The sequence below is a fragment of the Procambarus clarkii genome, chromosome 73, assembly GCF_040958095.1.
Source record: "Procambarus clarkii isolate CNS0578487 chromosome 73, FALCON_Pclarkii_2.0, whole genome shotgun sequence".
Classification (NCBI taxonomy): Eukaryota; Metazoa; Arthropoda; class Malacostraca; order Decapoda; family Cambaridae; genus Procambarus; species Procambarus clarkii.
Window position 1 is genome coordinate 16,614,746 of NC_091222.1, and position 288,358 is coordinate 16,903,103.

A 288,358-nucleotide genomic window follows, 5' to 3' on the forward strand; every position below is an offset into this window, starting at 1 on the left:
ATAGCTGGACCTGAGTTAACTGTTCCTAGTAATGTTGCTATGCAGTTGGCAGTACCTACTCCTCTAGTGAAGCCAAATATGTGTTTATGAAGATCTCCAGTCTTCCACAGTAGCCTATTTAAGACCATCCGTTCTGCAGTTTTACTAATGCATGATGTTAATGAAATGGGTCTGTAATTGCCAGGTTCTTTTGGCTTAGGAATCGGTATGATGTTTGCTTTCTTCCAAGAGGTTGGTAGTTTGCCTTGCTGCCAAGATGCATTGATGACGTCCAATATTCCTTGTTCTCCAGCAGGACCTGCATGTGCGATTACTGAGTATGTAATGTTATCAGCACCTGGTGCAGTGTCCTTACCACCCTTTTTGGCTCTGATTAGTTCTTGTTTGGTGAAGGGACAGTCACATTCTTCATTTATAGGTATGCTCTCATGATTGACTGTCAACCTCTCTTGTTTTAATTGTTCTTGCTGCCTTCAGACCATTGCAGGAAGCTGATATGAAGCTGTTCTTTCTGCAAATTGGAAAGCAAGTCTCTCAGCCTCCTGGAATGGTTGAATACATGCCTGTGGTCGGGCTGGTCGACCTGATATAGTTTTAATCTGACCCCATATCTTGCCAAGACTACTATGTTCATTTAGAGTTTGACACCACTCAAACCATCTTGCCTCCTGTACTTCTCTAGAAACTCGTCTTGCTTCAGTTATCACCGCTCTTAGCAGAGTTCTTCCTTCTGGTGTGGGGTTTCTCTTTAGATGTTTCCTGAAGATGTTGACTCTGTGGTTCTGTTCTTTAACTTCATTACTATAGAACCAATAGTTCTTTCGTTTTGTGTTTCCTGTGATAATGATTGGAATAGCTTTGTTTGCAGCAGCTGCAATGACTTCCTGCAGATTGGTCTCGTGTATGTTCAAATCCTCAGGTGGCGTGTATGTTGCATACCATTTTTCAAGTTCTTCTTGGTATATATTCCAATTGGCCTTTCTTAAATTCTACCTAGGTTGGGCAGGTGGTGTAGGAGGTCGTTCTATGTTTAGTGTCGTGACAGTAGCATAGTGGTCACTGGTGATCACCGGGTCTACTTCCCACTTCGCCTGATGCTTGAGTGCTGTTGAGATTAATGTAAGATCAAGGGAACCACCTAGAATGTGAGTGAGTTCCCCAGTGTTGAGAAGTGTAATTTCAGGTACTTCTCGCAGAGCTGCAGCTAAATGGCGCCCATCTGCATTGGCTGGCCCAGTCGCACCTAACTCTTGATGATGAGCAATAAAATCCCCAGCAATAATTACATTTTCCTGCGTGGCCAAAGCAAGCACTGCCTCTGCTTCTAGTTTACGTCTAGGGGGTTTGTAAACGTTGTATATGAGGAGCTCAATATTGGCCATATTCACTGTTACCGCTAATACCTCTACTCCATCCCCACACGAAACTGGGTCTATTTTCTTGCTGGGTATGGTGTTCCTGACTAAGGTCATTTACCCTCTTTGTCTCCCCTGCTCATACAGCACTATAACATAGTGCTGATATCCAGCTAATCTGAAGGATTTCATGGCTGGGAAAAGAGTTTCTTCCAAAACGATTATATCTGCTTTCGTGCTGATTGCAGCCTCCTGAAGTGTGTGGTTTTTATTTCCAAGACCATGTATGTTCCACTGCAGTATTCGTAATGGCCAGACGACGGTTTCGGTTGGTGTTGCCTGTTCTACCAGAACTCCTCTTTGGGATCGACCTCTATATTCTCCACCTCGCAAGTCGTGTCGCTGCAAATCGGACTGCATTGATTGTTCGTGGTCATCCCGGCATTGTTGGAATCTGTGCATAACTGTGGTCCATCACTTTGTTGTTGGTATTGCTGCATGTCGGACTGCATTGATTGCTCGTGGCTGTTTCTTGTGTTGTCGGAACCTGTGCATCTCTGCTGTTCAATACGTCTTTGTCCGTGTTGTTGCATATCAGACTGCATTGGCTGTTGTTGTCTGTCTCTTGTGTTGTAAGATTCTGTTGATCTTGGGTGGTCACTGCTTCTTGCAGTTGCTTTTGTAAATGTTGATGTTCTGGTGTCTTGACTACCCAACTGTTGTTGGTAGTCAGTATGTCCATGTTGCGTTGTTTGTCCTCTTGTGCTCCGTCTTCTCTCAGACTATCTATTTCTTGTGTAACTGTGGTCTGCTGCACGATCTTGTCCATTATCACACAAGTGATTTCTTGAGTTTGTTGCTGTGAGGCGTTCTGCGTCATCTGTAGGCAATTGATAATGGTCTCTGCCATGATCTTCACGATGTTTTTCAGCTGGACCTCGGTAAAACTGTATATCTGTTGTGTTGATTCCGAAAGTAATTGTTTTTTGCTCTTTTGCATTTGCTGTATTTCTGCAGCACTTTTGTGTATTTTCTGATTTGGAATTAATAGATTCAGGAAGTTTTGCTCTGTGAGAGTGAGTGTCTGTTGTGGCTGTGCACGAGTGTTCCAGACGTTGGTGTTGGTGTATGTGGTGCTGGTCTGTGTGTTTATCCTGGCCTGAGCTGTCTGCACTTTTTCTTTCCGTGCAGAGCAGGTTGTGCTCCAGGCATGATGTTTGCCTCCACAATTTGGACATTTGGCTGTTGTGGCCTGGTTTGCCTTGTGCTTGGCTATGCAGTCTTTGGTTGGATGTCTCAGGCTGCACACTCCGCATCTCTCCTGTCCGGTGCAGCGTGATTGATGGTGGCCATATTTCTGACACCTAAAGCAGCACAGGGGTTCTGGGACGTTTGGTCTCTGTCGGTATGTTCCCCAAATTTCCAAGACTGAATGTTTCTGGCAGATGTCCCATGACGGTCACCAGAATCTGACGTGTCGCTGCCTTGTCCACTTTTGTGCGGCATCGTTCCGCATTCAGGATTTGCCTGTGTTCTAGTATTGGATCCAGGGGAAAGTCGATTGGGTATCCCAAAAGCACGACTCGTGTGCGTCTTTCTGAAGGGTCCAGCTTTTCCAAGCATACAGGTTTCCCTTACAGGACTCTTTACTTTTTCTAAGTAATTTGCAGTCTGTTGGTCTTGTGGTGTTATTATTATTTCTCCTCTAAGGTTGACTGTAATGGAAAGTTTGAGCTCTGGTTGTTCTTTTTCCATTGCCGTTACTACTCCATATGCTGTAGGAAAGTGGTCTGTCTGCATTATCTTGAATTTTGGAAGATGTGCAGAGTCTGGCGATGTCTGGTGTGAGGCTGATGGTGTCTTCTCCTGTCTCATACTGGTGTCCTGTGGCTGGGTTGTGGAGAGAGGCACATTGTCTGACACTGGCTGGTGTGTGACTGGTGCTGTCCTCGCCTGTCTCATACTGTTGTCCTGTGGCTGTGTTGTGGAGAGAGGTACAGTGTCTGACACTGGCTGGTGTGAGACTGGTGGTGTCCTCTCCTTGTCTCATACTGTCGTTCTGTGGCTGTGTTATGGACAGAGAAGCATTGTCTGACACTGGCTGGTGTGAGACTGATGCTGTCTTCTCTAGGTCCATTACGTCTGCTGTCTTGCTGGTAGAAGCAAGTGGTGAAGCCTCGATAGCAGTTTTCTTCGGTGCCTGCTGCACTTCGGTCCACCGTCCCTCCTCATCTGAAAGCTGCTTCCATTTCCTCTTTCTCTTAGCCTTCCCCATGACTCTCTCCATGTTGTGAGAACCAAATCACTGCCCTACCTAATGCCTGAAACACTCCTAGGCCTGGAGAAATTCATTCCCCTCCAACGGAGGTCTTAGAATGATTCCCCCAGGTGGAATCAGGGATACCCAACACCTAAATGAGCTGTTTGGTCTACCTTTCCCTGTCAGGCTCAGTACACCTTCTAAGGTGCCCCCTTGTGGCGCTGCCCGCAGGGTATCGCCTCGCCCTTCAGGGTAGGACTCTAAGTGACCTGGTCAGTGATACGGTCCTCAAAAAAAAAAAGTGCGGTACGAGAGCTTGGGTCGCCTGCGTATTGGGTTGCGCAGAATACCATTCAGCTGGGCAGCAGGTAATCAACAACGTTGTTTCTCCGTCAATTGTAGACGAAATCGGAATTGTTTCCTTCAAAACAAGATATTGTCTGGGTCTTGGAGTACTGATGTATTCTTCCTCACAAAACCTCGATGAATGGAGCTGATGGGTGCTCAGAATCATGAGTTTTTCCGGGAACAAATCTGTGTGCGGCCAGCTAGCAATGGCGCCGGCAGCGAGTCCGACCAGGTGTGACCTGGTGGTGACCCAGTGGTGACCTGGTGGTGACCTGGTGGTGACCTGGTGGTGACCAGGTGGTGACCAGGTGGTGACCAGGTGGTGACCCGATGATGACCCGGTGGTGACCTGGTGGTGACCCCGATAGTGACCAGGTGGTGACCCGATGGTGACCAGATTGATTAAGATTAAGCCACCCAAAAGGTGGCACGGGCATGAATAGCCCGTAAGGTGGTGACCCGGTTGTGACCAGGTGGTGACCCGGTGGTGTTGGCGTCAAGTCAGGCATGGAGCGTGGCTTGACACAGCTGGGAGGCAACAAATGTACACCCACTGGGTGCATGGGTGTGGGAGTGAAGACATCACACACAAGAGTGAGATTGGTGCACTCTAAACACGAGGTAAACCCTGCGGTGTGATGACACGGGGTAGGCACCCTTATGGCAGTAAGCCTATGTAGACAGAAATGCCTGTAATTAAGTTACTTCAATTGAGAAAAAATCGCAGCTTACTGGGTACAATTGTTTAACCCTTCTAGATCACTTCTCATAACCCTAGGCTGTCGGATGGTTACGGTTTTGGGTGATACACTTCTGACGCAGTTGTTGTACTCTGCAGGTGATTGTGCAGTATTGTCCTGACTAGACCCCAGGGGTTGGAGAATGAAATTTAAAAAAAAAAAGACAGCTGATGGCATATGCTGCCCACAGATACCCATCAAGGTACACTTACAGTTCATAATAATGAACATAGCCTTGGTCCACTCGACCTGTGCACTCATGTGAGAAAACACAAAATGGTGGTGTGCACTTTCCATCACACATTTTAAGCTAGCTGGTGTTGTGACCTCTCACGATAGGGAAGCTGCAGATAAGTGCGAAAATCTAAGGGACAAGATTAAAGAAGGGGCTTACGAGTAAGTTAAGAAAGAGGAAGATGAGAACCGGAGCTAACAGTCAAAAAGTGTTAACCCAGCTCGGCCGTGACCGACACCGGATCCGCCACAATAGAACCACGGAGGTGAAGGACAGGCGAGACATTTGGAACAAACTTTCCCTCTATCTTGCGGATTTTTTTCCAGATCTGGGGCAGAGGAGTGTCAGACGTAATGATGTAAACGAAAGATCTCCAACCCTCACACTTAGCCATACAGATGGCCCTGCGAGAAACAGAGCAGAGGCCAGCATAAAAACAGTGTCATGAAAGAAGAGGAGGGCTCGGGGAAGAGACAGATCAGAGAGGTCAGAAAGAGTACCACATAAGGTGAAGCGGTTCCACTCAGCCTTGGCAAACTGCCACCTAGGAAAGGAGAGGGAAGGGTGAAAAGAGAAGAAGGTGACAAGGATGGGGAAATGGTCACTGTTATGTAGATCATCAAGATCCCACCAGGTGAAGTCCAAACAAAGAGAAAACGAGCAGAGAGAAAGATCAAGACATGAAAGGGTATGAGTGCGAGAGTCAACAAGAGTGGATTCACCATAATTCAGAAGAGACAGAGAAGAAGAGAGGACAAATGGTTCGAGAGGGTGGCTCTGGGTGTTTGTCAGAACATCTCCCAGAGGGTATACTGACAGTTAAAATCATTCAAAAGGAGCACAGGCTCTGCTAAGGAGTCCAACAGGTGTTTAAGATCAGGAAGAGAAAGTGGGACATTCGGGGGGGGGGGGGGGAGGAGATAAATGGAACAGACTGTATACCATTTACTCACAAATATACGGCCTGCAGAACACTGAATGGGGAACTGAAAAAGTAGGGGGACAAAGGGAATATCATGACGGATCAAGAGAGCAGTAGAGTTACGGGCCCCCGCAATAGCTGGATGGGGGAAAGAGAAAGGAATAACAATGGAAGCGACCGGGACGAGCACCAAGCATCGGGTCCTGGAGACAAGCACAAAGCGGTGAAAATTGGGTGATCAAAACTTGGAGTTCATGCAAGTTGGCATAAAAACCATGAATATTCCATTGAAGGACTGACATAGACAAAAAAGAGAGAACAGAAACAGAAATAACAAGGGAGAAACAAACACAAAGAAGAACACAGCAGACTAAGGGGGGATCAGGCTCAGTGAAATTAGGGTGATGGGGCATAGACAGAGCTAGCAAAGATAATGGAGGCATAGGACCGAGAAGATGGGCCAGAGGCGGACTGACAGAGTTGGAAGATGGAGGAGGCATCAGAAAAGGGCGGTCAAGGGAATCGGGGGCAGGAAGGAAAGAAACAGGAGAGGGCACCGGATCATGGGCAGCGTCCAGAGAGAATCGAAGACAAAGGGAACCTCCATAGCAGGAAAAGGTGACTCTGTCACTGAAATGGGAAGGGAAGCAAAGATAGTGTCGGAGTCGGAGGTGAGGAATATATTGAAGCCTTCTTACCCATTGGGGAGGAAGGAAAGGAGCCATGCTTACGTTTCTGACATAGAGAGATAGGCGTACCATCAGCAATGTACTGGGCGACCGCCTTGACAGTTTCAACAGAAGGAGAACTGGAACAGTCAGCATGAAGAATGCTGGGAGGAGGATGGACAATGGCCCAAACAGACAGGCGATTAGGAATGCCAAGAGACAGGGGGGGAGGATGGAGAAGGAGTGGGGTGAGAAGGAAAAGAGGACACAGGAGACAACGAAGACGGGTACGGAAGGAAATACCAGACGGAGAACCAGGAGGAAGATCCTTTAGCCTAGAATGCATAGAATCAGAGGAGGTTGCGGTGGAGGTGTCATGATCCAAGGCCCTGAAACGGTTGTGAAACTGAAAAAGTGGGAGAGGGCGAGAAGAATGGGAACGCAACACAGGAGCATAAGACATGCCACAAAAAGAGGAAAGACAGCAAACCTGGTGTCTTGCCTCAGGAAAAGACAAATGATCACGATGCTTTAAATTGAGGATGGCTTCCTCAAATTTGTAGTGCACACATGGGTGGGAGAAGGCAGGGTGGGCATCACCGCAATTGATGCAGAGAGCTTGGGAAGAAGAGCACTTCATCTTAGAATGACCCGAGGTTCCACACAAGGGGCATAGACACACATCACTTGTGCACTTGAAGGGACCATGGCCAAATCTCCAATAACCGTTGCAGAGACGAGGAGAGAAGATGTACTGAACAGAGCATCTGGCACCAGCAAGAATGAGGGAAGATGGAAGGGACTTACTATCAAACGCGACATTCACAATGCACAGAGGCTGATGACGATGACCACGAGGGGGGTCGAGTGAAGGTATCTATCTGGGAGATAGAATGGCCTTGGGCCTCAAGGATATTCTTAATATCCTCATGGCAGTCTTTCAGTACCATGTCACCAGTCATAACATGGTGCAGGAGAAGAACTGTACCTATGCTGGCATTCATCGGGCATTTTTTGAGATCTGAACTGGGGTCTCCCCCAATGCAGGACAACGAAGCCAAGCAGTCAGCTGATTCCTGAGAAGTGGCTGCAACAACACATGAACCAGTGCAGGTGGGATTAAATGTGACAAACGTATCCACCGAATCAATAAGATTCTTATGGAGGAATAAATCATCAGGACGAGTAGGGTCAACAGGACTAAGATCAAAATACTTAGTTCACGTAGCAGGACCAAAGTCTGAAAAGAAGGAGATTGGGAAGGAATCGTGCGAGTGTGGAGGTAACGGCGCTGAGCACCCCTGGTAAGAAAGAGGGTAAATGGCGCAGTTATGACAAACGAGAGACGGAGCCATGCCAGGTCTTGAGATCACCCCTGGGGGCTTGGGGCTCAACCCCACCACCGAGGTGAGAGGGGAGCAGAGAGAGCCAGAGAAGTAGCATGGTCAGGGCCCAATGTAGCAGGAGCTACAGAGTCCGGCCTTCCAGCATAGTCTGACTCAGGTACCTGGTCGCCTATCCCACGAGTCTGAGAAGTTAAAGGAGGGTCAGATATGGCATAAAAACGGACAGAAAAAAATCATCCATGAATACGCCCTCATACCCACGATGGAGCCACAATTTGAGGACAGGACACCCGACTAGACAGGGCCCGCAAGGGATGCATCGTGTATATACACCTTACAATCATCATCTAAGAGCCGTCAGTTCGTCGAGATCGGGCTCAGCAACGAAGGCAAAGTTTGACAATAAAAGCGTCCCCTAAACACTTGGAGTCAAAACAGAAGAAGACATCAGAAAGAACATTGAAGAATAGCAAAAAGTTGGCAGGAAGGGAACAATCTGAAAGGAGAAGAAGTGAGGTGGAAAAACGAAACATGAGGAAGAGCAAAAAACTACCAGCCAAATCGGAGGACAACAGCAGGAGCATAAGGCTTCAAAAGCCCAAAAGACAAGCCATCCCAAAGAGCATCACACTTTAGCAACTACCCACTAAGCCCCTTCACGCTGCCAACGGGCTGGAAAGGGAAAAGGCAGGTCCTCCTGTAGTCTCTGTGTATCTTAATTCTTCTCATAATTTTTGCATCATCAGCAAACATTGAGAAGAATGAGTCTATACACTCTGGAAGGTCTTTTACATATATAAAAAACAGGATGGGTCCAAGAACAGAGACCTGTGGGACTCTACTGGTGACATCTCGCCACTTTGATTTCTTCCCCTCACAGTTACTCGCAGTTTCCTGTTGATTAGGTACTCCCTTATCCACTGAAGCACCTTACCTTTCACTCCTGACTGTTTCTTCAAACAGCACTTTTTGTTTTTCTTCTGTTTCACTTTTGAAACAGCATTTTATGAGGTACTGTGTCGAAAGCTTTCTGACATTCCAAGAAAATGCAGTCTGCCCACCCTTCTCTTTCTTGCCTAATTTTTGACACTTAGTCATAGAATTTTATTAAGACTGTGGGGCACGATTTATCATCCTTGAACCTATGCTGGTGGTGTGTTACAAAGATCTTTCCTTCCAGATGTTCTACGAGCCTTTTCCTCTCGATGTTCCCCATCACCTTGCATGATATACAAGTTTGGGAAACTGGTCTGTAGTTCAGTGCCTCTTACCTGTCACCCTTTTTGTACATTAGGACTACATTAGCCGTCTTCAAGCTTTTCCAGCAGGTCTCATGATTCCAGTGACTTGTTCTACACCACAGAGAGTGGCACACTTAGTGCTTTTGCACCCTCTTTTAGTATTCATGGTGAGATTCTGTCCGGCCCAACAGCCTTTGTCACATTCGGCTCCAACAGATTCCTTTTCATATCACTGGTGAGCTCAAATTCCCCCAGGGTTGCTTGGTTTGCCAACTCCTCATTTGGTACAGGGGCTTTTCCTTGCTCTATTGTGAAAACCTCATTGAATCTCTTGTTGAGATCTTCACACACCTTGCCGTTCTGTGTATCTGTTTTCCTCATTTCTCAGTTTCATCACTTTTTCCTTCATTGCTGTTTTCCGCCTGATGTGGCTGTGGAGCAGTTTTAGTTGGGTCTTAGATTTACTCACGATGTCATTTACATACTGTCTCTGTTTCCCTCCTTACTCTGATGTACTCATTCCTAACCCTCTGTTATCTCTCTCTGCTCTCTGCTGTTCTGTTATTCCTGTAGTTTCTTCATGTTCTTGTATTCAATTGATTCGCTAGTGTGGTGTGGTGGTGATACAGTGAACTAGAGTCGCAGCACAACACCACTGTAGTGATGGTGGTGGTACAGTGAACTGGAGTGGCAGCACAACGCCACAGTAGTGATGGTGGTGGTACAGTGAACTAGAGTGGCAGCACAACACCACAGTAGTGATGGTGGTGGTACAGTGAACTAGAGTGGCAGCACAACACCACAGTAGTGATGGTGATGATACAGTGAACTAGAGTGGCAGCACAACACCACAGTAGTGGTGGTGGTGGTACAGTGAACTAGAGTGGCAGCACAACACCACAGTAGTGATGGTGGTGGAAGAGTGAACTAGAGTGGCAGCGCAACACCACAGTAGTGATGGTGATGATACAGTGATCTAGAGTGGTAGCACAAAACGACAGTAGTGATGGTGGTGGTACAGTGAACTAGAGTGGCAGCACAACACCACGGAAGTGATAGTGGTGGAAGAGTGAACTAGAGTGGCAGCACAACACCACAGTAGTGATGGTGATGATACAGTGATCTAGAGTGGCAGCACAACACCATAGTAGTGATGGTGATGATACAGTGAACTAGAGTGGCAGCACAACACCACAGTAGTGATGGTGGTGGTACAGTGAACTAAAGTGGCAGCACAAAACGACAGTAGTGATGGTGGTGGTACAGTGAACTAGAGTGGCAGCACAACACCACAGTAGTGATGGTGATAGAAGAGTGAACTAGAGTGGCAGCACAACACCACAGTCCACCACAGTCACCTCCGTGATGTCACTGTGGTTGACTGCTGCCCTCAACACATTCAGGCCGCTCACCACATCACCAAAGACATCTGGCCACGGGTCACGATCCTGCAAGAAGCCGGACTGGGCACTCTTGGGACCACTCTGGCATTTCACCGTGGGGATACCGAACAGGGCACTCTTGGGACCACCCTGGCAATCCCTGGTGGCGATGACGAACAGGGCACTCTTGGGACCCCCCGGCTCACCCCAGCACAACACAGCTCCTACCCGGTATGACTTCCGGTACTGCCCCTGGAGGTCAGGCAGCAGTGAGGCTCCTCCCTCACCATCATTACTCTCATAATCTCCGCCCACCACCCACTCCCCCGGCTCACCCTTGTTCCCCACGCACAACAGTTTAGTGTTGCGGTAGGTGTGGCCCCGCTGGCCCGTACACAACAACACAAACTGTCTGGCCAGCGGAGTGTCAGGGGTCAGCCGGATGGTGACCCGCCCTCTTGTTGACCCCGCCCACCCGAGGTCAAGGAAAGCCAGGGTGCAGGAGGGCTTCAGCATGCCCACAACCTCTCTCTCCTGCAGAAAATGAAATAAATCATGCTGAAAACTGTATAACAAAATGTTATCATATTAGTTATCAAAACACAGTAAGTCAGTAATGTCAGTTAGACTAGTCGGTGTAAAAAAATAACCTGGAGGGTGTGGGCGTGGGCGGGCACGGGATGACGCAGGAGTGGGTGGAGGTACAGCTGTCCGTCTTGTAGAGTTATCCTGGCGGAGTGGCGACCATCTTGGTCTTCCTGAACGGCCAACAGCCCAGCCTCCACCAGCCTCTTGACGGGCTCCCTCATCCTGCGGAGGTCCTCAACCTGTTGTCAGTGTCAGCTCCATTATCACATGTGGTCAGTATCAGCCCCATTATCACATGTGGTCAGCGTCAGCCCCATTATGACCTGTGGTCAGTGTCAGCCCCATTATCACATGTGGTCAGCGTCAGCCCTATTATCACATGTGGTCAGCGTCAGCCCCCTTATCACCTGTGGTCAGTGTCAGCCCTATTATCACCTGCGGACAGTGCCAGTTTCATTATCACCTGTGGACAGTGTCAACTCCATTATCACATGTGGTCAGTGTCAGCCCGATTATCATCTGTGGTCAGTGTCAGCCACATTATCACCTGTGTTCAGTGCCAGCCCCATTATCACCTGTGGACACTGTCAGACCCATTATCACCAGGGGTCGTTATTACCCCCATTATCACCTGTGGTCAGTATCAGTGCCATTGTCACCTGTTGACAAGGTAGCCCCATTATCACTTGTGATCAGTGTCAGCCCCATTATCACCTGTTGTCGGTGTCAGCCCCATTATCACTTGTCGTCAGTGTCAGCCCCATTATCACCGATGGTCGATGTCAGCCCCATTATCACCTGTGGTCAGTATCAGTCCCCATTATCACCTGTGGACAGTGTTAGCCCCATGTGGCTGACACTGACCTGTGGTCAGTGTCAGCCCCATTATCACTTGGGGTCGGTGTCAGACCCATTATCACCTGTGGCAGCACAATACCGCAGTAGTGATGGTGGTGGTACAGTAAACTAGAGGGGATAATGGGGCTGACACTAACTGTGGTCAGTGCCAGCCCCATTATCACCCGTGGTCAATGGCAGCCCAATAATTGCCTGTGGTCAGTGTCAGCCCCATTATCACCTGTTTTCAGCGTCAGCCGCATTACCGCATGTCGACAGTGTCAGCCCCATTATCACCAGTAGTAGTCAGTATCAGCCCCATTATCCCTGTGGACAGTGTCAGAAATGGTATCACTTGTGGTCCGTTTCAGCCCCAGTATCACCTGTGGTCAGTGTCAGCCTCATTATCAACTGTGAACAGTGTCAGCACTATTATCACCTGTGAAGTGACAGCCTCATTATCACCTGTGGTCAGTGTCAGCCCCATTATCACCTGTGGTCAGTGTCAGCCTCATTATTACCCGAGGACAGTGTCAGCCCATTATCACCCGAGGACAGTGTCAGCCCATTATCACCTGTGGATAGTGTCAGCCCCATTATCACCTGTGGACAGTGTCAGTTCCATTATTACCTGTGGACAGTGTCAACCCCATTATCACATCTGGACAGCGTCAGGCCCATTACCACCTGTGATCAATGTCAACCAAATTATCATTTGTGGATAGTGTCAGCCAAATTATCACCTATGGTCAGTGTCAGCCCCATTATCACCTGTGGACAGGGTCAGCCCCATTATCACCTGTGGACAGGGTCAGCCCCATTATCAACTGTGGTCAGTGTCAACCCCCATTATCACCTGTAGTCAGTGTTAGCTCCATTATGACCCATGGTCAGTGTCAGCCCCATTACCACAAGTAGACAGTGTCAGCCCTGTTATCACATGTGGACACTGTCAGCCCCACTACCACCTGTGGTCAGTGTCAGCCCCATTAACACCTGTTGACTGTGTCAGCCCCATTATCACTAGTGGTCAGTGTCAGCCCCATTAACACCTGTTGACTGTGTCAGCCCCATTATCACTAGTGGTCAGTGTCAGTCCCTTTATCACCTGTGGACAGTGTCAGTGCAACACCATAAAGGTGTTTAATTGGGTTTAATTAATATTTTACATACAACATGCGTCAGTCAGACAAGTTTTGAGAGGCGCCAGGATGTCGGCCTGTAGCCATTAAAAAATCACACCTAGAGGAGTTAATGACCACAAGTTGACCAAGGGTCAGGTCATGTGACTTGACCTTGCTTCTGCTAAGCATATAATTGAAGACAGTTAGCCGGGTGTGCCCTTCAAAGAAGCCGCCGTTTAAGGTGTGGCTTGGTAGATGGCCTAGAGCTATTTACTTGTGGGCGGAGTTTAGCTCCCACTTTTGGAATAAATAACCAGAGAACTGTACATTCGGGAGGAGAGGAGAGCAGTAGAGCAGAGCATAGCATGGCAGAGAACATCAGCAGACAGGCTGTCAGCCGGACGGGGGGACTCTGCCTGCCAACTGTAGGCCTCCCCCTCCCCCTCCGCTATTCTACTGTGGCTCAGTCCTTGGTGAATGAACGTTAAGGTGACTTAGTTCGTGTTTTCCAACCGTTAGGTAATGTGTGATTATCAGGGGCAGATAGCTATAGTGTCCCCAATGTCTTGTATAATGACTCACATTGTATAGTAATTCTCACAGAGTGAACATTAAGTTCAATTGCTTGAATTCTAATGAATTTATTGTTTAAATATTTATTTGAGTAACTTACTTTTGATTTAACTTTGATTGTGTTCCCGAGATCTTGCATTTTCTGATGTATGGCCAACTAGAGTGTAGAGCACTCTTGAGTTTATTGACTTAGCATGGAACAAGACACATGATTCCAGTTTACATATGCTAATAACATCTTTGATAATTTTATGAAACAGATAAGTTCCATTCCTTGTCTTGTATGTAATGAACAGGAGTGGATGGTGGCACCCCTTTCAATTCTGCTCTTTCTACTTTTACCTATCTACCCATCTACCTCTACTTCTACTTCCTACTCTCTCTCATTTCCCTCCGCATCTCTGCCACTTTCCCTTTCATCTGACACTCCTCGCTACTCCCAATACTCCTGACTCCTCCCACCTCTCTACCTCCCTCACCCCAAATCCTCACTCTTTATTCTTTCCTTTTTCTATTTCCATTTCCTTCCCCCGTTACATCAGAAATGGATTCAACTGTGGTTAATTTCAGCTCCAATATCACCTGTGGTCAGTGTAAGCCCCATTATCACCAGTAGTCAGTGTCAGCCCCATTATCACCTGTGGACATTGTTAGAAATGGTATCACCTGTGATCAGTTTCAACCCCATTATCACTTGTGGACAGTGTCAGCTCCATTATCTCCTGTGGACAGTGTTAGCCGCATTATCACTTGTGGTCAGTGTGTCAGCCTCATTATCACCAGAGGAAAGAGTCAGCCCCATCATTACCTGTGTTCAGTGTCAGCCTCATTATCCCCTGTAGAGTGTCAACACTGATGTCACCAATGGGCAGTGTCACCACCATTATCACCAATGGGCAGTGTCACCACCATTATCACCTGAGGACAGTGTCACTTTCATTATTTCCAATGGGGCAGTTTCAGCCCCATTATCCCCTGTGGTCAGTGTCAGTCCCATTATCACTTGTGGTCCGTTACAGCCTCATTATAACCTGTGGACAGTGTCAGCACCATTATCACATGTGAACAGTGTCAGCTCCATTATCACACATGGATAATGTCAGCCCCATTACCACTTGTGATAAGTGTTCCCCCAATTATCACTTGTGGTCAGTGTCACCCACATGATCACCTGTTGACTGTGTCAGCCCCATAATCAGCAGCTGTCAGTGTCAGCCCAACTATTACCAGTAGTCAGTGTCAGCCCAATTATCACCTGTGGTTAGTGACAGAAAAGGTGTCACCTGTGGTTAGTTTCAGCCCCAGTATCACATGTGGTCAGTGTCAGGCCCATTATTACTTGTGGACAGTGTCAGATCCATTAACACCTGTGGACAGTGTCAGCCGCAATATCACCTGTGGTCAGTGTCAGTACCATTATGACCCATGGTGAATGTCAGCCCATTTGTTGTAATCCACAAGTTAGTAGGAATTATTAGCTAGAGGATCATTACTACAACACTTAACGAATGATGATTGGAAGTACATGTTAAGTAGACAGACTATGGATCACATATCTAAGAAAGGTCAATGGATTAAGACCGAAGCTGTTTAGCCAAATTAATAATTCCTGGAAAGAGGAATTATTCTTCGTTAGGCTTCTAAGAACAAGATTACCGATTCTAGGGATAAGGTTAATCGGATTATACCTTCCTTGAGAGGCGGGGTGAAATGGTTGAGGTAGATGGCTGACTGGAGCCAGTCTGATTGTGGGAGTTGAACTGAGAAGTCCTCTGGATCTCGGTTTGCGGCAGCAGTGAAGTGTAGCAGACAGCTATGCGAGAACCTGATGTGATCTTAGTGACCAAGTTAAGTCTGCAGTATGTGAGTATTGAATGAAAGACTAACCGGGTGTGGAGCGTTCTAGTAATCATTCCGTATTAGGGACTTAGGCAGAAGTTACGAGTGTGGGTGGTGACCGCGGAAGTCAAGTGGTCTATGGGCATTGGAAGTGTATTGACCTAATACAGTATGTTAATATGTTATTATTTGTCAGAGTCTATTCTTTGTAATTAAATGACAAAACCCGACAGCCTTTAAATACCTTCCATATGTTCACTCATTGTGTTCCAGTACAAACCTAGTGGTACGCCTCAAGGGTCTGGAGTGTGTAGGAGTACACGGTGGTAGTAACGGTTGCTGAGGCAAGGTGTTATGTGTTGTGTAATCGCTGTGTTCGGAATGAACCGGGGTTCAGCGTCACGACACATTATCACTTGGGTCAGTGTCAGCCTCCTTATCAAAAGCGGACAGTCAGCCCCATTATCGCATGTGGACAGAGTCAGCCCATTATCACCTGTTGTTACGGCCACTATGGGTCGCAACCAGGTTCTTTGCTGGAGGAACAAGTAAGTAATTATCAAAAGAATGCACCAAACCGGGAAGGCTATGTAGCACCATCAAATGCGCAAAATAATCAGAGGGCGCTAAATATCACCAAGGATGCCAATACGAGAACAAAAACGCATAAGGCGAACGATATCAAAAGTATCCGAGTCACCAAGAATTCTATTGAGGGACAGGTGACCACGAGGGGCGGTAGGAAACCAAGACACACGCTCGTCCTGGAAGTCAGGACATTCAAGAAGGACATGCACGACCGTAAGAGGGACAATGCAACTAGGACAATAAGCAGCAGGGCGGCGCTACATCAAGTGACCATGGGTTAAGCAAGTATGGCCAATACGCAACCTCGCCAGAGCTGTTTCCCATCACCGGTTACGGTGCTAGGAGGACGGCCACGAGGAAACACAACATTTAAAAGAACGTAGTTTGTTACTAGTAACAGACGACCAAAAAGCCTGCCAACGGGTAAGAACGGAGGAATGAATAACCGGGTAAAAGTCGGAATATGGAATACCTTTACGAGAGATGGGACAAGAGCGGACAGCTTCCTTGGCGGCAGCATCTGCACGCTCATTTAAAGACACACCAATATGGCTGGGAACCCAACAAAACTCAACTGACTTAAATTTACTGTGAACAAGAAACAGCCAATGCTGGATCTCGACAACTACTGGATGAACTGGTTTAAAGGACCCGAGAGCCATGAGGACACTACGAGAGTCAACAACAACTACAAAGGAAGACTGACAACGAGAAAGCAGGAGACGAAGAGCATAGAGAATAGCATAAAGCTCCGCTGTAAAGATGCTAGTAGTCTCCGGAGGTAAGCGACACATATAAGTGCGATCAGGAAAAACAACAGAGTAGCCAACACCGTCTTAGACCCTTAGACTTAGACTAGCAGACTTAGACCCATCGGTGAAGACAGAAACGGAGCGGGAGTGAGAAGAAAAGTGCTCAAGGAAAAGGCGTTTTAGAACCGTAGGAGGGGTAAAAGCTTTATTGATACGGGTCAAGGATGTACAAAACCGCGGAAGAGGGACTCTCCACAGGGGCAAAGAAGGAACAACACGAGGAGAAACATTAGAAATACGAACGGAAAGAGAATCCTGTAGGCGAGATAACCGGACAGAAAGAGGGAGGTGGTGAAGAGGAACAGGAACCGCAGGAGGGGTAAAAGTTAAAGCACGACAGAGGCGAGGGGAAGGATGTTGTAAGGACCGCGCAAGATAGCGACGACAGTAGCGATCACGGCAGTCCTGGAGAGACAGGAAGCCAGTGTCAACATACAAGCTAAGGACGGGAGTCGAAAGAAAGGCACCAGAACTGAGGCACAACCCAGTATGGTGCAAAGCATCAAGACGGCGAAGAGTAGAAGGAGAAGCAGTCGAGTAAGCAGGGCAACCGTAATCGAGCTTAGACAGGACGAGAGAGGAATGTAAAGCAAGGAGAGCGCGCCTATCTGCCCCCCAAGAAGTATGGGACAAGACCCGAAGGAGGGTAAGGGCGTTAGAGCAATCAACACCGAGGTAAGAGATATGGGGAGACCAAGACAAACGAGTGTCAAGGAATAACCCCAAAAGCTTCGCAGAATCTTTGTACTCACGAGGATGACCATAAAGTGACAAAGAGGGACGAAGAACGACCCGTTTCCTAGTAAAAGACATGGCACAAGTCTTAGAAGTAGAGAACTTGAAGCCATGATCGGTGGCCCAAGACGACACGGCATCAATTGCAAGTTAAAGCCGGCGCTGAAGGAGAGGCGAATCATCACCCTGACAGCAAAGGGCAAGATCATCGACATAGAGAGCGGAGAAGACACCTGAAGGAAGAGAGGAAAGAAGACCATTGAGGGCAACTAGAAGAAGAGTAGTACTCAGAACACTACCCTGGGGTACACCTTCGTATTGCTGAAAAGAGGCAGAGAGCGCGGTACCAAGGCGCACCCGACAGGAACGACGAGAGAGGAAGCTGCGGAGAAAGAGAGGGAGATGACCACGAAGGCCAAAAGAATGAAGTTGAGATAGAATATGATATCGCCAAGTGGTGTCGTAAGCCTTTTCCAGGTCAAAAAGGACGGCAACAACGGAGGTCTTCACAGCAAAAGCAGTACGAATATAGACCTCCAAGTTCACCAGGACATCTGTCGTGCTGCGGCACTTGCGGAAACCAAATTGAGAAGGGGAGAGCAATACTTCCGCCTTATTGCTCTCACAACTCGTGAGAGCAATAGGGCGGAAGTCCTTGGGGATGACCCGAGAGACCCTGGTTTCCGAACAGGGAGGACAACAGCATCGAGCCAGTCTTCAGGGACTGACGGCGACTCCCAGACCCGATTATACAGACTCAGTAAATACTGAGACGTGCACGGAGGGAGATGGCGAAGCATTTCATAATGAATGCCATCGGAGCCCGCTGCCGTAGAACCACAAAGGGCTAGGGCAGATTGAAGTTCAGAGAGAGAGAGAAGGGATCATTATAGGGAAGGTGAAGATAAGTACAGAAATTTAAAGGACGAGATTCAAGGAGAGGCTTACGAAGAAGGAAGGATTGGGGGAGATGAGAACCAGAACTAACAGAGGAGAAATGGGAACCCAGTTCGGTCGCGACCTGCAACGGGTCCGCCACAAGAGTACCATGAAGGCGAAGGACCAGTGAGACATCAGGAACGAACTTACCCGCAATCTTGCGGATACGCTTCCAGATCAGTGGAAGAGGAGTTTCGGACGTAACGGTGGAGACATAAGACTCCCAGCAAGCACGTTTAGCCGCACGGATGGTCCTACGGGCCACCACACTTGCCTTCCGAAACAAAAGAAAAGACTCAACCGTCTGCCGGCGGCGATGTCTCTTCCAGGCTGCACGCTTACAGCGGACAGCCCGAGCACAGTCCAAACTCCACCAGGGAACGCACTTCCGCGTTCCCCGAGAGGAAGAGCGAGGAATAGAGTGGAGGGCAGCGTCAAAGACAGTGTCATGAAAAAGAAGGAGGGCGCGAGGGAGAGGTAAAACAGAGAGGTCGGAAATAGTAGCACGGAGAGTAAAGAGGCGCCAGTCAGCCTCGGCAAACCACCACCTAGGGAAGGAGAGAGGAGGGCAAAAGGAGAAAAAAGTGACAAGGATAGGAAAATGGTCACCAAGGACTCGCCACCCGAAATCTAAGGAAAGGGATGACGAGCACAGAGAAAGATCGAGACAAGAAAGGGAGCGAGTCCGAGAGTCCAAATGAGTGGGCTCACCAGAATTAAGAAGGGACAGGGAAGAAGAGAGGATGAAAGGTGCAAGGAGGTGACCCCGGGTGTTTGTCAGCACATCACCCCAAAGGGCATAACGACAATTGAAATCACCCAGCAGGAGCACAGGCTCTGGCAAGGAGTCTAGGAGGTGTTTAAGATCGGGAAGAGAAAGTGGGACAGTGGGGGGTAGATAAATAGAACAAACCAAACCGTGTACCATCTACGCACAAAGATACGGGCAGCAGAACAGTGGCAAGGCGAGGAAAAAAGTAAGGGGACAAAGGGAACATCAGAACGAATCAAGAGAGCAGAAGAATTATGGATCCCAGCGACAGCTGGGGGAGGGGGAGAGAAAAGAATAGCCATGGAAGCGACCAGGACGAGAACCAAGCATCGGCTTCTGGAGACAGACACAAAGGGGCGAAAACTGTGAAATGAGAAGTTGGAGGTCAAGGAAATTGGCGTAAAATCCACGGATGTTTCACTGGAGGAAAGACATCAGCAAAGAGAGAGAGGAGAGCAACAGAGAGCAAAGAAGAAACAAAGGTGAAGAAGGAACACAGCACGCTAAAAAAGCACAGAGTCAGGATCAGGGTCAGCAAAGTCAGGGTTATGGGGCATGGGTAAACTGAGTAAAGAAAGAGGGCAAGAAGCAGGAGGACGGACCAGAGGTGGACGAGCAGGGTCTGGAGAAGGAGGAAGGGGAGGAGGGGGGGACAGAAAGAGGGGGAGCGCACCTCAGCAAGGGCAGTAACCGAGATGGAACCAGGGGCTAAAGAAACCCCCACAGTAGGAACAGTGGGCACCACCACCGAAGCGGGAGGGCAAGGAATGATAGAATCAGAGAGAGGGGGTGAAGAAGAATGCGAAGCTTTGTTTCCGAAAGGGGAGGAGGAAGGAGAGGAGCCAGGTTTCCGCTTCTGACTCAAAGATACAGGCGTCCCAGCAGCAACGTACTGGGCAACAGACTCCAGTGTCTTGATAGGAGAAGAAGATCGAGAGCGAGCAACACAACCATCAGGAGAACGATGGACGTCGGCCCGCACAGTCAGGCGGCATGGAGAGCTAGGAGACGGAGGAGAAGGACGGGAAGGAGGACTAGAAGAAGAGGAAATAGAAGACACAGGAGACGTGACAGACTGGGTAGAAAGGAGGGGAGCCCTAGACAGAGAACCAGGAGGGGGACCCTTCGGGACAGAACGGAGGGAAACAGGGGAGGTGGTGGGGGGCGTGTCCGGGTCTAAGGCTCGGAAACGGTTGTGAGACTGAGGAAGGCGGGAAGGACGAGGAGAGGAAGAGCGCACCACGCGAGCATAGGAGACACCGGCGAAAGCTGGGTGACGATGAACTTGGCGCCGAGCCTCAGGAAAAGACAAGCGGTCCCGGTGCTTCAAGTTGAGGACAGCCGCCTCAAGTTTGTAACGAATACACGCACGGGAGAAGGTAGGGTGGGCCTCACCGCAATTGAGGCAGCGGGCCTGGGGAAAAGTGCACTCCAACTTAGAGTGACCCTCGCTTCCACACAGGGGACAGAGAGAGACAGGACTAGAGCATTTGAGGGCACCATGCCCAAACTTCCAGCACTTACCGCAGAGCCTCGGAGAGGGAATATATTCCTGAACGGAGCACCTGGCACCAGCAAGAATAACAGAGGATGGAAGGGTCCTACCATCAAAGGTAACCTTCACAACCCGAAGAGGCAGACGGCGATGACCACGAGGGGGACGAGTAAATGTATCCACCTGGAGGACAGAATGACCCTGGGCCTCGAGGACATGCTTGATATCCTCGTGGCAGTCCCTGAGATCCCTAACACCGGTCGCAACATGGTGCGGGAGGAGAACAGTGCCCACACTGGCATTCAACCGGGCGTTCTTCGAGACCCGAACAGGGGTTTCACCAAGGCAGGATAAGGCGGCCAAGCGAGTGGCCGCATCCTGAGAAGGAGCAGCAACGACATGGGTACCAAGACGAGTGGGGTTGAAGGTAATAGAGGCATCCACGGAGTCGACAAGATGCCTATGAAGGGAAAAATCATCAGGAGGAGTTGAGTCCAAAGGTTGGAGGTCAAAGTATTTAGTCCATGTAGCAGGACCAAACAAAGCATGGAATGAAGTAGGATGGGAAGGGAGCATACGAGAGCAGCCGTGGCGGGTACGGCGATGAGAACCCGTAGAGAGAGACGGGGTGAAAGGTTCAGTAGTCGCAAGAAGAGCCATGCAAGGGGACGAGGCGGTGACCACAGCAGGCTTGGGGCTCGACCCAAACACAGAGGAGGGAGGGGAGCAGGGAGGAAGAGTCTGGTCTGGGCCTAAACCGGGCTCTGTAGCGGAGGCTACAGATCCCGGTCTTCCAGGACGATATCCTCTTAGACTTAGGGGTCTTAGACTTAGACTTAGACTTAGACTTAGGGGCCTGGTCGCCCACCCCATGAGCCTGGTTAGGAGTAGTCAAGTCGTCATCCATATAGCAAACCAACACAACAGGGATGTGACCCGGAACCAAGGGATACCACCTACCAGGGCAGCCAGGGAGGCCGAGTGCGGGCCAGTGCAGGAAGGGTGTGTCGTCCCCAGGGGTGCTCCCCCTTTTGAATAGGGGAGTCCTACTACTCCGTTCATTCTCCCACACTGGTCCTAAGATCCCAGTCCCCCTATCGCCCTAGCCTGGACACCCAACCATCCACTCAGGGCGGCCTCTCACAAGCGACCCCTCCAGCGGGTGGTCCGATGGCTCACAAGGCCCCTACATGGTGCCCTTCAGCACGTACACCACCCAAAGAGGGGCAGGAGAGGGGGCACAGGCAACCCACATCCGTCCCAGGGAGGTGTACGTGAGCCCCTCACCACGGCAAGGAGGCACCACGGAGGGGAGACGACCTTAATCATTTAGGTATTTTATGGACAGTGTCAGTTCCATTATCACCTGTGAAATGTCAGCCCCATTTTCACTTGTTTTAAGTGTCAGCCTCATTACCACATGTGGACAGTGTCAGCACCATTATCACATGTTGACTGTGTCAGCCTCACTATCACCAGTCGTCAGTGTCAACCCCATTAACACCTGCGGTGATTGTCAGCACCATTATCACCTGTTGACTGTGTCAGCCCCATTATCACCTGTGTTCAGTGTCAGCCCCCTCTTCACCTATGGTTGGTGTCAGCTCTATTATCTCCTGTGGACAGTGACAACACTAGTATCACCTGTGGACAGTGTCAGCCCCATTATTACCTGTGTTCAGTGTCAGTCCCCTTTTCACCTATGGCCAGTGTCAGCCCCATTATCACTTGTGGTCAGTGTCAGTTCCATTATTACTCGTGGACAGCGTCAACCCGAGTATCGCCAGTGGTCAGTGTCAGACGAATTATCACCCATGGTCAGTGTTAGCCCCAACATCACCTGTGTACAGTGTCAGCCTAATTATCACCTGTGGTCAGTGTCAGCCCCATTATCACCTGTGGTCAGTCTCATCCCCACTATGACCCATTATCAATGTCAGCCCATTGTCACATGATGACAGTGTCAGCTTCATTATCACCTGTGATCAGTTTCAGCCCTATTATCACTAATGGTCAGTGTCAGACTCATTATCATAAGCGGACAGTCAGCTCCATTATCGCATGTGGACAGTCAGCCCCATTATCACCTGTTGTCAGTGTCAGCCCCATTATCACCTGTGGATAGGTGGCAGCCCCATTATCGCATGTGGAAAGTGCCCCATTATCATCTGTGGGCAATGTCAGCCCTATTATCACTTGCGGTCAGTGACAGACTCATTATCACCTGTTGATACTGTCAGCCCTATTACCACCTATGGTCAGTATCACCTCCATTATCACGTGTGGACAGAGTCAGACCCAATATGACCTGTGAAAAGTGTCAGCCCCATTATCACCTGTGGACAGTCAGCCCCATTATCATCTGTGGACAGTGTCAGCCTAATTATTACCTGTGGACAGTGTCAGCACCATTATCGCTTCTGAAATGTCTGCCCCATTGTTACCTGTTTTCAGTGTCAGACTAATTACTACATGTGGACAGAGTCAGCGCCATTATCACCTGTGGACAGTGTCAGAAATGGAACTACCTGTGGTTAGTTTCAGCCCCAGTATCACCTGTGGTCAGTGTAAGGCCAATTATCACCTGTGAAGTGTCAGCCTCATTTTCACCTGTGATCAGTGTCAGTTCCATTATCACCTATGGACAATGTCAGCCGAATATCGCCTGTGCCCAGTGTCAGCCCCATTTTCACCTATGGTTAGTGTCAGCCCCATTATCACCTGTGGATAGTGTCAACACTAGTTTCACCTACGGCCAGTGTCAGCCCCATTATCACCTGTGAACAGTGTCAGCACCATTATTACCTGTTGACAGTGTCAGCCAAATTATCACCTGAGGAGAGTGTCAGTTCCATTATCACATGCGGGCATTGTCAGCCCCATTATCACCATAGGAGCGTCATCTCTATTACAACCTGTTTACAGTGTCAGTCGCATTATCACCTGTCGACAGTGTCAGCCCCAATTATCACATGTGGCCAGTGTCACCCTCATTATCACTCTAGGACAGTGTCAGGCACATTATCACCTGTGTTCAGTGTCAGCCCCATTTTCACCTGTGATTGGTTTCAGCCCATTATCCCTTGTGGACAGTGTCAACACTTGTGTCACCTATGGCCAGTGTTAGCCCTATTATCACCTGTGGTCAGAGTCAGTTCCATTATTACCTGTGGACAGTGTCAACCCCTTTATCACCTGTGGTCAGTGTCAGCCCCATTATCACCTGTGGTCAGTGTCAGCTCCATTATCACCTGTGATCAGTGTCAGCCCTATTATGACCAATGGTCAATGTCAGCCCATTATCACATGAGGACAGTGTCAGCCCCATTATCACCTGTGTTCAGTGTCAGCCCCATTATCATTTGTGGTCAGTGTCAGCCTAATTATCACATGCGGACAGTGTCAGCCCCATTCTCGCATGTGGTCAGTGTCAGCCCCATTTTCACCTTTGGTCAGTGTCAGCCCCATTATCACCTGTGATCTGTGTCAGCCCCATTATGACCCATAGTCAATGTCAGCCCATTATCACACGAGGACAGTGTCAGCCCCATTTTCACCTGTGATCAGTGTCAGCCCCATTATCACTTGTGGTCAGTGTCAGCCTAATTATCACATGCGGACAGTGTCAGCCCTATTATCACCTGTGGTCAGTGTCAGCCCCATTAACACCTGTGGAAAGTGTCAGCCCCATCATCATATGTGGAAATTTTCAGCCCCATTATCATCTGTGGTCAATGTCAGTCCCATTATCACTTGTGGTCAGTTGCAACCTCATTATCACCTGTGAACAGTGTCAGCCCTATTATCACATGTGGACAGTGCCCCATTATTTCCTGTGATCAGTGTTAGCCCAATTATCACCTGTGAGTCAGCCCCATTACCACCTGAGGTCAGTGGCAGCCCCATTATCACATGTGGACAGTGTCACACCCAATATGACCTGTGGAAAGTGTCAGTTCCATTAGCACCTGTTAACCTGGTTGTTGGAGTTCTGGGAGTTCTTCTACTCCCCAAACCCGACCCGAGGCCAGGCTTGACATGTGAGTGTTTGGTCCACTAGGCTGTTGCTTGGAGCTGCCCGCAGGCCCACATACTCACCACAGCCCGGTTGGTCCGGCACTCCTTGGAGAAAACAGGCTGGTTTTCTCTTGAAGATGTCAACGGTTGTTTCGGCAATATTTCTGATAGCTGTGAGAATGTTGAACAATCGCGGACCACTGTTTGTACAGTGTTCTCAGATTGTGTCTATGGCACCCCTGCTCTTCACTGGTTCTATTTTGCATTTCTTCCATATCGTTCACTCCAGTACGTTGTTATTTTACTGTGTAGATATGGGACCTGGCCCTCAGGTATTTTCCATGTGTAAATTATTTGGTATCTCTCTAGTCTCTTTTCTAATGAGTACATTTGGATAGTTTTGAGACGATCCCAATAATTTAGGTGCTTTATCGCGTCTATGCATGCCGTATATGTTCTCTGTATTACCTTTATTTCAGCAATCTTTCCTGCTCTGAAGGGTGAAGTGAATACTAAGCAGTACTCAAGACAGGACAACGCAAGTGATTTGAAGAGTACAACCATTGTGATGGGATCTCTGGATATGAAAGTTCTCGTAATCCATCCTATCATTTTTCTGGCTGACGCAATATTTGCTTGGTTATGCTCCCTAAACGTTAAGTCGTCGGACATCATTATTCGCAAATAATTGACCTGCTGCTTTCCTACTATAGGCAGATTCGATAGTGTTTTGTACTCTGTATTATGTTTCAGCTCCTCATTTTTGCCGTACCAGTCTGCTGTCCAATCGAAAACTGTTAAAATCTGTTTGTAGTTTTTCAATGTCTTCAACAGAGGTAATTTTCATGCAGATTTTTGTATCATCTGCAAAGGATGACACGAAACTGTGATTTATATTTTTGTCTATGTCTGATATGAGATTAAGAAACAGCAGTGGTGCAAGAACTGTACCTTGAGGTACAGAGCTTTTAACTGAGCTTGGACTAGATTTTGTTTGATTTATTGTTACCCTTTGTGTTCTGTTCGACAAGAAATTGAGAATCCAGCGTCCTACTTTACCAGTTATACCCATTGACCTCCTTTTGTGTGCTATCACTCCATGGTCACATTTGTGGAATGCCTTTGCAAAGTCTGTGTATACAACATCCGCATTCTGTTTTTCTTCTAATGCCTCAGTGATTTTGTCATAATGGTCAAGTAGCTGTGAGAGACAGGATCTTCCCGCTCTAAATCCATGTTGGCCTGGATTGTGGAGGTCATTTGTTTCCACGAATCTAGCGACCTGACTCCTGATAACTCTCTTAAATACTTTTATTATGTGGGACGTTAGTGCAACTGGTCTATAATTCTTTGCCAATGCTTTGCTCCCTCCCTTGTGTAGAGGGGCTATGTCTGCTGCTTTCAATGCATTTGGTATCTCCCCTGTGTCCAAGCTCTTCCTCCACACTATACTGAGTGCCTGTGCTACTGGAACTTTGCATTTCTTTATGAATATTGAATTCCATGAGTCTGAACCCGGGGTTGAGTGCATGGACATATTGTCAAATTTCTCTTCAAAAATCCGTTACGCTCGTGTTGATATCAGTTATATTAACAGGTGTTTGGAAATCACGCATAAAGTTTTCCGGATCTTTCACTTTCATGCTGTTTATCGGTGTGCTAAACATGTCCTCATACTGCTTTTTCAAGATTTCGCTAATTTCTGTCATCCTCGGTGTATGAACCTTCACTAATACGAATAGGTCCAGTACTGGCAGTGGTTTTTGCTTTTAATTTCGCATATGTGAAGAAATGTTACGAACCCAAGTTCATCGTCAGACAGCCCGTCCTCCAAAGATCCAAAAGTGATTCCATGCACCCGCCAAATCCCCTGTTTATGAATGAAAAGCGGTTTACACACGACTCACAACTGCTGACGTTCAAACATATCCGGAACAAGTGCTTCACTGACGAATTTTGTTCGAATCACAACGCTATAAATGCTTCACCCACGTACTACAAATACAAATAATCGCCAACAGAACCTAAACACCTAACCTAACCTATCCTATATATACACAATATGCTAATATATTATAATATTAATTTATACTTGCGAAAATTCCCGTTTTGAATGAACAGCATGTTAAAATTTATGAATGCGTCTGTGGGGTTGACCACTGAATGTAATGGACTTGAGTCGAGGACGGGTTGTGTCAGAGCACGGAGCAGTGACGACAACGCCATTTGTGAGTCCGCTCAGAAAAACCCCCACACATGGACAACGCCATCTAGTGATGACGGGATATGCCGGCAATAGACGCTGGATTCCTGTCCTAGTCGGCTCATGAGGTAGCCATTGCTGACCTCTGGTGAGGTAGCGCTTAGACAGTGAACACCATTTATGGAGCGAAAAGGTGGACGTTTGTGTCTAAGCCAGTAAGTGATGTTTCCTAGTGGTTCCCATGTAGTGTCCCAGTACTGATGACGTGTCTGCTTTCACAGAGTCAACCTAGGACAGCTGTGATGTACGATGAAGCAGTCTACCCAAGGCAGGCATGGTCTCTTCACCAGTCTGCTTTGTAGAAGCAGTGAGCCGCCACCGGACGAGCACCGCAGAGTGTTCAACTGTTTGCCTGAGGAGTAGCAGTGACGGGATTCGCCATAACCGGGGCTGGCTGGTGGAAGAGACGTCCGACTGGGTGCCGACCGAGGAGAGTAACCAGCAAGTTACACAAGACTCCTGCCTAGGGCTCGCAACCCTAGTATTCGTCATAAAGTGGCCTAACAGCGAGGCTGATTAGTACCTGCCAGCTACAGGCTGGACTGTGGTTGTGGGCCTTCACGACGGGGCACCCAGTGGAATTGTGATTTGGCTGGCCTGTGGCCAGGGTAGATTCATTGTGGTTTCTTGGTACCTGCAGAGGGTTGGGCCACGGAATAGGAAATCAGGCAAGACTGCCTGGAGTGAGCGTCTTCAGAGGGAGACGAAGACATATATTGTGTAGTAATATTTCCCGTTTGTGACTTTTATTTTATATATGGTGGTGGGAAAAGAATTATATATAGAGAAAAGTGATAATCTTGTGTATTTAATGTACCTCCCCTAGTTTATTTTTCGCGCATTACGGAGCTCACCCCTTGAAAGTAATTATCAATAGAAGGCAGCAAACCGGAAAGGCTTTGTAGCACCATCAAATGTGCGGGATAATCAGAGAGAGCTAAATATTACCAAGGATGCCAATACGAGAACAAAAGCGCCTAAGGCAAACAATATCAAAAGTAAGTAAGTAATTATCAAAAGAAGGCACCAAACCGGGAAGGTTATGTAGCACCATCAAATGTGCGGAATAATCAGAGGGCGCTAAATATCACCAAGGATGCCAATACGGGAACAAAAACGCATAAGGCGAACGATATAAAAAGTATCCGAGTCACCAAGAATTCTATTGAGGGACAGGTGACCGCGAGGGGCGGTCGGCAAGCAAGACACATGCTCGTCCTGGAAGTCAGGACATTCAAGAAGGACATGCACGACCGTAAGAGGGACAATGCAAGTAGGACAATAAGGAGCAGGGCGGCGCTCCATCAAGTGACCATGGGTTAAGCGAGTATGGCCAATACGCAACCTCGCCAGAGCCGTTTCCCAATGCCAGTTACGGTGGTAGGAGGACGGCACGAGGAAACACAACATTTAAGAGAACGTAGTTTGTTACCAGTAACAGACGACCAAGAAGTCTGCCAACGGGTAAGGACGGAGGAATGGATAACCGGGTAAAAGTCGGAATACGGAATACCTTTACGAGAGATGGGACAAGAGCGGAAAGCTTCCTTGGCGGCAGCATCCGCACGCTCATTTAAAGACACACCAATATGGCTGGGAACCCAACAAAACTCAACCGACTTAAATTTACTGTGAACAAGAAACAGCCAATGCTGGATCTCGACAACTACTGGATGAACCGGATTAAAGGACCTGAGAGCCATGAGGGCACTACGAGAGTCAACAACAACTACAAAGGAAGACTGCAACGAGAAAGCAGGAGACGAAGAGCACAGAGAATAGCATAAAGCTCTGCTGTAAAGATGCTAGTCTCTGGAGGTAAGTGACACATATAAGTGCGATCAGGAAAAACAACAGAGTAGCCAACACCATCCGCAGACTTAGACCCATCGGTGAAGACAGAAACGGAGCGGGAGTGAGAAGAAAAGTGCTCGAGGAAAAGGCGTTTTAGAACCGTAGGAGGGGTAAAAGCTTTAGTGATACGGGTCAAGGATGTACAAAACCGCGGAAGAGGGACTCTCCACGGGGGCAAAGAAGGAACAACACGAGGAGAAACATCAGAAATACGAACGGATAGAGAATCCTGTAGGCGAGATAACCGGACAGAAAGAGGGAGGTGGTGAAGAGAAACAGGAACCGCAGGAGGGGTAAAAGTTAAAGTACGACAGAGGCGAGAGGAAGGATGTTGCAAGGACCGCGCAAGATAGCGAAGACAGTAGCGATCACGGCGGTCCTGGAGAGACAGGAAGCCAGTGTCAACATACAAGCTAAGGATGGGAGTCGAACGAAAGGCACCAGAACTGAGGCGCAACCCAGTATGGTGCAAAGCATCAAGACGGCGAAGAGTAGAAGGAGAAGCAGACGAGTAAGCAGGGCAACCATAATCGAGCTTAGACAGGACGAGAGAGGAATGTAAAGCAAGGAGAGTGCGCCTATCCGCCCCCCAAGAAGTATGGGACAAGACCCGAAGGAGGGTAAGGGCCTTAGAGCACTCAACACGGAGGTAAGAGATATGGGGAGACCAAGACAAACGAGTGTCAAGGAATAACCCCAAAAGCTTCGCGGAATCTTTGTATTCAAGGGGATGACCATAAAGTGACAAAGAGGGACGAAGAACGACCCGTTTCCGCATAAAAGTCATGGCACAAGTCTTAGAAGTAGAGAACTTGAAGCCATGATCGGTGGCCCAAGACGACACGGCATCAATAGCAAGTTGAAGCCGGCGCTGAAGGAGAGGCGAATCATCACCCTGACAGCAAAGGGTAAGATCATCGACATAGAGAGCAGAGAAGACACCAGAAGGAAGAGAGGAAAGAAGACCATTGAGGGCAACCAGAAAAAAAGAGTAGTGCTCAGAACACTACCCTGGGGCACACCTTCGTATTGCTGAAAAGAGGCAGAGAGAGCGGTACCAAGGCGCACCCGAAAGGAACGACGAGAGAGGAAGCTGCGGAGAAAGAGAGGGAGATGACCACGAAGGCCAAAAGAATGAAGTTGAGATAGAATATGATATCGCCAAGTGGTGTCGTAAGCCTTTTCCAGGTCAAAAAGGACGGCAACAACGGAGGTCTTCGCAGCAAAAGCAGTACGAATATAGACCTCCAAGTTCACCAGGACATCTGTCGTGCTGCGGCACTTGTGGAAACCAAATTGAGAAGGGGAGAGGAGGTGATGGTGTTCCAGGAACCACATCAGACGAACGTTAACCATACGTTCAAAGAGTTTGCAGACACAACTTGTGAGAGCAATAGGGCGAAAGTCCTTAGGGGAAGTACCCAGAGACCCCGGTTTGCGAACAGGGAGGACAACGGCATTGAGCCAGTCCTCAGGAACTGACGACGACTCCCAGGTCCGATTATACAGACTCAGTAAATACTGAGACGTGCACGGAGGGAGATGGCGAAGCATCTCATAATGAATACCATCGGAGCCCGCCGCCGAAGAACCGCAGAGGGCCAGGGCAGAACGAAGTTCAGAGAGAGAGAAGGGATCATTATAGGGAAGCTGAAGATGAGTGCAGAAATCTAAAGGACGAGACTCAGGGACAGGTTTACGAAGAAGGAAAGATTGGAGAAGATGAAGACCAGGGCTAACAGAAGAAAAGTGGGAACCCAGTTCGGAAGCGACCTGCAACGGGTCCGCCACAAGAGTATCATGGAGGTGAAGGACTGGTGAAACATCGGGAACGAACATACCCGCTATCTTGCAGATATGCTTCTAGATCTGGGTCAGAGGGGTTTCGGACGTAATTGTTGAGACATAAGATGCCCAACATTCACGTTTAGCCATACGGATGGCCCTATGGGCCACCGCACTCGCTTTCCGAAAGAAAAGAAAAGAATCGGTCGTCTGCCTACGGCGGTGCCTCTTCCAGGCTGCACGCTTACAGCGGACAGCCCGAGCACAGTCTGCATTCCACCAGGGAACGCACTTCCGTGGACCCCGAGAGGAAGAGTGAGGAATAGAGCGGAGGGCAGCGTTGAAGACAGTGTCATGAAAAAGGAGGAGAGCGCGAGGGAGAGGCAGAAGGGAGAGGTCAGAGAGAGCAGCACTGAGGGCAAATAGGGTCCAGTCCGCCTTAGCAAACTGCCACCTAGGGAAAGAGAGGGAAGGGCGAAAAGAGAAAAAGGAAACAAGGATGGGGAAATGATCACTTCCATGGAGGTCATCAAGAACCTGCCCTGTGAAATCTAAGTAAAGAGAAGAAGAGCAGAGAGAAAGATCAAGACAAGAAAGGGTGCGAGTCCGAGAGTCCAAATGAGTGGGCTCACCAGAATTCAGAAGAGACAGGGAAGAAGAGAGGAGAAACGGCTCAAGAAGGCGACCCCGGGTATTCGTCAGAACGTCACCCCAAAGAGAATGACGACAATTGAAGTCACCCAGCAGGAGCACAGGCTCCGGCAAGGAGTCTAGGAGGTGTTTCAAATCAGGAAGAGAGAGCGGGACACTCGGGGGGAGATAAATGGAACAAACTGTGTACCATTTCCCCACAGAGATACGAGCAGCAGAACAATGGAAAGGCGAAGGAAAAAGTAAAGGAACAAAGGGAACATCAGCAGGAATCAAGAGAGCAGAAGAATTAGAAGCCCCAGCAACGGCTGGGGGGGGGGGGGAGAGAAAGGAATAGCCACGAAAACGACCAGGACGAGCACCAAGCATCGGCTCCTGGAGACAGACATAAAGGGGCGAAAACCGCGAAATCAGAAGTTGGAGTTCGAGGAAATTGGCGTAATAACCTCGAACGTTCCATTGAAGAAAGGACAACGACGAGAAGAGAAAGGACAAAAACAGAGAACAAGGAAGAAACAAAGGCGAAAGAGCAACAGAGCACGTTAAAGAATATCAGGGTCAGGATCAGGGTCAGCAAAGTCAGGGTTAGGGGGCATGGGTAAACTGAGCAAAGACGGAGGGAAGGAAACGGGAGAACAGATCAGAGGTGGGCGGGCGGGGTCCGGAGGAGGAGGAGGAAGAGGAGGAGACAACGGAGAGGAGCAGTCAAGGACAGCAGCAGGAAGAGGGGGAGTAGAAAGAGGGGAGTGCACCCCAGCAAGAGCAGCAACCAAAAGGGAAGCAGGGGCCAAAGAAACCTCCATAGCAGGAACAGGGGGCGCAATCACTGAAACGGGAGGGGAAAGAGCAACAGAGCCAGAAGTAGGAGCTGAGGAAGAAAGCGAAGCCTTCTTACCCGCTGGGGAGGAGGAAAGAGAGGAGCCAGGCTTACGCTTCTGACTTAAAGAGACTGGTGTCCAACGGATTCCAGGGTCTCAACAGGAGAAGCTGAACGAGAGCACACACGACGGCCGTTAGGAGAGCGATGGACATCCGCCTGAACCGACAGGCGGCAGGGAGAGCCGATAGATGGAGTAAGAGGATGGGAAGGAGGATCGGAGGGGGACGAGGAAGAAGACACAGGAGACATGACAGACCGGGTAGAAAGAAGGGGAACCCCAGACAGAGGACCAGGAGGGGGACCCCTCGGGACAGAACACAAAGGGACAGAGGAGGGGGCAGTGGGTGTATCAGGGTCCAAGGCTCGGAAACGGTTGTGAGTCTGAGGAAGGGGGGAAGGACGAGGAGAGGAAGAGCGCAACACGCGAGCATAAGAGATGTTAGTATAAGGCGGGAGCCGGCGAACCTGGCGCCTCACCTCAGGAAAAGATAAACGCTCCCGGTGCTTCAGGTTGAGGATGGCCGCCTCAAGCCATGGTGAGGGCACCATGGGGAGAAGGTAGGATGGGCCTCACCGCAGTTGAGGCAGCGAGCTTGGGGAGAAGTGCACTCCGACTTAGAGTGACCTTCACCCCCACACAAAGGACAGAGAGAGACAGTCCCAGAGCAGCAGAGGGCACCATGCCCAAACCTCCAGCACTTGTTACAAAGTCGAGGAGAAGGAATATACTCCTGGACAGAGCACCTAGCACCAGCAAGAATGACCGAGGATGGAAGGGTCCTACCATCAAAGGTGATCTTCACAACGCGAAGGGGTTGACGGCGACGACCACGAGGGGGACGAGTAAACGAGTCAACCTGGAGGACAGAATGGCCTTGGGCATCAAGGATATGCCGAATATCATCGTGGCAATCCTGCAGATTCCGAACACCGGTTGCAACATGGGGTGGGAGGAGAATAGTGCCAACACTGGCATTCATCTGAACGTTCTTGGAGACCCGAACATTGATCTCGCCAAGGCAAGACAAGGCAGCCAAGCGGGAAGCTGCATCCTGAGAAGGAGCAGCAACGACACGTGTACCGAGACGAATGGGGTTGAAAGTAACAGACGCATCCACGGGATCTACAAGATGCCGATGGAGGGTGAAATCGTCAGGAGGCGCAGAATCAAGAGGGAGGAGATCAAAGTATTTGGCCCATGAAGCAGGACCAAACAAGGCCTGATACGCATTAGCACGGGAAGGAATCGAGCGAGTGCGGCTGGGGCGCGAACGGCGTTGAGAACCCCTATAGAGAGAGGGGTCAAAAGGCGCAGTAGTCACAACGAGAGACTTAGCCGCACCAGGGGATGAAGTGGTCACCACCGGGGGCTGGAGGCTCGACCCAACCACAGAGGAGGGAGGGGAGCTGGGGGAAGAAGTCAGGACGATCAAAGGAGGAGCAAGGTCGGGGCCCAACGCAGCGGGAGCTACAGAGCCTGGTCTTCCAATACAGGCCGACTCGGGGGCTTGGTCGCCCACCCCACGAGCCTGAGAGGGTACAACGGAAACATTGAACGACATAGAAACGAAGAAAGAAATTCATCCACGAATGTGCCCCCATACCCACCATGGAGCTACAATTAGAGGCAGGACACCCAACAGGAAGCTATCGCCGATCATGCCAGGGGCCCCTAGGGGTGCGTCGTGAGTATACGCCCCACAAACGCCACCTTAAGAACCGTCAGTCCGTCGAGATCGGGTTCAGCGACGAAAGGGGGATTGACAATAAAAGGTTCCCCTCGCTCGAGACGTTGGGTACTACAGTTCTACGGGTGCAAGAATATGCCTCCTCAAGCACCCGGGCGTCAAAACAGAAGAAGTCCAAGGAAAGATCCAAAACAAGCAAAAGGACGGCAGGAAACGACAAGCAGATAGGAGAAGAGGGGGGAGAAAAACGAAACATAAGGAAAAGGAAAAGCGATCCGGCACAATTAGAGAAGACAGCAGCAGGAGTGCAAGGCCAGAAAAGGACAGAGGACTGTCCCATGGAGCATCACACTCCAGCGGCCGTCCACGAAGCCCCCTCACGACGCCAACGGGCCGGATGGGGAGGGGGACGATATCAAAAGTATCCGAGTCGCCAAGAATTCTACCGAGGGACAAGCGACCGCGGGGGACGGTCGGAAAACAAGACACACGTTCATCCTGGAAGTCAGGACATTCAACAAAGATATGTACGACCGTAAGAGGGACAATGCAATTTGGACAATAAGGAGCAGGGCGGCGCTCCATTAAGTGACCGTGAGTTAAACGGGTATGGCCAATACGTAACCTAGCCAGAGAAATTTTCCAACGCCGGTTACGGTGGCAGGAGGAAGGCCACTGGGACACACAACTCTTAGGAGTACGCAGTTTGTTACCAATAACAGAAAACCAACAACTCTGCCATCGGGCAAGGATGGAGGCATGAATAACCGGGTAAAAGTCGGAATAAGGAACACCTTTATGGGAGATGGGACAAGTGCGGATAGCGTCCTTAGCGGCAGCATCCGCACGCTCATTTAAAGAGACACCAACATGGCTGGGAACCCAGCAAAACGCAACCGACTTAAATTTACTGGAGATAAGAAACAGCCAATGTTGAATCTCGATGACCACAGCATGGACTGGATTGAAGGACCCTAAAGCCATGAGGGCACTACGAGAGTCAACTACTACCAGGAAGGAGGATTGCCCCCGGGAAAGCAGGAGATGAAGAGCATAGAGAATAGCATAGAGTTCTGCTGTGAAGATGCTAGCCTCCGGAGGAAGGCGACACATATAACTGTGGTCAGGAAAAACAACAGAGTAACCCACACCGTCAGCAGACTTTGACCCGTCGGTGAAGATGGGAACGGAGTGGGAGTGAGAAGAAAAGTGCTCAAGGAAAAGGCGTTTCAGAACTGTAGGAGGGGTAAAAGCTTTAGTGATGCGGGTCAGAGAAGTACAAAATTTGGGAAGGGGGACCCTCCACGGGGGCAAGGAGGGAACAATACGAGGAGAAACATTAGTAAGAAGAACCGAAAGAGAATCTTGTAAGCGAGACAAACGGACAGAAAGAGGAAGGTGGTGAAGAGGAACAGGAACTACAGGAGGGGTATAAGTCAAAGCACGATAGAGGCGATAGTGAGGATGCTGTAAGGATCACGCAAGATAGGGAAGACTGTAGTGATCACGGCGATCCTGGAGAGACAGAAAGCCAGTGTCAGCGTACAAGCTGAGGGTAGGAGTTGAACGAAAAGCACCAGAGCTGAGGCGCAACCCAGTATGGTGCAAAGGATCAAGATGGCGAAGAGTAGGAGAAGCAGAAGAGTATGCAGGGCAACCATAATCAAGCTTAGACAGGACGAGAGAGGAATGCAAATAGAGGAGTGTGCGCCTATCCGCTCCCCAAGAAGTATGGGACAAAACCTTAAGTAGGTTAAGGGCCTTAGAGCATTCGACACGGAGGTATGAGACATGGGGCGACCAAGACAGACGAGTGTCAAAGAATATCCCCAAAAGTTTTGTGGAATCTTTGTACTCAAGAGGATGACCATAAAGTGACAAAGAGGGACGAAGAATGACCCGCTTCCGAGTAAAAGTCATAACACGTCTTAGTAGTAGAGAACTTGAAGCCATGATTGGTGGCCCAAGATGACATGGCATCAATCGCAAGTTGAAGCCGCCATTGAAGGAGAGACAAATCATCACCTTGACAGCAAAGAGTAAGATCATCAACATAAAGAGCGGAGAAGATGCCAGAAGGAAGGGAGGAAAGGAGACCATTGAGGGCAACCAGAAAAAGAGTAGTACTCAGAACACTACCTTGGGGCACACCTTCATACTGCCCAAAAGAGGCAGAGAGAGTAGCACCAAGCCTGACTCGAAAGGCACAACGAGAGAGAAAGTTTTGAAGGAAGAGAGGGAGATTACCACGAAGGCCAAAAGAACGAAGTTGGGTCAGAACATGGTATCTCCAAGTCATGTCATAAGCCTTTTCCAGGTCAAAAAGGACAGCAACAACGGAGGTCTTCGCAGCAAAAGCAGTACGAATATAGACCTCCAAGTTCACCAGGACATCAGTCATGCTGCAGCACTTGCGAAAACCAGATTGAGAAGGAGAGAGGTGGTGATGGTGTTCCAAGAACCACATCAGACGGACATTTACCATACGCTCAAACAGCTTGCAAACACAACTCGTGAGAGCAATAGAGCGGAAGTCTTTAGGGGACGTACCGAGAGACCCTGGTTTCCGAATAGGGAGTACAATGGCATCGAGCCAGTCCTCAGGGACGGACGACGACTCCTAGACCTGGTTATACAGATTCAGTAAATACCGAGACGTGCACGGAGGGAGATGGCGAAGCATCTCATAATGAACGTCATCCGAGCCCGCTGCTCGGATGACATTCAGAAGTAAAGTGGGAACCCAGTTCGGCCGCGACTTTCACTGGATCCGCCACAAGAGTCCCACGGAGATGGAGAACCGGCGAGACATCTGGAACGAACTTGCCCGCAATCTTGCGGATCTTCTTCCAGATCTGCGGTAAAGGAGAATCGGACGTAATGGTGGAAACATAAGATTTCCAACTCTCACGTTTAGCAGTACGGATGGTCCTATGGGCCACCGCACTTGCCTTCCGAAACAGAATAAAGGAATCAGCCGTCTGCTGGCGGCAGTGTTTTTTCCAGGCTGCACACTTACAGCGGACAGCCCGAGCACAGTTCGCATTCCACCAGGGAACACACTTCCGTGTGCCCCGGGAGGAAGAGCGAGGGATAGAGCTGAGGGCAACGTTGAAGAGAGAGTAATAAAAAAGGAGGAGGGCGCGAGGAAGAGGCAGAGAGGAGAGGTCAGAGAGAGTAGCACGGAGGGTGAATAGGCACCAGTCAGCCTTGCCAAACTGCCACGTAGGGAAGGAAAGGGGAGGGTGGAAAGAGAAAAAGGAAACGAGGATGGGGAAATGATCACTCTTATGGAGGTCATCAAGAACCCGCCACGTGAAATCTAAGTAAAGGGACGACGAGCAGAGAGAAAGATCAAGACAGGAAAGGGTGCGAGTACGAGAGTCCACATGAGTGGGCTCGCCAGAATTCAGAAGAGACAGAAGAAGCGAGGACAAACGGTTCGAGAAGACGGCCTCGGGTGTTTGTCAGAACATCACCCCAGAGGGAATGTCGACAGTTGAAATCACCCAAAAGGAGCACCGGCTCCGACAAGGAGTCCAGGAGGTGCTTAAGATCAGGAAGGGAAAGAGGGACATTTGGAGGGAGATAAATGGAACAGACTGTATACCATTTACCCGCAAAAACACGGGCAGCAGAACAATCAATAGGGGACGGAAGAAGTAGGGGGACAAAGGGAATATCAGAACGAATTAAGAGAACAGTAGAGTTATGGGCCCCAGCAAGAGCTTGGGGGGGGGGGGAAGAGAAAGAAAGGAATAACCACGAAAGTGACCAGGACGACCCATGGAGCATCACACTCCAGCAGCTGCCCACCAAGCCCCCTCACGGCGACAACGAGCCAGACAGTGAGGGGGTCACCCCTTGAAAGCCTCTACTAACTTGGGGCTGGATACTCAAACTCTAACATCAGAGAAGAACCCGGTTGCGTCCCAATAGGGCCGTAACAAGAAATATTTTGGGTTTTCTTTATTTCTTGAATTGTTTTCTGTTCTAGTTATCTTTCTTCAGTCTGATATGAATGCTTCAGTCTCTGGTCGATTTCTTCAATCTCCTTGTTTAAATTACTCCTTCTTTGAATGGAAAGTCGTGTCTGCTTAAGCATTTTCGTAAATTCACTTTTTTTCACTTTTCAAAAGTGAAAAAGGTCACTTTTTCTATTCCTTGGGTAAGATTTTTATTTCTTAGAACAGTTTCCCATTGAATGTTTGTAAGTTCCCCGTTTATTTTCTCCTAGTCTATCTTTTTATTATTAAAATTTAATTTATTGAATAACCCTTCTAGCTTGTTGTTTCTCTTGGACATACTACCATTATTAATGTTAGTTTGCACTTCAATGAGCTTGTGGTCCGAGTACGTAGTGTCAGACCCATTATCACCTGTGGACAGACTCAGCACCATTATTACTTGTGGACAGTGTCAGCCCCATTATCACATGTGGATAGAGCCCCATTATCACCTGTGATCAGTGGCAGCCCAATTATCTCCTGTGAACAGTGTCAGCCCCATTATCATCTGTGGAGCGTCAGTCCCATTATCCCCTGTGGACAGTGTCAGCCTCATTATCACCCGAAGATAGTGTCAACCACATAATCACCTGTGTTCAGTGTCAGCTCCATTATCACCTGTTGTTAGTGTCAGCCCCATTATCCCCTGTGTACAGTGTCAACACTGGTGTCACCTATGGCCAGTGTCAACCCCATTATAACATGTGGACAATGTCAGCCCCATTATCACCAGTGGACAGTGTCAGCCCATTATCACCTGTGATTAGAGTCAGCCCCATTTTGACCCATGGTTAGTGTCAGCTTCATTATTACACGTGGACAGTGTCAGCACCATTATCACATGTGGAAAGTGTCAGCCCCATTACAACATGTGGATAGTGTCAGCTCTATTATCACCTGCAGAAACTCTTAGCCCCATTATCACCTGTGGTCAATGTCAGCCCCATTATCACCTGTAGACAGAGCCCCATTATCACCCGTGATCAGTGTCAGCTTCCATCATCACATGTTGACAGTGTCAGCACCATTATCACATGTCAAATGTCAGATCCGATTATCACCTGCTTTCAGTGTCAGCCCCATTACCACCTGTGATAAGTCTCATCCCACTTATTACCTGTGGTCAGTGTCAGCCCCATTATCACCTTGTGGTCAGTGTCAGCCCCATTATCACCTTGTGGACAGTGTCAGAAAAAGTATAACCTGTGGTTAGTTTCAGCCCCAGTATCACCTGTGTTCAGTGTCAGCCCCAGTATCACCTGTGGCTAGTGTCAGCCCCATAATCACTTGTGAAGTGTCAGCCTCATTATTACCTGTAGTCAGTGTCAGCCTCATTATCACCTGTAGCCAGTGTCAGCCTCATTATCACCTGTCGTCAGTGTCAGCCCCATTATCAGCTGTCGACAGAGTCAACCCCAATTATCACCTGTTGACAGTGTAAGCCCCTATATGACCTGTGGAAAGCGTCAGTTCCATTATCACTTACGGACAGTGTCAGCCCCATTATCACCTGTGGACAGTGTCAAATCTGTTATTAACTAAGGGCAGTGTCAACCCCTTTATCACGAATAGTGTAAGCCCGATTACCACGTGTGGTCAGCCCCGTTATCACCTGTCGATAGTGTCAGTTCTATCATCACCTATGGACAGTTTCGACACCATTATCACCTGTGAAATGTAAGCTCCATTATCACCTGTTTTCAGTGTCAGCCCCAATACCACATGTGGACAGTGTCAGCCCCCATTATCACATGTGGACAATGTCACCCCAATTATCACCTATGGTCAGTGTCAGCTCCATTATCACCAGTTGACTGTGTCAACCCCACTATCACCAGTGGTCAGTGTCATCCCCATTATCACCAGAGGTCAGTGTCAGCCACATTATCACCTGTGAGGTGTCAACCTCATTATCACCTGTGGTCAGTGTCAGCTCCATAATCACTTGTAGACACTGTCAGCTCCATTATCACATGTGGAAAGTGTCAGCCGCAATATCACCTGTCGACAGTGTCAGCCTCATTATCACCCGAGCAGAGTGTCAGCCCAATTATCACATGTGTTCAGTGTAATCCCCATTTTCACCTATGGTTAGTGTCAGCCTCATTATCTCCTGTAGACAGTGTCAACACTAGTATCACCTGTGGCCTGTGTCAGCATCATGATCACCTGTGGACAGTGCCAGCCCCATTATTACCTGTGGGCAGTGTCAGTTTCATTATTACTTATGGAGAGGGTCAACCTCCTTATCACCTGTGGACAGTGTCAGCCCCATTACCACCTGTGATCAGTGTCAACCTAATTATCACCTGTGGATAGTTTCAGCCCCATTACCATTTGTGGTCATTCCCATTATCACGTTTGGACAGTGTCAGCCCCAATATCACCTGAGGACAGTGTCAGTTCCATTATAACTGTGGACACTGTCAGCTGCATTATCAGCTGTCGACATTGTCAGCCCCATTATCACCTGTGGTCAGTGTCAGCTTCATAATCACCCGAGGTTATCTTGAGATGATTTCAGGGCTTTTGTGTCCCCGCGGCCCGGTCCTCAACCAGGCCTCCACCCCAGGAAGCAGCCCGTAACAGCTGACTAACACCCAGGTACCTATTTTACTGCTAGGTAACAGGGGCATAGGGTGAAAGAAACTCTGCCCATTGTTTCTCGCTGGCGCCCAGGATCGAACCCGGGACCACAGGATCACAAGCCCAGCGTGCTGTCCGCTCGGCCGACCGGCTCCCTCAGACAGAGTCAGCCACATAATCACCTGTGGACAGTTTCAGCCCATTCATCATCCATGGTCAGTGTCAGCCTCATTAAGACTTCATCAGTCTCAACCCCATTATGACGTAGTCAGTATCAGCCCCATTATGAACTCATCAGTGTAAGCCCCATTATGAAATCATCAGTGTAAGCCTCAATATTGTGTAATCAGCGTAAATCCAATTATCACATGTGGTCAGGGTCAGCCCCATTATCACCTGAAGTCAGTGTCAGCTCCAATAGCACCTGTGAACAGTGTCAGCCCCATTATCACCTGTGGGCAGTGACAGCCAAATTATCACCTGTGGTCAGTGTCAGCCCCATTATCACATGTGGGCAGTGACAGCCAAATTATCACCTGTGGTCAGTGTCAGCCCCATTATCACATGTGGGCAGTGACGGCCAAATTATCACCTGTGGTCAGTGTCAGCCCCATTATCACATGTGGGCAGTGACAGCCAAATTATCACCTGTGGTCAGTGTCAGCCCCATTATCACATGTGGGCAGTGACAGCCAAATTATCACCTGTGGTCAGTGTTACTCTCATTCTCACCTGTGGTCAGAGTCAGCCCCATTATCACCTGTGGTCAGTGTCAGCCCCATTATTACCTGTGGTCAGTGTCAGCCCCATTATCACCTGTGGTCAGTGTCAGCCTCATTATTACCTATGGGTAATGGCAGCCCTATTATCACCAGTGGTTAGTGTCAGCCCAATTATCACCTATGGACAGTGTCAGCCCCCATTATCCCCTGTGGACAGTGTCAGCCCCATTATCACCTGTCGTCGTTGACAGTCCCATATTATCACCTGTCGTCGTTGACAGTGCCATTATTACCTGTGTTCAGTGTAAGCCCCATTATCACGTGTGGTCAGTGTCAGCCCCATTATCACATCACCTGTGGACAGTGTCAACCCCATTATCTCCTGTAGACAGTGTCAGCGCTGGTATCACCTGTGGACCATTTCATCCCCAGTATCACATGTGATCACTGTCAGCCACATTATCACCTGTGGGCAGTATCAGCCCCATTATCACTAGTGGTCCGTGTCACCTCATTACCACCTGTGGACAGTGTCACCCGCACTATCACCTGTCGACATTGTCAGCCCCATTATCACTTGTGGTCAGTGTCAGCTTCATTATCACCCGAGGACAGAGTCAGCCCCATTATCACCATTGGTCAGTGTCAGCCCCCATTATCACATGTGGACAGTGTTAGCCCCAATATCACCTGAGGTCAGTGTCAGCCCCATTATCACATGTGGACAGTCAGCCCTATTATCTCCTGTGAACAGTGTCAGCCACTTTATCACCAGTGATCAGTGTCAGCCCTATTATCACCTATGGCCAGTGTCAGCCCCATTATCACTTGTGGTTTGTGTCAGCCCCATTATCACTTGTGGTCAGTGTCAGCCCCATTATCACATATGGACAGTGTCAGCTCCATTATGACCTGTGGACAGTGTCAATTTCATTATCACCTGTGGACAGTGTCAGCCCCATTATCACATGTGGACAGAGCCCCATTATTTCCTGCGACCAGTGTTCCATTATCACCTGTGGTCAATGTCAGCCACATTATCACCTGTGGACAGTGTCAGCCCAATTATCACCTATGGCCAGTGTCAGCCCCATTCTCACCTATGATCTGTGTCAGCCTCATTAATCAGCCATCAGTATCAACCCCGTTATGACGTGGTCAGTATCAGCCCCATTATGACATAAGTGTCAGCCTCAATATGCCGTGATCAGTGTAAACCCCATTACCATATGTGGTCAGTGCCAGCCCTATTACCACCTGAGGACAATGATAGCCCCATTATTACCTGTGGTCAGTGTCAGCACCATTATCACCTGTGGTCAGTGTCAGCCCCATTATCATTTGTGGTCAGTGTCAGCCCCATTATCACCTGTGGTCAGTGTCAGCCCTATTACCACCTGTGGACAGGGTGAGCTCTATTATCACCTGTGGTCAATGTCAGCACCATTATCACCTGTGGTCAATGTCAGCACCATTATCACCTGTGCACAGTGTCAGCCCACTAATCCTTTGTAGTGAATATAAATGTAGGAAAAATAAATTTAATTATTATTCTAATATACAAACCGCCAGAAGACTTCAATCTACCCAGTTTAAAATGGAGAATAGTAAACAATAACATTATATCAGGAAATCAACCTGGAAATAACCAATCACAGGTCAGAGAACTACTGAGATGCTGTGACAAATTCTCGCTCAGTCAGCAGATTACAGAACTGACTAGGAACGAGAACACGCTGGACCTGATATTCACGAACAATGATAAGCTAATCAGAGATATTACGGTCTCAGACACTACGTACTCGGACCACAAGCTCATTGACGTGCAAACTAACAATAAGGGTAGTAGGCCCAAGAGAAACAACAAACGAGAAGGGTTATTCAATAAATTATATTTTAATAATAAAAGTATAGGCTGGGAGAAAATAAACAGGGAACTTACTAACATTCAGTGGGAAAATGCTCAGAGCAGCTCAGAGCAACGATAGGACATTGACAACATTCACCAGGCCGGACAGCCTGGGGTTTGTCTGGGTCATGGAGGATCTATGACCTAGCAACCATAGGAGACGAACACAAAAGAAGTGTTGTGGCTAGTGAAACATTGTGTGTGATCATTGTAAGCCCTTATGTGAACAGTACAGGGCAAGATGTAAACTTTTTATGAACTTGTTACTAAGGATGAAGAACTTTAGATATATGTGATGTGTACATATTAATGACTAGTGTCATTTAGTTTAGTGCCAGCATTCTGGTCCATGTAATTTTATGGTTATGTATGTATTTATATGTCAGCAATGTGGGGTATGGGTCAAACAATGTTACAGATAATTTTACTCTTGCTATGATGCGGATTTAATGCATATGATGTAGAGGTGTTGTGATTCAGATCAGGGAATTTGTTTTAATTATTTCATTATGTGTATTGAGAACTTGAAGTGTGAATTTTTAGTAGTACATATATAGTGGGTGCATCCTCCAGGTCCTTGCACCTATGGAACCTTTGCAATGATGCATATGGGGGACATATGCGTGTTTTAGGAAGAGAGTAGTGTTGTAATCCACAAGTTAGGAGGGAATAATAGCTAAAGAATCATTACTACAACACTTAACAAATGATGAGCGGAAGTACATGTTAAGTATACAGACGACTGGTCACACATCGAGGTAAGGTCAAGGGATTAAGACCGCCGCTGCTTGCCCAAACTAATGATTCCAGCCAAAACGACAAAAGGTGACCTCAGGCTTCTAAGAACAACTTGACCGACAGTTAATCGGATTATACCTTCCTTGAGAGGCGGGGTGAAATGTTTGAAGATATGATTGGCTGAAGACAGTCTGGTTGTGGGAGTGGAACTAGCAAGTCCTCCTGATCTACGTCTGTGGCAGCAACGAAGAGGAGCAGCCAACTATGCGGGAGTCTGATGTGATGTTAGTGACCAAGTTAAGTCTGCAGCATGTGAGAACTGAATTTAAGACTAACCGGGTGTGTAGCGTTGTAGTAATTATTCAGTATTAGGAACTTAGGCGGAAGTTACGAGTGCAGGTGGTGACCGTGGAGATCAAGTGGATTATGTGTATTGGAAGTTGATTCAACCAGATAGAGTATGTTAATATATTAGATTAATATTAGTTTAGTACTGTTAATATGTTAGAAGACGTTAATAACGGGGTTCAGCGTCACGACAAGTGTCAGCCCCATTATCAACTGTTGACAGTGTCAGCCACCTTATTACCTGTGGGCAGTGTCAGCCCCATTATTACCTGTATTCAGTGTCCTCCCATTATGACGTGATCAGTGTCAGCACTATTATCACCTGTTGACAACGTCAGCCCCATTATCACCTGTAGACAGTGTCAGCCAAATTATCACCTGTAATCAGTGTCAGCCCCATTATCACCTGTCGTCAGTGTCAGCCGAAATATCTCTTGTTGACTGCTCCATTATCATATGGTCAGTGACCCCCATTATGATGCCATCAGTGTCAACCCCATTATGACGTCATCAGTGTCAGCCCCATTACGAAGTGATCAGTGTCAACCCCATTATGACGTCATCAGTGTCAGCCCAATTACGACGTCATCAGTGTCAGCCCCATTATGACGTCATCAGTGTCAGATCCATTATGACGTCATCAGTGTCAGACCCATTATGACGTCATCAGCATCAGCCCCATTATAACGTCATCAGTGTCAGATACATTATGACGTCATCAGTGTCAGCCCCATTATGAAGTGTTCAGTGTCAGCCCCATTATGACGTCATCAGTGTCAGCCCCATTATGACGTCATCAGTGTCAGCTCCATTATGACGTCATCAGTGCCAGCCCCATTATGAAGTGTTCAGTGTCAGCCCCATTATGACGTCATAAGAGTCAGCTCCATTATGACGTCATCAGTGTCAGCCCCATTATGACGTTATCAGTCTCAATCCCATTATCACATGTGGTCAGTGTCAGCCCCCATTATCACATGTACACAGTGTCTGGCCCATTGTCATATGTGGACACTGTCAGACCCATTATCACATGTCGAAAGTGTCAGCCCCCTTATCACATGTGGACATTGCCAGACCCATTATCACATATAGACAGTGTCAGCCCCATTATCACATGTGGATAGTGTCAACCCCTATATCAGTCACCACACAAACACCCATTATCACATTCATCACAACCAGCACATTACACTACCCATAAACAGAAGCCACTCAAGGAGAGCACCAGCACTGTCTACCACCACTGAGCAGCTACACTGAAGCCACTCAAGGAGACCACCCACACTGTCTACCACCACTGAGCAGCTACACTGAAGATCCTCAAGGAGAGCACCAGTACTGTCTACCACCATTGAGCAGCTACACTGAAGCCACTCAAGGAAAGCACCTGCACAGTCTCCCACCACTGAGAGGCTACACTGAAGCCACTCAAGGAGGGCACCAGCATTGTCTACCACCATTGAGCAGCTACACTGAAGCCACTCAAGGAAAGCACCTGCACAGTCTGCCACCACTGAGAGGCTACACTGAAGCCACTCAAGGAGGGCACCAGCATTGTCTACCACCACTGAACAGCTACACTGAAGCCACTCAAGGAGGGCACCTGCACAGTCTCCCACCACTGAGCAGCTACACTGAAGCCATTCAAGGAGGGCACCAGCACTGTCTACCACTACTGAGCAGCTATACTGAAGCCACTCAAGGAGAGCACAAGTATTGTCTACCACCACTGAACAGCTACACTGAAGCCACTCAAGAAGGGCCACAGTGTAACACCGTAAAAGTGTTTTATATATATATATATATATATATATATATATATATATATATATATATATATATATATATATATATATATATATATAACTTTAGAACACTTTCCCACCAGGAGACTCGAACCCTAGCCAGCACAGAAGCCTTCCAGCAACTGGCATAACAGGTACGCCTTAACCCTCTCCACCACCTGCTCAGACCCTTAAAAGAGATGGTAATTTCGGAGTATTTAAATACCACAAAGATCACCACCTCCCAAGAGCACTAGAGCAAGTGAGGGGTCATTTAGACGTTAATTTCATCAAGTCCCTGTTAATATGGGAAGACACAGTGTCTATGCTTAAGGCACAACTCTCCTAAACATGAGAGTCAAGTATACAACTTTAGAACACTTTCCCACCAGGAGACTCGAACCCTAGCCAGCACAGAAGCCTTCCAGCAACTGGCATAACAGGTACGCCTTAACCCTCTCCACCACCTGCTCAGACCCTTAAAAGAGATGGTAATTTCGGAGTATTTAAATACCACAAAGATCACCACCTCTTTTAAGGGTCTGAGCAGGTGGTGGAGAGGGTTAAGGCGTACCTGTTATGCCAGTTGCTGGAAGGCTTCTGTGCTGGCTAGGGTTCGAGTCTCCTGGTGGGAAAGTGTTCTAAAGTTGTATACTTGACTCTCGTGTTTAGGAGAGTTGTGCCTTAAGCATAGACACTGTGTCTTCCCATATTAACAGGGACTTGATGAAATTAACGTCTAAATGACCCCTCACTTGCTCTAGTGCTCTTGGGAGGTGGTGATCTTTGTGGTATTTAAATACTCCGAAATTACCATCTCTTTTAAGGGTCTGAGCAGGTGGTGGAGAGGGTTAAGGCGTACCTGTTATGCCAGTTGCTGGAAGGCTTCTGTGCTGGCTAGGGTTCGAGTCTCCTGGTGGGAAAGTGTTCTAAAGTTGTATACTTGACTCTCGTGTTTAGGAGAGTTGTGCCTTAAGCATAGACACTGTGTCTTCCCATATTAACAGGGACTTGATGAAATTAACGTCTAAATGACCCCTCACTTGCTCTAGTGCTCTTGGGAGGTGGTGATCTTTGTGGTATTTAAATACTCCGAAATTACCATCTCTTTTAAGGGTCTGAGCAGGTGGTGGAGAGGGTTAAGGCGTACCTGTTATGCCAGTTGCTGGAAGGCTTCTGTGCTGGCTAGGGTTCGAGTCTCCTGGTGGGAAAGTGTTCTAAAGTTGTATACTTGACTCTCGTGTTTAGGAGAGTTGTGCCTTAAGCATAGACACTGTGTCTTCCCATATTAACAGGGACTTGATGAAATTAACGTCTAAATGACCCCTCACTTGCTCTAGTGCTCTTGGGAGGTTGTGATCTTTGTGGAATTTAAATACTCCAAAATTACCATCTCTTTTAAGGGTCTGAGCAGGTGGTGGAGAGGGTTAAGGCGTACCTGTTATGCCAGTTGCTGGAAGGCTTCTGTGCTGGCTAGGGTTCGAGTCTCCTGGTGGGAAAGTGTTCTAAAGTTGTATACTTGACTCTCGTGTTTAGGAGAGTTGTGCCTTAAGCATAGACACTGTGTCTTCCCATATTAACAGGGACTTGATGAAATTAACGTCTAAATGACCCCTCACTTGCTCTAGTGCTCTTGGGAGGTGGTGATCTTTGTGGTATTTAAATACTCCGAAATTACCATCTCTTTTAAGGGTCTGAGCAGGTGGTGGAGAGGGTTAAGGCGTACCTGTTATGCCAGTTGCTGGAAGGCTTCTGTGCTGGCTAGGGTTCGAGTCTCCTGGTGGGAAAGTGTTCTAAAGTTGTATACTTGACTCTCGTGTTTAGGAGAGTTGTGCCTTAGGCATATATATATATATATATATATATGTCGTACCTAATAGCCAGAACGCACTTCTGAGCCTACTATGCAAGGCCCGATTTGCCTAATAAGCCAAGTTTTCATGAATTAATTATTTTTCGACTACCTAACCTAACCTAACCAAACTTTTTCGGCTACCTAACCTAACCTAACCTAAAAAGATAGGTTAGGTTAGGTTAGGTAGGGTTGGTTAGGTTCGGTCATATATCTACGTTAATTTTAACTCCAATAAAAAAAACTGACCTCATACATAATGAAATGGGTAGCTTTATCATTTCATAAGAAAAAATTGGAGAAAATATATTAATTCATGAAAACTTGGCTTATTAGGCAAATCGGGCCTTGCATAGTAGGCTGAGAAGTGCGTTCTGGCTACTAGGTACGATATATATATATATATATATATATATATATATATATATATATATATATATATATATATATATATATATATATATATTATATATATATATATATATATATATATATATATATATATATATATATATATATATATAGAGAGAGAGAGAGAGAGAGAGAGAGAGAGAGAGAGAGAGAGAGAGAGAGAGAACAGGAGTCACAGACAAGATTTCGAGAGGCGTCAGGTTGACAGCCCCTAGAAATTAAGAAACTCTCACCTCTAAGTGTTAATGACCACTTAGGAAATATGGGAATCATCATGGTCAATGGGAATAACCAGTAAAGTAGGACGCTGGATACTCAGTTTTCTGTCAAACAGGACTCAGCGAGTAACTGTCAACCATATAAAATCTAGTCCAAGTGCAGTGAAAAGCTCTGTACCTCAGGATACAGTCCTTGCACCGCTGCTTTTCCTTATTCTCATATCAGATATAGACAAAAATACAAGTCACAGCTTCGTATCATCCTTTGCAGATGACACAAAAATCAGTATGAAAATTACCTCGGCTGGGGACATTGAAAAACTTCAAGCTGATATTAATAAAGTTTTCGACTGGGCATCAGAAAATAACATGATGTTTAACAGTGATAAATTCCAGGTACTCAGGTATGGTAAAAGTGAGGACCTTAAACATAATACAGAGTACAAAACACAATCAAATGTACCCATACTAGGAAAACAGCATGTAAAGGATTTGGGAATAATAATGTCTGATGACCTAACGTTTAAGAAGCATAACCAAGCAAATATTGCGACAGCCAGAAAAATGATAGGATGGATTACGAGAACTTTCAAATCCAGGGATCCCATCACAATGGTTGTACTCTTCAAGTCACTTGTGTTGTCCCGTCTTGAGTACTGTTCAGTACTCACTTCCCCCTTCAGAGCAGGAGAGATTGCTGAAATAGAGGGAATACAGAGAACATATACGGCACGCATAGATGCAATAAAGCACCTAAATTATTGGGATCGTCTCAAAGCCCTCCAAATGTACTCACTAGAAAGAAGACGAGAGAGACATCAAATAATATACACCTGGAAGATACTGGAGGGCCAAGTACCAAATCTACACAGTAAAATAACAACGTACTGGAGTAAACGATCTGGAAGAAAATGTAGAATAGAACCAGTGAAGAGCAGAGGTGCCATAGGCACAATCAGAGAACACTGTATAAACATCAGAGGTCCGCGGTTGTTGAACGTCCTCCCAGCAAGCATAAGAAATATTGCCAGAACAACCGTGGACATTTTCAAGAGGAAACTAGATTTATTCCTCCAAGGAGTGCCGGACCAACCGGGCTGTGGTGGGTATGTGGGCCTGCGGGCCGCTCCAAGCAACAGCCTGGTGGACCAAACTCTCACAAGTCAAGCCTGGCCTCGTGCCGGGCTTGGGGAGTAGAAGAACTCCCAGAACCCCATCAACCAGGTATCAACCAGGTATCAACCACCAAGTGACCATGGCGGAAAGGTGACCTGGTCTCTGCTAATCTCATAATTGCAGGCGGTTAGCTTGGGGGGCGGGGGGAGGGGGGTGACCGTCAAACATGCCGCCAATTCAAGGTGTGGCTTGGTCAACCCGTTCTCACACAAGACAGCACATATATGACTTAATGCTTAAAGTCAATATGTTGAATATGAATTAGTAAATATGTGATATATTCCCAGTTACTTTTTTTACCAAGGCCCAAACTCTTCCTCACATACCAATTTACGTGTCACAGTACCCGTCCGTCAACATAGATAGCAGAATATTCGTGATTGGCTCAGTTATAAGGAAAATTGTAGTTTTCAGGTCCCACATGGGTTGTGAAATTTACCTACTATTGTCCATGCTCTTAGAATATTACAGATCAGCTACTTCCTATTGAAGGCTCGTAATTTTGTTTTGAGAAATATTAGTTGTTCTTAGTAAATTATAATAAGCACTAAAAATTATTACATAGAATAACAGTCCTTCACCAATCAATATTATATACCATAGTTTGTGCTTTACAAACCTTTAAAGGATGTTTTGTAGGAACGCTAACAGAAAACGATGTTACGTTGGAATGTCTATGGGGTAAACTACTGCAAACAGGACGGTATTGTGTCTACTATACCAACTATAGCTAGGATGGGCATATTGTCACCTACCGCCTGTTAGGTGGGAAAGGGGTCCAATACCACCCACAGGATGGGTATGAGGGTCACATCCACCCACAGGATGAGTATGGGGATCACATCCACCCACAGGAAGGGTATGGGGTCCAATACCACCCACAGGATGAGTATGGCGTCCACTACAACCCACAGGATGGGTATGGGGCTCGAACCACCCATAGAATGGGTATGGGGCTCCAACCACCCATAGAATGGGTATGGGGCTCCAACCACAAATAAAATGGGTATAGGGTCCAATAACACCCACTGGATGTGTATTGCGTCCATTGCCGCGCGTCGAGCTCGAAAACCGCAGCATTCATCTCAGAACCATGCCTATTTCACACAGATTCCTTAATAAACGTAAGAGTTTTATATGTCACAAGAAAGATAGAAATATAAGCTTCATTCTAAATACCTTACCATGGGCATATTTAAATTTAAAGTGAAGATACGTGTACTTTTATAATAGCCGAGCTTTAACCCCGGACAGATTGATCGACCGAGCAACTCTCTCTCAGAACAATGTTTATTTCACGTGAATTCGTTAATAAACATATATGTTTTATATGTCTCAAGAAAGGCAGACATATAAGCTTCACTTTAAACACTTTACCATGGACATATTTAAAGTTCTAATGAAGATACATGTATTTTAAAAATTACGGAGCTCCCACCCCGTACAGACTGAACGACAGAGCAACTCTCTCAGATCAATGTTTATTTCACGTGAATTCGTTAATAAACACAAATGTTTTATGTCTTAAGCAAGATAGAAATAAGAGCTTCATTTTAAATACATTACAATAGACATATTTATAGCTCAAGTGAAGATACATATGTTTTTATAGTAGCGCTCAGTAGCTTGTCGGGCATGGAGTGCAGACACCTACGCACTTGCCGATATATTGTATAATTAACAAAGATACGCTAATAAAGCCTAAAATCGTATATGCCTCCAGAAAGATCGAGATATGAACATTATTATGATTTCACCAAATGAAATATATCATGTTCGAGAACAAAGATATATCAATTTTAAATTAAGTTTCGACTCTTGCTCGGGCGAGAGAGAGGGAGCGACTCTCGCCCCATCTATTGGAGATTCTGTCCACTAAAGACCCAAAGCAACTCAAACCCTCCTAGCATTATTTAAGTAATGAAGTAATATGGTATATTTACTATAATGTGGGTGCTGAATGCAGAACATGAGAAAACATATATTTACTCCAAACTAATATAATTTCATTATGAAATAAGTAAATAAGTAGCATCAAAGGAAGTCGACGGTCCAAGCGTCAATGTTGTGGAGCGACTTATCCAAGATATATCGTTGTTTGGAAAGTGTTTGTTGGCATATCCAGTTGTCGCACTTCTCTGCACAAATTATCACAAATTTAAATTATAATGTTAACAAGTAGAATACGTATTTTTAATAAAATCTAACATAACTAGCCAGAAAACATTTAACATTTATTAAAAAAATATATGTTTGGAAGTTAAATCGACTTCATAGGACAATTGTTTTGTTATATCAACCAATATATCTTTGTTATATTGTTTTTGTTATATCAACCAATCCTTGTAAAAATTTATTGTATGTATGTACCTTACCTAAATAAAATTGTATTGTATTGTATATATACTCGTTATTCGTTGACATGCGTTCGCTACTTAAACTACCATGTACTGTACTTATGTAAAATCTCCCATGTCTCTTCGCTCATCTCACCGAACCCTACAGGCTCTTTGATATATTGTTTAATTAATTGAGCTTCACAAATAAAGCTTATAATTGTATATGTTATCAAAAAGGCAGAGCTTATTTTAGTTCATTTATTATGCACCCCATACCCATCCTATGAGCGATAGTGGAGTGTTACAGAGGCACATAATGGGCTCAGGGACTGAGCCCCACAATTCATATAGCCAAGCAAGTTATAATCTTGATAAGCTAGTTACAAAAGTCAATGCACATTGTCACATCAACAATGGGCTCGAGTCCGACCACAAGTACAGTTTATAATTTAAGCAACTGACATATATGGAGGGCTAGTGTCACAATTGATATGTTTATCCTACACATAACCCCCTCTCCCCCATCCAATGGGCAGCGGAGGATAGGTTACAATCAAGTCGTTTTTTGCGTTTTATTCAGAGATTAGATCTTATTGGGTGAGGAAAGATATTCATATTTTAAAGAAGGCTTCTTGGCTGATGCTCTCCATTGATGGAAAATATACAACCTTTTGAAAATCAATGTTAGTTTGATCTAGATATTGTAATTAACAAAAGTATTTGTCATCTGAAAGGTAGAAATATAGGCTACATTTAAAATCCTTTGTCATAAATATAACTGAAGTGAAAACGAAGATATATGCGTTTTGATAGTTACTTGATGGCTAGCTCTGAGAGTGTGAAGCCCTGCACACCAGCCAATAAATTGTATAATTAGTTTCCATATATTTTAATTAATCTTAAAAATCTATATGTCAGAAGAAAGGAAGATGTAGCCGTTAATGTGACAACATTTAAAAATATATATATCTTAAGTTAAATAAATAATACCACCTTATTGCCGGTGTCCGGACACATGAAAATTACCTAGGTATCAGTATCCAGCCAGGCGGGGATCACAGGCTGCTCAATACTGATAAATTATGTAATGCACTACTTGTGGTCCATCTCGAACCCATTTATGATGTGACGACTTATAGTGAATTTTGTAACTAGCTCATCAAGATTGTAACTTGCTTAGCTAAATGAATTGTGGGGTTCGGTCCATTCATTTTCTTTCTTTATTATGCACCCCATAATACACATCCCGTGGGCGGTGGTGTAAAGGATTACAGAGGCACATAATCGGTTCAGGAACTGAACCCTCTAGTTCGTTTAGCTAAGCAAATAACAATCTTTTGACGCTAGTTACAAAATTATTAATGTATACATACTTATGCATACATGTACATATTCATACGTATACATATATACATACACATACATATTTAATCACCACCACAAATACACACATCAGTAATCTTTTGTGTCACAAGTGATTCAACAAGAGGCTCACAACAGTCACTATACAAGGCACTTTACATTTATGGTGAGTCACACAGTTACTAGTCTTGCTGCACACCCACCCAACTGGGCGGCAGCTTTACAGTCATGTGCTCCACACCCACCCAACTGGGCGGCTGCTTTACAGTCATGTGCTCCACGCCCACCCAACTGGGCGGCAGCTTTACAGTCATGTGCTCCACACCCACCCAACTGGGCGGCAGCTTTACAGTCATGTGTATGCATTACCTACAGTAAGCAAATTTTGGATACTTCGCTAAGATTTCGGGCAGCACATCATTATGAATGAAGTACTTACACATTTCATGGACACTATTGATATTGTTATCTTTAAATTCCGCAATTTTTCACATTCCATTATATAATGACGCAAAGTATGTGAATAGTTCTGCTGGCAGAGTTTACATTTAGTCAAATCTACATCATCAGATGTTACAAACTCCCAGAGGTACTTGTAGCTGAGCCTAAACCTAGCAGTGGTAACATCTAGAAGTCTGGTAACATTATTGGATGACCCATAGACGAGCGATTCATCAAAGTTTATACAATATTGTGAAATTGAGAGTCAGTGTAGTAACATAAATTGGTAAATCATAAATATTGTAAGTTGACCAGACCACACACTAGAAATTGAAGGGACGACGACGTTTCGGTCCGTCCTGGACCATTCTCAAGTCGATAGTGAGACTTGAGAATGGTCCAGGACGGACCGAAACGTCGTCGTCCCTTCAATTTCTAGTGTGTGGTCTGGTCAACATACTTCAGCCACGTTATTGTGACTCATCGCCTGCATAAATATTGTAAGTTAAGAATCTGATGCATGTGTGTGTGTTGGGGGGGGGGGGGGGCGGGGGTTATACCCTTGGTAAGCGAGAGTGGAAAGTAACCTTAGACGTACTGCGGTCAATGTGGGGGGAAGGGGGGAGTTGTAGGGAGGGTGGGAGAGTCAAATCCACCCTCCAACATCTGGACATAGTACCAGCAGCCTCCACAACACTCCATCAGCCTCCAACTGATGCTTGTAGATGCTTCATCTAACCTCACCTATGCCACACATTAACCTACAGTTCCTGTGATATTTAAACTCCTCATCACAGTGGCGTCTCACCAATATAAACTGTATTGGATTTTGTCCCGAAATAGCTATATGCTGACTGGACGTGTATGTATGTATGTATGTATGTATGTATGTATGTATGTATGTATGTATGTATGCATGCATGCATGCATGTATGTATGTATGTATGTATGCATGTATGTATGTATGTATGTATGTATGCATGTATGTATGTATGTATGTATGTATGTATGTATGTATGTATGCATGTATGAATGGATAGATGGATGGATGTATGTATGTACGCATGCATGCATGTATGTATGTATGTATGTATGTATGTATGTATGTATGTATGTATGTATGTATGGATGGATGGATGGATGGATGGATGGATGTACGCATGCATGTATGTATGTATGTATGTATGTATGTATGTATGTATGTATGTATGTATGTATGTATGTATGTATGTATGTATGTATGTATGTATGGATGTATGGATGTATGTATGTATGTACGCATGTATGTATGTATGTATGTATGTATGTATGTATGTATGTATGTATGTATGTATGTATGTATGTATGTATGTATGTATGTATTCCCAATCACGTTAAAGACTCCCCCTCTATCATCCAGTTTAAGAGAAAAACAACTATGTACTAAATAATCGACTCCTTGTAACTTTAATTATGCTGACCTTCCTGTCTGTATTCAGACTGAGCCTACCATCATTAGAGGTGATTATAACGCTAGACATAGGAATATTGGTAATTCGCAGTTCAGTAATCGTAACGGCAACCAACTGGTGTCACTATTAGGTAGTCACGATGATGCACAGATTGTGGGTGACCTTGAACCGACGAATATCTACGGAGGTATTCTTGGTCTATGTCTCGGTTTCAACGTCTCTCACACCGTGTGCGCCTCGTCAATAGTGCCAGTTATGGCGTCTGATCATCTGGCCATATTAGCCACTTTAAGCATTGGAAGCTCTATCCTCCCTGGTGGAGTGTTCAAGCGGAAGAGGCTGGCTGTGCCCATCGATCAACGAGACAATCTTGTTGCTCATGTGTCAGATTGGTGCAGTTCATCTGAGCCTTCATGAATTGAAGATTTTAACAATGAGCTCACAGGTACTATCGAACAGTTTATAGAATCACTTGATTCATCGTCCAGGCCACGTAACCCAAATTACACTGGTCATAGCACTTATGTTTATTATAATGATTCTAAATTGCAGACACTAAAACGCACTGCCAGAATAATTGGACTAGCTTGTAGAAGGACCCGCACTGCTGAAATGCTTCGACTCTTTCAAGCGGCTCTGGCTAAGGCCAGGGAACGTATGGTGGAGCTGAGGCAGACAGACTGGGAAACTTTTGTCCGTGGTCTCAATTCTCACACGCCACTAAGTCGGGCATGGAAGGATATCAACAAGATCAAAGGGAAAAATGCTGCAGAGATCTCGTACCCTAATCCTCTGCACAGAGCAAATGAGCTTGTTGATGCTTGGGCCACGACTTCCAGCTTTGACAGTCTTCCTCTACCCTCACAGAATGAATTAAATGATAGATATACTGATAGGGCAAGGTTCCTTGACTTCATGCTTCATCAAGAGGATGACTGTGACATGCTTTTACTGAATACGAACTAGATTCTGCTCTACATAAAGGCAAAGCTACATCACCCGGGGAGGATGGAGTTACTGACGGCATACTGCATATGCTTCTGCTAGTTCCAGGGAATACCTTTCTTCAATTGTATAATATGTGCTATGTAACTGGGGAGCTTCCTAAGTCATGGACCAACAGTGTTATTATTCCCATTCCTAAACCTCACCAGCCGAGTGCTTTTCGCCCAATCTCCCTCACTAGTTGTCTCTATAAGTGTCTTGAGAGGATGGTTCTCAACCATCTCCTTTACAAAATTATTAATATGTTGTCTCCCCAGATATATGGCTTTATGCATGGAAAGAGTGTACATCACTGTATTACCACATTCCTCACCCTGCATACTGATAGGTCATATACCACTTTCCTAGATCTTAAGTCAGCCTTTGACATTGCTAACCCACACGTCATTCTGAGAGAACTTGCTAAAATGAATGTTGGAATGTTAATGTTAAAAATTGTTCAAACTGAAATAAATATATAACACTGTACGGTACAGTTGTGTTTAATTATGTTTTGCGATTCCTTTGCAAAAGGTATTTGTGCACCAAGTACTACTAGGTCATTATGAGATATGCTGAATGTTGTCAATATACCATCTGAATACGCTTCACTTTGCGTTAATCATTGGACGTCCTAATGATTAAGGTCCCCAAAAGGACTTAATCAGACCTCAGTGGATAATTTTACTCCCTCTCTCTCTCTCTCTCTCTCAGAGCATCCCCTTATGTGTTGTATGTGGGTGCTGAAGTTCAGTCTCTTGTCTATGTATAGGTGAAGGAACTTTCCATAATTGTTATTGCTAATGTATACTTGTAATACTGGGTATACATCCGGTGTTCTTACCCTCGACCGCGGCGAGGGTAAGCCGTGGTCGTATGGTCTGAAACCCACAAATATTTACAATGGGGGGGGGTAACATTTCCTCTTCAAGCACGCGCACACAAATGAACTATGTTACTTAACTGGAAGCACTCGTACAACATAATTTACACGATTTCTCAGGATAATTATACTTCTTACCAGCATATATACACTATAGTACCTAGGAGGTTCTCTTCAATGGTATCTAAGATAATTAAAAGAACCCAAGCAACCACTGTGGAAATGTGCAGGACAATCATATCAATTGTGACACTAGCTCTCCACATATGGCATTTGCTTAATTTAGAAACTGTACTTGTGGTCGATCTCGAACCCACGTTGTTGATGTGACGATGTGTTATGAATTTTGTGGCTAGCTCCTCAAGATTGTAACTTGCTTAGATAAATATATTGTGTGTTCAGTCCCTGAACCCATTATGTGATAAATTAACTAAACTAAAAATTATAGTCTGGCGACGAAACCTGAACTGCATAATGTAAATAGGGATTAACCAGAAAAAGATATAGGTGAAGAATAACACAAGGTAACTGCGTTAATTACAATATCTAGATCAAACTAACATTGATTTTCAAAGGTTGTATATTTTCCATCAATGGAGTGCATCAGCCAAGAAGCCTTCTTTAAAATATGAATATCTTTCCGCACCCAATAAGATCTAATCTCTAAATAAAAAGCAAAAAACGACTTGATTGTAACCTATCCACCGCTGCCCATTGGATGGGGGAGAGGGGGTTATGTGTAGGATAAACATATCAATTGTGACACTAGCCCTCCATATATGTCAGTTGCTTAAATTATAAACTGTACTTGTGGTCGGTCTCGAGCCCATTGTTGATGTGACAATGTGCATTGACTTTTGTAACTAGCTTATCAAGATTATAACTTCCTTGGCTATATGAATTGTGGGGCTCAGTCCCTGAGCCCATTATGTGCCTCTGTAACACTCCACTATCGCCCATAGGATGGGTATGGGGTGCATAATAAATGAACTAAACTAAGCTCTGCCTTTTTGTTAACAGATACAATTATCAGCTTTATTTGTGAATCTCAATTAATTAAACAATATATCACAGAGCCTGTAGGGTTCGGTGAGATGAGCGAAGAGACATGGGAGATTAAATGGGATTCTTGTAATGTTATTTGTCTATTTGTACTCACTGAATTTGTGCGCCCCTTGAGGGACTTGAAGTAGAGGGGGGGTAGAAATAGCCTAAGCTACTCTATCCCTTTGAGATGTATTTATTGCTTATCTCAATAAACATACTTGAACTTGAACTTGACATGGGAGATTTTACATAAGTACAGTACATGGTAGTTTAAGTAGCGAACGCATGTCAACGAATAACGAGTATATATACAATACAATACAATTTTATTTAGGTAAGGTACATACATACAATAAATTTTTACAAGGATTGGTTGATATAACAAAAACAATATAACAAAGATATATTGGTTGATATAACAAAACAATTGTCCTATGAAGTCGATTTAACTTCCAAACATATATTTTTTTAATAAATGTTAAATGTTTTCTGGCTAGTTATGTTAGATTTTATTAAAAATACGTATTCTACTTGTTAACATTATAATTTAAATTTGTGATAATTTGTGCAGAGAAGTGCGACAACTGGATATGCCAACAAACACTTTCCAAACAACGATATATCTTGGATAAGTCGCTCCACAACATTGACGCTTGGACCGTCGACTTCCTTTGATGCTACTTATTTACTTATTTCATAATGAAATTATATTAGTTTGGAGTAAATATATGTTTTCTCATGTTCTGCATTCAGCACCCACATTATAGTAAATATACCATATTACTTCATTACTTAAATAATGCTAGGAGGGTTTGAGTTGCTTTGGGTCTTTAGTGGACAGAATCTCCAATAGATGGGGCGAGAGTCGCTCCCTCTCTCTCGCCCGAGCAAGAGTCGAAACTTAATTTAAAATTGATATATCTTTGTTCTCGAACATGATATATTTCATTTGGTGAAATCATAATAATGTTCATATCTCGATCTTTCTGGAGGCATATAAGATTTTAGGCTTTATTAGCGTATCTTTGTTAATTATACAATATATCGGCAAGTGCGTAGGCGTCTGCACTCCATGCCCGACAAGCTACTGAGCGCTACTATAAAAACATATGTATCTTCACTTGAGCTATAAATATGTCTATTGTAATGTATTTAAAATGAAGCTCTTATTTCTATCTTGCTTAAGACATAAAACATTTGTGTTTATTAACGAATTTACGTGAAATAAACATTGATCTGAGAGAGTTGCTCTGTCGTTCAGTCTGTACGGGGTGGGAGCTCCGTAATTTTTAAAATACATGTATCTTCATTAGAACTTTAAATATGTCCATGGTAAAGTGTTTAAAGTGAAGCTTATATGTCTGCCTTTCTTGAGACATATAAAACATATATGTTTATTAACGAATTCACGTGAAATAAACATTGTTCTGAGAGAGAGTTGCTCGGTCGATCAATCTGTCCGGGGTTAAAGCTCGGCTATTATAAAAGTACACGTATCTTCGCTTTAAATTTAAATATGCCCATGGTAAGGTATTTAGAATGAAGCTTATATTTCTATCTTTCTTGTGACATATAAAACTCTTACGTTTATTAAGGAATCTGTGTGAAATAGGCATGGTTCTGAGATGAATGCTGCGGTTTTCGAGCTCGACGCGCGGCAATGGACGCAATACACATCCAGTGGGTGTTATTGGACCCTATACCCATTTTATTTGTGGTTGGAGCCCCATACCCATTCTATGGGTGGTTGGAGCCCCATACCCATTCTATGGGTGGTTGGAGCCCCATACCCATCCTGTGGGTTGTAGTGGACGCCATACTCATCCTGTGGGTGGTATTGGACCCCATACCCTTCCTGTGGGTGGATGTGATCCCCATACTCATCCTGTGGGTGGATGTGACCCTCATACCCATCCTGTGGGTGGTATTGGACCCCTTTCCCACCTAACAGGCGGTAGGTGACAATATACCCATCCTAGTTATAGTTGGTATAGTAGACACAATACCGTCCTGTTTGCAGTAGTTTACCCCATAGACATTCCAACGTAACATCGTTTTCTGTTAGCGTTCCTACAAAACATCCTTTAAAGATTTGTAAAGCACAAACTATGGTATATAATATTGATTGGTGAAGGACTGTTATTCTATGTAATAATTTTTAGTGCTTATTATAATTTACTAAGAACAACTAATATTTCTCAAAACAAAATTACGAGCCTTCAATAGGAAGTAGCTGATCTGTAATATTCTAAGAGCATGGACAATAGTAGGTAAATTTCACAACCCATGTGGGACCTGAAAACTACAATTTTCCTTATAATTGAGCCAATCACGAATATTCTGCTATCTATGTTGACGGACGGGTACTGTGACACGTAAATTGGTACGTGAGGAAGAGTTTGGGCCTTGGTAAAAAAAGTAACTGGGAATATATCACATATTTACTAATTCATATTCAACATATTGACTTTAAGCATTAAGTCATATATGTGCTGTCTTGTGTGAGAACGGGTTGGGCTTGGTAGAGTGCCTGGGGCAATCTACTTGTGGGCGGAGTTAGCTAGTTGCTCCCCAATAAACACCCCGGGTACTGTACACTCGAGATATAGATAGACAGAAAGAGACAGGAGAACAGCCAGCAGAGCAGAACCGAGAGGCTGTCAGCCGGACGGTGTGGGACAGTCTCTGTCAACTACAGTCCCCCCCCCCTCCCCCGTCTTTATCCAGCTATTAGCAGACACTTGGTGAGTTGAACATGAAAGGTGACATAGTCGTGTTTACTAGTTTTGTGTGACAATCAGGGGGGCAGACGGCTGTAATGGTCTCGAATTCTGGTGTAGTGACTCACTTTTTACATTAATAATAAACTTTCAGCTCGATTGCTTGAATTCCGATATTTATCATGCTAAATAAATACTTGATTCACTTACTTTTAATTTGTCTTTAATTGTGTTCCCAAGTTATTGGAATTACTAATATATGCAAACTAGAGGGTAGAGTACTCTAGAGTTTGTGAGAAGAGAGAATCTTGCCTGGAACACGATTTCAGTGAAATCATGCTAATAATGACCTGTTGATACATCTTAGAGAATTTTGTGATACCGACAAGTTCCATTCCTTGTCTTGTATATAATGGCCTTGAATGGATGGTGGCAGTCTACCTTCTACTATCTACTTTTCTTCTACCTATCTACCTCTACATCTACAACTACCTCTCTTCCTCACCTCTAACTCACTTCTTTACTCCCTATCCTCTCCCTCCGCCTCTCTCGCTCCTGTCTCTTTCACCTGACGACCTTCCTTACTACGGTGTTACAACAGCACTGTTTACCACTACTGAGCAGCTACACTGAAGCCATTCAAGGAGGGCACCACCACTGTCTACCACCACTGAGCAGCTACACTAAAACCACTCAAAGAGGGCACCAGAACTGTCTACCACCTCTGAGCAGCTACACTGAAGCCACTCAAGAAAGGAACGAGCGTGTCTACCACCAATGAGCAGTTACACTGAAGCCACTCAAGGGGGGCACCTGCACTGTCTACCACCACTGAGCAGATACACTGAAGCCACTCAAGGAGGGCACAAGAAATGTCTACCACCACTGAGCTGCTACACTGAACCAAATCAAGCAGGGCACCACCACTGTCTACCACAACTGAGCAGCTACACTGAACCTACTCAAGGAAGGCACCAGCACTGTCTACCACCACTGGGAAACTACACTGAAGCTACTCAAAGAGGGCACCAGCACTGTCTACCACCACTGAGCAGCTATACTGAAGCTATTCGTGGAGGGCACCAGTACAGTCCACCACCACTGAGTAGCTACACTGAAGCCACTCAAAAAAGGTACCAACACTGTCTACCACCACTGAGCACTTGTGGGGGGAAACCTGACTCCAATAACTAATAATTAAATATATACTGCGATAGCTATGAAAGACCACCACTTTTTGAGAAAAAGTGGAAAACAAAATAAGGCACTGGAAAAACTGATCCCTAGAACTAGTGTCCTATGGACCTTAGTGAAACTGTATTTCTGATATAAATGGAGTCAAATTAACTTACACAAAATTGGGGGGTTACATGCTAAAAGATTAATACATCCCTAGCATTATTCTGGTGCTGGTTCTTCACCAGAGTAAATAAAATATGAAAATAAATAAGGTTGATTATATAATATTAATTGGAGGTAAATGCTCCTCAATATACTACTGAAATGTTGAACAGTATCAGTAAATCAAAAGGGTTAGTATAATTGATCTCTTTTAGAAATCACTACTGTAACTACAGAGTTATTGCTACAGATAAAAAAAAGGGACAGCTTAGCTGTAAATCTAGTGAGGTGTAATCAGTTGCTTCGCTCCACCGACGTGTTGCATAGGGCAAATTGTTGCACGGAACAATGGGAAGCATAGCACCTCGATTGGCGTCGCCTTGGTACTGAAAGGCAATTACCTTGTAGAAATCTTCTACATAATAAGTAACTAGAAATAAATCCTAAATCATGAGGATAACTGTAGGAAATTTCAGCCAATATCTGTGCAATTTATATTCAAGCACTGTAAATTCCTGCTAGAGAGAAATAATGAAAATAATCATCTATTTAGATTGTAAAATTACTAAAGACACGTACAGGATTTATTTATTTGTTCTACGGCCTAACGACAACAGCCTAAATGTTAATTGTGGCCACATAATAACAAAAAGGTGAGCCTAGCTGCCGAGCCGCGTGTCCGTTGATGTGGAGACTTCAGCAATTCTTCGTCCTCCAACTGCTGCTTGAAAGGCGTTGACTTTAGAATTGCTCATATGCTAGTCGGGGACACGGCTTTTGTGCCAGATAACGATCTACTGGTCGTGGGAGCGAAATATGTAGGATCAAAACGTAGCTCTGCTACACGCTGACAATGACGTCTGCGTCACGCTCTCTCGTGTCAAGTGACGCTCTCCCGTCTTCCCCCTCTTCCTTATTGCACATGCGCGGCTCTCGATAGACATCTCGAGCGTAAATGGATATGTATATATCGCAATTGACTAAGGAAGGAAGAGGTAATGACGAGTATTAATATCACATTAAATTCTTCTGTGATAAAATAGAATTTCTCGTAACATAAATTGGCTTATTAAAGTTGTGCAGCCAATCGAGGAAATTAAAGTAAAATCATTTACATTAAAGTAATTTCCTCTAGAATGTTTAATATCAACTAAATAAGGGAGTTCCTCAAGTAGTAGTATACTACGAAATTAAACTTATTAGTAAGTAACTATTTTTAGTAATGGAAATGATAAACTGGACTCTTGTTATAAATCCAACTAGATGTGGAGAGAATTCTTGTTACTGCCTGTCCTTCCTCACGTCGTCACTCTGACTAGGAAGAATTTGGCAATATGTCTAAATAAATCATGATAATGATCAAATCTACAAGTTAGTAATTTAGTAACTACTTGTGGTTAATACAAAGGTTGTATAAAATACAAAGATGTATACAACTGTTGGTTATATCCAACATAACTCCGGGGAGAGAAAATTCGGGTCGTAGTTCAGGTATTAGTAGTAACGTACACCTGTTTCTCTATCCTGAAGTTATATTTATAGGTTAGTACGCACCTAACGAATGTCCCGAATCTGTGGTAGATGACTAAGTCAACATGGGGACATAAATAAACATTGAAAATCATTGAATAATTCCTTTGTAAGAAACAGAAGGACATTAACAAAAAATAAATTATGAATAATTGGTTCATTTAAGCTTAAGGAGACCTCATCAATACAGTGAGGCTACTGTCCAGGGTTACTATGACTTGTAACTAATTACTGGACATCAACTCATCACTGCATCAGCGTGGTCACCTAAAGTTTAAATGATAAGTTATCTACTCTTGAATTGAATCAAAATATTGTTTAAGTGTCTGTTTGCAGTTCTGAGTAGCGACTCTTGATGGTCTTGTGCTCGGTTGAGTAGAATCATTGTTCTTTGAAACTTGGGTTACAGGTATATCTGTAGAACACTCGTGTTCTGCTAACTCTAAAGGTACTAATTTCTCTAGTGTTTTCAAGGTAGTAGTGCCTCGACACTGAACTTTAACAATTCGTAAAATACCATGGCGGTCAGGAAGGATGTCAACAATTTTACCTATAGGCCAATCTGACCTGGGTCCATCACTGTCTACTAGGACAAGATCACCTGGTTTAAGTTGAACTTTATTGTATGGGCTTGCAGCTCCATAATGATATTCTCTTAAAGCAGTTAAATATTCATGTGTCCAGACCTCATTCCATTTGTCTATTACTCTTAAAAGGTGTCTATAACTCTCCACCAAGTCACTTGCTTTGACACACGAAGGGTCAGCTGGATCCTCGTCTCCTAGCGATATTAGAGGGCTCAGAAGACCACCATGAATCAAATGAGGGGCTTAGGGGTTCTCTTTGGGAGAAATCTTCTGTTAAGTAGGTTAGAGGTCTATTGTTGACTCGTGCTTCAATTTCCACGACAGGGTCTGTAACTCGGTGAGATTAAATTTCTGCCAATGTAAGGTTTTTCTTAGGCATTTCTTAACAGTTCCCACCATTCTTTCGTAAAAACCGCCATGCCATGGTGCTCTTGGAGGAATAAATTTCCAATAGCATTGTCTCTGTTTGAGCACAGAGTGTACTTCTGGATGGTTCCATATTTCTTGTAAGCAAGCTTCTCCTGCCATGAAGTTAGATCCATTATCTGAGATCATTAATTTTGGGCAAGATCTTCGTGCAGCAAATCTGCGAAAGGCTTGCAGAAAGGCTTCTGCACTCATGTCAGAAGTGACTTCTAAATGTACTCCGCGTGTAGTAGCACACGTGAAAAGGCAAATGTAGGCTTTCACTGGAATCTTGTCCGGTGTGCCTGTTAAAATTAGTGCTCCTGTATAGTCGACACCTGTGGTTTTAAAGGGACGAAGGTAGACGACTCGCTCCTTGGGTAGGGGCGCTGGCCATGGATAAGGACACACTCGAGCATCATATCTCTTGCAGATTACACAAGACTTGATTAAAGATTTGACAGTTTGGCGACCTTGGGGAAGCCAAAAACGTTGTCTGATTTCAGTAAGAGTATCTAATACTCCACCATGCAATGTATTATGCTCATGGTAATGTAAAACTATGAGTTTAGTAATGACGTGGTGGCGTGGAAGAAGTATAGGATTCTTCGTATCTAAATTTATTTCTGCGTGAAGCAGACGTCTGCTGCATCTCAAAATGTTATAGTTGTCTGAGTCAAGCCAGATACCCAGAGACTTACTCAATCTTTCTGGAAGATGTTCATATTCCTTCCCATAAGTCTCTTGTTGAGCTTGTTTGACCCAATATTTGATGGAACTAGGAAATCGATACTTGATCCTCATCTTGTTGATGAAATCAAATACCATTTCTGTAACTCTTAGTAATTTGCTTAAATTGGAATAACGGTGATGATTGATAGCAAAAGTTCGAGGGGGTTTTGGATCCACAATAGGGGTAGTGACATTGGTCACAATGACTTGCGGCTTCTGTTGGGGCCACTGACCACTAACTAGCCATTGGGGTCCATTAAACCACATCTCGGTTTTAACTAATTGCTTTAAAGTCAAACCTCTGGATAAATAGTCAGCTGGATTGTCCTTGGTTGGGACATGTCTTAATTTATAACCAGCAGACAATTCTCGAAGTTCCCCTTACTCGATTGCTGATATAGGAACTTTTGTTGTCGTTTTTTACCCACTGCAATACTGCCTCGCTGTCTGACCACACTACTATTTCACCAAGGTGAACATTACTGAGGGTTTTGATCAGGCAATGAGCCAGTCTTACACCTACTAATAAGGCAGTTAATTCCATTTGGGGTAGTGACCTCCCTTTAATCGGGGCTACCCTTGCCTTAGATGTAAGCAAAAATGATTGTTGAGTATTAACTAGATAGGCTACTGAGCCATACGCTTTGCCTGAAGCATCGCAGAATACATGTAAATTTGTGGGTAAATTTAGTCCTAAGGTATTTCAGGGAAACTGTAGAATACTAAGTTTGTTGTAATCAGGAATCAACTGCTGCCATTTTTCTTGGAGATCCTCCGGCAACGTTTCATCCCACTTCAAATTCCTTTGCCAGCACTCCTGCATAAGGAGTTTACCCTTAATTAGAATAGGACTGAGTAGGCCTAAAGGGTCAAATGGCTTGCTGACATGGGAGAGTAGTTTTCTCATGGTTAGAGGTGAATGATTGAAATCCACCGACTTGATATTCAATTTGTCTGTGGAAGTATTCCACTCCATACCTAAGACTTTCAATTTGTGAGGTACCTTATAATCAGGGAATTCTTCCTCGATTATTTGGTTGAGTTGTTTATTATTGGAGGCCACGACTGTAGGGGCATGTTAGCTCCCAACAGTTCCCGATTAGCCTCATGGTAGATTTTCACTAGTTTATTCTCATCATTAGTGGTTCCTTGAAAATTGTCAACGTATAAATCGTTGCTAATCTCAGTCTTGTAGGGGCTATTAGACTTCTTAAGATGTGTATCCAGAGTAGCCTGGAGTAAGAATGGTGAAGATGTCGCTCCGAACAGTACTGAGGCAAATCTATAAGTAATGATTTCGCTATTAGGATCCTGTGGATCTTTCACCCAGAGAAATTTAATAAAATCACAATCCATCTCTTGTAAGCCTACTCTTAAAAAGGCCTTACTAATGTCGGCCGTATAGGCGAAAACACCAGAGCGAAATCATAATAAGACATCTTGTAGTCTTTGGGTTAGGCTAGGTCCAGTTTGTAGACAATCATTTAGTGACACGCTGCCTGCCTTTAATTTGGCACTACAATTAAATACAATCCTGATTGGTGTTGTAACTGAATCTTTCAGGACAGCATGATGTGGCAAATAATGGCCTGTCTTATGGTTGTCTACTTCAACAACTTCTACAAATTTGTTAGCAAGTTGTTGCTGTATTAAAGCATGATACAGTTGCAATTTATCTGGTTGCTTCCGTAGCCTAGCAAATTGAGAATTTAATTGGGTTGAGGCCATGAAATAATTTACTGGAAGCTGTGGGTGGTTCAGCTTCCACAGGAGTCTCACCCAATATTGATTATCTTGGAAAATCACAGTATCAAGATATTGTTGACACGTCCATGTGTCATTTGGACTGCGTTGATCAGGGACTATGCCTAAGGTGTCCAAATCCCATAATTTGTGAACAGGGGGATTGGACTCATCATCCTCAGTTTCGTCTCTGTCATGTAGTGGTGACTGCTTTAGGCCTATTCACGCCACTATTAAATTAGTTGGTTGATTACTAGTAGATTTAGAATGTTGTTGGATCAGCACTGGTCCTGTGAGTAGTTTACCCCCAGCTGACAGTAACAAGTTTACACCTCATTGCCTGATGCATCCAGTAATAAATCTATAATAAAAGTCAGCTCCAATAAGAATACCTACATCGTTGAGACAGTCTATTTATTTTATGATCCGCTAGCATAATACTGCTGCGTTTAAGAAATTTGACTGTTTGAGCAAGACCTGTAACATGTAAATCTGAGGGGGATCTTGTCAACGACTATGGCTTGAATTGGGCTGGTGCAGCCTCCTAAACGTACCAAGACTTTAACAACCTGGTAGTCACGACGTCCACTATTAGTTAGGAATCCAGAGATATTCAAATTCACTCGAGCAATAGGCTTCAGTTTCAACTGATCAACTAGCTGTTGAGAAATAAAGGTTTTCTGCGAACCTTGGTCAAAGAGACCACGAGTGGAAATTTTAGATCCCTTGGTAATTAATTTTAATTGAGCTGTTGGTTGTGTTATTCGACTCTGTTGCAAGTACAGTGGTACCTCGCATAACGAATTTAATCCGTTCCATGTTCGTCATGTGAAACGGACGTCATACAAAACGAGTGTCCCCCATGTAACCAGTGTAATGCACTGTGTTTATTGTGAAATTTCCCCAGAGTGCATGACATCAAATGTTCCCCAAAATAAAATTTTTCTTTGTAAAATGATAAATTACCGTCCCTGAACATGTCTATGTAAAAATAATTACCAAATTCCACTTACTTTGGCTGTGAGGGCGTGGACAAGGTGCGCTGTGACGTCATCAGGGCCTGGTCGCCCGTGTGTGAAGCTCCCAGACACGGTCGCGCAGGCCATTCAAGCACCGCGTGTTGCCACAAATATATTTTCAAATATTTTTTCTATGCATTTCCAATGCGGTTTTATTTGTTTCATTTATCGTATATGATGCATATTTGTGACCTTTACAATATGTATACAGTAGAATGTTCATAATTTTCCATGAAACTGTGATACATGTGTCAGTAATGTGTCCACAATAAATGTTTATTGTCACAATATTACGTGGTAATAATTCACTAATATTACAATATGTACAGTTTCACATACTATTTACACAGTAACACACTGTATTACACACTCAGTACTTTGGAGGTGCATAATAGTCAACGAAGTAGTCCATGGTACACAGCGCGACTTTGCTCTCCTTGCACCAGCTACAGATAGATTTTTGCTTCCTGTTTCATCGTTATGTGTGCTTGCAAATAACGCACTTGCGTGCACCCTTGGCTTTAGTACTTGTAGGTGGTATGTAGCCAAGCTTGTAAAGCATAAAGTAGTATTGAAACGATTATAGGAAAAGCTCAATTTGTAAGGTAGTCTTGAAAAGATCGCTTTGTAAGGTCCCACACAGGAAGAGATTCAGCTAGCCTCAAAGAGTGTCCATCAGTCAGGAAGAGATTCAGCTAGCCTCAAAGAGTGTCCATCAGTCAGGAAGAGATTCAGCTAGCCTCAAAGAGTGTCCATCAGTCAGGAAGAGATTCAGCTAGCCTCAAAGAGTGTCCATCAGTCAGGAAGAGATTCAGCTAGCCTCAAAGAGTGTCCATCAGTCAGGAAAAGATTCAGGTATTCTTGAAAATATCAATGAACACCACCACCATGGAAGCCGCTAACACTGTTAATCTATGCTACTTGTATCAGATGCATCATCACTGAACGCAGAAAACGATTCATCTATGTATCATCTATATACATTAGAGATGGCAAGGGTGGGGCTCAGAGCTACACCTGGATACGCTTGCTGTATCATCCTCATAGGTGCTGTATCACTGGCATCCGACCGTTGTGTTAAGCCCTTATTGCGCCTAGCTTCACCAATGTTATGACCCTTATGTTCTTCAAACAAAAGGGTCTGAATTGCACCGACTGAGCACAGTCTTTCAACACCGTGTGGGACAGGTGTTTGAGAGCCAGAGGCACGTGTGCCACAAATGGTTGCTCACGCAGTACTAACCCAGCCAGCAGCCCTTGTCTTTCATATTCGTTATGGCAAAAGGTTCGTTCAGTTTTTGTTGGGTAGGCTGCTCCATTATGACAATCATTCTTTGTTTCAAATGTGTTCCATTTGTTTTGTATTTGTCACTTACGTCTCAATAATGGAGCAGCCTACCCGACAAACACTGAACGAACCTTTATGACATTTGTCCATTTTTCAAATTGTTTCAACAGTTCTTTTATTTTTTTTTTTTTTTTTTTTTTAAGAAACATGGAGCAGCCGACCTGTAGACCACCGAACGAACCTTTTTGACATTTGTACTGGTTTTCAAAATTCTTCATTCTTTTTATTATTTACGTTTTTTGTATGTAAGAAACATGGAGCAGCCTACCTGCCGACCACCGAACGAACCTTTTGCTATAAGGCAAATGAAAAATAAATATTGAACACATTTGAAGAAAGGAAAATGTCATAATGGTTTATTCAGTGTATGTAAGGTAGGCTTCTCCATTATTGAGACGCAAATGACAAATAAAAAACAAATGGAACACATTTGAAACAAAGAAAGATTGTTATAATGGAGCAGCCTACCTGCCGAACACCGAACGAACCTTTTTGACATTTGTTGTATATCAGACATTTCATTTCTTTTTTCCTACAAAAACGTCAATGCTTTGCAACATCTCAGTATCCCTTTTATATCCCAGCATCATTAGCATCTTTAAACAAGAACAACATAATTTATGTGCATCGTCGGAGGCGTCTAAGAATGTGCAAGAAGCAGCGCGACCCCACCATGTGGTGTTGACGTTACTCAAACCAGCGTTCGTCATAAGGGACGATTTGACGCCGATCGGGCCGTTCGTTACCCAAAATATTCGTCTTTTGGGGCAATCGTTATGCGAGGTACCACTGTACACTAATGTCTTGATGCACCTTGCAATACTGTACAGAAGTAAATTTTGCAATTTTCTTATGAGGATTGGTTGATCTTGACTGATCACTACCACACAAGGGGTAATGGTGTCTACCCTTGTGGCACTTGTTGCACACATGTAAGGAGACAGTACAGTTATTGGGATCATGAGGACCCGTGCATCTGTGTAATTCTTGCAAACGATGAATTCTGGTGTTATGGTCTGGATAAGTACTACACTTATAAGATGTTCATTATTGCAAAACAAACACTTTTTCACTGTAGAAGTCGTAGGAGTGGTGCTCACTACAGGGTTTATAGGGTTCACTGTGTATGTACCGACATTTCCAGATTTCCATTTCGGAGATGATTTATTGAAATCTGGTTTTACTACAGTAGTTGCAGTACGTTGGGGTTTATGATGAGAGTTAGTAGAGAAGTTTGAAACACTCTTCCCATCTTGGTTGGCTCTTTGTCTTTCGACTAGGGTATGTAAACCTTCTGTAATTTCATTCATGGTCAGAGAGGTTTTATTGTACATAGTACACAATTTATCTAAAGTTTCTCTTGGTAATTTGCACCTTACAACTACTTTTGTCATCCATTCAGCAGTCTGAATTTGGACTTTAAGGCCTTAAGTAAAGATTATAGTTCTAGTCTGAAAGTTTGGAGAGAATCTGTTGAATTATTAGCAGATCGTAAATCCAGCAATTTTTGGACTAAGATAGTAATTGTCCTTTCCTTGTTATCGTAGTTGCTCTTATGCAATTGAACAGCTAGGTCGTAACCATCAGTGGTCAGTATTATGTTAGAGATTACCTTCAAGGCTTCATTTCGTAACAAGCCTTGTAAATAAGTGAACTTGGTTGTTTTAGGGATGTTAGTTTTAGAGTCTACTGCATCCACGAATTTACTCCAGAAATCATCCCAACTCTCATTCTCGTTACCAGAGAATGTGGGTATATTGATATGAGGTAATTTGACATCAGGATCTGGATGTGCAGTAGAGGCTGTTGTTAATTTGTTTTTAGCAATTTGCTTTTTAAAGGGTTGAAGTTTAGCTTGTACATCATTTCGTACTGGGCTAAATTATTGACAATATCCTCAAGTTCAGTTTCACCTATTGAAGTTTTGTAAAGTTCTGTCAAGTACAGATTCATATGTTACTTAATATGCTCGAATTTACCTTTTAGCAACTTGAAGCAAGTCCTCTAATTCAATGTAGTCAACAGGTGACTGTTATGACAGATTTTGACACTTGGTAATCTGTCGGGTCAAATGACCTTTCAGACCGATAAGGGTCCTTTTTATTTTGTCAGCCGCTTCCATCTTGCTGGGTAAGGGCTGGTCTGATAGTAAATAGTTGTTACTGATGTAACTGGGATACTGACTCATTCAATGGAGTTCAATATCAATATAATAGCCTAATGTATTTGAATAGACTATAGTACCTCGTTTAGAGGTTAATTTACCTACCTAACAATGAATAGCTAATACTTTGAGTAGTACTCGAATGCCACTATTGGATTTTCGTCCGGCTAGCTCATCAATTATCACCATTCGATCCAACAGTGAACATTCGGCAGTACTCAAAAAAATAATACACGAAATAATATGTTAAAAGCACAAAAAGGGTTTTGATGATCCCACCCTAAATCAGGGTCAGCACAATCTAAATAATATGTATGTACACCAGTACTGTCTAGTACAGTACTCGGTAAATAATTCCTGCCTAGGAATGACTAAATGGTTCAGGCTGCATTTGTACAAACATTAGTACAATTACAGTCTAAATATCCATCCTCATCAAAGGTTGGCATATATGCAATGATGCAGTAATATAGATATATGGTGCTATGTTTTTGGAATTTTTTGTTTTGATATATATATTTGTGCTTAGAAATACAAGTGAAAATTTATAAATATATGACACTAAGGCTACTTTATACATAAAGTATTATTAACAATGTTGATAATAATTAATGAGTTTTAGGCTGCAATATGCATCTGGGCTGTCTGCTGACAGCCGTAAATAATAAATATATTGGTAAATAGCCTAATAATGTTAACACACTAGTTGGTGTTTGTAAATAAGCAATTATGTGGGGCCAGTAATTTGGGTGAATACACTGGACCTTAAATGATTAATGGTACATGTATCCAGGTTCGAAGGACCAAAATCTTGTTTTGGGCTCTGAGAACCGGTATAGAATTTAATATTAGTTGTGACTGATCCGGTTCATTAAGGACCAAAATTTTGTGGGGGAAAGCCTGACTCCAATAACTAATAATTAAATATATACTTCTATAGCTATGAAAGACCACCACTTTTTGAGAAAAAGTGGAAAACAAATTAAGGCAATGGAAAAACTGATCCCTAGAACTTGTGTCCTATGGATCTTAGTGAAACTGTATTTCTGATATAAATGGAGTCAAATTAACTTACACAAAATTCGAGGGTTACATGCTAAAAGATTAATACATCCCTAGCATTATTCTGGTGCTGGTTCTTCACCAGAGTAAATAAAATATGAAAATAAATAAGGTTGATTATATAATATTAATTGGAGGTAAATGCTCCTCAATATACTACTGAAATGTTGAACAGTATCAGTAAATCAATGGGTTAGTATAATTGATCTCTTTTAGAAATCACTACTGTAACTACAGAGTTATTGCTACAGATAAAAAAGGCACAGCTTAGCTGTAAATCTAGTGAGGTGTAATCAGTTGCTACGCTCCACCGATGACGTGCTGCATAGGGCAAATTGTTGCACAGAACAGTGGGAAGCGTAGCACCTTGGTTGGCATCGCCTGGTACTGAAAGTAAGTAAGTAATTATCAAAAGAAGGCACCAAACCGGGAAGGCTATGTAGCACCATCAAATGTGCAGAATAATCAGAGGTCACTAAATATCACCAAGGATGCCAATACGAGAACAAAAACGCATAGGGCGAACAATATTCAAAGTATCCGAGTCACCAAGAATTCTATTGAGGGACAGGTGACCGCGAGGGGCGGTCGGAAAGCAAGACACACGCTCGTCCTGGAAGTCAGGACATTCAAGAAGGACATGCACGACCGTAAGAGGGACAATGCAACTAGGACAATAAGGAGCAGGGCGGCGCTCCATCAAGTGACCATGGGTTAAGCGAGTATGGCCAATACGCAACCTCGCCAGAGCTGTTTCCCATCGCAGGTTATGGTGTTAGGAGGACGGCCATGAGGAAACACAACATTTAAGAGTACGTAGTTTGTTACCAGTAACAGACGACCAAGAAGGCTGCCAACGGGTAAGGACGGAGGAATGGATAACCGGGTAAAAGTCGGAATATGGAATACCTTTACGAGAGATGGAACAAGAGCGGACAGCTTCCTTGGCGGCAGCATCCGCACGCTCATTTAAAGACACACCAATATGGCTGGGAACCCAACAAAACTCAACCGACTTAAATTTACTGTGAACAAGAAACAGCCAATGCTGGATCTCGACAACTACTGGATGAACCGGATTAAAGGACCTGAGAGCCATGAGGACACTACGAGAGTCAACAACAACTACAAAGGAAGACTGACAACGAGAAAGCAGGAGACGAAGAGCATAGAGAATAGCATAAAGCTCCGCTGTAAAGATGCTAGTCTCCGGAGGTAAGCGACACATATAAGTGCGATCAGGAAAAACAACAGAGTAGCCAACATCGTCCGCAGACTTAGACCCAAGGGTGAAGACAGAAACGGAGCGGGAGTGAGAAGAAAAGTGCTCAAGGAAAAGGCATTTTAAAACCGTAGGAGGGGCTTTAGTGATACGGGTCAAGGAAGTACAAAACCGCGGAAGAGGGACTCTCCACGGGGGCAAAGAAGGAACAACACGAGGAGAAACATTAGAAATATGAACGGAAAGAGAATCCTGTAGGCGTGATAACCGGACAGAAAGAGGGAGGTGGTGAAGAGGAATAGGAACCGCAGGAGGGGTAAAAGTTAAAGCACGAAAGAGGCGAGAGGAAGGATGTTGTAAGGACCGCGCAAGATAGCGAAGACAGTAGCGATCACGGCGGTCTTGGAGAGACAGGAAGCCAGTGTCAACATACAAGCTAAGGACGGGAGTCGAAGGAAAGGCACCAGAACTGAGGCGCAACCCAGTATGGTGCAAAGCATCAAGACGGCGAAGAGTAGAAGGAGAAGCAGACGAGTAAGCAGGGCAACCATAATCGAGCTTAGACAGGACGAGAGAGGAATGTAAAGCAAGGAGAGTGCGCCTATCTGCCCAAGAAGTATGGGACAAGACCCGCAGGAGGGTAAGGGCCTTAGAGCACTCAACACGGAGGTAAGAGATATGGGGAAGACCAAGACAAACGAGTGTCAAGGAATAACCCCAAAAGCTTTGCGGAATCTTTGTACTCAAGGGGATGACCATAAAGTGACAAAGAGGGACGAAGAACGACCCGTTTCCGCGTAAAAGTCATGGCACAAGTCTTAGAAGTAGAGAACTTGAAGCCATGATCGGTGGCCCAAGAGGACATGACATCAATTGCAAGTTGAAGCCGGCGCTGAAGGAGAGGCGAATCATCACCCTGACAGCAAAGGGTAAGATCATCGACATAGAGAGCGGAGAAGACACCTGAAGGAAGAGAGGAAAGAAGATCATTGAGGGCAACCAGAAAAAGAGTAGTGCTCAGAACACTACCCTGGGGCACACCTTCGTATTGCTGAAAAGAGGCAGAGAGAGCGGTACCAAGGCGCACCCAAAAGGAACGACGAGAGAGGAAGCTGCGGAGAAAGAGGAGATGACCACGAAGGCCAAAAGAATGAAGTTGAGATAGAATATGACATCGCCAAGTGGTGTCGTAAGCCTTTTCCAGGTCAAAAAGGACGGCAACAACGGAGGTCTTCGCAGCAAAAGCAGTACGAATATAGACCTCCAAGTTCACCAGGACATCTGTCGTGCTGCGGCATTTGCGGAAACCAAACTTGTGAGGGCAATAGGGCAAAAGACCTTAGGGGGAAGTACCCAGAGACCCCGGTTTGCGAACAGGGAGGACAACAGCATCGAGCCAGTCCTCAGGGACTGACGACGACTCCCAGATCCGATTATACAGACTCAGTAAATACTGAGACGTGCACGGAGGGAGATGGCGAAGCATCTCATAATGAATACCATCGGAGCCCGCCGCCATAGAACCGCAGAGGGCCAGGGCAGAACGAAGTTCAGAGAGAGAGAAGGGATCATTATAGGGAAGCTGAAGATGAGTGCAGAAATCTAAAGGACGAGACTCAAGGACAGGTTTACGAAGAAGGAAAGATTGGGGAAGATGGAGACCAGAGCTAACAGAAGAAAAGTGGGATCCCAGTTCGGAAGCGACCTGCAACGGGTCCGCCTCAAGAGTATCATGGAGGTGAAGGACCGGTGAAACATCGGGAACGAACTTACCCGCTATCTTGCAGATACGCTTTCAGATCTGGGGCAGAGGAGTTTCGGACGTAATTGTTGAGACATAAGATGCCCAACATTCACGTTTAGCCATATGGATGGCCCTACGGGCCACCGCACTCGCTTTCCGAAAGAAAAGAAAAGAATCGGCCGTCTGCCGATGGCGGTGCCTCTTCCAGGCTGCACGCTTACAGCGGACAGCCCGAGCACAATCCGCATTCCACCAGGGAACGCACTTCCGCGGACCCCGAGAGGAAGAGCAAGGAAAAGAGCGGAGGGCAGCGTTGAAGACAGTGTCATGAAAAAGGAAGAGAGCGCGAGGGAGAGGCAGGAGGGAGAGGTCAGAGAGAGCAGCACTTAGGGTAAATAGGTTCCAGTCCACTTTAGCAAACTGCCACCTAGGAAAAGAGAGGGAAGGGCAAAACGAGAAAAAGGAAACAAGGATAGGGAAATGATCACTGCCATGGAGGTCATCAAGAACCTGCCACGTGAAATCTAAGTAAAGAGAAGAAGAGCAGAGAGAAAGATCAAGACAGGAAAGGGTGCGAGTCCGAGAGTCCAAATGAGTGGGCTCACCAGAATTCAGAAGCTCAAGAAGGCGACCCCGGGTATTCGTCAGAACGTCACCCCAAAGAGAATGACGACAATTGAAGTCTCCCAGGAGGAGCACAGGCTCTGGCAAGGAGTCCAAGAGGTGTTTCAAATCAGGAAGAGAAAGCGGGACACTCGGGGGGAGATAAATGGAACAAACTGTGTACCATTTCCCCACAAAGATACGAGCAGCAGAACAATGGAGAGGCGAAGGAAAAAGTAAAGGAACAAAGGGAACATCAGCTCGAATCAAGAGAGCAGACGAATTAGAAGCCCCAGCAACGGCTGGGGGGGGGGGAGAGAAAGGAATAGCCACGAAAACGACCAGGACGAGCACCAAGCATCGGCTCCTGAAGACAGACACAAAGGGGCGAAAACTGCGAAATCAGAAGTTGGAGTTCAAAGAAATTGGCGTAATAACCTCGAACGTTCCATTGAAGAATAGACATCGACGAGAAGGGAAAGAACAACAACAGAGCTCAAGGAAGAAACAAAGGCGAAAGAGCAACACAGCACGTTAAAGAAAATCAGCGTCAGGATCAGGGTCAGCAAAGTCAGGGTTAGGGGGCATGGGTAAACTGAGCAAAGACGGAGGGAAGGAAGCGGGAGAACAGACGAGAGGTGGGCGGGCGGGGTCCGGAGGAGGAGGAGGAGGAGGAGGAAGAGGAGACAACGGAGAGGAGCAGTCAAGGACAGCAGCAGGAAGAGGGGGAGTAGAAAGAGTACCTCAGCAAAGCGTACCTCAGCAAGAGCAGCAACCGAAAGTGAAGCAGGGGCCAAAGAAACCTCCATAGCAGGAACAGGGGGCACAATCACTGAAATGGGAGGGGAAGGAGCAACAGAGCCAGAAGTAGGGGCTGAGGAAGAAAGTGAAGCCTTCTTACCCGCCGGGGAGGAGGAAGGAGAGGAGCCAGGCTTACGCTTCTGACTCAAAGAGACCGGTGTCCCAGCAACTACGTACTGGGCAACGGATTCCAGCGTCTCAACAGGAGAAGCTGAACGAGAGCACACACGACGGCCGTTAGGAGAGCGATAGACATCCGCCTGCACCGACAGGCGGCGGGGAGAGCCGATAGATGGAGGAAGAGGATGGGAAGGAGGATCGGAGGGAGACGAGGAAGAAGACACAGGGGACATGACAGACCGGGTAGAAAGAAGGGGAACTCCAGACAGAGGACCAGGAGGGGGACCCCTCGGGACAGAATGCAAAGGAACAGAGGAGGGGGCAGTGGGTGTATCAGGGTCCAAGGCCCGGAAATGGGTGTGAGTCTGAGGAAAGAGGGAAGGACGAGGAGAGGAAGAGCGCAACACGCGAGCATAAGAGACGTTAGCATAAGACGGGAGCCTGCGAACCTGGCGCCTCGCCTCAGGAAAAGATAAACGTTCCCGTTGCTTCAAGTTGAGGACGGCTGCCTCAAGCTTGTAATGGATACAGGCACGGCAGAAGGTAGGATGGGCCTCACCGCAGTTGAGGCAGCGACCTTGGGGGAGAAGTGCACTCCGACTTAGAGTGACCCTCACCCCCACACAAAGGACAGAGAGAGATGCACCCCCACACAAAGGACAGAGAGAGACAGTCCCAGAGCAGCGGAGGGCACCATGCCCAAACCTCCAGCACTTGTTACAAAGTCGAGGAGAAGGAATATACTCCTGGACAGAGCACCTAGCACCAGCAAGAATGACAGAGGATGGAAGGGTCCTACCATCAAAGGTGATCTTCACAACACGAAGGAGTTGACGGCGACGACCACGAGGGGGACGAGTAAACGAGCCAACCTGGAGGACAGAATGGCCTAGGGCATCAAGGATATGCCAAATATCATCGTGGCAATCCTGCAGATTCCGAACACCGGTTGCAACGTGGGGTGGGAGAATAGTGCCAACATTGGCATTCATCCGAACGTTCTTGGAGATCCGAACAGGGATCTTGCCAAGGCAAGATAAGGCAGCCAAGCGGGAAGCTGCATCCTGAGGAGCAGCAACGACACGTGTACCGAGACGAGTGGGGTTGAATGTAACAGACGCATCCACGGAATCTACAAGATGCCGATGGAGGGAGAAATCGTCAGGAGGCGCAAAATCAAGAGGGAGGAGATCAAAGTATTTGGCCCATGAAGCGGGATCAAACAAGGCCTGATACGCGTCAGTACGGGAAGGAATCGAGCAAGTGCGGCCGGGACGTGAACGGCGTTGAGAACCCCCAGAGAGAGAGGGGTCAAAAGGCGCAGTAGTCACAACGAGAGACTTAGCCGCACCAGGGGACGAAGCGGTCACCACTGGGGGCTGGAGGCTCAACCCAACGACAGAGGAGGGAGGGGAGCTGGGGAAAGAAGGCAGGATGGTCAAAGGAGGAGCAAGGTCGGGGCCCAACGCAGCGGAGGCTACAGAGCCCTGTCTTCCAAGACAGGCCGACTCAGGGGCTTGGTCGCCCACCCCACGAGCCCGAGAGGGTACATCAGAAACATTCAACGACATAGGTACGAAGAGTGATAAATTCATCCACGAATGTGCCCCCATACCCACCATGGAGCCACAATTAGAGGCAGGACACCCAACAGGAAGCTATCGCCGATCATGCTGGGGGCCCCCTAGGGGTGCGTCGTGAGTATACGCCCCACAAACGTCACCTTAAGAACCGTCAGTCCGTCGAGATCGGGTTCAGCGACGAAAGAGGGATTGACAATAAAAGGTTCCCCTCGCTCGAGATGTTGGGTACTACAGTTCTACGGGTGCAAGAGTATGCCTCCTCAAGCACCCGGGCGTCAAAATAGAAGAAGTCCTAAGAAATAATCCAAAACAAGCAAAAGGTTGGCAGGAAACGACAAGCAGATAGGAGAAGAGGGGAGAGAAAAACGAAACATAATGAAAAGGAAAAGTGATCCGGCACAATTAGAGAAGACAGCAGCAGGAGTGCAAGGCCATAAAAGGACAGAGGACTGTCTCACGGAGCATCACACTCCGGCAGCTGTCCATGAAGCCCCTTCACGACGCCCACGGGCCGGATGGGGAGGGAGTGGTACTGAAAGGCAATTACATTGTAGAAATCTTCTACATAATAAGTAACTACAAATAAATCCTAAATCATGAGGATAACTCTAGGAAATTTCAGCCAATATCTGTGCAATTTATATTCAAGCACTGTAAATTCCTGCTAGAGAGAAATAATGAAAATAATCATCTATTTAGATTGTAAAATTACTAAAGACACGTACGGGATTTATTTATTTCTTCTACAGCCTAACGACAACTAGCCTAAATGTTAATTGTGGCCACATAATAACAAAAAGGTGAACCTAGCTGCCGAGCCGCGTGTCCGTTGATGTGGAGACTTGAGCAATTCTTCGCCCTCCAGCTGCTGCTTGAAAGGCGTTGACTTTAGAATTGCTCATATGCTAGTCGGGGACACGGCTTTTGTGCCAGATAACGATCTACTGGTCGTGGGAGCGAAATATGTAGGATCAAAACGTAGCTCTGCTACACGCTGACAATGGCGTCTGCGTCGTGTTCTCTCGTTCTCTCGTGTCAAGTGACGCTCTCCCGTCTTCCCCCTCTTCCTTATTGCGCATGCGCGGCTCTCGATAGACATCTCGAGCGTAAATGGATATGTATATATCGCAATTGACTAAGGAAGGAAGAGGTAATGACGAGTATTAATATCACATTAAATTCTTCTGTGATAAAATAGAATTTCTCGTAACATAAATTGGCTTATTAAAGTTGTGCAGCCAATCGAGGAAATTAAAGTAAAATCATTTACATTAAAGTAATTTCCTCTAGAATGTTTAATATCAACTAAATAAGGGAGTTCCAGTAAGTAGTAGTATACTACGAAATTAAACTTGTTAGTAAGTAACTATTTTTAGTAAAGGAAATGATAAGCTGGACTCTTGTTATAAATCCAACTAAATGTGGAGAGAATTCATGTTACTACCTGTCCTTCCTCACGTCGTCACTCTGACTAGGAAGAATCTGGCAATATGTCTAAATAAATCATGATAATGATCAAATCTACAAGTTAGTAATTTTAGTAACTACTTGTGGTTAATACAAAGGTTGCATAAAATACAAGGATGTATACAACTGTTGGTTATTTCCAACAGCACTTACACTAAAGCCACTAAAGGAGGGCACCAACACTGTCTACCACCACTGAGCAGCTACAATGAAGCCATTCAAGGAGGGCAGCAGCACTGTCTACCACCACTGAGCAGCTACAATGAAGCCATTCGAGGACGGCAGCAGCATTGTCTACCAACTCTGAGCAGCTACACTGAAACCACTCAAGAAAGGAACGAGCACTGTCTACCACAAATGAGCAGCTACACTGAAGCCACTCAAAAAGGGCCCCAGCACTGTCTGCCACCACTGAGCAGCAACAGTGAAGCCACTGAAGGAGAGCACCAACACTGTCTACCGCCAATGACCAGCTAAGCTGAAGCCACTCAAGGAGGGCACCAGCACTCTCTACCACCACTGAGCAGCTACACTGAAGCCACTCATAAAGGGCCCCAGCACTCTCTACCACCACTGAGCAGCTACGCTGAAGCCACTCCAGGAGGGCACCAGAACTGTCTACCACCACTGAGCAGCTACACTGATGCCACTCAAGGAGGGCACCAGCACTCTACCACCACTGAGCATCTACACTGAAGCCACTCAAGGTGGGATCCAGCACACTCTACCACCACTGAGCAGCTACACTGAAGGCGCTCAAGGATGGCACCAGCACTCTCTACCACCACTGAGCAGCTACACTGAAGCAACTCAAGGAGGGCACCAGCACTCTCTACCACCACTGAGCAGCTACACTTAAACAACTCAAGGAGAGCAACAGCACTGTCTACCACCACTGAGCAGCTACACTGAAGCCACTCATAAAGGGCCCCAGCACTCTCTACCACCACTGAGCAGCTACACTGAAGCCACTCAAGGAAAGCACCAGCACCGTCTACCACCACTGAGCAGTTACACTGATGCCACTCAAAGAGGGCACCAGCACTCTACCACCACTGAGCATCTACACTGAAGGCGCTCAAGGAGAGCAACAGCACTGTCTACCTCCACTGAGCAGCTACACTGAAGCAACTCAAGGAGGGCACAAGCACTCTCTACCACCACTGAGCAGCTACACTGAAGCAACTCAAGGAGAGCAACGGCACTGTCTACCACCACTGAGCAGTTACAATGAAGACACTCAATGATGGCACCAGCACTCACTACCACCACTGAGCAGCTACACTGAAGCAACACAAGGAGAGCAACAGCACTGTCTACCACCACTGAGCCTCTACACTGACGCCACTCAAGGAAGGAACCAGAACTGTCTACCATAACTGAGCAGCTACACTGAAGCCACTCAATAAGAGTACCAGCACTGTCTGCCACCACTGAGCAGCTACACTGAAGCCACTCAATGAGAGCAGCAGCACTGTCTACCACCACTGAGCAGCTACACTGAAGCCACTCAATGAGAGCACCAGCATTGTCTAACACCACTGAGCAGCTACACTGAAGCCACTGAAGGAGGGCACCTGCACTGTCTACCACAACTGAGCAGCTACACTGAAGCCACTCAAGGAGAGCATCATCACTGTCTACCACTGAGCCTCACACTGAAGCCACTCAAGGAGGGCACCAGAACTGTTTATGACAACTGAGCAGCTACACTGAAGCCACTCAAGGAGGGCTCCAACATTGTCTACCACCACTGAGAAGCTACAATGATGTCAATGAAGGAGGGCACTAGCAATGTCTACCACCACGGAGCAGCTACACTGAAGCCACTCAAGGAGGGCACTAGCAATGTCTGCCACCAATGAGCAGCTACACTGAAGTCGCTAAAGGAGAGCACCCACACTGTCTACCACCACTGAGCAGCTACACTGAAGCCACTCAAGGAGGGCACCAGCACTGTATACCACCACTGAGCAGCTACACTGAAGCCACTCAAGGAGGGCACCAGCACTGTCTACCAACACTGAGCAGCTACACTGAAGCCACTCAAGGAGGGCACCAGCACTGTCTACCAACACTGAGCAGCTACACTGAAGCCACTCAAAGAGGGCACCAGCACTTTCTACCACCAATGAGCAGCTACACTGAAGGCACTGAAGGAGGGAACCAACATTGTCAACCACCACTGAGCCTCTACACTGAAGCCACTCAAGGAGAGCACCTGCACTGTCTACCACCACTGAGCCTCTACACTGAAGCCACTCAAAGAGGACAGCTGAATTGTCTACCACAACTGAGCAGCTTCACCGAAGCCACTCAAGGAGGGCACCAGCACAGTCCACCACCGCTGAGCAGCTACACTGATGCCACTCAAGGAGGGCACCAGCACTGTCTACCACCACTGAGCAGCTACACTGAAGCCACTCAAGGAGAGCAACAGCACTGTCTACCACCACTGAATAGCTACATTGAAGCCACTCAAGGATGGCACCACCACTGTCTACCACTACTGAGCAGCTACACTGAAGCAACACAAGGAGAGCAACAGCACTGTCTACCACCACTGAGCAGTTACACTGAAGACACTCAATGATGGCACCAGCACTGTCTACCACCACTGAGCAGCTACACTGAAGCAACTCAAGGAGAGCAACGGCACTGTCTACCACCACTGAGCAGTTACACTGAAGACACTCAATGATGGCACCAGCACTGTCTACCACCACTGAGCCTCTACACTGACGCCACTCAAGGAAGGAACCAGAACTGTCTACCATACCTGAGCAGCTACACTGAAGCCACTCAATAAGAGTACCAGCACTGTCTGCCACCACTGAGCAGCTACACTGAAGCCACTCAATCAGAGCAGCAGCACTGTCTACCACCACTGAGCAGCTACACTGAAGCCACTCAATGAGAGCACCAGCATTGTCTAACACCACTGAGCAGCTACACTGAAGCCACTGAAGGAGGGCACCTGCACTGTCTACCACAACTGAGCAGCTACACTGAAACAGCTCAAAAAGGGCACCAGCACTCTCTACCACCACTGAGCAGCTACACTGAAGCAACTCAAGGAGAGCAACGGCACTGTCTACCACCACTGAGCAGTTACACTGAAGACAATCAATGATGGCACCAGCACTGTCTACCACCACTGAGCAGCTACACTGAAGCAACTCAAGGAGAGCACCAGCACTCTCTACCACCACTGAGCAGCTACACTGAAGCAACACAAGGAGAGCAACAGCACTGTCTACCACCACTGAGCCTCTACACTGAAGCCACTCAAGGAGGGCACCAGAACTGTTTACGACAACTGAGGCAGCAACACTGAAGCCACTCAAGGAGGGCTCCAACATTGTCTACCACCACTGAGCAGCTACACTGATGTCAATGAAGGAGAGCACCAGCGCTGTCTACCACCACTGAGCAGCTACACTGAAGCCACTCAAGGAGGGCACTAGCAATGTCTGCCACCACTGAGCAGCTACACTGAAATCGCTAAAGGAGAGCACCCACACTGTCTACCACCACTGAGCAGCTACACTGAAGAGCCTCAAGGAGAGCACCAGCACTATCTACCACCACTGAGCAGCTACACTGAAGCTACTCAAGGAGGGCACCAGCACTGTCTACCACCACTGAGCAGCTACACTGAAGCCACTCAAGGAGGGCACCAGCACTGTCTACCAACACTGAGCAGCTACACTGAAGCCACTCAAAGAGGGCACCAGCACTTTCTACCACCAATGAGCAGCTACACTGAGGGCACTGAAGGAGGGAACCAACATTGTCAACCACCACTGAGCAGCTACACTGAAGCCACTCAAGGAGAGCACCAGGACTGTCTAACACCACTGAGCCTCTACACTGAAGCCACTCAAGGAGAGCACCTGCACTGTCTACCACCACTGAGCCTCTACACTGAAGCCACTCAAAGAGGACAGCTGAATTGTCTACCACAACTGAGCAGCTACACTGAAGCCACTCAAGGAGGGCACCAGCACTGTCTACCACCACTGAGCAGCTTCACTGAAGCCACTCAAGGAGGGCACCAGCACAGTCCACCACCGCTGAGCAGCTACACTGATGCCACTCAAGGAGGGCACCAGCACTGTCTACCACCACTGAGCAGCTACACTGAAGCCACTCAAGGAGAGCAACAGCACTGTCTACCACCACTGAATAGCTACATTGAAGCCACTCAAGGAGGGCACCACCACTGTCTAGCACTACTGAAGAGCTACACTGAAGCCACTCAAGGAGGGCACCAGCACTGTCTACCACCACTGAACAGCTATACTGAATCTATTCAAGGAGGGCACCAGCACAGTCCACCACTACTGAGGAGCTTCACTGAAGCCACTCAAGGAGGGCACCAGCACAGTCTACCACCACTGAGCAGATACACTGAAGCCACTCACGGAGAGCACCAGCACTGTCTACCACCACTGAGCAGCTACACTGAAGCCGCTCAAAAAAAGCACCAGCACTGTCTACCACCACTGAGCAGCTACACTGAAGCCACTCAAGGTGGGAACCAGCACTGTCTTCCACCACTGAGCAGCTACACTGTGTAACAAACTAGGCTTGTTGTAAGAATTATCCAGAAGGTTCCAGAAGTCGTGTAGGGACCTGACCTCACAACGCGCATTCCTCTGGGGATTAGCAAGCCTGAGTCACAAAATAATTGACGTCTTTGTTCATAGTTTTGTATAATGAACCATTCTATAGTATTCACTTATTAAGAGAAATTAGCCTTTTTTCATCTTGCATTCAAATTGTATTGTATAATATTCCTGGTTATAGTATCAAGAGTATTCTAATTATTAGGAGACTTGAGTTAAGTCACCATCAGTGACGTCACGAAGCCAGGACTAGGCAGTAGCGCGGAATTGACCTCAGCGACCTGGCGGTCATAGGTCAGAGTTTCCATATTCAGTAATTTATCAAAGGTCAAATAGCCATTTGGGATCGGGAATAGCTCTTCCTTAAGATGCTTGTGTAATTTAACCTCAGTTAAAATAATTCAACCAATCTGGATCATTCAGTGCAAACAGATGTTAATTGTTAAACTTAAGCCTTGCTAGTAACTTGGTAAAACTTAGACTATGCGGAAGGATACAATGCTCTAGTCTGGGGAAGACCAGACGAGGAGAGATCAGTGTGGGATCCGGATCAACTGGGGGAGGTCAACCATCTCACCTCTCCCCCAAGACCAGCACTCCACCCAAGCTGGTAAACATAGAGGTATAGTTGCTATGAGTTCTGATGGGGATAGTCAATTCATTGCCGATCTGGTCAATTAGGGAGTGTTCAAGTAGGGAGTGCCAACTATTTAGATTTGCTTAATTTTGAATAAATTAATTAGTTAATAATCTGCATTTTCATTATTTCCATGTGTATGTTATATTTATGTGGACTTGTCCTTGTCACATGGTCCCCACGTGGCCGAGTTGAATTGGGCGCCGAATCTAACACCAAATTGGAAGTCATCTTTACCGTTGATTGTGAATTAATTCCACACTTATGATCCAAGGTTATATGTTACTAGTGGGGATCAAGCCCCAAGGTTGATTAATTAGCATGATCGATCCAGACCTCGATCATTGCTCAGTGTTACTAGTCTGGTGGTGGCGGCAGAGGCGACTCTAGGGCTTTGCTCAAAGCATATGTCACGTCATACGGGTTGTAGAATCTTAAGTCGGTAAATCGTCTTAGGACCACGTGGGGTGGAGTCGGCTTTAGTAAAAGTTTGGAGTCCCAGTGTATAGAGAACTAAAGTAAGAATACGGGCAGAGGGAGAGTAAACGGGTAAAAAGATCATTCGAGAACCCCGCCCCGTGTTACAACTAAAACCACTCAAGGAGAGCACCAACACTGTCTACCGCCACTGACCAGCTAAGCTCAAGCCACTCAAGGAGGGCACCAGCACTATCTACCACCAGTGAGCAGATACACTGAAGCTACTCATGGAGAGCACCAGCACTGTCTACCACCACTGAGCAGCTACACTGAAGCCACTCATAAAGGGCCCAAGCACTCTCTACCACCACTGAGCAGCTACACTGAAGCCATTCACGGAGGGCACCAGCACTATCTACCACCACAGACAGCTACACTGAAGCCACTCAACGAGTGCAGCAGCACTGTCTACCACGACTGAGCAGGTACGCTGAAGCCACTCCAGGAGGGCACCAGAACTGTCTACCACCACTGAGCATCTACACTGAAGCCACTCAAGGAAAGCACCAGCACTGTCTACCACCACTGAGCAGTTACACTGATGCCACTCAAGGAGGACACCAGAACTCTCTACCACCACTGAGCAGCTACACTGAAGGCGCTCAAGGATGGCACCAGCACTCTCTACCACCACTGAGCAGCTACACTGAAGCAACTCAAGGAGGGCACCAGCACTCTCTACCACCACTGAGCAGCTACACTGAAGCAACTCAAGGAGAGCAACAACACTGTCTACCACCACTGAGCAGCTACACTGAAGACACTCAAGGAGGGCACCAGCACTCTACCACCACTGAGCAGCTACACTGAAGCAACTCAAGGAGGGCACCAGCACTCTCTACTACCACTGAGCAGCTACACTGAAGCAACACAAGGAGAGCAACAGCACTGTCTACCACCACTGAGCAGTTACACTGAAGACACTCAATGATGGCACCAGCACTGTCTACCACCACTGAGCAGCTACACTGAAGCAACTCAAGGAGAGCAACGGCACTGTCTACCACCACTGAGCAGTTACACTGAAGACACTCAATGATGGCACCAGCACTGTCTACGACAACTGAGCAGCTACACTGAAGCCACTCAAGGAGAGCACCAGCACTGTCTACCACCACTGACCAACTACACTGAAGCCACTCAAGGAGTGCACCAGCACTCTACCACCACTGAGCAGCTACACTGATGTCAATGAAGGAGCGCACTAGCAATGTCTACCACCACGGAGCAGCTACACTGAAGCAACTCAAGGAGGGAACCAGCACACTCTACCACCACTGAGCAGCTACACTGAAGCCACTCAAGGAGGGCACCAACACTGTCTACCACCACTGAGCAGCTACACTGTTGCCACTCAAGAATGGCACCACCACTGTCTACCACCACTGAACAGCTACACTGAAGCAACTCAAGGAAGGCACCAGCACTGTCAACCACCACTGAACAGCTATACTGAAACTATTCAAGGAGGGCACCAGCACTATCTACCACCACTGAGCAGATACACTGAAGCCACTCATGGAGAGCACCAGCACTGTCTACCACCATTGAGCAACTACACTGAAGCCGCTCAAAAAAAGCACCAGCACTATCTACACCACTGAGCAATTACACTGATGCCACTCAAGGAGGGCTCCAGCACTCTACCACCACTGAGCAGCTACACTGAAGGCACTCAAGGAAAGCACCAGCACTGTCTACCACCACTGAGCAGTTACACTGATGCCACTCAAGGAGGGCACCAGCACTCTACCACCACTGAGCAGCTACACTGAAGGCACTCAATTATGGCACCAGCACTCTCTACCACCACTGAGCAGCTACACTGAAGTAACTCAAGAAGAGCAAACAGCACTGTTTACCACCTCTGAGCAGCTACACTGAAGGCGCTCAAGGATGGCACCAGCACTCTCAACCACCACTGAGCAGCTACACTGAAGCCACTCAAGGAAGCACCAGCACTGTCTACCACCACCACTGATCAGCTACACTGAAGCCACTCAAGGAGTGCACCAGCACTATCTACCACCACTGAGCAGATACACTGAAGCCACTCTAGGAGGGCACCAGCACTGTCTACCACCACTGAGCAACTACACTGAAGCCACTCAAGGAGGGCACTTGCACTGTCTACCACCACTGAGCAGCTACACTGAAGCCACTCAAGGAGGGCTCCATCATTGTTAACCACCACTTACCAGCTACACTGAAGCCACTCAATAAGAGTCCCAGCACTGTCTACCACTACTCAGCAGCTACAATGAAGCCACTCAAGAAAGGAACCAGCACTGTCTACCACCAATGAGAAGCTACACTGAAGCCACTGAAGGAGGGCACCTGCACTGTCTACCACCACTGAGCAGCTACACTGAAGCCACTCAAGGAGGGCACCTGCACTGTCTACACCACTGAGCAGCTACACTGAAACCACTCAAGGAGGGCACCTGCACTGTCTACCATCACTGAGCAGCTACACTGAAGCCACTCAAGTAGGGCTCCATCATTGTTTACCACCACTTACCAGCTACACTGAAGCCACTTAAGGAGGGCACCAGCACTATCTACCACCACTGAGCCTCTACACTAAAGCCACTCAAGGAGGGCTCCAGAACTGTCTACGACAACTGAGCAGCTACACTGAAGCCACTCAAGGAGGGCTCCAACATTGTCTACCATTACTGTGCAGCTACACTGAAGCCACTCAATGAGGGCACCTTCACTGTCTACCACCACTGAGCACCTACACTGAAGCCACTCAAGGAAAGCACCAGCACTCTCTACCACCACTGAGCAGTTACACTGAAGCCACTCAAGGAGGACACCATCATTGTCAACCACCACTAAGCAGCTACACTGAAGGCACTCAAGGATGGCACCAGCACTGTCTACCACCACTGAGCAACTACACTGAAGCCACTCAAGGAGGGCACCTGCACTGTCTACCACCCACTGAGCAACTACACTGAAGCCACTCAAGGAGGGCACCTGCACTGTCTACCACCACTGAGCAACTACACTGAAGCCACTCAAGGAGGGCACCTGCACTGTCTACCACCACTGAGCAGCTACACTGAAGCCACTCAAGGAGGGCACCTGCACTGTCTACCACCACTGAGCAGCTACACTGAAGCCACTCAAGGATGGCACCAGCACTGTCCTACCACCACTGAGCAACTACACTGAAGCCACTCAAGGAGGGCACCCGCACTGTCTACCACCACTGAGCAGCTACACTGAAGCCACTCAAGGAGGGGCACCAGCACTGTCTACCACCACTGAGCAACTACACTGAAGCCACTCAAGGGATGGCACCAGCACTGTCTACCACCACTGAGCAACTACACTGAAGCCACTCAAGGAGGGCACCTGCACTGTCTACCACCACTGAGCAGCTACACTGAAGGCATTCAAGGAGAGCACCAAGCACAGTCCACAACCACTGAGCAGCTATCTGAGGTTATCTTGAGACGATTTCGGGGTTTTTAGTGTCCCCGCGGCCCAGTCCTCGACCAGGCCTCCACCCCCAAGAAGCAGCCTGTGACAGCTGACTAACACCCAGGTACCTATTTTACAGCTAGGTAACAGGGGCATAGGTGAAAGAAACTCTGCCAATTGTTTCTTGCAGGCGCCCGGGATCGAACCCGGGACCACAGGTTCACAAGTCCACGTGCTGTCCGCTCGGCTCCCTATATCAAGCTACATTTAGCTACACTGAATCCACTTAAGGAGAGCACCTGCACTGTCTACCACCACTGAGCAGCTACACTGAAATCACTCAAGAAGAGAACCTTTAATGTCTAACACCGCTGAGCAGCTACACTGAAGCCACTTAAGGAGAGCAACAGCACTGTCTACCAACACTGAGCACTTACTGGTAGGGGGTTGGTGCTGGACCTGTAGCTCCAGCCCTCTCTCTATTGGCAGGGGGGTGGGGTCGTTGCTGAACCTGTAGCTCCATCCCCCTTCTACTGGCAGGAGGTTGGTGCTGGTCCTGTAGGTCCAAGTTGCCCTCTACTGGCAGGGGGTTGGTGCTGGACCAGTAGCTCCAGTCCCCTCTCTAATGGCAGGGGGGTTGGTGTTGGACCTGTAGCTCCAGCCCCCCTCTACTGGCAGGGGTTGGTGCTGGACCTGTAGCTCCAGCCCCCCCCCCCTCTACTGGCAGGGGTTGGTGCCTACACTGGTGTTGGTGCCTACACATGTAGCTCCAGCCCACCCCCTCTCTACTGGCAGAGGGTGTGTGCTTGACCTGCAGCTCCAGCCCCCCCCCCTCTACTGGCAGGGGGTTGGTGTTGGACTTGTAGCTCCAGCCCACCCCCACTCTACTGGCAGGGGGTTGGTGCTGGACCTGTAGCTCCAGCCCCCCCTCTACTGGCAAGAGGTTGGTGCTGGACCTGTAGCTCCAGCCCACCTCTACTGGCAAGGGGTTGGTGCTCAACCTATAGCTCCAGAACACCTCTACTGGCTGGGGGTTGGTGCTGGACCTGTAGCTACAGCCCCCCTCTACTGGCAGGGGTTGGTGTTGGACTTGTAGGTCCAGCCCATCCCCCTCTTTACTGGAAGGGGGTTGGTGCTGCACCTGTGGCTCCAGAACCCCCTCTACTAGCAGGGGTTGGTGTTGGAACCTGTAGATCCAGTCCCCTCTCTACTGGCAGGGGATTGGTGTTGGATCTGTAGCTCCAGCCTCCATCTACTGGCAGGGGGGTAGTACTGGACCTGTAGCTCCGAGCCTCCCTCTGCTGGCAGGGGTTTGGTGTTGGACCTGTAGCTCCAGACCCCCCCCCCTCTACTGGGAGGGGGAAGGTGTTGGATCTGTAGCTCCAGCCCCCCTCTACTGGCAGGGGGTTAGAGCTGGACCTGTAGCTCCAGTTCTCCTCTACTGGCAGGGGGTTTGGTGCTGGACCTGTAGCTCCAGCTCTCCTCTACTGGCAGGGGGTTGGTGCTGGACCTGTTGCTCCAGCTCTCCTCTACTGGCAGGGGGTTGGTGTTGGACCTGTAGCTCTAGCCTCCCCCCCTCCCCCCTCTACTGGCAGGGGGGTGGTGCTGGACCTGTAGCTCCAGTCCCCCTCTACTGGCAGGGGGTTGGTGCTGGACCTGTTGCTCCAGCTCTCCTCTACTGGCAGGGGGTTGGTGTTGGACCTGTAGCTCCAGCCCCCAGTCTACTGGCAGGGGGTTGGTTTGGAACCTGTAGCTCCAGACCCCCTCTACTGGCAAGGAGTTGGTGCTGGACCTGTAGCTCCTGGGCCCCCTCTACTGGCAGGGGTGTGTGCTGGACTTGTATCTCCAGCCCCCACTTACTGGCAGGGATGGGGGAATGGGGGGTGTGCTGGACCTGTAGCTCCAGCCTCGCCTCTACTGGCAGGGGGTTGATGCTGGACCTGTAGCTCCAGCCTCCCTCTACTGGCAGGGGGTTGGTGCTGGACCTGTAGCTCCAGGCCCTGTCTACTGGCAGGGGGTATGGTGCTGGACCTGTAGCTCCAGCTCACCCCACCTCTACTGGCAGGGGATGGTGTTGGACTTGTAGCGCCAGACCTCCTCTACTGGCAGGGGGGTTGGTGTTGGCACTGTTTGAGAGTTTGTTGGCAGTTTCAAAGGAGTCATTTTCTTCGAACCCAGCAGTGGTCCGTTTGGTTTGCTGTCTTTCCCGGTAGTTTGGTAGAATGTCTCCGTCACTCTGCGCCTCTGTGAGGGTGCCAGGATCCCGGGTTCAATAGGGGATCACAGGTTCAGTCACCGGACAGAACAGAAATCGTTCACATGTTTCTTTCATCTGTTGCCGCTGTTCTCCTAGCAGTAAATTTTTATCCAGAAGTTAGGCAACTATTGTGGACTGTATGTTAAGGAAAGTCAGAAGTTGACCTTGGGGAACCTCAATAAACCTAAGAACCGGCTTCCTGTCCTCAAAACAGTACTCGATATCTTGTGATATGACCTATGAGAGAAAATAAAAACTTACTGTTAATTGCTTGTGGGGGATTTCTCTAGCGAGTTCCTGAACTTTATTCATGATACTGGAGACTGAGTCTCCCAGGTGTACGGGGTCAGCTGTGGCACCTGTCTCCGTGGTCATCATCTCCAGGACCTCCCTGATGGTCTCCTGCACCTGTCATTACCAACACAAACATTAATGGTGGAACCTGGACTATAATGAAGCATCAGGCACTGAGTAAAGTAGCTGGACTATAATGAAGCATCAGGCTCAGAGTAAAGTAACTGGACTACAATGAAGCATCAGGCTCTGAGTAAAGTAACTGGACTATAATGAAGCATCAGGCTCTGAGTAAAGTAACTGGACTATAATGAAGCATCAGGCTCTGAGTAAAGTAACTGGACTATAATGAAGCATCAGGCCCTGAGTAAAGTAACTGGACTATAATGAAGCATCGGGCCCTGAGTAAAATAACTGGACTATAATGAAGCATCAGGCTCTGAGTAAAGTAACTGGACTATAATGAAGCATCAGGCTCTGGGTAAAGTAACTGGACTACAATGAAGCATCAGGCTCTGAGTAAAGTAACTGGACTATAATGAAGCATCAGGCTCTGAGTAAAGTAACTGGACTATAATGAAGCATCAGGCCCTGAGTAAAGTAACTGGACTATAATGAAGCATCAGGCTCTGAGTAAAGTAACTGGACTATAATGAAGCATCAGGCTCTGAGTAAAGTAACTGGACTATAATGAAGCATCATGCTCTGAGTAAAGTAACTGGACTATAATGAAGCATCAGGCTCTGGGTAAAGTAACTGGACTATAATGAAGCATCAGGCTCTGAGTAAAGTAACTGGACTATAATGAAGCATCAGGCCCTGAGTAAAGTAACTGGACTACAATGAAGCACCAGGGTCCTGAAATAGAGTAACTGGACTATAATGAAGCATCAGGCCCTGAGTAAAGTAACTGGACTACAATGAAGCATCAGGGTCTGAAATAGAGTAATTGGACTATAATGAAGCATCAGACTCTGAGTAGAGTAATTGGATTATAATGAAGCATCAGGCTCTGAGTAAAGTAATTTGACAATATATGTAATGTTTTGTACACTGACCACAGTGTAGAGAAACACCAAGATGACAGTTGACATGGTGTAGTGAGCACTGAGTACTGACCACAGGTGTAGAGAAACACCAAGATGACAGTTGACATGGGTGTAGTGAGCACTGAGTACTGACCACAGTGTAGAGAAACACCAAGATGACAGTTGACATGGGTGTAGTGAACCCTGAGTGCTGACCACAGTGTAGAGAAACACCAAGATGACAGTTGACTTTATTAATAAAAATGTTTTAGGTGTTAGAGCAAAAAGTTTCCTATATATAAAGTCTACTCTCATCTTGATGTGTCTCCATGTTAAAAGTGTTTATATAGAGGCAATACTACATTCAGTTGGGTGAGAACAATGTGACCTTCAGCAGTGTACCTTCACTGAGGTGTCTACAGTCCTTGACATCTGGGAAGAGTTCCTGGCACTTCTGAAGCCAATTTTCAACCTCCATGTTGCATTGGTCAACTTCATTGATGGTCATGAATACTTCCTGTGCTGTGTTGACTGTGTCGAGGGTCCCCAACATGGCCTGCAGCTGAGTCTTCCCTTCCTCTCCTTGTGTTGTCATATCTACCACACTGGTATCCTTCAATTCCAAGAGCTTCACTGCTGACTTGTCCTGCTCTACCAGACCATAGAGTCTGTCCTGGAGCTGGAGGTGGTGAGTCTTCCAGTCCCCCAGCTGCCCCTCGTACTCCTTCAGCTGGGCCATTACCTCTTCACAGCTAGTAATGAGGCAGTTGATGATGTTCTTCTGCTCCTGCACCAGGGAACGTAATTTCTTACTGATGCCTCTGGCGGGACCTTCATAAGGTTTTGCTGGCACTACTTCCTCAGTTGTTTGCTGGATATTTTTGAGTTTCCTAACTAAAGCCTCCACAGCATAGCTAATTGGGAACTGAGTAGCAACTGTGGCAGCATGCTGGGCATGACAGCTGGGGCAGGTCAGCTGACCATTCTTGATAGCATTGTCAATACACTGGGAGCAGAATGTGTGGCCGCATGGCAGTGTGCGAGGCCGTAGCTGATTGTCATCATAATCGTTAAAACACAATAAACATTCCTCTGGCTTGTTATCCTGTGGAAAAGAATATTTGGTTAGGCTAGATGTATTTACTACAATAAGTAATATTTTTATAATATTAATAATAACCAGTAATAGTAACCAGTACTGCACCATATTTACCAATACAAATTACATAATATTTTCATAATTTTTTTGTACAGAGGAACCTCGGTATTTGCACTGCTCTCAATTCGCACTGCTCCCTGGCCACTGAGCAAAGCCAACTGAAGGGGTCGGCGTCGACAGGAAGTTGGACTCTCCTGGATGTGAACTGCACAGAGAGCCAAACCCCTAGAATCCAGGAGACAAGTCACTCAAAGCAATCAGCCCTAAAGAGCCAAGGACTGAACCCCTGCGGTTCAAACAAGGAACCACCTGAGAGCAGTACAAATGGAGCCGGATCGCTGAACCCTTAGCGACCCAAACCCTCTGAAATGACTGTCAAACTGCCACAAACTCCCGCACTGTAAAGTGAGCCCAACGGAAGGGTGGAGCCCAATGCCTCTGGTTGTGATAGTGAGCCCCAGTCTTAAATTCCCAGCCGAGAGATGAGGCATCCATGAACACATCGAGCGAGGGCGCAAGCAGGCGCCAAGGCACTGAACCCTGAAAAACTCTTAGAGGAAGCCGGCAACACAGCAATCAACGCAAGGCCCCCAGAAGACGAACCCCAGCAGTTGCGAGAGAGGCGGAAGGAACGTTCCTAAAGGAACGAGAACAGACTCCGAAGCCAGACCCGACCCAGAGGGTAAACTAGCACTGCGAAGTTTAGAACCCGCACAGCTGCTCGAGCAGCCGCCTAGTTTCCCATGAATCATCCAGAAATAGTTGAAGGAAGGACCACAGCCGCAGCAATGGCACCAGAGGGAGAGACATGGAAGTGGTCCGAGAGTCCCACACGAGGCCCAGACAGGTCCGAACCTGAGATGGAACCAAATGGGACTTCCTCTAGTTAACCAGGAACCCAAACCCGACGAGCTGGGAAAGAACCACACTCCTGGCGAGTAGACAAGCAGACCAGCTGGGAGCCCACACCAACCAGTCGTCGAGGTAGGCCAGGACTCGAACCCCTAGCAAACAAAGACTGCTAGGGGTGAGTGTGGGTGTGTGTGTGCCTCACCACGACACGGGTAAGATGCGTGGAAATGCGAGGTGTCAGATTCAAGCATAAAGGAAAGCAACAAAGTGGTAAGCTTGCTGCACAATTACCAGTGTATATTTGTTAATTACACATGACTGACAAATCATGTGTAGCTAGTTGGTCACTCCATGACCGACATGCTACAGAACCCCATTATAAAACATATGTATCTTCACTTGAGCTTTAAATACAGTGGTACCTTCGTTTATGAATTTAATACGTTCCCAGAGATGGTTCATAACCAAAATGAATTTTCCCATAAGAAATAATGAAAATTTAATTAATCTGTTCTACACACCCAAAAAAAATCAGTGTTGAATGTATGAAACGCCATTTTCTGGGTGAAACCTGGAGGCTCCCCGAGGCTATCCAGGCTGATATGTATCTATTAGTTTTCTGACATCGGTCAAAGTGCATAGAGTTCTTGCCTACAGGGGAACATGAGCCAGGACCTGGCCCCTCCTCAGAGAGGCACGAGAAGCAATGGCTTGTAGAAACCCCCCGTGTGGTAGGGAGCATTTTTATGTCTGCCATCGACCGGGTCTGGCACCCAGAAAGGTAGGCGCCCAAAACAAACCCCTATTCTGGTGAAAATATTGCTACCGAAAGCTGAACGAGTGGACAGAATTCCCCAAATGAAAATTAGCAAATGAGCATGACGTCATCACAATGCCACGCCACTGTCTGTGCAACCCGTACCCCCCCCATCCCTTCCCCAGGAAGGGAAAGGGGGATCTTCTTGAGGTTATCTTGAGATGATTTCGGGGCTTTAGTGTCCCCGCGGCCCGGTCCTCGACCAGGCCTCCACCCCCAGGAAGCAGCCCGTGACAGCTGACTAACACCCAGGTACCTATTTACTGCTAGGTAACAGGGGCATAGGGTGAAAGAGACTCTGCCCATTGTTTCTCGCTGGCGCCCAGGATCGAACCCGGGACCACAGAATCACAATCCAGCGTGCTGTCCGCTCGGCCGACCGGCTCCCTCTGGGAGGGTCTGGGATCCCCAGACCCTCGTGCTGGCAATCCAACCAACAGTTATTAGGCTGGATGTCAAAAACATGTGAAAACATTACCGATCAGAGGGGAGGGAGGGATGGTGTGGAGCCTCCAGGTCTCACCCAGAAAATGGTGTTTCATTACATTCAACGCTGATTTCTGGGGGAAGCACTGTCGGCTCCCCGGAGCTAACTACCTGGAGACCAGGAAAAATATAAGAGACTTTCCCAGGAGGCGGTCAGTCCTGATTCCTCAACATGAAGTCGAGACAACTGGCTGCAACCGCCGATCCAATGCAACGCAGGCCCATCCAGTTCCAGGGACATTGACAAAGTAGCGAGCGGCCAGGACCTCTGTAAGACCTCCAAAAACCCTTTGCTCGAATGTCAACCCAAGACATGTTGCCAAAGACGGCACCCAAAGCAGCAAACTTATGAACGTCGTGGGGCACGAGGATAGACCGCAGGCTGGCTAAACTTAAAAACCCTGTGGACGACCTGAGAGACCCGAGCCCGGGAAAAGGGAAGGAGGGATACCGGGTAAATCTAAAGCGCATCCCTGGCCCCTGAAGCCGTTGTGTGCAAATAATGGTGGAGAGGGACAACCAGAGAAGACACATGATGCACCCCAGCATGACCAACCAAGCACCAATGACCCAAGGACCCCTCTGGAAAGCAGCAGTCTCATTCTTCGCCAGAAAACAAGGAGATGGCTGCAACTGAATAAACCTACCACCAGGACCAAAGGAGCAGAAACCCCTGCACCGAAGGAGAGCATGAAGTTCCCCGACCAGACCCCCAGAGGCCAATGGCAACAGGTAAAGAGCCTTAGAAAAACAATCCTGAACCGAGGGGCCACTACAAACCGAGGAGAAAAGAGCAACCGGTCCAAAGACCAGGATGGCTCAGAAGGCGCATGAGCAGGTTGGAGGTGAAACAATGCATGAGACAGCTTGCAGAACGAGGCAGAAGTAACATCAATACCGAATTCAAGCTGGAGCGGCTCCGCCAAAGCCGCATGATATGAGGCGACAATTTTCGGCATAAGATGACAGTCCTGGAACAACCACGAAAGGAAGGACATGACAACCCTATCAGAGACCGAAGTACATCTATGCAGTGATAGGAAAAACCAGAAGGACTGCCAGGAAACTTCATACTGCCACCAAGACAAAGCACGCAAGTGGGAGACCAACAACAAAGCCACCTGCGCCCCATACAAGTACTTACCTAATTGTGCTTGTGGGGGTTGAGCTCTGGCTCTTTGGTCCCGCCTCTCAACTGTCAATCAACAGGTGTACAGGTTCCTGAGCCTACTGGGCTCTATAATATCTACACTTGAAGCTGTGTATGGAGTCAGCCTCGACCACATCACTTCCCAATGCATTCCATTTGTCTACTACTCTGACACTGAACAAAATTCTTTCTAACGTCTCTATGGCTCATTTAAGCACTCAATTTCCACTTGTGTCCCCTAGTGCGTGTGCCCCTTGTGTTAAAAAGTCTGTCTTTATCTACCCTATCAATTCCTCTAAGAATCTTGTATGTGGTGATCATGTCCCCTCTAACTCTTCTGTCTCCCAGTAACGTGAGGTTTAATTCCCGTAATCTCTCCTCGTAGCTCATACCCTTCAGTTCTGGTACTAGTCTGGTGACAAACCTTTGAACCTTTTCCAGTTTAGTCTTATGCTTGACTACATATGGACTCCATGCTGGAGCCGCATGCTTGGATTGGCATATAGGATTGGTCTAACATATGTGGTATATAATGTTCTGAAAGATTCCTTACACAAGTTTCTAAAGGTCATTCTTATGTTAGCCAACCTGGCATATGCCGTTGATGTTATCCTCCTGATATGAGCTTCAGGGGACAGGTCTGGCGTGATATCAACCCTCAGGTCTTTCTCTCTCTCTGACTCTTGCAGGATTTCATCTCCAAATGATACCTTGTATCTGGTCTCTTGCTCCCTACACCAATCTTCATTACATTACATTTGCTTGGGTTAAACTCTAACAACCATTTGTTCGACCATTCCTACAGCTTGTCCAGGTCTTCTTGAAGCCTCAAGCTGTCCTCCTCTGTCGTAATCCTTCTCATAATTTTGACGTCGTCAGCAAACATTGAGAGGAATGAGTCTATACCCTCTGGGAGATCATTTACGTATATCAGAAACAGGATAGATCCGAGTACAGAGCCCTGTGGGACCTCCACTGGTGACTTCACGCCAATCTGAGGTTTCACCCCTCACTATAACTCTCTGCTTAGGTACTCCCTTATAAACTGGAGCGCCCTACCAGTTACTCCTGCCTGTTTCTCCAGCTTATGCATCAGCCTTTTATGGGTACTGTGTCAAAGGCTTTCCGACAGTCTAAAAAAATGCAGCCCGCCCATCCTTCTCTTTCTTGCTAAATCTTTGTCACCTGATCGTAGAATTCTATTAAGCCTGTAAGGCAAGATTTACCCTCCCTGAACCCATGTTGATGGGTTGTCACGAAGTCTCTTCTCTCCAGATGTGTTACTAGGTTTTTCTCACGATCTTCTCCATAACCTTACATGGTATACAAATTAAGGACACTGGCCTGTAGGTTTCAGTGCCTCTTGTCTGTCGCCCTTTTTGTATATTGGGACTACATTGGCCGTCTTCCATATTTCTGGTAGGTCTCCCGTCTCCAGTGACCACTATACACCATGGAGAGCAGCAAACAAAGTGCTCCTGCACACTCTTTCAATACCCATGGTGAGATTCCGTCCGGCTCAACTCATCTGCCACCCACCACCTTAGTCTACCATCAGCCACATTCCACATTAGTCTACCATCAGCCATCCACCACCTTAGTCTACCATCTGCCACCCACTTCCTAAGTCTTTCATCTGCCACCCACCTCTTTAGTCTACCATCTGCCACCCACCACCTTAGTCTAACATCAACCACCCACCACCTTAGTTTACCATCTGCTACCCACCTCCTTGGTCTACCATCAGCCACCCACCTCCTTAGTTTACCTTCAGCCACCAAACTCCATATTCTACCATTATCAAACCCAAATCCATAGTCTACCATCTGCCACCCACCACCTTAGTCTGCCATCACCCACCTCCTTAGTCTACCTTCAGCCACCCAACACCTTAAACTACCATCTGCCACCCACCAGCTTAGTCTACCATCACCCACCTACCACCTCAATCTGCTATCAGCCACCTACCACCTTAGTCTTCAATCACCCACCTATTTAGTCTACAATCAGCCACCCACCTCTTTAGTCTACCATCAGCCACCCCACCTCATTAGTCTACCATCACCCACCTCCTCAGTCTACCATTTGCCACCCACCAACTTAGTCTACCGTCAGTCACCCACCTCATTAGTCTACCATCACCCACTTCCTCAGTCTACCATTTGACACCCACCAACTTAGTCTACCATCTGCCACCCACCACATTCGTCTACCATCAGTTAACCACCTCCTTAGTCTACCATCAGGCACCTACCTCCTTAGTCTACCATCAGCCATCCACCACCTTAGTCTACTATCAGCCATCCACCTCCTTAGTCTACCATCAGCCACCCACCTCCTTAGTCTACTATCAGCCATCCACCTCCTTAGTCTACCATCAGCCACACACCTCCTTAGTCTACCATCAGCCACCTACCACCTTAGTCCACTATCACCCACCTACTTATTCTACTATAAGCCACCCACCTCCTTATTCTACCATCAGCCACCCACCTCCTTAGTCTACCATCTGCCACCCCACCACCTTAGTCTACCATCAGAAACATACCACATTAGTCTACCATCAACCACCTACCACCTAAGTCTACAATCTGCCTCCTACCTCCTTAGTCTACCTTCAACCACCAAACTCCTTAGTCTACCATTAGCCACCCACCTCTATAATCTACCATCTGCCACTCACCACCTTAGTCTACCATCACCAACCTCCTTAATCTACTATCTGCCTCCCACCTCCTTAGACTACCATCTGCCACTACCAACTTAGTCTACCATCAGCCACTTACCACCTTAGTCTACCTTCACCCACCTACCTAGTCTACAATCACCCACCCACTTCTTAAGTCTACCAGAAGCCACCCTCCACCTTAGTCTACCATCAGCCATCCACCTCCTTAGTCTACCATCAGCCACCCACCTCCTCACACTACCATCTGCCACACACCAACTTAGTCTACCATCAGCCAACCACCTCCTTAGTCTACCATCAGCCACCCACCACATTAATCTAATATCAGTATCCCACAACCTTAGTCTACCATCTGCCACCTACCTCATTTGTCTACCATCAATCACCTCCTTAGTGTACCAACAGCCATCAGCCACCTTACTCTCCACTCTGCCACCCACCACCTTAGTTTTCCATCAGCCACCCACCACCTTAATCTACCATTAGCCACCCACCACCTTAGTCTACCATCTGCCACCCACCTCCCTAGTCTACCATCAGCCAACTCCTCCTTTTTTATATTATCAGCCACCCACCTCCTTATTCTACCATCTGCCACCCACCTCAATAGTCTACCATCAGCCACCCACATCCAGTCTATCATCTGCAACCCACCTCCTTAGTCTACCATCAGCCACCCACCTCCTTAGTGTACCATCAGCCACCCACATCCTTAATCTACCATCTGCCACCCACCTCCTTACTCTACCATCTGCCACACACATCCTTAGTCTACCATCAGCCCCTCACCCTCTTAGTCTCCTATCAGCCACCCACCTCCTTAGTCTACCATCAGCCACCCACTACTTTAGTCTACCATCTGCCACATAACTTATTAATCTACCATCACTAACCTCCTTAGTCCACCATCTGACACCCACCACCTTGGTCTACCATCTGCCACCTTCCTCCTTAGTCTACCATTAATCACCTCCTTTGTCTACCAACGGCCATCAGCCACCTTAGTCTACAATTTGCCCTCCACCACCTTAGTCTACCATCAGCTGCAAACCACCTTAGTCAACCATCTGCCACCCACCTCCTTACTCTACCATCAGTCACCCACCTCCTTAGTCAACCATCAGCCACCCACCTCCTTAGTCTACCATCAGCTACCCACCTCCTTAGTTTACCATCAGCCACCCACATCCTTAGTCTACCGTCAGCCACCCTCCACTTTAGTCAACCATCAGCCACCCACCACCTTAGTCTACCATCAGCCACCCTCCACCTTAGTCTACCATCAGCCACCCACCACCTTAGTCTACCATCAGCCACCCACCACCTTAGTCTACCCTGAGCCACCCACCTCCTTTGTCTACCGTCAGCCACCCCTCCACTTTTGTCTACCATCTGTCACCCACCACCTTAGTCTACCATCAGCTACCTTGCACGGTAGTCTACCGTCAACCACCCACCACCTTAGTCTACCATTAGCAACCCACTTCCAAAGTCTACCATCTGCCACCCTCCTGCTTAGTATACCATCAGCCACCCACCACCATAGTCTACCATGTGCCACCTACTACCTTACTCTACCATCAGCCACCCACCTTCTTAATTTACCATAAGCCACCCACCTCATTATTCTACCATCAGCCACCCACTACCTTAGTCTACCCTCAGCCACCCACCTCCTTAGTCTACCATCAGCCACCACCACCTTAGTGTACCATCTACCACCTACCTCCTAAGTCTACCATCACTCACCTCCTTAGTCTACCATTAGCCATCCACTACATTAGTCTACAATCACCCTGGTTGATACCTGGTTAATGAGGTTCTGGGAGTTCTTCTACTCCCCAAGCCCGGCCCGAGGCCAGGCTTGACTTGTGATAGTTTGGTCCTCTAGGCTGTTGCTTGGAGCAGCCCGCAGGCACACATACTCACCACAGCCCGGTTGGTCCGTCACTCCTTGGAGGAATAAATCTAGTTTCCTCTTGAAGATGTCCACGGTTGTTCCGGCAATATTTCTCTGGGAAGATGTTGAACAACCGTGGACCTCTGATGTTTATAGTGTTCTCTGTGCCTATGGCACACCTGGTCTTCACTGGTTCTATTCTGCATTTTCTTCCATATCGTTCACTCCAGTACGTTGTTATTTTACTGTGTAGATCTGGTACTTGGCCCTCCAGTATCTTACAGTTGTATATTATTTGATATCTCTCTCATCTTCTTTCTAGCGAGTACATTTGGAGGGCTTTGAGACGATCCCAATAATTTAGGTGCTTTATCGCGTCTATGCGTGCCGTATATGTTCTCTGTATTCCCTCTATTTCAGCAACCTCTTCTGCACTGAAGGGGGAAGTGAGTACTGAGCAGTAAGTAAGTAATTATCATTAGAAGATACCAAACCGGGAAGGCTATGTAGCACCATCAAATGTGCGGGATAATCAGAGGGCGCTAAATATCACCAAGGATGCCAATACGAGAACAAAAATGCATAAGGCGAACGATATCAAAAGTATCTGAGTTGCCAAGAATTCTATCGAGGGACAGGCGACCGCGGGGGACGGTCGGAAAACAAGACACACGCTCGTCCTGGAAGTCAGGACATTCAACAAGGATATGTATGACCATAAGAGGGACAACGCAATTTGGACAATAAGGAGCAGGGTGGCGCTGCATTAAGTGACCGTGAGTTAATGGGTGTGGCCAATACATAACCTAGCCATAGCCGTTTCCCACTGCTGGTTACGGTGGTAGAAGGAAGGCCACTGGGACACATGACTCTTAAGAGTACCCAGTTTGTTACCAATAACAGAAGACCAACAACTCTGCCATCGGGCAAGGATGGAGGCATGAATAACTGGGTAAAAGTCTGAATAAGGAACACCTTTATGGGAGATGGGACAAGTGCGGATAGCGTCCCGGGGCTCACAAGGCCCCTATATGGTGCCCTTCAGCACGTACACCACCCAAAGAGGGGGCAGAGGCAACCCACACCGGTCCCAGGAAGGTGTACGTGAGCCCTCACCACGGCAAGGAGGCACCACGGAGGGGTTCATTTCGTAAGTATAAGTATGGATGCAACACCTGTGACAGGTAAAACTATGCTTTTCTTGAAAAACAGTGCCATCTGTTGCATGTAAGAACAACACTCATGCTATACTAGATATGTTACAATTTCTTTTCAATGTTTCTAACTACATTGATAAATTGAATTTTCATAGATTTTGATATATTTTCAATGTGATATATATATATATATATATATATATATATATATATATATATATATATATATATATATATATATATATATATATATGTCGTACCTAATAGCCAGAACGCACTTCTCAGCCTACTATTCAAGGCCCGATTTGCCTAATATGCCAAGTTTTCATGAATTAATGTTTTTTCGTCTACCTAACCTAACCTAGCTTTTTTTGGCTACCTAACCTAACCTTACCTATAAATATAGGTTAGGTAGGGTTGGTTAGGTTCGGTCATATATCTACGTTAATTTTAACTCCAATAAAAAAAAATTGACCTCATACATAGAGAAAAGGGTTGCTTTATCATTTCATAAGAAAAAAATTATAGTAAATATATTAATTCAGGAAAACTAGGCTTATTAGGCAAATCGGGCCTTGAATAGTAGGCTGAGAAGTGAGTTCTGGCTACTAGGTACGACATATATATATATATAATATATATATATATATATATATATATATATATATATATATATATATATATATATATATATATATATATATATATATATATATATATATATATATATATATATATATATACTGTAACCCCGCGATTATCCGGGATTCAAACATCCGGAAAACGCCCTTATACAGCCAAAATCGTGATCGGATAAAGTTATCACAATATCCGGCCAAAATGGCCACAGGAACCGGATAAAAGCTGGTTTGGCCGGATGAAAATACGGGCCATACCGTATTAATCCCGTCTGTGGCTCTAGACGCATGGTGGAGGAGGGGGGTTGGGTGGGTGGGTGGTGTTGGGAGGGTGGGAGGGGTGCGTCAGGAGGGACCACCTGGGTACAGGAATTACCATTAATTTTAATACAATTAATCATAGCCAAAAACAAATGAAATAAGTACTTGTAATTATGTAATAACAAATAAATAAGTTTCCTAAAAGCATTGTGCACAGGCTGAAGTTTCCTTCAAAAATATTGTGAATTTTTTTCCTCCTGGCGGCCTACGTAACGCGCTATAGCTGCCCCACCCCAAGTGGACCCGTCTAACACTGGTCAACCCATGTGCGTCCGTCCCTCGTGTTATACACAGTGCTGCGCCATTAGTGAAATATTTTTTTAAATAACTTTTTTATTTTCATAGTAACTTTGAACATTTTTGGCCAAGACTATGTCTGGTAGCAGCATCAATCGTTCTGGAGGTGTTAAGAGGAAGAAAGTTGTCCTAACAATTAAAGACAAGTCACTGTTATACACCTCAACCAGTGCGGCCTCACAGTGTTGCGCCATTAGTGAAATATTTTTTTAAATAACTTTCTTAATTTTCATAGTAATTTTGAACATTTTTGGCCAAGAATATGTCTGGTAGCAGCATCAATCGTTCTGGAAGTGTTAAGAGGAAGAAGATTGTCCTAGCAATTAAAGACAAGTTACGTGTTGTTCAACCAGTGAGGCGTCACAGGCAGCCAAGCGCCTTCAACAAGTGAGGCGCCACAGGCAAGCCAAGCTCCTTCAACAAGTGAGGCATTACAGGCAAGCCAAGCGCTTTCAAAAAGTGACGCGCCACAGGCAAGCCAAGTGCCTTCAACAAGTGAGGCGCAAGCAAGCGCCTTTAACAAGTGAGGCGTCACAGGCAAGCCAAGCGCCTTCAACAAGTGAGGACATGCAAGCGCTTCAACAAGTGAGGTGCAAGCAAGCGCCTTCAACAACCGAGGCCTCACAGGCAACCCAAATGCCCTCAACCAGTGAGGCTTCAGCAGCTGGCAGTCAAAACTAACTTAGCTTAATGAACTGAACAGTAATTTTAAGTGTTAATTTTAGTGTTGTGTTAGTATAGGTTACGTAAATTGTTAAGAATTTTTAACTTCAAGATGTGTGGCATCAATCAGGAAGACGAATACCAACAAGGTAAGTTGAGGTTTCTAGTTGAATATTTAATAATTGTATGTGGCAAGGCAATTCAAATTATGTTGTTTGTGTTATGAAAATAGTTGGAAATGGTCACTTTTTGACTCGTAGGTGAAAAGTACCATTATCCGATTATCTGAAAAATGTGATAATCCGGCTGGGGGTCCTTCCCATATAGTCCGGATGATCGAGTGGAGACAGTATGTATGTATGTATGTATGTATGTATGTATGTATGTATGTATGTATGTATATATATATATATATATATATAATATATATATATATATATATATATATATATATGTCGTACCTAGTAGCCAGAACTCACTTATCAGCCTACTATGCAAGGCCCAATTTGACTAATAAGCCAAGTTTTCATGAAATAATTGTTTTTCGACTACCTAACCTACCTAACCTAACCTAACCTAACTTTTTGGGTTACCTAACCTAACCTAACCTATAAAGATAGGTTAGGTTAGGTTAGGTAGGGTTGGTTTGGTTTGGTCATATATCTACGTTAATTTAAACTCCAATAAAAAAAAATTGACCTCATACATAATGAAATGGGTAGATTTATCATTTCATAAGAAAAAAATTAGAGAAAATATATTATTTCAGGAAAACTTGGCTTATTAGGCAAATCGGGCCTTGCATAGTAGGCTGACAAGTGCATTCTGGCTATTAGGTACGACATATATATATATATATATATATATATATATATATATATATATATATATATATATATATATATTACAATGTCAGACCACGGAGGAAAATGAAACAGGAATTTCATTAAGTACTTTCGTATATTAAATACATCTTCAGAAGGAATCATTCCTTCTGAAGATGTATTTAATATACGAAGGTACTTAAGGAAATTCCTGTTTCATTTTCCTCCGTGGTCTGACATTGTCACATTCTTAATCACGTGTTTATTTTCGTGATATACACACATATATATATATGTATGTATATATATATATATATAACCTAGTAGCCAGAACGCACTTCTCAGCCTACTATGCAAGGCCCGATTTGCCTAATAAGCCAAGTTTTCATGAATTAATTGTTTTTTGACTACCTAACCTAACCTAACCTAATTTTTTCGGCTACCTAACCTAACCTAACCTAATTTTTTCGGCTACCTAACCTAACCTAACCTATAAAGATAGGTTAGGTTAGGTAGGGTTGGTTAGGTTCGGTCATATATCTACGTTAATTTTAACTCTAATAAAAAAAATTGACCTCATACATAATGAAATGGGTAACTTTATCATTTCATAAGAAAAAAATTAGAGAAAATATATTAATTCAGGAAAACTTGGCTTATTAGGCAAATTGGGCCTTGCATAGTAGGCCGAGAAGTGCATTCTGGCTATTAGGTACGACATATATATATATATATATATATATATATATATATATATATATATATATATATATATATATATATATATATATATATATATATATATATATATATATGTATATATATATATATATAATGGTAATAATAGGACACATTGGGTAGAATTACTGTGAAGTGAATTTTGTCAACAAAACAGAATAACTGCAGAATTCACTTAATTATAAATTCTGCAGATATCTACACCTAGGGCTGCCAAAGCACTATACAACTCTGGCTCTGACTGAAGGTCAGGAACAGATGAAACTGCATGTGACAAACTTTCATCTTGAGAGGTAAACTCGTTGACATCTAGCCAATGGACATGTGGTGAGTGCACGGTTGAAACAAATGGCCTAGATCTAAGATTATAGGTGCTAGTATGGGGTGGCTGTACATCAAGTGGTCTGTCAACCACAGTAGGTGGTGTCCCAATAGAAGAATCTGTCTGGGTAAGTTCATTGTCATCTTCTTCTGTCTCGTCAACAGTCATTTTGACTAGCTTCATGTGGTCTAAATGTTCATTTATATACTCTCCTGTTAACAAATTCTTAAGTCTGTACTTGTTAACTTTGATAAGCTCGATTACCTTATATGGACTCAAAAATTTCTTAGTTGACTGTAACATAGGACCAGACCTGTGTTGGTTAAGTACCATTACTATAGATCCAAGAGTAATCTTTAGCTCTTGATACCTGGTTGATACCTGATTGATGGGGTTCTGGGAGTTCTTCTACTCCCCAAGCCCGGCCCGAGGCCAGGCTTGACTTGTGAGAGTTTGGTCCACTAGGCTGTTGCTTGGAGCGACCCGCAGGCTCACATACCCACCACAGCCCGGTTGGTCCGGCACTCCTTGGAAGAATAGATCTAGTTTCCTTTTGAAGATGTCCACGGTTGTTCCAGCAATATTTGCATTCCTCGCTCGAGTGAACTCGGCTGTAGCCTTTGACAAGTGTTCTCTTATTTTCTTGAATTAATTAAAGTCCCAAATGCAATCATTTTGGCCATGGCCGGGGGGGTCAATGTCTTGTCGGGATCAACCCATGAGGAACTAAGCATGGCAGTCTCCAAGGCATACAGATACTGATCTAGACGGTGTCAGGGGTGGTTGCGTGTGGCGTCTCTCTCTCTCTCTAACCGATCACCACCAAGCATTAGTAGTGGTTATCATTACTTACTGTAGCCCCATGGGTCTTCACTCAATCTTCACGGTGCCACTGTTTCACCAGAAGAGTCTCTCAGTCTGCCTCCGGCCGGCCTTGTAGCCTAAAGATGAGTGAGAACACGATCACCTCCCTTGATCGTGTACCCGCCCTGACAGAGGGCTCTACCATTCACTAAAGGTCGCCAACTGGTGTTTACCGTGTCCAGTAACACCTCAGTGGAATAGTAATTACCTAAGTGTAGTTACAGGATGAGAGCTAAGCTCGTGGTGTCCCGTCTTCCCAGCACTCTTTGTCATATAACGCTTTGAAACTACTGACGGTCTTGGCCTCCACCACCTTCTCACTTAACTTGTTCCAACCGTCTACCACTCTATTTGCGAAGGTGAATTTTCTTATATTTCTTCGGCATCTGTGTTTAGCTAGTTTAAATCTATGACCTCTTGTTCTTGAAGTGCCAGGTCTCAGGAAATCTTCCCTGTCGATTTTATCAATTCCTGTTACTATTTTGTATGTAGTGATCATATCACCTCTTTTTCTTCTGTCTTCTAGTTTTATCATGTTTAATGCTTCTAACCTCTCCTCGTAGCTCTTACCCTTCAGTTCTGGGAGCCACTTAGTAGCATGTCTTTGCACCCTTTTCCAGTTTGTTGATGTGCTTCTTAAGATATGGGCACCACACAACAGCTGCATATTCTAGCTTTGGCCTAACAAAAGTCATGAACAACTTCTTTAGTATATCGCCATCCATGTATTTAAATGCAATTCTGAAGTTAGAAAGCATAGCATAGGCTCCTTGCACAATATTCTTTATGTGGTCCTCAGGTGATAGCTTTCTATCTAGAACCACCCCTAGATCTCTTTCTTTATCAGAATTCTTTAAAGATTTCTCACATAATATATAGGTTGTGTGGGGTCTATGTTCTCCTATTCCCCATTCCGTAACATGACATTTATTAACATTAAATTCCATTTGCCAAGTGGTGCTCCATCTACTTATTTTGTCCAGGTCTTCTTGAAGGGCATGACAATCATCTAAATTTCTTATCCATCCTATTATCTTAGCATCATCAGCAAACATGTTCATATAATTCTGTATACCAACTGGTAGATCATTTATGTAGACAATAAACATCACTGGTGCAAGAACTGAACCCTGTGGTACTCCACTTGTGACATCTCTCCATTCCGATACATTGCCTCTGATTACTGCCCTCATTTTTCTATCAGTCAGAAAACTTTTCATCCATGATAGAAGCTTACCTGTCACCCCTCCAATATTTTCCAGTTTCCAGAACAACCTCTTATGTGGAACTCTGTCGAAAGCCTTTTTTAGGTCCAGATAGATGCAGTCAACCCAACCATCTCTTTCCTGTAATATCTCTGTGGCTCGATCATAGAAACTGAGTAAATTCGATACACAGGATCTTCTAGATCGAAAACCATACTGTCTGTCTGATATTATATCATTTCTCTCTAGGTGTTCTACCCATTTAGTTTTGATTAGTTTTTCCAATACTTTCACTATTACACTTGTCAATGATACAGGTCTATAATTGAGGGGGTCTTCCCTGCTGCCACTTTTGTAGATTGGAACTATGTTAGCCTGTTTCCACACGTCTGCTACGATTCCTGTACACAGGGATGCCTGAAAGATCAGGTGAAGTGGAATGCTGAGCTCAGATGCACATTCTCTCAGAACCCATGGTGAAATGCCATCTGGGCCAGCTGCTTTGTTCTTACCGAGCTCCTTGAGCATTTTTTCCACTTCGTCTCTAGACACCTCTATGTGCTCTATGTTGTTCCCTAAAGATTTTATTTTGTACAAACACACTTTGGAACTTTTCGTTTAGTGTTTCACACATTTCCTTTTCATCTTCCGTGAATCTATTTCCCATTTTCAACCTCTGAATATCCTTTACCTGCAATTTTTTGTTTATGAATTTATAGAATAGACCTGGTTCTGTTTTACATTTGTCTGCAATCCCTTTTTCAAAATTTCTTTCTGCGTCTCTCCTCACTGCCGTGTAGTTGTTTCTCGCATCTTTGTATCGCTGGTATGTTTGGGGGTTCGGCCTCTTCCTGTATTGATTCCATTTTTGTGTCTTTTGGTCTCTAGCCCTCTCGCAATTTCTATTGAACCAATCCTGTTTCCTAGTTCTGCATCTCTGTTTTGGTATAATTTTTTTTGTGCCTTTATCATATATTTCACATAACTTGACATACATCTCATTCACTTCCTTGCCTAGCATCAAGTCTGTCCAATTATACTCACTAAAAAATTTCTAAGGTCACCATAATGTCCTCTCCTGAAGTCTGGTTTTTCAACTGCTTCAACCTCCTTATTTTCTTCCAGCTTATAATGCATTGCATACTTTATTCCCAAAAAAACATGGTCACTTTTACCCAAGGGAGGAAGGTACTGAATGTCAAATATCTCTTCCTCCTTCCTGGTAAATATCAAATCTAGCATGGAGGGAACGTCCCCTTCCCTTATCCTCGTAGCTTGTTTAACATGTTGATACAAGAATGTTTCCAGGATGAGGTCTACAAATTTACAGGTCCAAAAATCTTCTGTTTTAGCTTCATATGCTTCCCAGTCTATGGATTTCAAGTTGAAGTCACCGACTATCAACAATCGTGATCTATCGTTATCCGCTCTCGCTATAATCTCTCTCATTATTGTTATAAGACCTTCACGTTTACTATCTAGCTCCTCCTTTGACCATGTGCTGCTTGGCGGTGGACTATATGCATTTATTATCATTAGTTTATCATCCTCATGGCAGATCTCTAGTGCTATTATGTCAACTTCTTGTGGATTGGCAGTCATTATTTCGTTCACCTTTAGGTGTTCTTTTACCAGCACAGCAACGCCACCGCCTTTCCTAATTTTTCTGTCGCGTCTCCAAATTGAGTAGCCCCTTGGGAATATGACCTCATTTAAAATTACATCTTCAAGTTTTGTCTCCGTGAGTGCAACAATGTCTGGTGTCTGCAGCTGTATTACATCACTTAACTCCAGTATCTTCGATCTCACTCCATCTATGTTGGTGTATGCAATCTTCAGGAACTTGTTCCCCCTCTCCTTATTCTTCACTCCCCCTCTCTCTATTGATTTTGTTGGTTTGCCTTTATGTACCACTTTACTGGTTTGCCTACCCCTATCTCTTTGTAGAAAAAAGAATTTATTTCTTCTTCATTCCTGCTCTCATTTAAATGTTTTGCCTTGGCGAGGTTCAGTTTCAGCTTCTCCCTATCTTCTTTTGAAAGATCTCGTCTTAACGACCACCCTTTCCCATCCTCATCACTTTGCAATTTTCTAGCATTCCTTGGTACTTCTTCCATCTGTTTGGCACCGTTTAGGGTGATCCTCAAAGGTCGATCTTTCCCTTTTACGTACCTGCCTATTCTCCTGTAGTCGCACACATTCTCTATGGTTGTAAGACCTTCCACGAGGCCAACAATTTTATCTACTACTTTAGCTTCTTCTACAGCTCTTTCTGACCTAGATGTTATCGCGTTTTCTTTGCAGCCAAAAATGATCAGGGACTTACTCTGATCAACTGTGTTTTGCACCAACTTTGGGTTAGATGCCAATTCTTTCCTCACTTCTAGCCTAATGTTTGTTTTATCTTGGTTGCTGCAGTGTTTGACTTCCTTTACTGCTTCTTCTATTTTTTCCTTCTCCTTGGCCACTTGTGCATAAGTGAGTTGCATATCTTTCCTGCACTGTTCTATTCCCTGTGTAACTTCCTCCATCTGTGCTGACAAAAGCTGTTTCTCCTGTTGAATTTCCTTACCTAACCTATTATAGTCATTTATGTTTAAATTTACTTTAACTTCTTCCAAAGCTATTTTTAAGAGTTTATTTTCTTCTTCCATGGCTTTGCAATTTGTTTCCAATTGATTCTTATCCTTACACAAGTCTTTCACTGCACCCTCAAGACATAAAACTTTGCTATTCAAATGGTCATTACTTTCTTTCAATTTACTAATTATTTCTACATGAGAGTTCACTATAGTATCTAAATTTACCAACTTGTTATGTAGACTGCTAATATCAATGCTTTCTTCATTGAATCCCTCAAAATCAAGCTCTGTTTTGTTTTTTACCTTGCCAGTGGCCATCTTGAATGTTCTTCTCTGCACTGTAAACACTAGGGCAACTTTTTCTCATCCGATTTTTCACTTCCCTTAGCACTTTCCTGTTATCTCACCTATTTTTCAAGAGCACTATACCTTTATGTTCTCTGGGACACCACTCACTACCATCAACCTGTACTACAATACTTAGGATTGTTGAAATATGCTTGAGCTCCTCTGCTGCAAGTGTTGACCCTAGGGGTGTCACCTTTTTCACTAGTGACTATATATAGTGGTATAGTGGTAATATAGTAGTGGTAGTGGCCCAAGGGAACACTAATGAATTTGGTAACAGGTAAGTATATGCTTAAACCACTCTCAGTAGCAACAAGGATATGGAGGGTTGACACAAACACGGCAGTGGTTTTGTAGTTTACTTAAAAGATTAAAGAATCACAACTCTGCATCAACAACATGTCAAAGGAATAAATGAGTAGTCTTCTCTCCACCTCTTCACAATTCTGAAACCTCCGTGGATGGCAACACCCCAGTTGACGAGCGTTCCCATGCTCCACATGCAGTGTTATCGAACGTTTGGCAACTCGCGAGATGCCACGCCCACTCACTATCCTCACGGTCCTCACACTACTCACTATCCTCACTGTGCTTACACTATCGGCGTGAGGCACCTATTATTCTCTCGTATTCACAGTATATCACTACACTGGTGTAATCACAGTTAACCACTATACATATGAATATACTATTTAATAACTCCAGTAATAAATAGTTCACTTCATCAATGTTTATAATAATAATAAGGTCTAGGCACACAGCCTTACACTACTAAATCGTACATTTATTTATATATATATATATATATATATATTATATATATATATATATATATATATATATATATATATATATATATATATATATATATATATATATATATATATATATACAGTGGAACCTCTATTAACGAGTTTAATCCGTTCTGGCACCGAGCTCGTTACCTGGAAAACTCGTCTTAAGAAACAAATTTCCCCATTTAAAATAAAGGAAATAAATTTAATCCGTTCCACTCTCAAAAACATCCATACTTGTATGACTTTTTTTTATGTAAATATAATACTGCACATGTAAATATAAATATTTTGTTGTAGTGTTTTAATATTTACTTTACCTTATGAAGAGTAGTTGCTGGCTTGAGGGAGACGATGGAGAGGTGGGAAGGAGGAGAGGGGTTATGGTGTGGAAGGAGAATCCACCTCTGAGTCAGGCGGACTCTCTCTTCTTGGGAATTTCACCCAAATTTCATTTCAAATGTCACACAAGGATGCGTTAGACCAGCACCAAATAAAAAACTACGTCGATTACACTCGTTGTGTCAACAATATAATAGTCTTACCACGAAGCTACAATGCAATGCCGTTTTCTCAAATAGGCAATGTGGTTATTAAAGAAAACGGAAATTTCATGGCAATCATGTATACAATCCCCAAGACGATCTGATAAAAATTAGATTTTATAGAAATATTTGCTCAAATGACGCTTGAGCGCGGTGTTTGGGTGCATTCAAGAGAAAAAAGTGTGTCACGTTCAAGCGACATATACCTGCGAAAGTGATAACACTTTCACAAAGTGTTATCACAAAGTGATATATTAATTAACCATTTTCACACACCGGGTTGTCACTGCTTTATCAGGGCAGCTTTTCCAAGAATGCGTTCACCTTTTCAAACATTCCAAACACTTCCCTGAATTCAGTGGAAGAGGCAGCATCCTCCCTTACCTCCTCATTCCCTTACTAATGGCGTAAATTGTTGATGAGACCTGCCATACTTGTGAGATCAGTCACACAGACACCACACTCATGCTTTGCTATAATTTCCTTCTTCAAATCCCTTACCTCCTCATTCCCTTACTAATGGTGTAAATTGTTGATGAGACCTGCCATACTTGTGAGATCAGTCACACAGACACCACACTCATGCTTTGCTATAATTTCCTTCTTCAAATCCACAGTAATTGTGTCTTTCTTCCTCTTGACAACACTATCTTTAGCAAGCAGCTTCTTTGGAGACATCATGTGTTACAAATTGTAGTTGCAAAACCACTAAAAACCCAAAGAAAAGCTCAAATATATCCAGAGGGATGCTTGTCGTGTGCGATACAACAACAACACTGGTGTCGGAGGCGTCCGAGAATTTGCGAGAACCCGCGAGATGCTAGGAAACACCATGTGGTTTTGCTCGTTAATAGAGGCGAGCTTGTCAATAGAGACAAATTTGCTGCGAGTGGCTTGCTCGTTACTGGAAAACTCGTTAATAGAGCCACTCGTTAATCGAGGTTCCACTGTATATATATATATATATATATATATATATATATATATATATATATATATATATATATATATTATTAAATATGACCGAAAAAGTAAGATTAATAATTCTAACACGAATTTTCTCAATCTTTCGTACATTACGCTTCACTGTTGGAGGTAAATCAAAAATCACTTCTCCAAAATTCATTTTTATTTCTAGTCTGACGCGACACGGGCGCGTTTCGTAAAACTTATTACATTTTCAAAGACTTCACAAATACACAACTGATTAGAACTTACGTATCTCTGATTTTATATCTACATTTGAGTGAGGTGGGAGGGGTGATGTGGCATTAACACAAGACAGAACAAGAGGGGATATTTATAGGGTATTAAAAGTATCAACACAAGACAGAACAGAAACAATGGGTATTGAATATAAGTGTTTGTAGAAAGCCTATTGGTCCATATTTCTTGATGCTTCTATATTGGAGCAGAGTCTTGAGGTGGGTAGAATATAGTTGTGCAATAATTGGCTGTTGATTGCTGGTGTTGACTTCTTGATGTGTAGTGCCTCGCAAACGTCAAGCCGCCTGCTATCGCTGTATCTATCGATGATTTCTGTGTTGTTTACTAGGATTTCTCTGGCGATGGTTTGGCTATGGGAAGAGATTATATGTTCCTTAATGGAGCCCTGTTGCTTATGCATCGTTAAACGCCTAGAAAGAGATGTTGTTGTCTTGCCTATATACTGGGTTTTTTGGAGCTTACAGTCCCCAAGTGGGCATTTGAAGGCATAGACGACGTTAGTCTCTTTTAAAGCGTTCTGTTTTGTGTCTGGAGAGTTTCTCATGAGTAGGCTGGCCGTTTTTTCTGGTTTTATAGTAAATCGTCAGTTGTATCCTCTGATTTTTGTCTGTAGGGATAACGTTTCTATTAACAATATCTTTCAGATATATATATATTAGGCAAATCGGGCTGGGCATAGTAGGCTGAGAAGTGCGTTCTGGCTACTAGGTACGACATATATATATATATATATATATATAAATATATATATATATATATAAATATATATATATATATATATAAATATATATATAAATATATAAATATATATATAAATATATATATAAATATATAAATATATATATAAATATATATATAAATATATAAATATATATATATATATATATATATATATATATATATAATATATATATATATATATATATATATATATATATCAAACCGCTTTCACGTGTGCATGTGTCACGATATATATATATATAGACCGTAGCAGTCGGTCGTGCAGGGGGTTGGGTCCCACATTTGTGCCCATTCAACAAGGATAACAGTGCCTGAGGAAGTCAAGAATCGACTCATGTCTGTGTTAATACCTGCTGAAGACTCTTAGAGGGTCGAGGAAGCCTACCTCTCCAGCAGTGCAACAGAATCATCTGTAAAAGGTGTGTTGTCCTGGCGGGAGGCGTGCTAGGGAAGGGAAGGACACAGTCCTGGCTGAGGGTTATCTCAGTGCCTCCATAAACAACAGCCTCCAGGCGGGGAGGAGGCCTCATGTGGAGGGGGGGGGGGGGGAGTGAAGGGGAGGCTCACAAACCTGCTTGTATTCCAGCAGACTTATAAGTGAATGTGTGCGTCTTTTCAGATGAACGGTGAGTTTGTAGTGATAAACATAATGCACCTGTGAAACTTTGTGTTAATTGTGTGTGAGCGGGACACCTTCTCCCCCCCTCTCCCTAGCCTCCCACAGGCCTCGCCAGCCCACAGGCCTCGCCAGCCCACCCAGCTACCCTCTCCCGGCGGCTGACCCGACGACCATCGTCCACCCCACGACCACCGTCACCCCACGCAACCCTATGCCCACCGCCACCCCAAGCAACCCTACGCCCACCGCCACCCCACGCCCACCGTCACCCCACCCAACCCTACGCCCACCGCCACCCTACGCCCACCGTCAGCCCACGCCCTACGGCTCCCTCACCAGGAAAGGGTGGAAGGACACATGTGGTGGGGTCAAGAGACTGGGACACCAGTGTGCCAATAAGTGCTTGAAAAAGATAAGTTGAGTCCAGTCCTTTGGTGACTGGACCATTGTGAGTATCGTGTTGAGAGCACCACACCCAGTGAGCCAGGACACATTCACCAGTGTTTAGTGACAAAAGGAAATTATCCAAGTGTTACGTGCCACATCAACCCTCCCCCCACCCCCTGAGTGTAGTGCCTCCCCCCCCCCCAGTGAGTGTAGTGTCTCCCGCCCGCCCACTCCACTTGTGTAGTGTCTCCCCCCCCCCCTCCGTGTGGTGCAGTGTCTTCCGCTCCCCCGCCCCCACCTCCCACGATCAGGTGGTCGCGCCTTCCCCTCCTCGGCCCCCCTCCCAGACCGGGCCAGCGCAGCCTCCCAACCCCCACCCACCACCTCCACGAGCCCACCCACCCCAGACATCTGCCCAGACATGGCGCATAGTATAGGGGACAACCTCGTCCCCACCAGCCAGGAGGGAGAGACAAATACTCCAGTGCAAGGTGACAGTCACTTTACCTAAGGGGATGGCAGAAGCCGCCGCTACCAGCCAGCTCACCCCTCCCGAAGCCAATCAAAGGAGAGGCACATGCAGTGGTTGTGGGAACAACGTCAGCATCAACTCGGTCTCCAGAGTCATACGCCAGCATGGTGACTGTCCTGGGTCAGGGAGGCCTCCCGTGGGAGGAGGCAGCACTCAGGAGCCTGTTGCACCAGTACAAATCGCAACAGATTACATTGCAACAGACGACCTGCTAGAGGCAATTAAAGCAACGTCAACCAGGACACTCACCCACATCCCAAAGGCCTCTCGCCCTTTTGCTGCAGGGAAATACATGGACCTCATCGCAAAAGTCAACAGAGGGTCGAATAACCTTGATGCACCTGATACCATCAAAGCCTGGCACAATCTGTTACTTTTTGGCAATGCATGCTTAGGTGTACCAGACAGAGGAGGCAAGACACTGGCCTCATCCGTCAATAAAGCAATTAGGGATTTTCCTAGGGCTGACAACCTAGTCCGCCTCCCCAAACACACCAAACACCGCCGAGGCAGACCAAGTACGACAATCAGCGACAACAGAAAATTAGGTACCCAAGTCAGCAAGAAAATTGAAGAGGGCAATACAGTCGGGGCACTCAGGTTGATCACAAGTGAGGACAAAATTTTGCCCAGGGATGAAACCACAGCCCAAGCACTGAGAGAAAAACACCCCCTCAGGGCCGTAGGTGAACCTCCCCCACAGGTCAGGCTCGCCCCTAACCAGGAACCTCTCGTCCTCCGGGAGTCAGAGGTTTATAAAGCTATCGTTTCATTTCCCCCGGGCTCCTCAGGAGGCTACACAGGGGTAAGACCTCAACATGTGAAGGAAATGGTGAACCCTGTTCTTGGCCCAGCTGCAGAAGCGCTCCTGACAGAAATCACATCGTTTGTCAACAACTGCCTCGCCGGGTTAATCCCTGATGAAATCAAACCATTCTTCTTTGGTGCTTCCCTATGTGCCCTGAAAAAGAAGGGGGGAGGGATCAGACCCATTGCCGTTGGTAATACCCTTCGCCGCCTAGTTGCAAGGGCTGCTGTCAGAAGTATCCGAACGGAAGCAGCCACCATGCTGCAACCCAACCAGCTGGGGTTTGGAGTCCCCCAAGGCTGTGAAGCAGCGGCTCATGCTGCACGAGCCTACATTAGCTCTCTTACTGAAGACCAGGCAGTAGTAAAATTAGATTTTAAAAACGCTTTCAACTCGGTCAAAAGGGAAGCAATCCTCACTGCAGTCCAGGAACATTGCCCAAGCATTCTCCCGTTTGTGTCAGCAGGCTACAGCAAAGACTCAACCCTCCTGTTTGGCAAACATGAAGTCACCTCAGCAGAGGGAATTCAACAGGGTGACCCACTTGCACCGTTCCTCTTTTGCATAGCGGTTCGAGAAATTACAACCAGACTGTCCAGCGAGCTCAACATCTGGTTCCTGGATGATGGCACTCTGGCAGGCACACAAGATTCCCTGCTAGAAGACCTACAGCTGGTGAAGACACGGGGGGAGTCCATGGGTCTCGTTCTTAACCCCTCCAAGTGCGAAATTATTGCATCTAGTGAAGTAATCATTAGAGCAGTGAAATCAGTTTTACCAGAAGCCTCAGTCGTTAAACCTACCGACAGCACACTACTCGGAGCACCTCTGGGCCACAATGCCATTGCTGCAGTCCTTGACGAAAAGTTTAGAGACCTAAAGAGGATGGAAGAGAGAATTGGGGACTTGGACTCCCACGATGCCCTCTACCTTCTCACAAAGTGCCTTACCTTGCCCAGGCTAACATACTTCTTAAGGTGTGCACCAACTTTTGGCAACCCACTTCTAAATCAATATGATGAGCTCCTCAGGTCAATATTCAGGAAGGCGCTCAACCTAGATTTAGATGACAGTCAGTGGGACCAAGCAACACTACCAGTGAGATTTGGAGGGATAGGCATACGAAAGGCAACTGAGGTAGCACTTCCAGCATTCTTATCCTCATGTACAGCAGCCAACGAATTGGTAGGGCAGATCCTACCAGAGCGTATGAGAGAGACAGCGGGAACTCATGATCAAACGTTCATCGAAGCAGCCAGACAATGGGACACCATTGCACACCCTCAACCCCGACCACAAGTCCAAAAAAACCACAAGCAGGCCCACTGGGATAGCCCCATAATGGAAAAGACTGTCACAGCAATGATTGACAACACTGATGCTGAAAACAAAGCCCGCCTCCTAGCGGTAACAGCACCCCACGCCGGGGATTTTTTATTTGCTGTGCCCAATGCAGCCCTGGGAACTCGCCTCAGTCATGACGCTCTCCGCATTGGAGTTGCCCTTCGCCTTGCCGCCCCGATCCTCACCGAACATAGGTGCATCTGCGGAACTGCGATGGCAGACCAATATGGTCGTCATGGTCTGGTATGTCGTAAATCACAGGGTAAAATCGCAAGACATGAAGTCAACGACATCATCAAGAGGAGCCTCGCCACAGCCCGCTGCCCGGCACAAAGAGAACCACACTTATCCAGACCTAACGACCCTCAGAAGCGCCCTGATGGGGTCACCTTGCTACCTTGGAAGGATGGTAAGCAAGTGGTATGGGACTACACGTGCGCTGCCACACTGGCCAGTACCTACCTCCACTACAGCACACGTGAAAGCGGTGGTGCTGCTTCTTTCAGGGAATCGCAGAAAATTATTAAATACAGAGGTCTAGCACACTGCTACAGCTTTGTTCCGATCGGCTCGGAGACCCTCGGTTCGTGGGGAAAATGTGCATTGAAGTTCCTGAAGGAATTGGGGGACAAATTGATCAGCGCTACAAAAGACCAGAGAGCAAAAAGTTTCTTGTTCCAGCGCCTCAGTGTTGCGATTCAGAGGGGAAATGCCTGTTGCGTCTTGGGCACTAGTCCAACTTCAGAGGAATTCGAAGAAGTGTTTAACTTGCAACAATGGTCGAACCCGTCTGTGACATTCATCAATGTTTCCCATTGTTGTGTTTTACAAGAGATCCATAACCTTTAAGCACCTTTTTGCATTATTATTTTTGTATCAACCCATGTATATCTTGTAACCATCAAATGCATAATAAAGCACAAAAAATAAAAAAGGAAGGGGGTGGTAGGAGAAAAGCACACAGAAACTGTATTGGAGGGGATCTAAACATTCCCTCTAATGCGTTATGCGTGGTTTCCTCCGAGGCTATGGGTCCCCCTTCTTCCAGCTAGAGGTGGTACTCCCTTCCATATATCTATGAAAAAAAAAAAAAAAAAAAAAAAAAAAAAATATATATATATATATATATATATATATATATATATATATATATATATATATATATATGTCGTACCTAGTAGCCAGAACGCACTTCTCAACCTACTATGCAAGGCCCGATTTGCCTAATAAACCAAGTTTTCATGAATTAATTGTTTTTCGACTACCTAACCTACCTAACCTAACCTAACTTTTTCGGCTACCTAACCTAACCTAACCTATAAAGATAGGTTAGGTTAGGTTAGGTAGGGTTGGTTAGGTTCGGTCATATGTCTACGTTAATTTTAACTCCAATAAAAAAAATTGACCTTATACATCATGAAATGGGTAGCTTTATCATTTCATAAGAACAAAAATAGAAAAAATATATTTATTCAGGAAAACTTGGTTTATTAGGCAAATCAGGCCTTGCATAGTAGGCTGAGAAGTGCGTTCTGGCTACTAGGTACGACATTATATATATATATATATATATATATATATATATATATATATATATATATATATATATATATATATATATATATAATATATATATATATATATATATATATATATATTATATATATATATATATATATATATATATACAGTGGAACTTCTATTAACGAGCGGCTCTATTAACGAGTTTTTCCAGTAACGAGCAAGCCACTTGCAGCAAATTTGTCTCTATTGACGAGCTCGCCTCTATTAACGAGTGAAACCACATGGCGCTTCCTAGCGTCTCGTGGGTTCTCGCAAATTCTCGGACGCCTCCGACGCCAGTGTTGTTGTTGTATCTCACACGACAAGCATCCCTCTGGATTTATTTGAGCTTTTCTTTGGGTTTTTTGTGGTTTTGCAACTACAATTTGTAACACACGATGTCTCCAAAGCTGCTGCTTGCTGAAGATTGTGTTGTCAAGAGGAAGACACAATTACTGTGGATTTAAAGAAGGAAATTATAGCAAAGCATGAGTGTGGTGTCTGTGTGATTGATCTCGCAAGGAAGTATGGCAGGTCCTCATCAACAATTTACACCATTAGTAAGGGAATGAGGAGGTAAGGGAGGATGCTGCCTCTTCCACTGAGATCAGGGAAGTGTTTGGAATGTTTGAAAAGGTGAACGCATTCTTGGAAAAGCTGCCCTGATAAAGCAGTGACAACCCGGTGTGTGAAAATGTTTAATTTATCACTTTGTGATAACACTTTATGAAAGTGTTATCACTTTTGCAGGTATATGTCGCTTGAACGTAACACACTTTTTTTCTCTTGAATGTACCCAAACACCGTGCTCAAGCGTCATTTGAGCAAATATTTCTATAAAATCCAATTCTTATCAGATCGACTTGGGGATTGTATACATGTTTGCCATGAAATTTCCGTTTTCTTTAATAACCACATTGCCTATTTGAGAAAACGGCATTGTATTGTATCTTCGTGGTAAGACTGTTATATTGTTGACAACGAGTGTAATCAACGTAGTTTTTTATTTGGTGCTGGTCTAACGCATCCTTGTGTGACATTTGAAATGAAATTTGGGAGAAATTCCCAAGAAGAGAGAGTCCGCCTGACTCAGAAGTGGATTCTCCTTCCACACCATAACCCCTCTCATCCTTCCCACCTCCCCATCGTCTCCCTCAAGCCAGCAACTACTCTTCATAAGGTAAAGTAAATATTAAAACACTACAACAAAACATTTATATTTACATGTGCAATATTATATTTACATAAAAAAAAGTCATACAAGTATGGATGTTTTTGGGAGTGGAACGGATTAAATTTATTTCCTTTATTTTAAATGGGGAAATTTGTTTCCAAAGACGAGTTTTCCAGGTAACAAGCTCGGTGCCAGAACGGATTAAACTCGTTAATAGAGGTTCCACTGTATATATATATATATATATATTATATATATATATATATATATATATATATATATATATATATATATATATATATATATATATATATATATATATATATGTCGTACCTAATAGCCAGAACGCACTTCTCAGCCTACTATGCAAGGCCCGATTTGCCTAATAAGCCAAGTTTTCATGAATTAATGTTTTTTAGACTACCTAACCTACCTAACCTAACCTAACCTACCTTTTTCGGCAACCTAACCCAACCTAACCTATGAAGATAGGTTAGGTTAGGTAGGGTTGGTTAGGTTCGGTCATATATCTAAGTTAATTTTAACTACAATAAAAAAAAATTGACCTCATACATAATGAAATGGTAGCTTTATCATTTCATAAGAAAAAAATTAGAAAAAATATATTAATTCAGGAAAACTTGGCTTATTAGGCAAATCGGGCCTTGAATAGTAGGCCAAAAAGTGAGTTCTGGCTACTAGGTACGACATTATATATATATATATATATATATATATATATATATATATATATATATATATATATATATATATATATATATATATATATATACATATATATAAAAGCCTATACTTGCATAAACCACAAGTGAAGATTAACAATCTTTGGACAATACCCACCAGTGGGACTCGAACCCAGAAAGCACAACTACCTTCCAGTAGCTGTCATAACTAGTATGCTTTAACCCACTACACCATCAGACCCTACAAAAGAAGTAGAGACTTCGAGATATATATATATACATCTCAAATATCTCCACTTCCCGAGGGCACCAGATGAGTGTGAGGTTAGTCTGCATTTTTCGTCAAGCCACTGTCAATGTGAGAGAACTCGTGTCCAGCTTATAAGCCTATACTTGCATAAAACACAAGTGAAGATTAACAATCTTTGGACAACACCCACCAGTGGGACTTGAACCCAGAAAGCACAACTACCTTCCAGTAGCTGCCATAACTAGTATGCTTTAACCCACTACACCATCAGACCCTACAAAAGAAGCAGAGACTTCGAGATATATATATATACATCTCAAATATCTCCACTTCCCGAGGGCACCAGATGAGTGTGAGGTTAGTCTGCATTTTTCGTCAAGCCACTGTCAATGTGAGAGAACTCGTGTCCAGCTTATAAGCCTATACTTGCATAAACCACAAGTGAAGATTAACAATCTTTGGACAACACCCACCAGTGGGACTCGAACCCAGAAAGCACAACTACCTTCCAGTAGCTGCCATAACTAGTATGCTTTAACCCACTACACCATCAGACCCTACAAAACAAGTAGAGACTTCAAGATATATATATATACATCTCAAATATCTCCACTTCCCGAGGGCACCAGATGAGTGTGAGGTTAGTCTGCATTTTTCGTCAAGCCACTGTCAATGTGAGAGAACTCGTGTCCAGCTTATGCAAGTATAGGCTTATAAGCTGGACACGAGTTCTCTCACATTGACAGTGGCTTGACGAAAAATGCAGAATAACCTCACACTCATCTGGTGCCCTCGGGAAGTGGAGATATTTGAGATGTATATATATATATCTCGAAGTCTCTACTTCTTTTGTAGGGTCTGATGGTGTAGTGGTTAAAGCATACTAGTTATGGCAGCTACTGGAAGGTAGTTGTGCTTTCTGGGTTCGAGTCCCACTGGTGGGTGTTGTCCAAAGATTGTTAATCTTCACTTGTGGTTTATGCAAGTATAGGCTTATAAGCTGGACACGAGTTCTCTCACATTGACAGTGGCTTGACGAAAAATGCAGACTAACCTCACACTCATCTGGTGCCCTCGGGAAGTGGAGATATTTGAGATGTATATATATATATCTCGAAGTCTCTACTTCTTTTGTAGGGTCTGATGGTGTAGTGGGTTAAAGCATACTAGTTATGGCAGCTACTGGAAGGTAGTTGTGCTTTCTGGGTTCGAGTCCCACTGGTGGGTGTTGTCCAAAGATTATATATATATATATATATATATATATATATATATATATATATATATATATATATATATATATATATAATATCGTGAGAGCTCTATAGCATCTCCCTTCACAACTGTGTCTTACTAGAAACATAGACATTGGTGAGCCCTGCTCACGACATAGAAGATACTCTGGCTACTCGCTAACTAAAGGGGAATGGGAGGGAAAACTGAATTACCTACTTCCACCATCAATGATGTGGACTCGTCCTCTGTTGAGGGTTGAATTGAAGCTCCTGGTCCCGGCTCACGACTTGCTGCAAGGAACACCCCCACACACACACTGATGCTCTTCCCAGGAACTCAACCAATACCCAAAAACGTGTCTTCTCTGTGCTGCTCCTCTCTGCAGGCTCCGTGCTCCTCCACAACCTCTTGAAGGGTTGGAGTCGGTCTCCTGGCCGTCGCCTTCTCCTCACATCTACGTCTGCAGTCGTTCGTATTCCCAGCTAGTTTGTTCTTCTCCTTCCTCACGGTGAACTGGCCCAGCCGCTACGTCATCACCCAACTGGTGGAACTGTACAGTCGTCCCTGACGTCACTGCCCAGGCTCCACTCTTGCTAAGCACCTGTCACTGGAGCACTTGTTGCTCGTTTCCTGTCAATTCCTTCTTCTGTCCGCCTCACGGAGTTCAGGAAGACCTCACAGGATGCTCGCAGACCACTGGGGATGCGTATATTCACCGGAGAGGGGCGAAAACTGTCAGACTGACAGGAGCTCCTATCGCACGTCCGACCTTCATGACGTGTCGTATCCAACTCTTAGCGCCACAGGGCGCGCCGCCTGGACCCCCCCTCCACTCGTGATGTCATACTTGCCAGGGGCGTTTCTCATTGGCTCCCTGTACCACGTCACCGTTCTTGACCAATCTGGTGCCACTGACGTCATAACGTCTTGGCGCAAAAACGTAGGGGTCTGCGCCATCTTGGCGTCCAAAAGGGCCTAAGCCACTGGCCAAAACACTCTCATTTCGTTAATTTCTCGCCAACGCGAGAACACCTCATGCTCCTACATATGTCAAATTGTTCTCTGGAAGGCAGAGAACGTTTGGGTAATGTAGATATGACTCTTACGGCTGGCGTGGGAGAAATATAAGGGGGGAAACACCGTCACAACGGCTAGTAAATGCATTGAATGATTCACCAGGCTGCATGGTGGCATTTGTAATTTTCTTTACTAACCTATACGGGTCAAGGTCTCCTTTATTAACAAAGCGCCGGCGAAAAAAATCCTTAAATTCTGACCATGACTGTAGGCTGACAATGGCTTTCTCGTCTACAACAAAACGTGCATCACCCTTGGTTGTGTCAACGGCTGACCGAGCAATTGCCAAATATTCGGCATCAGTAGGCTCAGAAAAACGGGCCTTGGTTTTCGCTTCAACCTTGCTAAACCAGGACTTTAACAAATGGGATTCACCAGCAAAAAGAGGAATAGCCATTTCCTGAGCTGACCTCTGGACAGGAGCACAAGCAATTGCTCCATTGGAGGCAGCAGAAGTTACAACAGTGGAAGGCATTGTCACAGCTGTGGAAGTAATGTTTGAACGCAGATTGTAATTAAGTGCACCAGGCATCAGAAATAGAATACACAATAATAAACACTCAAAAAAATATCAAACTTGTAAGAAATGGCAAAAATAAAATTATTAAATTGAGCTAGGCAACAAAATAATGAAAAACAAGCAAAATTGTAAATTAAATTAGCAATATGGTATGAAAATAGCTTGAATTAGATGTATATAAATTAATTAAACCAGGCTAAGCACTGCAAATGAAATTATAGAACTGGGAAGTGCAATTGCAATTTTGATAAAAAAAATCAACACAACAAGAGGCAATACAGGAAATATGGATGTAGCACAGAAATGGGACACAGTTATGTATATAAATTGCAATGGTAAAAATTATAACATGAAATGTTGAAAGAATAAATTTTAAATTGTCTACCACCACTGAGCACCTAAACTGAAGCCACTCAAGGAGAGAACCAGCACTGTCTATCACCACTGAGCAGTTACACTGCTCAACATCAACATTACATCTGGGTTTACTTCTTGTAAACCCAGATGTAATTGGAATCATAGAAACAAAACTCTCAGGAATCATAACAAATGCGGTGTTCCCTCAGGATTACACTGTAATAAGGAAAAAGAGGGAGGGTAGGAGAGGAGGCGGAGTGGCCCTACTCATGAGAAAGGAATGGTGTTTCAAGGAGATGGTTATCCCAGGCTGTAAAGGGTTTAGAGACTACATAACAGGCACCATGACGACAGGAGGACCTATAATAGCAGTAGCAGTGATATATAACCCTTTACCAAATGACAGAAGACCCAGGCAAGAGTATGACAGAAACAACATGGCAGTTAATAACATAATTGAGAGGGCAGCCTCTGCTACCTGTAGAAATCGATCCCATCTGCTCATCATGGGAGACTTCAATCACAGAAGGATAGACTGGGAGAACCAGGAACCGCATGTAGGAGAGAATACATGGAGAGCCAAACTTGTGGAGGTGGCGACAAGAAACTTTCTAAGCCAACATGTTAAGGAACCCACTAGGATGAGGGGAAGTGATGAACAAGCGAAACTCGACCCAGTGTTCACTCTGAATGACTCCGACATAGGGGAAATTGACTTCGAGGCCCCAGTAGGAATGAGCAATCACAGTGTACTGACGTTTGAATATCTGGTCGAAGAAGGGCTAAAGTACTTGAGAAAGGGAACTGAAAGCAAAAGGCTAGCATTCTGTAAGGGAAATTATGAGGAGATAAGAAAATTCCTAACAGATATAACATGGAAATCAGAGCTAAGTGGAAAGACGGCCCAAGACATGATGGAATACATCACGCAGAAGTGCAAGGAGGCAGCAGAAAAGTTTATCCCGGCCCAAAAGGTAAAAAATGAAATGCACATGAGAAACCCATGGTATAATCAGAGATGTAAGCTAGTTAAGCAACGAAGTAAAAGAGCATGGAGAAACTATAGAAATAATAGGACACTTGAGAGCAGAGAAGGTTACCAGAGAGCCAGGAATGAATACGTCAGGGGTGAGAAGAGAGGCAGAAGGGCAATATGAAAACGACATAGCAAGCAAGGCTAAGACCCAACTCAAATTGCTGCACAGCCACATCAAGAGAAAGACAACAGTGAAGGAACAGGTAATGAAACTGAGGATAGGGGCAGACAGATTCACTACAAACGACAAAGAAGTGTGCGATGAACTCAATATGAAATTCCAGGAAGTCCTCACATTAGAGCAAGGAGAAGTTCCAAAGATAAGAGAAGGAATAATTAACCAGGCACCACTAGAGGAATTTGAGATTACCAGTGGAGATGTAAAGAAGCTTTTGCTAGAGTTGGATGTGACAAAGGCTATAGGCCCGGATGGAATATCACCATGGATACTAAAGGAAGGAGCAGAAGCACTGTGCCTGCCACTCTCCATGGTGTATAACAAATCACTGGTAACAGGTGAACTGCCAGACACTTGGAAGGCGGCCAATGTAGTCCCGATATACAAGAAAGGGGATAGACAGGAAGCACTGAACTACAGGTCAGTGTCCCTAACATGCAAGCTAATAGAGAAAATTGTGTGAAAAAAGCTAGTCGAACATCTGGAGCGAAGGAACTGTGTGTCACAACACCAACATGCTTTCAAGGATGGCAAGTCATGCCTCACAGGACTAATTGAATTCTATGATCAAGCAACAAGAATCAGACAAGAAAGAGAGGGGTATGCAGACTGCATATTTTTGGATTGCCAGAAAGCCTTTGACACAGTGCCGCACCAGAGACTAGTGTGAAAGCTGGAGATGCAGGCAGGAGTGAAAGGAAAGGTACTCCATTGGATAAGGGAGTACCTGAGTAACAGAAGGCAACGAGTCACTGTGCGGGGTGAGGTCTCAGATTGGCGAGATGTCACCAATGGGGTCCTGCAGGGTTCAGTCCTTGGACCCATACTGTTTCTTATACATGCAAATGATCTTCCAGATGGTATAGAATCATTCCTCTCATTGTTTGCTAATGATGCAAAAATTATGAGAAGGATTAAGACGGAGGAAAACAATATGAGACTACATGATGACCTAGACAGACTGCATGAATGGTCCAACAAATGGCTACTAAAGTTCAACCCGAGTAAATGTAAGGTAAGGAAACTAGGCAGTGGAAACCGGAGGCCAGACACAGGATACAGAATGGTAGATAAAGTCCTTCATGAAACGGACAAAGAGAAGGATCTAGGAATTGATATCACACCAACCCTCTTTCCTGAAGCCCACATCAAAAGAATAACATCTGCGGTGTATGCGAGGCTGCCTAACATCAGAACTGACTTCAGGAACCTGTGTAAGGAATCATTCAGAACCTTGTATACCACATATGTAAGACCAATCCTGGAGTATGCGGCACCAGCATGAAGCCTGTACCTCGTCAAGCACAAGGCGAAGCTTGAAAAAGTTCAGATATATGCCACTAGGCTAGTCCAAGAACTAAGAGGCATGAGTTACGAAGAAAGGCTGCGAGAAATGCACCTCACGACACTACAAGACAGAAGAGTAAGGGGAGACGAACTACCTACAAAATTCTCAAGAGGAAATGACAGGGTAGATAAAGATAAACTGTTTAACACAGGTGGTACACGAACAAAGGGACACAGGTGGAAACTGAGTACCCAAATGAGCCACAGGGATGTTAGAAAGAACTTTTTTGGTGTCAAAGTATTTAACAGATGGAATGCATTACACAGTGATGTGGTGGAGGCTGACTCCATACACAGTTTCAAATGTAGATATGATAGAGCCCAGTAGGCTCAGGAATCTGTACATCAGTTGATTGACAGTTGAGAGGCGGGACCAAAGAGCCGGAGTTAAACCCCCGCAAGCACAATTAGGTGAGTACACTGAAGCCACTCAAGGAGGGCATCAGCACTGTCTACCACCACTGAGCAGCTACACTGAATTTCTCTTAACTAACATTAGCAAACCACCTCTAGAGTCAAGGGAGTTAAGTTTTAGGCTGCACAATGAAACTGCTATAGACAATTTTATAACTGCTGCTGATAATGTCAACTGGGAGTCCGAGTTAGGTAACATAGGGGACATCAACCTAGCAGTGCAATTTTTTCTTCAAAAAACTCTTAGCCTTTATAACACCCACTGTCCTATGCTTACAAAACAAGTCACAACCAAAAGGCTAAACAAACCCTGGCTTACAAAGGGAATACTTAAATCCATTAATAAAAAACATGACCTTGAGAAGAAGTATAGGTTAGGAATTGTCTCCAAAGAATTCTCAAAGAATTACTCGTTATTGCTAAGATAATTAGACGAGCCAAAACTAAATACTATGAAGATAAATTTACCCAAATAAAGAGCAACATTAAAAAAACTTGGAGCACAATTTCACAAATATTGGGATCAAAGAAGATTTTTAAATAACAAACCAACACTCCTGTCCAATAACAATGGTCAGCTTTCAGCCTCAGATTCTGCTATTGAGTTCAATAGGTTCTTCTCTTCCATTGGGTCATCCCTTGCAAATGATATTCCATCTTCCAGTACTGATGTTAAGGACTATCTTACAGGTAACTATCCACAGTCTCTGTACCTAAAGCCTATTAATTCCACTGACGTTAATGAGATAATCCTTTCCCTTAAAACCAAGTCTAGTGCCCTTGAGGAGATACCAACTTTAATTTACAAAAAACCAGCATTGAATGTAATGAAACGCCATTTTCTGGGTGAGCCCCAGAGGCTCCCTGGAGCTTATCGGGCTAATGTATGTTATATTAGACCGGGACATTAGCTAAGGAGTTCAGACCTACCAGGGACCAGCACCAGAACCTGGCCCCTTCAGAGAGGTTTCAGGGAGCAATGGCCCTGGAAAACCCCTTTGTGGTTGGGGTTTTCCTTGTCTGCCATCGACCGGGGTTAGGCACCAAGAAAGGTAGGCATAACAAAACAAACCCCACATGGTAAAAAAAAAAAAAAAAACTAAACCAAAAACCGAACAGAGAGGTAGAAACTCCCTACAATCACAAGGAAACAAGCAAACAAGCAAACATCACACTTTACTGCCGCGCCAATCGTCCGCGCAGCCCTCCCCGCCCCCGAGAGAGGGAGGGGGGAGCCCCGGACCTACCACGCCGGCTGCCAAGCTTCAGTTCGGAACCAACGCGAAAAACCGCCGACCGGTGGGAGGGAGGGTTGCCAGGGAGCCTCCGGGGCTCACCCAGAAAATGGCATTTCATTTCATTCAACGCTGGTTTTCTGTGGGGAGCCCCTACGGCTCCCTGGAGCTTCATACCCAAAGAGAAGGAAAAGAAAGGGCTAACCCAGGAGGCGGCCGCCACAAACTCAGCAACGCAAAGCCGAGACAACAGGTCGCAACCTGCGACCCAAGGTAACAAGAACGCACAGGAGCAGACGCACAAAGAATGGGCGGCCAAGAACCTGTGCGACTATCAAATCCCTGCGCCCGAAATGAGCCCTAGACGTCCCAACACAGCAGCAAAAGCTGCAAACGTCTGAACAGCACGGGCGCAAAGACAGACCGCAGGCTGGAAGAATGAAAAATCTGCGGACGACCTGGGAGACCCGAGCCCTGAAAACGGGGAACGAAGGGAACCGGATCAACCACAGCGCATCCCCAGACACGGTATGCCGGCAACGGCAAAAAACACAACTAGACAACACAGGACGCACCCCCGGCGAAACCAATCAAGCATCAATACCCCAAGAACCCCTCCGGAAAGCCGCCGACTAGACCGTCGCCAGGACGGAGAAAGGTTGCACACGTACAAATCTACCACCAGTACCAAAGAGCAGAAACCTGAACCGAAGGGGCTACCACAAACTGAGAAGATAAGAAGGCACCCTGACCAAGGACCAGGACGGCTCAGGCGACGCATGAGCAGGCCGGAGGCGAAACAAAACACGAGAAAGCGTACAAAACGTCATACTGTTGCCAAAGCGAAGCTCGCAGGTGGGACACCGTCAACAAAGCCACCAGAACACCATCTTGGTTATCTTGAGATGATTTCGGGGCTTTTAGTGTCCCCGCGGCCCGGTCCTCGACCAGACCTCCATCCCCAGGAAGCAGCCCGTGACAGCTGACTAACACCCAGGTACCTATTTTACTGCTAGGTAACAGGGGCATAGGGTGAAAGAAACTCTGCCCATTGTTTCTCGCCGGCGCCTGGGATCGAACCCAGGACCACAGGATCACAAGTCCCGCGTGCTGTCCGCTCGGCCGACCGGCTCCCTAACCATAGAATTGACGCGGGTTTCACCATAGAGATGGTGAAACCCGCGTCAAAATACCAGACGCGAAGAGTTGAGGAGAAGGCCGAACCAGTCACGTACAGGACCAATTCGACCTGCCGAAAGAGGCGGAGTCGCGGGAAAACGCCCCGGGTTCGGACACTTATCAAGCAGCGTCTGAAAATAAGGCTGGGCCGGCCACCAAGGAACCATAAGGACTGCTCTCGTGGGAGTGGGCTGCAACTGAGCCAGAACCCCAAGCAACAGCTGGACCGGGAGAAGAGGAACAGGTACCTGTGGGATATTTGGGCTTGAACATGATTATTTAAATATTAATGAAGTAAATTAAATTACGAAGGACCACCCGCTTTTATAGTAAAGAGGGAAACTGAGAATTTCTGATCATTAGGTGAAACCTAGATGAAACCAGTAACTATGGATAAAACTAGAAAATATTATCATAGAAATAATTAATGGGCTGTATTATTAAATGAAACAAACCTCAAACGCCTACATTGGGGGGTTATTACTGGAGGTAAGTACGTCCAGGAATTAGTGTGGTTCGTTCACTAATTCAATTAATAATAATCTAATCCTATAAAATAATATTGAAACTGATATCATTACCATAAAGGGGAACATAGATTATGACCCTTATAATGAATTACAGTAAATCACATATTAACCCCAAAGAATTCTGCACACAAGAAATTGCAATAGAATCATAAAAGGAAATAAATCTTAGCTTAATGAAGATTAATTTAGAAAGCCATGGAAGTTCCTCTTATTCTCTGGACTCTGTCGACTGACGAGTAGAACGGGTTAACATGGGAGGAGGCAGCATGGAGAATTCTTCTCTCGTGCTGCAAGACAAATATTTTACAGTAGCAACTGATTTACCTACTGTATCTATATATTCAAGAAAATTAATAGTTACAGGTGATAAATTTTAATCACCTGTTATTAGATGTTATCGTGCGTCATAACGGACAATCACCCTGCTACTATTAAACCTTTTACCTGATGCATCACATAAAGGAATATACTTAGCTGTGGGCACTGTATAAGTATTAATATTGCCGTGTTTCGCGTCCCAGGCTCTGGTTAACCCTATCCTGGATAGTGACGCGCTTAGCTGGCCGGTCACGTGTCGTCAAGAACCAAGTCAAAGGGCTCCTTATTCAACACCAGCACCAGCTGAAGATACTATCTGCAAGGTTATTCACGCCTCACAGTGGCGACTTTCATCTGAGGATGGATAACGCCTGTCCTAGTTGCTGGACAATGGCGTCTTCTTAAGAGTACGGTAAGCGCAGGTCTGCCTCTGAACGGCTCTCCATGTGTACTGAGCTGGCCTTCCTCTACCCACGCAGAGTCCGCGTTCATAAAACAAATTATTGTCTCGAACATTAATATTTCTCGCATTTACGCTTGAAACGTTGAAGACTGGACGGGTTTATTATTTAGAGGAAGAAATTATTGTTATTTACCAATTTAAGAATAGTAAATATATAAGGGAGAGGAATTAATGTCTCCCCATGGCATTCACTGGTGACGTTAACTTTATCACGAGATAGACGCTATGATTCCAACGCTCTATTCGGCTTTTTGTTAGAGATCAATTCGTCTGCAATTAGTTATCATACAGAATGCTTTAATTATGGAGAATCAAATTTAATTCTCACATGCATTGGATATAATGTGTTTACTGTAAGGAAATCTGACGCAATACTGGCGTCAGGTGACGTGAGAATTCTAGCCTACTGCACAGATGAAATTATTAGTACATGAGAATTCTACGTGTTGTTAATTTTACTTACTACAATAATTAGTATGGTTAGTAATAAGTAATGAGAATACAACAATGTTGTATTCGGTGTTGGAAATATCCAACATAACTCCGGGGGGAGGATTCTAGGGTCGCAGTGTACTGTGTTGTACTGACCTATCCCGAAGTGATATAAAGATTAATACATTAGTATGTTAATATGTTAGTATACACATAACGAACGTCCCGGATTTATCAAGGACTTACAAGAACTTGAGTCTTGCTATTTACATGTCAACTGAAACATGTTGTTTGTAGCCTACACAATATTTATAGAATTTAACTCACCCAATTTAAACTAACAGAATCTACGGTGATGCGATATCCTGGGTCATAGTGACGTGTAATGTTTTGTTACGTGATATCACATCGTAGCTTCATCATAGTTATCTAAGTGGGAAGTGAAGGAAATTACTCTTGTTCAGAGTTGTAATAGGCTTGCAAATTCCGCCTACATTGTTGAGCTGCAGCTCTAGTGGGGCGGTTGCTTGGAGGAGCAAATTCATTGTCCTCTGAAATTACTGGGGAAACTGGATCTGGCTGATATTCTTGTTCAGTCAGTTCAAGGGGAACCAGCTTCTCTAAAGTTTTTAGAGTAGTGTTGCCTCTGCATAAGACTTTAACCACTCTTAGGACACCTTGTCGATCTGGATGAATGGTGACAATTTTACCTATAGGCCATTCTGACCTTGGTCCATCACTGTCGACTAGTACTAGGTCTCCTGGCTTTAATTGCACCTTATTGTAAAGACTCGAAGCTCCGTAGTGGTACTCTCGTAGAGCTGTGAGGTACTCTCGAGTCCACACCTCATTCCACCTGTTAATAACTCTAGAAAGATGTTGGTAGCTTTCCACCAAGTCTCCTCTGGTCACATGGGACGGGTCTACAGGGTCCTCTTCGGCTAAAGGGATGAGAGGGCTCAGTAGACCTCCATGGATCAAGTGAGAGGGGCTCAGTGGTTCTCTCTGGGTGTAATCATCAGACAGGTAGGTGATGGGGCGGTTATTGACTCGTGCCTCGATTTCCACAACTATAGTTTGGAGTTCTGAGTAACTGACCTTTTGTCGGTGTAACGTTTTCCTTAGACACTTCTTGACTGTGCCTACCATTCGCTCATAGAACCCACCTTGCCAAGGGGCTCTCGGTGCTATGAATTTCCAGTGACATTGTCTTCTTTGTAAGACTGACTGTACTTCAGGGTGGTTCCAGACTTCTCGCAAACAACTTTCTCCTGCCACAAAATTAGATCCGTTGTCTGATATCATTAATCTAGGACATGATCGGCGGGCAGCAAATCTGCGGAAAGCTTGAATGAAAGCTTCAGCACTCATGTCTGGGGTGACCTCTAAGTGCACGCCTCTGGTTGTAGCACATGTAAAGAGACAAATGTACGCCTTCACTGGTATATTATCTGGGTTACCAGTGAGGAGTAAGGCTCCTGTATAATCAACTCCAGTGGTTTCGAAAGGACGAAGATGAACCACTCGCTCTTCTGGGAGTGGGGGAGGTCCTGGGTAAGGACAGACTCTAGCGTCGTATCTCTTACAGATTACACAAGATTTAATAATGGTCTTAACAGTCTGACGACCTTGAGGAAGCCAGTACTTTTGTCTAAGGTCGGTGAGAGTATCTAAAACTCCACCATGTTGTGTACCATATTGATGGTGATGTAAGACAAGAAGTTTAGTTATGATGTGGTGACGAGGTAAAAGAATTGGATTTTTAGTGTCTAAGTCAATCTTTGCATGTAGCAAACGTCCTCCACATCGTAGTATGTTGTGAGTGTTGACATCGTACCAGATGCCCAGAGACTTAGTGAGTTTATCCGGAAGATTCTCAAATTCGTTTCCATAAGTCTCTTTCTGTGCACGCTTGATCCAATAGTGGACAGGATTGGGAAATTTATGTCGAATTCCTACTATAGTAAGGAAATCAAACACGTGCGCAGTCACTCATAACAATTTGCTTAAGTTGGAATAATGATGAGGATCAATGACTAATATTCGCTGAGGCTCTGGTTCCTTCATGGGAGTGGTGATATTGGTCACTATGACTTGTGACTTTTGTTTGGGCCACTGACCACCAACAAGCCATGAAGGTCCATTGAACCACAGCGAAGACTTGACAAGTTGTTTTAATGTCAATCCTCTTGATAAATAATCTGCAGGATTGTCCTTAGTAGGGACATGTCTAAACTTATATCCTGCGGATAAATCATGAATCTCCCTGACGCGATTACTGACGTAAGGAGTTTTGTTGTTATTGTTTCTTACCCATTGTAAGACTGCCTCGTTGTCTGACCACACGACAATCTCACCAAAGTGGATATTACTGAGTGTCGTTGCCAGGCAATGGGCCAATCTTACTCCCACTAGCAACGAAGTCAACTCCATCTGAGGTAAGGATCTCTTCTTGATGGGAGCAACTCTTGCTTTAGATGTGAGTAAAATTGATTGAGCACTGTTAACTAAATAGGCTACTGCGCCATATGCTTTGCCAGAGGCATCGCAAAAAACGTGCAAATTGGTGGGTAAGTTTGGTCCTGAAGCATTACGAGGAAATTTCAAAATGCCTAACTGATTAAAATCCGTTGAGAGTATTTGCCATTTGGCTTGTAACTCACTTGATAACGGATCATCCCATCCCATATGTTTCTGCCAGCACTCCTGCATTAGGAGTTTGCCCCTTATTAATATAGGACTAAGTAGGCCTAAAGGGTCAAATGGTTGACTGACAAATGAGAGCAGTGTTCTCATGGTAAGGGTTGATTTATCAGTTTGCACTGACTTGACATTCATCTCGTCAGTGTTGGTGTTCCATTCCACGCCTAGAACCTTTAATTTACTGGGTACCTGATAATCTGGAAATTCTTTCTCGATTAACTGGTTAAGCAGTTCATTATTTGAGGCCCATGACTGTAGAGGCATATTGGCTCCTAACAGTTCTCGGTTAGCCTCATGGTAGATTTCTACCAGATCAGCTTGATCATTAGTTGTCCCCTGGAAATTGTCGACATACAAGTTGTCGCTAATGGTTGCCTTATAAGGGCTGTCTGATTTCCTCAAATGAGTGTCTAATGTTGCTTGCAAAAGAAACGGTGAGGACGTAGCACCAAATAATACAGAGGCAAACCGATAGGTGATTAATTCACTATTAGGATCCAGTGGATCCTTGAACCAGAGGAATTTTGTGTAGTCACGATCTTCCTCCTGTAATCCTACTTGGAGAAAGGCTTTGCTGATGTCAGCTGTATAGGCAAAAATGCCTGTGCGAAATCGTAACAACACGTCATGTAGCCTTTGTGTTAGGCTAGGTCCCATTTGGAGACATTCATTTAAAGACACACTGCTCGGCTTTACTTTAGCACTGCAGTTAAAGACAATACGAATAGGTTTTGTCAATGAGTCTTTCACCACAGCATGGTGAGGTAAATAATGACCTGTTTTTCGGTCATCGTGTTCAACAACTTCAATGAACTTATTGTTAAGTTGTTGTTGGATAAGTTGGTGATACATGGTTAGTTTATCTGGCTGCTTCTGTAGTCGTGTTAATTGAGACTGCAATTGTGAGGCTGCCATAAAATAATTCACTGGAAGTTGGGGATGATCTAACTTCCATGGGAGTCTTACCCAGTATTGTTTATTTGAGTAGACAACTGTATCCAGATATTGCTGGTAAGTCCACGTATCATCAGGACTTGGTTGCTCAGGGATGATGCCTAACGTATCTAAATCCCACAAACGATGTATTGGTGGGTCAGACTCAATATCCTCGGCTATTTCCCTGAAGCGTAGGGGTGACTGCTCTAAGCCTAGTCACGCCACAATTACATTATTGGTTTGTTGGTTTGTGGATGCTGGACCTTGTCTGAAAAGCACGGGTCCTGTGAGCAATTTGCCCCCTGCGGACGACAACAAGTTCATACCATGTTGTCTTGTGCATCCAGTTATAAACTTGTAATAATGATCCGCGCCTATTAATATTCCAATATCTGTGAGGCAATCGGAATTTATTTTATGATCCGCTAGCCTCATGCGGTTTCGCTTAAGGTGTCTCGCAGTGCGAGCTAATCCTGTGACCTGCAGGTCCGTAGGAATCTTATCCACTACCACCGCATGGATTGGGCTACTAGAGGATCCTAATCTAACTAGTAATTTGACTACCTTGTAGTCACGAGGTCCACTATTTGACAGGAAACCAGAAATGTTTAACTTCACACTTTTGGTAGGTTTTAAATTTAACTCATCTACCAACTGTTGTGTAATGAAGGTTTTTGTGAACCTTGGTCAAAAAGACCCCTAGTGTTAATTCTAGATCTTCGGTTTATTAATTTAAGTTGAGCGGTAGGCAAAGTAGTATTATTGCCTGCCTCAGTAGCAAGTACATTCACTTCGTGATGTATTTTACAATATTGCACTGTAGTAGAATTAGTAAAATTCTCTCCAGTGGTCATGGTTGGTGTAGAAGATTTTCTACATAAGGCGTAGTGGTGTACACCTTGGTTACAACGGTTGCAGGTACGTAGTGGTACTACACATTTCTTGGGATCATGAGAACCCATGCATTTGGTGCATTTGTGCAATTCCTGTAACCTTTTAACTCTAGCATTATACGTAGGATAAGCAGAGCATTGGTAAGTGGTGTGTTCCTGATTGCAGAACAGGCACTTTCTCTGTTTATTAGACTTAGTCTCGTTAATAGACAAGTCATTGGTTATCTCTGAAGGAGATACTGAATATGTACCTACATTTCCACTTCTTTTCTTAGTGGATGGAGTAGGTTTGGATTTATATTTATTAGACTTACTTGGAGTCTGTTTAGGTTTGACTGAAATATCAGAATTAATTGGTTTAGACTCAGGTTTAATTTTGTCATGAGTCTTTAACCTATTAACTGTGATCCTCAACCCCTCGAAAATCTGATCGAGAGTAAGAAACTCAGTATTATAATGTGAGCAGAGCTCTGTCAAGACGTTTCGAGGTAATTTCCTCTGTAACAATAGCTTGATAGACCATTCAGAACTAGGTATATTAACCTTGGTACCTAAGGCCTTTACTAGAGACTCTACTTCTAGTCTGAAGCTTTGAAGTGACTCTGGTCTACTGTTTGGTGCATTCAGATCTAGTAATTGATAATAAAGGGTTGCTATACTTAACTCTTTGTTGCAATAGTTCAACTTCAGGAGTTTTATAGCTTCCTCATAATTACTCTCATCAAGAGTAAGGTTATGTATGACCTTTTTAGCCTCTCCTGTGAGAAGACTGAGTAGGTATGAAAATTTAGAAACTTTGTCTAGAGACTGTTTCTTATGGATGTGAACATCAAAGGAAGTCCAAAAATTGTCCCAATTTTCTGTATCTAATCCTGAAAAGGTGGGCAAGTCTAGAGTAGGTAAACGAACCTCGGGTAAGTGATTATTGAAGTGAGACCCAGTGTTGCTGGTAATGGATCCAGACTGTTTGGCTAATTTAGATAGCCTGAAAATTTTATCATGAGTCTCCTCTTCATATTGGGAGATGTCGTTTACAATTTGGCTTGCTTCATCAGGATCAGTTTCTACAGTATTTAGCAAATCAAGGTAAGATTGACCTGCAGATCTGACTTGATCAAATTTCAGATCAGTCAATCTAACTAATGACTAACTAAAGTGATAAGAGTCAATGGGATTATCTTTAGTTAAGCCTTCAGCCTTATTAATTAATCTGGTCAAGTGACCTTTAAGGCCAATGTAGGTTCTCCTCAATTGTTCAGGAGTAGCCATGTTGGGCTTAGGTTCAAACTTCACAGTGTTAGTATATGTATTACTAATGAAGCTTGGGTACTTGTTCATTAGTGAACAGGTAACATTAATTGTAGCCTAATTTAAGGTGACTACTTTATATTTTACCTCACTTGAGGTTGAATGTACCTACCTACCTAACAACAAATAGCTAGATATTTTGTGTACTGTCTGAACTTCACCATTAGTTCTTGTCCGGTTAGCTCATCCATATCACCATCAGAATTAACGGAGAGAATCCAGCAATACACAAAATAGATACACAGAATAATGCATACAAGAGAAATATTATGGAGACACTCCAATCAGAGTTATCTCAAAAATTAATCCCACCCTGTATAGGGTCAGCACAAATAATATAATACATACAACACTGACTAGTTTAGATCTAGCCGTAATAATTCCTAACTAAGAACTATAAAATTATTTAGTCTGGGCTTGTACCAAATTCAGCACAATCTCAGCCTAAATTCTACCTAATAACATTGGTAAAGATTATTGTGGTGCAGTAAGGTGAATATAGTTGTGCTGTATTTTTGGGTTTTTTGTTTTATAAGAGTGCTCTTGCACACACAGGTGAACAATTATGTACAGTTAAGTTTGGCTTGCTAGCCACAGCCTTTTGTGATGGTTGATGGTGTTAACTAACTTGTCAACCACATGCAACCTAGATTCCCCTGACAAGTGTACACCATCTCTGGTCAGGTTCTGTCTGTAAGGTCTGGGTGTAAATTGGATATATGTGGCATCCAATCTCACTCGTTTTTTCAGCCTGAAATTTATGTACTTAGCAGCTCTCAGGTAGTATTCTGGGGTTACTCCCCAACGATTATCTTGTCTTGGTTGGCGAGGTTCCACTAATGTGAATACTACTGATTCACTGATGAGCTTGAAAGAAGAAATTATGGCTTTGAGGTGTTTGATCACCTCGGCTGGATGACGAGTGGGGTGGATGTCATTACCACCTAAGTATATAATGGTTAGATGGTGAGGCCACTCTAACGCAGGTGTTAGGGTGGGGTTATTATAAAAGTTATGAGCTGTTGCTCCTGGTGACCTAAAGATTCTCACCTCGGTGTGAGGTATAGGTCTAAGTGTTGTGGGTAATTGGCTATGACCCACTAAAGCTACCTTATACATGAGGTGAAAGTAGCAATATGTTAGTGTGATCTAGGCTAACTGATGTGTTACACTGTTAGCTGACACAATTAATTAAATAGTTAGTCTAGCTTCTATCACACAAGGATTAGTTATTAATGGTTAATAATTTAATTATAAATTTAATGCCTATCCGGTTCGATAAGGACCATAATGTGGGATATTTGGGCTTGAACATGATTATTTAAATATTAATGAAGTAAATTAAATTACGAAGGACCACCCGCTTTTATAGTAAAGAGGGAAACTGAGAATTCCTGATCATTAGATAATTCCTAGATGAAACCAGTAACTATGGATAAAACTAGAAAATATGATCATAGAAATAATTAATGGGCTGTATTATTAAATGAAACAAACCTCAAACGCCTACATTGGGGGGTTATTACTGGAGGTAAGTACGTCCAGGAATTAGTGTGGTTCGTTCATTAATTCAATTAATAATAATCTAATCCTATAAAATAATATTGAAACTGATATCATTACCATAAAGGGGAACATAGATTATGAGCATAGTAATGAATTACAGTAAATCACATATTAACCCCAAAGAATTCTGCACACAAGAAATTGCAATAGAATCATAAAAGGAAATAAATCTTAGCTTAATGAAGATTCCTTTAGAAAGCCATGGAAGTTCCTCTTATTCTCTGGACTCGGTCGACTGACGAGTAGAACGGGTTAACATGGGAGGAGGCAGCATGGAGAATTCTTCTCTCGTGCTGCAAGACAAATATTTTACAGTAGCAACTGATTTACCTACTGTATCTATATATTCAAGAAAATTAATAGTTACAGGTGATAAATTTTAATCACCTGTTATTAGATGTTATCGTGCGTCATAACGGACAATCACCCTGCTACTATTAAACCTTTTACCTGATGCATCACATAAAGGAATATACTTAGCTGTGGGCACTGTATAAGTATTAATATTGCCGTGTTTCGCGTCCCAGGCTCTGGTTAACCCTATCCTGGATAGTGACACGCTTAGCTGGCCGGTCACGTGTCGTCAAGAACCAAGTCAAAGGGCTCCTTATTCAACACCAGCACCAGCTGAAGATACTATCTGCAAGGTTATTCACGCCACACAGTGGCGACTTTCATCTGAGGATGGATAACGCCTGTCCTAGTTGCTGGACAATGGCGTCTTCTTAAGAGTACGGTAAGCGCAGGTCTGCCTCTGAACGGCTCTCCACGTGTACTGAGCTGGCCTTCCTCTACCCACGCCGAGTCCGTGTTCATAAAACAAATTATTGTCTCGAACATTAATATTTCTCGCATTTACGCTTGAAACGTTGAAGACTGGACGGGTTTATTATTTAGAGGAAGAAATTATTGTTATTTACCAATTTAAGAATAGTAAATATATAAGGGAGAGGAATTAATGTCTCCCCATGGCATTCACTGGTGACGTTAACTTTATCACGAGATAGACGCTATGATTCCAACGCTCTATTCGGCTTTTTGTTAGAGATCAATTCGTCTGCAATTAGTTATCATACAGAATGCTTTAATTATGGAGAATCGAATTTAATTCTCACATACATTGGATATAATGTGTTTACTGTAAGGAAATCTGACGCAATACTGGCGTCAGGTGACGTGAGAATTCTAGCCTACTGCACAGATGAAATTATTAGTACATGAGAATTCTACGTGTTGTTAATTTTACTTACTACAATAATTAGTATGGTTAGTAATAAGTAATGAGAATACAACAATGTTGTATTCGGTGTTGGAAATATCCAACAGTACCCCCACCTCGACCAGTCCTGCCAAAAAGCATCCACCGTGAATGCCTCGCAGGTGGGAAAGGGCGCCACATAAAATGGGCGATGCCTAGACCACGCTGACTCGAAGACGTCCATGGCCATGAGTCCGTACGTCCGACAGAGCCAACAAAATGAGTCGGCGACGTCTGGCCAATCCGCGAAGAGAGGAATGAACTGAGACAGCTGTCCGCCAGGACGCAGGACACACCCCAGACATGAACCTCATGGTTAGCCAAACCCCTGTGGTTCTGGCAAGAATCGCCAGAGAACAGTCCAAACAGAGCTGAGTGGCAGAGCACCGAGTGACCCAAACCCTCCGAAGCGCAAACCAGACAGCCACGAACTCCCGAACTGTGCTGTGAGCCCGACGGATGAACAGACTCCACCAACCTCGGCCGACCTGGTGAGCACTGGTCACAAAGCCCCAGCCTTTGGCCCGTCCGTGAAAACATCGAGCGAAGGCTCGGGGAGGTGCCAAGGCACGGAACCCCGAAAACCCCAAAGAGGAAGCTGGTGACGCAGCACCAACACAAGATCCCCGTAGGAACGAGCCCAACGAATGCAAGAGGTGGAAGGGGAGTCTCTGAAGGAACCAAACAGATGCAGAAGCCAAACCCGACTCCGCGGGCAGACCAGCACGCCGAAGTTCAGACTCGCGCACAACCGCTCAAGCAACCGCTGAGCAACCCAGGACCCCCTCATGCACAGCCGAAGGCGGGACTACAGCCGCAGTAACACTTCTGGAGGGAAAGACAATGAGTGGCCCAATAGCCCTAAACAAGGCCCAAATCCGAACCCGGGACGGAAACAGATGGAAAAGCCTCCAGATCACCAGGAAACCAAACCCGGCGATCCGGAAGGAACCATACCCCTGGCGAGCAGACAAGCGGACTGACTGGGAGCCCACACCAGCCAGTCGTCGAGGTAGGCTAGACACCGAATCTCAGACGCAGACAGGGCACTAAGATCCGGTAAAGATGCAAAAATTATACCAAGTGCCCATTACCAAATAGGGAAGGCAAGAAAAACAGCAAACCTGAAGCCCCACCACCAACTGTCAGTCCCAGAAAACTGAAGAGGAACATGCCAAGAAATGACCTGGAAGACCAGGACCACCATCCAGGCACCCGGCCCCAACAGAAGCCGGACAGGAGACAACAGTCCTCCGAGGAGGGCATAGGAGCCAGGGCGCAGACTGAAGAAGTCCAGAAGAACCGCAGATGGGAAAAGCTCATGACTGCAAAGAGCAGACGGGAACCCCAGAAGGATGGGGCGGAACGACCACGTCCAATGCACCCACTAAGATGACATGACGAAGCGCAGGGGAAAAAACCCACCCCGCCAGCGCTGAACCCCCCCAAAGGGGAAGAAGCCGTCAACCGACGCCACCAGAGGCTGGAACACAACCCAAAACGCCCACCAACAGCGGGACCATGCGAGAGGCAACAGAGCAAGCTACTCCCCCAGTGCCCCGGCAACAGAGAAGGGAACAGAACCCCTTCCGAAAGAAAAAGTACACACATATATACATACACACAAGATATGTGAGAGACACATGCGTATACACAAGTGCACACACACACACACACACACACTTTCAAAACTCAAAAGGTGACACCCCTAGGGTCAACACTTGCAGCAGAGGAGCTCCAGCATATTTCAACAATCTTAAGTATTGTAGTACAGGTTGATGGTAGTGAGTGGTGTCCCAGAGAACATAAAGGTATAGTGCTCTTGAAAAATAGGTGAGATAACAGGAAAGTGCTAAGGGAAGTGAAAAATCGGATGAGAAAAAGTTGCCCTAGTGTTTACAGTGCAGAGAAGAACATTCAAGATGGCCACTGGCAAGGGGAAAAACAAAACAGAGCTTGATTTTGAGGGATTCAATGAAGAAAGCATTGATATTAGTAGTCTACATAACAAGTTGGTAAATTTAGATACTATAGTGAACTCTCATGTAGAAATAATTAGTAAATTGAAAGAAAGTAATGACCATTTGAATAGCAAAGTTTTATGTCTTGAGGGTTTAGTGAAAGACTTGCGCAAGGATAAGAATCAATTGGAAACAAATTGCAAAGCCATGGAAGAAGAAAATAAACTCTTAAAAATAGCTTTGGAAGAAGTTAAAGTAAATTTAAACATAAATGACTACAATAGGTTAGGCAAGGAAATTCAACAGGAGAAACAGCTTTTGTCAGCACAGATGGAGGAAGTTACACAGGGAATAGAACAGTGCAAGAAAGATATGCAACTCACTTATGCACAAGTGGCCAAGGAGAAGGAAAAAATAGAAGAAGCAGTAAAGGAAGTCAAACACTGCAGCAACCAAGATAAAACGAACATTAGGCTAGAAGTGAGGAAAGAATTGGCATCTAACCCGAAGTTGGTGCAAAACACAGTTGATCGGAGTAAGTCCCTGATCATTTTTGGCTGCAAAGAAAAGGCGATAACATCTAGGTCAGAAAGAGCTGTAGAAGAAGCTAAAGTAGTAGATAAAATTGTTGGCCTCGTGGAAGGTCTTACAAACAGAGAATGTGTGCGACTACAGGAGAATAGGCAGGTACGTAAAAGGGAAAGATCGACCTTTGAGGATCACCCTAAACGGTGCCAAACAGATGGAAGAAGTACTAAGGAATGCTAGAAAATTGCAAAGGGATGAGGATGGGAAAGGGTGGTCGTTAAGACGAGATCTTTCAAAAGAAGATAGAGAGAAGCTGAAACTGAACCTCGCCGAGGCAAAACATTTAAATGAGAGCAGGAATGAAGAAGAAATAAATTCTTTTTTCTACAAAGTGATAGGGGTAGGCAAACCAGTAAAGTGGTACATAAAGGCAAACCAACAAAATCAATAGAGAGAGGGGGAGTGAAGAATAAGGAGAGGGGGAACAAGTTCCTGAAGATTGCATACACCAACATAGATGGAGTGAGATCGAAGATACTGGAGTTAAGTGATGTAATACAGCTGCAGACACCAGACATTGTTGCACTCACGGAGACAAAACTTGAAGATGTAATTTTAAATGAGGTCATATTCCCAAGGGGCTACTCAATTTGGAGACGGGACAGAAAAATTAGGAAAGGCGGTGGCGTTGCTGTGCTGGTAAAAGAACACCTAAAGGTGAAGGAAATAATGACTGCCAATCCACAAGAAGTTGACATAATAGCACTAGAGATCTGCTATGAGGATGATAAACTAATGATGATAAATGCATATAGTCCACCGCCAAGCAGCACATGGTCAAAGGAGGAGCTAGATAGTAAACGTGAAGGTCTTATAACAATAATGAGAGAGATTATAGCGAGAGCGGATAACGATAGATCACGACTGTTGATAGTCGGTGACTTCAACTTGAAATCCATAGACTGGGAAGCATATGAAGCTAAAACAGAAGATTTTTGGACCTGTAAATTTGTAGACCTCATCCTGGAAACATTCTTGTATCAACATGTTAAACAAGCTACGAGGATGAGGGAAGGGGACGTTCCCTCCATGCTAGATTTGATATTTACCAGGAAGGAGGAAGAGATATTTGACATTCAGTACCTTCCTCCCTTGGGTAAAAGTGACCATGTCTTTTTGGGAATAAAGTATGCAATGCGTTATAAGCTGGAAGAAAATAAGGAGGTTGAAGCAGTTGAAAAACCAGACTTCAGGAGAGGACATTATGGTGACCTTAGAAATTTTTTTAGTGAGTATAATTGGACAGACTTGATGCTAGGCAAGGAAGTGAATGAGATGTATGGCAAGTTTTGTGAAATATATGATAAAGGCACAAAAAAATTTATACCAAAACAGAGATGCAGAGCTAGGAAACAGGATTGGTTCAATAGAAATTGCGAGAGGGCTAGAGACCGAAAGACACAAAAATGGAATCAATACAGGAAGAGGCCGAACCCCCAAACATACCAGCGATACAAAGATGCGAGAAACAACTACACGGCAGTTAGGAGAGAGGCAGAAAGAAATTTTGAAAAAGGGATTGCGGACAAATGTAAAACAGAACCAGGTCTATTCTATAAATTCATAAACAACAAATTGCAGGTAAAGGATAATATTCAGAGGTTGAAAATGGGAAATAGATTCACGGAAGATGAAAAGGAAATGTGTGAAACACTAAACGAAAAGTTCCAAAGTGTGTTTGTACAAAATGAAATCTTTAGGGAACCAGATACAATAAGAATTCCAGAGAACAACATAGAACACATAGAGGTGTCTAGAGACGAAGTGGAAAAAATGCTCAAGGAGCTCGGTAAGAACAAAGCAGCTGGCCCAGATGGCGTTTCACCATGGGTTCTGAGAGAATGTGCATCTGAGCTCAGCATTCCACTTCACCTGATCTTTCAGGCATCCCTGTGTACAGGAATCGTAGCAGACGGGTGGAAACAGGCTAACATAGTTCCAATCTACAAAAGTGGCAGCAGGGAAGACCCCCTCAATTATAGACCTGTATCATTGACAAGTGTAATAGTGAAAGTATTGGAAAAACTAATCAAAACTAAATGGGTAGAACACCTAGAGAGAAATGATATAATATCAGACAGACAGTATGGTTTTCGATCTGGAAGATCCTGTGTATCGAATTTACTCAGTTTCTATGATCGAGCCACAGAGATATTACAGGAAAGAGATGGTTGGGTTGACTGCATCTATCTGGACCTAAAAAAGGCTTTCGACAGAGTTCCACATAAGAGGTTGTTCTGGAAACTGGAAAATATTGGAGGGGTGACAGGTAAGCTTCTATCATGGATGAAAAATTTTCTGACTGATAGAAAAATGAGGGCAGTAATCAGAGGCAATGTATCAGAATGGAGAAATGTCACAAGTGGAGTACCACAGGGTTCAGTTCTTGCACCAGTGATGTTTATTGTGTACATAAATGATCTACCAGTTGGTATACAGAATTATATGAACATGTTTGCTGATGATGCTAAGATAATAGGAAGGATAAGAAATTTAGATGACTGTCATGCCCTTCAAGAAGACCTGGACAAAATAAGTATATGGAGCACCACTTGGCAAATGGAATTTAATGTTAATAAATGTCATGTTATGGAATGTGGAATAGGAGAACATAGACCCCACACAACCTATATATTATGTGAGAAATCTTTAAAGAATTCTGATAAAGAAAGAGATCTAGGAGTGGTTCTAGATAGAAAACTATCACCTGAGGACCACATAAAGAATATTGTGCAAGGAGCCTATGCTATGCTTTCTAACTTCAGAATTGCATTTAAATACATGGATGGCGATATACTAAAGAAATTGTTCATGACTTTTGTTAGGCCAAAGCTAGAATATGCAGCTGTTGTGTGGTGCCCATATCTTAAGAAGCACATCAACAAACTGGAAAAGGTGCAAAGACATGCTACTAAGTGGCTCCCAGAACTGAAGGGCAAGAGCTACGAGGAGAGGTTAGAAGCATTAAATATGCCAAAACTAGAAGACAGAAGAAAAAGAGGTGATATGATCACTACATACAAAATAGTTACAGGAATTGATAAAATCGACAGGGAAGACTTCCTGAGACCTGGAATTTCAAGAACAAGAGGTCATAGATTTAAACTAGCTAAACACAGATGCCGAAGAAATATAAGAAAATTCACCTTCGCAAATAGAGTGGTAGACGGTTGGAACAAGTTAAGTGAGAAGGTGGTGGAGGCCAAGACCGTCAGTAGTTTCAAAGCGTTATATGACAAAGAGTGCTGGGAAGACGGGACACCACGAGCGTAGCTCTCATCCTGTAACTACACTTAGGTAATTACACTTAGGTAATTACACACACACACACACACACACACACACACAGTGGACACATGTACATGCGAACACACACAATTCAGGAGGAGAGACTACGGGAATTAAACCTCACTACGCTGGAAGACAGAAGAGTGAGGGGGGACCTGATCACCACAATCAAGGTTTCCAAGGGAATCGGCAGGGTTGATAAAGACAGGCTATATAACACAAGGGGCACATGCACTAGGAAGTAATGTGGTGGAGGCTGACACCATACACAGTTTCAAGTGTAGACAGGACAGAGCCCAATAGGCTCAGGAACCTGTACAGCTGTTGATGGTTGAGAGGCGAGACCAAAGAGCCAGAGCTCAACCCCCGCAAGCACAACTAGGCGAGTACATACATTGTAAAAGAAAAATATACAAGTCGCCGACTAGTGGGCAGAGAGCACCATGCCGGCCAGGCAAAGACGGCACAAAACTGCCATCAAAAGGCCCACCTCGACAGCAAAACCTCAAAGTCCCACCACGACCACAATATGTGCCACGACCCAAAAAGATCAGTCTGCAAGCCAGGAAGACCCCGGAACCCCAGAAGGCAGAACCGGGTCACACGAGGAAACAAAGTCCCCTGAACCCACAAAAGGGGGCCCAAGAGGAAGAAACCTCCGGAACGAAACCAAAGAACCCAAAGGAACCCAGAATCGAACCAGGGGGAGCCCAAACCACCACATTTTGCTGGCGGAGAACACCACAGAAAGGCAAAGCACAGCCCCCTGACAGAACCCCCGGGAAAACGGTCATAACAGACCGAAAACCGAGGGACGAGGTGTGGGAGCAAGCATACCAGCCAGGGACACTGAGCTCAAATCCAAAGGCCCAGACCCAAAACAGACAAAAATGGAAAAACCTGGTGTAAAATCAACACCCAAACGTTCCCAGAGGAACAGGCAACAGGCAGAAAACACCAGAAAAGCAAAGAAACGATAACAGGAGAATAAAAACCCCTGAAAAAAGTTTAAAACTCACCCGAGACGCTCGCTCGCACACCCAGGCGCATGTAAACAAACCGCAACGCTGCCCTTGTGGCCACGCCGGGAAACCGGCAGACGAAAATGGCCGCCAGCAGGGGCTGTGACTGACGCTAAATATAAAAAAACACGCCAGCAAAAGTAGGAAGCAAGCAGACTGGATGGGCGAAAAATGCCGCCCAACAGCAGAAAACCCAGCCAGGGGCAAATTGCCCCATAACTGCTAGCAGGCATCCCCCACAGCCCCGGGAACCAACAACAGAGGCCCCGGGGCAGAGCCGTCCTCCAAGCCCTCCACCCTTAAAGAAAAGCAAGAGTCCATGGGAAAGGCAGCAAGAAAGGGCCGCTGGTAAGACCCAGAAGCCTTGGCAGGAGGAACAGGCTCGAAAACCTCCGTCCCCCAACCTGAATGGGGCAGCCCCCGAAAACTGCCAGAGTCTCTGCCCCAATTAAACCCCGCCCCGACCCCGAAACCCACAGACAGACCGGAGCCGGGAACAGAGAGGGAAAGGGGCGAACAGCACCTAACCAAACGGGGCGGCCTCGGGGCATCCGAGTGGGAAACCAACCTAGCATGTTGCAGCAACCTAACCTAGCTTGCAACACGGATGCCGCCTGTACTCTGAACAGTAATAACATCAGGAGAGTACTGGAGAACAAGCAGAGAATCTCTTGCAAGACTCCGGGTCAAGGTGTCAGTGACCCAACAGGCAGCATGACGGAGGTAAAAGTGGCGACTGTCACCTGGAGACAAGGGCACAGCAACCAACGATCCCGTACAAGACGGGTTGGAACCCAGAAGACACATTCAATGGTCCTCCGAGCCCAGACAGGGGTTTCCAGGGCCCGTAGGGGTAACAACTACGGGAAGCCCGGGCAAGGTGTTGCTAACCGGTTAAGAAACCCAAACATAACAAGAGGGTAGAGGATAGCACTGAAAACCCCTGCGACGTGTACAATCACGGGGGCCTAGCAGAGGGCCACCAAACACTATCAGTGGAACTATAGCCACACTAGGCAGACCCCCACCAGGCATGAAAATAAAAACAAAAGAAAACCCCCGCAAAAGTACACCGTCTCCAGAGGCAACAGGAACCGGCTGCCGTTTAGGTGGCAGGCTGTGCAACACCTTGACGCCCTAACAAGCACAATACCAATCCCTACCCAGGGCCAAACAAGGGCCCCAAGCCCCAGCTGGCCCCAAGGGCGAGGCAAATGCCGAGCAGCAAGAACCTCTACGGGAATGGTTCCCAAACGCCCCAGGGAAGATAACCCTGTTCCGCAAGGGCAGTACTCACAGGGCGCTTAGGGAAGTCAGCCACTAAGCACATGCAGCCCCGGCACTGATGAGGTACTCCTGGCCACCGCACAACACAACACACGGCAGTGAACGCCACACAAGGCAAACACCGCCTAGGAAACTGAGGCCAGAGAAGCGTCTATCCCGGTTGACATTAGCGAACGAACTGAAGCTAAGCAGCCGGCGCGGTAGGTCCGGGGCTCCCTGCTCCCCCTCTCGGGGCGGGGAGGGCTGTGCGGACGATCGGCGCGGCAATAAAGTGTGATGTTTGCTTGTTTCCTTGTTTCCTTGTGATTGTAGGGAGTTTCTACCTCTCTGTTCGGTTTTTGGTTTAGTTTTTTTGTTTTTTGTTTTTTACCATGTGGGGTTTGTTTTGTTATGCCTACCTTTTTGGGTGCTTAACCTCGGTCAATGGCCGATAAGGAAAACCCCAACCACAAAGGGGTTTTCCAGGGCCATTGCTCCCTGAAACCTCTCTGAAGGGGCCAGGTTCTGGCGCTGGTCCCTGGTAGGTCTGAACTCCTTAGCTAATGTCCCGGTCTAATATAACATACATTTGCCCGATAAGCTCCAGGGAGCCGTAGGGGCTCCCCACAGAAAAGCCTCCAGAACTTTAGCCCCTGCTATTGCATTGCTCTTCAACAAGTCACTTGAACTCCAAACCTTCCCAGATATCCTAAAAAAAGCGAGAGTTACCCTTGTACACAAATGTGGTGATCTCACAGATGTTAACAACTACAGACCTATATCAATCCTGCCTAACTTGTCAAAAATTTTTGAAAAACTAATCTACAAGCAGCTTTACTCTTATCTAGCCAAACACAATATACTTAGCTCTTGCCAATATTATGGCTTCAGACCCAAAAAAAGCACTAACGATGCACTTATTAGTATGATTAACTTGATTCATGCAGCTCTTGATAAAAATGAGTTCCCTGTTGGGTTATTTGTGGACCTGCGTAAGGCTTTTGACACTGTCAACCACCAAAACCTTCTTCTTAAATTACATCATTATGGAGTCAGAGGACACTCCCTGCAATACCTCAAATCCTACCTTACTGACAGGCTCCAGTATGTTTCTGTGAATAATTCAATTTTTCCCATCCTACCCATCAACATTGGTGTTCCTCAGGGCAGCATACTTGGCCCTCTCCTCTTTCTCATCTACATTAATGACCTTCCAAATGCCTCCCAACACCTCAAACCAATTCTATTTGCTGACGACACAACCTTCATTTACTCCAGTCCTGACCCCGTTGCTCTAAATGCCACAGTAAATACTGAGCTAAATAAAGTCCAGCTTTGGCTAACTGCCAGCAAACTCACCCTTAACATTGACAAAACTTTCTATATTCCGTTTGGCAATAAATCCTCTAATCAAATAAATCTCAAAATAAACAATACCCAAATTTGTAACAAATTAGATGGCAAATTCCTTGGCATTCTCATTGACCACAAGCTGAATTTCCAGGGACACATTCTAAATATATAAACAAAAACAGTGTTGAATGTAATGAAACGCCATTTTCTGGGTGAGTCCCGGAGCTATCCATAGCTGATATGGATACCCTAACTATTTTGCATCAGTCGATGTGGGTGGAGTTCTAGGCCTACTGGGGACTACGAGCCAGAACCTGGCCCCCTCAGAGAGGCACGGGGAGCAATGGCCCATAGAAATGCACATGTGATTTGGTGCATTCTATTTCTACCATTGACCGGGACAGGCACCCAAAAAGGTAAGCGCCACAAAACAAACCCCTATTCTGGTTAACAAAAAAAAATCGACAAACGAGTGGACAGAACTCCCCCAGGAAAACGAACTAACAAGCATGACGTCACACGAGCCGCACCGTATGTCTGCGCATCTCCCCGGCAAGAAACAATGGGTAGAGTTTCTTTCACCCTATGCCCCTGTTACCTAGCAGTAAATAGGTACCTGGGTGTTAGTCAGCTGTCACGGGCTGTTTCCTGGGGGTGGAGGCCTGGTCGAGGACCGGGCGGCGGGGACACTAAAGCCCCCAAAATCATCTCAAGATAAGAAGCCCCAGACCCCCGCGCCAGCGATCCCCGCCCCAGTTGAGGCTGGATATCAAAACCGTGAAAAAACCCGCCGACTGGAGGGCAGGAGGGTGCCGGGGAGCCTCTGGGACTCACCCAGAAAATGGCGTTTCATTACATTCAACGCTGGTTTTCTGGGGGGAGCCCCTACGGCTCCCTGGAGCTACTTCACCAAAGACTACCTAAAAAAACAAGAGGACATACCCGGGAGGTGGTCGGGGAACCACTCCTCAACACGAAGTCGAGGCAACGGGCTGCAACCGCCGACCTAAGGCAACACAGGCCCGACTGGGCTCAGGAACGTTAGCGAGGTAGCGTGCAGCCAGGACCCTGTTCGACGGCCAAAATCCCTGTGCCCGAATGTCAGCCCAAGACATATTGCCGAAGACAATAAGAGCAGAGCAGCGAACTTACGAACGTCATGGGTACAGGGATAGACCGCAGGTTGGCTGGATTTAATAACCCTGCAGACGACCCGAGAGACCTGAACCCGCGAACAGGGAAGAAGGGAAACCGGATCAACCCAAAGCGCGTCCCCAGACACAGAAGCCGTGGTGCGCAGATAACGGCGAAGTGCCGCAACCAGACACAACACATGGTGAACCCCCAGAGGCTAATGCCAACAGAAAAAGAGCCTTAGCAAAGCAATCTTGAACCGAAGGGGCCACAACAAACCGAGGAATGGAAAAATAGAAGAGCACTCTGTCCAAGGACCAGGACGACTCAGGCGGCGTATGAGCAGGCCGGAGGTGAAACAACGCCCGAGACAGCTTGCGAAACGGCGCAGAAGTAACATCAATACCGAAAGCAAGCTGCAGCGGCTCCGCCAGCGCAGCACGATACGAGGCGACAGTATTAGGCATCAGATGATGGTCCTAAAACAACCAAGAGAGAAAGGACAACACCACCCGAACCGAAAGCGAGGAACGACATAGGGTCAAAAAGAACCGGAAGGGCCACCAGGAAACTTCATACTGCCGCCGAGAGGAAACTCGCAGGTGAGAAACCAACAAGGAAGCCACCTGCTCACCATAAAGACGGTGATGAACACGAGTCAAAAACACCAAACGTGAAGACTCGCGGAGAAGAGCGAACCAATCACGTACCGGACCGGCCCGATCTCCTGAAAGAGGCGGAGCCCCGGAAAAACCTCCGGGTTCGGACACTGAGCAAGCAGCGCCTGAAACCACGGCTGGGCCGGCTACCAAGGGGCCAAGAGGACCACTCGACCCTGGTAAGTCTCCAAGCGAGCCAAGACCTGGAGCAGCAGCTGAACCGGGGGAAAGAGGTACAGGAACCCCCACCTCGACCAGTTCTGCTGAAAGGCGTCGATCCCGACGGCCTCGTAGTCGGGGAAGGGCGCCACGTAAACCGGAAGACGCCTCAACCACGCCAACGCGAAGAGATCCACCTTCGGGCGGCACCCGAACGTCTGGCAGAGCCAACGGAAGGAGCCGGCATCGACCGTCCATTCCGTGGACAGGGGAATGAACCTGGACATGCCATCCGCCAGGATGTTGGACACCCCCTGGACATGAACCGCCAGGAGAGCCAAACCCCGAGAACTCAGCAGATGAGTCACCCGAAGCGACCAACCCCAAAGAGCCAAGGACCGCATCGAACTCCCTCGGTTCAGACAATGAACCACCGGGGAGCAGTCCGAATGGAGCCGGATCGTCGATCCGCAGGCGACCCGAATCCTCCGAAGCGCAAACCATACCACCGCGAACTCCCACACCATGCTGTGGACCCGACAGAAGGAGGGACCCCACCGCCCCTGGCCGGCCTGGTGAGCACTGGTCACAAAACCCCAGCCTAGAGACGACGTGTCTGTGAACACATCGAGCGAGGGCTCGGGTAGGCGCCAAGGCACTGAATCCCGAAAAACCCGAAGAGGAAGCCGGCGACGCAGCAACCGACAAAAAGCCCCCGGGGGTCGAACCCAGCGATCGCGAGAGAGGCGGAAGGGACGTCCCCGAAGGAACCAGAACAGCCGACGAAGCCAAACCCGACCCGGCGGGTAGACCAACATCGCGAAGTTCAGGCTGCCGCACAAACTCTCGAGCAACCGCCGGGTGACCCGGGAGCCCCCCAGAAACAGACCCAGGCGAGACTGCAGCCGAAGGAGAGACTCCGGAGGGAGACAAGAAAGCGGTCCGAGAGTCCCACACAAGACCCAGCTAGGACCGAACCTGGGAGGGCACCAGATGGGACTTCCACCAGTTCACCAGGAACCCGAACCCGGCGAGCTGGTAAAGCACCAAATCCCTGGCAAGCAGACAAGCGGACCGACTGGGAGCCCAAACCAGCCAGTCGTCGAGGTAAGGCAACACCCGAACACCGAAAAGACGCAGACGGGCCACCATGACCCGGGTAAGGAGTGTGAACACGCGAGGTGCCAGATTCAACTCGAAGGGGAGACAACAAAAGCGGTAGCACTGATGCCCCACAACAAAACCGAGCCAGTCCCGGAACCCCACATGAATAGGGACGTGCCAATACGAGTCCTTGAGGTCCAAGGACACCATCCAAGCGCTCGGCTCCAACAGAAGCCGGACCTGGGACAGAGTGGTCATCCGAAACGAGGGGCAAGAAACCCAAGGGTTCAGACGGGACAAGTCCAGAATGAACCGCAGGTCCGCACAGTCCTATTTCGGAACTGGAAACAGGCGGGAAACCCACCTGAGGGACGGAGTCGTTTCGACCACGCCCAAGCGCACCCACTCCAAGATGATCCGATGGAGCGCAGGAGATGAAGCCTGCCCCGTCAGCCCCAAACCCCCTGCAGGAGACGGAGCCACCCAACGCCAGAAACGACCCGAAAAGCCCACAAATCGTGAGACCAGGCATGAGCGAACAGAAACAGCCTCTCCCCCCTATCGCCCCGTCAATGGGGTGAACCGCGAAAGGGCCGCTGCCCCTTACGAGAACCCGACCTGCGCGCAGAGCGAACACCATGCCGACCAAGCACAGGTGGGACCACAGGCAGCACCGGCACCGAACCCAACACCTGTGGCCAACCACCACGACCGGAACTGCGCGCCCTGGTACGACCCCGCCGGGAAGGAAACCCCCGGTTTCCCCGGAGAACCAACAACTCAAGACATAGGGCGGCAAGAGGAAGAAGCCGCCTGAATATAATGTTCTACCGCAGAAGCCTCAAAAAGCAGAGGACAAAAGGGGGAAGACAACCTAAGAACCAGGGCCCAAGCGGATTCCAAAGAGGAAGCAAGGACCCCCTGACAACACGCGAAGCACGCAGCGAAAAACCGCAGCAACGCAAAAAGCTTCAACATGGCAGACGACGCCCGAGCAGCCGAGACCAAGGCGTCAGACCCTGGAACGGCCCCAAGCGCCTCAACATCCTCCGCAAGCCAATCCGAAGATAGCTCCAGGAGGGAACAGAAATGCAGGACCGAAGCCAAAAGGCCATGAGCGCGCAAATCCTCCGCCACAAGAGCAGCCAACAGGGAAGGAACCTGAACATGGAGCTGCAGCGCACCAACATCCCGCAAAAGGGCAGGAGCGAAAAGATACTCATTAAGGTGCTTAAAATTGCCCCCCAGGTAAACCTGGACCACCGTCAACGCCTCACGCCACTCAAACGTGCGGGTATGACAGAACGAGTCCCAAGCATCCAGCGAAACAAGGGGCAGTCTGCAAGCCAGGACGACCCCGGAACCTCATAACTTACCCAGTAAGGACACGAAGATCCAAACCTGAAGGAAGAAGGATCCATTATGGAGGCGTACTCCGGGTCACGCAGGAGGGAAGCTGCCAAGGCTGACCGCACCTCAGACGGAGAGATGCGGGAAGCCGAAAACCTCCAGAAAGATGGAACCGAAGAACCCACAGGGACACGGAACCGAACTCGGGGAGGAGCAGAACCCAAGTCCAAATCGTACGCAGAGGGGGGAAAGGAAAACCCCACTCCTTGCAACAGTAAGCCTCGCTCAGAAGGACGGAAAATCCAGGCGGGGTCCAATGGAGCCCAAGGCCCCAAGTCAGCTCCTCCCCAACCCCAGGAGCCTCTACACCACGCCCCGGGGCCGAGCCGTCCTCCAAAGCCCCGGCCTCACAAGAAAAAGCCGGGGCAGCCGAAAGCTCTGGAAGAGAAGGGGCCCACTGGTCAGACCCCAGAGCAGCGCCCAGAGGAACAGACTCGACTGCCTCCGTAACCCCCCCGAACGGGGCAACCCCCGAAACTGACCGAGTCTCAGAAACCTCTAAACCCCACCCCAACCCCAAAGCCCTCCGACACTTAGGGGCCAGAAGCAGAAGAAGGGGGGGGGACAGAATGAACCACCGAAAGGGAAGAACACGGGGGCACGGACGGAACCAAGGCCGAAGCGACCAACACCCCCAAGTCTGGGTCCCTATACACAAAGCGGGGCAGCCGCGGGGCGTCCAGGGAAGCAATAACCCGCACACATTGCAATAACCTAAACCTACCTTGCAACGCACGAGCTGCCTGCACCCAAAGTAATTCATCAGCTGACTGGGTGAATTGAGTCACAAAAAAGCAACACAGCTCGCAGGACTCAGGGTCGAATGTGTCACCGACCCAACAGGCAGCATGATGGAGGCAAAAACAATGAGTCACCCAGAGACAAGGGGACAGAGCAACCCTCAAACTCGCACACAGTGAGAGGGGACGCAAGGGTCTCCTCCATCGGACCCAAGAGCCCCCGCGGGGTTTCCCAGGGCCCCTACACTGGGTCTGCTAAGGGTTATCCCAGGCAGGGCACTGCTAACCGGCATCCCAAACTACCAAGCAATCTGCTAAAAGCTGAACCCACGGGACGTAACCACTCGCGAGGGCGAAGCAGGGGGTGCCACCACACAAATGACCCGAATATAAGGGGAGGGAAAACAAGGCAGACCCCCCACCAGGCAAAAACAAAAAGAAAAGAAAAACCACCTAAGTGGACAACGCACCCAGAGGGAACAGAGCCGGCTGCTGTTATAGGTGAAAACTAGCTACGCAGTACCCTGCGCCCCACCAGTGCTATAACTACCACTTACCCAAAGGTAAACAAGGGAGGAAAACCCCCAAACACTCAGGGCGGCCAAATGCCAAGCAGCAAAAAGCCAACAGAGGTAGACCCAAGGTGACTTGTGGAAGGCAACCCCAAGCCCCAAGGGCGGTACTTACAGGGCACTCAGGGAAGGTGAACCTAAGCACATGCAGCCCGAGTACCTGAGAATACTACTCCCAGCTCATACAACCACAATAAGAGCAGCACTGAAAACAAGTCACGGCACTGAGATAAGACTGGAGCTGGAGGCACACGACCATGCACGATCCCATCAGCCGAGGAACTGGGGTGTGGATTGCCGGCTCGGTCTGGGGCTCCCCCCCTTCCCCCTCCCGGGAAGGGGGGAGCTGCGCAGACATGTGGCGCGGCTCGTGTGACGTCATGCTGGTTTGCTCCTTTTTCTTTTGGGGAGTTCTGTCCACTCGTTTGTCAATTTTTGTTTTTATCCAGAATATGGGTTTGTTTTGTGGTGCTTACCTTTCTGGGTGCCTGTCCCGGTCGATGGCAGATATAGAATGCTCCAAATCACATGTGCATTCTATGGGCCATTGCTCCCCGTGCCTCTGTGAGGGGGCCAGGTTCTGGCTTGTGGTCCCCGGTAGGCTAGAACTCCACCCACATTGACTGATGTAAAATAGTTAGGATATCCATATCAGCCATGGATAGCTCCGGGGAGCCGTAGGGGCTCCCCCCAGAAAATAACATGATGTTTAACAGTGATAAAATTCAGGTACTTAGGTAAGGCAAAAATGAGGATCTGAAACATAATACAGAGTACAAAACACAATTGAATCTTCCCATAGTAGAAAAACAGCATGTTAAGGATTTGGGAATAATGATGTCCGACGATCTAACGTTTAGGGAGCATAACCAAGCAAATATTGCGTCAGCCAGAAAAATGATAGGATGGATTACAAGAACTTTCAAATCCAGGGATCCCATCACAATGGTTGTACTCTTCAAATCACTTGTGTTGTCCCATCTCGAATACTGCTCAGTACTCACTTCCCCCTTCAGAGCAGGAGAGATTGCTGAAATAGAAGGAATACAGAGAACATATACAGCACGAATAGATGAGATAAAACACCTAAATTATTGGGATCGTCTCAAAGCTCTCCAAATGTACTCTCTAGAAAGAAGACGAGAGAGATACCAAATAATATACACATAGAAAATATCGGAGGGACGGGTCCCAAATCTACACAGTAAAATAACAACGAACTGGAGTAAACGATATGGAAGAAAATGCAAGATTGAACCAGTGAAGAGCAGAGGTGCCATAGGCACAATCAGAGAATACTGTATAAACATCAGAGGTCTGCGGTTGTTCAGCGTCCTCCCAGCGACTATAAGAAATATTGGCGGAACAACCGTGGACATCAAGAGAAAACTGGACTGTTTTCTAAGATAAGTTCCAGATCAGCCAGCCTGTGGTGGGTATGTGGGCCTGCGGGCCGCTCCAAGCAACAGCCTGGTGGACCAAACTCTCACAAGTCGAGCCTGGCCTCTGGCCTGGCTTGGGGAGTAGAAGAACTCCCAGAACCCCATCAAGCAGGTAGCCCCCACTCCATTGGCAGGGATTTGGTGCTCGACCTGTAGCTCCAGCCCCCCTCTACTAACAGGGGGTTGGTGTTGGACTTGTAGCTCCAGCCCCCCCTCTACTGGCAGGGGGTTGGTGCTGGACCTGTAGCTCCAGCCTCCCCTCTACTGGCAGGGGTTTGGTGCTGGACCTGTAGTTCCAGCCCCCTCCCTCTACTGCCAGGGGGTTCGTGCTGGACCTGTAGCTCCAGCTCCCCTCTACTGGCAGGGGGTTGGTGCTGGACCTGTAGCTCCAGCTTCCCTCTACTGGCAAGGGGTTGGTGCTGGACCTGTAGCTCCAGCCCCCCCCACCCTCTACTGGCAAGGGGTTGGTATTGGACCTGTAGTTCCAGCCCCCCCTCTGCTGGCAGGGGGTTGGTGCTGAACCTGTAGCTCCAGCTCCCCTCTACTGGTAGGGGGTTGGTGCTGGACCTGTAGCTCCAGCCCCCTCCTACTGGCAGGGGGTTGGTGCTGAACCTGTAGCTCCAGCTCCCCTCTACTGGTAGGGGGTTGGTGCTGGACCTGTAGCTCCAGCCCCCTCTACTGGCAGGGGGTTGGTGCTGAACCTGTAGCTCCAGTTCCCCCTCTGCTGGCAGGGGGTTGGTGTTGGACCTGTAGCTCCAGCTCCCCTCTACTGGTAGGGGGTTGGTGCTGGACCTGTAGCTCCAGTTCCCCCTCTGCTGGCAGGGGATTGGTGCTGGACCTGTAGCTCCAGCCCCCTCTACTGGTAGGGGGTTGGTGCTGGACCTGTAGCTCCAGTTCCCCCTCTGCTGGCAGGGGGTTGGTGCTGGACCTGTAGCTCCAGCTCCCCCTCTGCTGGTAGGGGGTTGGTGCTGAACCTGTAGCTCCAGCCCCCTCTACTGGCAGGGGGTTGGTGCTGAACCTGTAGCTCCAGTTCCCCCTCTGCTGGCAGGGGGTTGGTGTTGGACCTGTAGCTCCAGCTCCCCTCTACTGGTAGGGGGTTGGTGCTGGACCTGTAGCTCCAGTTCCCCCTCTGCTGGCAGGGGGTTGGTGCTGGACCTGTAGCTCCAGCCCCCTCTACTGGTAGGGGGTTGGTGCTGGACCTGTAGCTCCAGTTCCCCCTCTGCTGGCAGGGGGTTGGTGCTGGACCTGTAGCTCCAGCTCCCCTCTACTGGTAGGGGGTTGGTGCTGGACCTGTAGCTCCAGCCCCCTCTACTGGCAGGGGATTGGTGCTGAACCTGTAGCTCCAGGCCCCTCCCCCCTCTACTGGCAGGGGTTTGGTGTTGGCATTGTTTGAGAGTTTGTTGGCAGTTTCAAGGAGACAATCTCTTCAAACCCAGCAGTGGTCTGTTTTGGTTTGCTGTCTTTCTGGATGCTTTCCCAGTAGTTTGGTGGATGTTACCGTCTCTCTGCGCCTCTGTGAGGGGTGCCAGGATCCCGGGTTCAATAGAGGATTACAGGTTCAATCACCGGGCAGGATAGAAATTGTTCTCATGTTTCCTTTTACCTGTTGCCTCTGCTCACCTAGCAGTAAATTTTTATCCAGCAATTAGGCAACTATTGTGGATTGTATGTTAAGGAAAATCAGAAGTTGTCCTTGGGGAACCTCGATAAACCTAAGAACAGGCTTCCTCTCCTCAAAACGGTACTCGATATCTTGTGATATGATCTATGAGAGAAAATAAAAAAAATTACTGTGAATTGCTTGTGGGGGATTTCTCTAGTTATTTCCTGAACTTTATTCATGATGCTGGAGGCTGAGTCTCCCAGGTGTAAGGGGTCAGCTGTGGCACCTGTCTCCATGGTCATCATCTCCAGGACCTCCCTGATGATCTCCTGCACCTGTCATTACCAACACAAACATTAATGGTGGAACCTGGAAAATAATGAAGCATCAGGCACTGAGTAAAGTAGCTGGACTATAATGAAGCATCAGGCCCTGAGTAAAGTAACTGGACTATAATGAAGCATCAGGCTCTGGGTAAAGTAACTGGACTATAATGAAGCATCAGGCTCTGGGGTAAAGTAACTGGACTATAATGAAGCATCAGGCTCTGGGTAAAGTAACTGGACTATAATGAAGCATCAGGCTCTGAGTAAAGTAACTGGACTATAATGAAGCATCAGGCTCTGAGTAAAGTAACTGGACTATAATGAAGCATCAGGCTCTGAGTAAAGTAACTGGACTATAATGAAGCATCAGGCTCTGAGTAAAGTAATTTGACAATATAATGTCAATTTACATTATATTGTTTCTCTACACTGACGACAGTGTAGAGAAACACCAAGATGACAGTTAACATGGGTGTAGTGAACACTGAGTACTGACCACAGTGTAGAGAAAAACCAAGATGACAGTTGACATGGGTGTAGTGAGCACTGAGTGCTGACCACAGTGTAGAGAAACACCAAGATGACAGTTGACATGTGTGTAGTGAGCACTGACCACAGTGTAGAAAAACACCAAGATTACAGTTGACTTTATTAATAAAAATGTTTCAGGTGTTAGAGCAAAAAGTTTCCTATATATAAAGTCTACTCTCATCTTGATGTGTCTCCATGTTAAAAGTGTTTATATAGAGGCAATACTACACTCAGTTGGGTGAGAACAATGTGACCTTCAGCAGTGTACCTTCACTGAGGTGTGGACAGTCTTGACATCTGGGAAGAGTTCCTGGCACTTCTGAAGCCAATTTTCAACCTCCATGTTGCATTGGTCAACTTCATTGATGGTCATGAATACTTCCTGTGCTGTGTTGACTGTGTCAAGGGTCCCCAACATGGCCTGCAGCTGAGTCTTCCCTTCCTCTCCTTGTGTTGTCATATCCACCACACTGGTATCCTCCAGTTCCAACAGCTTCAATGCTAACTTGTTCTGCTCTACCAAACCATAGAGTCTGTCCTGGAGCTGGAGGTGGTGAGTCTTCCAGTCCCCCAGCTGCCCCTGGTACTCCCTCAGCTGGGCCAGTACCTCTTCACAGCTAGTAATGAGGCTGTTGATGATGTTCTTCTGCTCCTGCACCAGGGAACGTAATTTCTTACTGATGCCGCTGGCGAGACCTTCATAAGGTTTTGCTGGCACTACTTCCTCAGTTGTTAGCTGGATATTTTTGAGTTTCCTAACTAAAGCCTCCACAGCATAGCTAATTGGGAACTGAATAGCAGCTGTGGCAGCATGCTGGGCATGGCAGCTGGGGCAGGTCAGCTGACCATTCTTGATAGCATTGTCAATACACTGGGAGCAGAATGTGTGGCCGCATGGCAGTGTGCGAGGCCGTAGCTGTTTGTCATCATAATCGTTAAAACACAATGAACATTCCTCTGGCTTGTTATCCTGTGGAAAAGAATATTTGGTTAGGCTAGATGTATTTACTACAAAAAGTAATATTTTTATAATATTAATAATAACCAGTAATAATAACCAGTACAGCACCATATTTACCGATACAAATTACATAATATTTTCATAATTTCTTTGTACAGAGGAACCTCGGTATTTGCATTGCTCTCAATTCGCACTGCTCCCTGGCCACTGAGACCGAGGTGCCCAGATAACGGCAGAGAACCGCAACTAGACACAACATATGATGCACCCCACCTCACCCGCCGTAATCTGAAGACTACACCTCACCCATCTCTTAACCCCCCATCTCACTCTCCCAACACACTCCCCCCCCCCCACCACCACCACACCCACTCACACTAGGACTATTCTTGTTCTCTCTCTTGCTCTCTCTCTTTTCACAAGGGCAAAATGGCAGGTGGACGCAACAGGGACACAGGGAACAGCCAAATTGATCAAACGAGGGACATGTTAACCCAAGTTCTGGAGGAATTCAGGAAGGAGATGCAGGAAATGAGGATTATAATTAACAACCTGCAAAGTGAGCTGACATCAGCAAGGGAGGAGATCAAATCCCTCACAGAAAAAAATAAAGAGACCGAGCATCAGATTATCATCCAAAGGGAAGGTGGAAATGTTACATTGGAAGGAAATGCCTCTGTACCTGAAACATTTGCAGACATACTGAAAAAGAGCTCAGAAGCAATGGACACAATGAGGGAGGTAGCGATGCAAGCAGCCACCTCACAGGAAGCAGCAAGATGCACCACTCAGCTGCTGGAGAGAAAAAGATCAGTGGTAGTTGTAGGCATCAAAGAACAGGAAGGATCCAACAGGCAAGAATGGAATAGCAAGGATAGAGAGGCAGTACAGGGGCTACTGAAGGGGTTACAGATGGAAGGGGCTGAACGAAACATTGAGAAGGTTTTCAGGTTGGGCTGGTACAACAAGGACAGAAACCGACTTGTAAAGGTGGTGTTTACAAACGAAACCACGAAGGAGGATATTCTCGAAAGGAAGAGTCGACTGCAGCATGTGGAGGGATACAAGAAAGTATTCCTGCAGAGGGACAGGACGAAGGAGGAGAGAGCCATGGCAGCAGAGGCAAGGAGAAAGCACAGGGAGGGAGAAGCAAACCAGGAAATCACAGCCCCCAACACAACAGTCCTAGAGACAAGAGGCGAACCCAAAACCAGCATCCCAGCAACACCAGAGGGGAGGGCAACCCCACCACCCCTCCCTGCATAGAAACCCTCCCTTCCCCTCACCCTACCTGCCCCCACCCAACCCTCCCTCCCCCCCCCACCCCATTCTTACCCTGTCATCCCTTCCCCATTCCCATCATGTCCCCCCTCCCACCTTTCCCCCCTGTCCCCCCTCCACCTTCATCCCATACCCTCCCTATCCCTCCTCCCCCTTCACCCCGTATCCTCCATGTCCCCACTATCTCCTTAACCCACACCCTACCTGTCCCCCCTTCCATGAAACCCCCACCCCTCACCCTAAACTCCCCTGAAACCCTGCAAACCACCTCACAGATCATCTCACCCACTGAAAAGCTTCCCACACCAGCAGAATGCTCGCCAAGAAAGGGACAAGAAAATTAACTGAAGAAAGTGAGCTTCACTAACATAGATGAAATTACAAATAAAACAAGTGAACTTGGAGAATGGGCACTAGAAGAAAACCCAGACATAATAGCACTCACAGAAACAAAGCTAACAAACACCATAACAAACGCAGTGTTTCCACAGGGCTACTATGTAGTGAGGAAAGAGAGAGAAGGGAGAGGAGGAAGTGGTGTAGCTTTGCTACTAAGAGAAGGTTGGAGTTTCGAAGAGATGGTAATTCAGAACTGTGAAGGTTTCAGTGACTACATATCAGGCACCATAGCAACTGGAGGACAGAAAATTATAGTAGTAGTCATATATAACCCCCACCAAATGTCAGAAGACCCAGACAGGAATATGATAGAAACAACTTGGCCACCATCAATATAATAGAGAGAGCAGCTTCTGTGGCTAGCAGGAACGGATCCAGGCTACTAATCATGGGAGACTTCAACCATGGAAAGATAGATTGGGGGAACAGAGACCCACATGGAGAGCTAAGCTGCTGGATGTGGCAACAAGAAACTTTCTAAGTCAACACGTCAAGGGACCGACAAGAACGAGAGGAGGGGATGAACCAGCCTTGCTTGATCTGATATTTACCCTAAATGAGTCGGATATAAGGGAAGTTAAGTTGGAAGCCCCCTTGGGAATGAGTGATCATAGTGTATTGAGCTTTGAGTACCTGGTTTAGCTAGGAATTATCACCCCCAAAAAAGAACTGGGAAACAAAGGGCTGGCGTACCGAAAGGGAAACTATGAGGAGATGAATAAATTCCTATGGGATATACATTGGGACACGGAACTCGGAACCAAGTCCGTACAAGACATGATGGACTATGTCACCCAAAAATGTCAGGAGGCTGTAAGCAGGTTTGTCCCAGCCCAACAGGAAAAAACAGAGAAGCAAAGGAAGAATCCGTGGTTTAATAGGGAATGTATGAAAGCAAAGGAGCTGAACAAAAGGGCATGGAGGAACTTCCGTAATAACAGAACACCAGAAAGTAGAGAGAGATACCAGAGAACCAGGAACGAGTATGGTAGTGTGAGAAGAGCAGCTGAGAAAAGGTATGAAAATGATATAGCTAATAAAGCCAAGATCGAACCAAAGCTACTACACAGTCACATCAGGAGGAAGACAACTGTGAAGGAACAGGTGATGAAACTTAGGGTGGGCGAGGACAGGTACACAGAGAATGACAAAGAGGTGTGTGAAGAACTCAACAAAAGGTTCCAGGAGGTCTTTACAATAGAACAGGAAGAAGTCACGGCGCTAGGAGAGGTGGCAGCAAACCAGGTGACCTTGGAAAGGTTCAAAATTACAAGAGATGAGGTCATTAACCACCTATTGGAGCTGGATGTGAGAAAAGCTGTTGGGCCGGATGGAATCTCACCATGGGTATTGAAAGAGTGTGCAGGAGCACTTAGCTTACCACTCTCCATAGTGTATAGTAGGTCACTGGAAACGGGAGATCTACCAAAAGTATGGAAGACTGCTAATGTAGTACCAATATTTAAAAAGGGTGACAGACAAGAGGCACTGAACTACAGGCCAGTGTCCTTAACTTGTATACCATGCAAAGTGATGGAGAAGATTGTGAGAAAAAACCTAGTAACACATCTGGAGAGAAGAGACTTCGTGACAACCCATCAACATGGGTTCAGGGAGGGTAAATCTTGCCTTACAGGCTTGATAGAATTCTATGATCAGGTGACAAAGATTAAGCAATAAAGAGAAGAATGGGCGGACTGCATTTTTTTGGACTGTCGGAAAGCCTTTGACACAGTACCCCATAAAAGGTTGATGCATAAGCTGGAGAAACAGGCAGGAGTAACTGGTAGGGCACTCCAGTGGATAAGGGAGTACCTAAGCAACAGGAAGCAGAGAGTTATAGTGAGAGGTGAGACCTCAGAATGGCGTGAAGTAACCAGTGGAGTCCCACAGGGCTCTGTGCTTGGACCTATCCTGTTTCTGATATACGTAAATGATCTCCCAGAGGGTATAGACTCATTCCTCTCAATGTTTGCTGACGACGCCAAAATTATGAGAAGGATTAAGACAGAGGAGGACAGCTTGAGGCTTCAAGAAGACCTGGACAAGCTGCAGGAATGGTTGAACAAATGGATGTTAGAGTTTAACCCAAGCAAATGTAATGTAATGAAGATAGGGGTAGGAAGCGGGAGACCAGATACAAGGTATCACTTGGGAGATGAAATACTTCAAGAGTCAGAGAGAGAGAAAGACCTGGGGGTTGATATCATGCCAGACCTGTCCCCTGAAGCTCATATCAAGAGGATAACATCAGCAGCATATGCCAGGTTGGCTAACATAAGAACGGCCTTTAGAAACTTGTGTAAGGAATCTTTCAGAACATTATATACCACATATGTCAGACCAATCCTGGAGTATGTGGCTCCAGCATGGAGTCCATATCTAGTCAAGTATAAGACTAAACTGGAAAAGGTTCAAAGGTTTGCCACCAGACTAGTACCCGAGCTGAGAGGTATGAGCTACGAGGAGAGACTACGGGAATTGAACCTCACTTCATTGGAAGACAGAAGAGTTAGGGGGGACATGATCACTACATTCAAGATTCTCAAGGGAATCGACAGGGTTGATAAAGATAGGCTATTTAACACAAGGGGCACACGCACTAGGGGACACAGGTGGAAACTGACTGCCCAAATGAGCCACAGATATATTAGAAAGAACTTTTTTAGTGTCAGAGTGGTTGACAATTTGAATGCATTAGGAAGCAATGTGGTGGAGGCTGACTCCATACACAGTTTCAAGTAATTACCTAAGTGTAATTACCTAAGTGTAGTTACAGGATGAGAGCTACGCTCGTGGTGTCCCGTCTTCCCAGCACTCTTTGTCATATAACGCTTTGAAACTACTGACGGTCTTCGCCTCCACCACCTTCTCACTTAACTTGTTCCAACCGTCTACCACTCTATTTGCGAAGGTGAATTTTCTTATATTTCTTCGGCATCTGTGTTTAGCTAGTTTAAATCTATGACCTCTTGTTCTTGAAGTGCCAGGTCTCAGGAAATCTTCCCTGTCGATTTTATCAATTCCTGTTACTATTTTGTATGTAGTCATATCACCTCTTTTTCTTCTGTCTTCTAGTTTTGGCATGTTTAATGCTTCCAACCTCTCCTCATAGCTCTTGCCCTTCAGTTCTGGGAGCCACTTAGTAGCATGTCTTTGCACCTTTTCCAGTTTGTTGATGTGCTTCTTAAGATATGGGCACCACACAACAGCTGCATATTCTAGCTTTGGCCTAACAAAAGTCATGAACAATTTCTTTAGTAAATCGCCATCCATGTATTTAAATGCAATTCTGAAGTTAGAAAGCATCGCATAGGCTCCTTGCACAATATTCTTTATGTGGTCCTCAGGTGATAGTTTTCTATCTAGAACCACCCCTAGATCTCTTTCTTTATCGGAATTCTTTAAAGATTTCTCACATAATATATAGGTTGTATGGGGTCTATGTTCTCCTATTCCACATTCCATAACATGACATTTATTAACATTAAATTCCATTTGCCAGGTGGTGCTCCATATACTTATTTTGTCCAGGTCTTCTTGAAGGGCATGACAATCATCTAAATTTCTTATCCTTCCTATTATCTTAGCATCATCAGCAAACATGTTCATATAATTCTGTATACCAACTGGTAGATCATTTATGTACACAATAAACATCACTGGTGCAAGAACTGAACCCTGTGGTACTCCACTTGTGACATTTCTCCATTCCGATACATTGCCTCTGATTACTGCCCTCATTTTTCTATCAGTCAGAAAATTATTCATCCATGATAGAAGCTTACCTGTCACCCCTCCAATATTTTCCAGTTTCCAGAACAACCTCTTATGTGGAACTCTGTCAAAAGCCTTTTTTAGGTCCAGATAGATGCAGTCAACCCAACCATCTCTTTCCTGTAATATCTCTGTGGCTCGATCATAGAAACTGAGTAAATTCGATACACAGGATCTTCCAGATCGAAAACCATACTGTCTGTCTGATATTATATCATTTCTCTCCAGGTGTTCTACCCATTTAGTTTTGATTAGCTTTTCCAATACTTTCACTATTACACTTGTCAATGATACAGGTCTATAATTGAGGGGGTCTTCCCTGCTGCCACTTTTGTAGACTGGAACTATGTTAGCCTGTTTCCACACGTCTGCTACGATTCCTGTACACAGGGATGCCTGAAAGATCAGGTGAAGTGGAATGCTGAGCTCAGATGCACATTCTCTCAGAACCCATGGTGAAACGCCATCTGGGCCAGCTGCTTTGTTCTTCCCGAGCTCCTTTAGCATATTTTCCACTTCATCTCTAGATACCTCTATCCGCTCTATGTTGTTCTCTGGAATTCTTATTGTGTCTGGTTCTCTGAAGATTTCATTTTGTACAAACACACTTTGGAACTTTTCATTTAATGTTTCACACATTTCCTTTTCATTTTCCGTGAATCTGTTTCCCATTTTCAACCTCTGGATATTATCCTTTACCTGCAATTTGTTGTTTATGAATTTGTAGAATAAGCCCGGTTCTGTTTTACATTTATCTGCTATCCCTTTTTCAAAATTTCTTTCTGCCTCTCTCCTTACTGCTGTATAGTTGTTTCTCGCATCTTTGTATCGCTGGTATGTTTGGGGGTTTGGCCTCTTCCTATACTGATTCCATTTTTGTGTCTTTTGGTCTCTTGCCCTCTCACAATTTCTGTCGAACCAATCCTGTTTTCTGGCCCTGCATCTCTGTTTTGGTATGAATGTTTGTGTGCCTTCCTCGTATAGTTTTAAAAATTTGGCATACATTTCATTTACTTCCCTGCCTAGCAACAATTCTGTCCAATTACACTCATTAAAAAAATTTCGAAGTTCCCCATAGTTGCCTCTCCTTAAATCGAGTTTATCAACTGTTTCAATGTCCCCATTTTCTTCTAGATGATATCTTAAAGCATATTTAATGTCTAACATTACGTGATCACTCTTTCCCAAAGGAGGAAGGTACTGGATGTCAAAAATCTCTCCTTCTTTCCTGGTGAATACTAGATCCAGTACTGACGGTACATCTCCTTCCCTCATTCTTGTGGCTTGCTTTATGTGTTGATACAAGAATGTCTCCAGAATGAGGTTCACAAATCTGCATGTCCAAAAGTCCTCCGTTCTTGCTTCATAGGCCTCCCAGTCTATTGCTCTAAAGTTGAAGTCACCCAGTATCAACAGTAGATATGATAGAGCCCAATAGGCTCAGGAACCTGTACACCTGTTGATTGACGGTTGAGAGGCGGGACCAAAGAGCCAGAGCTCAACCCCCGCAAGCACAACTAGGTGAGTACCCCCACCCTGACAACCAAAGCATTAATGACCCAAGGATTCCTCTGAAAAGCCGCCATCTCTATCTCTGCCAAAAAAGAGGGAGACGGCTGCAGCTGAACAAACCGACCACCAAGACTGAAAGTACAGAAACTCATGCACCGGAGAGCATGAAGCTCACCAACCCAGCCCCCAAAGTCCAATGCCAACAGAAACAAAGCCTTGGAAAAATTCTTGAACCGAAAAAACAGAGGAGAAGAGAGAAAAGAGAGCACCCGGTCCAAAGAACAGGACGGCTCAGGTGGTGAATGAGCAGGCCGGAGGTGAAACAAAGCATGAGAAAGCTTGCAGAATGGGGCGGAAATTACATCCATCCCAAACGCAAGCTGGAGCGGCTCCACCAGCGCTGCATAATAAAAGGCGACAGTAATAGGCATCAAATAGGCATTTGTAATAGGCATTTGCCCGAAACGCATTGCGTAATAGTGGCTTTAGGCATTGTATGTACTAGCTCTATCTATATATCAATCCATTAATGTAACATCACTTGTATGTATATACCTTACCTGAATAAACATCTGAATCTGAATCTGAAAATGACAGTCCTGGAAAAAGCGAAAAAAAAGGACAAAACAACCCTAAAAGAAATAGAAGACAACCAACAAAGAGATAGGAAATGGTGAAATGAAGGTCAGTGTGAGATTTTTTTCTTTGACAATTATCAAAAGAATTAAGTCCTATTGATGTTACGTTAATTGTAACTACCTCGCAAGAGAGGCAGACCTTAAACAGCAAGAGCTGCCAGTGGCAGATATTTAATCTTAAAGCCTAAGATCATAGGACCGCGGGAGCAAACCGCCAGGCGAAACCACACAGGTAACACCTGTCACTTAGGTCACTGGCTCCTCCTAGTTGACAACTAATAAAGGGTAGCCGACAGATTCTCACTTCTTATTTATAGAGGTGTGGTGCTGTGCAATGGACTCGAGCTTTAGATACAGACTTGATATGAACATAAGCAGGCAATGCGTTGCAGAACATGAAATGTGGGGCAGTAATATTGGAAGGTTTGACGTAAACGACCGTTTTCTATAACAAACAATTTATTCACAAAACAAGAACTAAAACTACTACACAGTGAATTTACGTTACTTTACTGTCACTCCAGTGGCACATTCAAGAACAGCTAATCAACAGCCTGATGGACCCACGGTATCCTTATCCCGTCGGCGCTGACTGACTAATGACACTAACTGAACAAAGTGGTGCCCACTGGTGACGCAAGCTTGCAATCAATATTGTCACGGCTTCACGGTGATCAATACTATAATCACAAAAACTTGACTGGCGCTCGCTGCCCTCAACGAGGTACCAAGTAACAAGGCGGTTAATCCAAGAATGATAACCCCTTATAAAAAATCTTACATTAACACTTGTCTCTCAGGACAATCAAAACAAAAGTTACTCTAATTAAATTTAAACAATTACATTAACACACACGTGTCTCAACGACACTTAAATGGCAGCAATAACTCGTAAATCAATTAATTACATCAACTTGAAAGTCAAGCATTCGGTGAGTAATTCCCAATTAATTACTGAATACAACAGCCTATTAATTCAGACAAGTATTGATAAAGCCTACTGTCTCTCAACTGACAGTTCACTTCCGGTCTTACGACAAGATTACCTTAACGAGGGTAGACTACTGTACCACACACAAGGTTACAAGACACTCCGTGTAAACAACAACATCAACACCTGGTGAATTCACTAAGTGGCGATTACTAATTATCTTTAATTAGCTACGAGTGCTTAATCACTCTGTCCGCAGACAGAGCTGATCAGTCCAACGAATTACAGCAGCTTAATTACAGCGCAATTGACTCCGATCATAACAGACTGTCAACCCCTTACGTTAATCACTCAATTAACGACAGCTCGTTAAATCGTTAACACTACGTTAGTCTTCACTTGACAATTCCTCCACTGCGTGAACTTCACTGTGACTGTTGCCTTTACACGTCTCTACGTTAATCACAACAATGTTCAACGAACAAGTGACCTCGTTAAGTAAATCGTGACCCCCGGTGACGTTAACTGACTTTAATTCTCACGGAATCCTTCACAGTACACAACGCCTTCCACCAAGGACAAACTTGTCTATGGTTTACACACGGTACAACACAGTACATCACAGTACAACACAGTACATCCTTGCCACTCACGGCAAAACTTGTAAATGACTTCCCCCAGTAAATTATCCACCAATAATTCACACTTTACCACAACACAACAGTAAAATTTATAACCAACGGAAACCTCCCTGTTACCACTTTCACTGCTGAAAAAGGGAATCAAATTACAGGAATACATATGCGGCACATAGAGAAAATAGAAGCAAATAACTCACTTACTCTACCTCTGAATGTGTCACTAGGTGTCCTCACACATGTCAAAATCACAGTTGGGCCCAACCTCAACTTGATGACGGCAAACAGGGTAGACTCACACGTCTCCAATTCCCATTCACCTCACCAGGTGGTCACAGGGACAGAGGACAGACGGAACACTGGGAGCGAACCCAGCTTCAGAGTTTTATTACCCAAACGGAAACAGTGTACTTACATCAATCAGTGGGCCCGCAACACTCCCATTCACTCTCATACACGTCACAATCACACTCCCACTGCTGCTGCTGGATGATGACGTAGGCGTTCTCACTTCCTACACGTGGTCAGGTGGAGCACAGGGTCCTAGACCACGGGGTTAGCTCCACACACAGAGACCAGGGTGGCGCAGACACGTCGGCTTAGGCAGACCAGGGTGCGCGCACAACAGCAGGGATGCGGTACCACGCCCTTCCACTTGACACGGTACCCCAGGATACGACGGTACACGGTGTTACACGGTACACGAGACCTGAGACGGAGTCCTTCACTGTTCTCTTTGGTAGTTCCTCAGAATTAGGAACTTTAAGGTTTCTCTTATAACACTGAAACCTTCTCTAGCACATCTCACTGCAGTACCTTCAAGCACAGATACGATAGATGGCGGATGTCACTTTCGTAGCCCGATAATTAACGCCTCACTCAGTCCAGTTGCTCTAAGATGGCGTCCCACAATTACGCGGCTAGGTGCCAAGTACACACGGTTCGGTACAAGCACCTTTCCCACTACCGGATTCTTATGGAAGGCACACGGAAAGATAGCAAGATGATAGGCGTGACTTTAGTAACGTTGCAGGCGGTATTTCCCGATGCTTGGCCTAGCACGAAAAATTACGTCCTCTCATAGCAACTTTCTAGGTAAGAATGTCTTTTCCCGCCAAGGCTGCCTCTGGGGTACCATGCGGTACCCCTCAGCATCTTGACCAATCACGGTTCAGCATTCCTGAGGCCCAGGAGCCCTGGCCAATGGCGCACCTGCCCCATGACACTACCCCCCTCTCTCACGACGTGGACACGTGATAGGGGGGGGTGGTCTACTGCCGTTAACCCCCCCATACCTCCCTCTCTACACTTAACTTGTACAAAATTTCCCTGAAATCAACTCCCTTCTGTAATTTCCTTTACAGACCTGATACAGCGATCAGAATGACATCAATGGCTAGCAAATGTCATGGGCTGTCCAACGACACCCAACACGACTGTGGAAAAGTTATATTCAGAAAGTTGAATCACGGTGCACATCACTGGTGCACTATGCAATTTCGTACTTAATTCAGTGCACGCGAGAGAGCAGGAAAAATATGTCTCCTGACAGTCAGGAAACTTCATACTGTCGCCGAGACGACGCTCGATGATGAGACATCTTCAATGAAGCCCCCTGATCACAATACAAGTAGTGATACAGCCACACCAAAAAGAAAAGCTAAGAAGAGCTGAGAAGTAGACCGAACCAGTCCGCTCTGCTGAAAGAGGCGTAGCCGCGGAAAATGCCCCAAGTTCAGACACCAAGCAAGCAGCGCCTGAAACCAAGGCTGGGCTGGCCACCAAGGGGCCCACAAGAACGACTCTCCCACAGTAAGACTCCAAGAGAGCCAAAACCTGAAGCAACAGCTGGACCAATGGCAAGAGATACAGGGGTACCTCGGTTTAAGAGTTTAATTTGTTCCTGGAGACAGCTCGTAATCCAAAAACTCGTAAACAGAAGCTAATTTCCCCATAAGAAATAAAGGGAAATGAATTAATCCATTCCTGATTTTCCAAAAATCTTACTTCAAACTAAATTTTATACTTAATTCATCTAAATCTACACTACAAAAGTATGTTCAAGTTATTACTTACCCTTGCTGATGACTGCTGTTGACGTATGGAAGATGGTGAGGAGGAGGGAGGAGGAAAGGTGTTACTGTTTGGAAGGGGAGTCCCATTCCATTATAACATCAGGCAGTGAGGACTTCACTGGTGTGCACTCTCTGGCACGTTTTGCCTGCATACCACTAGGACTTGCTTGTCTTACTAAGAATCTGTCTAAAGACACTTGCTTTTCCCTACATTTTAACACTTGTCTGTAGTAAGACATCACATTGTCATTTAAAAGGTCAATGCAACGGCATGCTACAGCTTTATCTGGGTGAGTTTTTTCAAGAAAACTTTGCAGTTCTTCCCATACTTCACACATTTTGTTAATGAAGAAGGGACATCCTCTACTGCCTCTACTCACAACTATTTTTTTTGGTTGAGCCTTACCACTGGTTTTCTTGGGACCCATGGCGAGATATATAACAACAACTTTTATGCTCAAATGGCCACAAATCCGACAAAAAACTGTAAATCCAAGTGAAAAATTCAGGCGGAATAGTCACTGGGCGCGAGGCACTGGTAAACTAAGGCGTGATCGCTGTGCCACCGTGAGCTAGTCAACCTGTATGCGTATCAACACCCTCGTCTTCCGAGGCAACCCTCGTATTTCGATGCAAATTTTCCGAGCAAATCCTGCTTGTATTCCGAAAAAATCGTATACAGGGACACTCATATTCCGAGGTACCACTATACACATATATCAGGAGACTCCGAGAGGACGCCGGTGCAAAGAGGGCCACCTCCAGGAGCCCGTTCGTCCGGCAGAGCCAACTGAAGGGGTCAGCGTCGACCATGTATTTTGTGGACAGGGGAACAAATCGAGACAGGCCGTTCGACAGGACATTGGACACTCCCTGGATGTGAACCGCACAGAGAGCCAAACCCCTAGAATCCAGTAGACAAGTCACTCGAAGCAATCAGCCCTAAAAAGCTAAGGACTGAAGAGAACCCCTGCAGTTCAAACAAGGAACCACCTGAGAGCAGTCTGAATGGAGCCGGATTGCCGAACCCTGAGCGACCCGAACCCTCTGAAGCGAATGTCAAACTGCCACGGACACCCGCACCGTGCTGTGAGCCCAATGGTAGGACGGAGCCAAGCGCCCCTTGCCGGGATGGTGATCCCTGGTCTTAAACTCCCAGCCGAGAGATGAGGCATCCATGAACACATCGAGCGAATGCGCAAGCAAGCGCCAAGACACTGAACCCTGAAAAACTCTTAGAGGAAGCTGGCAACACAGCAACCAACGCAAGGCCCCCAGAGGCCGAAACCCAGTGGTTGCGAGAGAGGTGGAAGGGATGTCTCCAAAGGAACGAGAACAGGCACCGAAGCCAGACCCCGACCCGGCGGGTAAACTAGCACAGCAAAGTTCAGACCCCCGCACAGCTGCTCGAGCAGCTGCCAAGTTTCCCCGGGAGTTCCCCAGAAACAGCTGAAGGAAGGACCACAGCCGCAGCAACGCCACCAGAGGGAGAGAGGTGGAAGTGGTCCGAGAGTCCCACACGAGGCCCAGACAGGTCCGAACATGAGATGGAACCAGATGGGACTTCCCCTAGTTCACCAGGAACCCAAAGCCGACGAGCTGGGAAAGAACCACACTCCTGGTGAGTAGACAAGCAGAACAGCTTGTTTCAGGACACTTTCCACCAACCAGTCTTCGAGGTAGGCCCGTACCCGAACACCTAGCAGACAAAGACTGCTAGGGGTGTGTGTGTGTGTGCCTCACCACAACCTGGGTAAGACGCGTGAAAATGCGAGGTGTCAGATTCAAGCCAAAAGGAAGGCAACAAAAGCCGTAAGCTTGCCACACAATTACCAGTGTATATTTGTTACTTACACATGACTGACAAGTCATGTGTAGCTTGTTGGTCACTCCATGACCGACAAGCTACAGAACACCATTATAAAAACATATGTATGCTCACTCAAGCTCACTTGAGCTTTAAATACAGTGGTACCTTCATTTATGAATTTAATCTGTTCCCAGATATGGTTGGTAAACCGAAATGAATTTTCCCATAAGAAATAATGACAATTTAATTAAGCTGTTCTACACACCCTAAAGAACAGGGTTGAATGTAATGAAACACCATTTTCTGGATGAGACCTGAAGGCTCCCCGAGGCTATCCAGGCTGATATTTATCTATTAGCTTTCTGGCATCGGTCAAAGTGTATGGAGCTCTTGCCTACCAGGGACAACGAGCCAGGACCTAGCCCCCTCTCAGAGAGGCACGAGAAGCAATGGCCTGTAGAAACCCCAGTGTGGTTGGGAGCATTCTATGTCTGCCATCAACTGGGTCTGGCACCCAGAAAGGTAGGCGCCCCAAAACAAACCCCTATTCTGGTAAAAATATTGCTACCGAAAGCTGAACGAGTGGACAGAACTCCCCAAACGAAAATTAGCAAACAAGCATGACGTCATCACATTACCGCGCCGCTGTCTATGAACCCCTCCCCCCTTTTCCACGGGAGGGGGAAAAGGGACCCCAGACTTTTGCGCTGGTGATCCAACCAACAGTTCTTAGGTTGGATGTCAAAAACACACGAAAACACCGCCGACCAGAAGGAGGGAGGGATGCCGGGGAGACTGTACAACCTCCAAAACCCCTTTGCCCGAATGTCAACCCAAGACATGTTGCCAAAGGCGGCAGCCAAAGCAGCAAACTTACGAATGTCGTGGGGCACGAGGATAGACTGCAGGTTGGCTAAACTTGATAACCCTGCGGATGACCTGAGAGACCCGAGCCCAGGAACAGAGGAGGAGGAATACCAGGTAAACCTAAAGTGCATCCCCGGCCACTGAAGCCTTTGCGTGCAAATAACGGCGGAGAGCCGCAACCAGAAACAACACATGATGCATCCCCTGGCCTGACCAACCAAGCATTAATGACCCAAAGACCCCTCTGGAAAGCAGCACTTATTTTTTGCCAGAAAAGAAGGAGATGACTGTCATGTTCACAGAAAATGGTACCATCCGTTTTCTATGTGTGGCGGAGCAGACGCCAGAGAGAGTGAAGGTAAACAAGAGCGTACAGGACGCCAGCCAAGCTTGGTAGCTACTAGCCATGTAATCATATTAAGTATTAAAGTCAGTAACCAAGTCATGACTTTACATCAACCCTACAGCCAAGACTTCCTCAGTAACACACAAACACCACATTGGCGACGAGGATGAACTGTGAACGCAGGTATTTGTTCAGTTTCAAACACAAGGGAGAAGCATGCTGCCTGGAGGAGGAAGAGAAGCTGTGAGCGCCATACCCGATGCTGTATGCTAACCGATGCTGTGTGCTAACCAATGCTGTGTGCTAAACGATGCTGTGTGCTAACCAATGCTGTGTGCTACCCAAGCTGTGTGCTACCCAAGCTGTGCTGAAGAAACTGTGTACTGAGGAATCTGCCGACGTTGTGTACGAAACGACGCATTGATGTGTACAAAACCTGATGTTTTGGTTACGAAACGACGCTTCGTGCTACAAAATTCATCACACTGAACTGACTGCTGTACCAACTGCTGCTGTACCAACTGCTGTACCAACTGCTGTACCAACTGCTGACAACTGCTGTACCAACTGCTGACAACTGTTGTACCAACTGCTGTGCCAACTGCTGTGCTGCTGCTGTGAGTAGGAACAACACATGTACACAAGGGCTAGGTAAGAAGTCAGTTGCTGCTATATTGTGCACTGTTGTGAACTTTTGCATTAAAATGCTTGTGTGCTTTGCAAAATTAAAGTAATTACAGTGAATTCTTGACTAACATATACAGTGCAGTAAGTGTTTAATATTCTGAGGAACATTTAAGTGATAAGTTTACATTTATTCAGTAAAAAATGGCAAATATACCTCAGTTTCCTGCATTTGATCCTGACTGTGACCAGTCAAACCTGTCACAGAGGTGGGTCAAATGGCTTAAAAAGTTTGAAAATTTGTTGATAGTTTCTGACATCAAAAGTGCTGAAAGAAAGCGTGCCTTTCTACTTCATTATGCAGGTGATAGAGTTTGTGACATCTTTGACACACTGAAAGACACTGGTGGTGCCAAAGATTATGACACTGCCAAAGCCAAACTAACAGAGCATTTCAAACCAAGGCAAAATACTGCAATGGAAATTATGCATTTCAGGAGAGCAAAACAACTCTCTAATGAAACTGTGGATCAATACCACACATGTCTGCAGAGTTTAGCAGCCCATTGTGAGTTTGCTGATGTTGACAAAGAAATCAAACAGCAAATAATTGAAACATGCACATCTACACGTCTCCGTCGAAGAGCTCTAGAACTTGTTGATGATGAAAGTTCTCTTACCAAGATACTGGATATTGCTCGTCGAATGGAAGATGCTGCACGTGATGCTCGTGTCATGGAGTGCAGTGCCAATAACGGTTCTGCCACTGTTACTAACAGTGATGAGGTATGTAAAGTTCAGGGAGGACATCGTAATCAAAGAAGATATCATGCCAAACCTAACAGTAAATTTAGCCGAGAACCACGTCACAACTGGGGTCAAGGAACAAGGCTCAAGCAGTCACAACGACCCACATCAGAGGGTGTCAACAATAAATGTAACAATTGTGGAGGAGACTACCCACACCAAGATAATGTTTGTCCTGCTCAAGGTAAGAAGTGCTATGAGTGTGGAAAACTAGGTCATTTTGGTGCTATGTGTCGTTCCGCACTAAAGAAACCACAGTCAATGAATAAAAGCACTGTACGAGGATCAGGTCATAGGGGTCGAGGTGGTAAACACAATATTGCACCTCATATCCAGAATGTTAATAATGTACAAGACAACATTTCATTACAACCAGTCTCAGATGACAGTGGATGTGATTATACTTATGGAGTACAAGCAATCACAGAATGGAATGATCTTCCAAACAACCCAGAGACATGTGTATACATTGCTGGTATTTGTCTCAAGGTTCTCATTGACACTGGATCAAACATTGACACCATTGCTGAGTGCCACTATGAGAAATTTAAAAAACAGTTCCCAAAGCTTGAGAACTATAATGGCAAAGCCACTGCCTATGCTTCAAAGGTAGCCTTGCCAGTGATTGGAACTTTCACTGCAGAGATTAAGTCAAAGAATGCAATGCTCATTACTACATTCCATGTTGTTAGGAATGCAAAGGAGTCTTTACTCAGTTACAAGACTTCAACCAAATTGGGGCTACTTCAGCTTTCTAATGCTGTAGCAGTGGAATCTGCAAACAATGTTGATGCTATTGTTGCTGAATTTTCTGATCGATTTAAATCCATAGGTTGTTATACTGATAGCAAAGTACATCTGCATATCAACCCAGATGTAATTCCAGTTGCCCAACCACATCGCCGACAACCATTCCATACTCGCAAGAAAGTCGATGCCGAACTGGATAGGCTGATGGAGCTAGATATCATTGAACCAGTAACAGGCCCAACACCATGGGTAAGCCCAATTGTCACTCCACCAAAGCCGAAGAATCCAGATGAGATACGCATTTGTGTGGACATGCGTGTTCCCAACAAGGCAATAATGCATGAATGCCATCCTACACCGACTGTAGATGATATGATCTACCGCTTGAATGGTGCAACTGTATTCAGCAAGTTAGATTTAAACAAGGGCTATCATCAGCTTGAACTTGATGAGGAGAGTCGATTCATCACAACGTTTACGACACATCGAGGTCTGTATAGGTACAAGCGCCTGAGTTTTGGTATTAACAGTGCTGCCGAGGTATTCCAGCACATCATCAGCCAGGTATTGCAAGACATACCTAATGCTGACAACATGTCTGATGACATCATTGTTTATGGCCGTACCCAAGCTGAACACGACAAAGCTCTTCGTGCAACATTGCAACGCTTACGAGAAAAGAATTTGACGTTAAGCCGAGCAAAGTGTGAGTTCAATCAACATAAAATTGAATTCTTTGGACATGTACTTAGTGACAAAGGTCTGTCTCCAGATCCTAAGAAAGTTGCAGATATCAAGAATGCTGCACCTCCTTCAACGTCCACTGAAGTACATAGTTTTCTGGGAATGGCAAACTACTGTTCTCGCTTCATTCCAGATTTTGCTACCATTACAAAGCCTCTACGTGAGCTCCTGAAGAAAAATGCATCATGGTACTGGAGCGAGCAAAATGCATTTGATGCTGTGAAAAATGCACTAGTAGAGAATGCGACTGCTGCATACTTTGATCCATCAATGGACACTGAGTTAACGGTGGATGCTGGTCCTGTTGGATTAGGTGCTGTTTTAGCCCAACACAAACCTGGTCAACCAGATTCCAGAGTAGTAATTGCCTACGCCAGCCGTTCTCTCACAGATGTTGAGCAACGATACAGTCAGACAGAGAAGGAAGCTCTTGCTCTTGTATGGGGCTGTGAACACTTCAATGTGTATCTGCTTGGTGCGCCCTTCACCACGATGGTCACTGACCACAAACCGTTGGAGACCATCTTCAATAATCCAAAGTCCAAACCACCAGCTCGCATTGAGAGATGGGCTCTTCGTCTGCAACCATACAACTTTACGGTGAAATACAAGCCGGGTGCAGGCAATCCCGCTGATTACATCAGTCGACATCCTGCCAACAGTTTCACCATCACCAAGCATCAGCAAGTTGCCGAGGAATATGTACACTCTGTAACCTGTGATGCAGTCCCTAAGGCTCTTACTCTTGATGAAATCCGTACTGCAACCCTAGAGGACCTAACTCTGCAAGCAACAGTGGATGCATTGACTAAGAAAAAGTTTCCACGCATCCCACCCTCAGGAGTTGACCAAGATGCATTCAAAGCACTTGAACGCATCCAGACAGAATTAAGTGTTACGCAACAACGCGACACTGTGCTGCGAGGTACTCGTATCGTTATTCCAGCTGTTCTCCAGCAACGTGCTCTGAAGCTTGCACATCAAGGACACCAAGGTCTTGTTAGGACCAAACAGCTGCTACGAGAAAAGGTGTGGTTTCCTGGCATTGATCGTCAAGCAAAGGATATGCATGATGCCTGTGTCCCTTGCCAAGCTGCAGTGGATACTTCAAGACCATCACCTCTACAACCTTCACCACTACCTGCTGCACCATGGACGGAAGTATCGATGGACTTCTGCGGACCACTACCAACTGGAGAGTACTTGATGGTAGTCATTGATGATCACTCACGTTATCCAGAAGTAGAAATCATCAATTCCACATCTGCAAAGGCCGTCATCCCGAAACTCGACAAGATCTTTTCAAACTTTGGCATTCCTGAAGTTGTCAAGACGGACAATGGACCGCCATTCAATGGACAAGACTTCGTCAACTTTGCTGAGCATATTGGATTCAAACACCGCCGTGTGATGCCACTACATCCTCAAGCAAATGGAGAAGTTGAGAGATTCATGCAACCTCTCATGAAAGCGGTACGCTGTGCTCATGCCGAAGGACGATCCTGGAAACAAGCTATGTATGCTTTTCTCAGGAACTACCGTGCAACACCGCATGGAACACTGGGCAAGTCACCTGGTGAACTTTTATTTGGACGTCCTATGAGAATCGCACTACCCGTCATGCCAGCCGAGGTAACGGATAAACGTCTCGCTCAGAAGGATGCACTAGCCAAGGGCAAAATGAAAATTGCTCATGATCAACGTGCAAAGGAACAGTTCATAAAGGTTGGTGACACTGTTCTCGTTAAAAAGAAAAAAGAGGGAAAGTTAGATATGCCGTATGATACAAAACCATATAAAGTGATTAGTGTAAAAGGAACTATGGTAACAGCTAGTAATAGAGATCATAGTATAACACGTAATATGGCTTATTTCAAAGTGATTCCAACTAGTGTAGAAAATGATGAAGTGCAAAATCGTGCAAAAGAAAAAGAAAAAAATAGTTATAACCCGACAAACAATTCATCAAGGGATGTTATTGCATTTAAGGACTCTCGTCCTAAACGTCATGTTAAACGCCCTACACGATTTGATGATTAATTGTGTTCCTATGTAATGAAAAGTATTTACTTATTGTGCTAAACTAAATTTAATATTGTTTGAATAATGCAGATATCTCATTCAATATTTTGTAACTTTGTAGTACAGTTTCTTTCATGTTTGTTTAACATTGCATATGTATTTTTAACATTGAAATCCTTTGTGGAAAAGATTAAGTTGTTTAAATTCTTTGTGTGCTTAATTAATGTTAAATGTATGCAGTATCTCTTGATATGTAATAACTTACTTTGTGTCAATAACTTTGCTTTGTGCTACAAGCATGGTAGACATCCTGTATTCATTCTTTTTAAAGAAAAGGAGGGATGTCATGTTCACAGAAAATGGTACCATCCGTTTTCTATGTGTGGCGAGGCAGACGCCAGAGAGAGTGAAGGTAAACAAGAGCGTACAGGACGCCAGCCAAGCTTGGTAGCTACTAGCCATGTAATCATATTAAGTATTAAAGTCAGTAACCAAGTCATGACTTTACATCAACCCTACAGCCAAGACTTCCTCAGTAACACACAAACACCACAATGACTACAACTGAATAAACCTAACACCAGGACCAAAGGAGCAAAAACCCCTGCACCGAAGGAGAGCACGAAGTTCCCCGACCCAATCCCCAGAGGCCAATGCCAACAGGAAAAAGAGCCTTAGAAAAACAATCCTGAACCGAGGGGCCACTACAAACCGAGGAGAAGAGAGAAAAGAGAGCATCCGGTCCAAAGACCAGGATGGCTGAGGAGGCGCATGAGCAGGTTGGAGGTGAAACAACGCACGAGACAGCTTGCAGAACAGGGCAGAAGTAACATCAATACCGAACACAAGCTGGAGCGGCTCTGCCAATGTCGCATGATGCAAGGCAACAGTTTTCGGCATAAGATGACAGTCCTGGAACAACCACGAAAGGACATGACAACCCTATCAGAGACTGAAGTACATCTATGCAGTGATAGGAAAAACCGGAAGGACCGCCAGGAAACTTCATACTGCCGCCGAGACAAATCATGCAAGTGGGAGACCAACAACGAAGCCACCTGCGCCCCATACAAGTGATAATAGATGCGAGTCAGAAACTCCAGATACAAAGACTCGAGGAGAAGAACAAACCAGCCTTGTACAGGGCTGGACCGAACTGCTGAAAACAGCGGAGCTGAGGGAAGACCCTTAAGTTCGAACACCGAGCAAGCAGCACCTGAAACCAAGGCTGGGCCAGCCACCAAGGATGCAGAAGGACAACTCTCCCCTGGTAAGTCTCCAAGCAAGCCAGGACCTGGAGCAACAGCTGAACTGGTGGAAAGAGGTACAGTACAAGTAACACCACCTAGCCCAGTCCTGCCTGAATGAAATTCATGAAGTCCAGTCCTGCCTCCAATTCCGGAGGCCCGAACGTCTGGCAGAGCCAACTGAACGAGTTGGCATAGACTGTCCATTCTGTGGATAGGGGAATGAACCGAGACAGATCGTCCGCCAGGACATTGGACGCCCCCTCCCGAACGTGAACCGCCAGGAGAACCAAATCCCCAAGAACACAGCAGACGAGTCACATGAAGCAACCAGCCCCTAAGAGCCAAGGCCCACACATGGAACCCCTTCGGTTCAGGCAATGAACCACCAGGAAACACTTCAAATGGAGCTAGATCATCGATCCGCGAGCGACCCGACCTGGGATCCCACTGTTCCTGGCTGGCCTGGTGAGCACTAGTCACAAATCCCCAGACAAGAGAGAACACGTCCTTGACCACATCGAGCCAGGGCTCAGGTAGGCGCAAAGGCACTAAACCTGAAAAACCTGAGAAGGAAACCGGCAACGCAGCAACCAACGTAAAGTCCCCAGAGGCCGCAACCCGTTCTCACACAAGACAGCACATATATGACTTAATGCTTAAAGTCAATATGTTGAATATGAATTAGTAAATATGTGATATATTCCAAGTTACTTTTTTTTCCAAGACTCAAACTCTTCCTCACGTAACAATTTACGTCTCACAGTACCCGTCCGTCACCCTAGATAGCAGAATAGTCGTGATTGGTTCAATTATAAGGAAAATTGTAGTTTTCAGGTCCCACATGGGTTGTGAAATTTACCTACTAATGTCCATGCTCGTAGAATATTACAGATCAGCTACTTCCTATTGAAGGCTCGTAGTTTTGTTTTGAGAAATATTAGTTGTTCTTAGTAAATTATAATAAGCACTAAAAATTATTACATAGAATAACAGTCCTTCACCAATCAATATTATATACCATAGTTTGTGCTTTACAAATCTTTAAAGGATGTTTTGTAGGAACGCTAACAGAAAACGATGTTACGTTGGAATGTCTATGGGGTAAACTACTGCAAACAGGATGGTATTTTGTCTACTATACCAACTACAGGATGGGTATATTGTCCACTACCACCTGTTAGGTGGGTAAGGGGTCCAATACCACCCACAGGATGGGTATGAGGGTCACATCCACCCACAGGATGAGTATGGGGATCACATCCACCCACAGGAAGGGTATGGGGTCCAATACCACCCACAGGATGAGTATGGCGTCCACTACAACCCACAGGATGGGTATGGGGCTCCAACCACCCATAGAATGGGTATGGGGCTCCAACCACCCATAGAATGGGTATGGGGCTCCAACCACCCATAGAATGGGTATGGGGTCCAATAACACCCACTGGATGTGTATGGCGTCCATTGCCGCGTGTCGAGCTCGAAAACCGCAGCATTCATCTCAGAAACATGCCTATTTCACGCAGATTCCTAAATAAACGTAAGAGTTTTATATGTCACAAGAAAGATAGAAATATAAGCTTCATTCTAAATACCTTACCATGGGCATATTTAAATTTAAAGTGAAGATATGTGTACTTTTATAATAGCCGAGCTCCGACCCCGGACAGATCGATCGACCGAGCAACTCTCTCTCAGAACAATGTTTATTTCACGTGAATTCGTTAATAAACATATATGTTTTATATGTCTCAAGAAAGGCAGACATATAAGCTTCATTTTAAACACTTTACCATAGACATATTTAAAGTTCTAATGAAGATACATGTATTTTAAAAATTATGGAGCTCCAACCCCGTACAGACTGAACGACAGAGCAACTCTCTCTCAGATCAATGTTTATTTCACGTAAATTCGTTAATAAACACAAATGTTTTATATGTATTAAGCAAGATAGAAATAAGAGCTTCATTTTAAATACATTACAATAGACATATTTATAGCTCAAGTGAAGATACATATGTTTTTATAGTAGCGCTCAGTAGCTTGTCGGGCATGGAGTGCAGTCGCCTACGCACTTGCCGATATATTGTATAATTAACAAAGATACGCTAATAAAGTCTAAAATCTTATATGCCTCCAAAAAGAACGAGATATGAACATTATTATGATTGCACCAAATGAAATATATCATGTTCGAGAACAAAGATATATCAATTTTAAATTAAGTTTCGACTCTTGCTCGGGCGAGAGATGGGGCGACTCTCGCCCCATCTATTGGAGATTCTGTTCACTAAAGACCCAAAGCGACTCAAACCCTCCTAGCATTATTTAAGTAATGAAGTAATATGGTATATTTACTCACTATAATGTGGGTGCTGAATGCAGAACATGAGAAAACATATATTTACTCCAAACTAATATAATTTCATTATGAAATAAGTAGCATCAAAGGAAGTCTACGGTCCAAGCGTCAATGTTGTGGAGCGACTTATCCAAGATATATCGTTGTTTGGTAAGTGTTTGTTGGCATATCCAGTTGTCGCACTTCTCTGCACAAATTATCACAAATTTAAATTATAATGTTAACAAGTAGAATACGTATTTTTAATAAAATCTAACATAACTAGCTAGAAAACATTTAACATTTATTAAAAAATATATGTTTGGAAGTTAAATCGACTTCATAGGACAATAGCTTTGTTATATATACTCGTTATTCATTGACATGCGTTCGCTACTTAAACTACCATGTACTGTACTTATGTAAAATCTCCCATGTCTCTTCGCTCATCTCACCGAACCCTACAGGCTCTGTGATATATTGTTTAATTAATTGAGATTCACAAATAAAGCTTATAATTGTATATGTTATCAAAAAGGCAGAGCTTAGTTTAGTTCATTTATTATGCACCCCATACCCATCCTATGGGCGATAGTGGAGTGTTACAGAGGCACATAATGGGCTCAGGGACTGAGCCCCACAATTCATATAGCCAAGCAAGTTATAATCTTGATAAGCTAGATACAAAAGTCAATGCACATTGTCACATCAACAATGGGCTCACACCGACCATAAGTACAGTTTATAATTTAAGCAACTGACATATATGGAGGGCTAGTGTCACAATTGATATGTTTATCCTACACATAACCCCCTCTCCTCCATCCAATAGGCAGCGGTGGATAGGTTACAATCAAGTCGTTTTTTTTTTTGCGTTTTATTCAGAGATTAGATCTTATTGGGTGAGGAAAGATATTCATATTTTAAAGAAGGCTTCTTGGCTGATGCTCTCCATTGATGGAAAATATACAACCTTTTGAAAATCAATGATAATTTGATCAAGATATTGTAATTAACGAAAGTATTTATGTCATCAGAAAGGTAGAAATATAGGCTACATTTAAAATCCTTTGTCATAAATATAACTGAAGTGAAAACGAAGATATATGCATTTTGATAGTTACTTGATGGCTAGCTCTGAGTGTGTGAAGCCCTGCACACCAGCCAATAAATTGTATAATTAGTTTCCATATATTTTAACTAATCTTAAAAACCTATATGTCAGAAGAAAGGAAGATGTAGCCGTTAATGTGACAACATTTAAAAATATATATCTTTAAAGTTAAATAAATAATACCACCTTATCGCCGGTGTCCGGACACATGAAAACTACCTAGGTATCAGTATCCAGCCAGGCGGGGATCACAGGCTGCACAATACTGATAAATTATGTAATGCACTACTTGTGGTCGATCTCGAACCCATTTATGATGTGACGACTTATAGTGAATTTTGTAACTAGCTCATCAAGATTGTAACTTGCTTAGCTAAATGGATTGTGGGGTTCGGTCCATTCATTTTCTTTCTTTATTATGCACCCCATAATACCCATCTTGTGGGCGGTGGTGTAAAGGATTACAGAGGCACATAATCAGTTCAGGAACTGAACCCTCTAGTTCGTTTAGCTAAGCAAATAACAATCTTTTGACGCTAGTTATAAAATTATTAATGTACACATACTTATGCATACATGTACATATACATACGTATACATATATACATACACATACATATTTAATCACCCACACAAATACACACATCAGTAATCTTTTGTATCACAAGTAATTCAACAAGAGGCTCACAACAGTTACTATAAAAGGCACTTTACATCTATGAGGAGTCGCACAGTTACTAGTCTTGCTCCACACCCACCCAACTGGGCGGCAGCTTTACAGTCATGTGCTCCACACCCACCCAACTGGGCGGCAGCTTTACAGTCATGTGCTGCACACATACCCAACTGGGCGGCAGCTTTACAGTCATGTGCTCCAAACCCACCCAACTGGGTGGCAGCTGTACAGTCATGTGCTCAACACCCACCCAACTGGGCGGCAGCTTTACAGTCATGTGCTCCACACCCACCCAACTGGGCGGCAGCTTTACAGTCATGTGCTGCACACATACCCAACTGGGTGGCAGCTGTACAGTCATGTGCCCCACACCCACCCAACTGGGCGGCAGCTTTACAGTCATTTGCTGCATACTTACCCAACTGGGCGGCAGCTTTACAGTCATGTGCTCCACACCCACCCAACTGGGCGGCAGCTTTACAGTCATGTGCATGCATTACCTACAGTAAGCAAATTTTGGATACTTCGCTAACATTTCGGGCAGCACATCATTATGAATGAAGTACTTATACACATTTCATGGACACTATTGATGTTGTTATCTTTAAATTCCACGATTTTTCACATTCCATTATATAATGACGCAAAGTATGCGAATAGTTCTGCTGACAGAGTTTACATTTAGTCAAATCTACATCATCAGATGTTACAAATTCCCAGAGGTACTTGTAGCTGAGCCTAAACCTAGCAGTGGTAATTAACATCTAGAAGTCTGCTAACATTATTGGATGACCCATAGACGTGCAATTCATCAAAGTTTACACAATATTGTGAAATTGAGTCAGTGTAGTAACATAAATTGGTAAATCATAAATATTGTAAGTTAAGAATCTGATGCATGTGTGTGTGTTTTTTTTTGGGGGGATGGGGTTATACCCTTGGTAAGCGAGAGTGAAAAGTAACCTTAGACGTTCTGCGGTCAATGTGGGGGGGGGGGGCGAGGGAGGGGGGGAGAGTCAAATCCACCCTCCAACATCTGGGCATAGTACCAGCAGCCTCCACAACACTCCTTGTAGATGCTTGTAGATGCCTCATCTAACCTCACCTATGTCACACATTAACCTACAGTTCCTGTGATATTTAAACTCCTCATCACAGTGGCGTCTCACCAATATAAACTGTATTGGATTTTGTCCCGAAATAGCTATATGCTGACTGGATGTGTATGTATGTATGTATGTATGTATGTATGTATGTATGTATGTATGTATGTATGTATGTATATATGTATGTATGTGTGTATGTATGTATTCCCAATCACGTTAAAGACTCCCCCTCCATCATCCAGTTTAAGAGAAAAACAACTATGTACTAAATAATCAACTCCTTGTAACTTTAATTATGCTGACCTTCCTATCTGTATTCAGACTGTGCCTACCATCATTATAGGTGATTATAACGCTAGGCATAGGAATATTGGTAATTCGCAGTTCAATAATCGTAACGGCAACAACTGGTCACTATTAGGTAGTCACAATGTTGCACAGATTGTGAGTGACCTTGAACCGACGAATATCTACGGGGGTATTCTTGATCTATGTCTCGGTTTCAACGTCTCCCACACTGTCTGTGCCTCGTCAATAGTGCCAGATATGGCGTCTGATCATCTGGCCATATTAGCCACTGTAAGCATTGGAAGCTCTGTCCTTCCCGGCGGAATGTTCAAGCAGAAGAGGCTGGCTGTGCCCATCGATCAACGAGACAATCTTTTTGCTCATGTGTTAGATTGGTGCAGTTCATCTGAGCCTTCATCAGTTGAAGATTTTAACAATGAGCTCACAGATACTATCGACCAGTTTATAGAATCACTTGATCCATCGTCCAGGCCACGTAACCCAAATTACACTGGTCATAGCACTTATGCTTAAAATAATGATTCTAAATTGCATGCACTAAAATGCACTGCCAGAATAATTGGACTAGCTTATAGAAGGACCCGCACTGCTGAAATGCTTCGGCTCTTTCAAGCGGCTCTGGCTAAGGCCAGGGAACGTATGGTGGAGCTAAGGCAGACAGATTGGGAAACTTTTGCCCGTGGTCTCAATTCTCACACGCCACTAAGTCGGGTATGGAAGGATATCAACAAGATCAAAGGGAAAAATGCTGCAGAGATCTCGTACCCTAATCCTCTGCACAGAGCAAATGAGCTTGTTGATGCTTGGGCCACGACTTCCAGCTTTGACAGTCTTCCTCTACCCTCACAGAATGAATTAAATAATAGATATACTGATAGGGCAAGGCTCCTTGACTTCATGCGTCATCAAGAGGATGACTGTGACATGTTTTTTACTGAATACGAACTAGATTCTGCTCTACATAAAGGCAAAGCTACATCACCCGGGGAGGATCTTGAGGTTATCTTGAGATGATTTCGGGGCTTTAGTGTCCCCGCGGCCCGGTCCTCGACCAGGCCTCCACCCCCAGGAAGCAGCCCGTGACAGCTGGCTAACACCCAGGTACCTATTTTACTGCTAGGTAACAGGGGCATAGGGTGAAAGAAACTCTGCCCATTGTTTCTCGCCGGCGCCTGGGATCGAACCCGGGACCACAGGATCACAAGTCCAGCGTGCTGTCCGCTCAGCCGTCTGGCTCCCTGGAGTGGAGCTTAAAGGATGGAGTTACTTCCGGCATACTGCATATGATTCTGCTAGTTCCAGGGAATCCCTTGCTTCAATTGTATAATATGAGCTATGTAACTGAGTCATGGACCAACAGTGTTATTATTCCCATTCCTAAACCTCACCAGCCGAGTGCTTTTCGCTCAATTTCCCTCACTAGTTGTCTTTATAAGTGTCTTGAGAGGATGGTTCTCAACCGTCTCCTTTACAAAATTAATAATATGTTGTCTCCCCAGATGTATGGCTTTACGCATGGAAAGAGTGTACATCACTGTATTACCACATTCCTCACCCGGCATACTGATAGGTCATATACCACTTTCCTAGATCTTAAGTCAGCCTTTGACATTGCTAACCCACATGTCATTCTGAGAGAACTTGCTAAAATGAATGTTGGAGGATGGTTTCTACGGTGGATAAGAGGCTATCTATCAAACAGGAAGTCATCTGTACTGTTCCAAGGGCATAGGCGTGTAACGAGAGATTTTGAACTTGGCACTCCACAGGGAGATGTCCTCAGTTGTACTCTGTTCAATGTGTTAATCAATGCACTTTTAAACTTAGTAACTAGAAGGTCCAGCGAACACATCATTAGCTATGTGGATGATATACTGATCCACACCAATGGGTATACCAACACCCAAAATGTTCTGAACTCTGTATTGTACACATGTCAGGAACTATGCTTAGTCATCTCAGTAGAGAAAACAGATCCTGAACCGACACCCACCCAGACGGGGTGGGGCCGTTCGCAAAATGCAGTTGGATGATGGCTCTCTGCTCGACTATGTTACTAGATACAAATACCTTGGTCTTGAGGTTCTACTGTACCGCAATGTTTAGCCAGACTGGGTCGCCAATGTAGAGAGAGGCTCCGTGCTCTCAAGGCTGTGGCAGGCTGTGGCAGGCTGTGGCAGGCAAACACAACTATATTGTACAGTGTTATATATTTATTTCAGTTTGAACAATTTTTAACATTAAAGGATAAATCCTGTAATTGGTTGAAATTGGTTTTAACATTCAAAATCTAATTTGTTGATGTTAAATAATATAAGGTTCAAATTTATTAAGATACATACTTTAAAAACTATTTCTATTTGATACCAACAGTATCACACTTTAAGAGAAGCGTCTCGCCTTGCTAACCCAAGTATAAAATATATAAAGAAGTGGTGCAACTGTACTGGTATCTGCAGTACAAATATATGTCCCTATTTAAAGAAAAAATAAATTGCACCAATCACTGCCACTCCTCACACCAATGCAACAATAAGGAGAGTGATAACAGTGCTTCACATTCGACAATGTTAAATTATTTAACAGATGACGAGATAATGAACATTGGAACAAATGTACAGCTCTAACCTTCATATAAAATCTGCATGTGACCTCATCAAACAAACTGTGCCAAGCGTAGAAGACCTTCATGACCCAGCGTTGTAGCGGGACCTCTCCTGGCCAGTTACAATTGGTGAATTTATTCAAATTATCCAAGTTGATGGTTGTCACTGGGTCACCGTTTTCCAACATTGGAGAAACTGGACAAATTAACATACAGTATACGACACCAGGCATAAATTACCATCCAAATCTACTGAAGTTATCTTGTATGCTCTTGCTAATTGCCAGGATGATAAGCTGATATGCAATATAATGAATGTCAGCAGACACAGTGACTCAAGTATGAGTGGGGTATATGCTGTGGCGTTTGCTGCATCAATTGCAAGTGGTGTAGATCCGGTGAATCTCATATGATGTGCAGAATATGAGACAACATCTTCAAGAGAACTTTAAAGGAAAGTGTCTCATCTCATTCCCCGCAGCTCAGACACTGAGAAGAAAACGAATCATCCGGTCATGCTCGATGGAAGTGTACTGCATTTGCAGAAAGCCAAATGATTTGAAGCTGATGGTATGCTGTGACCGTTGCAATATTTGGCACCATGGATCATGTATAGGTGTTACAGAATGTAATGATGATTCGTGGATTTGTTTCTTGTGTGCTAACAAGTTGTGAATTATAATTTAAAATACTTAATTAATACATTATTATTATTATTATTATAACCTTACCAAATGCTTTGCTGAATCAAATAATGTTATTACTTTCAATGTGTTACAATAGCATAATTAAGTGCTGCAAGTGTCAGGTCTTTTATATAGTCGGTATTTGTTATATTCTGTACTCTTTTTATGTTATTTAAATTTCAAATAGAAATAGCTTTTAAAGTATGTATCTTAATAAATTTGAACCTTATATTATTTAACATCAACAAATTAGATTTCGAATATTAAAACCAATTTCAACCAATTAATGGATTTATCCTTTAATGTTAAAAATTGTTCAAACTGAAATAAATATATAACACTGTACGGTACAGTTGTGTTTAATTATGTTTTGCGATTCCTTTGGAAAAGGTATTTGTGCACCAAGTACTACTAGGTCATTATGAGATATGCTGAATGTTGTCAATATACCATCTAAATACGCCTCACTTTGCGTTAATCATTGGACGTCCTAATGATTAAGGTCCCCAAAAGGACTTAATCAGACCTCAGTGGATATTTTTACTCTCCCTCTCTCTCTCTCAGAGCATCCCCTTATGTGTTGTATGTGGGTGCTGAAGTTCAGTCTCTTGTCTATGTATAGGTGAAGGAACTTTCCATAATTGTTATTGCTAATGTTTACTTGTAATACTGGGTATACATCCGGTGTTCTTACCCTCGACCGCGGCGAGGGTAAGCCGCGGTTGTATGGTCTGAAACCCACAAATATTTACAATGGGGTGGGGGGGGGGGATAACATTTCCTCTTCAAGCACGTGCACACAAATGAACTATGTTACTTAACTGGAGGCACTCGTACAACATAATTTACACGATTTCTCAGCATTATTATACTTCTTACCAGCATATATACAGAATAGTACCTAGGAGGTTCTCTTCAATGATATCTAAGATAATTAAAAGAACCCAAGCAAACTACTGTGGAAATGTGCAGGACAAACATATCAATTGTGACACTAGCTCTTCACATATGGCATTTGCTTAATTTAGAAACTGTACTTGTGGTCGATCTCGAACCCATGTTGTTGATGTGATGAATGTGTTATGAATATTGTGGCTAGCTCTTCAAGATTGTAACTTGCTTAGATAAATAAATTGTGTGTTCAGTCCCTGAACCCATTATGTGATAAATTAACTAAACTAAAAACTATAGTATGGCGACGAAACCTGAACTGCATAATGTAAATAGGGATTAACGAGAAAAAGATATAGGTGAAGAATAACACCAGGTAACTGTAAAGCTGCCGCCCAGTTGGGTGGGTGTGGAGCACATGACTGTAAAGCTGCCGCCCAGTTGGGTGGGTGCGGAGCAAGACTAGTAACTGTGCGACTCCTCATAGATGTAAAGTGCCTTGTATAGTGACTGTTGTGAGCCTCTTGTTGAATCACTTGTGACACAAAAGATTACTGATGTGTGTATTTGTGTGGGTGATTATATATGTATGTGTATGTATATATGTATACGTAGGTATATGTACGTGTATGTATATGTACATGTATGCATAAGTATGTATACATTAATAATTTTGTAACTAGCGTCAAAAGATTGTTATTTGCTTAGCTAAACGAACTAGAGGGTTCAGTTCCTGAACCCATTATGTACCTCTGTAATCCTTAACACCACCGCCCACAAGATAGGTATTATGGGGTGCATAATAAAGAAAGAAAATGAATGGACCGAACCCCGCAATTCATTTAGCTAAGCAAGATACAATCTTGATGAGATAGTTACCAAATTCACTATAAGTCGTCACATCATAAATGGGTTCGAGATCGACCACAAGTAGTGCATTACATAATTTATCAGTATGTGCAGCCTGTGATCCCCGCCTGACTGGATACTGATACCTAGGTAGTTTTCATGTGTCCAGACACCGGCGATAAGGTGGTATTATTTATTTAACTTAAGAGATATATTTTTAAATGTTGTCACATTAACGGCTACATCTTCCTTTCTTCTGACATATAGATTTTTAAGATTAATTAAAATATATGGAAACTAATTATACAATTTATTGGCTGGTGTGCAGGGCTTCCCACTCTCAGAGCTAGCCATCAAGTAACTATCAAAACGCATATATCTTCGTTTTCACTTCAGTTATATTTATGACAAAGGATTTTAAATGTAGCCTATATTTCTACCTTTCTGATGACATAAATACTTTCGTTAATTACAATATCTAGATCAAACTAACATTGATTTTCAAAAGGTTGTATATTTTCCATCAATGGAGAGCATCAGCCAAGAAGCCTTCTTTAACATATGAATATCTTTACTCACCCAATAAGATCTAATCTCTGAATAAAACGCAAAAAAACGACTTGATTGTAACCTATCCACCGCTGCCTATTGGATGGGGGAGAGGGGGTTATGTGTAGGATAAACATCTCAATTGTGACACTAGCCCTCCATATATGTCAGTTGCTTAAATTATAAACTGTACTTGTAGTCGGTCTCGAGCCCATTGTTGATGTGACAATGTGCATTGACTTTTGTAACTAGCTTATCAAGATTATAACTTGCTTAGCTATATGAATTGTGGGGCTCAGTCCCTGAGCCCATTATGTGCATCTGTAACACTCCACTATCGCCCATAGGATGCGTATGGGGTGCATAATAAATGAACTAAACTAAACTCTGCCTTTTCGATAACATATACAATTATAAGCTTTATTTGTGAATCTCAATTAATTAAACAATATATCACAGAGCCTGTAGGGTTCGGTGAGATGAGCGAAGAGACATGGGAGATTTTACATAAGTACAGTACATGGTAGTTTAAGTAGCGAACGCATGTCAACGAATAACGAGTATATATAACAAAACTACTGTCCTATGAAGTCGATTTAACTTCCAAACATATATTTTTTAATGAAGGTTAAATGTTTTCTGGCTAGTTATGTTAGATTTTATTAAAAATACGTATTCTACTTGTTAACATTATAATTTAAATTTGTGATAATTTGTGCAGAGAAGTGCGACAACTGGATATGCCAACAAACACTTACCAAACAACGATATATCTTGGATAAGTCGCTCCACAACATTGACGCTTGGACCGTAGACTTCCTTTGATGCTACTTATTTCATAATGAAATTATATTAGTTTGGAGTAAATATATGTTTTCTCATGTTCTGCATTCAGCACCCACATTACAGTGAGTAAATATACCATATTACTTAAATAATGCTAGGAGGGTTTGAGTAGCTTTGGGTCTTTAGTGGACAGAATATCCAATAGATGGGGCAAGAGTCGCCCCATCTCTCGCCCGAGCAAGAGTGGAAACTTAATTTAAAATTGATAACTTCTTTGTTCTCGAACATGATATATTTCATTTGGTGCAATCATAATAATGTTCATATCTCGGTCTTTCTGGAGGCATATAAGATTTTAGGCTTTATTAGCGTATCTTTGTTAATTATACAATATATCGGCAAGTGCGTAAGCGTCTGCACTCCATGCTCGACAAGCTACTGAGCGCTACTATAAAAACATATGTATCTTCACTTGAGCTATAAATATTACTCTATTGTAATGTATTTAAAATGAAGCTCTTATTTCTATCTTGCTTAAGACATATAAAACATTTGTGTTTATTAACAAATTTACGTGAAATAAACATTGATCTGAGAGAGAGTTGCTCTGTCGTTCAGTCTGTACGGGGTTGGAGCTCCATAATTTTTAAAATACATGTATCTTCATTAGAACTTTAAATATGTCTATGGTAAAGTGTTTAAAGTGAAGCTTATATGTCTGCCTTTCTTGATACATATAAAACATATATGTTTATTAAAGAATTCACGTGAAATAAACATTGTTCTGAGAGAGAGTTGCTCGGTCAATCGATCTGCCCGGGGTCGGAGCTCGGCTATTATAAAAGTACACATATCTTCGCTTTAAATTTAAATATGCCCATGGTAAGGTATTTAGAATGAAGCTTATATTTCTATCTTTCTTGTGACATATAAAACTCTTATGTTTATTAAGGAATCTGCGTGAAATAGGCATGGTTCTGAGATGAATGCTGCGGTTTTCGAGCTCGACGCGCGGCAATGGACGCCATACACATCCAGTGGGTGTTATTGGACCCCATACCCATTGTATGGGTGCTTGGAGCCCCATACCCATTGTATGGGTGGTTGGAGCCCCATAGCCATCCTGTGGGTTGTAGTGGACGCCATACTCATCCTGTGGGTGGTATTGGACCCCATACCCTTCCTGTGGGTGGATGTGATCCCCATACTCATCCTGTGGGTGGATGTGACCCTCATACCCTTCCTGTGGGTGGTATTGGACCCTTTACCCACCTAACAGGTGGTAGTGGACAATATACCCATCCTGTAGTTGGTATAGTAGACACAATACCATCCTGTTTGCAGTAGTTTACCCCATAGACATTCCAACGTAACATCGTTTTCTGTTAGCGTTTCTACAAAACATCCTTAAAACTATGGTATATAATATTGATTGGTGAAGGACTGTTATTCTATGTAATAATTTTTAGTGCTTATTATAATTTACTAAGAACAACTAATATTTCTCAAAACAAAACTACGAGCCTTCAATAGGAAGTAGCTGATCTGTAATATTCTAAGAGCATGGACAATAGTAGGTAAATTTCACAACCCATGTGGGACCTGAAAATTACAATTTTCCTTATAATTGAACCAATCACGACTATTCTGCTATCTAGGTTGACGGACGGGTACTGTGAGACATAAATTGGTACGTGAGGAAGAGTTTGGGCCTTGGAAAAAAAAGTAACTGGGAATATATCACATATTTACTAATTCATATTCAACATATTGACTTTAAGCATTAAGTCATATATGTGCTGTCTTGTGTGAGAACGGGTTGGAGGCCGAACCTAGCGGTCGCAAGAGAGGCAGAAGGGACGACCCCCAAGTGAACCAGAACAGCCGATGAAGCCACACCAGACCCGGCGGGTAGACCATCATGGCAAAGTTCAAGCTCCTGCATAAACCCTCGAGCCACTGCCGTATGACCCAGCAGCCCCTCAGGAACAGAGGAAGGCAGGAAGCAGGTTAAGCAGATTCGCCGGAGGAAGAGACAAGCATCCCACACAAGACCCAGCCAAGATCGAACCTGAGAAGGAACCAGATGGGACTTCCGCCAGTTCTCCTTGAACCCAAACCCCGCAAGCTGGAAAAAACCCAAATCCCTGGCAAACAGACACGTGGACCTGGCTGAGAGCCCAAACCAGCCAGTCATCGAGGTAGGCCAGAACCCAAACACCTAACAGATGCAGGAGGGCCACCACGACCCGAGTAAGGCGTGTGAAAACACCAGGCACCATATTCAAGCCAAAAGAAAGACAAACGAAAGCTATAACCTTGATGCCCCACAACAAAACCGAGCCAGTCCTTGAACCTCGGATGAATCGGGATGTGCCAATGCACATCTTTGAGGTTCAGGGACACCATCTAAGCACCCGGCTCCAACAAAAGATGGACCTGGGACAGAATAGTCATCTGTTCAGATGGGACAAGTCCAGAATGAACTAGAGGTCCGCGCAGTCCCATTTCGGGACCGGAAACAGTCAGGAAACCCACCTGAGAGAAACCAGAAACCCTCCTGAGAGATTAGGTCGTTTCAACCACACCCAAGTGAACCCACCCAGAGATGACTCGACAAAGCACAAGAGAAGAGGCCTACCCCGCCAGCCCCGAACCCCCCGAAAGAGGAGTAGTCAACCAATGCCACCACAGGCCACACAAAACGACCCGAGAGGCCCACATATCATGGGACCAGGCACAAGTAAACAGAGCAAGCCTCCCACCCATCGCCCCAGTAAATGAGACGAGTCGCAAAAGGGCCAACACACCTTATGAGAATTTGAGCGGCACACAGGGCGATCCTCGCACAGACCAGAAAAAGACAGAACCAAAGGCTGTGCCTGCCCCGAATCTGGCACATCTGGTCTACCACGACGGGAAGAACCCCGAGCCCTGGCACCACCCTTCAGGAAGGCCCCCACATGAGCCCCCCAGGTGTACACTAACAAGTACAGCATAGGACGGCATCTATCTTCTTGAGATTATCTTGAGATGATTTCGCTGCTTAGTGTCCCCGCAGCCCGATCCTCAACCAGGCCTCCTTTTTGTTACACACCCCCAGGAAGCAGCCCATAGCAGCTGTCTAACTCCCAGGTATCTATTTACTGCTAGGTAACAGGGGCCTCCGGGTGAAAGAAACTTTTTGCCCATTTGTCTCCGCCTCCACCAGGGATAGAACCCGGAACCTAAGGACTACGAATCCGAAGCACTGTCCACTCAGCTGTCAGGCGCCAGCATCTAGCCAAAGCTGCCTGCAGATATTGCACAACCGCAGACTCTACAAATAGCAACGGACAAAAAGGCAAAGACAACATAAGAGCCAGGGCCCAAGCAGATTCCAAGGAAGAAGCAAGCACCGCCTGCCAACACACAAGTTGAGAAGCAAAAAAACGCGAAACCGCATCCTGCAGGAGTGGCATGAACAGTTTCAACAATGCAGACGACGCACACACCGCCAAGGGCAACGTACCAGACCCAGAGGCGGCCCCAAGCTTCTTTACATCCGACTCAAGTCAATCCGAGGACAGCTCAAGGAGGGAGAAGAAACGCAGGGCCGAAGACGGCAGGCCACGTGTATGCAAATCCTCCACGACCAAGGCAGCCAAAAGGGAAGAAACCTGCACATGAAGCTGCATCATACCAACATCCCGCAGAAGGGTAGGGACGAACATAAATTGAGATGCTCAGATTCGCCGCCACCGGCGTTGCAGGTTTTCCTGCAGCCACCCTCCAATCAAGCATGCAGGACCAACAGAACGTATGCCAAGCCTCCAATGAGAAGAGTGGGCAGTCTGCTAACCAGGACGACTCCAGAACTTCATAACAAACCTAGTATAGACACGAAAATCCATACACGAAAGAATGCAGATCTATCAAGAAAGCATAATCCTTGTCACACAGGAGGTAAGGCGCAAGGGCTTCCCCACACCACATGTGATGGAACGCCGAAAACTTCCGGAAGGACGGGACCGAGGAACCCGCTCCAAGGGTACAAAACCCCAGGCGGGGTTCAACGGCCCCCAAGTCAACCCCTCCCCCGCCCCGGGAACCTCACCCTGAGGACCCGGGGCTGAGCCGTCCTCCAAACCCCCCACCTCTAAAGAAAAGGCAGGTGCAACCAAAAAAGTCCAGCTGGCGGACCAGGCTCGAATGCCTCTGCCACCACACCGGAAGGAGACTTCCCCAAGACTGCCCGAGTCTCAACACCAACTAAACCCTGCCCCGACTCCGAACCCCACAGATGTTTCAGAGCCATTAGCAAGGGGGTAAACCAGATGAACCACTGGAAGGAAAGGACGAGGAGGGGCGGATGGAACCAAAGTCGAAGCGACTCCCACCCCAAGTCCGACTCCCTATAACCAAAACGGGGCAGTCACGGGGCATCCGGGGAAGTAACAAACATATCGAGTTGCAGTAAAACTAAACCAAGCATGCAATGCAGCAGCTGCCTGCACCCTCGTATCATGTTCAGTAGCTTGGATGAACTGAAGCACGTACAAAGAACAAATGTCGCACGACTCCGGGTCAAAAGACTCGCCGACCCGACAGGCAGCATGGCAGAGGCATAACCGGTGATGTCACCCTGAGACAAGGGGACACAGCAACCATCCACCTCGCACGAAGGCAGAGGGAACTCAAGGGTCACATCCGTCAGACCATGGAGCCCCCGCAGGGTTTCCCAGGGCCCTTAGCCTTGGTATCACGCTAAGGAAAGCCCAGGCAGGGTTCTGCGAACTGGCACCCAAAACTCCCGAGCAAACTTCTAAAAGCTGAGCCCCTGGGATGTGTCCACTCACGGGGGCTCTAGCAGGGGCTACCACCAAAAACACAGATGTATATAGAAAGACCCCCCCCCCCCCCCCAACTGTAGAAAGGGGGCAACCAACCAAAGGCAATTCCCCCCATCAGGCAGGAAAACAAAAACAAAAGAAAAACCCCACAAGAGGATAACATACCTAGGCGGAACAGAGTCTGCCGCTATAATAGGTGATAACTTGCTGTGCAGTACCCTGCGCCCCTACCAGTAACAAAAACTACCTCCTACCCAGAGACAAACAAGGGCAACAAAAACCCCAGCTGACTCCAAGGCCAGCCAAGTACCGAGCAGTAAAGGACATAGTGGAAGTAGGCCCGAAGGTGACTTGTAGAAGGTGGCCCCAAGCCCCAAGGGAAGTGCTTACAGGGCACCTAGGGAAGGAAACCCTAGGCGAATGCAGCCTGAGTACCGTAAAATATTACTCCTGGCTCACACACCACCTGTAGAGACAGACCATGCCCCAAAGCACAGTAACTGAAATCAAAGCAAGAGCCAGGGGCACATGACCTGCCAGTATCACATCATCCAAGAACAGCCAGTTGGATCGCCGTCAAGCATTCACAGTTGTGGTAGCAACCAGTTAGGCATTTATGGTCAGTCACGCATTTACAGTCAATCAGTCATTCACAGTTGTGGTAGCAACCAGTTAGGCATTTACAGTCAGTCATGTATTTACAGGCAATAAGTCATTCACAGTAAATCAGGAATTCACAGCCAATCACCCATTCACAGTCAAGCAGACTTTCACAGTCAAGCAGACATTCACAGTCAATCAGCCATTCACAGTCAATCAGGCATTCACAGTCAATCAGGCATTCACAGTCAATCAGGCATTCACAGTCAATCAGGCATTCACAGTCAATCAGGCATTCACAATCAATCAGCTATTCACAGTCAATCAAGCTTTCACACTTGCAACCAGTCAGTTAGCAAACAACATGAGTTTATTGTCAGATGCTCAGGGAGCCTGCCTCCTGATCCATCAGCTGGTAGCAAGGAAGCCCACCTCCAGATATGGCTGGGAGGGGTACAGCTGGGAGTACAGCTGGGGGGGAATGAGATGGAGGTTGTGGGAAGGATCCGGTGTGCGGGACAGAGGGTCTTGAGGAAGGACAGAGGCTGACCAGCTCCTGTGTTAGTCCTAATCGGAAGCTCACCCACTCACGCGACCGCCTGCCAGCCCACTGCTACTAACCCACCCACCCACTCTGATCACCCATCCTACTACTCATCTGCCCACCCACTGTCCCCTGACTGCCCTGCTGCCCACCCACTGTCTCCTGACCACCCTGCTACCCACCAGCTCTGTGCCAGCCCCACCACCCACCTCCCCAGTCTACCATCTGCCACCCACCTCCTTAATCTACAATCTGCCACAAACCACCTTAGTCTACCATTAACCAACCACCTCCTTAGTCTACAATCTGCCACCAACCACCTTAGTCTACCATCAGCCACCCACCACCTTAGTCTACCATCTGCCACCCATCACCTTAGTCTACCATCTGCCACCCATCACCTTAGTCTACCATCTGCCACCCACCTCCTTAGCCTACCATCAGCCACCCACCACCTTAATCTAGAATCTGCCACCCACCACCTTAATCTACCATCAGCCACCCACCTCCTTAATCTAGCATCTGCCACCCACCACCTTAGTCTACCATCTGCCACCCACCTCCTTAATCTAGCATCTGCCACCCACCACCTTAGTCTACCATCTGCCACCCACCTCCTTAATCTAGCATCTGCCACCCATCACCTTAGTCTACCATCTGCCACCCACCACCTTAGTCTACCATCAGCCCCCCACCACCTTAGTCTACCATCTGCCACCCACCACCTTAGTCTACCATCAGCCACCCACCTCCTTAGTCTACCATCAGCCACCCACCACCTTAATCTACCATCAGCCATCCACTTCCTTAGTCTACCATCAGCCCCCCACCACCTTAGTCTACCATCTGCCACCCATCACATTAGTGTACCATCAGCCACCCACCTCCTTAGTTTACCATCACCTGCCTCCTTAGTTTACCATCTGCCACCCACAACCTTAGTCTACCATCAGCCATCCACTTCCTTAGTCTACCATCAGCCCCCCACCACCTTAGTCTACCATCTGCCACCCATCACATTAGTGTACCATCAGCCACCCACCTCCTTAGTTTACCATCACCTGCCTCCTTAGTTTACCATCAGCCACCCACCCCCTTAGTCTACCATCAGCCACCCACCTCCTTAGTCTACCATCAGCCACCCACCTCCTTAGTCTACTATCAGCCACCCACCTCCTTAGTCTACCATCAGAGTCTACCATCAGCCACCCACCTCCTTAGTCTACTATCAGCCACCCACCACCTTAGTCTACCATTAGCCCCCACCACCTTAGTCTACCATCAGCCACCCACCTCCTTAGTCTACTATCAGCCACCCACCACCTTAGTCTACCATCTGCCACCCACCACCTTAGTCTACCATCAGCCTCCCACCACCTTAGTCTACCATCAGCCCCCACCACCTTAGTCTACCATCAGCCACCCACCACCTTAGTCTACCATCTGCCACCCACCTCCTCAGTCTACCATCAGCCCCCCACCACCTTAGTCTACCATCTGCCACCCACCACCTTAGTCTACCATCAGCCTCCCACCACCTTAGTCTACCATCAGCCACCCACCACCTTAGTCTACCATCTGCCACCCACCACCTTAGTCTACCATCTGCCTCCCACCACCTGAGTCTACCATCAGCCCCCCACCACCTTAGTCTACCATCAGCCACCCACCACCTTAGTCTACCATCTGCCTCCCACCACCTTAGTCTACCATCAGCCTCCCACCACCTTAGTCTACCATCAGCCACCCACCACCTTAGTCTACCATCTGCCACCCATCACCTTAGTCTACCATCTGCCACCCACCTCCTTAGTCTACCATCAGCCACCCACCACCTTAGTCTACCATCTGCCACCCACCACCTTAGTCTACCATCAGCCTCCCACCACCTTAGTCTACCATCTGCCACCCACCACCTTAGTCTACCATCAGCCTCCCACCACCTTAGTCTACCATCAGCCACCCACCACCTTAGTCTACCATCTGCCAGCCTCCTCCTTAGTCTACCATCAGCCACCCACCACCTTAGTCTACCATCAGCCACCCACCACCTTAGTCTACCATCAGCCACCCACCACCTTAGTCTACCATCAGCCACCCACCACCTTAGTCTACCATCTGCCACCCACCTCGTTAGTCTACCATCAGCCCCCCACCACCTTAGTCTACCATCTGCCAGCCTCCACCTTAGTCTACCATCTGCCACCCACCACCTTAGTCTACCATCAGCCTCCCACCACCTTAGTCTACCATCAGCCCCCCACCACCTTAGTCTACCATCTGCCAGCCTCCTCCTTAGTCTACCATCAGCCTCCCACCACCTTAGTCTACCATCAGCCCCCCACCACCTTAGTCTACCATCTGCCAGCCTCCTCCTTAGTCTACCATTAGCCACCTACCTCCTTAGTCTAGCATCAGCCACCATCTCCTTAGTCTACCATCCATCCATCCAGTCCCCTCACCATTCATCCAGCCAGCCTCTTCACCATCCATCCATCCAGTCCCCCCTCCACCATCCATCCTGTTGTCCTCCCAAATACAATATTCAAGCACGATCGTCACTAGGCGGGAGACACTGGTAAACCGAAGCGCTCCTCTCGCTTGCCACCAGGAACCACGTGCACAGTTGACCCATACGTGTATCAGCAAACTCCCAAGTGAGGCAAAGCTTGTATACCGAGTCAAATTTCACAAAGGAATTGAGCTTGTAAATCGAAAAACTCATAAAGAGAGGCATTCATCAACCGAGGTTCCACTGTATGTCTATGGTAAAGTATTTAAAATGAAGGTTATATGTCTATATTTCTTGAGAAATATAAAACATTTATGTTTATTAACGAACTTACGTGAAATATACATTGTTCTGAGAGAGAATTGCTCTATGGATCAGTCTGTGCAAGGTCAGAGTTTGACAATTATTAAAAACAAATGTATCTTCATTAGAACTATAAATAAGTGCATGGTAAAGTGTTTAACCCTTTAACTGCGCAACACACCTGCGGGCCCAGGCTTCAGGTGCACAACGCACCTTCGGGTATTTGTATTTTTCACGTTACATTCAAAACTCCCTCGGCTACATGGGGTTCACATCAGCTTCCTCAGGGCTCTTGTAAACAGACGCCATCTTTAAAAAAAATCGTGGTCCACATTCCCAGGTGTGGGAGCCTCAGTAGTAAGTGAGCAACCAAGGCTGGCGCTCGCAGCATGAGCGCACAGCACTGCTGGTCAGCGTGTGACCACAGCATCGCCTAATAATGTCATAATATATATAACTTGTATTATTTAGCCATGATAGTATTATAGAAGAGCCTGAGTTTGATATTGACTGGGTACAATGTTCAAATATCAGTGATTCAATGCTGTTCATGATGTTCACAGCGCTAGCCACAGCGCCACAGCATTATTTCGTCCATTTACGAATCTTCAAACTACTTTTTAGGCTCCTTTTCAAAATAAACTTGTGGTCAATTATTCACTTACAGGAATTAGTGACCAGGATTGTGGTTATAATTAGTGTTGAGCGTAGTATTGTGGAAGGAGGAATTTTGGTGAGGGAGGGAGGAAGGGAGAGAATTGAGGTACCCTCACTGTGTGGCAGCCACTCTTGTTTTGCTCACCAAACTAGTTTCGTGGTTCGCTATGGGGAACACACATGTACATGGGTATATACAGTGTGTGTGTATAGTGTAATAACAGCATCAGGAGTATGTCGAGAGGAGTTATTTTGGTGAGGGAGGTGACGACGTAATCGTAGCGTCGTCTGCTGTCTGCTGTGTGATTTGTCATGCAGTGTATGGTGGCCACTGTACTGTTTGGACACAATACCGGCTTACTTGCATAGTTCTGGTAAATAAAACATGTAGATAGATATATATAACATGTGTAAATAGTGTAATAAAAACAATAACAGTATGGTGGGAGGAGGAATGTTGGCGAGTAAGATGTTGGAGTGAGGGAGGGCTGGCTGGGTGTGGCTGCTCACACTCATGGTATTCTGAGTGTGTTGATGGTGAATGTATATAGTGTGTGACAGTGTGTACATATGTTGTAAATATACATAAATGAACATGAAACATTGGTGTGAATAACTGTATGATGGGAGGAGGAATGTTGGTGAATACAGTGTTGGAGGAGTGAGGGAGGGCTGGCTGGGTGTGACAGCTCACACTCCCAGTGTTCTGAGTGTGTTGATCGTGAATGTATATAGTGTGTGACAGTGTATAGTCTGTAGAATGTAAATATACATAAATTAGCATGATACATGGTAAATATGTGCAACATATGTGTACACAAGTGTCATGCACATAACAGTGTCCTCGGACAGTACGGATGTTTTACTGCCATAATATAGTGTACGTCTTCATTATACATAGGATTAGCACATAAAAACAAATAAAATGTATTTGGAACTGTGCGCAAAAAATGAACAAAAATATATTCGCGGCAACTGGCGCGCTCCGCCCCGGGCGCCCTACTGGCCTTGGGAGTGTACGTCACGGGCAAACGGGGAATGATATTCACGTGCCAACTTATGGACCCTATAGCAGCCAAAGTACGTACAAGTTCAAATTTTTTTTGACATACACATACTGAGGGACGAGTTTTTGACACTTTAAAAAACAAAAGAATTTTTTCAAGATAATTTATTTCCTGCACACTGGGGGGGTGTCATATTTATAGGCCGCGCAGTTAAAGGGTTAAAATGAAACTTATATTTATATCTTTCTTGAGTCATATAAAACATTTATGATTATTTACATATTTACGTGAAATAAACATTGTTCTGAGAGAGAGAGAGTTGCTCCGTCGATCGATTCTGTGCGATGTCGGAGATTGGCGTATAGTACATAGTACATATAGTACACAGTACACTTTGCTTTAATTTCAAATATGCCCATGGTAAGGTAATTTAAAATAAGCCTTTATTTCTATGTTTCTTACGACATATAAAACTCTTACGTTTATTTACGTATCTGCATGAATCAAGCATTGTTCTAAGAGGAATATTATGGGTTACGAGGTCGATGATCAATGAAAACCGCAACTTTTATACAACCACATATATCTTGTTTTACTTAAAATATTTTTCTGGTAGAGGTTTTGCATATAGATCCCATTTCTGTCTTTCTTCTGGCATAAATAAATTTGGTTTAATAATTTATCAAGATGCTTTCAACAGTATTCTTTGGGCGTTCGTCTATTCCAATATGGTTGCACATTTTGGAAACCTGATACATGGGTTCTACCTCTGCTTGATCTTTTGCTGCCATGATCGACCATCCTTAGTGTGCTGGGGTGTTTTCTGCACCGTTGTTTGCCTTTGGGAAGGGGTAGTTTCCACTGGTATGGGTGCGGGGGTACTGCACACCTAGTTATCACCTCTCATTGTGGCCAGCTCTGTTCCGCCTGGGTACATTGTCCTCTTGCGGGTTTTTCTTTTGTTTTTGTTTCATGCCTGGTAGGGGGTCTGCCCCTTGTATACACTCAATTTAACTGCCTATATTGGGCTGTATACAGGTCGTTATATGCGGGGCGCTACTCAATCCGAAGTTGTTGAAATGTCGGTAATATTTCAAGTAACATTCAGGTATGTTTTATATGAAAATGATATAAAGTTCATTGTGTAATTGCATTCCAAGTCAGTGGTGCACTGACGATTAACCCTTAACCCTAAAACCGCTAGGGGCCCAAATGGAATTCACACCCACAGGCGCAACAAAAAAAAAAATCCAAAAAATTCTTTCGTCTTATAGAAGTGTTCATTTTTGTTCCCTGATCACGGAAAAAATAACAAAAAAATCGTAGGTGGCATATTTTAGCCGCAATAGGGTAGGGAAGTGTGGCAAAAAAGGGGCGTTGGCAGAGCCTTCGCCAGACGAGGTCTACTCCGCCCGAGCTGTCAGACGGCAGTTGCCACAAATATATTATTACCTAATTATTTCAATGTCTCTGATTTTTTCATAGTTTTTTTGCAGTAATATTATTCCATACAGTGAATTGTGGTACATTTATATTATAAAATGTGTGAACCATCGCTGTACTCAAAATTATGGTGTGCATATTAGTGATTCAATTATTATGTTCATAAAACAATAAACAAATAGTTTTGCTGTTGTTACACTATATACACAGGTTATATATAAGTATTTGCATGTTTTGTACACCATAACGAACTACTAAGTTGGTCTTGTGAGTCAAAAAGCAACGAGGAGTGACCGCCAAACACCAGCGAGCCACTCACTGCCACTCCCTCCCTCAACACCACCTCACTCACCCTCATTCACCTCCCACAATACTCCTTCTGTATTTATTCACTATACACAGACGTTATATATACGTATTTACATGTTTTGTTCACCATAACTGTACATCTAAGCTTGTATGGTGAGTAAAGGCCATAAGACGTAGCTACTCACACACTCAGCTGATCAGCGGCCGCCCTCAAGGCCAGACGCACTAATATTTGTCCTCCAACAATATTGTTTGTTGTGTTATTACGCTATATACACACATTATATATAAGTATCTACCTGTTTTATTCACCATACCTGAACAAATAAGCTGGTATGGTGCCCAAAGACCATAGTGGCCATCAGTAAACAACATGCCAAGTCGTGCAGACGACGCTCCTCCCTCACCAAAATGGCGGCTCCCAACCTTCTCCTTTCGCTGTTATCTCACACTATACACACATTACATATAAGTATCTACATTTGTGTTCACCATATCGAACCACTAAGCTGGTATGGTGAGTGCAGTCAATAAATGGTGGCCACACACAGTCAGAAAACAATGCCACAACCCTCCCTCCCACAGCCTTACTCCTCCCTCCATGGAGCACAGCGCTAAATATCACCACAATCCTGTTATTATCAGAATCCTGGTCAGTTTTATCACAGTCAGGGGGCTTCAGTAATACTATCGCTGCTAAATAATAGCAGTATCATTTATATTATGGTATTTGTAGGCAATGCTGTGGTCACAAGCTGAACAGCGGTGCTGTGAGCTCGTGCTGCGTGCGCCAGCCTTGGTGGCTAGCTCAATACTGACGCTGTAACACCCAAGAATGTTGGCCTGGATTTTTTTTTCTAGGTGGCATCTGGCAATTATCGGTCGTGGCTGTACTATAGCTGCCCCTATCCCAGGCGGGGCATTTAAATTAGAGTGCTAGACACGAAATCATATATAAATGATGTGCGCGGTTTCGGTTTTGTCACTGATATAATTTATATATGATATGCTCGGTTTGAGGGTTAACATGCTAGGGGTATAATATCCTTTGTTTCCCACAGGCGCATGTAATTTTGAAAAAAAACAAAAAACTTTTTTCTTCCTAACCTGTTAATCTGTGTTCACTGATCATGGTAAAAATAATAAAAAAAATTGTAAGTGGCATATATTGCCCACTATAGGGCAGGGAAGTCTGGCAAAAAACAGGCGCTGACTCAGCGTGCGTCCCAGGCAGCTTGTTGATTGCCAGCTGTCAGGCCGGAGTTGCCACAAAGAGATAATTACCTAATTATTTCAATGTCTCTGATTGATTTTTCATAGTTTTTTTGCTGTAATATTATTCAATAGTGTGTAGTTTGATATATTTATATAATAAAATGAGTGAATCATCGCTGTACTCAAAAATATGGTGTGCATATTGTTGATTCAATTATGTTCATCAATCAGTGAACAAATACTTTGTCAGTTATTACACTATATACGCAGGTTATATATAAGAATCTGCATGTTTTGTTCACCATAACGAACCACTAAGTTGCTATTATGAGTCAAAAAGTAACGAGGAGTGACCGCCGTGTACCAGCCAGTCACTCACGCCCTCCCTCAAGTCACCTGACTCACCCACATTCTCCTCCCACAATACTGTTTTTGCTTTTATTCACTATATACAGACGCTATATATAAGTATCTACATTTGTGTTCACCATAACGAACCACTAAGTTGGTATGCTGAGTGGCAGTGGCTGGCAATGGCAGCCCGCCACTGTCTGCCTCTCCCTCCCACCCATACCTCACCTGACTTGCCACCATTCTCCACCCACCATACTGTTTTTGCTTTTATATACAGACGTTATATATAAGTATTTACATGTTTTGTTCACCATAACTGTACATCTAAGCTTGTATGGTGAGTAAAGGCACAAAGACGTAGGACCTCACACAGTCAGCTGATGGCTGCCGCCCTCAAGGCCAGACGCACTAATATTTCTCCTCCAACAATAATGTTTGTGGTGTTATAACGCTATATACACACATTATATATAAATATCTACCTGTTTTATTCACCATACTTGTACAAGTAAACTGGTATGGTGCCCAAAGACCATCGTGGTAACCAGTAAACAACTCCGTCGTCTGCACGGTGGCATCGTGCAGACGCCGCCACCGCCCTCATCAAAATGGCGGCTCCCAACCTACTCCTCTTGCTGTTTATACCCTCTATACACACGTTATATATAAGTATCTACATTTGTATTCACCATAGCAAACCACTAAGCTGGTATGGTGAGTGCAGTCAATAAAAGGTTCCCAATGATGCTAAGATAATAAGAAGGATAAGAAATTTAGATGATTGTCATGCCCTTCAAGAAGACCTGGACAAAATAAGTAGATGGAGCACCACTTGGCAAATGGAATTTAATGTTAATAAATGTCATGTTATGGAATGTGGAATAGGAGAACATAGACCCCACACAACCTATATATTATGTGAGAAATCTTTAAAGAATTCTGATAAAGAAAGAGATCTAGGGGTGGTTCTAGATAGAAAACTATCACCTGAAGACCACATAAAGAATATTGTGCATGGAGCCTATGCTATGCTTTCTAACTTCAGAATTGCATTTAAATACATGGATGGCGATATACTAAAGAAATTGTTCATGACTTTTGTTAGGCCAAAGCTAGAATATGAAGCTGTTGTGTGGTGCCCATATCTTAAGAAGCACATCAACAAACTGGAAAAAGTGCAAAGACATGCTACTAAGTGGCTCCCAGAACTGAAGGGCAAGAGCTACGAGGAGAGGTTAGAAGCATTAAATATGCCAAAACTAGAAGACAGAAGAAAAAGAGGTGATATGATCACTACATACAAAATAGTAACAGGAATTGATAAAATCGACAGGGAAGATTTCCTGAGACCTGGCACTTCAAGAACAAGAGGTCATAGATTTAAACTAGCTAAACACAGATGCCGAAGAAATATAAGAAAATTCACCTTCGCAAATAGAGTAGTAGACGGTTGGAACAAGTTAAGTGAGAAGGTGGTGGAGGCCAAGACCGTCAGTAGTTTCAAAGCATTATATGACAAAGAGTGCTGGGAAGACGGGACACTACGAGCGTAGCTCTCATTCTGTAACTACATTTAGGTAATTACACTTAGGTAATTACACACAGTCAGAAGACATCGCCACCACCCTCCCTCCCACCGCATTACTCCTCCCTCCATGGCGCACAGCGCTAAATATCACCACAATCTTGCTATTATCAGAACCCTGGTCAGTTTTATCACAGTCAGGGGTCTTCTGTAATAATATCATCGCTACATAATAGCATGAACAAGCATATTATGTCATTTTTAGGTGATGCTGTGGTCACAAGCTGAACAGCAGTGCTGTGAGCTCATGCTGCGTGTGTCAGGCTTGGTGGCTCACTCAATACTGAGGCCCCTAACACCCGGGAGTTTGACCCCATGATTTGTTTTAAAAATGGCGTCTGTTTACAAGAGCCCTGATGAAGGTGTGGTGAACCCTGTGTATCCGCGGGCCGTTTAAATCTTGCGTAGTACTCCAACACGTCATATGACGTGATGCGCACTTTTTCGGTAAGTTACTCAACACGTCATGTGACTTGTTGCGCAGTTTAAGGGTTAAGCCAGCTGTCAGCTGCTGCATGGCTGATGCGTAAACACAGTCTGATCAAGTCCAGACCCAAGAGGCCCAAACCATAGAATATGGAAGAAGGGAACCTTGGGCCACCCAAAGTGCATCCCTGGACACAGAAACAGTGGTGTTCAAACAACGGCAGAGAACCGCAACCGGACACAACACGATGCACCCCTGGCCAAACCAACCAAGCATCAACAACCCAAGGACCCCTCTGGAAAGTGGCAGTCTCATCCTTCATCAGAAAAGGAGGAGACGGCTGCAACCGAACAAACCTACCAAACAATCCTGAACCGAAGGGGCCACTACAAAAAAAAAAAAAAGAGAAGGGAGAAAAGAGCACCCAATCCAAAGATCAGGATGGCTCAGGCGGATCACCATACAAATGGAGAGAAGCGAAGACTCAAGGAGAAGATCGAACCAGCAACGTGAAGGACCGGTCAAATTTGCTGAAAGAGGTGGAGCCGTAGGAAACACCCCCCCCCCCCTCCAGGGTTCGGACACCGAGCAAGCAGCACCTGAAACCAAGGCTGGACCTGCCACCAAGGAGGGAAGAGGACAACTCTCCACTAGTAACTCTCCAAGCAGGCTAGGGCCTGGAGCAAAGCTGAACCAGGGGAAGAGGTATAGGAACCCCCACCTTGACCAATCCTGCCTGAAGGCATCGATCCCCAACGGCCTCGCAGTTGGGGAAGGGCACCACATATAATGGGAGACACCTCGACCACGCTGATGCGAAGAGGTCCACCTCCACATGCCCGCATGTCCGGCAGAGCCAACTGAACGAGTCGGGGTCAACCATCCATTTCCAAGGACAGGGAAAGGAATGAGACAGGCCGGCCGCCAGGATGCTGAACTCTTCCTGTATAGAGGAGTTCAGGAGAGCAAAAACGGCCAGGAAAGAAAAACCCCGAGAACGCAGCAGAAGAGTCACCTGAAGCGACCAGCCCCAAGAGACAAGGAAGCAGTCCGAGAGATCCACACAAGACCTAGCCAAGTCTGAACCCGGGAGAACCAGATGGGACTCCCACCAGTTTACCAAGAACCCAAACCCAGTGAGCTAGGAAAGAACCAAAATCCTGCCGAGCAGACACGTGGACCGGCTAGGAGCCCAGACCAACCAGTCATTAAGGTAGGCCAGCACCCAAACCTAACAGACACAGGCGGGTCAACATGATCCGGGGAAGGCGTGTAAACATGCAAGGCGCCAGGTTCAAGCCAAATGGAAGGCAACTAAAGCGGTAACTGTGATGCCCCCCTCCCCCAACCAACCAAGCCAGTCCCTGAACCCCGGATAAATCGGGACACGGTAATAAGCGGCCCGGAGGGCCAAGGACACCATCCAAGTGCCCGGCTCCAAGAGAAACCGAACCTGGTACAGAGCAGTCATCCAAAAGGAGGGGCAAAGACCCAGGGGTTCAGGCGAGACAAGTCCAGAATGAATCACAGGTTCACAGAGTCCCGTTCCAGGACTGGAAACAGACGGGAAACCTATTGGAAGAATGTCATCGTTTCGACCTCGCCTAAGCGCACTCACTCCAAGATGACCTGACAGAGTGCAGGAGAAGAGTCTTGTTGCACCAGCTCCGAACCCCCCCCCCCCCAAAGGAGGAGGGGACCACCCGATACCACAGCAGGCCTGAGGAAACGACCCAAAAGCTCACAAATTGTGAGACAAGGGGTGAGCGAACAGCACGAGCCTTCCCTTCCCCCATTGCCCTGCCAACGGGGCAAAACCATGAGAGGGCCGATGCCCCTAATGAGCCAATAATGAGCAGAGCGAACACCTCGCCAACTTGAGGCAGCCCTGGCCCCAAAACTGGCACCACTGGCCCACCACGATGGGAGGAAACCTGAGCCCCGGCACAACTCCTCCGGAGAGACCCCCCCCCCCCCAGACAAACAAGACTGACAGAGGATGACAACGAGAAGACTGGTCGCAGATACTGTGCAACCGCAGAACCCACGAACAGCAAGGGGCAAAAATACAACAAAAACCTAAGAGCCAAGGCTCAAGCTGGTTTCAAGTGGAAGCAAGCACCGCCTGCCGACGCGTGAGACACGAAGCAAAAACAGAGACACAGCATCCTGCAGGATTGGCCCGAACAGCTCCAACAGGCAGATACCTGGTTACCTGGTTGATGGGGTTCTGGGAGTTCTTCTACTCCCCAAGCCCATCCCGAGGCCAGGCTTGACTTGTGAGAGTTTGGTCTACCAAGCTGTTGCTTGCAGCGGCCCGCAGGCCCACATACCCACCGCAGCCCGGTTGGTCCGGCACTCCTTGGAGGAAACCATCTAGTTTCCTCTTGAAGATGTCCACTGTTGTTCCGGTAATATTTCTTATGCTCGCTAGGAGTATGTTGAATAACCGGAAACCTCTGATATTTATACAGTTCTCTCTAATTGTGCCTATGGCACCCCTGCTCTTCACTGATTCTATTCTGCATTTTCTTCCATATCGTTCACTCCAGTATGATGTTATTTTACTGTGAAGATTTGGGACCTGGCCCTCCAGTATTTTTCACGTGTATATTATTTGATATCTCTCCCATCGTCTTTCTAGCGAGTACACATGAGAGATGCATAACCCGGGTCGCGCAGGAGGTAATCCGCAAAGGCCTCCCATACCACAAGAGGCTGGATAAGGGAAGCTGAAAATCTCCAGAAGAACGGGACCGAGGGACCCGAAGGGACATGGAACCGAATCTGGGTAGAGGCTGGCACCAAAGGCAACTCGCATGCAGAGGGGGGTGAGGGGGAAGAAAAACCCCTCTCCATGTAACACAAAGCCCTGCTCCGTGGGTAGAAAACCCCAAGCAGGGACCAACAGGGCCCAAAGCCCCCAAGTCAATCCCTCCCCCAACCCCGGGAACCTCCACAGCAGGACCTGGTGCCGAGCCGTCCCCTCCAAACAAAAACACTAAGGAAGGGGGTCCCACTGGTCAGACCCATACACAACGGCAGGCTCAAATGCCTCCATCGCCACCCCAGAAGTGGCATCCCCCGAGACTGCCATAGTCTCAAACCCAACTAAACCCTGCACTGACCCCAAAACCCACAAACATTTCGGAGCCGAAGGCAGGGGGAAGAGGACCCGACCAAACTACAGCAAGGAATGGACAAGGGAACGCGCACTGAACCAAAGACGAAGCGACCACCACCCCCATGTCAGGGTCCCTAAAACCAAAACGGGGCAGCCTCGAGGGCTTCCAACAGCAACTAACCTAATGAGTTGGGGCAACCTAAACGTAGCATGCAATGCTTGAGCTGCCTGCGCCTGAATAGAAACATCAGTAGACAAGGTGAACGAGTCAACAAGCAACAAAACTCGCAGGACTCCGAGTCAAAGGTGTTACTGACTCAACAGGCAACATGACAGATGCAAAAATGGTGAGTCACCCTGAGACAAGGGGACAGAGCAACCCTCAAATTCGCACAAAGCGAGAGAGGACCCAGGGGGGTCCCATCCATTGGATCCCTGGCGTCCCAGGCAGGGTACTGCTAACCGGGGCCCAAGACTAACAAGAGATCCACTAAAAGCTGCACCCCCAGAATGTGTCCACTCAAGGAGACCTAGTGGAGGTACCACCCAAGACAATGGTGAGAACCTAACACAAGGGGCAAACCCCCCTACCAGGCAGGAAACAAACACAAAAGAAACTCCCCACAAAAGGACAGTGTACCCAGGCGGAACAAAGTCAGCCGCTATGAGAGATGATAACCAGCTGTGCAGTACCCCGCACCCATACTGGTGCAAACTACCCCTTCCCAAAGGCAAACAAGGGTGCAGTTATCCCCCCAGCACACTAAGGGTAGTCGATCACCGAGAAGAAAAAGACCAAGCAGAAGTAGATCTGAAGGGGGACTTGTGGAAGGTGGCCCAAAGCCCCATGGGCAATACTTACAGGGTACCTAGGGAAGGTGACCCCAGGAGCATGCAGCCCGAGTACTTGTGAGATTACTCCTGGCTCGCACACCACCAGAGAACACCTGCACCGCACCACAAGGATTAAGTACTCTGAAGGATTAAGACAGAGAAGGACAGCTTGAGGCTTCAAGAAGACCTGGACAAGCTGCAGGAATGGTTGAACAAATGGATGTTAAGAGTTTAACCCAAGCAAATGTAATGTAATGAAGATAGGGGTAGGAAGCAGGAGACCAGATACAAGGTATCATTTGGGAGATTAAAAACTTCAAGAGTCAGAGAGAGAGAAAGACCTGGGGGTTGATATCACGCCAGACCTGTCCCCTGAAGCTCATATCAAGAGGATAACATCAGCAGCATATGCCAGGTTGGCTAACATAAGAACGGCCTTTAGAAACTTGTGTAAGGAATTTTCAGAACATTATACACCACATATGTCAGACCAATCCTGGAGTATGCGGCTCCAGCATGGAGTCCATATCTAGTCAAGCATAAGACTAAACTGGAAAAGGTTCAAAGGTTTGCCACCAGACTAGTACCTGAGCTGAGAGGTATGAGCTACGAGGAGAGACTACGGGAATTATACCTCACTTCGTTGGAAGACAGGAGAGTTAGGGGGGACATGATCACCACATTCAAGATTCTCAAGGGAATCGACAGGGTTGATTAAGACAGGCTATTTAACACAAGGGGCACACACACTAGGGGGACACAGGTGGAAACTGAGTGCCCAAATGAGCCACAGAGATATTAGAAAGAACTTTTTTAGTGTCAGAGTGGTTGACAAATGGAATGCATTAGGAAGTAATGTGGTGGAGGCTGACTCCATACACAGTTTCAAGTGTAGATATGATAGAGCCCGATAGGCTCAGGAACGTGTACACCTATCTATCTATACTATCACCTATAACTATCACCTGAGGACCACATAAAGAATATTGTGCGAGGAGCCAATGCTACACTTTCTAACTTCAGAATTGCTTTTAAATACATGGATGGCAATATACTAAAGAAATTGTTCACGAGTTTTGTTAGGCCAAAGCGAGAATATGCAGCAGTTGTGTGGTGCCCATATCTTAAAAAGCACATCAACAAACTGGAAAAGGTGCAAAGACATGCTACTAAGTTGCTCCCAGAACTAAAGGGCAAGAGCTACAAAGAGAGGTTAGAGGCATTAAATATGCCAAAACTGGAAGACAGAAGAAAAAGAGGTGATATGATCACTACATACAAAATAATAACAGGAATTGATAAAATCGATAGGGAAGATTTCTTGAGACCTGGAACTTTAAAAACAAGAGGTCATAGATATAAACTAGCTAAACACAGATGCCGAAGAAATATAAGAAAATTAACTTTCGCAAACAGAGTGGTAGACAGTTGGAACAAGTTAGGGGAGAAGGTGGTGGAGGCCAAGACCGTCAGTAGCTTCAAAGCGTTATATGACAAAGAGTGCTGGGAAGACGGGACACCACGAGCGTAGCTCTCATCCTGTAACTACACTTAGGTAATTACACTTAGGTAATTACCTGTTGATTGACGGTTGAGAGGCGGGACCAAAGAGCCAGAGCTCAACCCCCGCAAGCACAACTAGGTGAGTACAACTAGGTGAGAACAAGGCACAGAGCAGAAGACAAAAAGCAGGAGCCACAACAACCAAAGCCATTCACATCAGACGAAGAACTAGGGTGTGGGTAGCCGGCGCTTGGGGTCTGGGGCTCCCCCTTCCTCCTCCCGGGGAGGGGAAAGCTGCACAGACGGTGGCGTGGCATGTGGTGACGTCATGCTCATTTGCTTGTTTTCTTTTGGGGAGTTCTGTCCACTCGTTTGACTTCCAGTAGCAGTTTTAACCAGAATAGGGGTTTGTTTTGAGATGCTTACCTTTCCGGATGCCTGACCTGGTCGATGGCAGACATACAATGCTCCAAAACCCCATGTGCATTTCTACAGGCCATTGCTCCTCATGCCTCTCTGAGCGCAGAACACAGAACACAGAACGCAGAACACAGAACACACGCAGAACACCCCTGCTGCAGAGGAGGCAGGAAGAAAGAGCAGCAGCACAAAAACCCCAGGAAAACAACCAGGGGTGGACAAACAGGCAGGGACAGAAAACCCCCACGCACATGAGAGGGCCAAACCAGGTACCCGAAGACAACGAAAAACAACAAGCAAACCCCCATACGCAAACCCCAGGCACAAAACAGCAGCAAATTGCCGCACCACAACCGGACACAGGAACAAGGACACGCCACCGCGAAACACGGTACCAATGCACACGTGCAGTAGCAGCAACAGGCACCACCGCAACATGCAACATGGAAATAGCAACTCGCTTCTGCAAAGGCAGAAAACGGAGCAGGCAGAACCCAGACAGGGCCAACGGAGACACGACAAAACCCAGCAGGCCCAGAAAACTGCACACCAGGCGAACGACGGGGGAGAAACCCCGCTCGATACCCGCTGGATGGGGTTACTGGGATATCATTTACACCCCAAGCCCGGCCCGAGGCCAGGCTAGACCGACCAGAGGGTGGCCTACCAGGCAGCTGCTTGGAGCGGCGTGCAGGCCCACATACCCCCACAACCAGGATGGGTCGGAACTTCTATTCGAAAACAGGCTAGTGTGCCCCAGTCCACGGACGAACCAGCAAAAAGGCTTATGCTCACAAATAGGTCGTGTAACAACCACAGACCTCTGATGGTAATACAGTGTTCCCCAAGTGTGCCTATAACACCACTGCACTCCACTGGTACTAACACGCAAGTTCTACCAGATAGGCGGGACCCAAGAGCCAGAGCTCAAACCCTGCAAGCACAGCCAGGAGCCTTACCAGGCAAGTACAGAACCAACCCCACAACCCCCACACCTCACAACATGAAAAAAGGTGGGTCCCCTGAATGACTCTAGCATGGGTTGGACATGCACATGAGGGGGACAGGAAGGGTTGAAAAAGGGACAGTCACTGGTGTGCGAACGGTCACAGTCGTACAAAAATAAACCTAAATAAAGACAGGTATATAAACTACACCGCATCCAGCGCCCGGCCAAAGGACGCCAGACCGCAGAAACTCACCTGGCGAACGGTGGCACGAACTTGACACGACTCAACCGTGCCCAGAAGAACCTGGGAGCACCGCCAGGTGAAGACGCCAGAGCCGGACATGGCTGGACCCGCAGGAGAGCAAGGAGAGGCGAAGGAGGCGGTCCACACCCATGACACAGGGAAAACCGCGGCGTCCTCCCCACAACTGGGAACCAGGACACCCGCAGAGTGAAGGGGCACATACCGCAGCCAGGGAGAAGAGCGAGAGGCGAAGCACTGTAGCAAAAAGGGCGCAAAACACCACCACTGAAATGCCGCACAGACCAAAACAAACTCCACGGTGCATGCGCATGACACGCTGGCCGAACCGCACAACCCTCTCTGCGGGAAGGCGCCAACCAGGACTACTGCACTAAAAGTAGCCAAAAGAGGAAGCAGGAACAATAAAACCGGCCAACGAAGCAAAGACAGAGCCCAAAAAGAAACCCAATTGGGCCACAAGCAGCCCAACAAAGCAACAAGTAGCCCAACAGGGCTACAAGTAGCCCAATAGGGCTACAAGTAGCCCAACAGGGCTACAAGTAGCCCAACAGGGCTACAAGTAGCCCAACAGGGCTACAAGTAGCCCAACAGGGCTACAAGTAGCCCAACAGGCCCACAAGAAGCCCAACCGGGCCACAAGTAGCCCAAAACGACGACAAGGACGAGGAGCCGACAGACGTTCCAATAATGCGGGAAGTAGCGAAAAAAATTCCCGAACCCTCGAGAACACAAAAGCCAACACTAGACCCGAAGGCACACAAAGGCACAGGCGCACCCGAGATCAGAAGTCACGAAGAACCCCATCGAACAGGGAAACATGACGAAAACACCGTCCCCAAAAAGGGTGGGAGGAAACATCCACCCACAGGACGGAACTAACCGACTCAAAGGCCAAGGAACCGAGCCCGGGGAGTGGCCGACGCCCAACAGCACGTACGGCGAGTGGGGAGCAAAGACCCCACTTTGCGTAACCACAAGCCCCGCCTAGAGGGGAATAAAAAAAACCACGGGGTCCAACGAGGCCAATGCCCCCCAAGTCAGCCCCTCCCCAGCCCCGGAAACCTACACAACAGGCCCCGGGGTGGAGCCGTTCCCCCAAAGCCCGGGCCGTACCAGAAAACCGGGGCAGCCGTGAAAACACTATGGAAGGGAGCCCACTGGCAGACTTATACAACACGGCTGGAGGAACAGGCTCAAATGCCCCCGTCACTACCCCGGAAGGGGAATTCCCCGAGACTGCCCAAGTCTCAACACCATCAAAAACCCCACCCCGAACCTACAGACGGTAAGGAACTGGATGCAGGCAGGAAGGGTGATCCAGGGGAAAGACAAGGGGGCGTGGATGGAACCGAAGCAACCAACACCCTCAAGTCCCAAAATGAACTAAAACGGGGCAGCCCCGGGGCTCCCGGGGAATAAACCACGAGAACGTTGCCACCACCAAGGCTCAAGTGCAATGCCCCTGCTGCCCGCACCCGCATAGTCAGCAAACTGGGTAACCGAGCCACAACGAGCAACCAAACTCGCAGGACTCAGGGTCGAAGGTGTCACCGACCCCACAGGCAGCAGACGGAGGTAAAACAGAGAGTCACCCAGAGACAAAGGGTGAGAGCAACCCTCAAACTCGCTGGAAGCGAGGGGGGACTCTGGGGTCACATCCATCGGACCCGCGCACCCCCAGGGGTTTCCCAGGGTCCCGAGCATTTACTATAAGAGGACTTGCGCTCAGGTAATCCCAGGCAGGGTACTGCTAACCGGCACCCAAAGCTACCAAACAACTTTCTAAGAGCTGAACCCCCGGGACGTGTACACTCACGGGGACCTAGCAGGGGGTACCACCAGAAAATACTCACAGCACAAGGGACACAAGGGGCAAGAACGAAGGCAGACCCCCCCACCAGGTAGATAAACAAAAAGAAAAAGAAAACCCCACAAGAGGACAGCGTACCTAAGCGGAACAGAGCCGGCCGCTATGATTGGTAAAGACAAGCTCCACAGTACCCTGCGCCCCACCAGAGAAAAAACTGCCCCTTACTCTAAGGCGAACAAAGGAGACAGAACACTCGAGCACACAAAGAGCGCCCGAAAACCAAGCAGTAAACGGCCTAGTAGGGGCAGGACCCAAGGAACTTGTGGAAGGTGGGCCCAAGCCCCAAGGGCAGTACTTACAGGGCACCTACCTTGAGGTTACCTTGAGGTGCTTCCGGGGCTTAGCGTCCCCGCGGCCCGGTCGTCGACCAGGCCTCCTAGTTGCCGGACTGATCAACCAGGCTGTTGGACGCGGCTGCTCGCAGCCTGACGTACGAGTCACAGCCTGGTTGATCAGGTATCCTTTGGAGGTTCCCTAGGGAAGGGAACCCTAGGTGCATGCAGCCCGAGTACTGGAGAATCACTCCCGGCTCACGCACCACCTAGAAAACAGACACCACACTCTAGGTACAGTGCTGAAACAACCACTGGAGCCGGAGCACATAACCGGTGCCTATAGCATCAGCCGAAGAACTGATGGGTGGATAGCCGGCGTGGGAGGTCTGGGGCTCCCTCTTCCCCCTCCCAGGGAGGGGGGAGCTGTGCAGACAGCGGCGCGGTGACGTATGACGTCATACTAGTTTCCTTGTTTTCTGTTGAGGAGTTCTATCCACTAGTTCGGCTTTAGGTAGCAATTTTCACCAGAATAGGGGTTTGTTTTGGAATGCTTACCTTTCTGGATGCTTGACCCGGTCGATGGCAAGACATAGAATGCTTCCAACCACACGGGGGCTTCTGTAGGCCATTGCTCCACTGGCCTCTCTGAGGGGCCCAGGTTCTGGCCGTGGTCCCCGTTAGGCCCTAGAACTCCATACACATGACTGATGCAAAAGTCTGACATTAGCATATCAGCCTGGTAAAGCTCCGGGGAGCCGACGGGGCTCCCCCCAGAAGAGCAATTAATATATTATAATACTGTAATAAAATTTATAAACTTTTCTATTTATCAATTTATTTATCAATTTTTTATTTAGTTCAGTCCAAAAATGGACTGAACTAAATAAAGTACATTTTTGGCTAACTGCTAACAAACTCACCCTTAACATTGACAAAACTTTCTATATTTCATTTGGCAACAAATCCTCAAATCAAATTAATCTAAGAATAAACAATATCCAAATCAGTAACAAAGCAGATGGCAAATTCCTGGGTTAAACTCTAACAACCATTTGTTCGACCATTCCGTCAGCTTGTTATCAATAGTGTTCTCATTGATTACAAGCTGAATTTCTAGGGACACATTCTAAATACTGTCTCCACTCAATCATCCGGACTATATGGGAAGGACCCCCAGCCGGATTAGCACATTTTTCGGATAATGATACTTTTTCACCTACGAGTCCAAAACTAACCATTTCCAACTATTTTTATACTACAAACAACATTATTTGAATTGACATGCCACATATAATTATTAAATATTCAACTAGAAACCTCAACTTACCTTTTTGTTGTTCGTCTTCTTGATTGATGCCACATCTTGAAGTTAAAAATTCTTGACATTTTACGTAGCTTATAGTAACACAACACTAAAATTACTGTACAGTTCATTAGGCAAAGTTAGTTCTCACTGTCTGCTGAGGAAGCTTCACTGGTTGAAGGCACTTGGGTTGCGTGTGCCGCCTCACTTGTTGAAGGCGCTTGGGTTGCGTGTGCCGCCTCACTTGTTGAAGGCGCTTGGTTTTATCTTCGTACCATATAAGAATCAAGTGTTGCTTGCCTTCTGTGTTCACTGGCCAGTTGTATGATCAGCTCTTTTGTTCGCCTAAGGTAGGGATACATGTTTCCAACCTCTGGATGAGCACAATTAGATGAAAAATTTATTAATCCGTCAACATAGGTCATGAGTACACTGTATTTCGTGGTCATTGGTGTTGGTTCTTCACTGCCTTCTTCATCCTATTCGTCGACCTCATCAGTAACAGACTAGAATCTCGTCTTCACTCATCACACCATATCCTTGATCATTGGCATCTTGTTCAAGCCAATCAACCACATCCTATCTTTCTAAGTTTTCGCCGGCATTTCTAAACATTCCATGGATTTCATCTGTAAATCCTTCAAAATCCATTTCTTCATCCTCCTCATTTCTGACCGTAGACGTGAGGAGTTTTTTCCAGGAATTTTTCAAAGTCGATTCCTTTAATTCACTCCACACCTTGGCCCAGTTATAGATGGCTTCCTTGATTGTATAGTTCTTCAAATTCTGAAGGTTTTTTTTAGCCCTGTTATCCACACCGAGTTCAATATCTTCCGGAAGAGGCAAAACCACCAAAACTTCGTTTAGCATTTTTTTGGTGTACAACCTCTTCGTAGCACAGATAACTCCCTGATCCATAGGCTGAATGAGAGAGGTTGTGTTAGGAGGAAGTGCAATACACGTTATCTTGCCATCATGTGAGGTTAACGTGTCAATTCTGGGGTGGGCAGGCGCATTATCAAGCAACAGTAAAGCCCGAACTTCGCTTGGCCTTATTTTGAGTTTCTTAATTTGATAGGCACGAACTTCCCTGCAGAACACGTCATGAAACCAGGAAGGAAAGATCTCCTGTGTAAACCATGCATTTTTTGAGTTATAATATTTCACTGGCAGTCTGTCCATGCAATGTTGCAAGGCTCTTGGTTTCTTAGATTTGCCAACAATTGCACACGTGATTCTGTCTGTGCCGTCGGCATTCGCACACATCATGGCTGAGAGCCTGTCCTTGCAAACCTTACGTCCTGGCACACAACCCTCACTCCTCATTGCTAGAGTTTTTCTGGTAAACTCCTCCAATACAACCCAGTTTCATCTGCATTATAAATTTGATACGAATATATATTATTTGCCACAATATATTCTCGTAATTTATGTTTAAATGGTTCTACACTGCTTTCATCTGCACTCAATTTTTCACCGACAATTTTCCTCTTCACAATATTGTGCCTTCACTCGCTTCGAAATTCTTTATTCCAAGGCTTGCAGCAAACCTGCTTGCAGCATTTTGTATTTCTGGGCCGCGAATTGTCACGCCAGCTGTGCGGTGCTGAGCAAACCACTTGAACACAGCCTCATCCAACTGCACATGCATCGAAGTTTTCATAGTTTTTTACCACAACCTCTGCTAGTGCTTGCACCTTCACTTTCACAGGTTGAAATGAATTGCATAAGTTTCTCTTTTTGTTTCCTTATATCAGAAACAGTACTAGTGCCTATATTATATTCCTTGGCAACACTTGAGGTCGACCGGCCATGTTCACAAAGTTGTATAACACGTAGCTTGTCCTTAATTGTTAGGACAACCTTCTTCCTCTTACCACCTCCAGAATGATTCATGCTGCTACCAGACATAGTCTTGGCCAAAAATGTTCAAAGTTACTATGAAAATAAAAAAGTTATTTAAAAAAATATTTCACTAATAGCGCAGCACTCTGGTGTAACACGAGGTTAGAGAGCACATGGCTTGACCAAGCATGGATGGGTCCAGTCGGGGCAGGGAGGAGGCACGTTACGTAGGCCGCCAGGAGGAAAAAAAAAATATTTCTGAAGGAAACTCCAGCCTGTGCAAATTGTTTTTAGGAAACTTGTATGGAATTTTTTATTACATAATTACTAGTATTTCTTTTGATTTTGGCTATGATGAATTGTTCTAAAATTGATAGTAATTACTCTACTGTAGTGTATAGGCCACTCCCCATCCCCCCCTTATCCCCCCAGGTGGTCCCTCCCAACACTCCCCTCTCTCACGACACCACCCACCCACCCCACTCCCACCTACACCATGCGCCTCGAGTCACGGGCAGACGAGATTAATACCGTATGGCCCGCCTCATGTTTTCATATACGGACAAAGCCATGATTATCCGGGCGACTGACCGGCTAGTGTAATTTCTGCAGAAAATTAACCGGGCCCCAACATTTTATCCGACTAAACCAGCTTTAATCCAGTCCCTGTGGCTATTTTGGCCGGATATTGTGATAACTTTATCCGATCGCGATTTTGGCCGTATAAGGGCGTTTTCTAGGTGTTTGAATCCCGGATAATCGCGGGGTTACAGTATAGCAAAAAAAACAGCGTTGAATGTAATGAAACGCCATTTTCTGGGTGAGACCCGGAGGCTCCCCGGAGCTTTACCAGGCTGATATGCTAATGTCAGACTTTGGCATCAGTCATGTGTATGGAATTCTAGGGCCTACCGGGGACCATGGCCAGAACCTGGCCCCCTCAGAGAGGCAAGGGGAGCAATGGCCTATAGAAACCCCCGTGTGGTAGGAAGCATTTTACGTCTGCCATCGACCGGGTCAAGCATCCAGAAAGGTAAAGCATTCCAAAACAAACCCCTATTCTGGTGAAAATTGCTACCTAAAGCCGAACTAGTGGATACAACTCTTCAACAGAAAACAAGCAAACTAGTATGACGTCATACGTCACCGCGCCGCTGTCTGCGCAGCTCACCCCTCCCCAGGAGGGGGAAGAGGGAGCCCCAGACCTCCCACGCCGGCTATCCACCCATCAGTTCTGAGGCTGGATGTCAAAACACGCGAAAAACCGCCGACCGGAGGGAGGGAGGGAGGGTTGCCGGGGAGCCTCCGGGTCTCACCCAGAAAATGGCGTTTCATTACATTCAACGCTGGTTTTCTGGGGGGAGCCCCGTCGGCTCCCCGGAGCTAACTACCCACAGAGGAAGGTCAAAGGGACAGAACCGGGAGGCGGACACCACGCACCCCCCACGGAAGCGAGACAACCGGCAGCAAACGCCAACACAAGGCGCCACAGCCCCAAAAAGTCCCGGGAACAACACGAGAACAACGAGCAGCAAGGCCCCCACACGAACACCAAAAATCCATGCCCGAAAGACCGCAAGGTCACGGGAGCCGGTCGACCGAGCGGACAGCACACTGGACTTGTGATCCTGTGGTCCTGGGTTCGATCCCAGGCGCCGGCGAGAAACAATGGGCAGAGTTTCTTTCACCCTATGCCCCTGTTACCTAGCAGTAAAATAGGTACCTGGGTGTTAGTCAGCTGTCACGGGCGGCTTCCTGGGGGTGGAGGTCTGGTCGAGGACCGGGCCGCGGGGACACTAAAAAGCCTCGAAATCATCTCAAGATAACCTCAAGATATAGGTCACATCACCCAGATGGCAGCAAGAGCAGCGAAGCCACGAACGCCACAGGCATGAGGGAAGAACACAGGCAGCTTAGCCGCAAGAACACGGCTGACCACCCGGGACACCATCACCTGCGAACCGGGAAGAACAGAATCGGATCAACGCAAAACGCGCTCCGGACCCAAATGCCGTGGCACGCAAACAACAGCAGAGGGCCGCCACTGAACACAAAACACGACACCCCCCCCCCATCCCGACCAACGAAGCACCAACAAACCCTGGACCCCTCCAGAATGCAGCAGCCCCACCCCGCGCCAGAAAAGATGGAGACTGCTGCCACCGAACAACCAAAATGCTAAAAACCGAAGGAGCAAGAAAACTCAGCGACCCGACCCTCAGAGGCAAATACCAAAAGGAAGGAGAGCCGACGAAAAAACACACCGGAACCGAAGGGGCACCTACCAACCGAGGAGAAGACAGAGCACGCTGACCAGAGACCAGGATAGTGCAAGCGGTGCACGAACAGGCCGGAGGTGAAACCACGCACGAGACAGCTTACAAACGGTGCAGAAGCAACAAGACCGAAAGCAAGCCGAAGCGGCTCCGCCAGCGCCGCACGAAAAGAGGCGACAGACTGTGGCAAGATGACAGCCCCAACCCCCACCAGAAAACCAAGCCGAGAGTAAACCAAGCTAACAACAGTAACCACCTAAGAAGGTACAGGAAAAGGAAGGACCACCAAAATACCCCATACTGCTGCCAAGAGAAGCACGCAGGTGGGACACCTACCACGAAGCCACCCGACCACCAACCGGAGGCAAGACCGCGAGGCAGAACATAAGCAGCCCCGACAAGGCCCCTCCGAGCCCAGGAAGAGGCGGAGCTGCGGGAAGATCCCTGGCGCGACCACCGAAACCCAGGCGACACAAGGAGATGGAACGTCTGCCGAACAGAAAAACTCCCCAAAGCAAGCAAGCCCGCCAGGAGTTCAGAAACAACGGGTCCGACGCGAGACATCGCAAGGCCCCCCCAAAAAAAACAACCGGCAGGGCAAGCTAGGAAACCAAAAAAGGCGGAAGGGTCGCCGCCAGAACAGTACCCGAACCAAGGGGTACGAACAACTGCAATACACCAAGACAAAGAAGCACATCACAGGACACAGGCTGAAAAACGCCCAAGAACACACGCAGAACACCCCTGCTGCAGAGGAGGCAGGAAGAAAGAGCAGAAGCACAAAAACCCCAGGAAAACAAAAAGGGGTGGACAATCAGGCAGGGACAGAAAAGCCCCCATGCAATCCCCAGGCACAAAACAGCAGCAAAGTGCCACACCACAACCGGACACAGGAACAAGCACACGCCACAGTGAAACACGGTACCAATGCACACGTGCAGCAGCAGCAACAGGCACCACCGCAACATGCAACATGTAAATAGCAACCCCCTTCTGCAAAGGCAGAGAAACGGAGCAGGCAGACCCCAGACAGGGCCAACGGAGACACAACAAAAACCCAGCAGGCCCAGAAACCTGCACCAGGCGACCGACGGCGGAGAAACCCCGTTCGATACCTGCTGGATGGGGTACTGGGAGCTCTTTTACACCCCAAGCCCGGCCCAAGGCCAGGCTAAACCGGCCAGAGGGTGGCCCACCAGGCAGCTGCTAGGAGCGGCCTACCGGCCCACATACCCCCACAACCAGGATGGGCCGGAATTGCTATACGAAAACAGGCTAGTGTGCCCTGGAAGTTCACGGACGAACCAGCAAAAAAGGCTTATGCTCACAAGTAGGTTGTGTAACAACCACAGACCTCTGATGGTAATACAGTGTTCCCCAATTGTGCCTATAGCACCATTGCACTCCACTGGTACTATCCCGCAAGTTCAACCAGATAGGCGGGACCCATGAGCCAGAGCTCAAACCCTGCAAGCACAGCAAGGAGCCTTACCAGGTGAGTACAGAACCAACCCCACAACCCCCACACCTCACAACATTAAAAAAGGTGGGTCCCCTGAATGACTCTAGCATGGGTTGGACATGCACATGAGGGGGACAGGATGGGTTGAAAAAGGGACAGTCTCTGGTGTGCGAACAGTCTCAGTCGTACAAAAATATACCTAAATAAAGACATGTATATAAACAACACCGCATCCTGCACCCGGCCAAAGGACGCCAGACCGCAGAAACTCACCTGGCGAACGATGGCATGAACTTGACACGAATCAACCATGCCCAGAAGAACCTGGGAGCACCGCCAGGTGAAGACGCCAGAGCCAGACCCTGCCGGACTCGCAGGAGAGCAGGGAGAGGTGAAGGAGGCGGCTCACACCCATGACACAGGGAAAACCGCGCCGTCCTCCCCACAACTGGGAACCAGGACACCCCCGGAGTGAAGGGGCACATACCACAGCCAGGGAGAAGAACGAGAGGCGAAGTACTGTAGCAAAAAGGGCACAAAACTCCAGCACTGAAACACCGCCCAGACCAAAACAAACTCCACGGCACATGCGCAAGACACACTGCCGAACCGCACAACCCTCTCTGTGGGAAGGCGCCAACCAGGACTACTGCACTAGAAAAGTAGCCAAAAGAGGAAGCAGGAACAATAAAACCGGCCAAAGAAGCAAAGAGAGCTCAAAAAGGAGCCCAACAGAGCGACAAGTAGCCCAACAGAGCGACAAGTAGCCCAACAGGGCTACAAGTACCCCAACTGGCCCACAAGTAGCCCAACCGGCCCACAAGTAGCCCAAAACGGCGACAAGGACGAGGAGCCGACAGACATTCCAATAATGCGGGAAGTAGCGGAAAACCTTCCCGAACCCTCGAGAACACAGAAGCCAGCACTAGTCCCGAAGGCACACAAAGGCGTAGGCGCACCCGAGATCAGAAGTCACGTAGAACCCCATCGAACGGGGAAACATGACGAAAACACCGTCCCAAAAAAGGGTGGGAGGAAACATCCACCCACAGGACGGAACCAACCGACTCAAAGGCCAAGGAACCGAGCCTGGGGAGGGGCCGACGCCCAACAGCACGTACAACGAGTGGGGAGGAAAGACCCCACTCTGCGTAACCACAAGCCCCGCCTAGAGGGGGGATAAAAACCCCCACGGGGTCCAACGGGGCCAAGGCCCCCCAGGTCAGCCCCTCCCCAGCCAAGGGAACCTACACGACAGGCCCCGGGACCGAGCCATTCCCCCAAAGCCCCGGCCGTACCAGAAAACCGGGGCAGCCGTGAAAACACGAAGGAAGGGAGCCCACTGGCAGACTCATACAACACGGCTGGAGGAACAGGCTCAAATGCAACTGTCACTACCCCGGAACAGGAATTCCCCGAGACTGCCCGATTCTCAACACCATCGAAAACCCCGCCCCGAACCTACAGACGGTAAGGAACCGGATGCAGGCAGGAAGGGTGATCCAGGGGAAAGACAACGGGACGTGGATGGAACGGAAGCAATCAACACCCCCAAGTCCCAAAATGAACTAAAACGGGGCAGCCCCGGGGTCCGAGGGAGTAAACCACGAGAACGTTGCCACCACCAAGGCTCAAGTGCAACGCCCCTGCTGCCCGCACCCGCTTAGTCAGCACAACTGGGTAACCGAGCCACAATGAGCAACCAAAAATGCAGGACTCCAGGTCGAAGGTGTCACCGACCCCACAGGCAGCAGACGGAGGCAAAACATTGAGTCACCCAAAGACAAAGGGTAAGAGCAACCCTCAAACTTGCTGGAAGCGAGGGGGGGACTCTGGGGTCACATTCATCGGACCTGCGCGCCCCCAGGGGTTTCCCAGGATCCCGAGCGTTTACTATAAGAGGACTCGTGCTCAGGTAATCCCAGACAGGGTACTGCTAACCGGCACCCAAAGCTACCAAACAACTTTCTAAGAGCTGAACCCCCGGGACGTGTACACTCACGGGGACCTAGCAGGGGGTACCACCAGAAAATACTCAGAACACAAGAGACACAAGGGGCAAGAACGAAGGCAGACCCCCACCAGTTAGATAAACAAAAAGAAAAAGAAAACCCCGCAAGAGGACAGCGTACCCAAGCGGAACAGAGCCGGCCGCTATGATTTGTAAAGACAAGCTGCACAGTACCCTGCGCCTCACCAGTGCAAAAACTGCCCCTTACTCTAAGGCGAACATGGGAGACAAACACCCGAGCACACAAAGAGCGGCCGAAAACCAAGCAGTAAACGGCCAAGCAGGGGCAGGACCCAAGGAACTTGTGGAAGGCGGCCCCAAGCCCCAAGGGCAGTACTTACAGGGCACTTGTAAAAATAGAATTAGAAGAATAGGAAAATATGAGAAAGAAAAGAACCGCCCCTTAAGGGTGACGTTTAATGGAGTGAAAAACATGATGGATGTGCTAAGAAATGCCAGGAAATTGCAGAGTGATGAGGTTGGCAAACTTTGGTCAATAAGACAAGACCTCTCCAAGGAAGACAGAGAAAAGCTGAAAATGAACCTAATTGAGGCAAAACGTCTAAATGGGGATAGAAATGAAGAAGACAGAAATTTTTTTTTTACAAAGTGACAGGGACTGGAAAGCTTGTGAAATGGTACTTGAAAACAAAGCAACAAGATCAGTAGTGGAAGGGGGAGTAAAGAGCAAAGGAAAAGGGAACATGTTCCTGAAAATTGTATATACCAACATAGATGGAGTGAGGTCAAAAACTTTGGAGTTGAAAGATATAATTCAGCTTAGGGTCTCAAATATTGTTGCATTATCAGAGACGAAACTTGAAGGAAATATAATAAATGAAGTCATATTCCCAAGAGGCTATTCAGTTTGGAGACGTGACAGGAAACTAGGGAGGAGGAGTGGCTGTACTGGTGAAAAAACACCTGAAGGTAAGAGAGTTAATATTTGAAAACCCTCAAGATATTGACATAATGGCATTGCAGGTCTGGAATCAGGATGATAAGCTGATAATTTTAAATGCCTACAGCCCACCAGCAAGCAACACTTGGACAAAGGAAGAACTGGATGACAAACGAGAGGGCCTCATAATGTCATGAGAGATATTATTGTACAAGCAGATAAAGATAAATCAAGACTGTTGATACTGGGGGACTTCAACTTTAAAGCAATAGACTGGGAGGCCTTTGAAGCAAGAACGGAGGACTTTTGGACATGTAGATTTGTGAACCTCATTCTGGAGACATTCTTGTATCAACACATAAAGCAGGCCACAAGAATGAGGGAAGGAGATGTACCGTCAGTACTGGATCTAGTATTCACCAGGAAAGAAGAAGAGATATTTGACATCCAGTACCTTCCTTCCTTGGGAAAGAGTGATCATGTCCTGTTAGACATTGATTATGCTTTAAGATATCATCTAGAAGAAAAAGGGGACATTGAAACAGTTGATAAACTCGATTTAAGGAGAGGACATTATGGGGAACTTCGAAATTTTTTTAATGAGTGTAATTGGACAGAATTGTTGCTAGGCAGGGAAGTAAATGAAATGTATGCTAAATTTTAAAAAATATACGAGGAAGGCACACAAACACTCATACCAAAACAGAGATGCAGGGCCCGAAAACAGGATTGGTTCGACAGAAATTGTGAGAGGGCAAGATACCAAAAGACACAAAAATGGAATCAGTATAGGAAGAGGCCAAACCCCTAAACATACCAGCGATACAAAGATGCGAGAAACAACTATACGGCAGTAAGGAGAGAGGCAGAAAGAAATTTTGAAAAAGGGATAGCGGATAAATATAAAACAGAACCGGGCCTATTCTACAAATTCATAAACAACAAATTGCAGGTAAAGGATAATATCCAGAGGTTGAAAATGGGAAACAGATTCACGGAAAATGAAAAGGAAATGTGTGAAACATTAAATGAAAAGTTCCAAAGTGTGTTTGTACAAAATGAAATCTTCAGAGAACCAGACACAATAAGAATTCCAGAGAACAACATAGAGCGGATAGAGGTGTCTAGAGATGAAGTTGAAAATATGCTAAAGGAGCTCAGTAAGAACAAAGCAGCTGGCCCAGATAGCGTTTCACCATGGGTTCTGAGAGAATGCGCATCTGAGCTCAGCATTCCACTTCACCTGATCTTTCAGGCATCCCTGTATACAGGAATCGTAGCAGACGTGTGGAAACAGGCTAACATAGTTCCAACCTACAAAAGTGGCAGCAGGGAAGACCCCCTCAATTATAGACCTGTATCATTGACAAGTGTAATAGTGAAAGTATTGGAAAAACTAATCAAAACTAAATGGGTAGAACACCTGGAGAGAAATGATATAATATCAGACAGACAGTATGGTTTTCGAACTGGAAGATCCTGTGTATCGAATTTACTCAGTTTCTATGATCGAGCCACAGAGATATTACAGGAAAGAGATGATTGGGTTGACTGCATCTATCTGGACCTAAAAAAGGCTTTCGGCAGAGTTCCACATAAGAGGTTGTTCTGGAAACTGGAAAATATTGGAGGGGTGACAGGTAAGCTTCTATCATGGATGAAAAATTTTCTGACTGATAGAAAAATGAGGGCAGTAATCAGAGGCAATGTATCGGAATGGAGAAATGTCACAAGTGGAGTACCACAGGGTTCAGTTCTTGCACCAGTGATGTTTATTGTCTACATAAATGATCTACCAGTTGGTATACAGAATTATATGAACATGTTTGCTGATGATGCTAAGATAATAGGAAGGATAAGAAATTTAGATGATTGTCATGCCCTTTAAGAAGACCTGGACAAAATAAGTATATAGAGCACCACTTGGCAAATGGAATTTAATGTTAATAAATGTCATGTTATGGAATGTGGAATAGGAGAACATAGACCCCACACAACCTATATATTATGTGAGAAATCTTTAAAGAATTCTGATAAAGAAAGAGATCTAGGGGTGGTTCTAGATAGAAAACTATCACCTGAAGACCACATAAAGAATATTGTGCAAGGAGCCTATGCTATGCTTTCTAACTTCAGAATTACATTTAAATACATGGATGGCGATATACTAAAGAAATTGTTCATGACTTTTGTTAGGCCAAAGCTAGAATATGCAGCTGATGTGTGGTGCCCATATCTTAAGAAGCACATCAACAAACTGGAAAAGGTGCAAAGACATGCTACTAAGTGGTTCCCAGAACTGAAGGGCAAGAGCTACGAGGAGAGGTTAGAAGCATTAAATATGCCAAAACTAAAAGACAGAAGAAAAAGAGGTGATATGATCACTACGTACAAAATAGTAACAGGAATTGATAAAATCGACAGGGAAGATTTCCTGAGACCTTGCACTTCAAGAACAAGAGGTCATAGATTTAAACTAGCTAAACACAGATGCCGAAGAAATATAAGAAAATTCACCTTCGCAAATAGAGTGGTAGACAGTTGGAACAAGTTAAGTGAGAAGGTGGTGGAGGCCAAGACTGTCAGTAGTTTCAAAGCGTTATATGACAAAGAGTGCTGGGAAGATGGGACACCACGAGCGTAGCTCTCATCCTGTAACTACACTTAGGTAATTACTTAGGTAATTACCTAGGGAAGGGAACCCTAGGCGCATGCAGCCCGAGTACTGGAGAATCACTCCCGGCTCACGCACCACCTAGAAAACAGACACCACACTCTAGGTACAGTGCTGAAACAACCACTGGAGCCGGAGCACATAACCGGTGCCTATAGCATCAGCCGAAGAACTGATGGGTGGATAGCCGGCATGGGAGGTCTGGGGCTCCCCCTTCCCCCTCTCGGGGAGGGGGGAGCTGCGCAGACAGCGGCGCGGTGACGTAATACGTCATACTAGTTTCCTTGTTTTCTGTTGAAGAGTTCTATCCATTAGTTCGGCTTTAGGTAGCAATTTTCACCAGAATAGGGGTTTGTTTTGGAATGCTTGAGTGAACTCAAGCATCTTTCTGGATGCTTGACCCGGTCGATGGCAGACATAGAATGCTTCCTACCACACGGGGATTTCTATAGGCCATTGCTCCCCTTGCCTCTCTGAGGGGGCCAGGTTCTGGCCGTGGTCCCCGGTAGGCCCTAGAACTCCATACATATGACTGATGCCAAAGTCTGACATTAGCATATCAGCCTGGTAAAGCTCCGGGGAGCCGACGGGGCTCCCCCTAGAAAAGTTTCTAAAACTATTGGCATTCATTCTAAGATGAGATATTTTGTACCTCGCCCTGCCCTGGTGACGCTCCATTACTCTCTCGTGTCTCCTTATCTAAATTATGGTATATGTGCTTGGGGTTCTACTACCCAAAATCATTTATGTCCTCTAATTACTCAACACAAAGCAGCTATTAGAACAATATCTAACTCTGGCCCCAGACAGCACTCGGTACCCTTACTCAAATTTTTTAATACGTTAGATACTAAGTCACTGCACATCCTCTCAAGTGAACTCTATATATTTAAAACTCTTGAACTGTAACGTCAATCCTAACCTTAAAAGCTTCCTAGAAGGTTGTAACAGAACCCATGGGCACTACACCAGAAACAAATTCCTATTTGATATTCCAAGAGTGCGACTTAATCAAACTAAAAATGCTCTACAAATCAAGGAACCCAGAATGTGGAATGACCTTCCCAATCATGTGAAAGGTTGTACCTCTCTCAACCAGTTTAAAAGATAAACTAAGTAATACCTAATTAACTCCATGTAATATTCCTTACACCCTAAATATCAACCCATGTCTTGCTATTTTAAACAATGCTGTTTGTTGACCAACTTGTACAATTTCTGATTTCTGCCATGTTCCCCCCCCCCCTTTTTTTAAACATAATTTATACTTTAAACTCTATTTCTATTAAGTTTTAGTCTAAGTGGATTTTTTTCTCCCACACCTTACCCAAAAATGCTATGCATATTAGTGACTTTAGGTATTGTATGTACTAGCTCTATCTATAAATCCAACATTATGTTTGTAACTCATCTTCTATGTATGTACAGTGCAACCTAGATTAACTAATTTAATCCGTTCCAGCACTGAGCTTGTCATGTGAAATGTTCGTCTTTCAAGACGAATTTCCCCATTTAAAATACTGGAAATAAAAATAATTTGTTCCACCACCGAAAAACATCATTATGATATTAGATTTTTTAAATAATGGAGCAGCCTACCTGACATACACTGAATGAACCTTTATGACATTTTTCTTCTTTCAACTTTGTTCACTTTTTTATTTGTTCATTTTTTATAACAAAAGCTTCGTTCAGTGAATGCCAGGAAGGCTGTTCCATGTTTCTTAAAAAAAAAAAAGTGTTTAATGTAATGAAACGCTATTTTCTGGGCGAGTCCCGGATGCTCCCCAGAGCTATCCATGGCTGATAGGGATACCCTAACTATTTTGCATCAATTGATGTGGGTGGAGTTCTAGGCCCACCGGGGCCCACGAGCCAGAACCTGGCCTCCCTCATAGCGGCATGGGGAGTAATGGCCCATAGAAATGCACATGTGATTTGAAGCATTCTACATCTGCCATCAACCGGGACAGACACCCAGAAAGATAAGCACCACAAAATAAACCCCTATTCTGAATAACATTGAAAATTGTCAAACGAGTAGACAGAACTCCCCAAAAGAAAAAGGATCAAACAAGCATGACGTCACACGAGCCGCATCGCATATCTGCGCAGCTCCTCCCCCCCTCCTTCCCCAGGTGGGAGAAGGGGGAGCTCCAGACCCCCTCGCCGGCGCTCCAAACCCCCAGTTCTGAGACTGAATATTAAAAAATGAAAACTGCTGACCGGAGGGAGGGAGGGAGGGTTGCCCGGGAGCCTCTGGGACTCACCCAGAAAATGGCATTTCATTACATCAATGCTGGTTTTCTGGGGGGAGCCTCTACGGCTCCCAGGAGCTACTTCACCAAAAACGGAAACAGAGGGATGCAACCAACAGGCGGTTGGCACTCACACCACAACACGAAGTCGAGACAACAGGCTGCAACAGCCGACCGACCCAAGGCGATACAGGCCCGACTAGGCCCAGGAACAGACAAGAGGGAGCGCGCAGCCAGGACCCAGTGCAACCGCCAAAACAAACCTATGCCCAAATGGCAGTTGAAGACATGCCACCCAAGACAGCAGCTAGTGCAGCAAGCCTACGAATGTAAGAGCACGGAGAGATACCACAGGCTGGTAAGACAGAATGACCCAGCGGACGACCTAAGAGACCCGAACCCGATAACAGTTTAGAAGGGAAACCAGATCAACCCAAAGCGCAGCCCCAGCCACAGAGGCTGTGGTACACAAAGAACGGCAGAGAGCCACAAGTGGACACAAGAAGAAGCACCCCAGCCAACCAACCAAGCAGCAACAACCCTAGGACCCCTCTGGAAAAGAGCCGTCTCAATTCCACCAGAAAAGAAGAGACGGCCGCAAACAAACAAACCGAGCACTAGAACCCTAAGAAGGAGAACCCACTGACAAAAACCGGAACCAAAGGGGCCACAATAAACTGAGGGGTTAGACAGAAAAGAGCACCCTGTAAAGGAGCAGGATGGTTCAGGTGGAGCAGAAGAAGGTCGGAGGTGAACAATGCCCGGGACAACGCGTGAACGGAGCAGAAGGAACAACAAAACCGGAGCAATCCGAAGTGGCTCCACCAGTGCCGCACGAGACAGGGCGACGGTATGCGGCCAGATGATGGCCCTGAACCACCATGAGAGAAGGACAAGACCATGACAAGAAAGAGTGCAGTACACCTACGAAGAGACAAAAAAGAAAAGGAAAGACTGCCAGAAAACCCCATGCTGCCGCCGAGACGAAGAACATTGGTAGGACACATTCAAGAAGCTATCTGATCACCAAACAGATGGCGAGAGACTCCAGTCAAAAGTACCAGACTAGAAGACCCGAGAAGACCGAACCAGCCCCGTCACGGAGCGGACCATGTAAAAGAGGCGGAGCCATGGAAAACCACTGGGTACGGACACCGAGCAAGCTGCGCCAGAACCAAGGCTGTCAAAGAACCAAAAGGAACGTTCGCATGGGAACAAGGAACTCAAAACCCGGCGAGCCGGGAAAGAACCAACCAGGCCGAGCAGACACGTCCCGTCCGGGAGGCACCCCCCCCCCCTTGCGGCGGCGCCTATAGAAGCCCCCGTGTGGTTGGAAGCATTCTATGTCTGCCATCGACCGGAACAGGCACCCAGAAAGGTAAGTGCCTCAAAACAAACCCCCTATTCTGGTTAAAATTGCTACCAAAAGCCGAACTAGTGGATAGAACTCCCCAACCAAAAACAAGCAAACTAGTGTGACGTCACACACCGCCGCGCCGCTGTCTGCGCAACTCCCCCCTCCCTGGGAGGGGGAAGGGGGAGCCCCAGACCCTCCACGCCGGCTACCCACACCACAATTCTTGAGGCTGGATGTCAAAAACGCGAAAAACCGCCGACCGGAGGGAGGGAGGGAGGGATGCCGGGGAGCCTCCGGGACTCACCCAGAAAATGGCGTTTCATTACATTCAACGCTATTGCTGTTATTACACTTTATACGCACGTTATATGTAAGTATCTACATTTGTGTTCACCATAGCGAAGCACTAAGCTGGTATGTTAAGTACAGTCAATAAAAAATGGCCACACATTCTAGCCAAAGCTAGAATATGCAGCTGTTGTGTGGTGCCCATATCTTAAGAAGCACATCAACAAACTGGAAAAAGTGCAAAGACATGCTACTAAGTGGCTCCCAGAACTGAAGGGCAAGTGCTACGAAGACAGATTAGAGGCATTAAATATGCCAAAACTAGAAGACAGAAGAAAAAGAGGTGATATGATCACTACGTACAAAATAGTAACAGGAATTGATAAAATCGATAGGGAAGATTTCCTGAGACCTGGAACTTCATGAACAAGAAGTCATAGATTTAAACTAGCTAAACACAGATGCCAAAGAAATATAAGAAAATTAACTTTCGCAAACAGAGTGGTTGACGGTTGGAACAAGTTAGGTGAGAAGGTTGTGGAAGCCAAGACCGTCAGTAGTTTCAAAGCGTTATATGACAAAGAGTGCTGGGAAGACAGGACACCACGAGTGTAGCTCTCATCCTATAACTACTCTTAGGTAATTACACACAGTCAGAAGACGATGCAATCACCCTCCCTCCCACAGCATTACTCCTCCCTCCATGGAGCACAGTGCTAAATATCACCACAATCCTGCTGTTATCAGAATCCTGGTCAGTTTTATCACAGGCAGGGGGTCTTCTGTAATACTATCATCGCTAAATAATAGCATGAACATATATATTTTGACATTTTTAGGATATGCTGTGGTCACAAGTTGAACAACAGTGCTCTGCGCTCATGGTGCGTGCGTCAGCCTTGGTGGCTCACTCAATGCTGAAGCTCTCACACCCAAGAATGTTGGCCACGATTTTCTTCTAGGTGTCGTCTGTCAACTATCAGTCTTGGCTGCACTATAGCTGCCTCTATCCCACGCGGGGCATTTAAATTAGGGTGCTAGACACTAAAACAGATATTAATCATTAAGTGACTCAGGGGTAATTAACATTTGTCACCCACAAGTGCATACCCAAAAAAAAAAATTATTTTTTCTTCTAAACCTGTTAATTTATGTTCTCTGATCATGGGAAAAATAAAAAAAAAATCATAAGTGGCATATATTGCCCGCTATAGGGCGGGGAAGTCTGGCAAAAAACAGACACTGACTCAGCGTGCATCCCAGATGATCTGTTGCTCCCTAGCTGTCAGGCAGGAGGACCACAAAGAGATAATTATCTAATTATTTCGATGTCTCTGATTGATTTTTTGTAGTTTTTTTGCTGTAATATTATTCAATAGTGTGTAGTGTGATATATTTATATAATAAAATGAGTGAATCTTTGTAGATAGAATCTTCGGAGGAAGTAGCAGGCCAGTGGCGATGCAGATGTTGCCACACCCATCACCAAAATGGCTTCTCCCCATACTCCTTTTGCTGTATTACACTGTATATACACGTTATATATAAGTATCTACATTCGTGTTCACGATAACGAACCACTAAGTTGGTATGCTGAGTTACAGTGGCAGCCAGTGGAAGCCCGCTACTTGCTGCCACTCCCTCCCTCCCTCACCTCACCTGACTCGCCACCATTCTCCTTCCCACCATACTGTTTTTGCTTTTATATACAGATGTTATATATAAGTATCTGCATGTTTTGTTTACCATAGCAAACAACTAGGCTGGTATAGTGAGTCCAGACAGTAACAGGTGGTCACACAGAGCCAGCAGACAATGCTACCTCCCACCCACTAAGATTACTCCTCCCACTACAGTGCTAATTATCACAACAAACCTGCTATTATCAGAATCCTGGTCATTTTTATCACAGTCAGGGGTCTTCTGTAATAATATCATTACTAAATAATAGCATGAACATGTATATTATGGCATTTTTAGGTGATGCTGTGGTCACAAGCCGAACAGCAGTGCTGTGAGCTCATGCTGCGTGCGTCAGGCTTGGTGGCTCACTCAATACTGAGGCCCCTCACACCCGCGAATTTGGCCCACGATTTTTTTTTTAAATGGCGTCTGTTTACAAGAGCCCTGATGAAGGTGACGTGAACCCCGTGTATCTGTGGGCCGTTTAAATCTTGTGTAGTACTCCAATACATCATATGATGGGATACAATTTATAGCAAGTCACTCAACCCATCATATGATGTGTAGTGCAACTTATGGGTTAATGTATTGTGCAGTTTCGGTTTTGTTGGTGAAATCATCTATATATGTATTGCGCGGTTTAACCCCTTAAATTAACTGCGCGCCCTCCAAATATGGCACCCCCCCCCCAAGTGCGCAGGAAATAAAATCTCTGGAAAAAATTATTTTCTGTTTTTAAAGTGTCAAAAACCCTTCCCTGAGTAAGGGTATAGTAACAGAAGGTCGAAATTGTAAGTACTTTAGCTGCTATGGGGTCCGTAAGTTCGTGCGTGATGTCATCATTCCCTGGTCGCCCGTAGCATACGGCCCAGGGGCCGGTTGGGCGCTCAGGGCAGGATGCGCGAGTTTCCACAAATATATTTTTTTTCATTTTCTGCACACAGTTCCAAATACATTTTATATGCTTTTACGTGCCAATTCTATGTATAATGAACACGTACACTATATTATGGCAGTAGAACATCCGTACTGTCCTCAGACACTGTTACGTGCATGACACATATGTACACATATCCGGCACATATTTCCATTGTATTATGCTAATCTATGTATATATACAGTCTATTTACACATTATACACTATCACACACTATATTCACCATCAACACACTCAGAACTCCGTGAGTGTCAGCTGCCACACCCTCACTCCTCCAACATCCAGTCTCTCCCTCACTCCTCCAACATCTTACTTGCCAACATTGCTCCTCCCACCATACTGTTATTGTTTGTATTAAACTATTTACACATGTTATGTATACCTATCTACATGTTTTATTCACCAGAACTATGCAAGTAAGCCGGTATTGTGTCCAAACTTTACAGTGGCCACCATACATTGCATAAGAAATCACACAGTAGCCAGCAGACGACACTACGATTACGTCACCTCCCTCACCAAAATAGCTCCTCCCAACATACTCCTGTTGCTGTTACTACACTATATACACACATTGTATATACCCATGTATAAATGTGTTCACCATAGCAAACCACTAAGCAAGTATGATGAGCAAAACAAGAGTAGCTGCCACACAGTGAGGCTACCTCTATTCTCTCCTTCACTACAATTACAATTACTCCTCCCACAATACTACGCACAGTGCTTATTATCACCACAATCCTGCTGTTATCACAATACTAGTCACTAAATCCTGTAAATACATAATTGACCATAAGTTTATTTTGTAAAAACCCTTCCCTGAGTATGGGTATGTAAAAAAAAATTGAAATTGTAGTTACTTTGGCTGCTATGGGGTCTGTAAGTTAGGGCGTGACATCATTCCCCGTTCGCCCATGACGTACGCTCCCGGGGCCAGAAGGGCGCCCAGGGCGGGGCGTGCGAGTTGCCGTGAATATATTTTTGTTCATTTTTTGCGCACAGTTCCAAATACATTTTATTTGTTTTTACGTGCTAATCCTATGTACAGTATAATGAAAACGTACACTATATTATGGCAGTAAAACACCTGTACTGTCCGAAGACATTGTGTTATGTGCATGACACTTGTGTACACATATGTTGCACATATTTACCATGTATCATGCTAATTTATGTATATATACAATCTATTTACACACTATACACTGTCACACAGTACATACATTCACCATCAACACACACAGAACTCCTCAAGTGTGAGCAGCCACACCCAGCCAGCCAGTCCTCCCCTATTCCTCCAACATCGTACTCGCCATCACCCCCCTTCCACCATACTGTTATTCACACCAATGTTTCAGGTTCATTTATGTACATTTACAACACATTTACACACTCTACACTGTCACACACCATAAACACACTCAGAACTCTGCGAGTGTGAGCTGCCAAACCCAGCCAGCCAGTCCTCCTCTCTCCTCCAACATCATACTCGCCATCACCCCTCCTCCCACCAACCCCCCTCTTACTGTTTTTATTACACTATTTACATATGTTATGTATACCTATCTACATGTTTTATTTACCAGAAATATGCAAGTAAGCCGGTATTGTGTCCAAACAGTACAGATGCTACCATACACTGCATGAGAAATCACACAGCAGACAGCAGACGACGCTACGATTACGATGTCACCTCCCTCACCAATATAGCGCCTCCCAACATACTCTTGTTGCTGTTATTACACTATATACAAACACTGTATATACCCATGTACTTGTGTGTTCCCCATAGCGAACCACTAAGCTAGTATGGTGAGCAAAACAAGAGTGGCTGCCACACACACACACACAGTGAGGCTACCTCAATTCTCTCCCTCCCTCCCTCCCTCACCAAAATTCCTCCTTCCACAATACTATGCACAATGCTAATTATAACCACAATCCTGGTCACTAATTCCTGTAAATGAATAATTGACCACACGTTTATTTTGAAAAGGAACCTAAGAAGTCATTTGAAGATTCCTAGATGGACGAAATAATGCTGTGGTGCTGTGGCTAGCGCTGTGAACATCGTGAACAGCATTCAATCACTGATATTTGAACCATGTACAAAATCATTATTACACTCAGGCTCTTCTATAATACTATCATGGCTAAATAATACAAGTTATATATATATATTGACATTATTAGACAATGATGTGGTCACGCGCTGAACAGCAGTGCTGTGCGCTCATGCTGCGAGCGCCAGCCTTGGTTGCTCACTACTGAGGCTCTTACACCCGGGAATGTGGACCACAATTTTTTTTAAAGATGGCGTCTGTTTACGAGAGCCCTGAGGAAGCTGATGTGAACCCCATGTAGCTGCGGGGGTTTTGAATGGAACGTGAAAAATAAAAATACCCAGAGGCGCGTTGCGCAAATCAGACCTGGCCCTGCAGGCGCGTTGCGCAGTTTAAGGGTTAAAAAAAAAAAGTGCATCCTCACTCTAACAAACTCCGCTTTAACGAATTCCCAGACGGTCCGAACGAATTGCTCACAGTATTAAATGTTCATTTGTGTTGTTCCACCGATGGTGATGACCTAGACCGGCATGGCAGGGTTGGTGAGAGCTGTGTACTGTACACACACTCCACATCGTCCACTTCAATATCCGTATCACTAGTATCAAACACCTGTGTCAGGTTTTTTCCAGATTTGGGTTATCACTATCACTATTATGGTCATCTTCAAGCAATATGCCATGTATTTCAACATTAGAGTGTTTGCTCAACAACACGGTCAACTAGGGACTGAGAGCTCAATGTGGATGCGTCCAACATGATTGCTACCTTGAAAATGAGCCTGCCCATAACCATGGGGAATGCTGGGAATTTGTTTCAAACTGGCGGATGCTCACTGGAGGCCTGAAGCCTCCATCTTGTACCCAATTTTTGAATCCTACAATATACCTACGAGTCCCTTAAGGGGTTATGCACACCCCCGTTTGAGCAATTGAGCACATTAATCCCTGGGTGGTGCTACTGCTAATAGCTGACAACCCCCCCCCCCCACTGTTGTGCACAAGCAAAACAAAAACAAAAAACCAGCGTTGAATGTAATGAAACGCCATTTTCTGGGTGAGACCCGGAGGCTCCCTGGAGTTTTACCGGCTGATATGCTAATGTCAGACTTTGGCATCAGTCATGTGTATGGAGTTCTAGGGCCTACCGGGGACCACGGCCAGAACCTGGCCCCCTCAGAGAGGCAAGGGGAGCAATGGCCTATAGAAACTCCCGTGTGGTTGGAAGCATTCTGTGTCTGCCATCGACCGGGTCAAGCATCCAGAAAGGTAAGCATTCCAAAACAAACCCCTATTCTGGTGAAAATTGCTACCTAAAACCGAACTAGTGGATAGAACTCTTCAACAGAAAACGAGGCGACTATTATGACGTCATACGTCACCGCGTCGCTGTCTGCGCAGCTCCCCCCTCCCCGGGAGGGGGAAGGGGGAGACCCAGACCTCCCACGCCGGCTATCCACCCATCAGGTCTGAGGTTGGATGTCAAAACACGCAAAAAACTGCCGACGGAGGGAGGGAGGGTTGCCGGGGAGCCTCCGGGTCTCACTCAGAAAATGGCGTTTCATTACATTCAACGCTGGTTTTCTGGGGGGAGCCCCGTCGGCTCCCCGGAGCTAACTACCCACAGAGGAAGGTCAAAAGGACAGAACCGGGAGGAGGACACCACACACCCCCCACGGAGGCGAGACAACCGGCAGCAAACGCCAACCCAAGGCGCCACAGCCCCGAAAAGTCCCGGGAACAACACGAGAACAACGAGCAGCAAGGCCCCTGCACGAACACCAAAAATCCATGCCCGAAAGACCGCAAGGCCACGTCGCCCAGACGGCAGCGAGAGCAGCGAAGCCACGAACGCCACAGGCATGAGGGAAGAACACAGGCAGCTTAGCCGCAAGAACACGGCTGACCACCCGGGACACCATCACCCGCGAACCGGGAAGAACAGAACCGGATCAATGCAAAACGCGCACCGGACCCAAACGCCGTGGCACACAAACAACAGCGGAGGGCCGCCACTGAACACAAAACACGACACACCTCCGGCCCAACCAACGAAGCACCAACAAACCCTGGACCCCTCCAGAACGCAGCAGCCCCACCCCGCGCCAGAAAAGATGGAGACTGCTGCCACCGAACAACCAAAACGCTAAAACCGAAGGAGCAAGAAAACTCAGCGACTCGACCCCCAGAGGCAAAGGCCAAAAGGAAAGAGCCGACGAAAAAACACACCGGAACCGAAGGGGCACCTACCAACCGAGGAGAAGACAGAGCACGCTGACCAGAGACCAGGATGGTGCAAGCGGCGCACGAACAGGCCAGAGGTGAAACGACGCACAAGACAGCTTACTAACGGTGCAGAAGCAACACCAAGACCGAAAGCAAGCTGAAGCGGCTCCGCCAGCGCCGCATGAAAAGAGGCGACAGTATGTGGCAAGACGACGGCCCCCAACCCCCACCAGAAAACCAAGCCGAGAGTAAACCAAGTTAACAAGAGTAACCACCTAAGAAGGGACAGGGAAAGGAAGGACCGCCAAAATACCCCATACTGCCGCCAAGAGAAGCACGCAGGTGGGACACCTACCACGAAGCCACCCGACCACCAACCGGAGGCGAGACCGTGAGGCAAAACATAAGCAGCCCCGACAAGGCCCTTCCGAGCCTAGGAAAAGGCGGAGCCGCGGGAAGATCTCAGGCGCGACCACCGAAACCCAGGCGGCACAAGGAGATGGAACGTCTGCCGAACAGAAAAACTCCCCAAAGCATGCAAGCCCGCCAAGAGTTCAGAAACGACGGGTCTGACGCGAGACATCGCAAGACCCCCCCCCAAAAAAAAAAACCGGCAGGGCAAGCTAGGAAACAAAAAAAAGGCAGAAGGGTCGCCGCCAGAACAGTACCCGAACCAAGGGGCACGAACAACTGCAATAGACCGAGACAAAGAAGCACATCACAGGACACAGGCTGAAAAACGCCCAAGAACACACGCAGAACACCCCTGCTGCAAAGGAGGCAGGAAGAAAGAGCAGAAGCACAAAAACCTCAGGAAAACAACCAGGGGTGGTGTTACGAATCTTACTAGGATTCTGCCATTACTCTTGATTCTCATATTACTTTATTGTCTTGTTCTTTAATATAGCATCTAGTTGTATGATATAAGATTTTGTATGTTATATATATATATATATTATAGCATGCAGTAGTGTGCCTGAGTTACATTATATTGTGTGAGGCTTTTGGTGTTAATTTCTCATGTAGTTTCTCCGTGTGGGCGGTTGACCATATTTGGATATGGCCAGTGTGGGAACATTGTTGTCAATCGAGTGTTTATAGTAGTACATTGAGTTATGCCCATATTTGGTTTCTGTATTATTGTATGGAATGTTGTACCAGTGTTTACTACTCTTTAGTTTACCAATGTTTTGATTATTAGTGCTGCGTTTTATTATTAGATTTTCCACAATGTTTGTGTGGACGGTTAGTTGATTTTTTGGTAGACGCTTGGCCTGCGGACCAAGGCGTGGGGCAGAAGCGTGGCGGCTGCTGTCGAGAGGAGACATGCTTTAAGTTAAGTCATTGGTCACTGTTAATTTAGCCCATATAAATGTTAATTATCTGGTTAGATGATATTGTATTTATCTCTCTAATTAATCCATGTCTTAGTGATAGTGCTCATGTCCCAATAAGGAGGTTATTCTATGATTTGCATGCTGAAGAATATTTCTGGTTATTATTTATACATTTAAGTGTTGTTATGATTGTCCCCCTTAGCATAAATATATTGTTCTCCATTTTATGCAGTGATGTATATTTACCCCTAGACAGTTGTTGGCAAGGCCGATTTATTATTTTCTTTATTGCACTGCGGGGAGAAGAACCTTATTTAGTCTCAAGGGTGGTAACAGGTGGACAATCAGGCAGGGACAGAAAAACCCCCACGCAATCCCAGGCACAAAACAGCAGCAAAGTGCCACACCACAACCAGACACAGGAACAAGGACATGCCACCGTGAAACACGGTACCAATGCACACGTGCAGCAGCAGCAACAGGCACCACTGCAACATGCAACATGCAAATAGCAACTCCCTTCTGCAAAGGCAGAGAAACGGAGCAGGCAGACCCCAGACAGGGCCAACGGAGACACGACAAAACCCCACAGGCCCAGAAATGTGCACCAGGCGACCCACAACGGAGAAACCCTGCTCGATACCTGCTGGATGAGGTACAGGGAGCTCTTTTACACCTCAAGCCCGGCCCAAAGCCAGGCTAGCCCGGCCAGAGGGTGGCCCACCAGGCCACCCTCTAGGCTAGGAGCAGTCCGCCGGCCCACATACCCCCACAACCAGGATGGGCCGGAACTGCTATACGAGAACAGGCTAGTGTGCCCTGGAAGTCCACGGACGAACCAGCAAGAAGGTTTATGCTCGCAAGTAGATCGTGTAACAAGCACAGGCCTCTGATGGTAATACAGTGCTCCCCAAATGTGCCAATAGCACCACTGCACTCCACTGGTACTATCCCGCAAGTTCTACCAGATAGGCAGGACCCAAGAGCCAGAGCTCAAACCCTGCAAGCACAGCAAGGAGCCTTACCAGGCGAGTACAGAACCAACCCCACAACCCCCACACCTCACAACATTAAAAAAGGTGGGTCCCCTGAATAACTCCAGCATGGGTTGGACATGCACATGAGGGGGACAGGAAGGGTTGAAAAAGGGACAGTCACTGGTGTGCGAACGGTCTCAGTCATACAAAAATACACCTAAATAAAGACAGGTATATAAACAACTCCGCATCCAGCGCCCAGCCAAAAGACGCCAGACCGCAGAAACTCACCTGGCGAACGGTGGCACGAACTTGACACGACTCAACCGTGCCCAGAAGAACCTGTGAGCCCCGCCAGGTGAAGACGCCAGAGCCGAACCCTGCCGGACCCGCAGGAGAGCAGGGAGAGGCGAAGGAGGCGGTCCACACCCATGACACAGGGAAAACCGCGGTGTCCTCCCCACAACTGGGAACCAGGACACCCCCGGAGCGAAGGGGCACATACCGCAGCCAGGGAGAAGAACGAGAGGCGAAGCACTGTAGCAAAAAGGGCGCAAAACACCAGTACTGAAACACTGCCCAGACCAAAACAAACTCCACGGCGCATGCGCATAACACGCTGGCCGAACTGCACACCCTCTCTGCGGGAATGCGCCAACCAGGACTACTGCACGGGAAAAGTAGCCAAAAGAGGAAGCAGGAACAATAAAACCAGCCAAAGAAGCAAAGAGCCCAAAAAGGAACCCAACCGGGCAACAAGTAGCCCAACCGGGCGACAAGTAGCCCAACCGGGCGACAAGTAGCCCAACCGGACGACAAGTAGCCCAACAGGACGACAAGTAGCCCAACAGACTCGCAAGTAGCCCAACCGGGCCACAAGTAGCCCAAAACGGCGACAAGGACGAGGAGCCGACAGACGTTCCAATAATGCGGGAAGTAGCGAAAAACCTTCCCGAACTCTCGAGAACACAAAAGCCAACACTAGTCCCAAAGGCACACGAAGGCGCAGGCGCACCCGAGATCAGAAGTCACGTAGAACCCCAAGAACGGGGAAACATGACAAAAACACCGTCCCAAAAAAGGGTGGGAGGAAACATCCACCCACATGACGGAGCTAACCGACTCAAAGGCCAAGGAATCAAGCCCGGAGAGGGGCCGACGCCCAACAGCACGTACGGCGAGTGGGGAGGAAAGACCCCACTCCGCGTAACCACAAGCCCCGCCTACAGGATAAAAAAAACCCCACGGGGTCCAACGGGGCCAAGGCCCCCCAAGTGAGCCCCGGGAACCTACACGACAGGCCCCGGGGCCGAGCCGTTCCCCCAAAGCCCCGGCCGTACCAGAAAACCGGGGCAGCCGTGAAAACACTAAGTCTGCCCACTGGCAGACTCATACAACACGGCTTGAGGAACAGGCTCAAATGCCCCCGTCACTACCCTGGAAGGGGAATTCCCCGAGACTGCCCGAGTCTCAACACCATCAAAAACCCCGCCCCGAACCTACAGACGGTAAGGAACCGGATGCAGGCAGGAAGGGTGATCCAGGGGAAAGACAACGGGACGTGGATGGAACCGAAGCAACCAACACCCCCAAGTCCCAAAACGAACTACAACGGGGCAGCCCGGGGCTCCCGGGGAGGAAACCACGAGAACGTTGCCACCACCAAGGCTCAAGTGCAACGCCCCTGCTGCCCGCACCCGCTTTGTCAGCACAACTGGGTAACCGAGCCACAACGAGCAACCAAACTCGCAGGACTCGGGTCGAAGGTGTCACTGACCCCACAGGCAGCAGACGGAGGCAAAACAGAGAGTCACCCAGAGACAAAGGGAGAGAGCAACCCTCAAACTCGCTTGAAGCGAGGGGGGGACTCTGGGGTCACATCCATCGGACCCGCGCGCCCCCAGGGGTTTCCCAGGGTCCCGAGCGTTTACTATAAGAGGAGTCGCGCTCAGATAATCCCAGACAGGGTACTGCTAACTGGCACCCAAAGCTACCAAACAAATTTCTAAGAGCTGAACCCCCGGGACGTGTACACTCACGAGGACCTAGCAGGGGTACCACCAGAAAATACTCAGAACACAAGGGACACAAGGGGCAAGAACGAAGGCAGACCCCCCACCAGGTAGATAAACAAAAAGAAAAAGAAAACCCCGCAAGAGGACAGCGTACCCAAGCGGAACAGAGCCGGCCGCTATGATTGGTAAAGACAAGCTGCACAGTACCTTGCGCCCCACCAGTGCAAAAACTGCCCCTTACTCTAAGGCGAACAAGGGAGACAGAACACCCGAGCACACAAAGAGCGGCCGAAAACCAAGCAGTAAACAGCCAAGCAGGGGCAGGACCCAAGGAAGTTGTGGAAGGCGGCCCCAAGCCCCAAGGGCAGTACTTACAGGGCACCTAGGGAAGGGAACCCTAGGCACATGCAGCCCGAGTACTGGAGAATCACTCCCGGCTCACGCACCACCTAGAAAACAGACACCACACTCTAGGTACAGTGCTGAAAGAACCACTGGAGCCGGAGCACATAACCGGTGCCTATAGCATCAGCCGAAGAACTGATGGGTGGATAGCCGGCGTGGGAGGTCTGGGGCTCCCCCTACCCCCTCCCGGGGAGGGGGGAGCTGCGCAGACAGCGGCGCGGTGACGTATGACGTCATACTAGTTTCCTTGTTTTCTGTTGAGGAGTTCTATCCACTAGTTCGGCTTTAGGTAGCAATTTTCACCAGAATGGGGGTTGGTTTTGGAATGCTTGAGTGAACTCAAGCATCTTTCTGGATGCTTGACCCGGTCGATGGCAGACATAGAATGCTTCCTACCACACGGGGGTTTCTATAGGCAATTGCTCCCCTTGCCTCTCTGAGGGGGCCAGGTTCTGGCCGTGGTCCCCGGTAGGCCCTAGAACTCCATACACATGACTGATGCCAAAGTCTGACATTAGCATATCAGCCGGTAAAGCTCCGGGGAGCCGACGGGGCTCCCCCCAGAAAAAATATTTCTTCTTAAATAATCCTTAAAATGTGTTCCCTGATCACAGGAAAAAAATACAAAATTCCTAGGTCACATATTTTAGCTGACATAGGGCGAGAAAGTCTGGCAAGATTCAGGCGCTGACAGAGTATGCATCCGGGGCCAGTCATCTCCACCCGAGACATTAGGCTGGAGTTGCTACAAAGATATTATTACCTAATTATTTCAATGTCTCTGATTTTTTCTCTGTTTTTTTGCAGTAATATTATTCAATAGTGTAATATGATATATTTAAATAATAAAATGTATGAGCCATCGCTATACTCAAAAGCATAGTGTGCATATTAGTGATTCAATTATTATGTTCATTAAACAAAAAAAAATATATTTGCTGTTATTACACTATATGCACACATTATACATAAGTATTAACATTTGTGTTCACCATAATGAATATTATCATCGCTAAATAATAGCAGTTACATATATATTTATAGTAGAACCTCGAGTGACGATAGCCTCAAATGGCGAGCATTTTGGGTAACGATTGCCCAGATCACCGACAATTCGTCTCGTATGGTGACCCCTTGCTTGAATGACAACAAGACCACATGGTGAGGTCGCGCTGCTTCTCGCACATGCTCGGGCTCCTTCGACGATGCAAATAAATTATATTGTTTTTGTTTAACCACTTAACTGCGCCAACCAAGTATTCTTGGTTGGTGGGAAACTGCGCCAACCAAGAAAACTCTTTTTGATTTTTCCATACACATTCTAAATGTGTGCGAGGTTGGTTGTGTACGAAATGGACTCTTAGGACCTCCAGTGAGAGGCAGCCATCTTGGAAAAAATTCCCAGAATGCCCTAGGGCTGCTGGATCGATTAGAACTGAGTGAGCAACCATAGGTGGCGCACACGCCTCTGGCTCCCAAACACCTGACTGTGATAACGCTCTGTCGGTGAAATTCAGACCTTATTGTTTAAAGAACATAAGGGTCATAATATTGGTAAAGCTAGGCGCAATAAAGACCTAACACAAAGGTCGGATGCAAGTGCAACCCATCCTCCGAATTGACAGTACGATTTAATACTAAGTGTAATAAGTACACTTTCTTACTGTCATAAACAGTGCATGATTGCACTTATGGGGCTGTTACATTTACTCAACCCCCTCCCCCCGATTTAATTCTCCTCGTTTTCTGTTAAGACACTCAGAATTTTAGGATGAATTTTTCAATTTCAAATTGCAATACACAAGTTTTAATTATCAGGAATTTCTTTTTCAGGTTTATTTAACAATATAGATTTTATACAAAATTTTAAAATATCCTGAGTTACTTTACAATTTATTGATATATTTTAGTTTTGATTTATTATTTTTATAAAACTGTAATATCAATATAGATCAATATAGCTATAGGTTAAGTACTAATTGTAATTAAGAAGCAATAAAATTATTATCTTCAAAAACTAGGACGGTTAGGTGAGGTTCTGGTTTTCTATTCAGTTTTTCAGGTAAACTCAAATATTCACGATATATTTGACAGTACGATTTAATACTAAGTGAAAATAAGTACAATTCCTAACTGCTATGAATATTACATAATTGCACTTATTTGTCTTCTTACATTTACCACCCCATTTTTGGAGGACGGGCTGGCAAGTGATGCAGCACCTATGAGGACGATACAGCGAGCGTATCCAGTTGTAGCTCTGAGCGTCACCCCTTGTAATCCTATGCTATCTCCAATTTATTTAGATGATACATAGATGAATCGTTTTCTGCGTTCAGTGATGATGCATCTGATACAAGTAGCATAGATGAACAGTTTTAGTGACTTCCATGGTGGTGTTTTCCATTGATACTTTCAAGAATACCTGAATCTCTTCCTGAATGACAGACACTCTTTGAGGCTAGCTGAATCTCTTTCTGACTGACGGACACTCTTTGAGGCAAGCTGAATCTCTTCCTGTGTGGGACCATACAAAGCGATCTTTTTAAGACTACCTTACAAATTGATCTTTTCCTATAATCTTTTCAATACTACCTTATGCTTTATAAGCTTGGCTACATACAACCTACAAGTACTAAAGCCAAAGGTGTATGTGAGTGCGTTATTTGCAAGCACACAGAATGAAGAAACAGGAAGCGAAAATCTATCTGTACCTGGTGCAATGAGAGCGAGGTCGCGCTGTGCACCATGTACTACTTCATTGATTATTACTCACTTCCGAAGTACTGAGTGTGTAATACAGTGTGTTACTGCGTAGTGTGTGAAACTGTACATATTGTAATTTTAGTGAATTTTTAACAAGTAATATTGGGACAATAAACATTTATTGTGGACACATTACTGACACATGTATCACATTTCCATGGAACATTATGAACGTTCTACTGTATACACATTATAAAGGACACAAATATGCATCATATACGATAAAAAACAAATAAAACCGCATTGGAAACACATAGAACAAATAATTGAAAATATATTTGTGGCAACACCTGGTGCTTGAATGGCCCGCGCGAACGTGTCTGGGCGAGTCATGCACGGGCGACCAGGCCCTGATGACATCATAGCACACCTTGTCCACGTCCCCACAGCCAAAGTAAGTGGAATTTGGTATTTATTTTTACATAGCCATGTTCAGGGAAGGAAATTTATCATTTCACAAAGAAAAAAGAATTTTTTGGGAACACTTTATTTCATACACACAGGGGGACTTTTCACAATAAACTCAGTGCAGCTCGGTGGTTAAAGATGCTTATGATGCTGGGATTTTATAAAGGGGTGACTGCTGAGATGTTGCAGAGTAATGACTATTTTGTAGAAAAAAAGATATGAATTTTTTTAAATATAACAAATGTCAAAAAGGCTCATTCGGTGTTCGACAGGTAGGCTGCTACATGTTTCTTAAATAAAAGAAAAATGATAAACAGAACAAATGTCAAAAAGGTTCGTTCGGTGTTCGAAAGGTAGGCAATAAAAAAAATTAAAAATAAAAATAGTTGAAAAAATTTGAAAACGGATAAATGCCATAAAGGTTCATTCAGTGTTGTCGGGTAGGCTGCTCCATTATTGAAACGTAAATGAAAAATGCAAAACAAATGGAACACATTTGAAACAAAGAAAGATTGTCATAATGGAGCAGCCTACCCGACAAACACTGAACGAACCTTTATGGCATTTGTCCATTTTTTTATTTTTTTCAACTGTTTTTTTATTTTTCATTTTTTTATTTCAAAAACATGGAGCAGCCTACCTGCCGAACACCGAACAAACCTTTTTTGACATTTGTTCTGTTTTTCAAAATTTTTCATTTTTATTTTCGTTTTTTTTTTTTATTTAAGAAACATGGAGCAGCCTACCTGCCGAACACCGCACGAACCTTTTGCTATAAGACAAATGATTTTTTTTTTAACAAACTTGAAGAAAGAAAAATGTCATAAAGGTTTGTTCAGTGTATTTAAGGTAGGCTGCTCCATTATTTAAAACATCGAATATCATATTGATGTTTTTCAGTGGTAGAACGGATTAATTTGATTTCCATTATTGTCAATGGGGACATTCGTTTTGTATGACGTCGCCTGATTCACATGATGATCACCGCGTCGGAACGGATTAAATTCATTACTCGAGGTTCCACTATACTGTAGACACTTGATTATCCGGGATTCGAATATCTGGAAAACGCCCTTATACGGCCAAAATCATGACTGGATAAAGTTATCTCAATATCCGGCCTAAATGTCCATGTGAGCCGGATAAAAAATTGGAGCCGATTAACTTGCTGCCGTTCAGCCACATTGTGTAGGAGAGGGTAGAGTGGGTGAGTGGTGTCAGGAGAGAGGGAAGCTTTGGGAGGGACCACCTGGGAGATAATGGTCAGGAAGCGAGGGAGTTGCTCAGGGAGGGAAGGAGTTGGTCAGGGAGGGAGGGCGTTGGTCAGAGAGGGAGGGGGTTGGTCAGGGAGGGAGGGAGGTGGTCAAGGAGGAAGGGAGTTGGTCAGGGAGGGAGGGAGTTGGTCAGGGAGGGAGGGAGTTGGTCAGGGAGGGAGGAGTTGGTCAGGGAGGGAGGGAGTTGGTCAGGGAGGGAGGGAGTTGGTCAGGGAGGGAGGGAGTTGGTCAGGGAGGGAGGGAGTTGGTCAGGGAGGAAGGGAGTTCGTCAGGGAGGGAAGGAGTTGGTCAAGGAAGAAGGGAGTTGGTCAGGAAGGAAGGGGATTGATCAGGGAGGGAGGGAGTTGGTCAGGGAGGGAGGAAGTTGGTTAGGGAGGGAGGGAGTTGGTCAGGGAGGGTGGGAGTTGGTCAGAGGGGAAGGGAGTTGATCAGGGGGGAAGGGAGTTGGTCAGGGAGGAAGGGAGTTAGTCAGGGAGGAAGGGAGTTGGTCATGAAGGAAGGGTGAATTGTTATGTGTGTATGTGACTCGTATTAAGCCTAACGAAGGGAGGTGGCGTTGGCGGTGTTACAAGAATTATATTGTTTTCTTATTACTGTGGAGAGCTAGTTACAAATATTAATTGAATAACACACTATAATAGTTAAACAGTACAGTACAGTATTTGGTTTGCTATTTATTCATTTAAATATTTACAATAAAATAAAATGGGACTTAACAGAACTTAAAATGTGTGTGTCTGGGTGTGAGAGGGAAAGGGCCACGCTATCCGAACTCCGTGGAAAACAATATATATCTAGGGATATTTCAGTGATACAGGAACTAAACACAGTCAGATACCTTATAAAGTGTGTCTCAACATATTAAACAATACATCATAGTGATTGCCATCCGACCGTTTGAGTTCAAGGAAAAATAAGTGAAATTCGTGTGTAGTCAACGCCTGCCCACGTGGTGCCAGGAGTCCTTAGGTAATAGTTGCCAAGTCGTCAAAAAATCACATCCCTCGCTATTGAAACGTCAAGAAATCAGTGCCTACAGTACTAAGCTCTCTATGCAAAACCTGTGTCAATTATATATATAACAAAAAATTAAGATAACATACCTTAATATCAAGTGAACAAATTATACACAAAATAAGTCCGTCGTGTGTGTGTTAGCAAGGGCCATTTGGAGGTAGACCCGCCCCCCCGTACCCACTGTGTGTGTGTGTTCTTCCAAATTGTGTAACGTACCCAGGTTACTAGTGCCCAGACACAGAAACTAGACGCCTCCACTGTAAGATAACTAGTGGGAAAATGCAAGTAATCTTATCTAACAAGTGAACAAAACAAATTAAGAGTGCGACACGTGGTAGCAACACTGCCCATCCATACAGCCTCCTCCAGGCCTGTCTCAAGTTGGCAAATACCCACGGTAAACACCTACGGTCAACACCCACGGTCAACACCCACGGTAAACACCCACGGTAAACACCCACGGTCAACCCCCACAGTAAACACCCATGGTCAACCCCCAACAGTCAACACCCCACCTTGTAAGCACCACCACCATTGAACAGAAGGGTTCAACAAAAATGTATTTGATAAAAATGTGCATAGAATGCAACATGAAGGTAGATTATGTCACGTGGAGGTGGGCCGGGGCTCTGCTAGCACTCACCTGCCAGGGGCTCAAATGACCAAATACTCAGCCCCTCCAACTCCTGGGATTCACCGGAGTCTTCTTGGTCACACAGAAGAGGACCAACAATGCCCACCTCCGCAGGTCTTTGCTTCCACCACAAAAGGGGGTGCCACTGATTCACCCTGGAAGCCCTTCAGTCAAACACGGGGAAACTACTGTTAACAGTTCCGGCCTAGACCCGTGGAGGAGTGAAGGAAGACTCAGGCTTACCTTATAACCATAACCTCCCTGAGTCTTGCCTGCCAGACAAAAAGGTTGCAGGAACTCCTTTCCCGCCTGTCTTCTCTATCTTCTTCTTAACAAGGTCACCAGCTGGGTTATTATATCTGCACCCCAGCAATGCAGTTCAGTGGGTGTATTATATATTGTTTGTAGCCAGAAGATTGCTACTCCCATAGATCTGCTACTAGACTGTTGGCCCAGGGTACTCTCCCAGGAAGGTCTGTGTGGCTTTACCTCTCTCTAGCCACCACGTTGCTAGTTGCCACCATTCAGGCACTGATACTGATCGGATGGCTAAGGGTACACTTTTATATAAGCCTGTGCTGTCTTTGCCACTCTCCAGGCAATAAGAACCTCTATAGAGAACGTAGTGTTCCCTAGGCGGTACTATGATAACCTTCGTGTATGCTCATAGAGAAATATTATAAATGGAGGCACACTTAAACACAATAATAAAATGTGTGAATTTACTGACGCAAATTACATGAACACACATACAATCACAAGTAATACATGGATATGAAAATAAGGATAATAAGTCTGGAGATCGTCAGCCTCTTCTTCCACGACCTCCAACACTCCTTCAACTGGGCAGAAAGACAGGAGTCCCACTCTCTCTCACAGGAGGGCCTCTTCACTACGTCGGCGCCTCTTCTTCACTGTCCTGCCATCCATACACACTGTCCCCTCTGACAGTTCTGGACACAAGCTGCCTTGCAGCCTATTCTACTACTAAAGTATTAATGTCCTATTGCCACATGCATAAGTAAATATTGTGGCCTAACTAGCCTACTCACACAAGGGGTAATGGGAGGGAAAATGATCTACCTTACATTCCTGGCTCACGACGCCTGTCCCTCGATGGTGTGAGGTTCCCACGCTTCCTGAGTCGATCCTTGACTATCCAGGAATGTTCCACAGGTCCTCAGGTGTCGTGGAGCCTTCGTGTCGTCGCCGTTCCAATCCCTGAGATTCAGCTACCCCAATCCTGGTTCGTCGATGGGCATTGAGCTAATCACTATTTTCCCACACTCGCCCCTTCCACAAGGCGTTGCTCCTTGTCCTAGGAATGGTGTCGTCCTTCCAAAACCCTCAGTGGATGTGACCCGGTCACAGCTAGGCTTGCCCGCCACACCTTTCCAGGCCCTCAATGTCCAGCGTCGTCGCCGAATATTTTCCAAGTTTGGCACTCTTTTGCTCAATAAACTTGGTTCCTTTTTGCTTCCCAGAAGCGCGGGGTCTCCAATACGTGAGATGGGCTGCGATAGCCAGCTCTAATCCACTAAGAAAGGCTTGTAGAGCCTCAAATCCTTGAGAGCTGACCGAGGTGCGTCCTCTCGCTTCCAAGGTCAGGTCAACTCTGACGTTGGCGCCGCCCGGGGCACTCGGTGACGTCACGGCGGGCCCTGATTGGTCGCCCGCGACCTAAGTCGGCCAATTCGCGATCGGCTAGTGTCCCTTCCAAAACGTCATATCTGCATTAGGGGATACTCTTTCATTTTATATCAGTGCGCCAATTTCCCCTTACTTACAACTTATAATGTAACTTTCTACCTTAACTGGCAGCCGGTCAGGTCGCCACATATATCAATAGACTCCTTGAACCTCAGAGAATCAGTAGGGAGAGCTGATATGACTCTTAAAGCGGGCCAACGAAAGAAATAGGAGAGGGCACCATAACAATTACCAACAGAGTTTTCAATGCCAACTCTGTTCAGCAGCCATACACAAAAAATGTGCCAACATGACTAATAATCCAAGGAGAAATGGTCTCAGTGACCACTCTGTGTACTGGATCTGCAAAAAGGATGATGTAACTTTTTGAAGATGATCGAAATCCTCGATAAAACTCCCGCTGAAAACAGAGAATCACTAATAAAGGCCTGCATAGCAATTTCTAATGTCTTCAAACAAACTGTCCATGACACCAAGGTACAACCAGACGCGGCACAGAGCGCGGAGTTGGGGACGCCGGAGCAGAGCGAGGAGTCGGGGACACTGGAGCAGAGCGTGGAGTCGGGGACGCCGGAGCAGAGCACGGAGTCGGGGACGCCGGAGCAGAGCGCGGAGTCGGGGACGCCGGAGCAGAGCACGGAGTCGGGGACGCCTGAGGAAATCCGTGCGGAGTTGGGGACGCCGGAGCAGAGCGCGGTGTCGATGGCACCGGAGCAGAGCGCGGTGTCGATGGCACCGGAGCAGAGCGCAGTGTCGCAGGCACCGGAGCAGAGCACGGTGTCGATGGCTCCGGAGCAGAGCGCAGTGTCGATGGCACCGGAGAAGAGCACAGTGTCAGGGGCGCCACAGCAGTGCGGTCCCTGGCAAAGGGATACAAACAAAACAAGGACCCAAAATCTGTTGGTATTACAAATGGGGTAACCGTAAGCATGGAATATCGGGAAGAACAAATGGGACATGCAAGTACGATCACCCTAGAAAGTGCAGAAACCTCCTCAGTACAGGTAAATGTACCAAAAGCTGTGAATTATTTCACCCAGAAATTTGCAAGAACTCTTTAGACAGGAAAGAGTGCTTCAATGCTGAATGTCCAGCATTTCATATACAAGGTACCAGGCAAATAAAACCGACAGACCCCCACTATGAAAACAGCCACAACTACATCACCCGGGATGATTTTTTAGCAAAAGAAAGAGGAGAAGAATGGCTAAAAATGACCAGCCTCTACCACCATCTCGGTCAAATGCTAGAGAGGACGCAAACACAGTGGCCTCCCTACCAGAGCCTCAGATATTAACACCAAGTACAGTAAAGCATCCAGCACTTCCACCAACACGATAACATCATTTATATTTGCCAACATCCAGGGTATAAAAACACGCAAATCCAACAAAGTTCATTTTATAGATGGTCTCCTTCATGAGGCAAATGCAGTGTTTGCAGCCCTAATGGAAACTCACACAAAGGACTACCATGATGGTGAAATATGGATCTCAGAGCACAATCTTTTCAGATGTGATAGGAAACACAGGCTACAGGGTGGGGTCAGCCTCTACATCAAAGACACAGTCATCTGTACTGAGCTGCTAAATGCCTCAAATGATATGGTGGAAGTGCTGATAATCAAAATAGAGATCTTAAATGTAGTTATTGTCCTTGTATGTAAGTCACCAGAGGCCAACCCTCAGCAGTTTAAAGACCAACTAATGAAAATAGAACACTGCTTGGAAAACCTCACAAATCCAGCCCCGAACATCATCCTGCATGGGGACTTCAACCTCCGGCACCTGAAATGGAAGCACCTGGCTAATACAGTAATATCAGAAAGAATACCAGGAAGTAGCCTAAATGAACAGGCATATGCAAATGACCTGCTACGGATGTGCGACAATTTTGCCTTAAACCAGCAAATAGTAGAACCAACTAGAAAGGAGAACACGTTGGACCTCATTTTCATCAATAATGATGATTTGATCAGGAACAAAATGATTACAAATACCTGTTACTCAGATCACAACTTAATTGAAGTTCTGACAAGCATGGGGAATAGACCTTCAAAACCAGTCCCAATTCCTGGTGGAGGAGATTTCAGCAAATTCCACTTCAATAATAAACAGATAAACTGGGAGCAAATAAACCAGGACTTCACAGAAATAAACTGGGAAGAACAGCTAGAAAATGTAAACCTGAACCAGTGCCTGGAAAAAATAAACTCAGTAGCACTAGAAATATGTTCAAACCGCATACCCCTAAGAAAAAAAAGAGGAAAAGATGCAGATTGGAACGGTGACGTCGTTCCCTATATAGGCGAAGAAAACGAATCGCGGAACAACTTGAGAGTCGCACCCTATCTCAAGAACGGCAAAGAAGGTTAGGTAGAGAAATAGAAACAATTGAACTCAAGCTACAAGAATCATACAAAACCCAGGAGAGGCAAAGAGAGCAAAAGGCCAACAGTGAAATAGAGAGAAATCAAAAATATTTTTTCTCCTATGCAAAATCAAAATAAAAAATCACATCTAGTATTGGGCCCCTGCGAAGGGGAGATGGAACTTTCACCGATGACAACAAAGAAATGAGCGAGTTGCTGAGGAAGCAGTACGACTCTGTTTTCAGCGAACCACTAAACACACTAAAGATTGATAACCCAAATGAATTTTTCATGGATATGATACCAACATCAAATCATATATCAGACGTCACCCTATCCCCACTGGATTTTGAAGAAGCCATAAACAGTATGCCTATGCACTCTGCACCAGGCCCGGATTCTTGGAACTCCATATTCATCAAGAACTGTAAAAAACCACTATCGCAGGCCCTTCACATTCTGTGGAGACAAAGCCTAGATACTGGCATTATCCCTGACATAATAAAAACAGCAGAGATAGCACCACTCTATAAAGGAGGAAATAAGGCAGAGGCAAAAAATTACAGACCGATAGCACTAACATCGCACATCATACAAAATTTTGAGAGAGTGCTAAGAAGTAAGATCACAAAATACATGGAATCACAGCATCTCCATAACCCCGGACAACATGGTTTCAGAACAGGGCGCTCTTGCCTGTCGCAGTTGCTGGACCACTGCGAGATCTGATCTTTTTTTGGACCTTCTTGACCAAAATGCAAGAAAACTTGCTTATAATGCAATATTATGCGAAATTCTGAGATTTGAAGGCCAAATCACATACCGTGATACTACATGAAATAGTATCGAAATATTGGTAAAAATGAATATATTTACGTAATATCAAACTACATGAAAAACGTGAAAAAGTCACTATTATACCAAATTTGAGGATATTAACTTCGAATCATAAAGCGAGGTTTCGTATTATTTAGATCCAAAAAAAGACATTTGATAGTGTTGTTTCCAATACAAATGATAAAAATCAACGTGTTTCATTAGAATTAACTAAAATGTTCCTGATTTTCCGTTTATATTACCGATGGAAGATGTACACGTAAAACCGCTCTATTCCAACTGAAACGTCGATATATGCAATAAAAACAGAACTTCTCCCCTTTTCAATATCTTACTCAGTATTTTAACGAGAAACAAATAGTTAATTGAAATTGAAGTATTAAGGATATTACCGATTGAATTATGTGTTTGCATCATTTTTATCGTATAATTAATGAATTAATATCAATAAACTGAAAATTCACAAAAACGTGGAAAAACAGCAAAATATTGCCTTAATCGATGATATTTTGTTTATATCTCATAAAGGAAAAGGGGATGATGAACGTCAAAATATTGCTGAATTCGACGATTTTTAGTACGAAACAAAATGCAAGAAAACTTGCTTAAAATGCAATATTATGCGAAAATCTGAGATTTGAAGGCCAAATCACATACCGTGATACTACATGAAATAGTATCGAAATATTGGTAAAAATGAATATATTTACGAAATATCAAACTACATGAAAAACGTGAAAAAGTCACTATTATACCAAATTTGAGGATATTAACTTCGAATCATAAAGCGAGGTTTCGTATTATTTAGATCCAAAAAAAGACATTTGATAGTGTTGTTTCCAATACAAATGATAAAAATCAACGTGTTTCATTAGAATTAACTAAAATGTTCCTGATTTTCCGTTTATATTACCGATGGAAGATGTACACGTAAAACCGCTCTATTCCAACTGAAACGTCGATATATGCAATAAAAACAGAACTTCTCCTCTTTTCAATATCTTACTCAGTATTTTAACGAGAAACAAATAGTTAATTGAAAATGAAGTATTAAGGATATTACCGATTGAATTATGTGTTTGCATCATTTTTATCGTATAATTAATGAATTAATATCAATAAACTGAAAATTCACAAAAACGTGGAAAAACAGCAAAATATTACCTTAATCGATGATATTTTGTTTATATCTCATAAAGGAAAAGGGGATGATGAACGTCAAAATATTGCTGAATTCGACGATTTTTAGTACGAAACAAAATGCAAGAAAACTTGCTTAAAATGCAATATTATTCGAAAATCTGAGATTTGAAGGCCAAATCACATACCGTGATACTACATGAAATAGTATCGAAATATTGGTAAAAATTAATATATTTACGTAATATCAAACTACATGAAAAACGTGAAAAAGTCACTATTATACTAAATTTGAGGATATTAACTTCGAATCATAAAGTGAGGTTTCGTATTATTTAGATCCAAAAAAAGACATTTGATAGTGTTGTTTCCAATGCAAATGATAAAAATCAATGTGTTTCATTAGAATTAACTAAAATGTTCCTGATTTTCAATTTATATTACCGATTTAAGATGCACACGTAAAAGCGCTCTATTCCAACTGAAACGTCGATATATGCAATAAAAACAGAACTTCTCCCCTTTTCAATATCTTACTCAGTATTTTAACGAGAAACAAATAGTTAATTGAAAATGAAGTATTTAAGGATATTACCTAATGAATTATGTGTTTGCATCATTTTTATCGTATATTTAATGAATTAATATCAATAAAATGAAAATTCACAAAAACGTGGAAAAACAGCAAAATATTGCCTTAATCGATGATATTTTGTTTATATCTCATAAAGGAAAAGGGGATGATAAACGTCAAAATATTGCTGAATTCGATGATTTTTAGTACGAAACAAAATGCAAGAAAACTTGCTTAAAATGCAATATTATGCGAAAATCTGAGATTTGAAGGCCAAATCACATACCGTGATACTACATGAAATAGTATCGAAATATTGGTAAAAATGAATATATTTACGAAATATCAAACTACATGAAAAACGTGAAAAAGTCACTATTATACCAAATTTGAGGATATTAACTTCGAATCATAAAGCGAGGTTTCGTATTATTTAGATCCAAAAAAAGACATTTGATAGTGTTGTTTCCAATACAAATGATAAAAATCAACGTGTTTCATTAGAATTAACTAAAATGTTCCTGATTTTCCGTTTATATTACCGATGGAAGATGTACACGTAAAACCGCTCTATTCCAACTGAAACGTCGATATATGCAATAAAAACAGAACTTCTCCTCTTTTCAATATCTTACTCAGTATTTTAACGAGAAACAAATAGTTAATTGAAAATGAAGTATTAAGGATATTACCGATTGAATTATGTGTTTGCATCATTTTTATCGTATAATTAATGAATTAATATAAAAAAACTGAAAATTCACAAAAACGTGGAAAAACAGCAAAATATTACCTTAATCGATGATATTTTGTTTATATCTCATAAAGGAAAAGGGGATGATGAACGTCAAAATATTGCTGAATTCGACGATTTTTAGTACGAAACAAAATGCAAGAAAACTTGCTTAAAATGCAATATTATGCGAAAATCTGAGATTTGAAGGCCAAATCACATACCGTGATACTACATGAAATAGTATCGAAATATTGGTAAAAATGAATATATTTACGAAATATCAAACTACATGAAAAACGTGAAAAAGTCACTATTATACCAAATTTGAGGATATTAACTTCGAATCATAAAGCGAGGTTTCGTATTATTTAGATCCAAAAAAAGACATTTGATAGTGTTGTTTCCAATACAAATGATAAAAATCAACGTGTTTCATTAGAATTAACTAAAATGTTCCTGATTTTCCGTTTATATTACCGATGGAAGATGTACACGTAAAACCGCTCTATTCCAACTGAAACGTCGATATATGCAATAAAAACAGAACTTCTCCTCTTTTCAATATCTTACTCAGTATTTTAACGAGAAACAAATAGTTAATTGAAAATGAAGTATTAAGGATATTACCGATTGAATTATGTGTTTGCATCATTTTTATCGTATAATTAATGAATTAATATCAATAAACTGAAAATTCACAAAAACGTGGAAAAACAGCAAAATATTACCTTAATCGATGATATTTTGTTTATATCTCATAAAGGAAAAGGGGATGATGAACGTCAAAATATTGCTGAATTCGACGATTTTTAGTACGAAACAAAATGCAAGAAAACTTGCTTAAAATGCAATATTATTCGAAAATCTGAGATTTGAAGGCCAAATCACATACCGTGATACTACATGAAATAGTATCGAAATATTGGTAAAAATGAATATATTTACGTAATATCAAACTACATGAAAAACGTGAAAAAGTCACTATTATACTAAATTTGAGGATATTAACTTCGAATCATAAAGTGAGGTTTCGTATTATTTAGATCCAAAAAAAGACATTTGATAGTGTTGTTTCCAATGCAAATGATAAAAATCAATGTGTTTCATTAGAATTAACTAAAATGTTCCTGATTTTCAATTTATATTACCGATTTAAGATGCACACGTAAAACCGCTCTATTCCAACTGAAACGTCGATATATGCAATAAAAACAGAACTTCTCCCCTTTTCAATATCTTACTCAGTATTTTAACGAGAAACAAATAGTTAATTGAAAATGAAGTATTTAAGGATATTACCTAATGAATTATGTGTTTGCATCATTTTTATCGTATATTTAATGAATTAATATCAATAAAATGAAAATTCACAAAAACGTGGAAAAACAGCAAAATATTGCCTTAATCGATGATATTTTGTTTATATCTCATAAAGGAAAAGGGCATGATAAACGTCAAAATATTGCTGAATTCGATGATTTTTAGTACGAAACAAAATGCAAGAAAACTTGCTTAAAATGCAATATTATGCGAAAATCTGAGATTTGAAGGCCAAATCACATATCGTGATACTACATGAAATAGTATCGAAATATTGGTATAAATGAATATATTTACGAAATATCAAACTACATTAAAAACGTAAATAAAGTCATTATTATTCTAAATTTGAGGATTTTAACTTCGAATCATAGAGCGACGTTTCGTATTTTTTAGACCCTAGAAAAGACGTTTAAAGATGTTGCTTCCAATACAAATGATAAAAATCAATGTGTTTTCATTAGAATTAACTAAAATGTTAATGATTTTCAATTTATATTACCGATTTAAGATGCACAAGTAAAACCGCTCTAATCCGGCTGAAACGTCGATATGTGCAATAAAAACAGAACTTCTCCCCTTTTTAATATCTTACTCAGTATTTTAACGAGAAACAAATAGTTGATTGAAAATGAAGTGTTTAAGGTTAATTTCTGATCAATTATGTGTTTGCATCATTTTTATCGTATATTCATTGAATTATAAGCAATAAACTGAAAATTCACAAAAACGTGGAAAAACGGCAAAATATTGCCTAATTCGATGATATTTTGTTTATATCACATAAAGGAAAAGGGGATGATAAACGTCAAAATATTGCTGAATTCGATGATTTTTAGTACGAAACAAAATGCAAGAAAACTTGCTTAAAATGCAATATTATGCGAAAATCTGAGATTTGACGGCCAAATCACATACCGTGATACTACATGAAATAGTATCGAAATATTGGTAAAAATGAATATATTTACGTAATATCAAACTACATGAAAAACGTGAAAAAGTCACTATTATACCAAATTTGAGGATATTAACTTCGAATCATAAAGAGAGGTTTCGTATTATTTAGATCCAAAAAAAGACATTTGAGAGTGTTGTTTCCAACACAAATGATAAAAATCAATGTGTTTCATTAGAATTAACTAAAATGTTCCTGATTTTCCGTTTATATTACCGATGGAAGATGTACACGTAAAACCGCTCTATTCCAACTGAAACGTCGATATATGCAATAAAAACAGAACTTCTCCCCTTTTCAATATCTTACTCAGTATTTTAACGAGAAACAAATAGTTAATTGAAAATGAAGTATTTAACGATATTACCTAATGAATTATGTGTTTGCATCATTTTTATCGTATATTTAATGAATTAATATCAATAAAATGAAAATACACAAAAACGTGGAAAAACAGCAAAATATTGCCTTAATCGATGATATTTTGTTTATATCTCATAAAGGAAAAGGGGATGATAAACGTCAAAATATTGCTGAATTCGATGATTTTTAGTACGAAACAAAATGCAAGAAAACTTGCTTAAAATGCAATATTATGCGAAAATCTGAGATTTGAAGGCCAAATCACATATCGTGATACTACATGTAATAGTATCGAAATATTGGTAAAAATGAATATATTTACGAAATATCAACTACATGAAAAACGTAAATAAAGTCATTATTATTCTAAATTTGAGGATTTTAACTTCGAATCATAGAGCGACGTTTCGTATTTTTTAGACCCTAGAAAAGACGTATAAAGATGTTGCTTCCAATACAAATGATAAAAATCAATGTGTTTTCATTAGAATTAACTAAAAGGTTAATGATTTTCAATTTATATTACCGATTTAAGATGCACACGTAAAACCGCTCTAATCCGGCTGAAACGTCGATATATGCAATAAAAACAGAACTTCTCCCCTTTTCAATATCTTACTCAGTATTTTAACGAGAAACAAATAGTTGATTGAAAATGAAGAGTTTAAGGTTAATTTCTGATCAATTATGTGTTTGCATCATTTTTATCGTATATTCATTGAATTCATAGCAATAAACTGAAAATTCACAAAAACGATGAAAAACCTCAAAATATTGCCTAATTCGATGATATTTTGTTTATATCACATAAAGGAAAAGGGGATGATAAACGTCAAAATATTGCTGAATTCGATGATTTTTAGTACGAAACAAAATGCAAGAAAACTTGCTTATAATGCAATATTATGCGAAAATCTGAGATTTGAAGGCCAAATCACATACCGTGATACTACATGAAATAGTATCGAAATATTGGTAAAAATGAATATATTTACGTAATATCAAACTACATGAAAAACGTGAAAAAGTCACTATTATACCAAATTTGAGGATATTAACTTCGAATCATAAAGAGAGGTTTCGTATTATTTAGATCCAAAAAAAAGACATTTGAGAGTGTTGTTTCCAACACAAATGATAAAAATCAATGTGTTTCATTAGAATTAACTAAAATGTTCCTGATTTTCCGTTTATATTACCGATGGAAGATGTACACGTAAAACCGCTCTATTCCAACTGAAACGTCGATATATGCAATAAAAACAGAACTTCTCCCCTTTTCAATATCTTACTCAGTACTTTAACGAGAAACAAATAGTTAATTGAAAATGAAGTATTTAAGGATATTACCTAATGAATTATGTGTTTGCATCATTTTTATCGTATATTTAATGAATTAATATCAATAAAATGAAAATTCACAAAAACGTGGAAAAACAGCAAAATATTGCCTTAATCGATGATATTTTGTTTATATCTCATAAAGGAAAAGGGGATGATAAACGTCAAAATATTGCTGAATTCGATGATTTTTAGTACGAAACAAAATGCAAGAAAACTTGCTTAAAATGCAATATTATGCGAAAATCTGAGATTTGAAGGCCAAATCACATATCGTGATACTACATGAAATAGTATCGAAATATTGGTATAAATGAATATATTTACGAAATATCAAACTACATTAAAAACGTAAATAAAGTCATTATTATTCTAAATTTGAGGATTTTAACTTCGAATCATAGAGCGACGTTTCGTATTTTTTAGACCCTAGAAAAGACGTTTAAAGATGTTGCTTCCAATACAAATGATAAAAATCAATGTGTTTTCATTAGAATTAACTAAAATGTTAATGATTTTCAATTTATATTACCGATTTAAGATGCACAAGTAAAACCGCTCTAATCCGGCTGAAACGTCGATATGTGCAATAAAAACAGAACTTCTCCCCTTTTCAATATCTTACTCAGTATTTTAACGAGAAACAAATAGTTGATTGAAAATGAAGTGTTTAAGGTTAATTTCTGATCAATTATGTGTTTGCATCATTTTTATCGTATATTCATTGAATTATAAGCAATAAACTGAAAATTCACAAAAACGTGGAAAAACGGCAAAATATTGCCTAATTCGATGATATTTTGTTTATATCACATAAAGGAAAAGGGGATGATAAACGTCAAAATATTGCTGAATTCGATGATTTTTAGTACGAAACAAAATGCAAGAAAACTTGCTTAAAATGCAATATTATGCGAAAATCTGAGATTTGACGGCCAAATCACATACCGTGATACTACATGAAATAGTATCGAAATATTGGTAAAAATGAATATATTTACGTAATATCAAACTACATGAAAAACGTGAAAAAGTCACTATTATACCAAATTTGAGGATATTAACTTCGAATCATAAAGAGAGGTTTCGTATTATTTAGATCCAAAAAAAGACATTTGAGAGTGTTGTTTCCAACACAAATGATAAAAATCAATGTGTTTCATTAGAATTAACTAAAATGTTCCTGATTTTCCGTTTATATTACCGATGGAAGATGTACACGTAAAACCGCTCTATTCCAACTGAAACGTCGATATATGCAATAAAAACAGAACTTCTCCCCTTTTCAATATCTTACTCAGTATTTTAACGAGAAACAAATAGTTAATTGAAAATGAAGTATTTAACGATATTACCTAATGAATTATGTGTTTGCATCATTTTTATCGTATATTTAATGAATTAATATCAATAAAATGAAAATTCACAAAAACGTGGAAAAACAGCAAAGTATTGCCTTAATCGATGATATTTTGTTTATATCTCATAAAGGAAAAGGGGATGATAAACGTCAAAATATTGCTGAATTCGATGATTTTTAGTACGAAACAAAATGCAAGAAAACTTGCTTAAAATGCAATATTATGCGAAAATCTGAGATTTGAAGGCCAAATCACATATCGTGATACTACATGTAATAGTATCGAAATATTGGTAAAAATGAATATATTTACGAAATATCAACTACATGAAAAACGTAAATAAAGTCATTATTATTCTAAATTTGAGGATTTTAACTTCGAATCATAGAGCGACGTTTCGTATTTTTTAGACCCTAGAAAAGACGTATAAAGATGTTGCTTCCAATACAAATGATAAAAATCAATGTGTTTTCATTAGAATTAACTAAAAGGTTAATGATTTTCAATTTATATTACCGATTTAAGATGCACACGTAAAACCGCTCTAATCCGGCTGAAACGTCGATATATGCAATAAAAACAGAACTTCTCCCCTTTTCAATATCTTACTCAGTATTTTAACGAGAAACAAATAGTTGATTGAAAATGAAGAGTTTAAGGTTAATTTCTGATCAATTATGTGTTTGCATCATTTTTATCGTATATTCATTGAATTCATAGCAATAAACTGAAAATTCACAAAAACGATGAAAAACCTCAAAATATTGCCTAATTCGATGATATTTTGTTTATATCACATAAAGGAAAAGGGGATGATAAACGTCAAAATATTGCTGAATTCGATGATTTTTAGTACGAAACAAAATGCAAGAAAACTTGCTTATAATGCAATATTATGCGAAAATCTGAGATTTGAAGGCCAAATCACATACCGTGATACTACATGAAATAGTATCGAAATATTGGTAAAAATGAATATATTTACGTAATATCAAACTACATGAAAAACGTGAAAAAGTCACTATTATACCAAATTTGAGGATATTAACTTCGAATCATAAAGAGAGGTTCCGTATTATTTAGATCCAAAAAAAAGACATTTGAGAGTGTTGTTTCCAACACAAATGATAAAAATCAATGTGTTTCATTAGAATTAACTAAAATGTTCCTGATTTTCCGTTTATATTACCGATGGAAGATGTACACGTAAAACCGCTCTATTCCAACTGAAACGTCGATATATGCAATAAAAACAGAACTTCTCCCCTTTTCAATATCTTACTCAGTACTTTAACGAGAAACAAATAGTTAATTGAAAATGAAGTATTTAAGGATATTACCTAATGAATTATGTGTTTGCATCATTTTTATCGTATATTTAATGAATTAATATCAATAAACTGAAAATTCACAAAAACGTGGAAAAACAGCAAAATATTGCCTTAATCGATGATATTTTGTTTATATCTCATAAAGGAAAAGGGGATGATAAACGTCAAAATATTGCTGAATTCGATGATTTTTAGTACGAAACAAAATGCAAGAAAACTTGCTTAAAAGTCAATATTATGCGAAAATCTGAGATATGAAGGCCAAATCACATATCGTAATACTATATGAAATAGTATCGAAATATTAGTAAAAATGAATATATTTACGAAATATCAAACTACATGAAAAACGTAAATAAAGTCATTATTATTCTAAATTTGAGGATTTTAACTTCGAATCATAGAGCGACGTTTCGTATTTTTTAGACCCTAGAAAAGACGTATAAACATGTTGCTTCCAATACAAATGATAAAAATCAATATGTTTTCATTAGAATTAACTAAAATGTTAATGATTTTCAATTTATATTACCGATTTAAGATGCACACGTAAAACCGCTCTAATCCGGCTGAAACGTCGATATATGCAATAAAAACAGAACTGCTCCCCTTTTCAATATCTTACTCAGTATTTTAACGAGAAACAAATAGTTGATTGAAAATGAAGTGTTTAAGGTTAATTTCTGATCAATTATGTGTTTGCATCATTTTTATCGAATATTCATTGAATTATAAGCAATAAACTGAAAATTCACAAAAACGTGGAAAAACAGCAAAATATTGCCTTAATCTATGATATTTTGTTTATATCTCATAAAGGAAAAGGGGATGATAAACGTCAAAATATTGCTGAATCCGACGATTTTTAGTACGAAACAAAATGCAAGAAAACTTGCTTATAATGCAATATTATGCGAAAATCTGAGATTTGAAGGCCAAATCACATACCGTGATACTACATGAAATAGTATCGAAATATTGGTAAAAATGAATATATTTACGTAATATCAAACTACATGAAAAACGTGAAAAAGTCACTATTATACCAAATTTGAGGATATTAACTTCGAATCATAAAGCGAGGTTTCGTATTATTTAGATCCAAAAAAAGACATTTGAGAGAGTTGTTTCCAACACAAATGATAAAAATCAATATGTTTCATTAGAATTAACTAAAATGTTCCTGATTTTCCGTTTATATTACCGATGGAAGATGTACACGTAAAACCGCTCTATTCCAACTGAAACGTCGATATATGCAATAAAAACAGAACTTCTCCCCTTTTCAATATCTTACTCAGTATTTTAACGAGAAACAAATAGTTAATTGAAATTGAAGTATTTAAGGATATTACCTAATGAATTATGTGTTTGCATCATTTTTATCGTATAATTAATGAATTATTAACAATAAACTGAAAATTCACAAAAACGTGGAAAAACTGCAAAATATTGCCCCAATCGATGACATTTTGTTTATATCTCATAAAGGAAAAGGGGATGATAAACGTCAAAATATTGCTGAATTCGATGATTTTTAGTACGAAACAAAATGCAAGAAAACTTGCTTAAAATGCAATATTATGCGAAAATCTGAGATTTGAAGGCCAAATCACATATCGTGATACTACATGAAATAGTATCGAAATATTGGCAAAAATGAATATATTTACGAAATATCAAACTACATGAAAAACGTAAATAAAGTCATTATTATTCTAAATTTGAGGATTTTAACTTCGAATCATAGAGCGACGTTTCGTATTTTTTAGACCCTAGAAAAGACGTATAAAGATGTTGCTTCCAATACAAATGATAAAAATCAATGTGTTTTCATTAGAATTAACTAAAATGTTAATGATTTTCAATTTATATTACCGATTTAAGATGCACACGTAAAACCGCTCTAATCCGGCAGAAACGTCGATATATGCAATAAAAACAGAACTTCTCCCCTTTTCAATATCTTACTCAGTATTTTAACGAGAAACAAATAGTTGATTGAAAATGAAGTGTTTAAGGTTAATTTCTGATCAATTATGTGTTTGCATTATTTTTATCGTATATTCATTGAATTCATAGCAATAAACTGAAAATTCACAAAAACGGCAAAATATTGCCTAATTCGATGATATTTTGTTTATATCACATAAAGGAAAAGGGGATGATAAACGTCAAAATATTGCTGAATTCGATGATTTTTAGTACGAAACAAAATGCAAGAAAACTTGCTTAAAATGCAATATTATGCGAAAATCTGAGATTTGACGGCCAAATCACATACCGTGATACTACATGAAATAGTATCGAAATATTGGTAAAAATAAATATATTTACGTAATATCAAACTACATGAAAAACGTGAAAAAGTCACTATTATACCAAATTTGAGGATATTATCTTCGAATCATAAAGCGAGGTTTCGTATTATTTAGATCCAAAAAAAGACAATTGAGAGTGTTGTTTCCAACACAAATGATAAAAATCAATGTGTTTCATTAGAATTAACTAAAATGTTCCTGATTTTCCGTTTATATTACCGATGGAAGATGTACACGTAAAACCGCTCTAATCCGGCTGAAACGTCGATATATGCAATAAAAACAGAACTTCTCCCCTTTTCAATATCTTACTCAGTATTTTAACGAGAAACAAATAGTTGATTGAAAATGAAGTGTTTAAGGTTAATTTCTGATCAATTATGTGTTTGCATCATTTTTATCGTATATTTATTAAATTATAAGCAATAAACTGAAAATTCACAAAAACGTGGAAAAACGGCAAAATATTGCCTAATTCGATGATATTTTGTTTATATCACATAAAGGAAAAGGGGATGATAAACGTGAAAATATTGCTGAATTCGATGATTTTTAGTACGAAACGAAATGCAAGAAAACTTGCTTAAAATGCAATATTATGCGAAAATCTGAGATTTGACAGCCAAATCACATACCGTGATACTACATGAAATAGTATCGAAATATTGGTAAAAATAAATATATTTACGTAATATCAAACTACATGAAAAACGAGAAAAAGTCACTATTATACCAAATTTGAGGATTTTAACTTCAAATCATAGAGCGACGTTTCGTATTATTTAGATCCAAGAAAAGACATTTGACAATGTTGTTTCCAATACAAATGATAAAAATCAATGTGTTTCATAGGAATTATCTAAAATGTTCCTGATTTTCCGTTTATATTACCGATGGTAGATGAACACGTAAAACCGCTCTATTCCGGCAGAAACGTCGATATATGCAATAAAAACTGAACTTCTCTCCTTTTCAATATGTTACTCAGGATTTTAACGAGAAACAAATAGTTGATTGAAAATGAAGTATTTAAGGATCAATATCTAATATAATCTAATCTAATCAATATCATCTAATCAATTATGTGTTTGCATCATTTTTATCGTATATTTAATGAATTAATAACAATAAACTGAAAGTTCACAAAAACGTGGAAAAACAGCAAAATATTGCCTAATTCGATGATATTTTGTTTATATCACATAAAGGAAAAGGGGATGATAAACGTCAAAATATTGCTGAATTCGATGATTTTTAGTACGAAACAAAATGCAAGAAAACTTGCTTAAAATGCAATATTATGCGAAAATCTGAGATTTGAAGGCCAAATCACATATCGTGATACTACATAAAATAGTATCGAAATATTGGTAAAAATGAATATATTTACGAAGTATCAAACTACATGAAAAACGTAAATAAAGTCATTATTATTTTAAATTTGAGGATTTTAACTTCGAATCATAGAGCGACGTTTCGTATTTTTTAGACCCTAGAAAAGACATATAAAGATGTTGCTTCCCATACAAATGATAAAAATCAATGTGTTTTCATTAGAATTAACTAAAATGTTAATGATTTTTAATTTATATTACCGATTTAAGATGCACACGTAAAACCGCTCTAATCCGGCTGAAACGTCGATATATGCAATAAAAACAGAACTTCTCCCCTTTTCAATATCTTACTCAGTATTTTAACGAGAAACAAATAGTTGATTGAAAATGAAGTGTTTAAGGTTAATTTCTGATCAATTATGTGTTTGCATCATTTTTATCGTATATTCATTGAATTATAAGCAATAAACTGAAAATTCACAAAAACGTGGAAAAACGGCAAAATATTGCCTAATTCGATGATATTTTGTTTATATCACATAAAGGAAAAGGGGATGATAAACGTCAAAATATTGCTGAATTCGATGATTTTTAGTACGAAACAAAATGCAAGAAAACTTGCTTAAAATGCAATATTATGCGAAAATCTGAGATTTGACAGCCAAATCACATACCGTGATACTATATGAAATAGTATCGAAATATTGGTAAAAATAAATATATTTACGTAATATCAAACTACATGAAAAACGAGAAAAAGTCACTATTATACCAAATTTGAGGATTTTAACTTCAAATCATAGAGCGACGTTTCGTATTATTTAGATCCAAGAAAAGACATTTGACAATGTTGTTTCCAATACAAATGATAAAAATCAATTTGTTTCATAGGAATTATCTAAAATGTTCCTGATTTTCCGTTTATATTACTAATGGAAGATGTACACGTAAAACCGCTCTATTCCAACTGAAACGTCGATATTTGCAATAAAAACAGAACTTCTCCCCTTTTCAATATCTTACTCAGTATTTTAACGAGAAACAAATAGTTAATTGAAAATGAAGTATTTAAGGATATTACCTAATGAATTATGTGTTTGCATCATTTTTATTGTATAATTAATGAATTAATATCAATAAACTGAAAATTCACAAAAACGTGGAAAAACAGCAAAATATTGCCTTAATCGATGATATTTTGTTTATATCTCATAAAGGAAAAGGGGATGATAAACGTCAAAATATTGCTGAATTCTATGATTTTTAGTACGAAACAAAATGCAAGAAAACTTGCTTAAAATGCAATATTATGCGAAAATCTGAGATTTGAAGGTCAAATCACATATCGTGATACTACATGAAATAGTATCGAAATATTGGGAAAAATGAATATATTTACGAAATATCAAACTACATGAAAAACGTAAATAAAGTCATTATTATTCTAAATTTGAGGATTTTAACTTCGAATCATAGAGCGACGTTTCGTATTTTTTAGACCCTAGAAAAGACGTATAAAGATGTTGCTTCCAATACAAATGATAAAAATCAATGTGTTTTCATTAGAATTAACTAAAATGTTAATGATTTTCAATTTATATTACCGATTTAGGATGCACACGTAAAACCGTTCTAATCCGGCTGAAACGTCGATATATGCAACAAAAACAGAACTTCTCCCCTTTTCAATATCTTACTCAGTATTTTACCGAGAAACAAATAGTTGATTGAAAATGAAGTGTTTAAGGTTAATTTCTGATCAATTATGTGTTTGCATCATTTTTATCGTATATTCATTGAATTCATAGCAATAAACTGAAAATTCACAAAAACGTGGAAAAACGGCAAAATATTGCCTAATTCGATGATATTTTGTTTATATCACATAAAAGAAAAGGGGATGATAAACGTCAAAATATTGCTGAATTCGATGATTTTTAGTACGAAACAAAATGCAAGAAAACTTGCTTAAAATGCAATATTATGCGAAAATCTGAGATTTGACGGCCAAATCACATACCGTGATACTACATGAAATAGTATCGAAATATTGGTAAAAATAAATATATATACGTAATATCAAACTACATGAAAAACGTGAAAAAGTCACTTTTATACCAAATTTGAGGATTTTAACTTCAAATCATAGAGCGAGGTTTCGTATTATTTAGATCCAAGAAAAGACATTTGACAATGTTGTTTCCAATACAAATGATAAAAATCAATGTGTTTCATAGGAATTATCAAAAATGTTCCTGATTTTCCGTTTATATTACCGATGGAAGATAAACACGTAAAACCGCTCTATTCCGGCAGAAACGTCGATATATGCAATAAAAACTGAACTTCTCTCCTTTTCAATATCTTACTCAGGATTTTAACGAGAAACAAATAGTTGATTGAAAATGAAGTATTTAAGGATATTATCTAATCAATTATGTGTTTGCATCATTTTTATCGTATATTTAATGAATTAATAACATTAAACTGAAAATTCACAAAAACGTAGAAAAACAGCAAAATATTGCCTAATTCGATAATATTTTGTTTATATCACATAAAGGAAAAGGGGATGATGAACGTCAAAATATTGCTGAATTCGATGATTTTTAGTACGAAACAAAATGCAAGAAAACTTGCTTAAAATGCAATATTATGCGAAAATCTGAGATTTGAAGGCCAAATCACATACCAAATCATTTTGTTTTGTGCTAAAAATCATCGAATTTAGCAATATTTTGACCTTTATCATCCCCTTTTCCTTTATGTGATTTAACAAAATATCATCGAATTAGGAAATATTTTGCCGTTTCTCCACGTTTTTGTGAATTTTCAGTTTATTGCTATTAATTCATTATATATACGACAAAAATTATGCAAACACATAATTGATCAGAAAATAACCTTAATTACTTCATTTTCAATCATCGATTTGTCTCTCGTTAAAATAATGAGTAAGATATTGAAAAGGGGAGAAGTTCTGTTTTTATTGCATATATCGACGTTTCAGCCGGATTAGAACGGTTTTACGTGTACATTTTCCATCTTTAATCTAAACCGAAAATCAGGAACATTTTAGTTAATTTTAATGAAAACACATTGATTTTTTTCATTTGTATTGGAAGCAACATATTTATACGTCTTTTCTAGGGACTAAAAAATACGAAACCTCGCTCTATGATTCGAAGTTAAAATCCTCAAATTTGGCTTAATAATGACTTTTTCACGTTTTTCATGTAGTTTACGTATATATATTCATTTTTAACAATATTTCGATACTATTTCATGTAGTATCACGATATGTGATTTGGCCTTCAAATCTCAGATTTTCGCATTTTAAGCAAGTTTTCTTGCATTTTGTTTCGTACTAAAAATCATCGAATTCAGCAATATTTTGACGTTTAACATCCCCTTTTCCTTTATGTGATATAAACAAAATATCATCGAATTAGGCAATATTTTGCTGTTTTTTTACGTTTTTGTGAATTTTCAGTTTATTGTTATTAATTCACTAAATATACGATAAAAATGATGCAAGCACATAATTGATTAGATAATATCCTTAAATACTTCATTTACAATCAACTATTTGTTTCTCGTTAAAATCTTGAGTAAGATATTGAAAAGGAGAGAAGTTCGGTTTTTATTGCATATATCGACGTTTCAGCCGGAATAGAGCGGTTTTACGTGTACATTTTCCATCGGAAATATACACGGAAAATCAGGAACAATTTAGTTAATTCTAATGAAACACATTGATTTTTATCATTTGTATTGGAAACAACACTGTCAAATGTCTTTTCTTGGATCTAAATAATACGAAACCTCGCTTTATGATTCGAAGTTAAAATCCTCAAATTTGGTATAAAAGTGACTTTTTCACGTTTTTCATGTAGTTTGATATTACGTAAATATATTCATTTTTACCAATATTTCGATACTATTTCATGTAGTATCACGGTATGTGATTTGGCCTTCAAATCTCAGATTTTCGCATAATATTGCATTTTGTTTTGTACTAAAAATCATCGAATTCAGCAATATTTTGACGTTTATCATCACCTTTTCCGTTATGTGATTTAAACAAAATATCATCGTATTAGGCAATATTTTGCGGTTTTTCCACGTTTTTGTGAATTTTCAGTTTATTGTTATTAATTCATTAAATATACGATAAAAATTATGCAAACACATAATTGATTAGATAATATCCTTAAATACTTAATTTTCAATCAACTATTTGTTTCTCGTTAAAATCCTGAGTAGGATATTGAAAAGGAGAGAAGTTCGGTTTTTATTGTATATATCGACGTTTCAGCCGGAATAGAGCGGTTTTACGTGTACATCTTCCATCGGTAATATAAACGGAAAATCAGGAACATTTTAGTTAATTCCTATGAAACACATTGATTTTTATCATTTGTAGTGGAAACAACATTGTCAAATGTCTTTTCTTGGATCTAAATAATACGAAACTTCGCTCTATAATTTGAAGTTAATATCCTCAAATTTGGTATAATAGTGACTTTTTCACGTTTTTCATGTAGTTTGATATTACGTAAATATATTCATTTTTACCAATATTTCGATACTATTTCATGTAGTATCACGGTATGTGCTTCAAATCTCAGATTTTCGTATAATATTGCATTTTAAGCAAGTTTTCTTGCACTTTGTTTCGTACTAAAAATCATCGAATTCAGCAATATTTTGACGTTTATCATCCTCTTTTCCTTTATGTGATAAAAACAAAATATCAACGAATTAGGCAATATTTTGCTGTTTTTCCACGTTTTTGTGAATTTCCAGTTTATTGCTAATAATTCATTAAATATACGATAAAAATGATGCAAACACATAATTGATTAGAAATTAACCTTAAACACTTCATTTTCAATCAACTATTTGTTTCTCGTTAAAATACTGAGTAAGATATTGGAAAGGGGAAAAGTTCTGTTCTTATTGCATATATCGACGTTTCAGCCGGATTAGAGCGGTTTTACGTGTACATCTTCCATCGGTAATATAAACGGAAAATCAGGAACATTTTAGTTAATTCTAATGAAAACACATTGATTTTTATCATTTGTATTTAAAACAACATTGTCATATGTCTTTTCTTGGATCTAAATATCACGAAACCTCGTTCTATGATTTGAAGTTAAAATCCTCAAATATGGTAATATAGTGACTTTTTTCACGTTATTCATGTAGTGTGATTTCACGTATATATAATCGTTTTTACCAATATTTCGATACTACTACATGTTTTCTCACGATATGTGATTTGGCCTTCAAATCTCAGAATTTCGCAAATTTTGCATTTCTAAGCAAGTTTTCTTGCATTTTGTTTTGTGCTAAAAATCATCGAATTTAGCAATATTTTGACCTTTATTATCCCCTTTTCCTTTATGTGATTTAACAAAATATCATCGAATTAGGCAATATTTTACCGTTTTTCCACGTTTTTTTTAATTTTCAGTTTATTGTTATTAATTCATTATATATACGACAAAAATTAGGCAAACACATAATTGATCAGAAAATAACCTTAAATACTTCATTTTCAATCATCGATTTGTCTCTCGTTAAAATAATGAGTAAGATATTGAAAAGGGGAGAAGTTCTGTTTTTATTGCATATATCGACGTTTCAGCCGGATTAGAACGGTTTTACGTGTACATCTTCCATCGGTAATCTAAACCGAAAATCAGGAACATTTTAGTTAATTTTAATGAAAACACATTGATTTTTATCATTTGTATTGGAAGCAACATATTTATACGTCTTTTCTACGGACTAAAAAATACGAAACCTCGCTCTATGATTCGAAGTTAAAATCCTAAAATTTTCCTTAATAATGACTTTTTCACGTTTTTCATGTAGTTTGATATTACGTATATATATTCATTTTTACCAATATTTCGATACTATTTCATGTAGTATCACTATATGTGATTTGAACCTTCAAATCTCAGATTTTTAGCATTTTAAGCAAGTTTTCTTGCATTTTGTTTCGTACTAAAAATCATCGAATTCTGCAATATTTTGACGTTTATCATCCCCTTTTCCTTTATGTGATATAAACAAAATATCATCGAATTAGGCAATATTTTGCTGTTTTTCCACGTTTTTGTGAATTTTCAGTTTATTGTTATTAATTAATTAAATATACGATAAAAATAATGCAAACACATAATTGATTAGATAATATCCTTAAATAATTCATTTTCAATCAACTATTTGTTTCTCATAAAATCCTGAGTAAGATATTGAAAAGGAGAGAAGTTCGGTTTTTATTGAATATATCGACGTTTCAGCCGGAATAGAGCGGTTTTACGTGTACATCTTCCATCGGTAATATAAACGGAAAATCAGGAACATTTTAGTTAATTCCTATGAAACACATTGATTTTTATCATTTGTATTGGAAACAACATTGTCAAATGTCTTTTCTTGGATCTAAATAATACGAAACCTCGCTCTATGATTTAAAGTTAAAATCCTCATATTTGGTATAATAGTGACTTTTTCACGTTTTTCATGTAGTTTGATATTACGTAAATATATTCATTTTTACCAATATTTCGATACTATTTCATGTAGTATCACGGTATGTGATTTGGCCTTCAAATCTCAGATTTTCGCATAATATTGCATTTTAAGCAAGTTTTCTTGCATTTGGTTCGTACTAAAAATCATCGAATTCAGCAATATTTTGACGTTTATCATCCCCTTTTCCTTTATGTGATATAAACAAAATATCATCGAATTAGGTAATATTTTGCTGCTTTTCCACGTTTTTGTGAATTTCCAGTTTATTGCTATTAATTCATTAAATATACGATAAAAATGATGCACACACCTAATTGATTAGAAATTAACCTTAAACACTTCATTTTCAATCAACTATTTGTTTCTCGTGAAAATGCTGAGTAATATATTGGAAAGGGAAGAAGTTCTGTTTTTATTGCATATATCGACGTTTTAGCCGGATTAGAGCGGTTTTACGTGTACATCTTCCATCGGTAATATAAACGGAAAATCAGGAACATTTTAGTTAATTCTAATGAAAACACATTGATTTTTATAATTTGTATTTGAAACAACATTGTCGTATGTCTTTTCTTGGGTCTAAATATCACGAAACCTCGTTCTATGATTTGAAGTTAAAATCCTCAAATATGGTAATATAGTGACTTTTTCACGTTATTCATGTAGTGTGATTTTACGTATATATATTCGTTTTTACCAATATTTTGATACTACTTCATGTTTTCTCACGATATATTATTTGGCCTTCAAATCTCAGAATTTCGCAAATTTTGCATTTTTAAGCAAGTTTTCTTGCATTTTGTTTTGTGCTAAAAATCATCGAATTTAGCAATATTTTGACCTTTATCATCCCCTGTGGGACATTTGGGGCTTGAATCTAATTATTTAAATATTAATATAGTAAATTAAATTACGAAGGACCACCCGCTTTTATAGTAAAGAGGGAAACTGAGAAAAATATGATCATTATATAATTCCTAGATGAACCAGTAACTATGGATAAAATACTAGAGAATATGATCATAGAAATAATTAATGGGCTGTATAATTAAATGAATCAAACCTCAAACACCTACATTGGGGGGTTATTACTGGAACTCAGTACGTCCAGGAACTAGTGTGGTTCGTTCACTAATCCAATGTATAATAATCTAATCCTATGAATACTTATCAAATCATTATCGTTATCATTAATGGGAACATAGATTATGAACATAATAATAATAATCATAATAAACACATGTTAATCCAATAAACAGAGTTCTGCATGTAAAAGAGTACAGATAATAAATGAGAGGAATACAAAGGAATCTTAGCTTAATGACGATTCCTTAGAAGTGAGTCACGATGCTTCCTCTGATTCTCCTGGACTCGGCATGGAACACTAGGAGATGATTATCATGGAAAGGACAACTCGGAGAATTCTTCTCACACGCTGTATAATAAATGTTTACAGTAGCAACAAATTAAACTACTGGATTTCTATGCTCAATAAATTAATATTAATGGTAAATGAGGGATAATGACCTGTGATTTATTGTTGTTATACGTCGTCACGACAAGCTACCCAGCTATACGTCTGCACCCTATCAGATGCATCAAATAAGGATAAGATACTTAGCTAATATGGGCACTGTGTAAGTTTAGGCTTGCCGAAATTCGCGTCCCAGGCTCTGGCTTAGCCTATCCTGGATAATGACGCGCTTCACTGGCCGGTCACGTGGAGTCACAAAGAACCAAAATTTATCAGGTTCCGTGAATGACACTGACACCAGGTGAAGGTATTGTCTGCAAGGCTCTTCACGCCTCACAGTGGCGACTTTCTTCTGGAGAATGGATAGCATTTACCCTGATGACTGGGTAATGGCGTCTCCTCGTGAGCAACACGTGAACAGGTCCACTCGGGAGCGTTTCAGCACGTGCACTGGCGTCCTCTCCCGAACCGCCCCGCGTCCCGCATTTGTTAACCAAATTATTATTATGGATATTCTCATTTCTCGCGGTTGTGCTTGAAACGCTCGGGTTAGGAGGGGTTTATTATTTGGAAGAGTTAAATATTATTATTTGCCAGTGCTTTGATAGTAAACGTATAATGGAGAAGAATTAATGTCTCTCCATGGCATTCACGCGTGACGTTAATTTTTATTACTAGATATCTGCTATAACTATAAACTCTCTATTTGGCTTTAGTTGGAGGTCAGTTTATCTGTAATTAATTATCACACAGAACACCGTTTGTTCTGGGTGATAATTAATTACAGATAAACGGATATTACCTAATATTATATTACCTAATGAATAAAGGATAAAGGATAAAGGATATTACCTAATGAGTTATGTGTTTGCATCATTTTTATCGTATATTTAATGAATTAATATCAATAAACTGAAAATTCACAAAAACGTGGAAAAACTGCAAAATATTGCCTTAATCGATGATATTTTGTTTATATCTCATAAAGGAAAAGGGGATGATAAACGTCAAAATATTGCTGAATTCGATGATTTTTAGTACGAAACAAAATGCAAGAGAACTTGCTTAAAATGCAATATTATGCGAAAATCTGAGATTTGAAGGCCAAATCACATATCGTGATACTACATGAAATAGTATCGAAATATTGGTAAAAATGAATATATTTACGAAATATCACACTACATGAAAAACGTAAATATTCTAAATTTAGAATATTATTCTAAATTATTATTCTAAATTTGAGAATTTTAACTTCGAATCATAGAGCGACGTTTCGTATTTTTTAGACCCTAGAAAAGACGTATAAAGATGTTGCTTCCAATACAAATGATAAAAATCAATGTGTTTTCATTAGAATTAACTAAAATGTTAATGATTTTCAATTTATATTACCGATTTAAGATGCACACGTAAAACCGCTCTAATCCGGCTGAAACGTCGATATATGCAATTAAAACAGAACTTCTCCCCTTTTCAATATCTTACTCAGTATTTTAACGAGAAACAAATAGTTGATTGAAAATGAAGTGTTTAAGGTTAATTTCTGATCAATTATGTGTTTGCATCATTTTTATCGTATATTCATTGAATTATAAGCAATAAACTGAAAATTCACAAAAACGTGGAAAAACGGCAAAATATTGCCTAATTCGATGATATTTTGTTTATATCACATAAAGGAAAAGGGGATGATAAACGTCAAAATATTGCTGAATTCGATGATTTTTAGTACGAAACAAAATGCAAGAAAACTTGCTTAAAATGCAATATTATGCGAAAATCTGAGATTTGACAGCCAAATCACGTAGCGTGATACTAGATGAAATAGTATCGAAATATTGGTAAAAATAAATATATTTACGTAATATCAAACTACATGAAAAACGTGAAAAAGTCACTATTATACCAAATTTGAGGATTTTAACTTCAAATCATAGAGCGAGGTTTCGTATTATTTAGATCCAAGAAAAGACATTTGACAATGTTGTTTCTAATACAAATGATAAAAATCAATGTGTTTCATAGGAATTATCTAAAATGTTCCTGATTTTCCGTTTATATTACCGATGGAAGATGAACACGTAAAACCGCTCTATTCCGGCAGAAACGTCGATATATGCAATAAAAACTGAACTTCTCTCCTTTTCAATATCTTACTCAGGATTTTAACGAGAAACAAATAGTTGATTGAAAATGAAGTATTTAAGGAATAAACACGTAATCTAATCAATTATGTGTTTGCATCATTTTTATCGTATATATAATGAATTAATAACATTAAACTGAAAATTCACAAAAAACGTGGAAAAACAGCAAAATATTGCCTAATTCGATGATATTTTGTTTATATCACATAAAGGAAAAGGGGATGATGAACGTCAAAATATTTCTGAATTCGAAGATTTTTAGTACGAAACAAAATTGCAAGAAAACTTGCTTAAAATGCAATATTATGCGAAAATCTGAGATTTGAAGGCCAAATCACATACCGTGATACTACATGAAATAGTATCGAAATATTGTTAAAAATGAATATATTTACGTAATATCAAACTACATGAAAAACGAGAAAAAGTCACTATTATACCAAATTTTAGGATATTACCTTCGAATCATAAAGCGAGGTTTCGTATTATTTAGATCCAAAAAAAGACATTTGATAGTGTTGTTTCCAATACAAATGATAAAAATCAATGTGTTTCATTGGAATTAACTAAAATGTTCCTGATTTTCCGTTTATATTACCGATGGAAGATGTACACGTAAAACCGCTCTATTCCAACTGAAACGTCGATATATGCAATAAAAACAGAACTTCTCCCCTTTTCAATATCTTACTCAGTATTTTAACGAGAAACAAATAGTTAATTGAAAATGAAGTATTTAAGGATATTACGTAATGAATTATGTGTTTGCATCATTTTTATCGTATAATTAATGAATTGATATCAATAAACTGAAAATTCACAAAAACGTGGAAAAACAGCAAACTATATCCTTAATCGATGATATTTTGTTTATATCTCATAAAGGAAAAGGGGATGATAAACGTCAAAATATTGCTGAATTCGATGATTTTTAGTACGAAACAAAATGCAAGAAAACTTGCTTAAAATGCAATATTATGCAAAAATCTGAGATTTGAAGGCCAAATCACATATCGTGATACTACATGAAATAGTATCGAAATATTGGTAAAAATGAATATATTTACGAAATATCAAACTACATGAAAAACGTAAATAAAGTCATTATTATTCTAAATTTGAGGATTTTAACTTCGAATCATAGAGCGCCGTTTCGTATTTTTTAGACCCTATAAAAGACGTATAAAGATGTTGCTTCCAATACAAATGATGAAAATCAATGTGTTTTCATTAGAATTAACTAAAATGTTAATGATTTTCAATTTATATTACCGATTTAAGATGCACACGTAAAACCGCTCTAATCCGGCTGAAACGTCGATATATGCAATTAAAACAGAACTTCTCCCCTTTTCAATATCTTACTCAGTATTTTAACGAGAAACAAATAGTTGATTGAAAATGAAGTGTTTAAGGTTAATTTCTGATCAATTATGTGTTTGCATCATTTTTATCGTATATTCATTGAATTCATAGCAATAAACTGAAAATTCACAAAAACGTGGAAAAACGGCAAAATATTGCCTAATTCGATGATATTTTGTTTATATTACATAAAGGAAAAGGGGATGATAAACGTCAAAATATTGCTGAATTCGATGATTTTTAGTACGAAACAAAATGCAAGAAAACTTGCTTAAAATGCAATATTATGCGAAAATCTGAGATTTGACGGCCAAATCACATACCGTGATACTACATGAAATAGTATCGAAATATTGGTAAAAATAAATATATTTACGTAATATCAAACTACATGAAAAACGTGAAAAAGTCACTATTATACCAAATTTGAGGATATTAACTTCGAATCATAAAGCGAGGTTTCGTATTATTTAGATCCAAAAAAAGACATTTGATAGTGTTGTTTCCAATACAAATGATAAAAATCAATGTGTTTCATTAGAATTAACTAAAATGTTCCTGATTTTCCGTTTATATTACCGATGGAAGATGTACACGTAAAACCGCTCTATTCCAACTGAAACGTCGATATATGCAATAAAAACAGAACTTCTCCCCTTTTCAATATCTTACTCAGTATTTTAACGAGAAACAAATAGTTAATTGAAAATGAAGTATTTAAGGATATTACTTAATGAATTATGTGTTTGCATCATTTTTATCGTATATTTAATGAATTAATATCAATAAACTGAAAATTCACAAAAACGTGGAAAAACAGCAAAATATTGCCTTAATCGATGATATTTTGTTTATATCTCATAAAGGAAAAGGGGATGATAAACGTCAAAATATTGCTGAATTCGATGATTTTTAGTACGAAACAAAATGCAAGAAAACTTGCTTATAATGCAATATTATGCGAAAACCTGAGATTTGAAGGCCAAATCACATACCGTGATAATGCATGAAATAGTATCGAAATATTGGTATAAATGAATATATTTACGAAATATCAAACTACATGAAAAACGTGAAAAAGTCATTATTATTCTAAATTTGAGGATATTAACTTCGAATCATAGAGCGACGTTTCGTATTTTTTAGACCCTAGAAAAGGCGTATAAAGATGTTGCTTCCCATACAAATGATAAAAATCAATGTGTTTTCTTTAGAATTAACTAAAATGTTAATGATTTTTAATTTATATTACCGATTTAAGATGCACACGTAAAACCGCTCTAATCCGGCTGAAACGTCGATATATGCAATAAAAACAGAACTTCTCCCCTTTTCAATATCTTACTCAGTATTTTAACGAGAAACAAATAGTTGATTGAAAATGAAGTGTTTAAGGTTAATTTCTGATCAATTATGTGTTTGCATCATTTTTATCGTATATTCATTGAATTAATAGCAATAATCTGAAAATTCACAAAAACGTGGAAAAACGGCAAAATATTGCCTAATTCGATGATATTTTGTTTATATCACATAAAGGAAAAGGGGATGATAAACGTCAAAATATTGCTGAATTCGATGATTTTTAGTACGAAACAAAATGCAAGAAAAGTTGCTTAAAATGCAATATAATGCGAAAATCTGAGATTTGACAGCCAAATCACATAGCGTGATACTACATGAAATAGTACCGAAATATTGGTAAAAATAAATATATTTACGTAATATCAAACTACATGAAAAACGAGAAAAAGTCACTATTATACCAAATTTGAGGATTTTAACTTCAAATCATAGAGCGAGGTTTCGTATTATTTAGATCCAAGAAAAGACATTTGACAATGTCGTTTCCAATACAAATGATAAAAATCAATGTGTTTCATTAGAATTAACTAAAATGTTCCTGATTTTCCGTTTATATTACCGATGGAAGATGTACACTTAAAACCGCTCTATTCCAACTGAAACGTCGATATATGCAATAAAAACAGAACTTCTCCCCTTTTCAATATCTTACTCAGGATTTTAACGAGAAACAAATAGTTAATTGAAAATGAAGTATATATGGATATTACCTAATGAATTATGTGTTTGCATCATTTTTATCGTATATTTAATGAATTAATATCAATAAACTGAAAATTCACAAAAACGTGGAAAAACAGCAAAATATTGCCTTAATCGATGATATTTTGTTTATATCTCATAAAGGAAAAGGGGATGATAAACGTCAAAATATTGCTGAATTCGATGATTTTTAGTACGAAACAAAATGCAAGAAAACTTGCTTAAAATGCAATAATTTGCGAAAATCTGAGATTTGAAGGCCAAATCACATATCGTGATACTACATGAAATAGTATCGAAATATTGGTAAAAATAAATATATTTACGTAATATCAAACTACATGAAAAACGAGAAAAAGTCACTATTATACCAAATTTGAGGATTTTAACTTCAAATCATAGAGCGAGGTTTCGTATTATTTAGATCCAAGAAAAGACATTTGACAATGTTGTTTCCAATACAAATGATAAAAATCAATGTGTTTCATAGGAATTATCTAAAATGTTCCTGATTTTCCGTTTATATTACCGATGGAAGATGAACACGTAAAACCGCTCTATTCCGGCAGAAACGTCGATATATGCAATAAAAACTGAACTTCTCTCCTTTTCAATATCTTACTCAGGATTTTAACGAGAAACAAATAGTTGATTGAAAATGAAGTATTTAAGGATATTATCTAATCAATTATGTGTTTGCATCATTTTCATCGTATATTTAATGAATTAATAACATTAAACTGAAAATTCACAAAAACGTGGAAAAACAGCAAAATATTGCCTAATTCGATGATATTTTGTTTATATCACATAAAGGAAAAGGGGATGATGAACGTCAAAATATTGCTGAATTCGACGATTTTTAGTACGAAACAAAATGCAAGAAAACTTGCTTAAAATGCAATATTATGCGAAAATCTGAGATTTGAAGGCCAAATCACATACCGTGATACTACATTAAATAGTATCGAAATATTGGTAAAAACGAATATATTTACGTAATATCAAACTACATGAAAAACGTGAAAAAGTCACTATTATACCAAATTTGAGGATATTAACTTCGAATCATAAAGTGAGGTTTCGTATTATTTAGATCCAAAAAAAGACATTTGATAGTGTTGTTTCCAATACAAATGATAAAAATCAATGTGTTTCATTAGAATTAACTAAAATGTTCCTGATATTCAATTTATATTACCGATTTAAGATGCACACGTAAAACCGCTCTAATCCGCCTGAGACGTCGATATATGCAATAAAAACAGAACTTCTCCCCTTTTCAATATCTTACTCAGTATTTTAACGAGAAAAAATAATTGATTGAAAATGAAGTATTTAAGGATATTATCTAATCAATTATGTGTTTGCATCATTTTTATCGTATATTCATTGAAATAATAGCAATAAACTGAAAATTCTCAAAAACGTGGAAAAACGGCAAAATATTGCCTAATTTTATGATATTTTGTTTATATCACAAAAGGAAAGGGTATGATAAACGTCAAAATATTGCTGTATTCGATGATTTTTAGTACGAAACAAAATGCAAGAAAACTTGCTTAAAATGCAATATTATGCGAAAATCTGAGATTTGACTGCCAAATCACATAGCGTGATACTACATGAAATAGTATCGAAATATTGGTAAAAACGAATATATTTACGTAATATCAAACTACATGAAAAACGTGAAAAAGTCACTATTATACCAAATTTGAGGATATTAACTTCGAATCATAAAGCGAGGTTTCGTATTATTTAGATCCAAAAAAAGACATTTGATAGTGTTGTTTCCAATACAAATATTAAAAATCAATGTGTTTCATTAGAATTAACTAAAATATTCCTGATTTTCCGTTTATATTACCGATGGAAGATGTACACGTAAAACCGCTCTATTCCAACTGAAACGTCGATATATGCAATAAAAACAGAACTTCTCCCCTTTTCAATATCTTACTCAGTATTTTAACGAGAAACAAATAGTTAATTGAAAATGAAGTATTTAAGGATATTACCTAATGAATTATGTGTTTGCATCATTTTTATCGTATATTTAATGAATTAATATCAATAAACTGAAAATTCACAAAAACGTGGAAAAACAGCAAAATATTGCCTTAATCGATGATATTTTGTTTATATCTCATGAAGGAAAAGGGGATGATAAACGTCAAAATATTGCTGAATTCGATGATTTTTAGTACGAAACAAAATGCAAGAAAACTTGCTTAAAATGCAATATTATGCGAAAATCTGAGATTTGAAGGCCAAATCACATATCGTGATACTACATGAAATAGTATCGAAATATTGATAAAAATGAATATATTTACGAAATATCAAACTACATGAAAAACGTAAATAAAGTCATTATTATTCTAAATTTGAGATTTTTAACTTCGAATCATAGAGCGACGTTTCGTATTTTTTAGACCCTAGAAAAGACGTATAAAGATGTTGCTTCCCATACAAATGATAAAAATCAATGTGTTTTCATTAGAATTAACTAAAATGTTAATGATTTTTAATTTACATTACCGATTTAAGATGCACACGTAAAACCGCTCTAATCCGGCTGAAACGTCGATATATGCAATAAAAACAGAACTTCTCCCCTTTTCAATATCTTACTCAGTATTTTAACGAGAAACAAATAGTTGATTGAAAATGAAGTGTTTAAGGTTAATTTCTGATCAATTATGTGTTTGCATCATTTTTATCGTATATTCATTGAATTAATAGCAATAAACTGAAAATTCACAAAAACGTGGAAAAACGGCAAAATATTGCCTAATTCGATGATATTTTGTTTATATCACATAAAGGAAAAGGGGATGATAAACGTCAAAATATTGCTGAATTCGATGATTTTTAGTACGAAACAAAATGCAAGAAAAGTTGCTTAAAATGCAATATTATGCGAAAATCTGAGATTTGACAGCCAAATCACATAGCGTGATACGACATGAAATAGTATCGAAATATTGGTAAAAATAAATATATTTACGTAATATCAAACTACATGAAAACGTGAAAAGTCACTATTATACCAAATATGAGGATTTTAACTTCGAATCATAAAGTGAGGTTTCGTATTATTTAGGTCCAAGAAAAGACATTTGACAGTGTTGTTTCCAATACAAATGATAAAAACCAATGTGTTTCATTAGAATTAACTAAAATGTTCCTGATTTTCCGTTTATATTACCGATGGAAGATGTACACGTAAAACCGTTCTAATCCGGCTGAAACCCCGATATATGCAATAATAACAGAACTTCTCCCCTTTTCAATATCTTACTCAGTATTTTAACGAGAAACAAATTGATGATTGAAAATGAAGTATTTAAGGTTATTACCTAATCAATTATGTGTTTGCGTCATTTTTATCGTATATATAATGAATTAATACCCATAGACTGAAAATTCACAAAAACGTAGAAAACGGCAAAATATTGCCTAATTCGATGATATTTTGGTTAAGTCACATAAAGGAAAATGGGATGATAAACGTCAAAATATTGCTAAATTCGATGATTTTTCGTACGAAAC

General features: G+C 44.2%; 2 protein-coding genes across 2 annotated transcripts; both read right to left on the reverse strand.

The window, feature by feature from the left end:
* Positions 1-4,807: 4,807 nt before the first annotated feature.
* On the reverse strand, positions 4,808-92,233 carry LOC138356523 (uncharacterized). Its single transcript, XM_069312686.1, has 3 exons — positions 92,091-92,233; positions 11,148-11,324; positions 4,808-11,031 (listed from the first exon to the last, which is right to left on the reverse strand). The coding sequence occupies exons 1-3, from the start codon at positions 92,205-92,207 to the stop codon at positions 10,435-10,437; spliced, it is 891 nt and encodes a 296-aa protein (XP_069168787.1). The 5' UTR covers positions 92,208-92,233; the 3' UTR covers positions 4,808-10,434.
* Positions 92,234-93,515: 1,282 nt separating this feature from the next.
* On the reverse strand, positions 93,516-176,015 carry LOC138356619 (uncharacterized). Its single transcript, XM_069312806.1, has 5 exons — positions 175,839-176,015; positions 175,062-175,112; positions 161,264-161,965; positions 160,327-160,473; positions 93,516-94,256 (listed from the first exon to the last, which is right to left on the reverse strand). The coding sequence occupies exons 1-5, from the start codon at positions 176,013-176,015 to the stop codon at positions 93,516-93,518; spliced, it is 1,818 nt and encodes a 605-aa protein (XP_069168907.1).
* Between the last annotated feature and the right edge of the window lie 112,343 nt (positions 176,016-288,358).

Bases quoted from the DNA above. Each gene is read 5' to 3' on its own strand.
- LOC138356523 (XM_069312686.1), bottom strand. From the start codon at position 92,207: ATGATGACCACGGAGACAGGTGCCACAGCTGACCCCGTACACCTGGGA. The intron at 11,325-92,090 runs GTAAGTTTTTAT...CACTGACAACAG, and splicing joins TCCCCCACAAGCAATTAACA to GTTGAGGACCTCCGCAGGAT. The intron at 11,032-11,147 runs GTTATTTTTTTA...CATTTTCTGCAG, and splicing joins CCCACGCCCACACCCTCCAG to GAGAGAGAGGTTGTGGGCAT.
- LOC138356619 (XM_069312806.1), bottom strand. From the start codon at position 176,015: ATGCACTTTAGGTTTACCTGGTATTCCTCCTCCTCTGTTCCTGGGCTC. The intron at 175,113-175,838 runs GCAAAGGGGTTT...GGTGTTCTGTAG, and splicing joins TGTCTTGGGTTGACATTCGG to CTTGTCGGTCATGGAGTGAC. The intron at 94,257-160,326 runs GTAATTTTTTTT...TCTTTTCCACAG, and splicing joins TCCCCCACAAGCAATTCACA to GATAACAAGCCAGAGGAATG.